Source organism: Cyprinus carpio, chromosome B7 (assembly GCF_018340385.1).
Source record: "Cyprinus carpio isolate SPL01 chromosome B7, ASM1834038v1, whole genome shotgun sequence".
In the NCBI taxonomy this organism is placed as follows: Eukaryota; Metazoa; Chordata; class Actinopteri; order Cypriniformes; family Cyprinidae; genus Cyprinus; species Cyprinus carpio.
In genome coordinates, this window is record NC_056603.1 from 17,620,274 (window position 1) to 17,847,278 (window position 227,005).

Genomic DNA, 227,005 nt, shown 5'->3' on the forward strand with positions numbered 1-227,005 from the left:
TTCATTAAAAAAAAAACTGAAAGAAGTACATTGCATATGTATTCAAACCCTTAACTCAGTATTTAGCTAAAGCACTTTTACAGTCTCAAATATTTATGGATATGATGTGACAAGCTTTGTACATTTGTCATTCTTCTCCTCATCTCTTCTCATCTCAAGCTCTGTCCGGTTGGATGGGGGCAGACACACATTTTAAGGTTTCTCCAGAAATATTTGATTGAGTTCACACTCAGGCTGTGGGTGGGTCACTCAAGGACGTTCACAGAGTTGTCTATAAGCCACTCTTGCTGTGTGTTTAGGGTCGTTGTCCTGTTGGAAGGTGAACCTTCTGCTCAGTCTGAGGTTCTAGTTCTCAATATTTTGGTGCATTGAGCTTCTCCTCTACTTTGATGAGTCCCTCAGTCTACCAGGGTACCAGCACACTTTACTTTTGGGATGGTCTGCAAGTGATGAGCAATGCCTGATTTCCTTCAAACATGATGCTTAGAATTGAGGTTCATCAGAGACCAGAAAATCTTGTTTCTCACAGTCTGAGGGTCCTTTAGGTGCTTTTTTGCAAATTCTAAGTGTGTCTTTGCTGAGGAGAGGATTGAGTTTGGCCACACCGGCATAAAGCACAGATCGGTGGAGTGTTGCAGTGATGTTTGTTCTTCTGTAAATTTCTCCTATCTGCACATATGATCATGGAGCTCAACTAGAGTGACCATCAGCTTCTTGGTCACCAGTCTAACCAAAGCCCTTCTCCATCAGTTGCTCAGTTTGGCCTGGAGGCCAGCTCTAGGGAGAGTCCTGGTTGTTTTAAACGTCTTCCATTAAGGATAATGGAGGCTACATGCTTCTGTGAACCTTCAATGCAGCAGAATTTTTTCTAAACTCTTTCCCAGATGTGTGGTTTGATACACATCTCTACAGGCAGTGTTTTTTTGTTTTTTTTTTAACCCAGGGCTTGGTTTTTGCTCTGATATGCATTATCAGCTGTTAGACATTTTATTAAGACGTGTATACCTTTCCAAATCATACCCATTCAACTGAATTTGCCACAGGTTAACCTCACTGGAAGTGTAGTAACGTTTACAAGCTAAATTAATGCTCCTGGGCTAAATTTAAACTGTCCCAGATAAGGGTATGAATACTTATGCAATGGAATCATTTAAGCTTTTTATTTATAATATTTAACATTAGGCTGCAACACAAAACATGGAAAAAATGAAGGGGTTTGAATACTTTCGCAAGGCACTGTATATACCAAGTAAAAAAACAAAAAAAAAACCAACCTTTTTTACAATTACTGAGAAGCCAGTCATTACTGTCAATCTTGTGTCATCTATTTAAAAAATATTTTAAGAGTTTATTTGCAAAAACAGATACCTTAGCTGTAATTTTTAGTTACTTTTTAACCTAATCAAAATAACCCAACTGCAGTTTGATTGAGATTAATTGGAATGCACAGTGAAGAAAAAAAATTTTTTTTTGCAAAGGAACTCTTCATTAATATGTCATATACAGGTCCTTCTCAAAAAATTAGCATATTGTGAAAAAGTTCATTATTTTCCATAATGTAATGATAAAAATTAAACTTTCATATATTTTAGATTCATTGCACACCAACTGAAATATTTCAGGTCTTTTATTGTTTTAATACTGATGATTTTGGCATACAGCTCATGAAAACCCAAAATTCCTATCTCAAAAAATTAGCATATCATGAAAAGGTTCTCTAAACGAGCTATTATTAGTCTAATCATCTGAATCAACTAATTAACTCTAAACACCTGAAAAAGATTTCTGAGGCTTTTAAAAACTCCCAGCCTGGTTCATTACTCAAAACCGCCAATCATGGGTAAGACTGCCGACCTGACTGCTGTCCAGAAGGCCATCAGTGACACCCTCAAGCGAGAGGGTAAGACACAGAAAGAAATTTCTGAACAAATAGGCTGTTCCCAGAGTGCTGTATCAAGGCACCTCAGTGGGAAGTCTGTGGGAAGGAAAAAGTGTGGCAAAAAACGCTGCACAACGAGAAGAGGTGACCGGACCCTGAGGAAGATTGTGGAGAAGGACCGATTCCAGACCTCGGGGGACCTGCGGAAGCAGTGGACTGAGTCTGGAGTAGAAACATCCAGAGCCACCGTGCACAGGCGTGTGCTTTTGAACCAGAAACAGCGGCAGAAGCGCCTGACCTGGGCTACAGAGAAGCAGCACTGGACTGTTGCTCAGTGGTCCAAAGTACTTTTTTTTTCGGATGAAAGCAAATTTTGCATGTCATTCGGAAATCAAGGTGCCAGAGTCTGGAGGAAGACTGGGGAGAAGGAAATGCCAAAATGCCTGAAGTCCAGTGTCAAGTACCCACAGTCAGTGATGGTCTGGGGTGCCATGTCAGCTGCTGGTGTTGGTCCACTGTGTTTTATCAAGGGCAGGGTCAATGCAGCTAGCTATCAGGAGATTTTGGAGCACTTCATGCTTCCATCTGCTGAAAAGCTTTATGGAGATGAAGATTTCGTTTTTTCAGCACGACCTGGCACCTGCTCACAGTGCCAAAACCACTGGTAAATGGTTTACTGACCATGGTATTACTGTGCTCAATTGGCCTGCCAACTCTCCTGACCTGAACCCCATAGAGAATCTGTGGGATATTGTGAAGAGAAAGTTGAGAGACGCAAGACCCAACACTCTGGATGAGCTTAAGGCCGCTATCGAAGCATCCTGGGCCTCCATAACACCTCAGCAGTGCCACAGGCTGATTGCCTCCATGCCACGCCGCATTGAAGCAGTCATTTCTGCAAAAGGATTCCCGACCAAGTATTGAGTGCATAACTGAATATAATTATTTGAAGGTTGACTTTTTTTGTATTAAAAAACACTTTTCTTTTATTGGTCGGATGAAATATGCTAATTTTTTGAGATAGGAATTTTGGGTTTTCATGAGCTGTATGCCAAAATCATCAGTATTAAAACAATAAAAGACCTGAAATATTTCAGTTGGTGTTCAATGAATCTAAAATATATGAAAGTTTAATTTTTATCATTACATTATGGAAAATAACTTTTTCACAATATGCTAATTTTTTGAGAAGGACCTGTATATTATATATACATATGTGTGCAAAAGTAAAAATATGAATTGCTGCACATTATAGCAAAATTGAACAATTGTTCTTTTATGTGAGGGAACTACCTATATTGATTTTAACTTCGATTTTTAATACGAAAGGTAAACTTTTCAAAAAGCTGGTTTATCAGATAAAATATGAATATAATAAATCATTTTTGACATTAGTGTCCATTTATCAATGCTTGGAGCTGTGTAGTACCTAACTGCCATAAATAAGAGAATAGCACAAGTTTGTGAAGTATTTTGGAACGAGGTTATGACAGAAGTGCCTAAAACCAATTTTACTGCTGTATTTTAAATAAATGAATAAATACATATAATTACTGCAGTAACAATAGTGACCATGGTAAATTCCTCTAAAGGTTGTCAAGTTCAAGGAGGCACAAGAATGGACACATAAAAGAGTTACCTAACTTTATTAATTTCATTATTTTAAAACTAATATCAATCCCATGGAACATCATCCTGGGGCCATTAAGTCTATGAATGCATGGACGCCTGCCATTAAGTACTGCATTCCAACACTCCATTCAAAATTATTACAGTTTTTCCTCAAAAGTCGGCAATCAGTGTGGAAATACACAGCCTCAGCACACTCTCATTCTCACAGCACTCCTGTCTTTTGTCTCTCATGTGCAAGTATATGCAAGTTAGCTAGTTGAGACTAATATTAGTGTTAGGATTTCAAAGCAGCAAAAGAAAAAAAAAAGAAAGAAAAACAAAAAGGGGAAAACTGTTTGCTGCACAGTTGCAGAACAAATGTTAATGACAATATCTGACAAGGAATAATAAGCTAACAAGAGTCACTTTCTAGGTTATTGAGAGAGATAAATGAAGAAGGCTAGGAGACCCTGATGAAACAATAAATATTCTGTTTCCCAGCTGTTTCTTCAGGCCCGTCTTCCTCACACGACCAAGTCGACATGTGGAGCTCGTCTGAGGAATTACACTTTCTCAATTGCTCGATCAAAAACTTCATTGTACTATAAAAACAACAATCAGAATACAGAGAGGTGACATTCATTTTCTCTTTGAAAATACATGAGGTGAAGTGCGTTACATGTGACGTTAGATTGAGGTGCTGAGAGGGGACTGATGGAACACAACCGTGTGAACGTTCCAGGAGCCGAAGTGTGCAGTTGGTTCTCATCAGGGCTGGAGCTGAATTCATTTCAATTCCATCAGTTCAGGATCGAATGCATATAACTGTAAAATGAAACGGACAAGAAGCATTTCCATATGCTTTTCTAAACGAACTTCCCGAACTGAGTGAGCACTGGTAATGAGCCGAAGTGAAATGGAACGGGCTCCAGCCCAGGTTCCCGTGTTGAGAGTGAACTGGTGTGAGGGTGAACACTGGTACAGCAGCTGATCTCTTAACCATGATCTTGTTTCCTAATTAAGGAATGTCTTGATGATTCACTTAAAAAAAATCTATTTCAGATCACATTGTCTAGAACATAAAACTAATCAATATACTGATCAATAAATTGAGTCCTGCAATGTTTTAAAATGGAGGCTGACAATCTATTCCAGTAAAGCAAGGCATCAGGTATGTAAAAATGCTTCTTTACTAGAGCAGCAATCCTCGCCTGCAAGTTCTCAGGCCTTATGAGGCCTATTTCATTATATGTGCAAAGAAATGCATTGCAAGGAACCATGCAAAAATAAAATACAATGACACTTATGAAAACAAAAGCTACATAAACCCTTTATAAATACAATACAATTCAAAACCCTTAATGAAGATGTTATTTCGAGCTGTACTGGTACTACATGATAGCTGGCACACTAGGCTCGATGCTTTTTTTGTGGATTGTTGTTTTTCTTATTTCCCATAGTTGCGCAGGTATTTCATGCCATCTTTGGTTGAATGCGTTACTGACGAAAATGAAAACAGATAAATGTCCAACAAAAGGGTTGCAAGAAAAATAGCATCAACTCTCTGGAGATAACTGAGCCTCGATGTCCACTCTGCAGATGGGGCATTTCTTGTTAGTGAGGAGCCACTGGTCTACACACAGTTGATGGAAGAGGTGCATACATGGAAGGCGCCTGCAAAAAAATCAAATAAAAATCAACTGATGTTCAAACACAATGAAATAAGGCATTTATACCATTAGCAGAACGGTTAAAAACACATTGACCTATGCAGAGTAATTTACATGTTCCAGCAGAAGAGGGCAGCACAGAACATAAAGAGAAAGTATTCATGACTGATGATGAGTGCCTAACAGATCAAATTATAACCCTGGAGAGTAGCACATTAAATAAAAAAAAAATTTGAGGCCGAGATACAACTAATTTGAATATCTGGAATCTGAAAGTTCCCCAAAAAATTCTAAATACTGAGAAAATTGCCTTTAAAGTTCCCCAAATGAAGTTCTTAGCAATGCATATTACTAATCAAAAATTAAGTTTTGAAATATTTATGGTAGGAAATTTACAAAATATCTTCATGGAACATGATCTTTACTTAATATCCTACTGATTTTTGGCATAAAAAAAATTTTAGTTTATTTTTGACCATTAAGTGGTTTTTTTTTTTTTTTTGTTTATTAATATATACCCCAGCGACTTAAGACTAGTTTTGTGGTTCAGAGTCACACACACACACACACACACACACACACACACACACACACACACACACACACACACACACACACACACACACATAAATATAATTAAATGATTTTATAAACTACATTATCAGACATACAACATAGACTACATACAATAAATAAATACAATAAATTCTCTAGTACTGATGGAAAAAAGCAAGTCAAGTGTTTACCTGACATCCTCCCCTTCTTCCAGTATAGACAGACAGATGGTGCACTTCTCCTCTGTGTCTTCCTCCGCACCTTCCTCTTCCTCTTGCTTACCATGCAGCTTTCTCTGTGCACGAGAAAGAAGCGTAACAGCCATTATAAGTAGAATCACTGCACCTAAATTCAAATAAACTGGCGAGCAACACATAATAGCTCTTCCTGTGTCTTCTTTCCCCCAAATACATAGTTGATATGAATGTTTTTAACATGGTATATTTTAGTAAGTAGTGCTGCGGTTGATGCTGGTGATACAAAAATAACCACACAAGAGCAGCATAGCATGTTACATAAACATACAGCAACAGTCTATTTTTATTATGAACTGCGTGCTGATCATTTAAACAACACGTCGAGCAGGAACAAGCAGCAACAAAACCTAAACTTCAGACATTGCACATTATATATTTTCAATAAAAAAAAAAAAGACACACACATTGTCAGTGTGCTCCTCAACTAGATTGACTAGGCCATTGTTGACTATTCCTGCCCCCGTTAACATCTACACAATATGTGAGCTAAAACATGTTATCCCAAACTATTTGTTCACATTTTTTCTCACCGAGATTGAGGTTGAGTGCATATTTTTCCCAACAGATGCCCATGCTTCAGGTGCTAACTGTTCCTCAGTGTCTCTCTCCAGCACCCTGTATTAGGGCGGCAGGGTTTTAGATTACTGTTATTCAGGAACCTTTTGCTACATATCAGTGACATTTCAAATGTCTACACTATGCAGCTTTTGGCAATAAAAGGACTGGGTGAGGATGTATCTGATGACACAAAAGATCTGATTATTGTGGCTCCTGGTTAAGTTTTTTTTGTGTGTGTGTCTAACAGGAAGCCCCTATATATAATATCCTCAAGAGTCTTTTTGCAGACTGCTGGTCCATTATCACCAAACGGGACTTTATTTTGACCACCTCAGTAAAACACTGATGTTTGTAAGTGAACGTGTTCTCACCTTTTTGTATTTGTGTGGATAGGTGCACCTCTCTATGGTAACCTGAGAGGCCCCTCGGTTCACAGTCCCCAGTCGCTCTTCTAAATGCAGCAGATCCTGTTAAAACACACAACTGGTTACAAGTGCTTATAAATAGGTTACATCATGACAAATTTTTGGTAAAAAGAACAGAACACCAGAAGGACTAACAATAACTAATCCCATTAATGGGAACGTCTGTGAGCAGCTGATGTTCTGTGGATCTTTCTGAAGAATCCCACGGTTAGATGTGATTTAAAGTTTTATTTTTGTTTTCAACAGACTGTGCGGAGTGTATTGTTCTGTGGATCCATCACAATGTAATGCAGGCTGTACAAAGAGGCTGTTATTGAAGGATGGGGGAGTTTAAAATGATACTGTAGACCAGTGCTTCTCAACCTTTTTTTTCCCAGCGGGCCGCACTATGGTCCAAGGGCAAGTCTCGCGGGCCGCACGCATATCATTTACATATTACGTCACCAATACAAACCAACCTGATTTATAATATTATAGCCTAAATATTATGATATCTAATCGATTGCAATCATTGAAATAAATAAATAATCTACTCCCCATAAATAAAACACCTGATGCTGTCAGGAGCTGACCAATTTTGTGAAATTCGGCTCGAAAGGAGTAACAGCACAATGAAGTTGCGATTTTAAGATACAGTCTGTATGAGCATGACTTGACGCGTGACATTGCAGAAAATTTGCATTCACAAATGAAGCCTATGTTGATCCAAATATGAAAAGCACTTTCGGATTTAATAATATGAGGTTCTCTCCAGAGATGTTTTGCCACATTTCTGAAATTAAGGATGTTTGCTGCATATGAGTGTTTCCATTTGCCTGAACTTCTTCAAGTGAGTTGCGGGGTAAACCGAAAATCCAGCTCTCTCCTTCACTGCTGATACTGTGACTATTCTTGTTTGTATGTGTTCATTCGCTGGCATTTTCCACATTTCTTTTTTCTCCCTTAAAAACAAATTTGTCCATTCTGATGCTCAATTTTACCGAACTAATGGCTGTTGATGACTATTTGAATTGAATTCTGACAAAGTGCGCGCTTGTATGTGTTCGTTAAATGCAGAACGTTATGTAGGTCTGCTCATGTCTGAAAATGATATATGAAAAACAAAATAATTTTACATAAAAACATTAGGCTATAGCTTATATTTCTTTAGTACATTTTAAAATAAATGTAAAAACTAAAAAACAAAGTTATTTTTTTTAATTGTGTTCAGCATGGTGGGCCGCATTTGAATTCGTGACGGGCCGCGGGTTGAGAACCACTGCTGTAGACAATAACAACTCAGCTTATGAGTGAGCAGAGCCAAAAATGGGCTCAGAGCTTTTCACATGCAAAGGGGGAATTTCTTCAAATTACATCTCTCTCTCTCTCTCTCACACACACACACACACAGAAACTTTATTATTAGCTTTACCCTTTTAACAGCTTCTGGTACGTCATTAGTAATATTAAATTAGTTAATGAACTCCAAAAATTATTTCCATGCATTCTTCAGGAATTGAAGAAGCAAGTTTGGATCACTAATAATTCTGGTCCACATTCCAGTTCTTACCTCATATGTGCGGCCAAATGTCATTCTGGAGGAGATGTAGCGAATATGTGGATATGTCACTTCAGGCATTGATCCAGTGTGCTATGGAAAACAGAGACATAAAATTAGTGACGGCACCAAGCAGGAGAGAAACAGAAAGAAAAGAGAATGCAACTATTTTATCAAACAACTCTCGTAATTTGGGATGCAATATTTATGAGGCATTAGAAATTATTCACACGCATGTGTCACTCCATATGATTCAAATATATTAAATTCAAATTTCACACTTCAAATGTCTAATGAGCTTGCATTATAACCTGCAATGCATAATTCATGCACCTGAAATAACAGATGCTGCGGATACACGGCTCGAGGCCGCCGCCATTAATCTGTGCCATACCTGAGAGCAAATCAGGGCTTTTTTATTCATGCTAATGAATGCATATATTTCAGCTGAAGGAGAGGAGTAGCAACTCACCATCAGCTGTATAGGGAAATGGTGCAGTCTGGGTGGAGGGTGATAGTGAGGCAGATGCGGATGTAGGTGTCCTGAAGGGTAAGGAGCTACAGTAACACCAGCCTCGATGCCCAGCTCCCTAAAACAGCAAGAAGACCCAAACCAGCATGTTAAACAACAGTTTAAACACCAACATCATGACTAACAGAACCTGACATTATAGAGATAGGCAGTCATGATGTCAATTTCAAGGCTAATTCACCACAAACTCCCTCAGGAATTACTAATTGGTTTTTAAATTAGAGGATTTTGATTATTATTATTAGGTATGTTTTGACATTTGATGATAATTACTCAGGCATATTTAAAACACGTTTTGAAGAACTAACATGTATGTTCCTATTCATGTACTTAAAGGAACAGTTCACACAAAAATGAACATTTTGTCATCATTTACTTACCCTCATGTCAAAGATATTTTGAAGAATTCTGGTAATCAAACAGTTGATGGTCCTTACTGACTAGTATTTGACTGTAGTATTTATTTCCCTATTGTGGAAATCAATGGGGACCAACAACTGTTCAGTTCTTCAAAATATCTTCTTTTATATTCAACATAAGAAAGAAACTTGTAGAGGTTTGGAATGACATGAGGATGAGTAAATGATGACAAAAATTTCATTTTTGGGTGAACTATTCCTTCAAGTCTTGTCAAGCAACGTTAACCACACACCTTATTTTAATGATAAATCCAAAATTGAAATTGTAAAAATCAACTGGAAATTCATGAGGGAACCCATGGCTGCCACGCTGGCAGTTGTCAAACCATCTACTATTTAATGTACTCTACCATGCGGTCCTCTGGTCAGCCTGCCGAGGATGCGATGACATAGTTTGAGGGACGTGAATGTGATGTCCGTGACCGTAGTTAGGGTGCATTCTATGGGGATGCGGCGGGGGTCTCTCATGTGCTCGCTAAGGAACGAGGAATAAACGTTATGACAGAAAAAAAGACTAAAACCTGACACTGTTTGCAGGGGCATTAACATAAAGCACCTTAATGAAAGAGTTCTTCTTAATACATAAAGCTTAGGCTTTGCCATTACAGGCATAAATTACATATTAAAACAGTAAAAAAAAAAAAATAATGTATATTACACAATATTACTGTTTTTATTTTATTTCTGATTTTATTTCTGAACAAATAAATGTAGTCTGGATGAGCATTAGAGACTTGTACACAAACATCATGAAACAGAGCTCCACAGCAACTCACGTCGGGTGCTGCATCATTCTGCGTCTCTGAACCTCCATTCTCTGCAGTATGTCATGCTGGTGGAGCCTCTGGACAGGGTTTGGGCCAAGTACGGGCAGGTGGTGTTGCAGCGCCTGGTGCTCAGGGGGAAGATGCTGCGGCAGAGGGGCACTGGAGCCTGGTAGATGGTGGGAAGGCAGGGAGGGTGGAGCAGCTGGGGGCACCGCGTGGCCCGGGGCGTGAGAAGGCAGTGGGGTGTGGAAGGGGAGAACGGGGTGTGGGATGACATAGTCACCCTGTGGAGGTGGCTGTTGAGGGGGAGGAGCATTGCTGTGGGAGTGAGGACAGGAAGAGGAGGACTGGTGGTGCAAGGGGCGCGGAAGTGGGCCGTCTGTAGGAGAAAAGCAGAAAAGTTAGTATAAATGACAGAAATTCATCCCCTTTCCTGTTCTTTTCTTACTGAATGATTCAAAATGTCCAGACAAGTCAAAAAGTGCATCGAAAACAACTAACTGTGTTTAATGGTAATTACTGGGAGGATTGAAAGAGGTTCATGGAAACTCAGGATGGTCTGGATACTGTCCACGTAAGTATGATTACCCTGGAGCAGATGAGTTTAACTGTTTGCTAAGGATTTGACACTCAGAAGGGAAAGAGGAAGAAAGTAAAGGGAAAACAAAGAAAAAGTATGGCCGCGAGATACAGGAGATAAATATAGCGAGAGAAAACGGGAGAATGTGCAAACAGGTGCTCCAGTGAGCTGTGAGTGGCAATTACTCCACTAAATTCAGGCCCACCAGGGAGCCCTGCCACGCTCATTTATATTCCACACAACGCTATTGTGAGCAGAATCGGCAATTAAGTGGGACTGCTGGGCACACTACCTGCAGCACTTAACACATTAAACATCAGGTGTTTCATCTAATTACCATAAAGCACAGGCGCCAGCATCTCAGCATCTTCACATTCTCACTCGCACACAATAAAATAAAAAGGAATAATCTCATATCCATTTTATTTTACTGCCTTATTTTTAGAATATCTAATAAATTTGGGGTTTAACAGTTCGAATTTCTCAGGTCCAGGCTGAATCATTGTTCTATGGTCTTTATTTGATTCTGTAAATACATTTATTTTATATTAGTCAATTTGTATATTGGTCAACTGGAGTCAATACAATAACCATTATTTTAACATGACTGGCCTTTATTTATCTGACTACTATCATTTTTATTTTTCAGGGGAAAATTATCTAACCTTTAAATCCATTAAACTCAATGATTTAGAACAATGCGGCACACTATTTTTTTTTAAATAAATGTGAACATTTATATAGGAAAAATAACTGAAATGATCTGTTGTGACTTTCCAATTATATGAACAAAATAAATAATTATAAATTACATTTTTGTTTTCAGAGGCACTGTTATACATGACAGCAGAAACTTTTTTATTTTATTTTATTTTTTTAAATGAAACATTTCACACCTTAATTATCATTAATTTTGGATTAACATGATTAAAATATTACTGTAAAAGTGCGTACAAGGGGGATGCATGTAGTGCCTGCAGGAAGAGAGCTGAGGAGGCTGGGGCTGAGGCTGGGCCACTATGGCTGAGCTGAATGAGTCAGCCACAGTCTGCTGGCTGGGTCCAGGTGCAGCCTGGGAAACGTAAGCAGGGGGCCGGGAGGCGGAGCCTGGACAGCAGGGATCGAAGGCCGATGTGCCGTGGAACCCTGTGCTGCTGGATCCACTGCTACGCAGTGCACTGCTACTGAGATCCACCGGCAGAGTCTGCTGAGACAGAGAGAGAAGCAGGAAAATAGAAACCAGCAGTTAATCCAGCAACAAACATGATGTTTTTGAACAAAGACATCTGGTGCATTAGCATATGGCTGATGAACTGACTTTAAAGAAATATAAATGGTTGTCAGAATGTTGCTTTGGGGTTGTTTGTAGTAGTCAGAGAAGTATTTCACATCTGAACATGTGGTCTACCTGCTATAGCCTTGCATATTTTGTTACAGAATAAAATAGTATTTTATTACTAAATATTATCATTATCCTAATCATCAATAATATTTTTTATTTTTCAATATATTAAAGGGATAATTCACCCAAAAATGAAAATTATCATTTATTACTCACCCTCATGTCGTTCCAAAACCATAAGACCTTTGTTTATCTTCAAAACACAAATTAAGATATTTTTGATGTACAAAGGAAACCAAAATAACGACTTCATTCAACGATTCTTCTCCTCCAAATCACATATTTTGGATAAATTGTTGAATAAATTTGTTATTTTTGTTTGTGCACAAAAAGTATTCTTGTGTCTTAGTTAAATTATGGTCACTGAAGATAGTCCTGATGGGTCTTTATCTTTTTGTTTTTTTTTTGTGTTTATATTATATTTTTGTTTTTTTTTGTTTGTGCACTTTAGTTTTTGTTGTCACTTCCATGTAAATCCTCAGGAATAAACTGTTCCAAGGACCTTGAACTTTGCTCTTTGTTTGGTGTGCAGATTTTTTTGCCTTGGCTTTTTGTATTTTTCTTCTATTAATTGAATCTACGCACCCAATTATAAACTTACTTTTTTGCTTAACCTAACTGGAGCAGAATTTTTTCATACTGAACAACTGATGTCTCATGGACTATTTTACCGATGTCCTTACCAGAGCTTGAAAATGGAAAAAAAATTCAATCGGTTCACTCCGAGCAGACACAATATTTTAACGCTTCTGTTCCTACACTCCTCTGTTACTACCGGTTAATAACATTATTTATATATATATATATAATAAGGAGAAGGTCTGGTATTAACACTTATTAAACACAGATATTAGTTTCTCTCCACAACAAATCCTCTAAAGTTAAGGCTATGCGTTTAGGCTATAAAAACGTCAATCCTAAAAAAAATTAATGAAACTGATGCCTACCTCTTTCATTCGGCATGAATCTAAAAGTTTACATATTCATGATCTGGATGCTAAAATATTATTTATTATAGGCTAGTCTTAGTACTTTCATCGACGTAAAACATCATCCTTCACATCGGCTATATCAGCACAGTGAGGCAGTGCTTGCTGAATGCAACAGATTGTACAACAAAGCAGTGTAACTTTTTATTTGTTTCTTTAACTGTATTTTATTTCGATAATGAACAGGCTGCAATGTCGCATAAATATGCTGTGTCTGTGTGCGTGAGGCGCCAGCACGATATCATACCAACATTTGATTTCGTTTCTGTTTCTGTCAAAATTTAGTACTTTTCCGGTTTTCGTTTTCACTCCTTGAACCGGTTCAGACCCCTGGTCCTTACTACATTTCTGGGCCTGGGAACATTTCAGTTGTACTGCTGTCTATGGAGGGTCAGAGAGCTCTCGGATTTCATCAAAAATATCTTAATTTGTGTTCCGAAGATGTCTTACGAGTTTGGAACAACACGAGGGTGAGAAATTAATGACAATTTTCATCAATCTATCCCTTTAAGTTATTTATATTTTTATTATTTACATTTAGTCTCCCCACATGAAAACATGATGTGCTGGTGACTGCTTGTACCAGACTAAAATAAATATTGATTGTTTTCAACAATTTGAGCTGTTCCAATAAAATTTTGATAAAATGCCACTGGAGTGCAATAGCTGCTTCTTCAGTGAAACTAAATCACTGTCTGAGATTAACTTATTAGATAAACTTTTTATAAGTGATTTTTAATGTGGTGGCACACCATAATATCTGGAAAATAATGTGTGTGAATATATGGAAGGCAAGAATGTAACTGTGGTAGTTGAAGAGGATCATTCAAGTTGAGCCCCATATTTAGCTTGATAAGCAGTTGTCAGTTTGTCATGCAAGAATGCTGTTTTGCTCCTGCTGCTTCTGACAACTTTGACAACCCTGAAATGATGTGCTACTGCTCTTCTGCTCCACCTCTGATTATAAGGAAGCTACTGTAATAGCTTTATGGGACAGGGCTCTGGAAAAAGTTTGGAAGCTACAGAATGACCAACATCTCTAACAACACTTAATATGTGCAAAGTTATGTCTGCAGCAGACAGGCACATATTCAGATCATGTGAGATTCCACATGTCTCTTATCTTGCAGTTGATTTGTTTGCAGTCTTGTTTTAGTCAACTGCCTGAACGGTTTAATACCTAGGTTTAGGGGTTTGTTCAATAATGAGCTGCATATCTCATAAAATAATAACTTCCACATACTTCAAAAAAAGGCACATATCAGGTGACAAAATGACACTAGTCAAAGAAATGATACGCATAACAACCAAAACAGTATTAAATTCCTTTCAAAATGAGGGCATTCACCCCAAACCTAATCCTTCACACACTTGTATGTATAAAACATACCTGACATCACCTCGCTTCACTCTACATCTCCTGTCTGCGCATATCTGATGAATAGCTAACGGCACTTACTGCTCATTGCCCCATAATCAAAGGCCACAGACTTTTGCCAAATGCATTTCGCATATAAACAACTTTGTTAGCCCAGCATACACTGAGACAAAGGTTCACGGCATACATGACCAAAAATACACAACTTTCTCTTTTCACCACACACAAGCTCATGCACAACATGACTTCACTTCTCTATGCTGGTAAATAATAGAATTCAGCAGCCAAGACAATTAGCTCAGTGTGAATTATTCAACAACACTGAGAGGATGGCCTCAAACAAAATTCCTGGTGGAAAAGCTCAGCTCCAGAAAAATGATTTTTTTCATAAAGGTGCTTTCCTTTTCATCATCAAAACATGAAGGGTGATTTAGTATTTCAAGAAGGCAGAATCGTAACTAATTCCAAACAAAAACATATGCTGTTAAATGCAAACCATGTGTGAAATGAAAAACAGACGGTGTTGTCAACAATACGGACATTATGATTCAAACAGTCAACATATTATTTTGATTTTCCCCCCTCAATTTATGTAGCAAAATAGTTCCCCCCCTCAATTTATGAAGCAAAAAGGGTTTAATTCATACACACAATGAACAAAGACAACAAGAAAATGGGTTTCAGTATCAACCCCTACAGAAGCTTATAATATCCTCGCCTTTTTTAACACTGACAATACAAGGTTCTCAAGAAGCTGTTATGCGGTTATTAAGGTACCTGGTCATGGTACTGGTTACTGCTGCTCACCCCTCCACAGGGCGCAGGGATGGCAGTGGGCCTCTCCAGAGGGCAGCTGGACTCTGGGAAGGCTAAGGAAGAAGGGACCGGGGTGGTGTGGTGGTGATGGTGGAAGTGGTGCGAGTGACCATGGGAGTGCTGGGAGCCAGACTGCTGTGTCGTCCCAGCCTGCATGCACCCTGAGTGGGTGTGCCCCATGGAGAGGTGCCCTGAAGATGGCCCACTGCAAGGAGAGTGCTGGGGGCAACAAGAGGGTAACCTGGGCATCGCCACTCCTCCATTCTCACCAGACAAGCTTCTTCTGCTGTCATCTGATTGGGGGATAAAGACATACAATTAAAAACCAATACAAACATATCACTAATCAAAATCAATGTCAATTATTGGACACCAGCATCTCGAGTTTACCTTCGGTGGCAGTGGTGTTGGTGGTGCTGGGTCCTGGCACTCCACCATGGCTCTGAGCAGCCAGTGTGCTATCAGGGGCGGCCGCTGCGCAGCTACTGGAGGGACCAGGACCCTCCTGTGGCGATTCTGAGGTACAGGCATTATGGGAAGAGGAAGAAGAACTGACTGACTGTGGGTGTGTGCTGTCAGAAGTGGTTGGCACAACTGAGAGATCTGAAGATGGATCAGCATATACAAAGACACACACAAACATAAATGGTAAAACTTCTAATTAGTGATGAATAATATATTGGTGTATATGTATATTTGTGTATTTTTTTTCTGTGTTGGTCAATACTAGATTGTTTAAATGTGCATTCTCATTTTCCCCTTAGATTAGCTTTGCCATCATTTAATTAAATCAATTTAATAATACTGTTAAATTAGCAAATGTTTCTGGAAACATCTCTTATGCTCACTGAAGCTGCATTTATTTCATCAAAAACATAGAAACACAGTAATATTGTGAAATATTATTATAATAAAAAAAAAAGTGTTTTCTATTTTATTATATTTTAAAATTTTATTTATTCCTGTGACTGCAAAGCTGAATTATCAGCAGCCATTACTCCTTCAATGTCACATGGTCCTTCTAATATGATGAAATCAAACTTACATTTTAACAAATTTATTTGCAAGTTTTATCTTTAATGCATTTATTTTATTTTTTTTACATAACTTTTTTCCTGTCATATTTGATCAATGTAATGTGTCCTTGCAAAACGTATTAATTATCAAAAAAAATTAAATAAATAATGATAGAAAATACTGGCCCCGCATTTTTAAGCAGTAATAATTTTCATACTGTACATCATAATGTTTTGATACCTAAATTCACTTGTAGCATTTACAATGACTGATTTAAGTTTTTTTCAGTGTGTTTTATTGTAAATAAAGAAAATGAATTGGTATCAGCCAGAATTTTACCATCAGTGCATCCGCACTTTTAACTACAGCTCAGCTGCAGCAGACCATAACTACACCTTCACTAATAACTATAAAGATATTAATAATAGGGGTCTTCTTAACTGTTGCAACTGGCAACAGATGGTTTCCTCCAGCTCTAGAACATCAGTGTGAGCATGCATGTGCATTTTCACACTCACACACTTTATTCACGAAGTGGCCCATGAGGATAGCTACTCATTAACATTCCATTGTGAGTAATCCATCTGCTTTTTCCTTGCAAATTAATTTCTCACTCCATCAAAAGAAATGCAAATGCAATCATATCTCAGCCTACTCTTTTACCTCCCCGCCAGCTACAGACCCCAAAAGCAAACAAAGAGACACTTTATGACAGTAAATCAAACAAAACAATGTAAATGAGTTTTCCTTTGACAAACCTCGAGATTCGGGAGCATATCACAGATTAATGAGATAACACTAAACAGATTTTATTTCCTTATCCAGAATGGCAGTTTAATTGGTTCCTATACTAGTTATCTCTGAATCTTTGGGGCCAAGTGGCTGATTGCATAACATACAGACTTCATTATGTTGCCTGCAAATTAAATCAGAATTAAACTCAATTACACACAATAAAAGGGATGCTTTTGGTGTCCATCAGTCTGTGGCTGTGAGAGAATGCTGTGCAGCTGCAAAGGCTATTTATGCTGCTGTGCATGCTGAAACGATATAGATTAATCATTATTAACGGGGCCTGAACACACAGTCAAGCTGCAATCCACAGCACTGAACAACACTAACCGAATCTACCAGATTCATTCCTCCTCCCCCTCACACAGAGATACAGCTCAAAGACCGCTCACAGTGAAAGATGAGTAGATTAGATGTGACATCTAATATTTCCCAAACCCACGCAGTGTTGAACTGGGTGATCTAACTCTCATTCCCTCCTTTATGTTCCAGACCTGAAGACCATCACTGCAGCACTGCAGAGTCAGGGAGACGCTCATCAAATCCTCATCAAACCTGTTACATTTCAAATAATGGCTGACAAGCACAAAATAATCTCTCCCTCGATTTTAGGGCTCAGCAAAAGTGGACAGCAGATTGTTTTTACTTGTTGTGGTTGCGCAACACATTTATGTTGTTTTAAAAGTTGCGGTTACAGCTCATGTATTTTGAGCATTTCAATTTTAGCATGAGAAGAGGTCATGACCAGACTATATTCAAAAAGCCTTTTCATGTTCTGAAACGAGGGCATATTAAATTCCTGTCAAGTTCCTGTTGCTTTCTCCCTTTGACTCCCTTTGGTTTTGCTGTTAAACTGGATGGATGGTGGTTTTCAATTCTGAAGCTAGTGATCATGAAAAACACATGAATTCATACAAGGAGGCGGGCGATATGGCAACAATATTATATCACAGTTTTTTTTTTTCAGGAATATCACAATAGATGATTTTATCTTTGTTAAAAAATATTATAAATATTAAAAAATAAGAACAAAGACCCACATTACAAATACACATAATATACAAATAAAACAAACAGGGCTTTATTTTTCAGGTACAGTATATGTGGACCCATATTAAAGCAACTGTTTTAAAGTTCTTGTGTTTTGTTGTTTTATTAACATTAAAGGGTTAGTTCGCCCAAAAATGAATTCATTTACTCACTCTTAAGCTGTTGTTTTTTAAACCTAAATGAGTTTCAGTCTTCTGTTGAACATAACATTTATTTTGAAGAACGTGGGCAACCAAAGAGTTGCTGGTCCCCACTGACTTCCATAGGTTTTTTTCCTACTATCAATGTCAATGTGGACCAGCTACTATTTGGTTACCTTCATTCTTTAAAATATCCTCTTTTGTGTTTAGCACAGGAAATAAATTAATACAGGTTTGGGACAACATGTGAGTAATTAATAACAGACATTTAATTTTAAGGTGAACTATCCCTTTAATGACAGTTGGCAGCATGTTTAGTCTCTTGTCCCTTTAAGAGCTGCACGCATCTAATATACAATCATGCATCTGTTTTTCTCTCAACTGTTTACTTTCACTTTAGACATAAGCAACTGAGTTTATTATTAAACCTTGTGTGTTTTGACAGTATTAACGTGAAAGATAACTAAGTCAAGTAATCAGGTGCTGTTTAACAGGCTTTTTAGTGCATGCGCTTCAGGTGTATGTGCTCAGAAAAAGCGCACGTCAGAACAGTACGCAAATGAAATGTTTAACCGGCAAGGCTTTAATGCACATGCAAATAATGTGCTTTTGTGACTGTGAATAAGTGCAGTGTCCCGTGAGTGTAACTCTACCGCTGAAATGTGATGTGAATGTATGTCGCATTGTACAGAATGATACGGTGGTGCCAGAATGTGCGCTGTAGCACGATGATACTATATTTTTTCCAAAAGCAAATAGTGGGGACATTTTTATGGCCACGATCAAATATCGTCATATCGCACACCACTAATTCAGACACTCCTGCTTCTCTACATCTAAAGCTTTTAAACCTTACATGATAATGACAGAAGCAGCACAAACTGAGGGAAAGAATGATACAGAGAAGGCACAAAGAATAATATAGGAGAATAAATAGGGATGTGCAACCAGGCGGCAACCTCCCGCTCTCTCTCGTGAAGCCAACAAGGAAGTGACTAAAACTGCAATTCATCGACTGGCCGCTAGAGGCTGGCTCCAAAAGGGAGTCAAAATGGCCAACTTTACAGCAATAAAAAACATGTTTACAGCCTGGTACAAAAAATTATTTTGGTCTATATAGCTTATTTTGCCCTTCATGACAACTGTGAGGGGTGATTTTTTTTATAACTCATCAGTTTAAATTATATTAACCCTTAAAGTTCTGCATAATTAAGGCCGTGGCCACTTGAGTGACAGGTGGATTGCTGCTGCTGACACTGCCGTCGAGCTAGGTGGGCATGGCTTCAGCAACCAGCTCCCGCCTTTGTGCCCATTTTTGAAGATCCGGGAGTGTCACGCGGTGACGACTGCCTCCACCTACTTTGAGCTTTAAAAACGCTCTTCAGAAAACTACGGGTGACGTCAAGGACACTACATCCATGTTTTTATACAGTCTATGTGTGCAACACATTGGTACTATATCGGTTATCTGCCGATATTGTTTTTTTAAAGGAATAGTTCATACAAAAATTACAATTTTGTCATCATTTACTCACCCTCAAGTCATTCCAAACCTGTATAAGTTTCTTTCTTATGTTGAACAACAAAAGAAGATATTTTGAAGAACCAGTTGTTGGTCCCCATTGACTTCCATAGTAGGAAAAGACATACTATGGAAGTCAATGGGGACCATCAACTGTCTGATTACAGCATTCTTCAAAATATCTTCTTTTATGTTCAACATTAGAATGAAACTCATACAGTTTGAAATGACATGACGGTGAGTAAATGATGACAAAATTTTTGAACTATCCCTTTAAGTTATCGATATCAGTCTTTATTGAATCATTAAAAGTTCATGCTCATGTCCACTACTGTTTGCATTTAGTTTAAGCAAGCATTAAATGGTGGCAAAGGTAAAGTTAATTTTTAAAAGATTAATAATTTAATATCACTGTTAAATGTAATCTTTAGCATATCTCAAAATTGATATCTATTTTTTCATAGTGAACATTATATGTAAATGCATGCGATACTTCAATTAACTAGTAGCATTTAAAACAACTGATTTTAGTTTTATTTTTTAGTTTTATTTTGACAAATTAGTATAGAATTTAGTATCTGTACATCCCTAAGTGTAAATGAAAAGGATAGGTTTCCTCACCGTCCTCGTCCACGGTGAGGTCCACGACCTCTCCAGCACTCTGTCTGAGTGGCTGGATGACGGTAGACAGGCGATGACGGCCACGTCCCTCCTGAGCTCGGCTCTGGGAACAGCTGGGTCCCCAGTGCATTCTGCCATGGCTTCCCACTGAGCGTGGCCTGCACAACACACAGATGACAGTCCACATTAACATAACTGTAAAACTATTTGAAAAAAATGCCAAAACTCAATTAGCCAATGACCGGTCATGGTATGAATGGCTGGCAAAAATGGTCCATTGAGGACAGAGAAAATGTGCTACAGAAGCAGACCAGTGTTTGTGGTCTGGAATTTGTTGTTTCCAGTGAGCTGTAGCAGGGCATTAGAGCAGCAACTTTAGCAGCTAATGGAATGATCGGCTGGAACATAAATAAGAGCCAGCTAACATGAGAGATAGAGCTCTTCACACAGACACACACATTATAAATCTATGAGAAGATATGGCACTCTAGTGCCATGAGAGCATGACATGCACATATTTCACACATATACACAGAACTATGACTAGTGTAATACACAACACAAAGAAGAAGAAAAAAATTCAAAGCATAACATGAAACAAACCGCACAATCAACAGATAAACAATAAGCTAAACCACCACCAAACACCACAACCTGTCAAGTGATCTAAGACCTTTGAGTAGAAGTAGTAGTGCATCTGTAAAAACTTAATTTCAGGATAACAAACTCAGGAAAAAAGAAATAAGTAGTGAACATGAGAGGTATTTTGTTTGAACAAGAATCCAGAAGAGGGCCACTCCTCAATGCATGAGCTCCCTGGTGTAAACAGTGTGAAGGGAGGGGGAGGGGTTTGTGCATGGTGAAAAGGGAGGGGCTTGTGTGCAGGAGATCTCAAATGCAACTCTGTCAAGTTCTGATGTCATTAGCTTTCATTAGAGTCACACTACAGGTATTACAACACTAATTAGTAAACCACTTCATGCATGATTCTGCTCCAAACATTACTTCAACTGGCTTTTTGTTTCAGTGTTAGAACAGCTGCATTTTTCTCCTCATGTAAATCATGCTCTCTTGTTCAGTCACTATTACTTGCTCACATTAAGTCGTATTGGCATCCACACAGTCAGTGTTTGGAATTGAAACTGTGTTTATTAACAGGTTTGACTCTCAAATAGTCTTAATTTTAGCTATCACTGTCTATACCTATGTCAACCATGTGAATATATATATATATATTTTTTTAAATAAAAGAACGTCCCATTTTGAGGCCACAAAATCACTCAGCTCAAAGAGCAAAACTTAATCTAAAATATGTGGATGACACAAAGCTTAATTTCAGTCTCTGTGTGTTACCAGAACCGCACATTAATTGTCACTATTAGTAATGCAGTATACAACACAATGTGAAAATTGTAATGTTTAGTAGTGGGTTTCTGAATGCTATAAACTCCTGGGGTCTTATTTATAAAACTCTCCGTAGATTCCATCCTAAAAGTGTACGTAGGCACAAAAGCTAGATTTTGAGTACGCACAAAAGTTTTCAGATTTAAAACCAGAACCTGCGCAAAAATCCCTTTATAAAACCCAGTCAGGGGAAGATTGTGTGTACGTGCATCTCCACCTCGTCTCCTCCCCGAAATCACCATATATGGAGCTTACAATGCCTTGTTTTACTATGCATAACCTCATCTGCATATCATTTCCATGCATATTCCCATGCACGTGACATTATGTTTAACACCGAGACATTAAGGAAATATGAGATGGGGACTATAATGCCATTTGTGCCATACAAATTATTTTTTTTTATTGCTAAAAATTATCCAGTATCCTTCTTATGTTTTATAATAAATATATAAAAATATCCATAAAAACAAAATGGTTTAAAGTTGTTCTCAGATATATTTTAGAATAGATTTGATCTCATTCTTGTACACTGGCCAAATAGTAGTATTTCAATTGTTTTAAACAATTCGAATCAATTAAATGTATGCAGTTTTGCTGATGAACATCTTTTAGCTATTTTTAGTGGAAACAGATAGGCCCATATTTATTGCAGTGTAAATACAATTGTCTGATTCGGCTCGTCACTGACAAAGTAGCCTATTTTAAAAAGGAAACGTGCAAATCTTACCGTTTTCTCCTAGTTATATCCTTCAAATATAGTGGTATTTTTCATTATGTCGTTGAGATGCCTTCACACGACATCAACACCTCCGTGCAGCTGCGGTTGAAAGCTATTATCATTGGTCCTATACCGGACAAAGGACCGTTCACCCACTGAATCCAGCAGTGTCCACCATAACATCAAAGTAAGTGGGCATCATTGATCATTGTTCTCGCTAAAATATTTCTCAGACATGTGATCTGTAGTTTAGTTTAAAGATGAATTATTGTGCACCTATAGCACTCCTTGCTGTCATTAAAACATAGCATAGGCTACCACAGGAAAATCATTTAGCCTATTGTTAATAATATTATGTAATTATGTTTTTTTGTAAAATTATGTAATTTCAGTGTTTATCTCCATTGATGCGAGTGGAGTATTTAATATAAATGTGTATATTGACATGAAAGCAGAGTTTAAAATCGTTGTTTACTTAATTACTTTTCTCTCTCTAGGAAAAAGAGTTTGTACGCATGGTCTAGAATGTTTGTACGATGCGTTCATATTTACGGCAAGTTTATTTTTTATAAATCACGATATGTGCGTGGAAAATTGTGTACGCATGTTTCTATGCCCATTTTGTACGTAGCAACGTTTATAAATGAGACCCCAGGTCTGTAGAGTTTATTTTCCTCTGGAGAGTTTAAGCAACATGGCGGTTTTCCAAAATCCCAAATAAATTATTCAGGAATTCTATAGTCACTCGTGGAATTCTAGCCCTCTGTGCGGATTTGATTCCATAGGAGGGGCACATTGGCCCTGGCTGCCGTAAAGCAGAGTGTGCCTGGGGATAGAGTTGTTCTCCAGGCTGGGATTTAGCAGCACCAAGCCCCTGTGCCTGGAGAGCAGGGAAGCCCCCTGACTCCCAAGCCAACACTGGTGAGCCCGTTAACCACAGATTGCATCATTAAAACATCAAAACAAAATGATTACCAACAGGCTTGGAGGGCTGAGGGATTCTCTGGAGACCAGGGGAGTGACTCCAGAACGTTCAGTTTCCTTGTGAACATGTCAGTGAGTGTGATTACATGTACATCTTACACCCGTTATACTTAATAAATTAACAATACGTAGGTCATGTAAACATCTTAAACTGAGTTCTTTATATCAAGTAAAGCAAAATCAATTCACACATAGATTTCTGCCCATTACCCAAATTTAGTTCCGTTTTCAAACACTTTTTCTGTTGTTCCATAGGCTTCAACATGTGTAAATCTAATGATGTTCTGACATACCTAGTCATCTCAACTTCACATTTACACATTCAAAAAACTGACTGGCTGTGTACAACAAAATACTAAACTAGATTTGTTATTCTGTTGCTGATTTGAAAACATTTAGGGGAGCAGATCAGATTGAACGGTGTGCTCTCAGCATCAGTATTCAGAGTAAAAAGAACTGACTATTACAAAAAATATCCTAAGGCGTCCTCCAGAACATTTGTACTCAAAGGACAAATAAAACAAACACACAAGAAACAACTCATAAATTCTACGTCACTATAAACACTCAACGCACAATTCCTGCTTTTTTAATTTCCCCTTAGGATCAACAAAAGCGCAAATTGTATGCATTAAAAAAATCCATTAAATAAAATAAAATAAATGGGGGAGGGGAATTTATAATCTCAAAACTGAAACATACAGAAACAAACAATGACCATTGTAACACTGGAAGGACTCCAAGGAGCAGAACTCTTGAAATGATGAATATCTTAAAACATTTACCAAAGAAAATCTCTTTAAATGGTGTAACTATAATTAACAGAGCTGTGTATAATACATAATGCTTTACTAATGGGGTTGTGTAAGATAAAATAAAATATAACAAATAAAAAAAACTACGTGCATAAAAACAAATCAATTCTACTATTGTTGTGCTGATATACAATAGCATTGTGTATCATTGATAGTCAGAGATATTTCCTGTGGCTCATGTTTTTGACTTTAGCAAGATTATTATTATTATCATTATTATTATTATTATCAGGCTAGTAATACGATCTAATTAATATTAGGGCTTATTTGTTCCATTATATTTCTTCTTCCACGTTTTCAGTGTTGTTGTGAGTTATAACCAATCACACATGCTTATGTTGAGCTTATGAATGCAAAGGCCAATCAGAGCCATTAAGATGAGTCATCGCTGAAACAGCGGAGTTTTGTTGTTCAGTGCATGCTGACTGAATTCTCTCATCATAAACAACAAAGTGCAGATGTACTTGCAATGTAAGTATAAAATATTTATTCATCATATAATGCCAACAGCTTCACTGCTTATAACGGGAGTGTTTAAAGTGCATAAACTTGCGATAGATTGAAGTCAGTTATGATGTTTTTTGGCAATGTAAATGTTCTTTGCTAGTTTTCTGTAGCTGCTTTTTGAATAACGGAGGAAATGTAAGCCTTATGATTAGTAACTTACTATGTTTCTATTAAATTGTTATGTTAAATACAAAATTCAGTCATATTAAAAACATTAGGCTGCTTTTAGCCTTACACTGGACTTGGTTCACTTTTCGACAATGAAACCAAGTAAATAAATAAATAAATAAATAAATTAGAACGATAATATTGTGTATTGGTGAACTCATAGGCTGACAATAGGACGATATGAAAATTGAGCATATCCCCCAACCCTAAAGACTATATACTAAATATTACATACAATAAACACTATGAAAGAAAACTCTACACTTAAAATCATGCCCAAAATACCCAAGACCCCAAGTTCTTGAGGAAGCTTTGAGAGTGTCAAATCAGACATGAGTGCTGGGGAATACCTGAGGCTGTGTGTGACACTGCTCTTTAATTGGCAGAATCACAGGCAAAGCCAGAGAAATCACCTGAGACCAGCCACTAATTACCCACAAGCAGGCCTGGGATTATTTTGTAAATTATACCAGCATGGCATTTTGAGTCTATGGTTGGGTTGGGTGGGAACTGATAGGGTGGTAACCGGGATGGAGAGGAGGTAGGATTATTTTGGAATTTGAGGAACTTTAAGTCTTTGTCCACAGTGCCTTGTTTGCAAACATATTATTGGAATTCTTTTTCCTGTACGTCTCAGACCAGTTGGCAGTGGGCAGGATCAACACAAGCCAGCGTAAAGGTCAAATGAGAGACCCTGTGCAGAATCTGAAAGGGAGTCTTGACATTTTTTCATTGGATTCCCTTAATAGCCAGCCATTTCTTTAAGCAATACAACAGAACAGGAGTCCATGCAAAATGTGTCAAATGCCTGTGTGTGTGGGAAGACGTCTGCCGAGTTTTGCAAGCTTCTGCATTTAAAGACAGTGTGCTGTTGTGAAATGGGGGAGGGGTGAAACAAAGTCGCTTCAGAGGCTCACCAGCCAAGCAAGTGACCATATACAACCAGACAGCATCTTCCATTCCAGTGCCTCAGAAACACTTTCAGATAAGACAACATCATCATTTGAACAAATGCAGAGAGGTTTTCTAATAAAATCTATAATGCAAACATACAGATTTGTCTGTAACGCTGCCGTAAGCGGATGTCTGCCACAGCTGCTGCCTGCATGTGCATATTGTGGGTTCCATTAAATCCGACTCCCCTCCTCTGAATTAATAGTCCATCTAGCTATATAATTTCTTCATGCTTTCCCTCATCGGTCTCCATATGCACTATAAACAAAGGATCTTTGAGTGGAAGAGCTTCATTGCTCATCCAGCTGACCTTAGACACCCAGAGCCCCTCCTCCAGCTGAGAAACACTCTCAGCATTCTGCTGCAAGCCCAGGCACCTCAGGGAGATAGGAAAGATTAAATGAGACCACTCTCGCTACATAACACACATCCAGTTCCTGGAAATGCTTTCCATAAGCATGAGTTTAGACTAGAGGAAGGGAGGAGTGAAGAGAGGAAAGCAGAACAAGAGGGAGGCATATGGGCGAAAAATAAAAAGAACAGGGTTAAAGAAAGAGAGACAAATACTTAAGTCAAATAACCCTGTTGCCCTTTGTTTTGACAGTGTGAAGAGCTCTGTAGAAAGTCACGTTTCATAGCTGAGCCTTCTTCAAAATATGTTTATAGAGATGGATCTGGACAGTCAACTAGTCATCTAACAATCGAATTAGAATGGTTTAATTAAATTTTAATAATCAAAAACATCTCTAATTAACTGATTTTATTTTATTTATTTATTTTGTCTAAATAAAAATAATAAAGTAGTTAATGGTGCTTTGTGTAGGATTGACACCGAGTGGTTGAACTAGTTATTGCAGTCCAAATTCAAAACATTGGAGAGGGTTTTTTTTTTCACCCAGCCCCTCCTCCTCAGACTTGACACACATGCAGGTTGCCAGATTGACGACACCAACAAAAACGAATGCACTTGACGATGAATAAAATGAAATACGCTGTGTTTTCCAACAACTGGCACCCCTGGGTGCCGAAATACAATTGTGTAAACTGGCAGTGGGCGGGTTTCTCAAACCAGAACAGAGACCGACATTCCAGCCCGGAAGCACATTTTCAAAGGAGAATAACTGACTGTAGCATTGATTTTCAGATAATTAAGTATGTTAACTTAGCATGTTTCTTAAATATCTGCTAAAATATTATGCCATTTTTAAACTTTAGTAGAGTCAAAAACTTACATACAGCACCTTTAAAAATAAAATCCCTCATTTTAAATAGTAAAAGTTAATTTAGTCTCATATTACACATAAATAGAATGTTAATGAATGTAATGTAACGTAATAAATAACCAACAGGTAGCAGAAGAGCAGAAAAAGTGCCATACCAGTCTAATGTGTTTTTACTGAATGTTATGGCCAGAAAAGCCACTTAGTTAAACATGCAGAATAGCTTCAATGTTTTTAACATAATAGAATGTAGATAACATTTTAAACAGATTATGTATTTGATACTTCGCATTGCACTACATCTTAAAAAACAAGTGCTTCGTCAACTCTGTTATTTGAGAGGTAGCACTCAAATCACTACACAAACAGAAGCAAAGCATTCGGTAGAGACCACTTTATCACTGTATCTGACTTGCTAAGAGTGAATGCAAACTACACCTATTCACACTGCTCAAACGTGCACTCATAAAAGACCCCCATTTTCCTCTGACCTTGGCCACGTGATGTTTTCCTGAGCTGTAAAGCCTCTCCCTCCCCCTTCACTGAAGTCCTATCCAAACCACAGCCGACACACGGCTTGCAGATCAGCATTCAGTCACAAACACACAAGCCCACATTCCTGCACACTATCTCTCAACCTTACTCTCCACACTAAAGCCATATAACGGCAGGACCACATGATTTCAGTTGCATTCCAGTGCTGTTGTTTGAAGAGGGATAATAGTCCTCATGACCTTTAGGAAAATAAATGAGGGAGCTGATCTTACTGGTGCAGAGAAAACAATGTGAAGGTGGAAGAGGGAAATCTAATTAAACACAAACAAAAACCTATAGAACTGCTCACTATATAGCTGGCCAACCTCAGCACAGACAGCAAAATCAGCAGTCAAGACAGTCTTCCTCAAGCTTCTCTGACAGGATGTGCTTTCTACATCCAAACACAAGCACATGGCCGGCAGGCGGGGCATGGAAATGACACAAAGCCCTCATCAGCTGTAAGGGCAGACGAAGCATTGGTGTACCATGTCGTGATTTTACCAGTAAAGAACATGAGTCTCAGTCTGTAACTGTATGTATATTCTCCCACTTTAGTTGCTTCTATTTTAAAAAACATAGAAGGAAAATAGAAATATAAGGGTAAAATTAATAGGAAAAATACTTCTAGAACCAAGGCTGCTGAAAAAATGGCCAGGCACTGTTGCTCTCTATAGTATTATGTTATTCTGAACATATCCAGCAAGTGATAAGACTGGGCTGCACATCAGTACCTGACAGACCCACCTGCTTTCCTGAGACCAGCACATTATGAACCTTTACTAAGAAGGCCACCATGCATTACAGCTTTACAGCTGGCAACCATAAAATCACTTACTAATCTTTGTGTGCATGTTAAATAAACAACCCTCCAGGCTTGACTGACTGTGAAAACTTGTGTTTCACCTCACTCATGCTGTCACAGAGGTATAAAACATGCAAACATGCACCAATGAATGAACAGCTTGAGGAGTTACTCATCCAACACTAACGTCTGAATGATTCAGGTCCTGAGAAAGACAACCATACCACGATCAACCCCCAATGCACGGCCAAAGATGGCGACAGTTCGGGATTCGACGGGCTCAATTGAATGACTTTGCTGGCAGGCGTGTGGTGGTGGCCAGCACTATTTCTGGCAGCGGTTAAAAAAGTAATAGAATAAAGCGATGATTCTCAGCTCGGGAACAGACGCCTCAATAACAATTAGGAGAAGCGGGACAGCAAAACCAAATCAAGCAACGGGAAGAGGGGGCGTAGTTCAGACAAAACCATATCAGATGTGATTGAGTTTAGAGCTTCGATCAGATTTCAAAGGGGAAGCCTGCTGAGAGCTCCGTCTGACATAGTTTGGGGAAACCCAGCCAAAATACCGGAGGCTATAGAGTTTATTAAATTGATATGCGTGCAGCAAACTAAAAATTGCATCTACGTGCAATGTCTCTGCTCTTCTGTGAACGCAATGGAAATCTTTACAACACACAAGTCGAGGCACTGAACTTTTTTTTCGCAAGAATGTGAGAACGTCCTGCAGGTCATCAGACCAAAAAAAAAAAAGAAAAAAAAAAAGAGACCCTTATTTGATATTGGTCCACAGAAAGACAAAAATTGGACATTCTCCATGATATGGAGCACACAATGAACCCTTTTCACATTTCTGGGTTTCTCAGAAGCTGAAGTCGTCATAGTTGGGTAAACTTCTTTTGCAATTGATCAAGTATTGTTTGTGATTCCATTTTCTCAAAGAGAAAACGAAAAACTCTATGAATTTACAATACTTATGATCATTGAAACGCATTGAAATTGGTCCATAACAGCTGGGAGCTCAGTGGAATGCCTTAAAAACAAAAGAGAATGCCATCTTCATGTCTAAACCCAGATGTGCCCTCTCATCTGGGCGAAGCAGTTCCTTACTGGGGACTACAGTGAGCCATAAACAGCCATGAACCTCGTACTACAGTTCAGACAAGTTTCATATAATGCCATGTGAAGATCTCCAGATCACCAGAAGTTTAACAGCTGTCCTCTGCAAATATTACAACACTTGCTGAAATCCAGTTACAAGGACATATTGATGTGAAATCTCACCTGAAGGCATCTCCAATGGTTACGATCTCCACTTCACTGTCCGTGGAGGTGACGTTGATCTCCTCGCTGGCAGGCACTGCAGGTGCAGGAGTCGCTTCAATCACAACCACATCCTCATCCAGGACACCTGATTGATTACATGGAAATTAAGCTCATTAATGCTAACATTCAACCAACAATGCACTGAAACCTACTTGTATACAGCAAATACTCATGTTTCAGATCACAATTATGGATACCGATACATGAAGATGAAGAGATGCAACTGAGCCAACAAGAACTCATTTTACTTCTATGGTATATTTCTACTATTCATTTAAAATGTGTTTGTAAATATAACCTGAATGAATCCATGATTTCAGGGTCTCTGTTATTTACATGATATTAAGTTGCTCTTTTACTTCACATGACCTTTAACAATTTCTTTTAATAAAAATAACACCGAATAAGATAGACTAGTTGGCACTTTGCCACCTAGAACAAGAAACTAATTAATGAGGTGACTGTGGTGGGAGAATTTATTGAGAGTATTGGGGAGATTATGAGGAGAGAAAAGAAGAACACCTGCAACAAGATCACTTGCTACAAACTGTATGAAACTCTAAGCTGCAAGTGAGATGGCCAGATGTTCTGCAGGCATCTCGACTTTTTTGTATTTTGGCACTCTGCGTCTTGAATGTTTCTTGACGAGAAGAAAAGGCAGATTCCATGACACTTCCAGTAGTAAGCCAGAGCAGGTTTATTTATATAGCACTATATAATTCAATACACAAAACTAATTCAAAATGCCTAATTTAAAATACAAATAAATAAAACTATTTAGTACAATCAGTTAGATTGTATACTATATGATCTATAAACGATTCATAGTTTTGGCATGGAGTTGCTAACATCAGGTTTTTATTGCAAAATCCAAAATAGTGTATGAATATAAATAATATTAATAATAATACTTTTTAAACATTTAAGTCATGATGGTTCTAAACCTTCAAGGCCCCTTATTTTGTAGGCCTAATAATGAAATTTTTTAACATATATTCCCATATAAAAAACATATTCCCATGGCCCCGCAACCCTAGATAGGACAAGCAGTTTGGAAAATAAATGGGTGGATGTAAATTCCCATGGCATTTTTGAAATGTAAATCATTTTAAGTCATCTTGAGGCCCCTAGTGGGCTCTGGTCCCAGGCTCAGAACCACTTTTTTAAACCACTTAAGGGCAGGTGGTTATTCCATTTTGCACAGGGCAGATAGCCTTTGTATGTTGTCCATTTACAGTTATTTTTTGGTCAAACCTCACCAAAGTATCAAGCTTTATACAGGTACACAAAAATCATCATATTCCCAACACAGCATAATAAAGTGAAGTCTGTATATTACTGCTTGTGAATTGTGGCTACTTAAAATCTTCAAATCATTTGCTACCACAAACACATCCAAAACTAAATCAGTAAAGGACTTCTCTAGTAAAATGTTTATTTTTAAAGTATATCCAACATACACCTAAATGTCCACCAGTATCCCTGCAGGTTTTATGACGGGACGCACACATATGCACTACCATCAGAGATCAGTGGTCATCTTCTCCCTCAATCTGTACTTTCATAGTGTTATCTGAGCTTCCCAACTCTTCGCCCCACTCATTGATCTAGAGCAGAAGCAATATCAGTAGCTACAGCTGCTTAATTGATGATGGTTTGGTGCAGCAGCGGAGCCAACCAATACTTCAGGCAGGCGTGCTTATGTGTGCGCCAGGGAAGCTAAATGTAGGTCAGTAAAAGATGTGCTTTGCAGTGTGCCGGCACAGGCTTTTGTAGTACAATCACTCATCTCTCTTCTGATTGGCTCTGCTGCTTGACTTCTCATTCCTTCTTTAACTCAAGCTCTGCCTGGATTTGGTGTCAAGAGGCCCAGGGTGTGTTCAAAATAAAGCTCACAAGCATAGCTGGTACACGTCTCAGTGCGACTGACAAACAACTTCTACTCAAGCTCCATTTTCTACAGAAAATGACATCCAGAAATACATGAGAGGCATCTGAAAACCTTTGATGTGAATTACAGTAATGTCATGACCCTCACACAGTTTTCAATAAAAGATAAAACAAAACTTAATTGAGCTCCAATTCGTGCTATCAGTCTTCCAGCCATAATTTCAAAAAGTCTATTAATTTTGGCTTTTTCGAACAGCAGTCAGGCTCAAAGTTTTGCTTCTCATCGTGGCACTAGGTAGCATATACACCAGTTTGACTATACACTGAATACAATGTTAAAACAACTCTACTTCAGCTCTGTAAGGTCCTTGTGTCGCACTGTGTCAGGCATGTTTGTGCACCGAGGCAGAAGCTTGTGGCTCGGGAGATTCAACATCATTCTCTGGGGTGTGTTGTTAAGGTTGGCTCTCCCACTGAGTGCTGCTGCTTAGCACCCCGCTCTTACCCCGTTCCCCACGCTGCCCACAAAAAATGATCACACTACCAAACATAGCTACAACTTACAGCAGTAAACACACAATCATTTATTCTAAGTGCACTACCATTCAAAGTTACAATTCTGCAATCCTCTGTGAATGTATCATAAACAGGTTCTTTGTAAAAATGCCTCATTAAGTCAGCTAATTAGACTATATGCAAAGTAAATGACAATGTCTTTTGGTTCGACATGCATGTGTAATGAACAAATGCAGAGTTGTTTAACCACTGCATATGCTTAACTTCTTTACAATAATATTCCCATACCATCATGTCCAGTATGTATTTAATATACAAATAGTGAGCCGCTGCAGGAAAAGTGCATGATCCAGGTTGTTATAAACTGAGACATGCTTTATGTTAAGTGCTTCACACCAACTCATAAGCAGTTTTTTTTTTTTTTAAAAAAGGGAAAAAAAGCCATTTTATGTTTTCTTTTCCCCCCTGCTGTACTAAAAATGTACAGAATCATGAATGCAAAACATAGTTACATACAGAACCATCATGTTTTTGTACCGCTACACCCTTAGAAGTGATGTAACATAGCAGGCCTCCTCTTGCAGTACTGAAGTAAGGAATGACCCATGAAAACCTCTGGGGGGCTGGAGAGCTGCTCTGATCTCATCCACTCGCTTTCCAACCAGATTACTCTTAATTAGATTTAGTGAGCTAACTCAAAAACTGATATGAAACGTAATGTTTGTGTTAAAGATAGAGAAATCTGGAGAGATTATTGGGTAAGGATTTTTTTTTAAATAAACGTATAGAGATTGTAATCACAAAATACTTTAGAGCAAATTATAAGAAAACACTTACACACAATTAAAAAACAACAACATAAAATGTGGTTCATTTCTATCACTTTTCCAGGTCTGGAAGAAACTCTAAAACTCCCAGATATTTCATCTCAACCAATTTATCTGCCTCTTTTGTCTGCTACCAGCATTTATTAAGTGTCTTTGAGTAGCAGACTACTCACATGTACACCTGTAAACATGCTGGTGTGGGCGAGTGGCAGGAAGAGAGAGAGAGAGAGAGATACACAACAGATGAAGCACTAGGCCACTGATTATTATGTATAGCAGGTCCTCGTCTGATGTATGCTCAGCTGCAGATATTTTAAACACATTTTAGTGGTTTTATAGGCATGTTGTGTGTATGTTCAATCAAGTGATTCAGATCTCATTGAGAGGGGAATGTGTGAGGTTCAGATTAGACATGTGCCGGTATTCGGTAATGCGATATATCACGGTAATGAATATGCACAATATTGTTATCTTGGGCACTTCTAAATACCGTGAATAATTATACATTACAAATTATTCAGAAATTGGGATGCATTTTAAGAATACTTTTCCCATCAACTGGTCAAAATGCACAACACCGCTGTATGCTGCTTGAAAGAAGCAGGCGCTCTGATGTAAACAAGCACGCATGAGAAGCACATGGGGGGAACGCGTGAGAGACACATTCACTCTCTGACAGCAGATGGCGCTAAACTGCAGAAAATGCAGCCGTTACCCTGGAAACCCCATAAATATAGCAGCTGTGCTACTTTCTAAAACATATTTAAATAGATTTAAATAGCCATTCAGATTTCTGGATTTGCTATGGTGTTTATCACAGCGCCAAACACTTAAATATTTATACTTAATAGGCTATTCATTTACAAACTTTTTTTACATTTTACTCTGGACTGCAACATGCCCAAGATATTGTTTGAAAGTGTTTTGATTATTTATTGTTCGTTCACACTTTACATTAGGGCTTCATTAGTTAATTCATTAGTTAACAAACTGCCAATGAAATATTGTTCTGAACATTCAGTAATCTTAGGTATTCCAATATTTAACAACATGTTGTTAAAACTGAAAGTTGCAACTGTGTTATTTAATGAGCTAACATGAACTAAGACTTGTATTTTTTTTAACAAAGATTAATAACTACTGTAGCAAATGTAGCTATTGCTCATTGTGAATGTAAATGCATTAACTAAGGTGATACCTATGGGTCTTTATAGATCTTTTGCACTTTAATCTGTGTAAAACGTTTAACTTTATATATTTTTCTGTATTGCTTTATTGTATTTAAATATTCAGTTATTTTTGTTATAAGAAAAAAGTTGTTTAATCTGTTATACTGTATTATGACCACTTTTTGGAAACAAAATTTCAATATTGTGATAATACCGTGTACCGTGATAAAAGCATTAGCAATTAATTGCAACATGAAAATTTTATACTAGCATAGTTCAGATCATCGTTCTTGGTACGGTAGTGAGAGCAGTGGCAGAGTGCTGGTTAAGGACTTGCTGTTGCTTAACAGGAAACTCAAACATTCTGCGGCATGTAACACACACAGGGTGGCTTGCTGATGCACTTTTCACATTTTATCCTCTGCAGCTTTCTTCAAAAACTAAAATTATGGCCATAACTTAATAATTAAAATATGCACATTAATGACCAATAAATATCCCCAAAGATTCACCAGAACTACAAAACACAACTAGCTCTAAGGACACAGCTCATTTGCATGCCTGAAATAAAATGGAAAAATAAGTATAGTATATTTTAAACTTTATTTACATGATGTTTAAAGCATGCAGCTCATTTTCCACACTGTTTAAATCTACTTTGCCACACTGTATAAAGAGGGAATAAAGGAAAGAGACTTGCATAGATCCACAACTCAACTCAAATTTTTATGAGGGCTGAAAAAAATACAATCAAGGATAACAGAAGTAGAATGCAAGAGTTTGGCAGGAAATGGATCTGCTGACATGCTGTTTATGCTTTCAGAGACTGCATGTAAAAAATAAATCCTCATAAAACATCAACTTTCAGCAAAGAGAGTATGAAAATATACACTATCGTTCGCCTGTTTTAATGTTTTGTAAGAAATCTCTTATGCGGACCGAACCTGCCTTTATTTGATCAAAAATACAGTTAAACACTTCTACTGCAAATTATTAATACAAAATTAAAAACAGTTTTCTACTTTAAAATGTACTCCTGTGATGCAAAGCTGAACTTTCGGCAGTCATTACCCCAGGTCTCAGTGTCACATGATCCTTCAGTAATCATTCTAATGTGCTGATTTGGTGCTCAAGAAACACTTCTTACTACTTTAACAGTTAAATACAGTGCTGTGATACAGTTCTTCAAGATTCTTTGGTGAAAAGAAAGCTTAAAAAAGCATTTATTGGAAACTGATTTTTTTAACAGTCTAAAAGTATTGTGACCAATTTAACGCATTCTCTCCCAATAAAACCATTACTTTCTTTAAAAAAAATCTTACACGCTGCGAGTGTCCCAAGTTGGGACCTTTCCCAATCCCACCCCCACTCTCTCTTTCCTGTCACTACACTGTCCTATCTAAATAAAGGCAAAATCAAACTTTTGATATATAATATACAATATATCATTATAAAATATAAACCAATGGTTTCAGTCTTGGATGCTGGCTGGTCAAGACAGTGTTCCAGTAGTGATTTACTTCACAATTACAGTAACAAATTAGATATGATCTACAGCTCTGTGTATTAAATGCCGCTCCATCTGAAAGCAGGTGATAGAGATTTACTACTAATCACAGAACCGGCTTTACTGACGAGATGCACATGACAATCGCATGCGATTAATTGCACAACCCTACTATATAACTACTAAACTGCCAATATGCTAGTAATGTGCAAGCTAATAAGCAACTAGTTAATAGTGAGAACTGGTCCCTATACTAAAGTGTTAACGCAAAAGCTGTTGTTCAAATCAAACCAGGCGTGAACAAACACTTTTTGTCCTTCCCTCAACTTCCTATAAACAGCACTATGTAGTGATGTTAGGTTAAAGTTAAATAATAAAAAGGGATTTACCTGAGGCCACAGCTGCAGTGCTGGCTTGGCTGCTACTGCTGCTAACATCTACGTACAGCTCATCCTCTGCCTCAGTGGAGGAAGGGGAGGAGGAGTCAGAGGTCAGCTCCTCACTAGAGCTGCTGGTACTGTGCAGGAGGTCATACTTCTTTTGTGCGATCACCTCTCGCTTTTTCCTCTGCAGAAGTAATCGCTCCTTCTGCTTTGGAGTCTGCTGAGCCCCGCCTCCTGTCCCGCCCTTCACAAAACGCTTCCTGTGCAATGGCCTGCGTGAACTGAGACATGGACGTTTCACATGATTGCTTTCAGGCTCAAGCCGTGCCCACTTGTGCGACCTGCTGGCACGAGTCCGGGCTACTAGCGGCCGCATGCCTACTGCCGTGCCAGGCCCTCCTCCTGCACTCCCAGTGGAAGCCGAACCGGGAGCCTTGAGCTGCTGCTGTCTAACTGTCATTGGCCTACCGTCCTCCTCTGAGCTAAGAGTGTCCGAGTCACCAAACCGAAGGCTGGAGGAGGGCGAAGAGGCACAGTCACTCAACGAGGACTCTGGGTTCCTCTCGTCTTCACTATGTGTCTCTAGCAGCATGGGCCTGTGGTGGGGCGGAGTGAGGGCTGCCTCACTCACTGGCGCTTCCTTCAGAGAACAATATGACGGCCCAGGCTGCTGGCTCTTGCGCTTTTTGCGTCCCGACAAGCCTCTTTCACAGTCTCTGTGAACTCCAGCATCCCGTGAAGGCCGGTGTCTGGTCTCGGGACATAGCGGAGAAGAGAAATCACTTCCTGCCTTGCCAATCACCTCCATCTCAGCAGGGAAGCTCTTAGCCGTCTCCATGGGTTCGGGGTTAGCCAGAGGCCCCTTCAGGGGCTCCTGCTTACGTCGTGCATCAGATGGAATCTCACTCTTCATTGCGACTAACCCACAACAAAGTGCCACTGAGGCTCAATAGATGGAATCCTAGGGTTCCATTGGAGATCCAGCAATCCTACAACTGGAAAAGAGAAAAATAGGCAGAGGATGAGAATATTGACCCGAAAAGACAGAAACTAATTATATGAACAACAGACCAAGACAAAGTTACATAAACAGACGAACAGAACAAAGTTAAACATATAGCTAAACAAAGAGGTGAAGAAGCATTTCTAATTTTTGTCAAAGTTCAAAACATTTGGTTGTCTGCCATAGCATGATAATAATCTGTGGCTTATCGATATTGGTCCGAGTTCTTTGTATATCTCTACAATGCGACAAGTCAAAGAGAATGTGCGCATAGGAAAACAACCTTTCCTCTGTTTCCAATGCAAAACCTAGGTCTGAATTAATTGTGAAGATTGTTTTAGCAGCCATTTCTGGCCGAGCATGAGTCAGACAGGGTTGTTATCCAGGCAGCGCTTGTTCACGCTGTAATAAAGGAAAGGAAATGGTGACTAAAGAAAGGTCATCTCTAGCACTGTGTAGACAGAAACGAGCAACTGCACACGTTTCAGGAGCGGCTTAATACCTCCTGCAAAAGACTACAACATAAATCTAGCATGCACAGGATAATGGTGCTAGGGGTCATTATTTCCCACCCTCACCTAGTTTTCCATTATTCTTACGATAAACAGCATAGGAAAAGAGCAACCCATATCTCTCACACAATGCGAGGCCTAATAGCAGACAGCTGTTTGTTGTTTTGCATAAAATGGTATTCAATACAGGTGTATATGAAGAGCCCCTCCATCTTGATCCTTATATAATGCCGTTATTTGTGCTGAAGCAACCTAATTAAACCCCTCTCAAATTAGGTTCCCGCTTGCTTGCATAATGGGTATTTATCCATCACTGCCCGTAATGTTCACGATGATTACCAACGTCCACAAAGCCTCTTTCTCCTCTTATTATGAAAATCTAACAATTCAGCCATTTTATTCATTACCTCTTTTATGCTCATCTCACAACCATTTTTCCCTCTTTAATCAAAATCTCGCCATGTTTCCGATCACTCTTCCATTCACCAGAATCCCATTACGCTCCCACATTTCTTCAGTCTTCCCTAATTAACATCTCGGCACCCAGAGTGGCACCATGCCCCAAAAGCCTTACGCTTCACAGCAGCCATGACAAGGCCCAGAGTTCCCTTACCTTTAAATTATGAAAGCAGCCATCTGTTTCACAGGGCATATTCTCTGCTTTTGAGTCATCTTCTCTATCTGGTGGCAAAGAGCCTAAAAGGTAGTTTCCTGTATACAGCAATCTAAAGACGAAGCATTCTAGTGGTTCATATTGCCACAGTTTGAGCGTGCTTTAGGATAGCACGTTGACATAATACACAAATTAGAAACAAAACTCATGAAGAAAGGACTGCCCTGCGAATTGTACCATCTTGTACAATGAAAGGAATAGTTTAGTGAAATCAGACTCTGTTTAACTCTGTATTACGTATACACCAAGTGCTGGTCCCTTACATTTCTAGAATGCGCTATAGGTCCAATCACTGTATAGAAAATAAATATACAAGTAATATAAAATATAAACTGTTGCTGCATCAGAGAGGTAAAAACCAAACAAAGACTTCATAAGAATAAAAACTGTACAAAATGTCTTCCTTCAAAGTAAACAAAGTCAGGTTCCCAGTAACTGCAGTCTAAATGTTTCACTGTAACTATGGTAATACTGTTATTCTATCAAGACCACTAACTTTTATTATGACCCACTATATTGAGCAATATCCAGTTTCACAAAAGCAAACCAAAAGAAACCCTCTCACAACCTTTTAGTATAATCTCAAGAAACTCTGCCTATAATGCTGTAAATTTACAAAAATGGGGAACATTTTGAGAAGCTTTTTTATACAGACAGAAGCCACATTTACATCTTTGCTGTAAATATCACCATTAATGCAACACATGAAAACTATGTGACTGGGTCTCCTTTGCATGACTAGAATTATTTATTCAGTCTTCTTTTAAGTGGCAAAGTATATGATTCTTCATGCCATTTCATAGCATCATTTTCACTGTTCACTCCATCAAGAAACAAGAGCTCAAACTGTGTTTATCAACATCCCTGAGCTAGACTGCTCTCCCAGGCTCCTCTGAGGCTGATCCTGTCAACCTGTGATGTACCACTGTGCCACGCAACAAAGTGCACCACAGCACTTCCATATGAGGCGGTCCCAGAGGGGCCCATTGCGGCAGTGCCTCTTGACGCCAAGGTGGATACAGATTTCAGAAGATAGGGGATTATGAGGGACTGTTTTAATTCCTTCCCCAAGGATTGCTGTGTATATCTATGTTGAGCAGCTCAGCCATCAGCAATAGCAGGACACACAGCCAGAACGTGGGAGAATAACTGTAAATATCACTTCAAATACACCACACAAATTACAGTTCGTGAAATATCAATGTGTTTTCAAAAAATGGCAACAATAATTCAATTTACATCTTAGAGGCCCAAAAGGGATTTTTTTTTTTTTTTTTTTTTTTTGCATTTATTAACAGACTCTCATTTCATGTCAAGGAGAAGGATCACAACTGTGCACTGAGATTTTTTTTCATATGTAAACAAATTAAAAAAATAATTTCAATTAAAAAAACATTAATAAATGTAATCAAACTTCAACGGAATCAATTATTTGAATACAATTCTGAACAGATTGTGTCAAATCTGATGAACAGTTGCTATCAGATACTCGAAAACAATGCACAAAACATCACAATATCACATAATAAGTGCTCCTCAAGAATACATCTTAAATCATCTGATATTACATTATACAGTTCTCAGTGTCTATGAAGTCTAATGTTACAGTAGACTGAGGCAAATTGTTTTTTGTAGCATTTTTTGTGGGGTGTATTCCAGTGAAGGCTATTCAGTTACAAAGATAAATCTGAATACAATAATCAGCAGTTACACTGCCATAAAAATAGATATTGTTATGGAACATAATCCTTAAAAACATCCTTGACAACACACATAAACAGACGATTTGTGGTTCATTTCTGAGTAAAATATGAAGCCAGTGTAATCTTACCGACCAAAACAATTGTAAATATTCAGCTCAAACCAGCTGTTTTATTACATGCTGAACCTCCCTACACAATCCATTTCAACTATTCTACAATTTTATAGAATTAACTAAAACATATAATCCAAATTACTGTGACAGACAGTCTTTCCCCCAATGTTACTGAAGACCATGAGTAAACACACAGAGATCAAGCACAGAAATCAATACATTACCAAGCCTTAAATCACAGTGATTCCTTCACCAGGCATGACGTCTTGTTATGTTGGAGAGCTGAAACACTTATTATTAATACATACAAATTAATCCTTTATAGAGGCAGATGACATTATCTTTTAATGAGCTGTTGAGACAAATGGCATAGTATTTTCATATCTGGATGAAATATGAAAACAACTGCCACTGGGAGCAAAAGAAGTAACACTGCCTCTTATTAGTAAGGGTTTATTTTTCCAAACAGATGATGGAAATTCACCGTGAAAGAGATGATGCTGCGAACAAAAATCTGTGCAGTAGTTTGAGCCATGGTGACATTAATAATCCAGTCTCTTTTATTTCAGACGTCGCTGATTTATGGGAGTCAGCACCACATATGTCATAGTCCCAGAGGGGGCACATTAAAAATGTTATTGGAAATGCAAAGGCTGGAATCTGATCCAGCTGGCTGTTCAAGAAAGCAAGGGCTGCTGACCAATTCCCTCTCAAAAATGGCCAAACGAAACCAGCTTTTCCATTTCCAATCAAATAACAACATCTGGTCCGATAACAACCCCATAAAATCACACCACAAAGACTACGAGGGCTTGATAAACAACAGGAAAGGAAAAGCAGCGATGGCATGTTGATGTTGTCGTTCTCACTTTCTTCGACACATCAGCCGACAGCGCTAGAGATTACAAAACATCCTGAAATAGACATCTAAGATGCATTTAAGCGATGCTGACAGTTGATGTTATGTATCAGTAGCTCTATAGGCCTGGATGTGCTGGGACAAACACACACACACTCTACTGAAACTGCTAGCGGCTGGCTCTTAGCCTCTCCGGATAGTCAAACAATAGCTTCAACCAACTGAAATTTAGCGTTAAAACAACAACAAAGAGCGTCTCTTACCTCTATACACGTCAGGAAACTGTCCCTCTTGGACTTAACCCCCTTTCCAGGGCACAATGTTCGTCGACAGAAGTAAAAAGAGAAACAAAGTATTGGGGAAGCGAGTAAACGTCAGCGGAGGCTTGTGTGAAACTGACAGTCACACAAACCCGAGAGGGAGGGAGAGAGAGAGAAGAGAGGCCCAGCGCTTTAGCCTCCCCGCTAACTGACGGAGATTTCGACGATTGCGCTTTAAATATATGAGGATACGCGCGCGAGTTACAATATCACACGTTAAACGTCACGGCGAGCTAAACGTACGGAGAGGACATTCTATTTAACGGTCATATGTGGCCAGATTTCCCCCGCGTTTGCCCTAGAGTGCGAGTCCCCATTCCTGCCGATCCGCGGCGTCCATTACAGCGCTGCTGTGTGTGTGTGTGTGTGTGTGCGTGCGTGTGAACAGCGCCGCTGCTGCGAGCGAGCGAGGGAGGGTGTGTTTCGACATTTTACGACATTCTCGCATCCTTGACGACTCTCGAGGAGCATAACATTAACTAAAGGCTTGTTGAGATTTAGATCGTGAATAATCCATAAATGATCATAATCGTTGAACAGTGACTCTTGTGAATCTATATACATTTTAGTGCGGTTTGTGAGTCTTGATTGGTGTGAGTTAGTGTTGTGGTAGTTGGTCGCCTTATGCTCTCTAGTGGCAGAATGTGGCAGCGCTCGTGTAACTTTTACATACTGCACACAACCACATAAACGGAAGGTGCTTGCTTGTATTTATGGGTTTGTCGTTATTTAAATATAAGAAAACATTACATTTTCTTAGAAACAACACTACACAGAATTACCCTTTCTGTTAAAAGCAATGTTAACGTTTTTAATAGTGTTTTTGGTCAGGTGATGGTGGTACCGGTTTTTATTTATTTTTAAGGTGATGACACCATTAAAGCCTTGGGAATATATAATTTGTATATAATTTTTCTCCAAAATTTACTATTAACCACTAGGTTAACCACTAATATTGGTATTATTTTTTTTTTACAACACATTATTAATTTATTAGTCTTGGTACATTTTCTGTACATAAATGCAAATTATTAGGTAAGAAAGGTCTACTGTAAGTTATTTAGGTAGACTGAAATTATGTCTATGATAGGCATTAAAACCAACTCTCATTGTTTAAACCCATATAAATGTTTTTCTCTTGCATTTGGCTTTATTTATTTATTTAAACAACAGCCTTGTTAAATGCTGTTGTTATATGCTTGTTGGAATAATTTAATTCACAGCAGACTCCAGAAATAATGTTTACGCATCATTTACATTTTCATTCATGCTGTCAACTGCTTAGTCTGGCTATTTAGGTTCAACCAAAGATTTTTACAGATCAGTGTTTGAAGACAGAAAAGCAGTCACTCACTTTAAAAGGCAGTAAGTAAACGAAAGGCAGAGTCAGAGCATGAAGAGAAATGAACAAGGTTGATTAATTCACTAAAAAGATTTGTTAATTAATGAATCACTATTTAGTTGTACTTTCTCACTCTATCCAGGCATGATTGCTATTGACTCAGTCTTACTTTTATTGCGTTTTATTACATTTGGTTCACAACTTTTGGACTCCAACACTATTTCGAAGATCCCATGACTTTTCCAATTGTTTGTGATTTAATTATATATATATATATATATATATAATTACTAACAGTTTTACCCAATAAAATATTTTCATTATAAAAATGCCCATGGAGTCTTAAGATTTTGTTATTGTACATTACTTTTCTAGGTCTAGAATTCACTCAAAATTAAGCTTATCTGGGTTTTTCCAGACTGAAAAAAGCAGCTTTTGAAATATGAAATAGCTCAGTTTTTAGTTTGAGCTTATTTTAATGCCAGTTTTATCTTAAAATATTTGAAGTCATCTTTTTGAGGCCCCTCAGTGGGCCCTGGACTCCAGCATGAGAACAACTGTTTTATTATATGCTTTATTCAGTAGCAAACAATGGTTTCATATTCACATTGTTTAGTTTTAAAAATGTGTTCAGCCCTTACAAAGCAAAAATCTTTTACCAACAGTGACCATTATCAACACAATACTACCTATATGATTGTTCAACTAATAATTATTAAGGAATCAGTCAAACAACCTTTAAGTTCATCGTCGTGTTCTACAGAGCTGCACGTGAAACCGGAGATGAAGGAAGATTGATAAGCTTGCCTTCCGTTTTCGACCAATCGAAGTCGAGTATTCCCTGAGGCAGTGGCCAATCAGAGAGAGCGGAGCGGTATTTGAATCACCAGCAGGCCTTTGTACTGTACGGTATGTTTTGAGTTGAGTTGGACAAGGAACACGAAGCGAAGCTAAACGGTCCCTTTTTTTAAAAAAATTACGTTTTTATTTAAGCACGAGGTCTGCGATAAGCGTATTCGCCATGGATATTCACGCTTTGGTGAGTATTTGATGCAGAAACATGCTTTTGATTTATCTGATGAGAGACTTGCTGTGTGTAGCGTCGAAACAACGCCACATTCGCTAGCTTACACTGCTAAAACTGTTTTGAAATGGCGTCTTTAAGGTAATTGATTTAGTTTAAAATGTCCTTTTCCCGCACAGCGCAATGCAAACAACCCTGTTTTTATCGGTGGCAAAGGCGGGCCTGTGAACGGTGCAGGGAGGAGGCCCGTGTTTGGCGAACTGTCCAACTTTACCCACAAACCAGTTCAGTCCAAGGTGCGTGTCTTTATGTAACGTTACCACCGTACAACGTGTTCATTTGAACAGCACGTTGCTTCACACTGCTCTTTCCTCTCTCGTTTTCAGAAGGTCCAACCTATGGTACCTGTAATACGAGCCGCCCAGCCAGCTGCTGTGCAAGCCAGACGCGCCCAGGTGCCGCACGAGATCCCGCAGCCTGCCCCAGCGCTGCCCCCGGCTCAGGCTGACGTGAGCATGAAGGAAGAGGAACTGTGCCAAGCCTTTTCCAACACACTCTTTCCAGTCGAGGACATCGATGAAGGGGATGCTGACATGCCACAGCTGTGTCCTGAATACGTGAAGGACATCTATGTGTACCTGCAAAGCCTTGAGGTACCTGACGCTTTTAAAAATGTGACCTCTTCATTTAACCTTCATGCTTCCTACAGCTGCTGTGCTCTTGTTCCAGAGTCAGCAGTCAGTTCGTCCCCGTTATATGCGTGGCTACGATATCAATGGAAGGATGCGTGCTCTCCTGGTTGACTGGCTGATTCAGGTGCACTCAAGATTTCAGCTCCTGCAGGAAACCTTGTACATGACCGTAGCCATCCTCGATCGCTTTCTCCAGGTACAAGTTATTACAAAAGCAGCAGCGCTTTAGATAACCTCAACTAACACTTGGAAAAAAATCTGTATTTTATCTTTAATATTTACTGATACACTATTAAAACCAAGTTGTATCTATTAGTGTTTTAATGGACCAATGTGATTTATTTACTTAAAATTGAAAGATTAAGAGCTTAATGAGTACTAATAACATGTTTTGCTTATTGCTGGTTAATGCATTAGCAAACTAAATGGACGTGTGTTTTTTTTTTAAGTTACTAGTTTTTGTTCATGCAGTTGACTGGGTTCCTAAGCTGTATGTAAAATGCTATATGGATGCAGTATTGGTATAATAATCCTTGTATGATTTCATCACTAGGTTTTTCAGTATAGAAAACCTTATATTGGATGGTATATCTTCCAATTATTTTGAAAGTAGCGTTCTCAAATGTTGTTGGTGTCTAGAATAAGTCTAAAAGCTATGCAGTCAATGAAAAGCTATCAAACAATACTTTTAGCATCTTGGTTTTAATAAAATGCTGCTTTTCAATTTGTTTGGTGTTAATTTGCATGAGGTACAGTACCAAGCTACAATGTAAAAGCAGTTATTTGGTAACTCAACCGTATACAGTTTCTTTAAATGGAAGATGTCTCTTCGTTCCCTTTCAGGTGCAGCCTGTCACCCGTAAGAAGCTCCAGCTAGTGGGTGTTACTGCGATGCTGATTGCTTGTAAATACGAGGAGATGTATGTGCCGATGGTTGGGGACTTTGCCTACATCGCTGACGATGCCTTCACAAAAGCTCAGATCCGAGAGATGGAGATGCTGATTCTCAGTGAGCTGAACTTTGCGCTCGGACGTCCTCTGCCCCTGCACTTTCTGCGGAGGGCTTCAAAGGCTGGGAATGTAGGTTCAGGTTTTATGATCCCTGATGTGGTTTGGCAGATTTGTTAGAGCTTCAGATGTTGAGTCATCCTTGCCTTTTTTTACATCTGCTTTTTTTAGGCTGATGCTGAGAAGCATACACTTGCGAAATATTTCCTTGAACTGACGCTACTTGACTACGACATGGTCCACTTTAACCCTTCAGAGACTGCAGCTGCTGCTCTGTGCCTTTCTCAACTTGTACTTGATGGACAAAAATGGGTAATTGTCTTTAATGTCAGTATTTTCTGTATCTGCTTATATCGGTTTAATTTATCTGTCTTTTTAATTCCTCCTCTTCCAGTCACCAACCCAGCAACACTACTCTTCCTATGATGAGGCCCACCTGAAGCCTATCATGCAGCATATTGCCAAAAATGTGGTTATGGTCAATGAAGGGCTCTCAAAGCATGTGGTAAGCAGTTTCTTGCGGTTGTGCATGGGGATTTGTTCTACTGAGTGCTCTGCTGATGTTGTCCATCTTTGCAGACTGTGAGAAAGAAATACTCCAGCAGTAGGCTCATGAAGATCAGCCTTCTTCCCCAGTTGAAGTCGTCACTTGTGAAGGATCTGGCTGCTCCTCTGCTGTCCAGCTCTTGAGGGCTCTTATGTGGGAATGGACACTAAACCTGCACTTTATTTTGTGTCAGCCATTTTGGGAGATGGACTGCTGCTTTTTAAACTGATGTACATATTCTTGGATTCTGTATAAATAAACATTGTTTCTACTTTTTTATGAAGATTTACATTTTTAATCTGAGGGTTTAAGTTGTTTGGGTATTTTTGTAACTGTTTTATGAACTTGCTGGAGCTGTATTTTATATATTTTGCTTTACCTTGATGGCCAAATTGAAGCTGGAATCAATTAAAATCCAAAGATTTAATACCATTTTCTGACTTGTTTTCATGTTGAACTTGACTGCTCTGATTTGACTTCCTGGATTGCATACGCACGCTCTTAAATATAAATAACTTTATACTTCTCCTAAAGTCCCAAAGTGTCTTGACCTGCTGTCAATGATGTTGCATAATTATAATCATCATAACCAGTTTAATTTTCAAAGTGAAGGGCAAGTTTTAAAGGCATTGGGTGTTAAGGATCCTCAAATGCAAACTGTTTTGTTTCGAGAGTGCAACCATGCATTTGTATTTTACTTTCTTTTATTTTTCATATTTCTCAGTTAATCACTTTATTCCATTTAATCATGTGTATAATTTATGTACTCATTTAATTGATCAGTCTTTATCTTTTTCATTTAGTCTAACAGTTTAAAAGGCTGTTCGTCTTTGTGAATAAAGAGATTAGTGGAAATGTTTATTGGAACTCAAGCTTTTTGGGATGTATAACACTATTTGTTGGATTAGTGTTCGTCAGACTGAGTCAGAGCATTGAAACACACAACTAAGATTATTCAATAAACTGCTCGTTTTATTCCCATCACTTTGTTTCTTGTTCTTCACTGGCATTGCTCAGTCAGCTCCTCAGCTGAAGGATGGTTAATATGATTTTGGGTATTAGACAATTTTGCTGACTAGTTGTTTTGTTGTTGTCTGGTTCTGGATCTTAATTATCTCATTTCTCATTTACTAATAATTCATTATATCTCATTCACAAAACATTAAAGGGATAGTTCACCCAAAAAAGACAATTCTGTCATTACTTACTCACCCTCATGTCGTTCCAAACCCATAAGATGTTCATTCATCTTTGTAACACAAATTAAGATATTTCTATTTAATCTGAGAGCTTTCCAACCCTCCATAAATCAAGGGTCCTACGACGGTCACGGCACAGCGTAATAAGGACATTGTTAATCCATGTGACGTAAGTGGTTCATCTGTAATTTTGTGAAGCTACGAGGATACTTTTTGTGTGCAAAGAAAACAAAAATAATTACTTTAACAATTTTTCTCTTCCGTGTTACTGTCTGCCTCCATTCACAAGAGTACCACAATGCAATAGTTGAATAAAGTCGATATTTTTGTTTTCTTTGCATACAAAAAGTATTCTCGTATAATTATAGTTCAACCACTGATGTCACATGGACTATTTTAATTATGTTCTTAATACTTTTCTGGGCCTTGAACATGGTAGTAATATTGCTGTTTATTGAGAGTCAGAAAGCTCTCAGATTTGATCAAAAAATGAAAGATGAATGAAGGTCTTACGGGTTTGGAATGACATGAGGGTGAGTAATTAATGACAGAAGTTTCATTTTTGGGTGAACTATTCCTTTAAGAATAAAACTGCCATTTCCAATAATTTTCCGTTACTAATATGTATTTTCAAAATACATTCTGAATTAAAATTCTTGAAAGGAATGTTCTTACAAGTCACCATAATTAACTTAATATTAATTAATATAAGGATAATTAAGTACCCAAAATTAAGATGTTGAACACATTTATTGGGTGTCCCCCAAATAAACTTCCAAATGCAAGTAATATTTCCAATGATTAGTCTAATTCACTTTAAATGTATCATATAGGAAAATAAAATGAGCTTAAGATTTACCACATAAAGTTTTGAATTTGTTGTATTAGACCTGGCAACCTTATTGGTAGAAAAGTATACAATCAGACACCAACTGTCACTTTATTCTTAAGAAAATATGGAAACTTTCCACTTTCCCTTTTTTTCCCAAGAATTGCACTTTTGAACATTTTTATGAATTCCTAAGAATTTATCTGGTGAGCCATCTTTTTATGATGCTCATGGATCCAGCCTCTGATTCTTCACTGACTAGCACCTTAGTGAATGTTGGTGTGGATGAGCAGACCAGTACATTTGTACACTGTCATAATGATATAATATTTCGTAACTATACAGTAACAATGTGCTGACTGTGTGGAAATACCACTGTAATTTTACCCAACTGTCTGCATCTTTTGCACAATGATACATTCAGCATTGTTCTGAGTTTATGAACTTCAAAAGCATACAAACCATGGTTTTCAAGAGCCATAGTGCATTTTATACATTTGGGTTTCTGTGAATTACAAGGTGAAAGGCAATAACATATAAAACGGTCCTTAGCAGCAAAACATTCCCCACTAAAACCATTGATCTGGACATGACTTGAAGAAATTGGAAAAAATAAAATAAAATAAAAATCATGAACAGCAAGTGACTCTAAAAGGCAAGCACCTTAATTTACATACAAAACTGATCCATTTCAAAAGCAAAATACAAAAGCCTATTCCCACATAAAATGGCTACTTCATCTCTTCAAGTGAATTAAGATCACCTTAAATATCAATGACAGATGAACAAACCACATCAGAAATAAACTGTAGAAAGCTATAATATAAATACAATAAATAGTTTGATCAGTGCTCACAGGGACAGTTCAGTATTCAGCGCCCTGGAGAAAAGTTTTGTGTCTGACCGGCGTATGCCCGCATGGCCTCAAGTGTCCGTGGGACCAAGCGCAGAGCTTTCGAGGAATTAACCACAGCCACGCCACACCTCGCTCCTTCCTTCATTATCTCAGTTTTCCCTCCGTTTTTGTCCTTCTTTGTCTAACAAGTCTGTGCCCCTCATTAAAGGCTCATTAAGAGGTTAGATCTTAGCCACGTAGTTGTTTGGGAAAAGGCCTTGTTTACCTCTCAGCCTCCCTGTCCACCATCCAGAGGCATCTAGACATAATGGACAGATATCAAAATGACATTAATGACAGATATCAAAAACATTGTATATTATGTAAAGCTAGGATTTTGTACCCTCTCACCTTCCTTAATGATGTCAATAATGTCATCTGCGTTGAAACTTAGCTCATCTGTGTCTTGGGCATCATAGGCATAAAGAGCTTTACACTGAGGCACCTGGGGCTTCGGCTTGGGGGCTGGTTTGGGACGGCCACCTCCTGGAGTGGGCCTGTTTGTAGACTGTCTGTGGGCTGAAAAAAAATCACAGAGGACATTAACTGATGGAGTTACATGTGACATTTCTAACAGTGCAGTGACCACATGAACATGCTTCTACAAGTGAAGGTAGTCAACTAGGCCCCGGAAGCACCATATAGCTGCTGTGAGAGGGTTAGCTGTCTGATTTTGTGGTGTTAGTTCATGTGTTCCCCACTAGGTGGCGACAGATTCACATTTATGATAGTGGCACTGTCGGTCTGAACTAGTCTTCATTTCCAAATAGACTTCATTCAGTTGATCCTCCACCTCAATTTTAAGCCCAGAATTGTTTTTTTTTTCCAGCTGTTGCGAGGAAGGGCCATTTGTTAGCCCTTCAACCTTCATGATGCGTCTGAGTCCACCCGCATCATGACTACAACAGAGAAAATGTTAGAAAATGCCCAACCCAAAGTCCTTAACCTTGTTGAAGTTCAAGGAAAAACCAGTCTCTCATATATATTCACAGTCTATTCAGTAACATACACTACCATTCAAAAGTTTGAGGTCAGTACATTTTTTTAAAAAATTATTTTTAAATACTTTTATTCAGTAAGGATACATTCATTTGATCACAAGTGACATTAAATACTCGCATTGTTACACAGAAATTTTATTTCAAACAAATGCTGCACTTTTATCATGGTTTCCACAAAAGAATATTAAGCTTCAAAATTATTTTCAATAATGATAATAATAATAATACATGAAGAACACCAAATATTTGTCATGTGACACTGAAGACTGGAGTAATGGCCATCACAGGAATATATTACATTTGAAAAAATTTTTTTATTGTTACTGTAAACTGTAATTATATTTCACAATATGCTGTTTTTATTTTATTTTCGATCAAATAAATGCATCATTGGAGAGTGTATTCAAAATATTACCACAGCTAAACTTTTGAACAGTAGTGTAAAACAAACTTTAACGTATAAAATGTGAACAAGACTGAGAGGATGCGATGGGGACTTTGAAGTTGGGCATCTCTGGGGTTGATCTATTGCTATTCAGATGAACCACAACCACTGCCACCTAACAGAAACTACACACATGCTCAGACTCACATTCCTCCATTGTCAGACGGTTGTCGATTTCTGCCATGGTAAAGAGATACATGCATGTTACATTCAAATGCAGATCACTGTTTTGTTTGCATGGATAAAGTCTGGTAGCTGAGCTCCAGTTATGCGTCTAGCAATCAGACAAATGTTTACCTTATCTTTAGTAAAATGTTTGTTTTTAGCTATATAATTTCAAGTGTGTGTGTGTGTATATGCTGTGTGCTCTCACCCTGCGGCCCCTTGGTCTGGTACTCTGAGGAAATCCAGGTTGGTTTGCTGGGGTGCCTGTCTGCCGCCTCTGTCCTTGAGCTGACTGACATTAGTAGGCAAGAACGGACGGGCCGTGTTTTCAGATGTCGGCCTCTGATTGCTGTGATGTTGCGAGTTTCTCTGATTGGCCATGTGATTTGCATTCTTCAGCCCTCCGTTCTGGTGAGCAACTGCTAAGGAACATACAACCCTCAGATCTTCTGAACAAATGCTTATTGACTGAGGTAATGAGAAGATTAGGAAAGGTAATGTACCTGGAGGCCCGGGTGCGACTCGTGTTGGGGTGTGGTGGTGCGTCCTGGACATGTTGGAACGGCTTTGAGTGACGCCCTCCTTAGTAGGACCTGAAGGATTGAATTTGGGTGTATGAGGTCTTGCATGGATGACGAATAACACTGAATTAAATAATATTAGATGACACACAACACGTGTCATCACTCACGTGAGTTTTTGGGCAGACCCGGTCCAATGCTGACCTGCAGCATTTTATTTGAGGGTCGCAACACAGCTACGTCCCCTTGACCTTGGATGAACTGCACCTGTCTGGACCCTCCGGCATTCCAGGGTCCCCATCCTTCTTTCTTCAGTTTCATTTCCAGCCTGCAGGTCCAGTCACAGTCATTCATTAGTGCAGAGTGGCCACAAGAAGTATTTGGACACTTCAGCTATTTGTGACCATGGACTACAAAACCAGTCATAAGGGTTTATATAAGGCTTATACATCATCTGAAAGCTGAATAAATGAGCTTTCCATTGATTTATGTTTTGTTACAATATGATAATATTTGGCTGAGATACAACTATTTGAAAATCTGGAAATCTGAAGGTGCAAAAAAAAAAAAAAAAACAGAAATTTGTCCAAATGAAGTTCTTAGCAACGCATATTAAATAATATTATATTGCATTAAATAATAAAATATAAATTTTGATTTACTGAAAAAATATAATAGTAAAGACACAACTGAAATGAAAACATTTACACTCACAATTCAGTAAGGCTAAATTAAACTGATCAAGAGTAACAGCAAAGGCATTTATAATGTAACAAAAAATGTTCCATAAATGCTGTTCTTTTGAATTTTCCATTCATCAAAGAAATGGGAAAATTCAGCTCTGCCATCTCAGGAATAAAAATAGAAAATTGTTCATTGAAATTGTACTACTTTTTCAAAATACTGCTGTTTTGTCTGCATTTTTGATCAAATACATACAGCCTTGGTAAACAAAAGAGACTTTTTTTTTTCGAAAAACAAAAAATGACTTCAAGAATAAAGTCATGGCTTTGCTATAACTGTAGCTACGTTAAATATATTTCAACCTACATGGTGCTAAATTTGAGAGGTAGTTTTTTCTGTGTTCTCTCTTCGTATCGGCGTGCCAGCAAGCTGATGAACTCTGTCTTGAATACACACTCCAGCAGGCTGTCATACTCCTCCTCGTGCAGGATCATGAAGTCATCCTGCATTGTGCTGTATGGGAGACACAGGTCTTTTCAAGATCTCAAATATGCACATTTGTTCAATCATTCAACATGAGACTGTCTTTTATTACAGGTTACACGTGTTGAGGTGCTTCTGGGGGTTTCCACAGACACACAGGTTGTCGGGTCACAAAAAAAAAAGAAAATGATACGGTGACTGTTGAAGTTTCCATGTCTGGGACACATGCAGAGATGCCCTGCTTCAACCAATAAACTTAAGTCCTTTCTAATGAGTTTTTTACAAGGTGTACTCTCCCTTCCCAGCAACACCTGGTTCACATTATTGACAACCCCCCACTCCAAAACGGGAATATGCAAGGTTGTTGGGGGCTGGTACCTCGTCCTTGGTCCTTCTATGTTAGATCTGTAATCTAGGTTATGTTTCTTTGAGAGAGTTCTGGATGTTTGATCCTTTCCAGCGAATACTTAAAAAAACTATAAATGTTTTAAGAGACCAAAGCTTTGTATATCGCAGACCTCGATTCAACATGTGTTAAGTAACACAGAGCAGATGACGGCTCTAACAACAAGACTGGACCTTTGATGTCTCTACGCCTGTAATTCTGCAGATGGTTATGCAAGGCATTTTGAGACTGCATACAGGCTCTGTTTTACATATGGGAGGGAAGTTGAAGCCCATTTGGCAGCCTCCTTGTGGCTCAATTTTTACAGTTCCTATTTAAATGATTGAAAATGTGCTAAGTTTTGTTGTAGCTTGCCATCGAGTTAAATGAACTGACTGAGCTTGTACGCTGACGTACCTTAGAGAAACAGCCATTATCTTCTCTACGTCAATTTTGCGCTTCAGGACCTCTTTTACCATGCCTTTCTCTGGCCCCTGCTTCACCTTTTCTCTTCCAATCAGGTAGACAGATTTAGGGGTGAGGATCAGGTCTCTCTTGATGGTCTGAACAGATAAAAACACAGTTTTAGACGCTCATGCATACCTATAAAGGTTGCATGTCATCTAGGTGAAATTTGACCTGCTTGCTAAGAAGTCAAAGACTGAATCTTGGTCTCTGAGCCATAGAAGTTGTACTGGGCACAGCTGTGTGCTCATTTTGATAACCTCACCTTAAACCGCCTGTCGAATTTGTTGACTTTGTCCGCAAAATCGATCTTCTCCCTTTTGCCCACAAACTGCCTGAGCTCGGGCCGGTCATCCATACCTATGTAATCACCCACAAAGTTCCTGTTCAAGCTGTGCCTTCTTCTCTCCTTCCTGTTCAGCAGCAGATCAGAGGCTGGAGGAGGATCAAATCAGTGTTCAGTGTTATTTTCAAAGCTTTAGTTCTTAAACCATGTACAAAAGATGAGACCTCAGAAGAGTATGCCTGAAAATAAATCCAGACGTGATGTGTGAGAAAACAAGAAAAATATAAGTGAGTGTCATTTGTAAATCAAATTTTTTGAGCATCCAATTTCCAATCAAGTTGCAATTTTGTAAGTGATATGTTATATAAAATAAAATGTGATGTTATATAAAATATAAAAGCTAGAAAATTAGCAGAATAAATCATTTTATTGCAAAATGATCAAAATATTTAATTTCCATCAAATTTCCAGATCTGAGATGTGGTGGAAATTACATTGTTACAGGAAAAATAAAAAGACAAAAATTCTGTTTGGTTTCATCTACACTTAATCAAAAATACAGTAAAAACTACAATTTAAAATAAATATTTTCTATTTAAATATATTTTAAAATTCAAAAAAATTGAATTTTCAGCAGCCAATTTTCCAGTCTTCAATGTCACATGATCCTTCACAATGTGATGCTCAAGAAACATATTTATTTATTTATTCATTGATTTATTATTTAATAATTATTTGAATGAAGGTCTACTTATACTTTTAATAATAACACTTTGGAAAAGTACTCAAACTTTTAAACAAAGTTCATGTCCACACTAAGGAATCTTTATTAAATAAACATGAAAAATTAAAAAATATAAAATACAAGTGTTTTATTAAAGTGTTTTTATTCTAAAACTGGGCCAAATGGGCACATAGCTGAATAAACACCCAAACATGATCACCCAGACAAGGTGGGAGTAGTTTTGTCTTTTGTGTGTCTATTATTACTTTTAAATATAATGACAATAATTCAGCTGAAAGCAGCAGTTGAGGTCAGACTCCAAAGACATACTGAGAAAACCACTGAATTCCCCTTTTAACTGTGACACATTCTACCATGTTCTACCATCTCATAATGTGTTTGTTTTAGTATGCTGGTGTTTGTATGTAGAATCTTAACCTCATTCAAACAAATCATCTGAGCAGTAAACTCACCCTCCTCTCTCATTTGAACATATTTCTTGCGTGCACAATATTTCCTCCAGGCCGTCTGAATGGTTCTGGCATAACCGTCGAATTTGCGCTCTCTTGTCTCCTCCAGCAGGAAGAGCTGAGAACAGAATATAATGCAGGCTGTTTAAAAGAATCAATAAAAGGGCTCACAAATTCATCAGGTATCAGTTTGAATCAGCCAAATGAATTCTGTGTTGAATTCAGACCGTTTTTGACGTAACGTCTAATAGTTCACATAACAATAGTGAATAGAGCTGTATAACCCTGTCCATTACACTAAAGGTCACTCTTCATTGGAGCTGTATTTATCAGTCCCATTATGACACATAGTGGGTTCGGTCTGTCCTCGTCATACAGCAGTTTCTTTTCTTTTGATTTCAGTTTTCATATTTCTCTTTCTCATTAGGCAGCTGTTCAAAGTGTCTTGTGGTCATCCTATAATGCTTTGAGCACTGTGCAGCTTCACTGTATGTCCTCAGAACACAATGTCACAGCTCTGCTGCACTGTAGACTAAACATCAGATCCTATCATTATCACAAAGGCCTGGCACTGACTCTCTCTCTCTCTCTCTCTCTCTCTCTCTCACACACACACACACACACACACACACACACAAATGGCTGGCACAGGATGAGGAATTATGAGCCAAGACAATGAAATCCTTCTTTGTCTCCCACCCCACACACAAACTAACACACATCCACAAACCTCCCATTGATAAACAGTCTAGTGTTTTGGCAAATAACTGTAATAATCCACTTCGCATCGTGCCTAACAATGCCCCTTAACTATTATAAATTCCACGGCTTCTTGGGGCTTATTGCTTTAATATAAACAACACATTAATACTAATTATACCATTTTGTATGCGATTTGTATGAAAGTAAACACTAAAATAAATAATTTTATATGCCCAAATATATTGTGCATCCCTACTTACAATAATCTGTCCAGCATGTACATCCCGTTCAAAGGTTTGAGGTCAGCATATATACATATTTTGAGAAAATTAAACCCTTTAATACTTAGATTTATTAATAATGCATTAAATTGATCAAAAGTGAATTTTGTGCATTTATAGTGTTACAAAAGATGTCTATTTCAAATAAACACTGTTTTTTTTTAAAACTGTTCATCAAAGAAATGTTTTCAAATGCTAAAAATAAGCTTTGTCATCACAGGAATAAATTATATTTTAAAAATATATTCAAATATAAAACAGCTATGTTTAACAGCAACTTAATATAACAATATTTCACAATACTACAGATTTATTTAAATCAAAATTTTGATCAAATAAAGCCTGGGTGAGGATAAGAAGCTTTTTTTTTATTTCAAAATCATTAAAAAATCTTACCGACCCCAAAACCTTTAAACAGTAATGTATGAAGTAATAATGTATATCAAAATAAGGACCACAATGCAAATAAGGAGTTTTTCTGTGCTAAAATCTGGCCTAGACATTTTTTGACAGTGTTGGTGAGATTTATCCTATCAGACCGTTAGATGTCTCATGCAAACACTCTAAGACTCCATCAGCTCTCAGAAGGATCAAAGAGTTCATTTTGGCAAAGCGACTACTACATGCATGCACTCTCTCTCTCTCTCTCTCTCTCTCTCTCTCTCTCTCTCTCTCTCTCTCTCTCTCTCTCTCTCTCTCTCACTAAAGTAATTCTTGTAGTCATTAACTAATTACTCTGTGTCAGCACCTTATCTCACAAGGAGTTTTGTTTTGAGAGGCTGGCCAGCTCAAATCTGGGCTCTCCCATATTTAATATTACACACACACACACACACACATAGAAGATATATGCTAAAGTCACACATCTCTAGATAATCTGCTGCATTCATGCCGAGCCACAGAGCCTTATTCTGTGGGTCTATGTATACGTGTGTACATCTAAATGTCAACAGTGAGATCACAGCACATCCACAAGCAGTGCTTTCATAAGCAATCAAAAAAAAAAAAAAAAAAAGTGCAGTGGAAAAAAAAAGCAAAGCTGTCTTGGACATAACAGAGGCAGCTTCACCACAGCACTGCAGTTGTGTATCAGATCCAGAGTAATGTTGACCTAACAGTGCTGACGTGGGACCAGCCCACTATTCATCACCACTATGAGCTGAGCTGATGTCTGCGAGATAAAGGCTGACTTTTACACTTCACCACTCTCCTGCCATTACAGTACAACTGAAATGTTAAATCTAGACCAAAGCAAGAAGCAATATTCTACATGCTGCCGTTTTCCCCAGCTGTTCCTGGTGTATCTTGTTGTACACCACTCTTTAATAATTTTTTTTTAAATGTTTATCTGAATGAATTTTATAGAGCAGTCTGAAAGTATATGAGCACTGATGCATTTTAAAATTTTATATATATATATATAACACAATATATAAAAAAAATTAAATTAAAAAAGGGCGCAGAAGGTTCATATTCTAACGTTTGGTGAATTTTGTCAAGTGAAGTCTTAATGTGAAAAGACGTTTGACTAACTGAGGAGCAAAATGTAAAATACTGACTCTTCAAAATGTAGCAGATGTTTTATTTTAAATGTACTACTATTTGTTAAGATAACTTTACATTTATTAAAACAGACTTGGTATCATATTTTGTTGCTGAAAAGATTTCAATTGAAGTTTCTTACCGACTCAGGAGCTTTGATGAAGATTTTGGTATGTCCGAGCTGATACTGGTCTTGGTCCATGTTTACAGAGCGCAGGAGATGCAGCACACCCTGCTTCTCATCCCCACGCCACGTGGGCCAAGACTCCTTCGTCAAAATGGCATACTGAGAGAGATCATCATTTGGAAAATGATATCATATATTTGAGTAAAGTGTGCATTTTTCATTCATGTAACAGTACAAAGTGCTTAGCTGAAAGTCTTCTGAAGTGGAGTCCTGTGTAAATAAACTGTATGAAGTGTGTGTGCGCAAGATAAACACTGGCAGGGTGGAGTAAAAAAAGTAACTTTTAATATTAACACACCAAAGGATGATTCAGGTTTTTACTTTTATGTAGAAACTTAATAACCCAAATGAAGCATGCAAAATAATTGGTGTCATAATGGAAGAATTACACACTTAAACTAACACAATGACGTTTGTTCAGCGCACATTGATATGAAGAATGCACAAAGGAAACTGAACAACTATTGGCCCACAACAAAAGATGAACCAAAATTCATCAACATGAAAGTGCCATAACGTACACTTGCAACTCTCTCTTCCTTCTCTTTCTGAAGCTGTTTCTTATGAAAGTGTGGTGCCTTCTCACTGGATGATGAAATTGTACTGCCAGATGTGACCATGTGCACTCATTTCATGATGTTCTATGAAGAGCTTCTTATCAGTTTTTTTAGGATGAATTTGAAACTGTCTTTACCTGTTCAAAAACTTGCGGAAGATTCTTCTGTAGGCATAGCCGGCACGCCTCACTCTAATATTCTCCTTCAGACCCAGATACTCCACCTGGTGCTTCACTCTAGAGAGAGAGAGACAGATTGAATGGAAGGAAGCAAGGAAGGAAGGAAGGAAGGTTAATATTTACAGCAACAACTCAGAAAGCCCCTTTACAGGAATTCTTCTCAGCCTTTTGCAATTTTATAAACAAATAAGGCATTTCTGGTAGTTTCTCCATCAGTCTTTCCAAAATAAATGACTAAATAAATGCAAATCTTTTGGACACACATCCTGAGAATGAAATTGAATGCTAATTATGCTGCCTAACATGAACCATGCTCACAAACCCTCATAACAGGAAGACCATTAGAGTCTCAACAATACATGCACCGGATAAGAACATTTCATTCCATGTTTCATTCCAAAAACACTGTGGTAAAAGAGGAAAAAGGCAGGAAAAGTAAGCAAACAAACAAAAAAAGGTGAAACAACTGTCGGGACAAAGGACACCCAAGCTGAGAAATAAAATTAGAATCCTTTTATTGCTACTTTCCTGCTTTCTAGTTTTCCATTTTGATTTACACTACACTTCAAAAATGTAGCATTTTAGCATTTTTTTAAAAAGAAATTAATACTTTAATTCATCAAGGATACATTAAATTGATCAAAAACAGCGAATACATTTACAATGTTGCAAAAGACTTCTTTTTTTTCAAATAACTGCTGTTCTTTTGAAATTTCTATTCATCAAAGAATTTAGAAAAAAAAAACGGTTTACACAAAAATGTTAAGCAGCAAATAACTATAAATGATTCTCAAGCATCACTTTAGCGAGCTTGAATGATTTTTGAAGAATCGTGTGACAATGGAGACTAGAGTAATGCTTAGATTTTTCTCTGCGATTTTTCCCGGAAATGTCCAAACTTATGAAAGACAAGCTCAGATGCCGCATTAAAGGCAGAAGCTACTATTTTGCTCTCAAAGCATTGATTTTTCTTTGCTTTAACATTAATAATGGCCACTTTCACAAAATGTATTACTTTAATAATAATAATAATGCTAATCAATAGTCCCATTAATAATGTTCAGGAAGGAAGAATTCATCTTTGCCATGACCGTGGACTCTCACCTGCTCTCCTCCCAGTCTTTAGGTTTCTTGGTCTCATTGGGTTTGATACAGCGGATGTAGTGAGGTGTACATTTCATCAGGGTGCTCACCAGATCGTTGGCTTGTTTCTGTCATTGCAAAGAGAAAGAGGGTGTGAAAGAGCTAAAACACCTTACAGAGTAACACACACACAGTCTACACAGATAGCCAGACAACCGGAATATGTGAAAAGTGGTTATCAGTATAGTTCAGAGGTTCAAAGACCTGCAAAGAACCTGCAACCTCAACTCACCTTGATTTTACTCCCTGCAGTAGTGGGTCTGCCTTTTTTCTCAGCATTGAGGTTTTCTGGGAACAGGGCACGGATGAAAGGTCTAATAAAATAATCAAACCAGAAAGGAATGATTTGGGGGTTGGCAGAAAGAGAGAAGAATACAGCAGAAGAAATACAGAGTTTAACAGACATGAATGTTTTAAATCGTGTCTCTCTGCTGCAGACCAGGGTCACTTGAATTCGTCTGTGCAGATAGACAAGAAGCCCTGCTTCGTCAGTAAATTCAAGATTTCTCTTTCTTCTGTTCTGTGTATAGGGCCTGCTGGCTGGTGCAAAGGAAGTTCCTCTGCGAACTCTGTGTGTGTGTGCATTACACCACGTGTCTGAGTGCAGTCTGAAAGCAGACCCCCAGAAGGCTTCACAAAGGGCTGTGGGAGGAGACGGCTTGCACAGATGGCTATTGGGCCCCAAAAGAGGCCCAGGAGCACATAAGAGCGACAGGCACATTCTACAAGTCCTACTCCCTTGAGAGACAGAGAGGAAACAATGATAATCTCCTGCACACTTCTATTGTAGGCCCTTCAGCTGGCCTGATTATATCCATGATTTACATATATTAAGATCTTCAAGCGCTCTGAGAGTCTGTTACAAGCAGCTGTTGGATAAGATCACAGACTGGCTGATTTTTAGGATGGAGGAGTGACACTTACATTTCACTGCTCTGCATTAGCTCGATCAGGTCAGTGAACAGCACATCCCTGTTCCTCTCACAGAAACCCTCTGCATCATAAGACACCTGGAGAGATGATTAACAGATCAGTTAAACAGTAGTGTGTTCTGGACAGGGTTAGAAACACAAGTCATTCTTTGAGCCACAGTTGAGCCAATAGATGCTCAGATCAATGTCAGCTCAACCAACCAATTACTTACATTTACATACTTGCAGTTTTGTAGATATATATAAGAGGGAAAGTAGAGGGTATTTAAACTTCATAAATAACTGACTAAATAAATATTCTAGGAGTGATATTTTATTTTGATCTGGACCTTGCTTTTATATTTATTATAATTATTTATTCTTTACAGTTATTTTATTTCAAAATATGTATCCAACAAATGCATTCATATTTTTTACAAATCATTTGGAGACAAAATCTTGTAATTTTATTGATTATTATTATTATTTCCTTTTAATTTTCTCTTCCATTTTGTATCATTTTTTGGTAAGGGTTTTATTTGGGTTCTTTTGGCTTTTTATTGTTTTTACCCATTTTTAAAATGTATTTATTTATTTATTTACTTGCATATTTGCAGTAAATGCTAGAAGACACAGATATATGTTTTTTTTTAAATCATGGGTTTTCCGTTGTCTGTAGCTAACATGCTTATTTTAAATCTAACGGTGCAGGATGTGGACGGGCTCCCCCTGCCTCCCCTCAGAGCATGCCTCATTGAACACGGGGTATGTGGATGGTGCCACACATACTGAACTACCTCAAGACAACAAAGTGTAAATGAGAGACTGAGAGAGAAAAAAAGTAGAAGATAATTTGGTGAGAAAAAAGTTAAAGTAAATGATTTAACAACACTGCAGAGGAGTGCGGGGAGGTGGGTTAAGAGATGCCTTCTCAGCGTAAATACCTTGCCAGCGTAATGGTGAATGATGAAGCCCTGGTTCCAGCTGTTAAAGTGCTCGTGATTGTTGATCTGCATTCGGAGCTTCTGCAGCATCGTTTGATCTGCTCCCTCACCCTTCGCATGCATAGTGGCACACACATCGTCCAGTATACTCATGATGCCTGGAGGATTCTGGGAAAGGAAACAAAATGAATGTGAGATTCATTCATATTGTAAAATGCATTCCTATTTTTCGAATTCATTTGTACGATTCTTGTTAAGGAAACAAAATGAATGTGAGATTCATTCATATTGTAAAATGCATTCATATATATATATATATATATATATATATATATATATAAAGAATTTTTTGGTTAGAGTTTAATTTTGGCTCTTGTTGATTGTTACTGTTTGTACCCGTCTTATTCCTTTATTTATTCACTTTATGAATTTCTTTATTTATTCTTCCATTCAAGCTTCTTGATCTGTATTTTAAGTATGAAAGTTGGCATAAAAATAAAATCTTTAGTAGTCGTAGTAATAATAGTAGTACACACATTATAGTTTTAAATAAGGTATATCATGTTGCATACCAGGACATCTACTTTTAAGTATTTTACACACATATTATAGTATATAAAACAACATAAATCACCGTCTAAAGTGTCTGAAACCGTTTTAGCCCACATTCACAGCCCTTTAAGCTTGAAATGAATCATCATACATTAATCTGAATGAAAACACAACCTCTGATCACACAGCTGTTTGTATTGTCCGAATATTCAGATGACTCGCTTTATTCACAACGAAAGGGAACGAAAGGGAAACAGCTTGTAAATCTGTAAAATGTTCTCACAGATAACCATTAGCTTTTAGCAGTGACACGGAGAAGCTGTCACTCCAACAAGGATGGTTAAGGTTCTCCCTTGTTGTGAATTTCATGGCTCAGTGTGTCTAGTCCCTCTGTGAGTGAAGCAAATTGAATTTGGAGGCATATCAAGCATTTTGAGGCCATCAGACAAACAGTCATGGGAAGAGAAAGGAGGCTTTTGTGGATATGGATCTGAACTTCTTAGCTCGCTAATGTTAGTTTTACTGATTTACCGCACTAGGCAATGACAGATCATATCCATCTTTTCAAACAGATGGATATTTGGTTTGCACAGTTAATGAAACTTACCAGTTTACTCTCAATGAGGTCACAGACGATCTTATTGTTGAAGTACTCTATGGGAGTCCATCGGATTCCTTCCTGTACATACTCCTCCTGAAGATAGGAAAAGAACAAATGATGAAAATGATCCGTTACTAGGGTGGAGCAGAAGTATATAGTACTTCCTGTACTGCAAGAACTAGGTTAAGGGAAAGGTGGGACAAATCCAAATCACAGCAAAAACAAAAAGCATAGGGGAGAAATGGAAGTGTTACCTGCTCAGCTTTCAGAGTCAGCTCAATGAAAATCTGCTGCAGTTTTTCATTCACAAAGTTGATACAGAACTGTTCAAATCCATTTTTCTAAAAGGCAAGTGAAAACAGAAAATAGACACTGTCACTATGAACCAAAAATAACACCAGTAGTGGTGACAAAGGAAACAAATAAGTTGCAAATCAGCTTCGGTCATAATGTGAACATGACAAACAATGATTCAATTGTTATTATTATCAATAGCATAATCTTAGTGGTAGTAACATCAAATTAAAAGGGCTGAAAGCTGTTTTCAGAGCTTTATCCTTCTTAGGAAGACAACACAGGCAGTTATCTTAAAGGTCTCAACACCAGATGCTAAACCAAGAGATTATCAGATTAGTCAATCTCATTAATATGTTATCTGTTTACAAAAGCAGAGGAGAATCAATCCAGGCAATTAAAAAGCAATCATCTTATTTCATTAGGTAGACTGGATAGCTACACATCCTGTTAACTGCTGTGAAAACAATCATTCCATTAGGGACGAGTAAATTAAATACTCACCTGAAATATCTCAAAGCCATAAATATCCAATACTCCAATGTTCAGCTCCTGATGGTCCTTAACCATGGCTTTATTGATTGACTAAAAAAAATAGGAACCCATTTAGCGCTTATTTCTTGTCTAACATCTGTTTTTATGAGGTATATAGGTGTATATGGCTTGTACCTCCACCAGGTAGTCAAAAACACGAGAGTGCAGGGCTTTGGAGAGAGCGTCACGAGTAAAACACGCCTGTTCCACATTCAGTGTTACATCTATGGACTCGGACTTGCCACCCCACTTGCCATCCATCTTACGACTGGTGAGTTTTTCTTTAAGACGATGCTGATCGATGCCCAACAGGAAGGCAGGAAATGCCAAAACTATGAGCAGGAGAGAGAACAGTTTGGTAGAGTCAGAATGATGTTTTACGCTCACCAAAGCTGCATTTATTTTATCTAAAATACAGTAAAATCAGTTATATTGTGAAATATTATTGCAATTCATGAAGTGAAATTAGTTCCTGTGATACAAAGCTAAATTTTCAGCATCATTACTGCTGTCTTCAGTGTCACGTGATCCTTCAGAAATCATTCAAATTCGCTAATTTAAGGCTCAAGAAAGTGGTGGTGCTTAACATTTCTGTCAAACTGATTTTTTTTTTTTTTTGATAGAAAAGTTTAAAAGATCATCATTTATTTGAAATATATATCTTTGGAACATAAAATGTCTTTTCTGACCCTTTAATCAATTTAATACATAAAAGTATTTATGTAATAAAATGTTTTACTTAAAATCCTCAAACTTTCGAACATATAACATAACATAACATAACATAACATAACATAACAACATAACATAACATAACATAATATAACATAACATGTAATGTAATGTAATGTAATGTTATACATAACTTGGAAAAATTGAAGAAAACAGAGATACATTGTACGTATGACTCATGTGCATTTTTTGGTGTAGTCACAACAATAGATCTCCTCTGAGGAGAGGCACGGGTGAGACACAAGTTACTGACAATCCTGCGCCTCACTCCATTTCTGATGAGCCCCGCCTCTTCACTGACTCACCACCTTAAAAAGGAAACTGCCCTCATTCAGTCCTGATAGTGATGCAGTACGTCATACTGCTTAAGTATGGCTCATTATTCAGATGTTCGGGTGTGGTAGAACTGAGCACACTAACTGCTCTCCCAAAACAACACAACTATAAAAAGATCTGGGAGTGTCCGTAACTCTCAAAAACAACCTTACATGGTGTCAATCAAAAACCTCTATAAAATATATGGATTGGCAGTGGAAGATGTTATCTATAGAATTTATTTCCCAGGATGCATGAGCTCTTTGCAGATGGTTTTGTTATATGCAGGCGGCTAAGCAGTTGTGCGGCGTTTGGTTTTTAGATTGGCAAGCCAACACTAAATGTGTGAAAGCCGCTGGCGGCAGACAGGAAGAGGGGTTAGGGGGCTGGGAAGGGGCAGAACAGGAAAGGCACAGATTAGCTTCGTCTGCTCCCAGCACAGCATGGCTTTATGCCACAGCAAACAGCCTCTGTCATTCAAGTGCACTGCTCCACCTGAGAGCTTTGAGACACTTGGAGGGAAGGAGAGAGAGAGGAAATAGAGGGGTGGGCTGGAAGTTCAGAGTTTCACTGTGCAATTTTAGGGTGTGATGTAATACGCAGATACCAGGCGCATAAACAGAGCTCTATTTTCTGAGGGTAATTTGGTGTGGCAAGACAGTTCAGCATGACTTAATGCAATTAAATAATCTACAGCACACAGTTCAGTCAAGGACACCAAAATGGGGAACTGAGTCTATGTACATACACTCGTCATTTTCTACAGCAGCATAGTTCCCTGCTTCCTTGAAGCTGATGTTCCCAAGGTGAAGAGTTCCTGCCACAATCTGCAGCACCATGGTGCGGTCCATCCCTGAGATACCAATCACGTCCATGGCATGCTGGGGTCAGACAGAGAGAGGAGAGGGAAGTTACAACAACAGTGTCTGCAAATATGGAAAATAGCTGTCATATTTGAACAGGCAACTTTTTCACAGCTACATAAGACTCCCAGGACACCAGAGTCTGACTCAAATACTAAGCTGTCTAAATCATACTTACCAAGGTTTCCTGGAAGTCGTGCTTGTCGTTAATATCGTCAACCTTGTAGGAACCTGACTGGTTGAGGTAAGTGTAGTAATCCAGGCTGGTGATACCCAGACTACCTTTCTGGTCTACACTGGCTCCCTCTATTAGCTGAGAAAAGATGTAAAAAAAATTTGTCAATTCACACACACTACCATTCAAAAGATTGGAGTCAGAAAGCTTTTTTTTTTTTTAAAGAAAGGATGCATTATTCAGCAAGAATGCATTATGTTTATTTTATTTATTTTTTTCAAATTAATGTTTTTCTTTTAAACTTTCTATTCATTAGAGAATAGTGAAAACAGTATGATGGTTTCATTGCTAAAAACAAGTTGTTAAAATAAGATGTCAGCATATCAGCATATTCAAATGATTTCTGATGACATATTTTATCAAATAAATGCATCCTTATTGAGCAAGAGACAGCTTTTAAAATTTTTTAAAAAAATCTTACAGACACCAAACTTCTGAATGATAGTGTAGAAAGTCTGAAAATAATCTTCACTGTTTATCTCTATTTAGCATATATGAAATGCTAGTTCTGAAATAAGACTTGGCAAGCAATGTTCCAAAAAGTTTTCAAATGTCATTTCCACCACTGTCATTTTCACCACAAAACACCATTAAATAATACAAAAATGTAAGATATGGAGGAAATGACACTGCGGTGAGAATTCATGACTTTCTGGAAAAAAAGTTAGAATTCTTCCTAGACAATGTTAAAAGACAAATGAAACAAACTAATGAGAGTGTGAAAAGTTTTTTAGGAGTGTTTATTTTCTAAGTCTGCAGGGCCAAAAGTGCCCACAGTTTAAAAACACCAAAAAACAAAAGAGTCCTAAATCACCGTAACCATAGGAAAACTCTCAAACTCTCCAAACTTGTGAAGGAGAAACAGTGGTGAGAAGGCCTCATTAAGAAGAAGGTCAGACAGACTCTCCCTATTCCAAAAAACTCAAGTGGTAAACTCAGAACAACGTGACCTGCTTTTCAGAGCCAAATGGCTCCATCTTCCCTTTCCTGAATTTTACTGTGGTTATTCATTCAATTTTTCCTCATAACGTGCTGCACTTATGCTACTGACGGTCAACAGTGACATCTTCTGAGTGAAGAAGCCAACCTCGTGTCCTCACTCTCACCTGGTAGAAGATGTGGAAGCTCCTCTCTCCAGGATTCCGCATCACCACACGTGATTTTTCCAAAAGGAAGTTGGAGATCTTCCCACCATCTGGCTCACCGCCGGAACTGAACTGAATCTCGAAGTATTTCCCCTGTCAGGGAAGATGAATGTTAAAAAGGCACAGACGTGATGTGCTGCAGGTGGATGTGTATGCCCACTACTGAAAATAAGAGGAGATAGGTGCTTTGACACTGTTTTTGTGTGCTGCAGCTGTCTGCAGTTATCAGACATGTCAAGACTTAAATCTGTAATGACATTACCAGCCCATGTAGGACCCCTGAATTCATCTAGATGCTTTTTCATCCACAAAACTCTATGTGACGAGTGGGGTGGGGCCGAGAGTGGTTTATTTTATTAAAGTGTTTGAATGTTCGCTGGTTCCCGCCTCCTTCTTCCTGGCCTGTTCCACTCTCCTATCCACTACACAATCCATCTGTATCACAGCTAAGCCATTCTTCTTACAATAAAATTACACCAATCCCAAGAAAACAACATGATGTCTGAGCATAATGAAGCAGAACTGCAAGTAAATGTTCCATACAACATATTTTGTAACAGCTGCTTTAAACTGGCCTGTGAGTATTTTTAAGGGCAGTACTTGACACGTTTAGGCCAAAGCCTTACGGTAACATATTTATCAAATGTTCTTATTGCAGTGGCAAAACATTGTTTTTTCTTTCTTTTTGTATTGTTTTGTTGGTTCTAGTGTAACTGTGTTCCTCTTAAATTCATCCTGAGGTCAAGATGCAGCGCAATACAAGACGTATGCTATCTGTTTTCTTCAATAAAATGAGTATATGGGAGGATGATCGAAGCTTACAAATCGACTGGAGTTGTTGTTCCTCACTGTCTTAGCATTCCCGAAGGCCTCCAGAAGAGGGTTGGACTGCAGAATGATGTCTTTGACATGCTGTGTGGATATAAACAAGAAAGAGAGAGAGATTGAGAGTTAAGTTGACATTTTGCATACTGTGGAGGATTATAAGTACAGAACCTATGCTGATCTGGAACTGATGAAATTAGATCAGTGGGTAATGTCCATCTTGTAGAGTGAATTCAGGTCAAATTGGTCATCCCAGTGTCTAAAAGTGGCCTAATTTACCTGAATTCATCCCCCACCCCCACATATGTTACCCTGGACCACAAAACCTTCTTAAGTCGCTGGGGTATATTTTTAGCAATAGCCAAAAAAACATTGTATGGGTCAAAATTATCAATTTTTCTTTCATACCAAAAATCATTAGGATATTAACTAAAAATCATGTTTCATGAAGATATTTTGTAAATTTCCTACTGATTTTCAAATAGTTGTATCTCGGCCAAATATTGTCCTATCCTAACAAAGCTTATTTATTCAGCTTTCAGATGATGTATAAATCTCAATTTCGAAAAATTGACACTTAAGACTGGTTTTGTGGTCCAGGGTCACATATATCAGTATGAGTGCACATTCCACACAGAATTTGCACAGCATCGTCTACTTTGAGCAGCCAAGAGACGCAGAAGTTCTGGGATATCCAATACCATCATTGTTTATGACATTACACATCCCATCTCCAAGTTCTTATCAAACATATAAAGTGTACAAATTGCATAAAGGTATTTTTAAGAAATCTGAAATTAAAAGTCACATTGCTGATGTAAACAAATTAGAGCCAAGGGCTAGTTTGCATTTGCAACACCAGGAAAATTTGCATATAGACAGAGAAAGGGTACCAACTGTGTGGACCACACAAGTAAAAAAAAAAAAAGATACATGAGATGAAAATAAAATAAAAGAGGCTGATGAGCAAGACACCAAAGAAATCAGGATGTACCATTCAGCAGTGATGGTCATATGATCTTGAGGCACTGTGACATTCGAGAGATCACTGCAGAGCAGCCCGAGCAGAGAGACTTTCTGCTGTAGCACAATACGCTACTTTGTTCAAGACGCCATCAAACATACTCATTAAAACACAAGTGACAGCCTGTTCACTATCAAATCATTAGATTGAATTTAATTCAGTGTGGTTAATTACGAACAAAAATAAGGCTTTAAAACATTAATGAAATTAAGTAATTAGCCATAGATTGTGGATCATGTTTAGATATTTGACCTGGTAGATTAGACAATAACTTAGTTCATGCAGCTCGAGTGATATTGTCATTTAAGCAAAAGGAGGAAAAACCAAAATAATTTCTCAAATTCGTATTAATTTTCACTTAAAATTTTATGCAAAATATAAGCATAAAAGAATGATAGAATTGTTTTATATATGCATTGCCAAACGGTTAATTCAATCAGATTAATACAAGCAACAAGTGTCAGTCCTCTGACTCTGAGCTCACTCACATGGCTCCTGAAGGGGCTGAGAGGGGGACACAGGACAGATCAGAAGGGGATTGTGGGTGACAGATGGCTGATGGTGGGGTTTAGGGGATGAAAGAAAGATTGTAAGAGATGGGGGAAGAGGAATAATGTCAGATGAAGCAAACATCAACATGGATCAGGATGCTGTTTAACACTAACTGTCAGAAACAATTTCGGTAAAGTTATCAGGAACAGGAAGCCACCGTATGCTGTTTTTCATTTTATCTTTGTTCTGTCCAACCCACCTGAACTCTGGGACCTCCACCTGAAACTTTGGAGATGTAGCCCATGATATACTTTGCTGCTACTGTCTTCCCTGCTCCGCTCTCACCGCTGAGAAGAACATAAAAAAGATAACAAACATTAAGCTCATTCCTATATAAATACAATTTTTAAAAATGCACGGATACTTTAGATAGAAAATCTTACTGATCCAAAACTTTTGTACTGCAATGCATATGTGTATATCCTAAAAGCATAATATAATGCTATTATAGATATGTTAGGCTTTTAGGGTATAGTAGTGACAACAGTGATTGTTACAAAATAATACCAACAGAGTTTAAAGTTTTACCAGTCAAAAATTTTATGATCATATTAAAACCCAGACTCTAATTTTCCTCTAAAAACAAGAACAGGAGGGTGTTAACAAGCAAAAAAAGCCCCTTGTTTGCCCCACAGCACAACACTAAAATCTGCTCAGTAAGCTTTTAAGAGGGTCTGAGAGGGTTTAGTAGATTCTTATCCTCAATTAATACAGATCAAGTATAATGGTGCTGGCGAGAGGGGAATTCCTTTAATTAACTAAATATGTTTCTATATTTGTCCATAGTGAGCTATAGTCTGTAATGTGTTGCTCGGTTATGGGAGCACATGCTTATAGTGATGTAGTGAATCAGAATGCACACAGTTTATGTTGACAGTAATCAGTAATTTTCTTATGGGATCATATGTATACATCCGTGCCGTCCGAACAGTGAATGTTTATTCTCATCAAGGCTGCATTTATTTGATCAAGAATACAGTAAAAACAGCAATATTGTGAAATATTATTACAATTTACAATATCAATCTTCTGTTTTAACATGTTAAATGAGATAATTTATTCCTGTGATGCCAAAGGAGAATTTTCAGCAGCCATTACAGTCTTCAGTGATCCAGTGATTTAGAGCTCAAGAAACATTTCTAATTATGAATGTTCAAAAGGTGTGCTGCTTAATATTTTTGTGGAGACTGTCATTCAGGATTACGTGATGAATAGGAAATCAAATTAACTTTTGAATGGCAGTGTACGGTATATGTACACATACATATAGCCAACAGGGCAAGAAAATTATGCTTATATTCAAATTAAACCAAATAAAATGTCATTCATTAATCCTGTGTCTTAAAGCTAGTTCTATTTCGTTTTCTTCAGTTGCTTTACCCTTTACTTGCATCTTTCCGCCTGGCCTTTGCCTTTGGCAGGGCCATAAGCATTGAGATGTATGTGGTTTGGCGGATGATGACAGAAGAAGCTGGTTTATTTTTCTGTATTTCTTCTATTACCAATGTCAGTATTGCCATTTTGAGAAGGCACAGCTGTGGCACATTAAAAGAAGCTTGGGTAAGCAGTAAGAAGTCCATTACATCACACAGCAGCGGTACTACACACCTTTAATTTCACTTCATCCTATCGTGAGAGCCTCACCATACATACAGAAAAACTTCTCATGCTGGCTCCAAGAGTTCTTAAAGGAGCTTAAGCCTGCCATGTGGTTCTCATTCCTTTGTCTTGCGAGTTTATAGGCTTTCCACCTTAAAGGAAATGTCCCTGCTTGTCTACAGGCGATGAAAGCTCTGAGAGCACACTCTTTTATTGTACATTGTACACTCAGTCCACTTAGATGAATTGTCTATGGCTATTTTTAAACATGTCTTTGGGGGATTTGTAATTTGTATGCTGTAATGCTCATTTTTAACTTCCTGCGTACGTTTGCAGACCAAAAATGGGCACAAAAAGAAAGAAAGAGAGACGCATCAGTCATTCAGTCTCATTCAGTAAGTGGCCAGTCATGAGACTCATTATTCAGCAGCAGAAACATCAGCTCCGCAAATACAGCACTGGGTCACACCGGTGGGTGTATCATACTGTACAGTCCATAGGGGCTGCCATAACAAGATGACAAAGTGATCAGTTAATTCTGTCCTTTAGCACATGCACAAGTCTAATTCATTCAGTAAAAGGCTTCCTCTTTTGGGGAAGAGAGACTATTTTAATACATCAGTTTCTGCTACATCCTTCCGTCTTGATTTCACCAAACATTTCTGTACCATTACGCCACTACAGACAAAAAAAATCACATAAAAAAAAAAAAAATTTGATCAAATAAATGCAGCCTTTGTGCACATAAGAGGCATTTAAAAAAGCAAACTTCTGAAAAGTAACTGGCCATGTGAAAAGGAACTGTCCTTCATGCATAATGGTTTTTAGAAAAACCTGTGCCTGTCCTAACCAAAATACAGCTTGACCACAGGGTGCCTGGGCAGCAATTTCATGGAAGGTTTTGTTTACTAATCTGGGTCTTCACAATTCCACTTCCAGTCTCTTTATGTGGTCTGACTGAACTGGAAGTGGCTTTCTCGCTATACAAACAAACGGCTGAGAAAAATGCTGAAACTGAAGTCACTTACTATGAAGTAAGCACTACAGTCACCCCCAGCCCACAGGTGACTATGAGATCTAAAAGAAAGATCTCAGGCTCAGCAGTGAAAATCTCCCTTTCTGCAACTTCCCCTCCTTCACCAACACTACAGGGTGGCAGGGTGAATTCAGACACTTGATTTAAATGAAATGTTTTCTTAAACTAAGGTAGGCAAAATTTCCCAACCTTTTTTTTAAACTGCACCACTAGCAGCACCAAAAGCAAGAACCATTTGGCAAAATTCATACAAAAGAAGTCAATTCCTTGCAAATTCCTAGACATATCCTAGCCCCAAAACAAACACCACTGGTGGAGCCATAAGATGTCATGCTGGACAGCTCAAACTAACAGCATAATATTAAAAGCACAACAGAACCAGTGTTCACTTGGCACTCAAATTAACTCATAATGTCCCCTGTGGCTCTCCAATCAAAAAACTTGTTTCTTGACTCATTGACTCATTGTTTTGGTTAAGGTGAGTCAGACTTTAGCTCTCTGATTGCCATTTCCAACAGGAAGAGACCCAGCAATATTATACCAATCACAAATGTCTATTCAGTGGAGTTTCCTCCCATTTACAGTAGCAGATGGTCCCTCTAAGGGCCTTGCAAGTGCGTTTCCTGTGCTCAAGCAGGAAGTGCAAGTTACAAAAGCTCTTGTGCTTTGTGTCTCGTACATCCTGGAGAAAATAATATACAAAATAAAGACCAAAGGATATAAAATTACTTTGTCTATTGTTATTTCATCAAAAGGGGTAAAAGTTATCCTCACAGATTATTAGTGAAATGCATATTCAAAGGGAACTGCTGAGGTTGTCGGGCTTGTTGAATCTGTATCATTCAACCGTATTTTAACCGTACACCCTCCTCATCTGTAAAGCAAAACAGTAATGACAACCTATTCACTCTGACATCCCAGTGACTCTCCCATTGCGACGTCTGAATTGATGTCATACCAAAACTAATTGTATATCACACCCTTTCTACATCACACATAAACAGACTGGAGAAAACACCTGAATGTCTGTATGTACAATTTAACATGTTAATTTAGTACAAATATTTAAATAAAAGAATAACACATTATAAAATAATGGGCTATATTTTAACGATCTAAGCGCATGTTCTAAAGTGCACGACGCAGATGCACTCAAGGCGTGTCCGAATACACTTTTGCTAGTTTAATGACGGGCAAACAGTTGGCACGCCCGGGCGCATGGTCTAAATGGGTTGTCCCTATTCTCCTAATCAGTAATTGGTGTTTTTTGGGTGTAACGTGCAATAAACCAATCAGAGTCTCATCTCCCATCCTTTAAAAGCCAGTTGTGCTCGGCCCATGGCAGGTTTGCTATTTACATAGCGGAATGTAATTTTTCATTTTTAAAAATGTTTGTTTGCTGCTGCACGTCCCTGTATGTGTAATCAGCAAAGTGTACGTGCGTTGTGCACCCGCCTATAGGCGCATATTACTAACACGCTCTTTAAATAACAAAGAAAAAACATTGCGCCAGACTTTAGACCAGATTTGAGTTGTTCTATGGTGGAGTCTATTTTCAGTTCCTCAAAATAGCAACACGCCAACAATGCTCTATTTCATTAACTGATCAGAATAATATGTGAATATGTCAGTTAACAATGAAATTGAGAATCCTAATAAACAGCTACACACAAATCAAGATTCCTGTGACTAAAAGCACCTACATTACACTAAATTAAGTTTGATATTCAGATCACATATGTTCAGAGTTCTCTCACCTGATAATGACACACTGGTTCTCCCGATCGATCATCATGTTTCTATACATGTTATCGGCTAGAGCGTAGATATGAGGAGGGTTCTCATACTGAGCCTGAGAGAGAGGGAGAAATGGAGAAAAGCAGATTCATTTCATAATTTACATTACAGTTCATGTTTAGGATGGCATGTGCTCGCATTTATAAATAAGCTACTGTGTATAGCATTTAAGTCAAAAGCATCCACTAGCAAATGATTATTGACAGAAGCTAGAAGCTTGATGAGGAGCCAAGACCTCTGGCCAAGCGTGGATCAGAACATAGACCTGTACATACTGTTCTGTGGCAGTATAGCCAGGTGGCTTTAATGGCTAAGGCAGGTCTGCACAGCTTTTTTACTGACTAAGAATGCAGCTGTTAAAAGCATTTGCACCACGCCTACACACTTTAAAAACTTCTTCTATTAAAACCATTACTAGAGCAATTACTGTTTACAGAAACCTCTAGGTATCGAACTACATAAAGAACTTTATGAGGACAGTTTCGATACAGATCACGGAGTTTAGAAAACAATTAGCTTAATTAGTGTGTGTAGTGAATCAAAGTTACATAACACACAGGGAAAACTAAACCTATGGAACAAAATGCGAGTTGTGTTGTTCAGAAAACCATTAGCATGCCTATTACTAACATATTGGCTGTTTATTAGCACATATTCTGCATGACCATATTCTACATCCCTAATCCTACCCAATACCTTAATATAACAACTGCATTACTAACTATTAATAAGCAGCAAATTAGGATTTTATTGAGGCAAAAGTCATATTTAATGGTTTGTTAACAGTGATAATTTGACCATAAAATAAAGTGACCAAAAACACTTACCGAGCCTTGGTACATCTCTATTTCTTTATCCCCAAAGTAGGGCATTTGTTTGAAAGGGTTTACTGAGATGAGTACAGGACCAATGTATGTCTGCAGGTAAAGGTCAAGGCTCAAAAGACTGCAAGAAGAAAAAGTGTCAGGAAAGAGACACAAGATGGCGCCGCTGAGTTCGGTCGCCGTCCAGGTCGCTCCGCTTAGATTGTGTTTTTATTTACTTTTTTACCTACTTTTGCTTTCTCTTTTTGCACACATAACCTCTGCACTGATCACTTACGACAAAGGAACACTTTTGGACATTGGATACCGCTTCACTAACCTGTTCCAGGACACTTTATCCTCCAACCCATCGTGGCCATCTGAGATTCTCCGGAACACCGAGATGAACAATGGCCACCTGAATAACCACCCGAGGCGACGGATCAAGAAACACCGCGGGAAACGTGCTGGGGTCCGCAACAGACTGAGAAAAAAGAGCTCACAGTCCTCCTCTACCGAGCATTCTGCTCGCCAATGTCCAGTCTCTGGAGAATAAGATGGACGATCTTAGAGCCAGGATAAGTTTCCAACGGGACATTAGGGACTGTAACATCCTTTGTTTGTCTGAAACATGGCTCACGCCCTCGGTCCCGGACGCTGCTGTAACGCCGTCTGAAAACTTCTCTGTTTTACGGATGGACAGGACAGCCGAGGCCGGTAAATCCAAGGGTGGAGGAGTGTGTTTCATGATTAACAAGAAATGGTGTGACCCCAGGAATATCTCCACTCTGTCGCGCTCCTGCTCGCCTCATCTGGAACATTTATCTATTATTTGCCGCCCATTCTATCTTCCCCGGGAGTTTTCATCGATCATCGTTACTGCTGTCTACATCCCACCACAAGCTGACACCGGTTTGGCTTTGTCCGAGCTTCACGATGCGCTCAGCGGCAACATCAACAAACATCCTGACGCTGCTGTTATCATCGCTGGGGACTTTAACAAAGCCAACCTCAGGCAGGTTATGCCTAATTATTATCAACATGTATCCTGTCCAACCAGAGGACCGAATACACTGGATCACTGCTACACTCAGTTTAAGCATGCCTACAAAGCTCGCTCACTACCGGCTTTCGGCAAATCGGACCATGCCGCCATTTTCCTCACACCGGAATATAAACAAAGGCTCGTTCAAGAACCCCCGGTGCAGAGGGTGGTGACGCGCTGGTCCGCCCACTCAGAAGCCATGCTACAGGCGGCTCTTGATGACGTAGACTGGGACATGTTTCGGGCAAGTTCATCTGACGTCAGCGAGTTCACGGATGTAGCATTAAGCTTTGTAAACACGCTAGCCCGAACAAGCTACGGATACAATATCTATAAGGACCTTCTCTAATCAGAAACCTTGGGTGGACAGTACAATCCGTGCAGCAGTAAACAAACGCACTGCTGCTTACAACGCCGGTCTTTTGTCGGGAAACATGAGTGAGTACAAAGCATCGTGCTATGCTCTCCGACGCGCAGTAAGAGCCGCCAAACTCCGATACAGGGAACGAATAGAGTCACATTTCCAGCTCAATGACTCCCGACGCATGTGGCAAGGACTAAGAACCATCTGTGCCTTTGGAAATAAATCCTCTGCAGAGGTGAGAGCAGATCCGTCGCTGGCTGACGAGCTAAATACTTTCTACGGCCGCTTTGAAAGCAATCTGAGCAGCGCGAGTCTGCCGATCAGCGCGTCAGGAAACAGCAGTCAGAGCAGCGATAATCATGTGATCACCGTGTCTGAGGACGAGGTTCGGAGGGCTCTAAAGCGAGTGAATGTCAGGAAAGCAGCCGGACCTGATGGGATTTCTGGCCGTATTCTGCGGTCCTGTGCTGATCAGCTCGCTGGTTTGTTTACATCCATTTTTAATGAGTCTCTTGCTACATCGGTCTGCGGTCCTGTTCTTTTAAGATATCTGTCATCATCCCTGTGCCTAAGAACAATAACCCCTCTTGCCTGAATGACTATCGTCCAGTTGCCCTCACATCAATAGTCATGAAGGTCTTTGAGGGACTGGTTAAAAACTTCATCAGCTCCTCCATCCCGGATACTTTGGACCCTCTTCAGTTTGCTTATCGCCCCAACAGATCCACTGATGATGCCATCTCTCACATCCTGCACTCTTCTCTCACACACATTGACAGCAATAACAGGAACTATGTAAGGCTGCTATTTATCGACTATAGCTCAGCTTTCAATACTATAGTCCCCATCACGCTAGCTTCTAAACTCATGGACCTCGGCCTGAATTCTTCACTATGCAACTGGATTCTTGATTTCCTCACCGGCAGACCTCAAGTGGTGAAAGTAGGCCAGTTCACCTCTAACTCCATCACCCTGAACATAGGAGCCCCACAGGGCTGTGTCCTGAGTCCCCTGCTCTACTCTCTCTACACACATGACTGCGTGTCTTCCCACAGCTCCACATCTATTATTAAATTTGCTGATGATACTGTGGTTCTGGGCCTCATTTCCAACAATAATGAGACCGCATACTTGGATGAGGTAGAGAAATTAACATCATGGTGCCAGGACAATTGTCTCTCTCTGAATGTGAGCAAAACTAAAGAGCTGATTGTTGACTTCAGGAAGAGACAGCAGCAGCCCTATACTCCTCTAATGATCAGCGGGACCCCTGTGGAGAGTGTGAGCAGATTCAAGTACCTCGGTGTAAACATCTCTGAGGACCTGACTTGGACTACACACATTCAAACACAGGTTAATAAAGCCAGGCAAAGACTGTACCATCTGAGACAGCTGAGAAAATTCAGGGTTTCACCTGCAATCCTGAAAACTTTCTATTCAGGGGCCATTGAAAGTGTATTGACTCAGTGTATATCAGTGTGGTATGGGAACAGCTCCAGTCATGACTGCAAAGCCCTGCAGAGAGTTGTGCGCTTAGCTGAGCGCATCTCAGGGTCTGCTCTCCCCTCTCTGCAGGACATCTACCTCAAACGCTGCAAAAGCAGAGCTGTTAAAATAATCAAGGACTCCATTCACCCCAGTAACCATCTTTTCACTTTGCTGCCATCTGGTAAGCGTTTCCGTAGCCTGATGTCAACATCATGGTGCCAGAATGGAGAGTTTCTTCCCCCAGGCCATCAGGCTCCTAAACTCAAAACCAGCCTCTTAACATCTTCATGTCTCCACTTAATATTCACTTTATCAGTAAGATATTCATCATTCACTACCTCACATTGACATACTGAAAGTGTCAACCTGTTTGCACATTTGCCTCTTGTACATTCCTGTGTATCTCATTATTTAAGACTACAGTTTACTTTCATGCACATTATTTTCCACTATATATTTAATTCTACAGTATACATCTTTTTATATATTTTATATTTTATTCTTATATTTTTTATTGTTTACTTTTATTTCATTGTTTCATAGCTATATTTATGTATATTTTCATCTGTGTTGTATTCTTTAATAATTGCAATGTCCATGGAGCGTACCTGACTCACATTTCACTGCTGGTTATATATGCTCTATATAATTGTGTATGTGACAAATAAAAATCTTGAATCTTGAATCTTGAATCTTGAAGAGACAGTTCACCCCAAAATTAAAATTCTGTAACTGTTTACTCTCCCTCATATCGCTCTTAACCTCTGTGTACTTACTCCTGTATTTCTGTCTATACAATGGAAGTCAATGGGGTCCAAAGCTGTTTGTATGGACAAAACAGTTGAAAATGTTCATCAAAATAACTTATTTTGTATTCTGCAGAAGAAAGAAAGCCATACAGTTTTGGAGCGACACGAGGATGACTAAATGATGACAGAATTTTCATTTGCTGGTGCCCTGTCCCTTTAACTATTTCTTTACAAAATGTATCTTTCTCTGTGGAAATTATTAGATTGAAAACTCTCTTTCTGAAAACTATTAGAGGTTTAGCATTCACAATAGAGGAAAACCTCATAGACTATTTTACTCATTGTGGTTGTTAATACTCAGAGGAGATTCAAAAAACTTTGGCTGGACTGGCAGATGAAAAATGGCCCGAGTGTGAATAATGGACTGGTGACATCAGTGAAGAGTTATATGTGGCAGCAGTGAAGATTTTGGTTATTGGGTCAGAGCCTTATTAAGATGCTGTTGCTCTCCTCTGAATGCAGTGGGAAGGCAACAGCCGGCAGTGAGTGATTGGAGCTATTTGGCTGCCCTGCCGTAAGTTGCTCACTGCAAATAAAGGAAGTATTGAGCCTGGCGCTCTGTGACCTCAGTTCCATACGCTGCTGACTGGAACACTTTGGTGTTGTTTCTATTTTCTGACCACAATCACAGGACTGATTCTGGACCAAAATGGCCAGAGTCTGCTAAGACTCCATAAACCTAATAAGGGCAGAAAATAGAAATACACTGCAAGTGAGGTTTTCATCAAGAAACAGTACAGGTCATTTTAGTGCCAGTAATGTGTGATGAATTAGACATGAACAATGCCAAGTACATTGGGTTCATATAGAGGAGAGGTAAACCAGCATTCTTTGGCTGCCTTCAACAATCTGTTGTTACAAAGCTCTCAGAATCTCACATACGGCTTTGTGGGAAACAGGACAACACTGATTTGGTTGTACCATAGAGTTCAAGAACAACTTTCGTCATTGCTAAATGTTAATGTTTACTAGTGAAGCTTTGGTCAAAATAAACCCTATCAAGATTTAATCTATACTCAAGAGGATGAAATCCAAGATTTTTCTAGTGAGCCACAGGAAAACATCCATCTGCAAAAACTCAGACAGAGGACATCCGTATTTAGGGACAGATTTATATCAGATTGAGATATTAGCACAGTTAGACTTAGGATTTATGATGCATTTTCAGTTGGACAAGGATACAAAAATAAAGTCATCCATGTATCTCTTCTTGAGGTTTTCCACAATGGCGTCTTCATTGATCTTGGAGAGAAGCACCATATCATCCACACCACTCTGCTTGACATTGTGGCTTTGCCAGTGGTACCGGTAGTGTCCCCGGCTCCCCTGTGAAAGCAAACACAAACAAGAAACTCTTGTTAGACTGTATACACACCCATAGCTTTTGTGTAGCAGGCTACCTGGCAGAAACTTTATTAGCATATCCAAAGACAGTACTAGACACTCCATAACTAGATTTCTTTTTAAAGATAGCATCATATTTTTAATGCTGAAACACTTTCTTTCAAATGCGATGTACAGAGAAAACTGTAAGTAAGCCATTCATAGGTTGACTTCCCAGAAGAGTGTGAACACTGCAGCTCTGTTGACCTTTCGAAACATTGCTCTGTTTGTATGAGCAGTTTTTTTTCTCAATGAATGGTATGAGTTTAGGGTTGAAGGGTAGCATGGTATACTTGTGGCAGCAAGTAATTACACTGAAAATGCTTCTAAAAAGTATGATCATTATCCTGCTACAAAAAAAAAAAAAAAAAAAAAAAAAAAAAAAAAACACTTAAACCAGCCTAAGATTGTTTGTTAGTCTCAGCTGGTTTAAGATCGTCTCCAAGCCTGGCTAAGCTGGTGTTTTTCTGGGCAGCGACTTAAAAATTGCTCAAAAATACCCTAAAATCAGACAGCAGACCACACAGACACAAAATAAAATATTAGATGAAAAAATTAAATTAGAAATAAAGTAACTTATTCAACTTCTATAAATAAGAAGATTAAGAACTAAAACTGAAAAAAAAAAAAAAAAATAAAGCTATATAAATATATTATTAAAACAACAACAAAAAAATATAAAAGCAAAAAAAGTTACTAAAATGAAAACGGAAAATCTAAAAATAAAATTAGTTCAAAATGTTAATAAATACCACAGTAGTATGTAAATAATACTAAATTAACACTGAAACTAAGACCAGTGAATCAGCTTTGGCTAGTTTAATATGTTGTTAATCAGCAGGAATGAATTTCTCTTGATATTGTAACACTTAATATATCATACTGTTATATTAAGCCATATTTAAGGTATTGTAATAGAAACTACAATGGCAGATGGGTGGTTAGGAAGTGATTGAGAAACCTGTTCAGAAATAATAATTTGCAATCACTTTTAATGCCATCAGTGACACAGCCATTACATCTTCAATCTGAATCGCATTCAGTCATGAACGCTGATAAACACAGTACATTGCTGACAACAGTTCATGTGAGCAAACAGTCCAGTCAGCAAAATGACCGCGTCCAATTCACCGCCTGCGGCACATTTAACACAGCTCGTTCTTTTTCACCGCAGCAGATGTTGATTTTGTTTTTCTAAACCGATGAAAAGTGCATGGTCAGGAGTCTCCCTAAAACTCCCTGAGCACTACAAACACTTCTTTTGATCTTCGCCTGATGTTCTTACCATTCCTTCTCTTCTCCCTCGTCCCCCTCTTTTACCTCCCTTCCCATTGTACTTCTGCTCTGGTGATGTTTTTGCAGAGGGTGTGTCTCTGGAGAGCTTGGGTCATTCATCATGGGACGTGAGTCAATGGCTTCTGGCTACCGTTCTGAGGTCACAGTGACCCATGAGGAAACAGACCCTTACTCAGAATGACACAAAGCCTCAAGTGCATTTGACAGGATAATCCAAAGAGAAGGATACAAAGAGTGTGACTCAAGAAATACAGAAAGAGAGCCAGACAGACATAGACAGTGAGAGCACATGATCCAAACGCACTGCTGTTTTAAACATTTTACTCTGTAATGTTCAATCATTAGTGCATTAGTCTGATTTGAAGGCCACATTTGTCTATTCTTTTCTTACAGCAATTTTCCCAAGCTAAGGAATGCCATGACAATGAAATGAGGTAAACTGTAAAGACATTTAACATTCTCAAAATTGTACATTCCACAGTCAGAAAAATCTAGGGGTGCAAGAAAGCAGAAGCAGATTTTTTCCCTCCCTTGAAGGACTAATTAACTTGCCATCGTAAACGAGCACAGTACAAGTCCGAGGTAAATTACAGGAAAATAAAGAAACACAATAAACGCTCAACACCATGACAACAATAAAGAACCTCACCTGAACACTATTAGAAGTGGAGCTGGCTCAAAAACATTTAAAGGAGGAACGCAGCGTTTTAAACAAAACAGTAAACACTTCTTTTAGACCTTTACTGACTGTTTTGTTTAGTTTATTTTTGCATGTATTACAGAGAGAGTTCATTGTCTTTCGAGTGTTTTTCTAATTCTATTGAATCACTTCTTTCACAATATTTGAGTCAGCATCACTATCACACCATGGGACACATAAACACCTGGAAAGAAGATGAATGTCTTTATTCCCAGCACATGTTCCCCATAAAACTGCTGTGAAAACAGGATGCTATTTGAACACACAATGACTTAAATGAGACTACGAAAAAAAAAATGACTGAAGTACATTTTACAAAGAAATACTATTTCAATCTTTCTACTTCAAAAGGTCATGTTCAATTCAATGTGTTACTTGCCAATTGTCAGTAATTCATTAAAGTTACTCAAAAACACAACTGCAATGGGCCAGACAGAGCACACACCGTAATTTTATTCATTTCTTTCTGAAGAAGTCTTTACAAAAAGCACAAGGACCACACCTACTGTCCAAGACTCCAAGTCATAGACCACACAAAGTCAAGCAAGGGAGAAAACAGCATCTCTGCTTTTATGAGCTATAGTTGGTCCCACTAGGCTTATTTAGGGATGAAAATGTTCCGTTTTGTAAAGGAACACCGGAAACAAGGAAAGCTAAAGTTCACTACGCTTGTGCTGTGGCTCACCCAGGAACAGCAGGAATTATTTACAGCATGACAAAAATGATACCCATCCGCACCACGCAAGGTCAAACTCCCAAACTCCCTGGAAAGACATCAATCAGGATTTAAAATAACCAGGCAATAAAATATCTCAACCCCAACAACTTTACATTAATGCTTACTATTAGAAACAGCAGGAAGAAGACAGCCTTAGAAAGGCATGAAACCCCCATATCTGTGTTAAGGGGTTTATTTTGCAGTAACCATCTGACTGACTGATTATACAACTTAGTGCACAACTGACAAAAAACAACCACATTACAGTTATATTCAAACCAGTGTTTTCTGATGTAAGAAATGATAACTGCTATGCGAGATGGCGCTAATTTGGTTTGTATGAAACAAGAAGGCATGAAAATAGTGCACAAGTCCTCCTGGGAAGTTTGCATTTACCACTTTGTACAAACTGTAATTACGACAATTTGGTAGAAGGTAGAAGTTGTATGTTTGCATCAGGTGTGTTTTCTGCTTCACATTTTTATTTAATATGTGAGGGTGCTGTAAAATAAATCATCATACATTCTATTGTAATTGTACAATACAATCAAATTTAGTACATGCAAGTTAGTAACAAATAAGAAAAAAATCATACATTTCAGCAACTCTTGGATACGATCTTACTGTTATGAAAATGCACCATGACATGCTGCTTTGCCATGGACGACAGGGAAGCATCTGATGCTGGATGGCACAACTCACCAAGCATAACTCTGTAATCCAAATGACTGCATGATAAATTAGGACATTCATTGTATTAATTGACTAAGGAGCAGCTGTGAGGTCAGAATAATGTGATTCTCCAGACGGGTGAATGGCACATCTGGAGAGTATACTAGTATGAGAGAGGCTATAATAACACCATCTATCTCATTGAGTCTGGCTGGCATCACATTTGAACACTCTCTGTTTTACCCACTTATTACATGTGTGGCACTTCGAGAAAATGTACAACTTCACACAAAAAAACTAACAAACAAACAAAAAAACTACAGAAAGAAGAAATGCTTCATTCATAAAAAAGAGGAGAGAAAAATCCATTGTTCTCCTTGCAAAATCCTCACCAGAAAATACTGTAACAGATAATTTCCCCATTGTAATCCTACAGCAGTTGAAAAATGTCAGTAGCACCAGTCTTAGATCCATACTGACATGGCAGGCCGTTCCCTCATGCAAATACCATTGCCTTATATGGAGAGTGTGGAGCGGAGCGCAGACTCATGCACAGGAAATGGCTGGGTTTGATTCAATAAGGCGGCAATTTTTCACCTCCTCAAACTATCCTTTCCTTACAACCATGTGGAATTCACACAGAGGACCTGCATTCACATACGGCAGAGTTGAAGTTGGTTCAAGTTAGCCCTAGCCCTGAAGGGAAAGTGCAAGCCAAGATTGCTCCGAATTATTCAGTATGCATCTCCGCTTAAAATATAATCAATGAATGAATACAAACAGAGGGCAGTTAAAGCTACAAGACACAGTCTGTTTCTCAGTTTAATGCATTTAACATATGGCTCAGAGTACTGTGGTTTGGCTGAGAATCCAGCTCGGACCTGGCAGTGCTCATAGCAGATAAAAGCAGGAATGTGTAATGAAGTTCATAGCTATTTCAGGAATCCTTTTCAACATATTACAGATCCACATTTCTGATTAAGTCACTTTGGCTTAGATAAAAAAAGAACTTTCTCGTGCACTTAAAAGTTGTAGCTAAAATTCCGGTAAACCAATAGATAAAGAACAGTGTACAAAGAAATTAAATATCAAATAATGTAAATCATGACTTCTGTTGCCAATTATTATATCTATGAGGTTACTTATAAACTCTCTATGTGAAGCACGACAAATTAAGTATTCTGCAGGCCAGTGTGGCTCAACAAATTAAGCACTGGTCTCAGCCACACAATGAATACTAATTTGAGAAGCAGCGCCAGTGTGTGAACCTATTTGGGTTCACTTTAGAATCCTCCATTATAAACCCCTATGCAAAGTCACACAAAAGGCTACTTGCTAAAGAGCATTCAGAAACACCAATTTAAGTCTCCTAAGTTATAATAGTTGCTAAGTACTTGATTAACACCCTATTTTATATAAGACTGAGGTAAAATATTCTAATACAAGGTGGACTGATTTCAGACTCCATAACAGGTATAGCCTAAGTTCACCTTTAACATTTACCTTAATGGTTTTAATACAGGCATCTTTGGGATTTCTGAAGAGAAACAAGGCTATATAAACAACATATTTTATCTCGCATGTTGTTTACAATCCCTGGGTCATTACAAGGTCAGTATGTCCCTTCCGATCACTTCTTCAGAAAATAAACCTTGGCACTCATAAAGCCGGCATGATAATAAAAGGAAGAAAAAACAAAACAAACAGAATATAAAGTGCAAGTACAAGCCTTCTGAATGTGACTCAAATGGTGATTTTCACCATTGTAAGAAGGGAATCAGTACTGATGAGAATTCCAGGCCAAAATGTAAAAGCACATAACTGTATTTTCACAGCAGGCAGTTGTGAAGCCCTTACAGTCCTAAGTGGTCCTGGAAAATGCCTGACAGAAATAATCCCAGCCTGGACAATGTACACGCTGATAGCCCTTCATTCTGAATGGTAGTAAACCCTGGACACAGACACAACAGGCTTGCAAATTCACCACTGTAGTGTGCTGAAGAAAAACAGGCCCATCCACAGCCAGACTGAAAACAATCAGAACACAAATAGCTGAAAAAATTCAATGCTGTAAAAACTAAGTACAAGCCCAGAGATTAGATTAATCATAGGTGTGCAATAAATTTAAACGCGTTACAAGTTAAAAATAAATAAGTCATCATACCCTCATCATACTTGTAAACATATGTCATGTTTGTTGATTTGGGAAAGGGATTTTCTAGAATTGCATAATTGAGCTGTAATTAAACCCCATGTTTACGTATGGCGTAAAACACCTCTAGGGGTGTTGGTCAGGTTATGAAGATTGGGAGAGAACACCCAGAGGAGCAGAGAGGGGTTTCTGGGTAAGAAATGGCATTGGAGGCAAGGCTGACTAAAGCGTCCCTCCAGAGACAGCAAACACAGAGGGTTTGTGTAAACTGAGATAGGAGTGGCTCTCAAACGTCTGGCTACTGCAGAGGAACTCTGTGCCAAAGTTTCCAAGTTCAGCCCAGCCATATTATTTCTGCTCGCTTTTGAAGGCAGTGGAAAAGAATGTAGCACATTCTGTCTGATGGGGAAGTCTGGAACAGCGTCATTTTCCCTGAAGTACACATAGAGATAGATTATGTTTAGACTAGGATTCTAAATATGGTGCTAAAATTCTAATAGTGCAGCTGATGAGACAAGGTGACAGTGCATCACCATACAGATGGCAGTTTTTAAACTCAGGATCAAGGGAGTCATCTCATCTCCTGACAGTTCAATATACACAGATCATTTCATCCATAAAGTAACACTATCTTGTCGTAGGTTTGTTGGTCATGGTCACATATTTGCCAGGATATGCTTAAAAACAGGTGGACAATAATTATTCCCTATAGAATAAATATTTTAAAAATAAAGTTAATTCTGGAGTATTTGCCAGTTCATGTTCAATTCAATTCAATAACATAAAATAATACAAAGCTAGACAAGTTTTCATCAACATGTAATTTGTTTGAATTTCTGAAAACACTGCACAATGAAAGACAAATTGCAGACGATCAGATAAAATTAGATTTATAAAGTATTTATATATAATTATCATTAAGAGGTAATTTTCTCCTTTGAATGTGAGAGCACATCTGGGTGGTCTTGGATTGCAAATTGCAGCTAGACAAAATACATATGCTTCTTTAATAAGGTTTGTTTTTCTAAAATAAATGATATATATCCAGTTTTCATGCTGGCCAAAAAAAAAAAAATTTCTCCAAGTAAACAGGATTATACGTCATCTAATTCCGTTTACTTTGAGCAAATGAAAGCCAACATTTGCAAACTGGCCACCTTTCCTGCCACAACCAACTGCACAACAAATCCACAACATCTCAGAGAAATGCATATGTACTTTTGTATTTCTCAACATCTCTTGTTACGAGACAATCAACTTAAACACACTCAAATATTTCAATTGACTATTAAAACTGGTAATATATCCCCATCCAACCTTTATATTCTACTTAGAAGCAGTCATGGCTTCACTAATTGTCTGCTTTTAAAAGATACATGAAACAAGGTCTTCCCAGAACACAGAGATGCACACCAATGAATAAATAAAAAGCCTAACGCTATGTTTGTGAGGCAGATTTATGGTTATATGGTGTGCTTTAATAGAGTCGCAGTTTCTCCAAACATGAACTCTCTCTCTCTCTCTCTCTCTCTCTCTCTCTCTCTCTCACACACACACACACACACACACACACACACAGCCTTCATCACAAGGCTTTTACAGTGTTTGATAACCCACACAAAGGTAAGCAGATAACGACCATTTCATTAAGCTTTTTGTGTACATAAACAAATGCCACCTCATAATTTGGTTCAGAGAGGAGACTGACTGGGTAATTAAAGTAATAAAAAAAGTAATTTCCATAGTAGTTTTGTCTCTCTTCAAAGCACCTTGCAACAAGATTCAATATTTGCTTTAAGATGACAAACTCTTTATTCTGTGAAACAGAATTCAAACCCTCAGTGGGAGGGTTGCCTGAACATTGACTTCTATAATATGTTCTTTAATGATCTGAAGCAGAAATAAAATGTCATGTAGTTTTGGGACAACACGAGGGTGAGTACAGTAAATGAACAAATATCTTAATTTTTGGCTGAACTATCCCTTTGAGAGCTGCCGTCATGGTGCCTACTGTACTACATGTGTTCTGGTGCATAAATAACTTCTGCCTCATAAAACTGTCCTGTCTAAACAAATTCTTCACAGATTCACAGAGATACAACACAAAATAAGGGGCCACATTACCAGCCCACATGAGAAGCCTGTAATGAGGACATTAATCAAAGTCAGCCATTTGTGTGGGAACTTGATTAAACGCAATGACAAAGCCCAAGTCCCCTCTAGCTATTTCGTTGCTGTCTATTTTGAGCTGATCTTTAAGGATTGAGATCCCTGACTGAACAACACCCTCGAGCACACCTACATAACAATGAAGAGAATGCATTTAAATGCTCTACTGTATAGACAGGGAATGGAAGGGCCAGTCGGACAGGTCTATGGCAGTGGCATTTGTCAACGTCATCCTTTCAAGCTGATCTAATATCAGTACAGTTCGAGCGTCTACTGTAATTGTAGAGACAGGGTGGAATGAGCTGGGAGACTAAGCGGGATGGTTCACTGTGGTCATGCCTGTGTGTGAGTTCCCTGTGATGGCAGAATAAGGGAAGAGTAAACAGAACCAGCACAGGAATGTTTCGGATCAGGGGATCTTACTCATAGCCAACGGGAAATGGGAGATGGCAAGTGACGAGAACAAATCCCCCAGTTCCCAACTGACTAATGGCTCTGATCAGAACCAGCAAACTGAGATCTCACATTAGTGCCGCTGCCAAGCACACAGCTTTATCATTCTGATAGTCAGACCATTTACATTGAATTACTGAGTTGAAAATGATGACTATTGTATTCATGTTAATAATTGTCCAATACTGTTTCTGGATGCTGCACAGGTCATGTTATGTTATAAAAACATGTTTTATTATATTATCTTACATGCTATATTAAAATGAAGCCTTTAAGTGTATTCATTTGTGAATGTGTTGTTCCACAGAACATCAACACCATACATCTTTTATAATTATTTTAAAAATTCTTTAGACTGAAGGTGACAATTTCCAGCTAAACCCATTACATAATATAATGATAACCCAAATATAATTATAAAAATCATAATTTTACTTTTAAATATATTTATTGTTATTTTCTATCCTTGGAGCTGGGAGTCCATGCTATTATATATATATATATATATATATATATATATATATATATATATATATATATATATATATATATATATATATATATATATATAAACCCACCTCAAAGATCTGTTCAGACTAATTTGTATATGCTGCACTGATATATCACTGTAAAAACTTAATAAACAGAGTGTTTAAAAAAAGGAAGAAGAAAAAAGTCACCTCTTCATAACATTGACATTATTTGTGTGTTCTGGTCAAGGAAAAAACATTTCACCACCAAAATATTCAAATAATTCATTGTTAAAACATACAATATAGAGTTGCGTCATATGACTCACTGTTCTTACAAAATCAATTTAACCCTAGCTAGACCCTGTTACTTTGAATTTATAATGTTTATATTTGCATGAGTGTTTTTTTTTCTTTTTTCTTAAACTTCATTTGAGTGAAAAAACATGTCACAGAGTTACGGTATGTGAGCATTCAGTGAACAGGAATGTGAAGTCTGCACTAGGTTGACTGCTAAAATAAGTTTGTACTACTAAATTTACTACTTATTTTGTCTGTAAAGGATATGTTTCACATAAAAATGCATGCCACATATGCTGACCTACTTAGTGATGTGATATATTGTACTTCTCGGTTCTGAAGTGAATGGTCACCCAAACACATGCCTCTAGCTTTATGAAGCACTTCCAGGGATTTATCAAAAGCACAAATATTTATATTCCTCCAGGCATGTGGGCCAGCCACCTCTACGTGTTCAACCGTCTGATCTTATTTTGAAAATGACAAAAGCTTTCAAAGGCTCAGCACTACTAAAAAGAGTGGGAAACATTTTTTCATTGTTTTAAGCATCAAAACGGTCAGAAATTATATCAATGCCTGACATCAGTGAAACATTGTTTATGCCCTCAAACATGGTTGAAAGTGACTTTTTGTCAAATCGCTAAAAACTGCAAAGCAAAAAAAGACCAAAACAAAATACTGAATACAACTACAATACAATATTAGCAGCAGATTTATCTGGCCATGGCTGATTGGGCTTCATCTATAAGAAGAGCTAAGTAAATCACACTTCCTCTGGGAAATGACACAGGATGAATGTTGTTGGCCTCGTGCACTGTGAATAACATTGAGATGACCAAGGCGATTATGCGTCAGATCACACCAATGACGGTGAAATCATACTGAAAAAGGTTTAATGGTTTCTAGCAAGTGTTTTTATTCAGCTGCAATATTCAGCTGTATTAAGCAGAATGTCACTGTTGGCACTCCCATTGGCTGATGCCACATCACATCACTTATTTGCATAAAGCTTTGAAAATTCCTATCAGCGCCATTTATAGTCATTCAAGTGCTTTGACTTGACCAAAATCTTTAATCAATCTATATTCAAATCTTTGTTATATTTTGTTAGCACAGAACCAATGTGCCATCAGTTACAACACTTCTAATATATATTTTGACAGCAGTTATGTTGTCAAAGTGAAATATTCATAGAGCTATTTCATCAATCTCAGGACATTCAGATGGCTTATGTGCCTGAATTTCAGAGCATAGTTCCCCATTACTAACAAAGCATATGCAAATACATGAATGAGATACAGACTGATAATGTCACTGAACAAACTTTTCACAGGCTGGGTTCAAAGGGTCACGGTCAGTTTTGCAGATAAACAGAAACACTTTTGAGCTAAAACCAGACTGAGGCAACACTGAAGTGATATTTGGCCCAGAAAAGAATGACATGAAGGTGAAACGTGTGAATTTTCCCTCAAAACTACGATCTTCCTCTTGACCTTTGTGCTTATTCACGAATGAGAGTGACAGCATGAAACAATAGCTTTAAAATGTTTTGATGCAAATCCTATTTTAAACCATGCACTGTTATGGTCTTCTCACTTGCTTTTGCCTCTGGCTTGTGGGAATATTTGACCACAAGTCATTCTGTAGCCCTGGGTTGAGTTTGATGAGTAAACACAGCCTAGTGAGCCACGGTCACCTCAACAGAAATTATACAGTAAAAACAGACACAGAAAAACCAGCTCAGGTTTGGCGAAACCTAGAAGAAAACCTAGCACTAATCTAATTCTACAATATCCAACTAAGAAACTAAATATCTGCTTCAATCATTATGGCTTTTATTGCAGTTTAAACAAATTAGGAGTTGTTCTGTCGGAAAGTAAACATCAGCCATGAATGTGCACATACTGGATATCATTAACAAGAGGCTTCTCTGTACACCTCCTGTCTGTTTAACAGTTTATATGCTCTCAAAACTGAACAATATTTGATAGCACATGCTCACCGGTCCCCTTGACCTGCTTTTAGAAGTTGGTAGCACAAGGGAAGCTGCAAAAGAGACTAATGCAGATGGGAGAAACAGGAGAGGCAAGGTGAGAGGAGCTGAACGTGAGCTGGCGGGAGCACAGTGACAATGATCTCATTTCACAGCTGAAAGCCCATCTCTGTGCTTCTCAAGACCGACTCTTTAAGGAAACTGGGCCTGCATAGAGTCTAATCTACTTTTTATTAGGGATAAAGTGATATTTCACATCAGTAATCAAAACAAAAATATTATTTAAACTGTATCCTAGTGGTTAGCGCACATACTGTGACTGATTGAGCCATGAAGCTCTTGTTCTTTTCTCCTATTAAGCTCTTTAGGACATTTATGTCCTCAATATAATATTTGTACAAATAAAAGTGGCAAAAATAACAACCTAGCAATACATTTATGTAAACAAGTACTGTAGGTCTGCTATGCATATACAGTACTGTTAAAAAGTTTAAGGGTTGGTAAGATTTTGTATGAAGTATCTTATTGTGCATTTATTTGATCAAAATAATAAGATAAATAAAATGATTTTCTAATTTAATACATTTAAAAATGTAATTTATTCCTGTGATGCCAAGCTGAATTTTTTTAGCAGTCATTACTCCAGTCTTCAGTGTCACATGATCCTTCGGAAATCACTATAATATGCTGATTTGATGCTCAAGAAACGTTTCTTATTATTATCAATATTGAAGATAGTTGTGCTGCTTTATATTTTATTTTTTGCAACAATGTATAAGTCTTTGAAGTCACTTTTGATCAATTTAATACATCCTTGCTGAAATAATTTATTTGTTTATGTGGGTGGCATGTAATTCACAATTCTAACAAAATTACGTACATGATCTCCAGGAAGTGACAAGCTTGACATTAAATGGGGTTGATATCATCAGCAACAGCAATTCAGAGTCACCACAAAAAAAAAAAAACTAAAAAAAAAAAAAACTAAAAATAGATTCAATGTGTAAGGGACAGATTAGGCAAATTTGCTAGTCGACATATGGTGCACATCCCAATGAAAAGGTCAATAGAGATTTTCCAATTAAGGGTTTATTTCATTCTAATTGATGTTTTCATTCATCTTTTTCAACTGGCTCTGTAAACAAACTATATAAATCTTAACTTGAACACATCAGTAGATATCTTTTATATTCAAGCAACTGGGGGTGAACTTCTAGATTGGACGTTTTTAACAAGCACAGTTTGGTGTAGTTCAGAACCAGCAATAAAACAGCATCAAAGAAGCCAGCATCAAAGACTCTAGCTGATATTGAGAGAAATTAATCGCCACACCCTGAAATTTATCAGTTAATGTAGAAACATAGTGACTAATAGAGACCACAGATTTCAGTCATCCTCCTTGACATTTCTCTTGTTTAGGTAAGGGTTGCTGACTCTTCCAGAAAGAGTCTGGATCCCTCAGCAATCCTGTGGTGGTGTGACACAGAGGTTTTAAATGGGGGGGGGGGGGGGTTACTCAGCATGTACCGCCCATCTGCAGCTCTTAATGCAAAACATATGCTGCCATACTGACCTACTATCCAGCATCTGGCAAAGAAAGAAAAAGGAAAAGAGTAGATAGTGCAGAGAAGGAAAAAAAGAAATTGAACAATGCTACAACCCTACCAGATACAGCTTAACCTGTAAAACCACTTCTGAAATATGGAGACCAATCACAATGGACCCAGATACACTAAACAGTGGAGAGGAAACAAGAAAGATATTTACTCAATATCTTTCTGTAATGTTTATTACATAATCTTGGAGAAGAGTAATCTTGATTTTTGTGGCCTGTTTTGAAACAAAGTGTTCAGTGTATTGAGCCCGGAGACATATCAAGGGCATTATGGACAAAAATGTCCTCATACTACATACACAAAGCTTAATGATATTAATTTTTTTTTTAATTTATGCATTTAGCAGATGCTTTTATCCAAAGCGACTTACAGTGCATTCAGGCTATACATTTTTTATACCAGTATGATATAGTTTATAAGTGATAATATATTACATAATCAACCTAAATCGCTCTTGCACAGCTGGTATACATAAAATCTGGCACCGTTGTGTAACAGACATTACAGCTAGTTCATATTTCAGAAATCATTCCATTTCCTTTGAGCTGTCATGAGCAAAATGCAGTCAAAAAAAAATACAGCTACAAACGCCATCTATTAATTCCACAGATATAGTTATATAGAATACATACTTGCAGGTCACACAGAGCTTGGCCTCATATGTGACATTCTATCTTTAGAAATGAATGGGGACTTTACAGGCAATGGTAACATTAAAGAATAGTGCTTGTACACTCTTCTAGAGTCAGTTTAGTCTAATTTACAGAAGCAATCGGCACAACTTAATTGATCACTAATGATTTCTGTGATATTGTGACCACATGAGCACAGCTAACCAGAAGTCGGCTTATTCTGTGCAGAAAAAATGCTTTACCAAGACCGACTGATAATATTGCAATACATACTAAATACCACAGACAGCATGAAGCATCTACAAAAAAGGTTTGTCACATATACGTAAAGCCCAAGATAAACTAGTTCTGCAAGGCTTGCAGAGAATGTTTCTGCGTGCACTGAAGAGATAGCTGAACTGGATTTACTTGTTTTTCACCTGATCTGTACCTGTTCTTCACCAGCTGACAGGCTGAAAAAGACACTGAATTTGAGACAAGCAAGGTCTGTGAAAGCATCCTTCCATGGGATCCAGGGATCATACAAAGCCGAAAAGTTTCAAGCGCAACTGAACCCTAATATTGCTTGAGGAGCTATGAAAAAATGGTGTCGCTTTCAACCATAACAAGAAGAAACTGTCTCATTGTACACACGCATAAGCACATGCTTATACAAAGTAGAACCCAGCCCATGCTTTTAGGCATATGTACGGAAGTGAGTTTCACATGTGACTTCACCTACCTGCATCTCTCTGGGTCCTGTGACCATGGACACTAATGTGTGTAACTTAGCTTTCCACTATTACATAAGACTAAGTCAGGTTGGCATGACAGAATATGTTAATAATTAGTTAAAATACAATAACTGCAATGTGTCTAACAGGAACACTGATCTGGGAAAGTGGAAACACAATGGTTTCTATCTGTCACAAGCCTGGACAAACACATAGTGCCAAAAATAGCAAGAAACCGGGTTGTAATCAGGACCAGTATAAGCACAACCTGTTCAAGGTAGGCTGAGAAAGGAGAGGCAGTTTCTGTCTACGTGAACAAGAGATGGAGGGCAAACAATAGCTGAATATGACACCCAGCTGAGGCAGACCAGCCACTACATTCATAATATGTTCATAATAACTAAAAACGTACAAAGGGTGCATATACATACACAAAACTCCAGTGAATATATGTAATTTATATATAATAAATGTAATAAATATATGTAATTAATATAGAATAAATGTAATAAATGTATGTAATTAATATAGAATGAAAAAAATGTTAAGTATTAGTTTGTACTTGTTTTGACCAAAATGAAAAAAAAAAGAGCTGAAATCTGAATTTTGAGCATTTATGATGGCAATTACATTTAATAGTATCCTGTGATTCGGTGAATGGTCACATCCATAGGGATGTGTAATCTAGTAACGTTAACTGTTAAAATTCGCTTACTTGATGTACATGACCACAGAAAGCTACTGTATGTCGATAAGGATGCTGGAAAACAGTTTCTAAAACAGGAGCAGTGTCCCTCGTGTTTATCTCTGTAACTTACGTGACTGTGGTAAGTAGCCTATATTTTCACTCACCATTTTCATTCGTTTATCACACCGCAGCCGACCCTCTGTTATAATCCGTTTCGTAACTGTTTATTAAAACAAAATAAGCCTATTAAAAGTGTCTGGGTGAAGTCACGGTCTTGTTTTGGCCTCTGGTGCTGCTGAACGTCTCCTCAGGACCAGTGTCGCTGCTCCATAATAGTGATAACCGCGCCGGTAAACCGCTCGAGCGCACTGACTGTGCTGCAACGAGCGTCTGCGCTACAAAGTTAAACCTTGTGTCTAGTGCTTGACGGAATCAAAGAGCCAAACAACCCATAAATGGAGAATTTCGTGCGTCGCCTTTGGCCAATAGGAGCGCCGCTCGCCGCGTCATTCCGAAGGGAATCCCACACCAGATGATTTTGGGTGTATTAAAGCGCGTCCTATCTGCGCAGCGAGGCTGCATCAACTAAATTACTACCGCAACTGAACAAGGTAAAATAGAATATAGCAATATTATTGAAGCAATTGATCTAAAGAGGACGTGTAGGTTATTGTTATCTCTATTTAGTCATGTACAGGTCTTAACCTTTTATTTTATTATTTTGATTGCGAAGTGTCTACATGTTACATTCAATAATGAAAAAAAAAACCTTACAACAGTAAGATGTTTTCCCCCATGAAATCCAGGTTTTTCATGCACATTTTTAAAAATATATATTTTTATAGACTATTTTTTTTTATATTATTATAAATAGTATATGTTTGTTATTATTATTGTTATTATTACTGTTATTACATTGCATGTCAACGATCATAGCATGTTTTAAATGTTCATCTTACTTCACAAAGATCTCTGCAGTCATGTAAGCCTATATTTACATTTTAGCAGCTCATATTTCAAGAGGAACCTTTTAGTTCACAATTTTTTGAGCAACCTTTGACAACTTTTTGAGAGAAACCGTGTGATAGATCTTATTCATAAACATATTCATATATTCATATAGTCAAACCTAAGCTAAAAAAAAAAACCAACCAGGACTGATAAATGATTCACTCAACTCAGCCATGTATGTACAGCTGTGAAGCAAGACATCTGGACTAGGTTTTGTGTTATAGCCACAAACTGCCTTTAAATGTATAAATAAAAGTGTACACTACTTTTCAGAAGTCTGGGCTTAATTTTTATTTTTTAGAAATGATTACTTTCATACAGCATGGGCACATTTAACTGATCAAAAGTGACAGTAAAGACTTTCATGATGTTACAAAAGATTTCTAGGCATATCTAAAAAAAAAAATTTAGATTTCCAAGAAAAGAAAACAAACTAAAAATGCTAATACATTAATAATCACACTGATAACAATAAGACATTTTTTGAGCATCAAATCAGCAAATTAGAATGATTTCTGGAGGTTCATGTTATACTGTAACTGACTGGAGTATTGAAATTAATTACATTTTAAAATATATTAAAATAGAAAAAAGTTCCAAATAATTCATATTGTAGATATATTTAACACTACTACTGTTTTTACTGTATTTTGATCATATAAATGAATCATGAGGGACCTTTTTCAAAAACATTAAAAATGACCTGGTCATTCCGTATACAGGAAGGACCTCTGTGAATATCATGTTCTGATCACTCAAAACACCTGAGACATCATTTCTGTTTCTCTCTATCTCTGTGTCACGCACACAAAATGTTCACCTCACAATAGCAGAAGCTGATTGGTGATGCAATGGTGAAAATAGAGAAAAGGGTGGTGATTGCGTTATATTTTATTATATTTTCAACCTGGCCATTCTTACAAGCTTATATCGCATTCAGTTTTAGGCATTACAACTAAAATGGAAATACAAGAGAGAGAAAAAAAAACATTTTATAGCTGTATCTGAGAAAGCGTTTTCTAAGTAAAAGGAGAATTAATATGGAGTCACTGATCTATAACAGATCAGTGTATGGGGTATTTTCATCGTGTCACTACAGGTGAGTCAGTCTTGACCTTATTGAAAATATGCATGCATGACTACAATTATTCCAGCAGGTGGCGCCATGAGTTCATCAATACACTTCAGCTAAACTATGCATAATATGAAAACAATTTATTTATATGCATATGTGCTTTTTTCCGACGTTGCAACGCAATTAAGATCATTTAAATATTGGGCATATAAAGAGTATTCTCTGCTAATATTTCAAATTTTAGAATGATAAATTCTAGCTCGAAGTTCACATTTTGAATTAAATATATATGTTAAAGCACTTAATAGCCTATATATTTTAATATCATAAACAATATGAATATTCGCATTAAAAAACAAAACGCTCCAACGGTCCACAGGGCTCGCCATAGCTCACTCCTCCTCCGGGTTTTTTTTTTTTTTTTTTTTTGTGGTCCAAAGCTCAAGCACGCTGCACCTCCCCATTACTCCTCTCATAAACATGGCTGAACTGAACATGGACGGTGAATTATAGCACTGAAGCCGTCTGCTGCAGCACCAGCACAGGACTCACACACACTCACTCACTCACACACACTGTTGATTCAGACGAGAAGACTGAACATGACGTGAATGCTTACAGCGGGAAACTAAAGCAGCAAAACTTTGAGTCTGACAGCCGCTAACGAAGAGACTTCAGCGGGACAGACCACATCCAGCTGAAATACTACTGCACGCAAAGCACACACTAAATACTGCTTTTGCATTTATGGAAACTATTATTTTAAACGCATCGACTACTGAAGAAACCCTGGATTTAATGCTTTGAAGTAGCCCGAAACAGCTTTAAGAGTTTTAGGCTGCTCTCATATGGATTTACAGTTCGCATATTTGTCACATCGACCCGTTTAAACGATGTTCTCCGGTAAACAAACGAAGCCGACTTTTAAGTCTTATCTTCCTCCACTTCAGGTGAGTGAGACACTAGCATGCTAACGACTAGCAGCTAAAGTCTAATCGTTTACTATTCTGCACGTATATGTATGTTAAGAAAACTGTCACCCCATATGTTATACATCTGGACGAATGGTAACCTCATAGTTAAGACTTCACTTGGTTTGATAGTGCTATCCTCCGCAACTCAGGTGTCAGCTGTTCACAGTGGTTAACTTACTTTGTTCATGACTGTTGGTCAAAAATGACCACAGCAGTACCAGAGGGTAAGATGGAGCTAGATGCCCTCCTTTAAGAACAGTGTGCATGTATTTTCAACTTGTAACATATTTAGATACAAATGTAACACGTGCATGATGTTGATGCATCAGCCAGTGTGTAACTAATGGAAATTAATGAATAACATGATGTCCGACATGTACATCTAACTCGTGGAAGTTTTTAATTAATAGGAATTAGTGTGTCAAATTCCCCATTGACAAATAGACACCAAAGCTTTTGACATTCAACAAGATGCAGCGTCTCAGATCACTAATTCTCAGAGACACAAAATTAGATCTTTTATTCTCTGATTACAAATGTTGATATTCAGATCAAATGACAAATTGAAGAAGAGCATAGCCACTTATTGAATGTGTTGAAATGAGATTTTGTGCCGTATGGTCAAGAGAAAAATGTTTAAAAGTGTAAAGATCTACTTTGTCTTGCATACTTGAAAGTGGTTCGGTGATATTAAGTGTTCTTAATCTTTTACACAGACTGATTTGAAGAAAAGTCCTCAACTGCCCATCAAGAAACTAGAAGCAAAACTTCTACCAGGTAAGAAAGAAAAAAGGTGCATCAGTTCTTTTGGCAAACAGCTCCTAACCGTCACAGGGTTGGGGTGGTGCGGCTTAGTTGAAGATTTGGTCTTGCAACTGAATGTTTGGTTCGAACCCCGTTGGCCTTTTTCACAAAGCCAGTTCAGTGGCTATCCAGATAAGTTTGAGCGAACTCTGGGTTTTCAGGTTCAAGAAGATGGATTGTTTTTTACTTGTGTTTGTCACCATTATAAGATCAGCTGTGAACCAAGTGACATATATCTAACGCAGTCACTCACTGCATTTCTTCTCCAAATTAAAGTAGTTCACAGCTAAAGCAATTAAAGAAAAAAAAATTAAATGTGTTGAAATGAGATTGTGTGCCATCTATGTTCAAGAGAAAAATGGAAGTGTAAAGATGGTTTTGTGATTTGAAGTGTTTATTGTTATTCTGTCCTTAATGTATTGCACATAAGTGCATATATTTTCACAATTAATATCTATCTTTTAATTTAAGTAAAGAAAAATACAAGCTTTACAATATATAATGCTTTTAATTGAACCTATATAAATGATTAATTAAGCGAGGCTGCATAAACGAAATTACTATCGCAACTGAACAATAAGGTAAAATAGAATATAGCAATATTATTGAAGCAATTGATCTAAAGATGACGTACAGGTTATTGTTATCTCTATTTAGTCATGTACAGGTCTTAACCTTTTATGTTATTATTTTGATTCTGAAGTGTATTATTGAAGCAATTGATCTAAAGATGACGTACAGGTTATTGTAATAAGAGATTCTGAAGTGTTTTCCCCCATGCAATCCAGGTTTTTCATGCACATTTTTAAAAATATATATTTTTATAGACTTTTTTTTTATATTATTATAAATAGTATATGTTATTATTGTTGTTATTATTACTGTTATTACATTGCATGTCAACGATCATAACATGTTTTAAATGTTCATCTTACTTCACAAAGATCTCTGCAGGCATGTAAGCCGATATTCACCTTTTAGCAGCTCATATTTCAAGAGGAACCTTTTAGTTCACAATTTTTTGAGCAACCTTTAAATTCAATTAAATTAAATTCTGCTCACTTTCTTTAATAAAATGAAAACATTTATTTTGAGCCTCTTGAATTTTTGAGGCAGCAGCAGTATTTCTTTTCTGTCTTATAAATGCATTTAAATTCATGATGTTTTCAACAACCTGTTATTCTTCAGCAGAGATGTGAATGTGTGAGTCAGACTGATGCTCTCCATGTTTCGTGCGATTTGCTGTTCACTGCAGATGGCAAACTTTAAAGTGCTCACCCTCCAAAGTTAATCATAAACTCTGGATCAAACCCTGAATTGACTGAGAATGTTTATAGCACGTGTTGTGATTGTGAAACTCCTGAATCTGATCCAAGCCGGTTTGGATTTGTTTGGTTTTATCAACTCTAAACCTACTCCGAGTTTGTTCAGCTAGCTTAGTGTAGCAGATACTGAATAGGCTCGTTCATGAACTGTGGTTGTTCTTTTGTAAATTGTACAGTAAATTACTTTGGATCAGAAAGTGTCTGCTGAAAGAAACCCAATGTGATTTTTTTTTTAAATAATTTGCTGGTTCTACTGCCTCTTCTGTCCCTTCCTGTTCAGTCTGCCACATTTTGGTACATTGTCGATTATTAGAAGGCCGTCTGTTAGTTTCCATAGCAATCAGTTGTCTTTTGCCCTTTTCTCTATTTTCACCATTGCATCACCAATCAGCTTCTGCTATTGTGAGGTGAACATTTTGTGTGTGTGACACAGAGATAGAGAGAAACAGAAATGATGTCTCTGGTGTTTTGAGTGATCAGAACATGATATTCACAGAGGTCCTTCCTGTATACGGAACAGTATCTTATCCAACCCGTTTCCTGCACTTGTGCAGCCTCTGAATTTTTAATGCGTGGCCTTGCATAAAGAGCCTGTGATCTGCCCTGGTTTGTTGTGTTTGGGTTTTGATGCCAGCTGAAGTGTTTACAGAGGGTCTACGACTCGACAGCTTCCTTTAGACAGCATTTTAACGCCAATCTTGTGTTCACTTGAGAATTGCTGTAACCAGCATTGTGAACTGTATCACTTCAATCATAACCGAAATGTTGCCGCTACGACTACATTAATCCAGATATATTTGAAAACAGTGCTTTCATTTCAAAACGCTCTCTGTCCACACTAGCGTTTTCAAGCATTTTCCAAAATGTACTCATCTAATACCTCAGTTTTCACATTCCGCACTACAATTCGAAGACAGCATTTGCAACTTCATGCACTTAGGAGAGCATCTTCAAAAAGCCTCCTCGGTGTGGACTGAAGGCCAAAACTCAGAGAAAAATATGTTTTCATATGCTTCCGGATTACTGTAGATTTAGCCTCAGACCAGTTTTGGGAATTGGATTAACTGGTTCACTAAAAGATCTAACTCAAAAGAGTGATTTAATTACTAAAAAATCCAAAGCTATAATTTGATTCAGAAGACAATAACGTAACAAAAAAATCATAATAGACCTCTCTTATCTTTTCTTTTGTTTTTGACTTTTTGAAGCTTTGAAATTTCTTTATTTTTTGTAATTGCATGGAAAAGAGTGACTAGTGCATGGTGCCTTCCATGAAAGAAAGTATTATTAGTTTTTAACAACATGAGAGTGAGTAAATAATGAAATAATTTTATAATTTGGGGTCACCTATTCCTTTAAATCAGCTCTTATGCAGAATGGGAAAAAAATGTTGTTTCTATGGCAACATTTACCTTTTCATTTACATTTAAATTCATTTATCAGATGCTTTTATCCAAAGCGACTTACAAATGAGGACAATTAAACCAACAAAAGGCCAACAATATGTAAGTGCTTTGGCAAGTCACAGTTTGTCTAATGTTAATTACATTTAGCAAAGTTAAATAATAGATCATAGAAAAAAATTCCATTTCTTGAAAATGGCTAAAGACTGTTCGGGTTGAGTTCAGCGGGTCATTCCACCAGCAGGGAACAGTGAAGGTAAAGGTCAGTGAAAGTGATTTTGTGCCTCTTTGGGATGGCACCACAATGTGCTGTTCACTTGCAGAACGCAAGCTTCGGAGAGCACAGAAGTCTGAAGTAGTTTAGGCATATGGGTGCAGAGCTAGTGGTTGATCTGTAGGCAAGCATCAGATGGATAAATTGATAAATCAGCTTGTTTGGCTCTTGTTTGCTCGGCTTACTTAAACACATTCAAAACTCGTTTGATGTCTGCTAAATCAAGAGGTCAATATCTTGATGACGTGTCTGTAGGACTTGGATTTTGTTTCATCATTGTTTTAAAAATGTGATCTACCTGTTCCTGTATGTCTTATGTAACTACCATTGCCAAGCACACTCGAATTGGGTGTGTACCCATCTACCTTTAATCTTAATGTCCTGGTGCTTCTGAATAAAGGCTTCATGTCCTGACAGGTAGTTTTAACAGACTTATAACTGTGAGGCTTCACCTTTTGTTCTGTCTTAACCTTTCTAACCCATGCAACGGCAGATCAGCTATTTCCAAGCCATTAACAACACGTATCAGCTCTGCCTCTGCGATGGCAGTGGTTTAATGCATCCGGACAGTTTCTCTGTTCCTAGAAGTGTTGGGAAACACACAGAAAGGCGACTATAGTGCCGTGGTGTCTGGAGAAGGACTCTGCGTTTAGGCGTTCACTCCTTATAATTAAGCCGCATAACATGAACCTTCCCTGTTTCCAAAATAGATGTGCTGTGCATTTTTAGGTTCCTCATCTGAAAGCAGAACAAAACCTCCCTTGTCACTGTATTTTGTGGACTGTGGTGATAGTAGGGTGGCACACGGTGTGGTGAAATTACTGCATTTACAGCAGTACTACATTTACTGCAGTTAGGCCTACCTCTTTTTTTTTTTTTTTAAGAAAGTATTTACTCTTATTTAGCAAGTACCTGTGAAATTGAGCAAAAGTGACAGTAAAGACATTTATAATGTTACAAAACATTTTTCAAATAAAATGCTGTAAAATACATATATCGATAAATAAAAAAAAACACATTTTGAATTTTCAAAACAATTCATAATTTTACTGTTTAAACTGTATTTTTGATCAAATAAATGCAGCCTTGGTGAGACTTCTTTCAGAAACATAAAAAAAGGTCTTATCTATCCCAAACTTTTTAAAAGTAGTATATCTTGTAGGTCTGTTTACGATAACTGCACATACAATATAATAATTAATTAATAAAAGTTTGCATTTATTTTTCACTCATTCTAATTTGTGTTCCTGTTCCTGAATTCTTGCAGGAATTAAAATTCTGTTCTATTAAAAAAATATATTATGTTATTTTAATATTTAATTTGAATATTTAATTTTTTAAGGGAAATTTCAGAGTAATTTATGATTCACGGTATAATTTACAGTATGAAAAATAGACACATTTTGTGTCTGTGTTTGCACACATGTAACAAAAATAGACTTATAATCTGTCTTTGTCATTCTCTAAAGATTGTTTTAGTCCTGCATGTGGTGACATTTTAGTAGAATGTATCTATTCAGATTGACCTCCTACTTGACTGCTCCATTTAAATCTCTCCACCGCTCTCTACACACACATAGAGGCCCAATGGTGCCTAGTCATCTCAACAAAACATGCCCATTGTCTCATGAACGGTGTTCTTTTACAAACCCACGCACACATTCTCTCTCTCCCTCTCCTTACTCACTCTCTCTCTGTCAGTCTCTCTGTTTGGCATCTTATCATGTTGCTCTGATCCATTTACATGTAACTTTTGCAGCACAATGCAACAAGAGAGAATCCCTGTTCCGAACTCGATCTGCCCTTAAGAACAGCCTGTGCTACACTTGCAGTATTCAACATCTTCTCCCCGTGCTTTAGCCATCAACACCATTTTAACTTTTAACAGCTATATTTGCTATCCACATTCAAAGCTAAAAAAAATGCAACCAAAAGTGTACTGATAAAACATGTCAGCCAACTAATCACCCCTTTTATAACAGGATGTATACACAGGAAGCCTGATCACATGACCATACCTAAATATTTGATGGTGTGATTTTAGGTCTTTAACTTGTCATGGGTCGTTTAATATACTGTGTAGATGCCATTATGTGTCTTCAGTGTCACATGAGCCTTCAGAAATGATGCCAGTATGCTGATTTGATGCTCAAAAAACATTTAGTATTATTATTATCATCAGTGTTGACAATAGTGGTGCTGATTCATATTTTTTGGAAATAATAAAATAGAAATGTTTTGCATTACAAATGTCTTTACTATCACTTTTGATAAATAATGAATACTTGCTGAAAAAAAAAAAAAATAGTTTCTTTCAAAAACTTGGTAGTGTGTGTGATAATGTCACAATATAAAGTGTTATTTAAATTGCGCAATGAGATGTGGTTTCATCAACTGATCTTCAGTGGCTGTTTATTGATTAGTCAGTTAACGAGTATTTCAGTGGGACGTTGTTTGGCTGCATTCAGAGTGCATCTGCCAAACTGCCATCTGCAAATCCTTCTCATCAGCAGTCTGGACTGATCTTCTGCTGTTTACTGGTGGATCAGAGAGGATGAGCTGCTGGTTTATCCCTGTAGAGCTCTGATCAGACACACGTTGATATGTAGTTGTGGCCATTTACAGGCCAGGCTGCATCTAGAGCGGAAGAGGAGGTTGTTTGAAATTTGCGTGTGGGTGTGTGTGTGCGAATATGTGAGAAGATGGCTAATGCAGATTGTGGCTCTTCATACTGAGTTCTTAAAATGAGCTATAAGACTTTATTTTAATCAGCACTTAATGTAGCGATAAAATAAAGATTTTCTTTCAGATGTTTTTAAATGTAAATATGGGTTAAACTGATGACACCAGTAACTTAAAGCATTATCAGATCAACCAAAATATCTAATAGATAAATAAGTAGTTGTGGATGTTTATACTGAACTTTCTCCAGAATTCTGTGGCTCAGATTCCAAGCAGGGTGTGTAGTCATAAATTAACTGTCTTTCTTTGAAAATCGGCTGGCTGACCTGCTGTTTTGACGTTTATTGAAGCATTCAACAGTATTGTGTCTGAGATGCAAATGCTCTCACGGGGCCCAACCTCCATCTTAGCTAGCCTGCACCCTGCCCTGCTGTAACCCCTGAAACAGGCCCAGCTGTGAGACAAACACTCAAAGTGCTCACAGCTGGAATTTGTGTTTTCTTCTCCCTCACTGTTCCTCTCAGCAACTTGATTCTTCTTCTCCAATATACACAAATCTCTGTTCATTTTAGGTCTTTATGTGTCTGGATGATCTTTAGAGTGAAGAGAGGAAGTGCTATGTTTAGAATGAAGCAGAATGTGGGTTTCTTTATTTCCATCTGGGTGCCTTAAGTTCAGCTAGAGACGGAAGTAGTGATGTTGGTCATAGCCAACAATTATAAAAACCATGTGTGAATTAGAAATGTGCATTTTGGTTATTTTATTTAAGCTGTTTTTTTCTTAAAATGTATAATTTAATAACAATGTTACATTTCCACATTTTCCACTCTGTATATTATAATGTTGTGATACCTAAAGTTTGTAGCAGTTAAGTAACTTTTTAGCTTTTTATTTTAAATTTATTTAGTCAAAATTGTATTTTTAGTATTGGCCATTTATTTGCCATAATACATAATTATCCAATATAATCACCTACAAAAAATTAAATGATCATGTCTACCAGAAGTTTAATATTTGTGTATAACTAATTATTGTCATCCCAATAAGGCCTGTTCACCCCAAGAATGATAACTTGTATAAATATAGATAACTATATTTGCATCCACACCAACGTTCTGTCAACATGGCATGGCATTCTGTTTATTATATAAGCCTGTTCTGCAGTTTTGTCATCTGTCGCTTCAAGTGCTAAAGCTCTTTGACGTTGGATGGATTCAGACTCAGCTGTCGATGTTTTTATTGTTCCTTTGCTGGAATTTTTTTTTTATTATAACATTTTTAGTTCTCATTATAGTTATCGTCCCAATGACATTAGATCTATTCTAAATATGGTGAAGCTCAGATAGACTCTAGATTCACTGGCACATGTGAGGATTATTAGTACAAACAAATTGTCTCTGTGACCAACTGGTACATCTGACTTTGAACTCATGCTCTTTTCCTGTTTGTGTAAAAAAAAAGAAGAAAGCAAAAGTTCAGGACTTTCAGCATGCATGTGCTCACTCTGTACATGGTAAAAGTTTATGTGTCTTCTAGTCAGCACAACAGGCCATTTCTTTTAATAGGGCATCATTTTTCTGCCAACATGAAAGCAGAGTCACAGAAGAGGGCTTTCCATGCAAAGCTGTTAGATAGGGGCTCAAGTTTGTGGAGCCCAAGTGGTCAGCAATCCAGCAGTTGCTACTGAACTAATAAGAAACTGCTGCTGTATTGCAAAATATATAATAATAATGGTTTCATTAATTTCTGTTTGACTCTTAAAAAGTTGTGTTGTTGTTGTTAGCAGAGAAGTATATGGACACATACTTAGAGTGGACTATAGAATAAAACCATATAGTACCAACAGTTCCTTTTAATGCATGTTAAATATTTAAGCAGAGTTCAAATTTCAGCTAATCATTCATTGCTCAGCTGATTGTGGGTTTCCTTCCACTGAAATACACTTCCTTATTCCCTCATTACAGGTGAAATAGTTGTGAATGAGGCGAACTTTGTAAGGAAGTGCATCGGAGCAGAAAGCTGTCAGGATGACCTCTGGGGGAAACTCGTGTGTACCAACTTCAAAGTTTCCTTCATTGCCCATAATTCCTTGCCACGACAGGTAAGCACAGACTTCTCTGAGAGCCAGTACTTTTACTGCAACAATAAGCAGTGATTAAATTACAAAACATGCTTTTAGTTTATAATATGACTTTTTATCATGTGGTCTCACAACTTTAAAAAAGAGAAAGAAAGAAATAAAAAGCTAAATTAAATTAAAATAAAAAAAAAACATTTTTTGTTAAGTTTTTAGAATTTGTCTTTTGAAGAATTGCTGACTTTAACATCAATAGAAATCAATAGATTTGTTGACCCGTTGCACTATAATTCAAATTTATTTATATAACTGGTCATGACAATGTTTTGATAGAGCCACAGTGTTTATTTAAACATTTTGAGGAAATAAACTACAGTTGACTTCCATACACTGTAGTTGACTCATTAAACTAGAAAGGACAAACTTTATCTTTAAGTATTGAGAAAAGCAGGTCTGCATTAGATATGTGAACATATAGGTGAAATACATCTCAGTATTATAAATCATATAAAATAATACAATTCCTTTTATATTGGTGTCATGAGTATTACTCCCTTTTAGACTTTATAAACGGGTCATATAAGGAGGGAAATAAATTTCAGACCCTGTCTTCAAGACCAAGTCATGCAAAAGAATCCAAAGTTCTTTTCCAGAGCAGTGAAGTCTGCTACAAATATTAACTTATATAATCACTCCATCCTGTTAAGCAGCTCTTAGGTTAAATAAGTTAAACATGTTAATAATCTCCCTCAGTCAACAGCTGATTTACTAAGGAAAGAAAGTAAATTATTACAGGCCTTCAAAGCTAAAACAGGTCACCCATTACACTGGTTCATACACAGGCCAGCTGTAGCTCATGAGCTTCTCTTTACTGGATAACGTCAACAAAAAGATTAAAATGCGAATGAATGAAAAATGACCCTTGTCTTTTTATCGTTTACAGAGATTCCAGTGCACCCACCGCCTCTTGGGCGAGCACGATATCCCGCTGGCTTGTGTGGAGCAGGTAGTAACAGGTAATTCAACAGTACATGGACACACTCCACCATGCTTCCCAACACCTGCAGACCATCTGTTTTTTGCTGCTGTTTTCTGCAATCAGTTGAAAACACTGTCAAAGAGCAGCTTAGCACGTAAGCTCTAGTCTGTGCATGTTATAATATGCAAATAATACAACTCGACTGTATAGCCCCAAAACTATTGGATCCTCCCACACACAGTGTTATGAACAACATTATCAAATCAGTTTGCAATCAACTTATGAAATATGCTCTCAAAGTATATTTTGTGTAATTTCATACCAATAGTAAGTACTTTTATCTTTTGTTGTAGATTTTTTGGGGGGGAGGGGTTATTTCAAATCATATTTTGTAATGTTGTGATTCATCTAGTAGCTGATTCTCATTTTCTTTTAGAAATTTTCCATAGATGCCCTGGCTGTGTGAGATAAATGCCTGAGGCTCCACAGACCCTAGTTTGAGTGACACTGCTCCATGAAACTCCAACCATGCTTTTAATAGCCTAAATGAAAATGTTTTGAGGCGTCTGACTGGTCAGACCCTATGCAGCTTTATATAGAATGTCTCCTTGTGTGATATCCCTGTCATTCCCCTACAGTGTTTTTATAGTCACTGTTTCTACTGTACCTCAGTGCTCAGTTTAATCTCCCTTTCTGTGTCTGTTCCCCTTTTCCTTTTCATAAACTGCTACTGCATTTGTGTTAACATAACAAAAAGGATCATGTGTCCTAGATGACTGACTGTAACCCCGCTGGCTTGGATTTTTCCAGGAGTGATGCGGTCAATTGTGACACTGTAGCATATCTGCAGAACCTGTTTGAGTGGCTGCTTTTAGCGTAGCTGTAGAATAGATGAGCTCATCCAGCCAGACTGCAGCCTGAGTCTGGCCACGATTAATCTTGTTTGTGTTAGACGCTTGCACTCCCCTCATTGCTGACTTAGCCCCCCAAGTGTTGAATTGCTGTGCTGAACAGATAGAGCATGAAGCCTGCTTCTTTTCCCTTTTTTTACCCCGCCTGTCTGTGTGGCTTTAACAAAAGACCTTTATAAGAGATTCAGGCTTAGAAAAAAAACACACTGCATGCTCTTTGAGACTTCAATCTGTCAGTAAGGCACGCAGAGTGACCCCTGGAGTCTGGGATAGTGCCCTTGGAGGCTGTCTGTGCTGTATTAATTACAGGACTGAAAGCTTCAACAGACCATATCTGCTCATATTTGTTTCTTTTTTTTAATATTTGATGTCACATGCAAGAGTAGGCTTCTCCTACAGAAATATTTACTTGCTTTTTATTTACTTCAATGAATTACATCTTAGCAACAAAAATCGTTCTTCAATAGGTTCAGTAATATTTTCACATTAGTTAATATGAAATTGCAATGAAAAATACTTTTAGCATTTATTATTATAAATGAACAATTTCATGCTAATTTATAACAATATATCAATATCAATGTGTTACCATAGTTTCTTTACGGTAGGCTTTATACGGTACATTTCATCACTCAGCTCATTAGTGGATATACTTACTTGAGCACTTACTATACTCATTCTGTGCTAAAGATAAAGTGTCATGTTCTCTAGAACTCCAAATGTTAAAAAACAGAACAGAACTTACTTATTTCAGTTGATTTTATTTAGTGTTTTAAACACAGTCATGATTTCTTGTGCCTTCAGATTATTTGACTGAATATTATGCAATACAGATTACACATAATACAGATTATACTCCGTCGCTCACTAGCACGTGTAGAATCCAATAGTGAGATTAGTAAATTTAGTAGTAAGCACCAATGACACATAATGCTGTGGTGTTCATGCAAGTCTGCCTCTTGCCGTATCACAATCCCAATTCTTTCTGTCACTACCTGTCCTCAATCTGCTTCCATTATCAGTAATGCTTACAAAATCAAAATAAGACTTTATGTGTGTGTGTGTTTTTTTCTTTTCTGTAGTGAATGATGTTAAGGGGAAGCAGAAGATTTTAGGTTCCAATCAGAAACTGAAATTTAACCCTACTGAGCTTATCCTCTACTGCAAAGACTTCCGCATCATCCGATTCCGCTTTGATGAAGCCGGACCCGAGAGTGCTAAAAAGGTACAAAACACATGTAAAATCATTAACCTCGCAGCCCTTTGCACCCAAACACACTCCCACGCATGCTCACACACCTCTGTGTTCCAGGCGCGTTTGGATTAGTCTGAGAGAGGATTAAAGACTAATGGGTTTGACTGCAGCCCCCTGCTGAAGTCCGGGTGTTTTTTTTTTCAATTGTAAACATGTACAAGAAATTCCTGCATATTATTGGATCCTCTCCTGGAATGAAGTGGAATTATGAATTCTATTAATTTCAGTCTGTCTTCTGTCTTTTTGTGTATGCAAAATGATTGCATTTTGTTTTGTCAGTGTCCTACTTAAGCTAGAATCCATTCCTAGAACTCTAAGCCTGTGGTGTTTCAGGAAGTCTCTTCTCTTGTTATCTCCCCTTTCCTACTGAGAGGTTGTAGGATGAGGTGATTATTGTTTGTCTTTTTACATAGACAGCAATGCTTTCATCCACCTTCTGTCTGGTGGATACTGATCCCACTGCAGACCTGTAATGATGAGTCACAGAGAAGCCAGGTTCATCTCTTCCTGCTATACCCCCTCATACACATGAGACACAAACCAATGGCATGTGGTAGATTCTTACTCAAAGATCATTTAGATTATTTGGTAATGTTCATATGAGCCATTTATTTTTTTTAATTTTTTCTATTCACTGATTTCTGAAACGGTTGGGGTAATAACACTCTTGGTTTGTTTAGTTGACAGTTTACTCAGCCATTCAAAGTGGGGGAACTGATTCCTCTCACATGACTTCTCATGTTTGTTGCACAGTTACTCTTTAACATGTATGGCACTTTAAAGGACCTCTGTGAGACCAAAACATGCTCAAGTGAAGCAAAATAAATTTTATTCGCTTGTGTTAAAATGAGATTAAAAAATGAGAGATTTATACATAATTTAACCTCATACACTACCATTTAATTTTTTTTATTATTCAGCAAGGAGACGTTAAATTGATCAAAAGTGATCGTAAAGACGTAAAGACCGTAAGATTTCAGATTCAAAGAAATGCTGTTCTGTTGTCTATGTTCTAAAATTTTCTTAATTTTAAAGGTAAGTTTAGATATTTTATTTTTCCTTTTCCCCAATGATAGACTTAAAAGGCCAAAAATGCAAGGCAGTGAAGCATGTTGGAGCGTTTTGAAAGTTCCCACCAAAACCATCAGAGGCTCTCTGCCTCATAAAATAAAGCATGTTGTTGAGGAATGTCTCTCCCTCCCGTTATACATTTGCACCATAAAGCAGATAAAAAGAGCACTTTATACAAGCTGATCTAATCATACCACAAACTCCGAGCTCTGTGACTCACACCGGCCTACAAGCCCATCCTGTTGCTTCACAACAGCTGTTGTTGCCTGGCAACGTGGAACTTAGTGTAAAACGAACATTCCACATTGTGCTCCTGTCAGAAGAGGAAACGGCCTCCTGTTCCTCATTCCTGCAGTGTCATGAGCATGACTCAGAGCCAGATGAATGGCTTCCACAGCATCTTTGGAATGATTGTTAATCATCATTTATTAGTCACTAGAATCTCAAAGGCTGCACATTATGCTGTTTATGTTTTTGAATGCGGAAAAGGGAGTTTTCCTTTCGGTAATAGGAAAAAGACTGTGAGGGAAGCCAAGCTTTTCACCTGCAGTTACCCACCAAATACAGGGCCCGAGCCCCAAGGGGAATAACTAAAGGTATAGAAGGAGTGAAGTAAAGGGGGAGGAAGAAAAAAGAGGTGCCAGAGTTCAGCTCTAAACAGTCTGCCAGCTCCCGAGAATGTGTGAAGAAAGGGGGAGAAAGGGGCAAGAAAAGCACCACAAAAAGCCCTTTGAGCGTAGCTCTCACTTTCTGAGCGCTTAGCAAACATGCACATTTATCCTGAAGTTCCGTTCCAGAGCTTCCCTGATGCTTTTGTTCCTCAGTGCCAGTGAAGGCTAAACTTAATGAGCTTACGTGAAGGACAAGTAGAGTGCGTTTCCTTGACAGCCGTTGCAATGCGCAATGCTTATTCTGGTGCTAGTATTATGTCGGAGCCTAAGGAAATCTGATGCAGGCAGCTTTCTAGGCATCTCAGCTCTGATTGGACTAGAATGGAAGTGGATCTGTTTTTGAAGGCAGGACTCATTCGTTGTGTTTCTCAATTTGAATGTGTAATTAATTGCTGAGTGGAATTAATGCAAAGGCACTTGGGAAAACATTGTTAATTTCATAATATCTAGTTGGAAATGACAGAGCTGCTTTTCAATTAATATGCCTAATGTGCCATCAGTCTGTACAGTCCTCATTGTTAATTTCCAGCACTTAGGTCCCTAGTGCAGGTTTTTCTTCTTTAGATTTTCCATTGGAAAACACTGCTGGCACAAGTATGTTTTTGTACTTTGACCACTACAAGACAAGCATTAAATTCTTTGTTTGAGAAGCACAAGATTTAAGGGCCATTCACACAGAGTATGTTTTTGAGTTAAAAATGCAGGGCAGTAGAATAATAAAAAAAAAACTTAAAAGTCGAAATCTTCTTTAAACTTGGATGCCATGTTTTTATAGTGCCGTGTCACACAAGATGCTACAAAAGACACAAGCTCAATGTTCAAACATGTCTAACACATCTAGCATATTTTTATACAGAAAAACAACAAACAGTTTGTGCAGTAATAACATAAAAAAAAAAAAAAAAAAAAAAAAAAAAAAATCAGTTTTCTGGGTTACAACTGTTGTTTTTTGTACAAGGGATAGTTCACCCAAAAATTAAAATTCCTCCAAACCCTTAGGACTTTTGTTCAAAATTTAGGGACAGGAATCTCTCTGGTTTTATTAAAAAAAAAATCTTTATTTGTTGTTTGAAGATGAATTATCATTCCCTTTCCATGCAAGTAGGACATCGGTCATGTAGAAAGTTAGTTAGTTATTTGAAGACTCATTTGAGAGATATGTAAGACACAGCAAAAGAAATGCTAATAGTGTCGTAAAGGTGAAAGTCCAGCCTAGCTTGAGCTCTGTGTACAGTGCTGTTGAATATTTCCATGCCTGGATCCAACAGCTGTGCCAAGAAAAGCTCTTCTGAATGAATAAACATGGGAACTGGCCAACAGGTGTTGCAGGAAACCAGATAAAAGAAAGAAAAATCCCCAAACATCACCATCTATATCAACCAGTCTGGGACCTTACTAGCACTTCAGGTGGTGTTTTCCAGTGCCCTGTGGCAGAAGTATTTATTATGTATGGATTATTTCAGCACAGGCTAATTTTCTCTTCCAAATCCCTTTTTAAAAGATTAGAGACTCATTTGTAATGGAGCATTTTGAATTTGCGAGGGTAAATTTGTCTGGGAACATTTTGTTAGTAAATGGCAACAGTTGCATTGTGAGACGAAAGAAGGAGGAATTTATTGTAAGGAAATTTCAGTTCTGTTTTCTGAGGAAATGACAGTGAATAAGTGAAGGTCATTTTGTGTTAGTCATAAGGTGAATGTATGATGTGCTTTTACAGGTTTGTCTGGCCATCGCTCATTACTCCCACCCTGCTGACCCACAGCTACTCTTTGGCTTTGAATACGTCGGAAAGCGATATCATGGATCAACAGGTAGGAAAACACTCATGCGGCCGTGACCGCAAATTAATTGCACTGTTTCCACAAAAGCTGCCAAATTGAGTTGAGCTATCCATACATTCAGTTTCCCTGCAAGTCAAGACATGAGAAGACTTTCCAGGGAATGCAAAGTGCTCATGTTATGAATAGCAGGGCCTATAATAAGATTTATATGGCTGCTATTATTGTAACATGTAGTTTTAAGACATGACAGAATGTAACCTGATCCTGATCAGAGGAGCATGTGATGCCACCACTAATGCAAACCTAATGCATTCTGCCTTTCGATGTAAACTGATGTTAAAATAAGTCACTTAACTAGATCTGAAGAGGGCTGTTTTATTACCATTCAATGGTTTGGGATCTGTACATTTTTAAACTGTCTGGCAGTCTAAAAGTCTCATTCTCAACAGTGCTACATTTATTTGATCAAAAATAAAATAAAAACAGTAATATTTTGAAATATTATTACAATTAAAAAAAACTGTTTTAATTAGGGATGCACCGAAATGAAAATTCTTGGCTGAAGCCAAAGCCGAGCAAAATGAAAAACTGGGGTGAGGGCCGAAGACCGAATACCAAACACGTTCCCCCCTCCCATGTATTTTGTCAATTTCTTTTCACCATTGCATAGTATAAGTTAGTAAAATAATAAAATAATAATCGGACAGTTTTAAATGCTTCCACACTGCCAACATGTTTGCTGCATTAGTGCGCGTCAAGTCATTGTTCAGTACAATTTATTTGGTCTTTCACTTAAGAGGTTTTTTTTTTTTTTTTTGATATTTTGGCCGAATAATTTTGGTTGCTGAACATTTGGTGCATCCCTAGTTTTATTATTATTATTTATTTATATAATTAATTCCTGTAATGGCAAAGCTGACTTCTCAGCATCTCATTCTAATATGCTTATTTGGTGCTTAAGAAACATTCCTTATTAACAAAAATGTAAACAGTGCAGCTTAATATTTTTGTGAAAACTGAGATTTTTCAAGATTCCCTAATAAATAGATTCAGTTCAAAAGAACAGCATTTATTTGAAACCTGTGTGAAATAGAAATCTTTCGTAACATTATAAATGTGTTTACTGTCTACTGTTAATGCATCCTTTCTGAATAAAAGTATTAATTTCTTTAGAAAAAAATCATACTGACCCCAGACTTTAGGTAGTATGTGTTCATTGTCACATGTACACATGTGGTTTGTACAGGTGAGAGGGTGAATGGTGTTGACCCTGGTGGGGGGCTGCAGACCCCCCTGTTCGACTGCTCGTCAGACTGGGACAGAGAGATCAAGCGTACTGGTGCCTCCGAATGGAGGGTGTGTACCATAAATCAAGGCTATTTCATCTCGCCCAGGTGAGTTTACATGTAAATTGTGGTCTGTTTTGCAAACAGCTTGTATGATAAGCATCTTACACTGAAGATCATTGCTGTGTGACTCATAACCTTCATGTAGCAAGTGAATGTGACAGAAACACAGATATGAGTATGTGCAGTACAAACGGAACTTGAATTAGTCATCCTAATAAATCTCTGTGACAATGAGGATAACTGATTAAATTATGACCGGTTCACATAAATCTGCTCAGACAGACAGGAATGTTGTCCTTTCTGCAGTAATCCTGTGGAATGAAAGCACTGATCTCACTGATCCACACACAGTTCAGTATCAGGTCATTGTGTTTGTAATATTGACACAAACAAGCATCACATATTTGATTTTGCTTTACAGTGTCAGGAGCCATTTGTGGGAAATTTAACTACTTTTTCTGTTGTTTGCAGTCTCCCAGAGTTCTTTGTGGTTCCGGTATCTCTAGCCGATCAGGATCTGAAGCAGTACGCCTGCTGCTTTTACTCCCAGCGCATCCCGGTGAGCGCCTTTTACTAGACTGGATTATTGGTTTTGGAGTGAGAGGAGAGGAAATCTACAAATCACTTTTATTACCCCAGTCTGTTTTGCTCTTAGTCAGAGAGAAAGTCATCAGTCAGTGTCTTGGTTAAAAACTTTGCAGAATGAGAAACCGGGTCTTATTTAAGCTCCTAATAGTCTTGGTAAATTGATTTGCACTTGATAGTTGTGAGTCATCCATGTGTGTCAACATATGTAGGCTAATATCAGACATTTGTAGAGTATTTTTATATATGTGTGTGCACTCTGCTTTGTAGTTGTGGTGCTGGAATCACTCCAGTGGGAGCGCTCTGGTCCGCATGTCTAACATCAGTGACCCGCAGCAGCAGAGGAAGGTGGAGCAGCGGTAAGAAAAAGAGAATTGCAGTCTAATTAAGGGATTTGTTAAGGTGAAATGAAGCAATGACAATCTGAATAATAGTTGTAGTATTTAAGTAGTACTAGCATGCATAATAATAATAATAATAATAATAATAATGATGATAATAATAATAATAATAATAATAATAATACTAAAGATGGTGGTGATAACAATAATAATTTTTTTTTTTTTTTTTTTTTTTTTTTTTCATCTACTTATTTATTTTTTTATCATTTTATCGTTTATCATCATTATCGTTTTTGTGTTTACCTTATGTTGGATGTTTTGCACTCTTAATAAAAAAATTTAAAAAAAGGTGAAATGAAGCAGTAATCGTACTGTTGTTAGATAGTAGATTCACTTTAGCTGTTAATATACTCTATAAACAGTTATTTTCCCAAATATTATATTATAGCTTTGGAAATTTTATCAAATGTCGAGATTGTGCCTGTTTGCTCATCTCAGATCACTTGGCCACATAAACTCAGTAGGGTTGCCAGATCTGCTCAGATACAGCAATACAAACAGTCATTTTCAGAAAATGTGGTTAAATCCTCTGTGTTTCTGCAGGATTTCCAGTGCCATCACTAAGAGCCACCCCCTCCGCAGTGATGTCTTCAAGTCGGATTTGGACAAAAACCTCCCAAACATCCAGGATATTCAGGCTGCTCTGCTGAAACTGAGGCAGATTTGTGTTATAGGTAATAAGACTTTAACTCCTTAAGGAAATCCCTACCAGGCTTAATCATGTTAATTATTTAGTTTAAGATGTTGTGCCAATACATATTATAATCACAATTGACATATGATATATTATTTCCATTCGACTCCTTGCCCTATTACTTATAAGCATAGTAAGGGCTTCATTCGTTCAGTTGTGTTTGTGTGCTGCACTTGGCGCTCCTGTACAGTTTACAGTGTGACAAAACAAGAGGACAGGGTCTAAATGAAATCTGAGCACAAGTGGTCACACAGGAGGCGCATTTATACCAGATGGAAATGACATTGGCTCTAATGCATCTTATGTTTGCCTCTGTATTTATATGCATATGTAGATTCCTTTGAGGAGTCTGAAGAGAAGTGGCTGTCATCTTTAGAGAGCTCAAGATGGATGGAGTATGTCAGGTATGATTGAGAAACACTCAGTAGTCACCAAAAAGCATATCTGATGTCTCAGCTTGTGCTAGAAATGTTGGCAACAGGCATATGTTTGGATTTGTGCATTCTCAGGTCTTTATTTAGGTCTCAACAAATCTGTCTGTAGATGTTGATGCTGTGGTATGCATTTTTTTTTCAGGACATTTCTGCGGCATGCAGTAGAGGTAGTCTATATGCTGGAGAGCAGACATGTGTCTGTCATACTTCTAGGTAAAAAAAAAAAGCCCTTTTACAAATATATTATTCCTTTAAAGGAATAGTTCATCCCCCACCCAAAATAAATAAATAATTTCAGAAAATGTACTATATCTTGGATGGCCTGAGAGTGAGTACATTTTGAGCAGATTTTTTTTTTTTGAATGAACTATTCCCTTAATTGTTCTGCTGTCTGTTCTAAAATGTAATGTCTTGTAAATCTTATGTGAAGTGATTAATGATCTTCTTCATTCTGTGTTTGTGTGTGTGTACAGAGAAAGAGGATCGGGACCTGAGTTGTGTGATTTCCTGTCTGGTGCAGCTGATGTGTGATCCTCACTGCAGGAGTCTGCACAGCTTCCAGGGTCTGATCCAGAAGGAATGGGTAATGGCTGGGCATCGGTTCCTTGACCGCTGCAACCATCTCAAGAGAAACGACAAAGAGGAGGTAGTGCAGCTTATAGCAGTTGGATTACAGTATCTTGTTTATTCATTTATGAGGCATACGTGTGGCCCACTTCTTTCAAATATGTGAAGATTTTTTTTCTGTTGTTAATATTGTTTCTTTCTGCAGTCTCCTGTGTTCCTGCTGTTCCTGGACTGTGTGTGGCAGCTGTGGAATCAGTACCCAGCAGCCTTTGAGTTCACTGAGGTGTACCTGACAGTGCTGGGGGACAGTATGTGGGTCCCCGTCTTCAGCACCTTCCTCTTTAACTGCCCCCGACAAAGAGCAGAGCACAGCAGGGTTAGATGCTTTTTATTTTTTCATTTAAGTTTGTTTAATTAGTTCCGATATTAATGATTATTAAAACTTGATAGTTATCGTCCTTGGTGTAAACGGTCCTAAAATCAAATAGCAGAGCACAGCAGGATTAGATGCGTGTTGGTTTATCTAGTTAAACTAATATACTATATATAAGTATAAATGTATTCATTTAAACGTATATTCAATTATAAATATAAATGTATACACTAGCATTCAAAAAATTGGGGTCAGTATGATTTTTAAATATTTTTGAAAAACATCTTTTATCCTCACAAAGGCTGCATTTATTTGATAAAAAAAAATTCATAAAAAACTGTGAAATATTATAGGAATTTGAAAAAAAGTTAATTTCTACATTTATCTGTTTTGATATGTAATTTATTCCTGTGACGCAAAGTGGAATTTCCAGCACCATTACTGTGTGTGTGACAACAGAAGTGTGCTTTTCCAGTATATTTTTTAAAATATCTTTATGTATTCATTTTTTTTAATATAATTGCTTATTATTAGCAAACATCAGTTCTTGCTTAAATAATTAATTAGACCTAATTGTAGGCTGTTTATAGCCAAAGCATATTGAAAGAGATATCTCCCAAATGTTGACATCATTTTGTCCAACCCTCGCAAAGCCATTGTCTTTACAGTAGGTTATTGTAATATCATATCAAGTCACAAATTTTTATCAGTGTATTTATTTTGTTTTTGTTTTTTGTTTTTTTTTACCTCTTTTAGTTGACGTCTCCCTTTCTCTGTCTGTTTGTCTCTTTCTCTCTATCTCTTCAGGATTTTGCAAGCAGTAAGAGTATTCACCTGGGGCAGGACCAGGCTCTGTGCTTTCCTCCAGTGTGGGACTGGTCTCAACAGTTCAGTCTTAAAGACCAGACTCTCTTTAATAATCCTCTGTATGTGGGCAAGATCGCCACCTGTGTGCAGAACGGCACAGTAAAGACATTCACACACAGGCGCAGCAAGGTGAGCTGCTAGTCTGTAAACAGTAGACTTTGTTGTCTCTAAGGTAATACCGGTCAACAGCAAAAGATAACAGGGCTGAAACCCCCCCCAAAAAAATTTAAGCGGTTCACCTTATGTTTAAAACAATATTAAAACATTTCTGTTCCTGCATTCCTCTGTATTATTACTGTTACCGAAACCGGTTTGATTAGAAAAAAATACCGGTTAATAACGTTTTCTTTGCTTATAATAATAATAATAATAATAATAATGAAGTTCAGCGTTTACCTTAATCAAAAAGAAAAACAAATGTCTTGATCTGGTATCTTGCGCTTAGACACAGCCAATACAGCATCCCCTTTTCTAGATTTTGGCCAAATGTATTATATGAAAGAAAAAACTGTCAATGCTTTAAAGACATTAAAGTATTTTTTTTAGATATTTAAAAATGCTTGCTGCATGGTTAAAAAAATGTTACTCATACAAAATTGGGTTTTTAGAGAAAAAAACTGTCTAAATCAGTAGGCTGCCGTTGCGACTTAGCTATGATGAATTTAAAACTAATCGCGGGCATTTTATTTTGTTGGATGCGTCAACGTCACATTTGCCGTTTAAAATTTTCGATTCTGTTCGGAACTGTTAAATGAAACGGTTGATTTCATTTCTTTTTCTGGTTACGTTCCTGTCAAAATTTTGTTAGCTTCTGGTTCAGAGCCCTGAAAGATAATGATATTTATTATTTATTTTTGGCTTCTTCCTCAGAAAAACTACAGCTCCACACTGCGGGGTCTGCCTTCTGCTTTGCGAAACGGTTCGCTCGGACCGAACGACACCCTGGCGCGCCGGAACTCCCTCATGCTGCGTCTCCGTTCTGATTTGTCTCAGGTGCGGGAGCAGCAGGAGACGCCATCGGAACGCTTCGTTCGGGACTTTTTCTCTCGTCCTGTCGACCTACAGGGCCTGCTGCTCCCCCAGCTCCTCCCATCTCACCTCTCTGTCTGGAAGCTCTACTTCCTGCGCTGGGTTCCTGAGGCACAGATTCCTCAGGGCGGCCCCATCACCGCCTTCCACAAGCTCTCAGTGCTCACAGACGAGATTGAAATGCTCCAGAACCAGTTGAGGCAGTACCAAGGAGCAGCGGGTACTCCTAACAACCTGCACGCGGAGCACAGCAAAATGTACTTTAAGGCGACTTCGACACCACACCAGTCCCCTGCTCCTCCAGAGTACCTCAGCTCCTCGTTCCCTTTCTCTCCTGTGGGTAACCTGTGTCGCCCCGGCATTCTGGGGACTCCTCTCAGCAAGCTCCTCAACGGAGCCAAGATCTGGCTCTCTACGGAGACGCTGGCTAATGAGACGATTTGAGGGCAGACCGCTGGGATAGCACTGTGAGGTCACACAAACAGGAAGATCTAAGGGCTGAAGATCTTTTCACTTGTATTTAGGTCTCATTTGGAAGGCGCAGGCTTGTGGTACTGACAGTTACCTGGACATTTTTATTCAGTCTGTCAGTGAGGGTTTGTTTTTGCACATGATTGAATATGAAGCTCCAGTCGCACATCTTTCAGACTTAGGATTGTTTGGATCGGTTGTACACTGCCTGTGTGGACTTTTCCCCATGTGTTGAAATATTTGGTGGATTTTTGTGTGGAGCTTGTGGCATTAGTTGGAATGGAAGTAGAACTGGTAACACTTTATATTAATGTTCAGTTTGTTAACATTAGGTAATGCATTAGGGATCATGATCTAACAATAACCAGTTTTTACAGCTAATATTAAATTTCGATGTGAATACACATGCTACCATTCAGAGGTTTAGGGTCAGTAAGTTTTCTATTTTAATGTTTACTCTTATGACAGCAGAGGTGACTTTTCAGCAGTCATTACTTTAGTCATCAGTGTCACATGATCCTTCAGAAATCATTCTGATATGCTGATTTGATTGTCAAAAAGCATTTCTTTTTTATCATCCGTTATTCATGATGCATTTACTAATATTCATTTATACAAACTTAAAAATTACAGTATGTGCAGAAATAACATTAACCTGGTTCTTGATACCTAATGCATTAATTGATGTGCCAAATTAAACTTTATTATATAGTGTTTTTGTAGAACTATAACTTAAATCTATGGTATAAAATGTGCAGATATTTTAACTTTTAATCCTAAAATAGTTTAAGATTTCTTGAAACCTTCTGGTAAGGTCTAACCGTAGTTAGCTGTATTAAAATCAATAACCAAAATTGTGAAACTTGATATAGAATTGACAGGGTTTATCAGTGTAAACCCATATAGCAGGCAGTAACTGTGCACATACGGGTGCCTCTCCAGCTGGCTGGATTCCGGTCTGTGAGACCCGTCGCTTTCTAAAGCACAGCATGGCTGTTTGAGGGTGACAGTCAGCTGGTTGATTTGACTTGCATTGCAGTCCGTGTCTCAAACAGCATCTGAGTGTCAGATTAGACATTATCATTTGAGAAGGTTGTGCTAATGCACCTGTGAACTTTTGCTTTTATTTGGAGTTACTTTACTAGTGAGACAGTGACGCCTTGGTTTGATATGTAGCCTTTTTAATTACTTAGGGACTGTTTTTTTTTTCTTTTTTTTCTTCCAATTTATATTCTTTTATTTGTTTTTTTTTAGTAGTGGTGGTTCTTCTTTTTTTTTTTTGATATTATTAAAGTCTTATGTAGTGATGAGTATTTTTTTTGTTTTTCACTAATGCTGTCTGGAGTATGAAAACTGTGTTTTTTTCTTCTTATAATGGCACAGTTTGATTTGTCAAACAGCACTGATATTTATTCAGTTATGCAAAGAAACTAAAACAGGGATATTGTACAAATCCTCTGTGCCTTGTTGTGGGCCCTGATTGCAGTGTTCCTGTTCATTTTTTTTTCACTCTGGATATTAAAAAGCTACAAAACACATCACAGGAGTTTTCCCTCTGGTGTGTGAATGTAACAACTCTGATTATTTCCAAAGCTTGGCGTGGAAGTTGTTTAGATATCATTGTTTGGTAAGTTGTGTCTGTGTAGAGAACCAATAAAGGTTCTTAGTTTTTGTTTGTGAGCTTAGGGGGAATCTTGTGAGGCATTATGTAAAGTTTGGCTCTTCAGATTTTCATGCAAATAAAAAGAATTGCCACCTTTGAATGGAAACCTGCCTTTTTTGTTCTTTAGGACATTAAATATGACTTTCTAATAGTTTTACGAGTTTAGAAAGCAGTAAAAGCTTTCTTTAATCTAATTTGTTAACTTCCTCAGAACACAAGTTCAGCTGAAACTAGCAGTAACTAAAGAAAGGAAACATTACAGAGCACTAAAGTCAACATTAATGCCCTCTTCTGTCCACTTTGTGCTATAACTAACTGAACATGAGATTATACATTTATTCATTTAAGCATAAAAGTAAATAACAAAATGTCAATGAATAAATATATAACTTGTATTTTTTCACTGGATGCATTTGTTGAAGGTTACAGCAGCCTCAAAAAGTATTTTATACACAAGAAATAATAAAATCATTAAAATACTTAATAATAATCATCTTTATGTATCATGTATCACAAATTGTGTATCCCAAATTCAAAATAAGTAACATTTATTTTAAAGAAGTATAGCACAGGCATACCTTTTAGATTTTAGACCTAACATTCCCCAAAATTAAGCTTGTTAGGTTTTAATTTATGAAGATATATTTAAAAAAAAAAAATGTTTTGGACACTTTCTGGTTGGCAAACATTGTGGAACATGTTCATTTGTTAATGTGACAGGAACTGACTTCATAGATCCATGAAAAAAGTCAAAAAAAAAAATCAAAGTGACTCTACCAGTGCCAGATGTTTTGATATTTTGCATCTAATGCAATAAAGTTGACATTTTAATGTCTGACGTCAGGGTTTAAGTACTTTTTATGGTTACTATATTTACAGTATTGTGGACTGGTGATTGTAATATAAGATTGATTTAATAATATATCAGTCCCGGTTCTCTGTGAGGTGATCTGTAAAAGAGATTTCTACCTGTTCAGAAGCAATATTTATAGTAAGAGTGAACAATATTTTTATTGTTTAAAGATTTAATAGTGAGACTAAGTTTAATATAGTCCAAAAAAATATACAGAGACTCAAATGTACGGGAAAAAGAAATCTGTATTTTAATAAACAATGACAGGATACAACAATTAGATTTCTCTCAAAACTAATAACTGTACAAATTGCTTTTGACACGAGTCAACATTACAATTTAAGCTTGCTTACAGAAATCTCTTTTTGTTTCTTCTTCTTTGCTGTCTGGTTCTTTGAGCCCTTGATTTGGCTCTTGACTTGGTCTTGTAACTGTGAGAAGAAGGCTTGAGAGGAACGCAGGGCCTTATCCATGCCATCATTCTGTCAATGTACAGGAGGAAGAAAAAAAAGTTATACACCTAAACAAAACCACAGTAACTATAAATGCTGCATTTGACTTAGTTACTGACCGTGAGTATTTTGGCTTTTCCTCCTTTAGTAAGTTTCTTGAGAGTCTGTTCAACCTCAGCTTTACTCTTCTTCTTCTCGTCTCCTCCTTTCATCGCCTCTTTGACTTTCTGTCTCTTCTCCCGCTCTTGAATCTTCAGACGCTTCAGTTTCTTCTTCTTGCGTCTCTCTCGTTTCTTATCTGTAGTGGTTTTCTCTGTGGCTCCGAGTACGTCTCCTGCCTTATTCTTCTCCTGAGATAAGGAAAAAAAATAAAAAATGCATTGACATGAAGCGGTCTGCCATGAAGATTCTGAGATCTAACTTGTGTAAACGTTTCACTCAAAAACTACAAAGCAAGGTCTTTCCTCAACACTTAAAAGTGAGGTTTTCTGATAAACTTGATGCGAGCAGGCCACACAAAGCTTTATTTTTTTTGTTGTTATTATTGTTGATTCACTGGCGTTGACTGGAGCCACTTCCTCCATAGTTATAGAAGGCAAGTTGGAAACCACTTTCACCTCAGGAACATGCTAAACAGAGAAAGAACAGGAATCCATTTGACATGTTTAGGCCAATATATCTCAATGTTTGCAGATTTACATCAGCTGTTTCAATGAACAGCTAAATCGAAAGATTTTTGAACATTTCTATATGTTTAGAGCTGGAATTTTTGTTTAATTTGTTTTTCACGTCATACATGCATAAATACACTACAGCTGGCTCAAGCCACAAGGACAGTTTACTCACTGGTTTTGGTGTGAAGTGGAAGTTTGATAGTGCATCCAGTTTAAGGAAGAGTGTGTCCATGAGTTTCTGGATTTCTACATGCGCTGGGTTCTCTTCTTCTACCTTCTTTTCCTGAAACCCACAAAAAATACAATATAATTATACATTATAAAAGTTAAGGGTCAGTGGGACCTATTTTTTTTTTAAGAAATTCATATTACTTCCACAAGGATGTATTCATTCGATCAAAAGTGCCAGGGAAGCCATTTATAATGTTAAACAAGGTTTCTAATTCAAATAAATGCTGTTCTTTTGAACTTTCTATTCATCAAAGAGTCTTATTTTTTTTTATATATATATATTTTCCACAACAATATTTTTCAACATTGATAATAAGAAATATTTCTTGATCACCAAATCAGCATAATTTCTGAAGGATAATATGATGCTGAACACTGGAGCAATGGATATCGAAAAGTCAGTTTTTTGCCATCATAGAAATAAATGACATTTTCAATCAAATTTAAAACAGTTCTTTTAAATTTGAATAGTATTTAATTTTTTTTTTGTTGTTTAAAGATTAAATAAATGCAGCCCTGGTAAATATAAAAGACTTCTTTCAAAAAAGCTCTTAGTCATTCCAAACTTTTAAATGGTTGTGTATGTAACCCAAATGTTTATATACATTAAACACAATTTTAGACTTATATATATAACCGAAAATGTTTTTATAAGTGTCCATAAGAACGAGGAGGAGGACAGAGCAGTGGACAGGACTCACCTGTGTCTGTTTGATATACTCCTGCTCATAAACCTCAGCCAGACTCAGTTTGCTCTTCTCATGGTCCAGAGTGAGTCTCTTCTTATATTCAAACACCTCCTCTTTAGGCTTCTCCTTCCTTACTACATCATCCCACACCTGAAGCACAACCATAATGCAACAAGAAAGTGAAGTACACTGGGTCATATTTATGAAACAAGCTGACAATCATTCATAAAAACATTCCTAAGTAAACTGCGGTGTTCAATTCAATGGACAATTTACACAAAATCTGATTGAAATCCACTTCACTTGCCTTTATCTCTTGATGGCATCAAATTAGAACATGAACATTAAACACAGAACATGAGGTTTAAACAAACCTGATCTTTGATTCTCTGTTTGATGATCTCCTCAAGCTGTAAGGTAGTTTCTTCTGTGATGGCTGGAGCTGTGGAGGACAGAAACAAAGTAATGAACAACCCTATAAAGAGATAGAAGGCATTAAGTGTTTTGCTGCGACGATCAGCATGAAGCTCTCACCCATCCTAGAGGCCTGGTCAAACGCTATATCCTCTTCCAGCATGCTGTTCTCCGGTCGAGTCTGAGCGCTCACTTCTCCTGTCAGCTGCCACGGCTTCTCGGACAATGCAGCGGTCTCCAGTTCTTCAATCTTTTTTGCCATCTGTTTAAATTCATATCAAAGCAGGCTTAGTATTATCAACTAAAACTTAGAAATTTTTTTTAGCTGAAATAAAGCGTACATAACACATGAAAATCTAAATGAAAATGATAAATGTTGAAGCACTAAAATAACTAACTGAAAACTGAAATAATTAAATATGCAGATTTTGATTAAATACTTTTTTCAGTTAAAGATACCAACTACAAAGACAAACCTTTTCCTGTCTCTTTTCAAAGGATGACTTGGACTCAGGTTTAGGCACGTTTTTGGCTTTTCCACCTAGAATATCTTCCACATCCTCCCCCTCACTGTCGTCGTCGTCGTCATCATCATCAGGGAGGTCAAAGGTCACCTTGCGTAAAGCATTTCTTGCTCCATCACCTGTGTCATCCCTAAATGAAGACGTGAAATGCATTAGATCTCTGAAAGAAAATGCTGTAGCATTATATTGTGTTAAAACACGGGTATCCTCGTGACATACTCCTCCATATCAAAATCCTCCTCATTCATATCATCTTCATCCTCCTCCAGCTCATTGTCATCATCTTCTTCTCCCTCATAATCATCATTAGATTCTGGATCCATCTCTACAGGCTTTGCATCCACTGGAGCAAAGAAATCTTTGTATTTCATATCTCTGGAGCTTTTCTTCTGTAAAACAAAATACAATGACTTTCATGAGATCTCAATTCGAATTCATGTTTATACAAAATAAGAAATATTGAAATAAAACAATACTCAGAATACATTTTTGATTTCGATAATTCTGTTACACAATCCGGTTACATGCATCTGTATATTAGACCCGTAGTTTTACATCCTGGGGTCCATATAAAGGTGATGCAACAAATTAGAATATCTGAAAAAAGAAATAAAGGCTCAGGAAAAGTCCATTACCTTTTTCTGTTTTGTGAGCGCTACAGGTTTATCAAAGGTTAGTTCCTCATCATCATCAGACGGCAAATTCTGAAAGTAGTCTATGTCCTCCTCTACGCTCTCGTTTCCTTCTCTTTTATCCATGTCATCCAAAAAAGCTTCCATTTCTGAGAGTTTAAAAAACCTGTCATCTACTTCTGATGGAGTCCTATGAGATCTTGACTTTGATAATTTGGCAGTGGACTGTTTCTGTTTGTTTTTTTCCTCAAATTTATCTACATCAAAGTCCAAATCCGAGTCTTCACCAGAGAAGTCATCGTCCTCGTTGCCTGCAGATGGTTTCAACCTCTGCTTGGTTTCCTCCTCTTTGTCCTTATCATCATCATCATCCTCATCTTCCTCTGCACTCTCTTCTTCTAAACTATTAGCAATTTCTCCATTATCAACATCCTCCTCCTCCTCCTCTTCTTCCTCTGTATCTTTAAAAAATGTTATAGTGTCATCTGTGACCGCTTGTTCGACTGCCTCCTCAAAATGTGTCAGTAATGCATCATTCTGAAGCTCCAGCTCCTGCCAGATCTGCTCCTCATCAAAGTTTTCGATGACCAGCTGCTCCAGTGGGCTTCCTTTGCAGTCTGCAGGCTCATGGGCTTTATGCAGATCATAAAGAGTCTTGGTAAGTGATCTGAAATCTGTTGCCAGAGCATCCTGGACACTGAATAAAGATTGAAAACATAAAAAAGAAACGTTAACATTTTTAAAGTTACCTGTAAAATTATATGACTATTTGCATATATTTATCATTAATTGTATTTACTAAGAGTCTATAAATAAAACATCAACATGAGAGAAATGTACATCAAATTAGTAACCACCACAACGTGAGGCTTCGGCACATGTGTGGCCCGATACGCGTTTCAGCTCGTTTAACGTTAGAAAAAGCTCTATCTTTAAATTAACAAGCAAAACAGTTTAATCATTTAACGTGTATCTAACCTGAGAAATAGCTCCGGGTGTGCTGTGTCGCTGTTTAGTAACTGTAAGCAGCTCTCCAGCGTGCTGCCATCCCCGCTCGCCATCTCTGCGCTCACGTGGCTCTCTCTACTGCGTAACGTCACGCTTTGTAAATACAACCCCCGGAAACAAAATGCACTGTGTTGCGTTCCACATAGAAGGTTCCATATTACCGCAGTGTTTCTTAATACAGCGATTTAGTGGTTTTTGGTCTACCATAATTCTGTTTTAAAAATTAGAATATTACGAAACATTTTATATGGGTAAATTAGGCGTATATTACCATTACTGATCACGTGGTTCGCGCTGTTTAAATAAAGTTTTGTGTGTTTGCGATGACCGCAAAGATGGCTTCCTCTTTACTGAAGGTTGCAGGTAAACTGTAGTAAATCGATATTGTTTTAGAGTCTCTCAAATGTTTGCAACATTTAGAGCTGCTTTATTCTAACTGCACACGGTATACTTGTTTGTATCTTTCTCTTTGACAGCTGTTGTTAATAAAATCCAGCGATAGATTAATTTCGTTCTATATTCAGTGCGTCCACACTGCAGTCTCGTCTCTCTTGTAGTTACAGGTCTCGCGAGGTGTGCGTGGCACAGTTTGCCCTCAGTGAGGGCAGTGTCTCTGACTGCACCCCTCGGTCAAGGTGTCCCTCAGTCATTATGGAAGTTAGGCAGACTGAATCATGTGGCTATCGCAGTGCCAGACCTGGAGAAAGCCACAGCACTGTACCGTGATGTGCTGGGGGCTCAAGTAAGCGCCACCGTGCCTCTCCCCGAGCACGGGGTGTACACTGTGTTTGTAGAACTGGGAAACACCAAATTAGAGCTTCTGCACCCTCTGGGAGAGAAAAGCCCTATTGCAGGATTCCTGCAGAAGAACAAATCTGGAGGGATGCATCATATCTGTATCGAGGTAAAGATAAAACTAGGTTAGATCAGTGCTACAGTATGTCATTCTCAACCTTTTTAACTAAAGCCCCCTTATTGTCCAACATAATATTCAAAGCCCTCCCATATTGGCGGAGATGTATAGCAGTATTTCTGCTTTAATTTTGACAGCGTTTTTATTATATTGAGAAATATAAAGAACAAGATTTAAAAAGATTCTGATACTGTAAAAAAAAAAAAAAAAAAAAAAAAAAAAAAGCTATTAAGGAGAAAAATAAACGTGACTTGAGAACCAGTGGGTAAGATAATATTCCTCTTTTAATACTCAAATTTGTCTTTGGCTTCTTTTACAAATGAACAGACAAACAAAACAGTTGCATGACACTCACATAAAACCGTATCAAATCACATGGTGTCATGTATCACAAAAGTCATAAATCAAAATATTTATTGTTAATTTTTTTTTATATTTTCATTTTTAAAAGTAAATGGATAAATAAGACACCTTCTGCATTTTTAGTTGTTGCCAAAAATGAAATACTAGATACAGTATTAAATATTATTTTATCTGTTAATTCTTGAAAAAAAAAAAAAAATCTTGCTTTTTCAATATTCCAATATACAAATAACGTTAAATAGGATAATAACAATAAAATGAATAGTAAAAAAATTCATAAACTAATTTCTTGTGAATCAATCTCTTCACACTAAATATTGAATTTGTTTCATAGTTTAGTGTCAGTATCCATAATTTATGTGTTGCTTGTTCAATTTCAGGTGGATGATATCAATGCTGCAATAGTTGATTTGAAGGAAAAGAAAATCCGACTGCTTTCCCCAGAGCCACGGATAGGAGCTCATGGCAAACCTGTGATGTTCCTCCACCCGAAAGACTGTGATGGGGTTCTTGTGGAGATAGAACAAGCCTAGCTATCACACATAAGATTGTTGTCTAGTAAACACAGACACTTTGATTAGGCTGGTCATTTTTGACACTTAAGCTATTGTGATCAGTGCAAGAAGAATTGTACGATTCCACTTGTTCCATTAATCTGTTATGGTGTGCTTTATATTCTTGGCCTTTGGCTTTTTTTCTTTCTTTTTTTTTCTGAAGTAAAGATTTTCTTTAGTGATTTAATAAATGATTAATTTATGTTAGTTTGATCCTTTGACCCTTAATAAAATCACACGTTCAAAGTTTGTAAATCTTGTTTAATTCTATTCTTTTCGTATTAATATTTTTGGGGTACACTAGGTATTTTTCTTGTTTTTTAATGATGATTACGACACCAGAAGCCAAAATAAGCTTAATTAAATGCATGTTTTAAATGCTATGATAAAATGTTAGATATGTTTTGCTATGTTTATGAATGTGAACTGAAATCCTCACAAGCCTCTCGTCTGGCTCTCAGTGGAACAGACAGATTGAATCTTTCTTTTTTTGGCTGACAACCACCAGTCAACCCTCCGCCAAACAGAAAGCTCTTTTCTGTTCTTTTTTTTTTAAGAGAGAGAGATAACTAGAGGAGTGAGATTAGGAACTGATGTTTGTGGGCTTTCTCAATGTGTGGTCTCCAAGGTCTTGTTTGAATTTTCCTGCTTCAGCACCATTAGAATAAAGCTGGCTTTTCTGCCGTTTTAAGCTGTTTTTGACATCTCAATTTATTTGGCAGTCTGAAAAGGAACAGACATCTTTCCAGAGAAATTCACACACTGCCTGTAAAAAAAAAAAAGCCTTTTGAATGACTTCCCATTTTGCCCATGCAACATTCTGGCTCATATTCACAATAGTGAAAAATAACTTAATAAAGCAATATTACATGTTGCTCTGAATCAAATGTGAAGAAAATAAGCAACAAAGAAATCTGATGCTAGTTGAAATGTTTTCAGGGGAAGGATATCCATACTTCCTAATGATATTTTTTTCTGTATGAGCTTGTATTTGCTTGTCCTTTTGTAGAAATCATAATGTGAAAACATCTGCCTGGATTAATCGTGAAGCAAGATAGCTGCATGGTAATTGTTTTCAGTATCCCAAAAGCATCTCATTCTAATTGCACATATCCAAACCACATGTCCAGTTTTATCTGGGGCACTGGAAGCTGTTTATTGCCTTAGCCTTGTGAAACGCCATCTCATGTTGTCTATCCCAGAACACCATCTGCAAGAAAAGGGAATTAAGTATCTCATATTTTCTGTGCTAATGTAGTATTGATTTTATGTTCATGTTATTTTTTTATTGTCCTATGACAACATTAAGACATCAGCCAATGTGTTCTCATGTGCATGTATGACCTAACATGTAACAACTAGCATGTACACCCAACAGCACCAGGAAGAAAAGATTATACGTTTCATGGAAACAGCGAAAATCTCTCTTATGTAAAACGTGGAGAATCTGATCGTACAGTGAATTAATGCTTAATTTGAGCGAAAATATCCTTCAAAACAAGGCCAGAAAGAAATGGCTTTGTGCAGTAAATGGTAGTGGATGGTGAATTGGTAAACATTTATATGGATACTAATTACTCATGATAATTAATGATTGATGACATATTAAACATCAATGACCGTTATTAACAAGAAAGCTAAAGAATAATGCGTAGATCCGCACGCGTTCAGTGTTAGTTTGCTGATCAAGACTTGATTTAAAATGAATTGAAATGATAGCATCATTTTACAATCCTTTCCTCACACAATGAAAGCTTCAGGCGCTGTTTCTTTCTCTGTCTGTCTCGGGTGGGGTTTGTGTTTGTGGTGATTGAGCTCAGCGCTGCAGTGGAGCGCCCCCTGCTGTTCTCTACGTCTGCTCTTCAGGATTCTGTGCTCCTCAGTCTCCGGGATGCGGGGTCGGTGCGGTTCCCACTCTCTATCCCTCTGAAAACACAGGACTTCTATACATGAACATCACAACGTCAAAGGCTATGCAGGTAGGCTGGTTTTCAGTGTTAAGGTTTCACCTATCTGAATGTTTAGTGTGGCGTGTTGATACGGAATGTAGTGATGCGCTCGTGAAGGATACGGCAGGATTTCATCCTCTCAGTGCAACATCAAACCCGCTGCTGCTGCGAGCACGTACATGATGATAGTCGTCCTCCTCAGCCGTATTTCAACTATTAAAATCGTTGTTACAGCTAAAGAGATTGCGCAAATCGAAGGGTCGTCGGTTTGTTTCTTTAATTTTTGTGTGCAACTCCTTTTCTTTTGAGAGCTTCTTTGGTGTGCCTGTGTTCACTTTCTCATTAAGAACCACGGCTGAAAATGTCATGACGAAAACGTGGAAAGTCCTCAAAAAAGTTGGTTAAAATATGTCACACTGTAAAATAGTACCAGTTAGGTTTTACTTTATCACGTTAAATCTCCAGAAATTATTTTTCAATATTTTATCTATCTATCTATCTATCTATCTATCTATCTATCTATCTATCTGGGTAGTTGACATGAAATATTTAAATGTTTTGAAACGTTTAAGCTATATTGTATATTTTTAAATGAATAAAACTTGTTACAATTATAGTATATTGTTAAATAATAAATATTAAGATACTAGTCAATATTCAATATTTAAAAAAGTGAGTTTGAGCAGTTAAAAGCTTAACAGAATAGGGTCATGCAAGATTTACAATTTTCTTCATACGCCCCTTATGCAAATTTTACCCTACAATCTTCATGTTCATAGAAATGTCAGCTTATATGGGTAGTTGAGAGAAATATCGTTGTTATTCAGATTGTGTTTTGTTTATAATTACAAGCGGAGCTGCTTGGTCAGTAGTCAGTGAAGTCTGATTAATAAATCTGTTTGTACAGGGAATTTTGCATTCTATCCTGGTATAAATATTTTAGCGACTGACACATAAAATCATGATTAGATGCTGAGATTCTAATTGTGGAATATAAACATAATTATGTCCTAGTCCTTCAGTTCTGGCTGATTTCTAGAGCTTATCATGGTCGTGCTAAATCAAGCATCAAATTCAAGCCTCAAGCTGGAAATCAAGCATCATGCTGCTGCTGAAAAAGATGAGCTCCTTTTTTGTCCAGAGAACAATAGCCGGTCCACTCCCCTGAACCCATCAATGAAACCACAAGGGCTAGAAAATATTGTGCATATTCTTAAAATACATTGAATGGCTAAACTTTTCATAACTAAGAACAAAATAAAACACATCTTCAAGCAATAAATGAACACTCATGCTATAAGTCTGCTCGTCTTTGTGCGTATGGCACAAAGTAGTTCATATGAAATCTGAAACATAATATAGAGAGGTAGAGAGACAGTTTAGGAGTGGCAGGGAAGAGAGAGAGACAGACTGAGTGTGAAGGAGGGACTGTGAGTGCTCATAAAGGTGCATAATTGCTGAGTGTGATCCCAGTTGGTGGTTCCGTCTCCACAACAGTCTCCTGCCGCGCTCTTGTCCAGGCAACCTGCTCCCACACACACACACTCACTGCCCCACCCCTCTTTTCAGAGATCCCTTATAGTTACGGTTCTGTGCTGAAGGACAAACACTGTTTGCAAGAGCATGCTGAGATGATATTTATGCACCAGTAGGACATTTATAATTTGATCTCTTGCGGGAATTGGATAGAAACATAGATGGAAAGAAAAGCCTGGGTGAGGTCACTCACTTTAGGGGTAATTTTAGCAAAGGAATATTTAGTCGATAAACACAAAAAATATCCTGAAATGTAGTTTTCGTACAAATTTTCAGGAGATTTTGAACTGTTTTGAATGATACATACAGTTGTGCAGTAGTTGTGAGATGTAGAGGGTGTGGGCAGGTTTTTTTTTTTTTTTTATGGTGTTACTAATGTGGATGTAAGCGGTTTTGGCCCAAAGCTGCTGTCTGGTTTAGCACTTGCTCTGATATATATTATCCTGTATGTGTGTGTGTGTGTGTTTGTGTGATAACCTCTGGCAATGTGCCCAGGGATGGTGTAGATGTAATCGGTTTTGGGTGACTATATATTTATAGAAATGCTGATGTGCAGTTAGCAGTCAACAGCCCAGAAAAGTGCAGAAATGATACAGGTCTTCCAGTCTGGGGTCAGTGAGATTTTTAAAAAATGTTAAAAAAAAAAAAAAAAAGATTCTGTAATTGCTCACCAAGGGTGCATTAATTTGAAATACAGAAAAACAGTGCTATTGTGAAACATTATTATAATTTAAAACGTGCATTTTTTAAACATTTTATTTATTCTGAATTTTTCAGCACTCTAGCCTTCAGTGTCACATGATCCTTCACAAATCAATCTAATATGCTAATTTGTTTAAACATTTTATTTATTATTATAAATGTTGAGAACAGTTGTGCTGCTTAATATTTTTGTTTGATTATTTTTCTATAGTTTTTTGTAACAATTAACTGTTACTTTTGATCAGTTTAATGCATTCTTGCTAAATTATTTAATTTCTTAAAATTTTCTTAAAGTGTAAATAATTAATATCATAGAAATTTGCCTGTCCACTGATGAAAATGTGGCCTTTTTTAACTTTAGAAAATGCTCTGTAAGACTTACAAAAATATTAAAATTCTTGCCAGTGCTGTAGTGCACAAATTTGGTGCACACAGATGTCCCAAGAGTATCATACATTAAGGATGGGTAATGGGGGTGTGCCAGCGGCTCTGACTTTAGAATGATGTAAGTACAATGTAGAAAAAAACATAATTTCAAGTAGAGTTTCGCCCACATTTACACTGGTGTTAATGATCTTAGTTATCTGTCTAGGATATGTGGTATCTCAAGCAGAATTTGTATTTCTTAGTAATATACTTAATGGATCAGAAGCTGTGTTTTCATGGTTTTGTCAGATATTGAGTTGTTTGAGCTCTGGATAAATATGAAAATGTATTGCGATACAAGACATTCAGAAATAAACATGATCTGCATTAGAATCTCCCTAAAAGTCACTGATTGTGAAGTGCCTTTCATCCCAGTATTAAAATGTTTTTGTTGTTCTTTTTTGTTTTCTTTTCATATACTTGAGTTAGAATATGTTCACACTAAAGAAAGGCTTGATCGTTTAGAGTTTATATCAGAAATGCCATCTTCTGTCGGCTCTTACACCACACAGTGCAGTGAAATGAAACAGAGGTGCCTTATTGGACACAGGCCATATAATTCATTGCTTATGTGTCTTTTGATTAGACTAGAGAGTGATTAATATTGATAACATAGCTCAGCGACTCTGATTAGATGTGAATGAGTCGTCTGCTCCCTTGATGTTTACTTTTGAAATAATCGAGTAGCCAAGCATGGTGACTCGTTAGATATTTTAAAAGCACATTCAAGCATCTGGTATTCGCAATAAGTGAAAGCGGCTTTTTTTTTTTTAGCATACTATCAGCCCAGTATGATATGAGAGGAGCTTTTGTGTTTGTGTCTTTTGCTTTCTTTATCAACTTTCCTTTTTGTACATAAATGGACATTTTCATTATTTTTGGGAAGTCGTCCACATTGAGACTGAATTCTTTTATCCATTCAGTACTTTCATCCTCTTGTTTATCATTTAAAAAGAGAATATTGTGAACTCAAGTGCGACGTGAGAAAGGTCTGCAGCCATTTTTTTTACTCGTTGGCTGAAGTTTATCTGACTCAATATTATGAAACAATGTTGTTCTTGATCTTTTCATTCATTACCGAGTCTGTGCGTTCTTTGAAAAGCTAATTATTTTATGCCTCTGGCTATGTGTATCCTGCCCTCATATCTGATGTAATATCTGTCATATTGCTCTAAATAAGTAAGTATGTCGTGCATGGACTTCTGTGCAAGCTTTCTTGACTATGTGAGAAGTTGCTTTTTTTGTACTGGTGACTCACTGGTTGGTGAATCGCTTGCTGTATAATACTGAATTGAATTTTGGCATTTTTCCCACACCTGCTAAGTTTTCCTTGCATCTCTATATTTGATCTGTAGCAAGGTCAATCCTGTTAAGATTTAGTCAAGTCAGTTTTATTTGTATAGTGCAGTGTTTTACAGTCCAAGGACTCCCGAGTGTGACTTTTGTGTGAGTTTTGTGCCTTAAAATTGTCATGATATGAAAGTTTTCCCAATGCATCTTAATGTTCTTACTGTGAACAATTCAGTAATTTTAAAATAAATAAATAAATAATTTTTTTTCAAAATCATAGTCATAACTTAATCTTCTGGTGAATCAACTTCTGTCTGGTGATGTATGCCAGACTTCTCTAATTTTTTAATCTGCATATACTCTGCCTCTTTTTTAAAGTCGACTGCAAGCTCAAATTCAGATTTGCCTTCTTCCGATCAACAACCAATGGACAGAACCAAGACCTGCTCTCTCTCTCTCTCTATATATATATATATATATTTTCACTTGGACGTTTGTCAGTATGGAAGAAAAGATTTCACTTCAGTTTAATCATGAATTTAAGCCTGGCCAAAAATAACATTCATGTCGTGTCATATTAATAAATGTACATAAAAAGTAGTATATTTAAAATACATGTTTTTCATACTAAATATAGTTAAGATCTATTAACATATTTACTTACATATCGCTTCAGACTTACTGATATAAAAATGATAATTAAAATGTATTTGGAGTACTACATGTGTACAATGCACATTTTTTTAATATAAAGCCTATAATGTGTTTTGCTGTCACTATTGATGAGGACTGTAGTATCTTTGAGTAATATTGATATACTTGCAATAGTTCCTCTTTAACACATTCAGATATACTTCAGTATATCTTGTGTTGGACTTTAGCTCTACTTCCACACAATTAAAGTGCATTAAGTACAAAATTAGTTGTTCCAATTTAGCAGATTTTAAGTATACCAGATTAGTGTACTAAAAGTACAATGCAGATTATTTTTATTAAGTGCCTGAATATGTATCTGTATATTATATTATATTTTATTATAATTATATTATTATAATATTTTAGTATATTTATTTATTGAACGGTGAAATGGCAAATTCACTACAATAATCATTTTTACAGTATCTGTATTGCATTGTTGATGAACAAAGTCGCATATATGCACATTACATATTTACATACAAGTTTGTTTTTTTAAAGCATTTAGCAGAAGATTAGGTTTGTAAATATATCTTTGTGTGATGTTAACCTAATATTGCATTTTTGCATATTTTTATTAACTAATTCATTTTATTTAGCTATTGTTTTTTAAAATAACTTTAGAATAAACCTTGAGAGCAACCATAGATCAGGAATAGCAGTACTCCTCTGGCAAATATGTTTATTCAAATGTCCATTTCTAATAATATTTCTAGATAATAATAAAAAAAACAAACTACTTTTTTGTAGTATTGTCTGACCCATCTTCCGTGTAATTTGGTACAATCACTTTTAGTCACCCATGTCTCTCCAGGGAAGAGAGACGAGGGTGAAACTGTCTTTTGGTGTGTATTAGTGTGTATCAGGCAGCTGTGTTGAAAATACAGAATGCCTCATGTACAGTACCACAACCAGAAGAGCTCAATCTGCCTTTCTACTGCTTTTTGTGTATCTGTGAATAAATGTCTACCCTTGATCAACAGGAATGGGAATAAATAAATCATTCTTTTTGAGACGGGATAAGATATAACAGAGAATGGCATGTGCAGTGTTGTGAGTGTATTGTGCTGTTGACCTGTTTTCTGTTGAGGGATGATGGTCTGTTGATATTTGTGATGGGTCATTTGGGCTTGTGCTTTAGCTGCCTGTGTTTACTGCAGTCTGAAGGTCATGGAGGCTGGTCCCTGCTGGGGCCAACGGCACCTTAAATCTCTGCAGTGTCTGTTTTCAGCTATTCATATACCGAGGGCTGACTCATCGACAGAATAAATGCGTGTAGCTGTAGTCAGATTGAAGATTTATAGTTATGTAAGCTTAACTTCCCTCCTACATTTAGAGTAGCTCTGACAGATTGTCCTTGGAGTCTTTTCCAGCTTGAGGAGTGGCAAAGTCTTGCCTGTAAAACACAACGGGTGAAAGTAATGCGTGCAGACCAGGTATAGTGCTGTGAAAGGGTGATACATCTTTTCTGCTTTAGCTTTTGCACAGTTAGCCTCGCGCCATTTCAGATCCATGTGCATTAGCATTTAAATGAGCTAACTTGATTTTACCCAATTCAGGCTCCATTGTCTCCATTTGAATGAGTCCACACTCAGCGGACTGAATGGAATGAGATCAGACGATCCATTCACTCTTGCTCTCAGCAGTCTTTAATAACGTGGAGGATTCACTAACTAATGGGACCACAGGTGAAGAGTGAACAAACCTCCCTGTTCCAATGTCTGTTTTCATCCAGAACTACCTGGAAAGACCACAGTCAGGTCCTATTATCATTCTCGAAATGTGGATTGATGTTTCTGGAAAGACCATGATTGGTTTTGGAATGAAGTTTGTTTTTAGCACATAAACACCACCAAAAAGATATTACCTGTGGCAAACTCTTGATTGTGTTTGCATTCAAGCCAGATTGTACAGTTAATGATTTCAGTGTTTATCTCTCTGTTATTTCAGGTTATCTTGTCAGTTAAGTTTCATTTTCTCTCCATCATTGCTAGTTTTAGTTCTAGTTTCAGTTTCTTTACTGTCTATTTAAATTTTATTTATTTATTTATTTATTCGTCTTTTTTGGTCAACAAGAAAAATTCCATTTGCATCATTTTGCACAGGAAAAAAATGAAACTTACAAGTACATACATATAATTGTACATATGCATGTACACCTACATAACCATACAAAATAAAATAATTACAAGATCATAAAAAAAAAGAAATATTTATACTCTTATTGACCAAAAGGTGTAGGCTGAAGCTAAAGCTTATTATTCCTACCCTTAACTCCACACAAGCAGCACTAATTGACATTAATTTAATATGACAATATAGAATATACTCAATTTATATTTAGAAGAACATGCATTATTATTATTATTATTGCTATTATCATCACTACTACTACTAACATTATCATCACTATTCAGTATATCTTTCCATTACCAATCCTTTATAAAGTATTTTAAACTGTGTTAATGAACTAGCCTTTTTTAACTCATCAGGAAAGCTATTCCAAAGCTGAACAGCTTTATTTGATGGGCAGTTTCTTCTTAAATTGGTTCTACAATATGGTATATTAAACATATATGTCCCTCTAAGGTCGAATTTACTGTCTCTCAAGCTGAACATAGCTTGCAAGGACTGAGGGAGGGTATGTTGCCTTGCCTTATACACAAGTTTAGTAGTATACAAATCTACCAAGTCGTAGAATTTTAATGTTTTCAACTGGGTAAACAAAGGATTTATTGGGGTATTATATGGAGAATGTGTAATTATTCTGATGACCTTTTTTTGTAGTAGAAAAACTGGAGTAGTTCTAGATTTATATGTATTTCCCCAAATTTCTATTCCATATGTTAAATTTTAGGACTGACAAAGTTAATATGCAAGCTGGTATCATTTTAAGTTTTCTAATAGTGTTCAATTTCACAGCACAGTCTCAGAAAATTGCCACTAGATATAAGATATAAGACCAGGTGCTGTAAGCACTTTGGTTAGAGAGTTTGACTCCTAACCCTAAGGTTGTGGGTTTGAGTCTCGGGCCGGTAATACCACGACTGAGATGCCCTTGAGCAAGGCACTGAACCCCCAACTGCTCCCCGGGCGCCGCAGCATAAATGGCTGCCCACTGCTCCGGGTGTGTGTTCACGGTGTGTGTGTGTGTTTACTGCTGTGTGTTTGCACTTTGGATGGGTTAAATGCAGAGCACGAATTCTGAGTATGGGTCACCATACTTGGCTGTATGTCATGTCATCGTCGTCACGTCAATGTTTAATCGCTGACAGGTTGGGTTATAAAGGCTTTAGGTTTTATATTATTACACAAATCTAAAACTGAAATTAATTAGGGAACATTTTTATTGTATTTTGGTTAGTTTTTATGTAATGAAAGTGTTTAATTATTAAGATGATTAATTTAGTTTACATTTTAGTTTTTTTTTTTTTTTAATTATAGCCCCAATTGAACGAGTTAGTTGATGCACAACTTTGGTTGAAGAACAGTGGTAAAATTTTAAAATGCTACATATTCATCTGGTTTATGAGGTATGAAGAAGTAAATTATAAAATAGATAAAGCATGAATTACAAATTAAATGCACATCATTTTTTATTTCTACATCCTGCGCTGGCACTAAAACAGCTTCCTTCTTTATCAGGTTGTGAAAATATATATGAGAATGTGAAAAAGATATTAAATTGCCAAAAGGTCGATTTTATTCTGACTTATTCCAAAGACATCTGAACTGTGTATTTTTGGACTTGTTAGCAGGAACTTTCTAGGAGGACCTGAAGGCAATGGATCCATCTGAAAATGAACACACTATTGATTACTGGGAGGGAAGCAGGTGGCAGGTTTACATTTACATTTACATTTAGTTATTTAGCAGATGCTTTTATACAAAGTGACTTACAAATGAGGACAATGGAAGCAATCAAAATCAACAAAAGAGCAATGATACGTAAGTGCTATAACAAGTCTCAGTTAACTTAATGCAGTACACGTAGCAAGGTTCTTTTTTTAATTATATAATGCATAAAAGGAAAACAGATAGAATAGAAAAATAATAGAGCAAGCTAGTGATAGAAGCCTTTTTGCATTTGTTAATTGTATAATAAATAAAAAGAAAACAAACAGATAGAATACTAAAAGATTAGAACAGCTAGTGTTTTTTTTTTTAAGAAAACAAGCAGTTTTCGTTTAGTGTGTGAGTATAGTAGGGGCACTTTTTTTAAAGAATAGAATTAGAATAGAGAGTGCTAGAGTTAGAGGTTCAAATAAAGATGGAAGAGATGTTTTTGTAGCCGATTCTTGAAGATGGCTAAGGGCTCAGATTGAGTTGGGCAGGTCATTCCACCAGGAGGGAACATTTCATTTAAAAGTCTGTGAAAGTGATTTTGAGCCTTTTTGGGATGCACAATAAAGTGACGTTCACATAAGTCTGAAGTAATGAATTTAGGTAAAGGTGTGCAGAGCCGGTGGTGGTTTTGTAGACAAACATTAATGCATTTTTATGCGAGCAGCTATTGGTAGCCAGTGCAAATTGAAAAACAGAGGTGTGATGTGCATTCCTTTGGGCTCATTAAAAATGAATCTTGCTGCGACGTTCTGGATTAATTGTAAAGGTTTGATAGAACTGGCTGGAAGAGAGCATTGCAATAGTCTAGCCTGGACAGAACAAGAGCTTGAACAAGGAGTTATGAAGCATGTTCTAAAAGAAAGGGCCTGATCTTCTTGATGATCATCAATCATAACTCCAAGGTTTCTGGCTGTTTTTGAAGGAATTATGGTTGACGTGCCTAACTGGATGGTGAAATTGTAATGAAACAATGGGTTTGATGGATCCACAAGCAGTTCTGTCTTGGCAAGGTTGAGTTGAAGGTGATGGTCCTTCATCCAGCAAGAAATGTCTGTTAGACATGCTGAGATGTGAGCAGCTACCGTTGGATCATTAGAATGGAATGAGAGGTAGAGTTGAATGTCATCAGCATAGCAGTGATATGAAAAGCCATGTTTCTGAATGACAGAACCTAATGATGCTATGCAGGTGATTGTTCACAAGCCATTGTTGGTGAATGTGGGCTGATACAGCTCATTCGATTGTACTATTTTCCAATTCATTTGCTTTGTGTTGAACGCCGGATTTTAAAATACAAACACCCAAATCCTCCAGGTAAAGAAAAAGCAACATTGACAGCTACTGTGAAGCAGTTATCTTGTCAGAAGTTTTATGCATGTGAAGGTCTCTAGATGGTCTGCAGGTGTTGTGTTTTTCTGTCTGCTGCTTTTCCTTCACTGTGCTTCAGTTATATCATTATTAGCACTTAAGCTTTCAGTGTATGCAGTAGGCCTGATCATTACCTAGCCTGTTTCTCTGAGAGATCGCATTCTATTTGCATTTAGATGAGGCGGTGATTTCAGACGGCCTCAACATACTACTGAGCATATGCAGCTGCTGCCAACACTTAGTGTATATAGTCATTTAGAGCTGCAAAAGTGAGTTTACATCTGTGGTATGAAGACTTAATATATATTTATTATAGTACTAGGTTTTTCAGTCATTAATATAAATAACTGTATGCAGCATTAAACACAAATCACATTTTCTATTCATGTTCTGCATTAATCATTGTGAAATTCTTTCAAAGAAGTCCTGCGTCTAAAAAAGCTTTAGACATTCATGATTGATGTTACTATTACAATCTCTAGTATTGCATGAAGTCTGCCTGTTTGCCACAGTTTTTCCAACTTAAATGAGTTTTTGTAGTTTATGTTAAAGGGATACAATAGTTCACCCAAAAATAAAATTTCTTTTATAATTTACTCACCCTCATGTCACTCAAAACCTGTATGGCTTTTTTCATTACTAGAACATTAAAGGTACACATTGTTCATATGGAATTCAATGGTGACCAAAAACATTCTTCAAAATACCTTCTTTTGTGTTCAACAGAAAGAGACAAAGTCATACAGGACATAGAAGTGAGTAATGTGGTGGACTATCCCTGGATTACTCAGTTCTGATTGGTCAATTGAGCAATTTAGTTATCTAATAGAGTGCTAATCTGTGTAACTGAAACTAGCTTTACTGGACGTAACTATTAGTATTAAAGAATAGTGTTTGTCTTGTTCCTAAGCTGATTGTTTTGTACATTGTATTTTTTTTTTCTTAGCAGAGTTTCAAAAACTGTCTGGTTTTTGACCAGTAAGAAACAGCATAACTAAGAGTGTGTGAATCATTAGAAGAACTCTAGAAGAAGTCTACTGGGATAATTACATAAGGTAGAAAGAGAAAGAAGGATAGAGAATGTGAGGATAACTGGTGGGGGGAATGAATGCTTGTTTTAAAATGTAGCCTTTGGGTATTACAGCTCACATGTAGCAGCTGGTGTGTGCGAGTAAAAGGGTGTGTGTTCATCAGAGTGTGTTGGTCAGCTTTTACCTGCATGCTGGGAACCAGCCGTAGTCCCCAAGAAGAAAATGATTTAATAAACATAATAAACTTTAAAAGTTGGAGTAACCTAAATAAGTCATATGATTTTTTTTTTCAGTAACTACAGGCCTTTCTCTATTCAGTATGATGAACTTGTAGTCTTTTGTTTAGTTCCTGTTACAGAGCATGATACATTTTCTGAATATTTCATTATGCCATTAATTTTACTATTCATTTTCTACTAACAAAGGAGAAAATCCTCTAAATAAGCCTGTAGCGATGTATGTGACATTTCAGAGAACGAGAGAGTATATTTGTTTTAAAATGATCTTGTGAAATTTAGAGGGCATCTCTTTGCCATGGTAATCCACTCAGTTATACCAAATGCATCAGTCTAGTGTTGAGGATATTTAGTTTTAATATGAGAGCAGACATTTACTGCTATTTCTTTTTAAAGTTTTCCAATACATTTGTATCTTTTGATTCTTTTGGAATCAGCACTCAGGGAAAACAATGAGCTGTTTGGGGCTCATATCATTAGACGGAGAGATGATGTGGACATGGTAACACCCAGATTCAAGAGATTTCTGAGAGTTAGTTATCTGTGGAAAGCTAAATCCTTTTTTATATTCTGACATTAGCTCAAGAATGAGGCGCACACTCTCTCAGCTTGACAGATCGTGGATGATTTTTACTGCGGGGCTGTCGTTTATTCCGGGAAAATATGCGGATCTGAGGGTTTGCTCTCATTTATGGACCTCAAAATGGATTTATTTTAGTTGCACGAAAGGTGGGGGATCCCAACACATCCTTACCGGAATAAATTGGGGACAGATTCTCCCCACACATACATTCATTGGAGGATAGCAGGTGTTTGAAATTCTTTTTTGTCAATTAGCCATACAAGCACATAGCATCTTTACAGCGAGGTCTGTCTTTGATCAGACAACATGCATCATTAATACCTGGCATATATTTGATACTCTGAAGCCTTTGGGAATAAATGAATAGCAATTGCAATGCTTGCTGACAGGTCTGTGTCTACTGTGTAGATGTAATTGTTTTAACAACACATGTGCTGCTCTGCAGAAATGTTTCAGGCCTCGATCCCTATTTTTCAGCTTTGGTATAAAAGCTTGAATAAAGCACGTGTTAAAAGATGAACCACAGAGGGTTTAGTCCTAGTTTCTTTCTGGCACTGGCAACTTTGCTGGTTGAAGTAGGACATTAAAAGGAGACATTTTAAGTTAACAGATAATGACTTTTAAATCATTACCACAGTTCTTGTGTCAGCACTTGCAAAAGACTGCATGGCCTATTAGTCACCCTTGGTTTAGTGCTAATCAAATTCAGACTTTATTAGATAGTTTCTAACCTTCATACCGGATGTGACCGACATTCCACCCCAAACAAATTAGGGTTTCATTTCAAGACAAATGTAATGTTATATAAGATGCAAAAACCTCTAAGTCCGTCCGAGATTTTTCTGAATTTTTTTTTTTTTAATGGGCAATTTTAACTCCTGTTTAGGTTCAGTAATTTCACTTTAATGGCAAACTTAATATGACAAAATATTACATAAATTTATATATGTAATAAAAATAGAATAAAACAAATTAGGGTTTAATTTCAAATATAATGATATATATGTAAAATCATTAATCATTAATCAAAAAAATATGTAATGATATAAAATGATTATGATATTCTAATTACACTTTTATCAATATAGAGATAGAATCTCAAGATTAATAAATGTAAAATTATACAAGATAAATATGTATATATATCTTATCTATATGTATTATATCTTAAATGATATGCTGTATGTGTTCACGTGTGTACACATTAAATATTATACGTTATGTAAAAATAAAAATTAAATGGTTTGTGTGTGTGTATATATATATATATATATATATATATATACAGTATATGCATGCATATAAAACTGTATTTTATTTTAAAAAATAAGATGATAACTGAGATAATAACTTTTTATATAATATTTATATTACATAATATTTTACATGTAAAATACAAGTAAAATAAAAGTTCATTCAAAAATGAAAATTCTGACAAATACAGTGGATGAAAAGACACAGTTTAATAAGCTGTTTCCTGATCCTCTCAGATCCTGGCAGTGGAAGCTTGTTACAGGTCAGCACAGATTATCTTCACCCATTGTCTGTGTTTATTATCCCCTTTTGCATTTACACTGCACAGTGTCTTAGTGCTGGACAAAGTCATGCATACCTGCAGCATAGAGAACAGCTTTGCTCTAGCGAACAAGGGCAGCCCGTAACCTTATATAGGGCTTGATGGGGTGTAAATGGCAGGAAAAAGGGGCTTATGCAAGCCTATAAAATGAAAAGTGTGTTGTAAGGGAAGCCTATGTAAGGAAGGAGATTGATAGATTTTCTTCCCTCCAGCAGAACCTCCTGTGCTGTGGCTGCTGGGATGTCAGCAGGTCTGGTGCATTACTGATGGCTGGTAAACTATAGCCAGCGCTCATACTTCAGAACAAAGAGAGGGAAATGTGCATGTGGATAACAGAGAAACAGAGGCAGAGAGAGCTAGGGTACTTTAGAGACAATTCTGAGAGAAAGAGAGAGAGAGAGAGAGAGAGAGAGAGAGAGAGAGAGTTTGTACAAAAGGGACAATGAGATACAAGTAGAGACAGATGAAAGAGGGACGGAAATGACCTGGATTAACATCGTTCATCCAGGTCATTCCCTTTAGCCTCTGGCAGCAGAGGTCTGATTACTCACCTCTACAGCAGACATCATATTCATTTTATGAAACTGAAGTTAATTACTACTGAAGTTGCTTGTTCCTCAAAGGTATAGTTCATCAAAAAATGAAAATTCATTTGATCACCCTCATGCCACTCTCAAACCTGTATGCTGTTATTGCTGTTATGCTGTTAAAAAAAAAATGTTCTTTATTTTTAAATGTGATTTTTTTTTTCGTTCCAACTTTGGGTCAAATATGGACTAACCCAACCATTGGGTTACATTTTTTAATTAAATTTTTAATCCAGAAGTTGGGTTAGTCCATATCCAGTATTTTTTAGAGTGATTTAAGAATCTTCACACACCTACAGTTTATTTTGACCAAAAAAAAAACATTTTTAAAAAGCAGTTTATATAACTTGTTTTCAATTTTTTAAACAGAAATAAATGATGACAGAATAAAACATTTTGAGCCACTAACTTCTTTGAATCTGCTGTTAGTGCCAGTTCTGCTAAGTTCTGTCATTTTTGCTTAGACACCAGCAAACCTGAAGGTTTAATAATAAGTCACAGGCTTTTTTTTGAACAACCAGGTGTTTTGTATGTATGGTAGCCTATTTATATCAAATATCATCCATAACACAGGTATGAGGTGTACAGTTTACCTCAACTGGTGAATATACACTCTAGAATATGTGTAGTGCGTAACATGACACTAGTCAGATGATGTTTTTGTGGGATCTCCATCAAATTCTGTTCCTGTGATCTGAAGGTGTTTCAGCACCACAGACAGCAGCAAATCCTTGTATTCATTCCTGAAAAATCATCATATTAATCCAAACCAGGTCTCTTAATTTCAGTGGAATTCACCTGGAGCTTTAGGGAGATTATTGATGATGTTGAAAACTATTTCTCTTTCCTGTTATGCACTTATTCATTTCCTTTCTTTAACATGCAATGCAAAGAGAGCTTTATAACTGGTTTTTGATAGACAGTCCACTGTGAATAAAACTTGATATTCACTAGCAAGACTGACTACTAACTGTTATCAAGGAAACTGTAACAGCAGGTTTTGAAACTAACAGGAAGAAGAACAAGAAGAGCAAAGATTGTAGAGTATGTCAGTATTGGAAAAAGTGTTTTCCACAAGGTAAAGTATGATGCTTGAGTTTGATGGACAGATGACAAACTAAGGGCTTGTAATATATGAATTATATAAATCAAATATACTGCAGCAGCCTCATTGTTAGCTTCTGAAGGCCGCGTGGTATAGAATAAACCTCGCAATGCCTGTGTTTTGATAAAAGGTATGTCTGTTGTCTGGTTTCCCTACTAGCCTTTGTCAGGGAGCACAGCTTGTTATCCTCCTCTCCTTGAAAAACTGTCTTCTCCCATGGGAGCCTGAGTCAGGCAGCAGTCACTCTTCACTCCAAGTGCAGCACTCTTTTGAAGACATAAATAGGCTGTGTGTTTACCTCCATCTGCAGTGCTGAGTTGGTGCACAGTGAACTATGGTGCTAGCTGTTAAAATTCAATTAGCTTTAGAGGCATGATGGGTTTTGATATGTTCGAAAGTTGCAGGATTTCACAGAACTTCACTGTCAAAAGTGTTAACATGGAATTGTTACTTTATGAAACTATTTCTTCCTCATTTGACTTGTAAAAAGGGCATTTGTTGGTGTAAGCTAATGTTGTATTCAGGTTAATTCATTTGTATTTGCTGTCGTAATTTTTTATTTATTTATTTATTTTTTAATTAAGAGAGACACATTTATCTAGTTCCAAACTTTTACGACTGTCCAACACATTTAAAGTTTGGAGCTTCATAAGAAATACTAAACAGGACTAAATTACATTTTAAAATGTTAAAAAAGAAAACCAAAAAATGAAGTTGTTTGAAATTGTAATGATATCAAATATGCATTTACCAAATAAATGCTGCCTTGGTGAGCACAAGACACTTCAATCAAAAACAAAAAATCTTGCAGACCACAAACCTTTGTGGCAGCAATAGTGTGGTAAAGAAAGGCATTTTATTGATGCCAGCTTTTGCTCTTTACATTACCAGTACAGCTGGGCTTTTAAGGCTTTTTGGAAAAAGTGAGACATGTTGTAGTGTCTTGACAAGGAACCATTTCCCCCCATATAATCAAAGGCCAGTGATGGATGCATGGCAAGAGAATCTCTCAGCTCACCTATCCTGCTCACTTCCTCATCCTTTTCATCCTCCACATGGTCTTTCTCAGGCAGCCTCCTCAAAGGAGCCATTATGCTGACACCAGTGGCAACATTCTGTCCTTCTGTGTTCGTAATAGAGGAGAGGGCAGCGAGTAGCGGGTCTGCAGGGGTGGAGAGGGGATTTTAGCCACACTGCTCTGTCGGCATGCAGTGCGGACACTGCCATTTGACAGGATTTGGCTGGGAAATTAGACCCTGCTTCCGCCCCAGATGGCAGCTTTTTTCAAAATGGCTTTGAGGGTAGAGCTTTCAGAGAGAGAGACTGAAAAAGATGACGGAAGTCTATAAAAAGTCTTCAAGTGTTAAAGGGACAGTTTACTCAGAAGTGAACATTTTTGAGTAAACTCACCCTCTTTGTCATCCTAAACCTACTTGTGCGATTAAAGCTCCATATGTAGCCTATTTTTAAATATCTATATTATATATAAATGTTTTTGATATTTAACAATATATTTTAAATATACATCACCTTTTAAAAGTTTGGGAACAGTACTTTAAGAACTTAATACTTTTATTCAAGTTTATCAAAAGTGACAGAACAAAGTGCTCTCTTGTGTGTGGGGAAGTCGTGGCCTAGTGGTTAGAGAGTTTGACTCCTAACCCTAAGGTTGTGGGTTTGAGTCTCGTGTGTGTGTTCACTGCTGTGTGTGTGGACTTTGGATGGGTTAAATGCAAAGCACGAATTCTGAGTATGGGTCACCATACTTGGCTGTATGTCATGTCACTTTAACTTAATAATGTTTCTGTGTGTGTATATATATAGTATATTTAGCATGATTTCTAAAGGATCATGTGACACTGAAGACAGACTGTGGAAAGTTACTGTGGACTTGCCACCACTGTCACGATCTGTGCTGGGAGGAGCGCCAAACGAGAAACAAGGAGACGTGGAGTACATAAACAGTCTTTAATCCTTGGAAAGACAGGGGAATTACACAACGTCTAACGAGTAGAACCAACAAAGGAAGACTGAACAAACAGAAACTGAAATACAAGGGATAATTACTAAACACAGGTGTCAGGAATCATAATCAAACTAAACGAGGACAGGAACATGACCAAATAAGGAAAAACAGGAACAGAAACAGGGGCAAAACAGGACACAGAACAGTCCAGAATCCTGACAAACACAGGAGAAAATTACATTTTATATAATATACTGTAAATTATATTACTATATATTTATATTAATGTAATAATAATAATAATAATAATAATAATAATAGTAGTGTTAATAATAGTTGATTTTTCTGTATTTTCATTTCAATAAATGCAGCCTGTGGGAGTCCAATAGCCTTATTTCAAAAACATAAAAAAAATCTTAAGAGCCCTAACATTTAAATGGTATATACAATATTTATCTCATATATATATATATATATATATGCTGTACCATCGCAAGGGTTGTGCCAAGTGTGTGACCACACAGGGCCTTGCGCATCTAGAGGGCCTCACTCCTGGCCTGCATTTTATGTCGTATATATCTAATTTTTTTTTACTGTTTTTCCACCCATTTTGTCCTTGAAAGACTAAAATGGTCATAGCTGATAGACAGTATAAGACTCTGTGTATTAGAATGAGTAAAGCTGTTTGTTGATAAAAAGTTTTAAAAGTTAAACTTTCAGGCTGGTCGGCCTCAGTGTCCCAACAGCGCTTGTTAATGTCAAAATGAGGTACTGTAGTAATTAATTAATATAATTAATTAACATAATGTATTACTGTATTAATAGAACTGTATTAGAAAACAGTGACAGACAGCAATAGACTATCTAGTGATGCAAACTACTCAACTTTTTATGACATTTCACTGTTTTGAATTGAAAATATGCGATCACGATTCATGTAAATCATAAATGACCATGACAAGAGACGTTTGCATTTTCGACTATTAGACATACAAATAAGAGTGAATGTGCACATTTTAAAATAAAATATTATCTTTAAATAGTGTAAATTGATTACTACTACAAACCTAGAACATATTTTAGAATTCTTACTTATTTAATTGCTTTATTGTTTTTATTATTATTATTATGCAGTAGATCTTACAACTCTTATGAGCGTGTGCGTGATTTGTGCGCAAGCATGTCAGTGAGCACGGCATCACAATCGATCAGATACGTGTTAAAGTTGCATTCGTTACTTTAGCAACCCCCCACACACAAAATTGCAGAGGTCCTCGCATGTCAACCTCGCACAGGGCCTCGCACCCACGTTAGACGGCCCTGTATATATATATTGGCACGTTTCTATTCTGTTTTGGCTCAGTAGCTCTGTGTTCTCGTTTACCTGTGTTCCCTTATTAGTTTCTATGGTTTTTGTTTGTTGATTAGTTCCACGCACCTGGTCTGTTTCTCTCCTGTTTCTCATCTTATTTAAAGGGTTACTCCACCCATTAATCATTAATCACTTACCCCCATGTCGTTCCAAACACATAAAAGCTTTGTTCGTCTTCGGAACACAATTTAAGATATTTTGGATGAAAACTGGGAGGCTTGTGACTGTCCTTTTGACTGCCAAGTAAATAACACTGTCAAGGTCCAGAAAAGTATGAAAGACATCATCAGAATAGTCCATCTGCCATCAGTGGTTCAATTTGAATTTTATGAAGTGATGAAAATACTTTTTGTAATACTTTTTTGTCAAAAATAATGACTTTATTCAATAATTTGTCTGCTCTGTGTCTTTCCACATCACCGTAGTGGCATTTTTGTTAATATGTTACTTTGTCAACAATCGTACGCTCTTCTGTGTCAGCCGCGCTGCTAGGATGCGTTGTTTTCATTCAAATCAAAGTGTTAATACAAGTAGAAAACATATCCTTGTGTCGCAGCTGACACAGAAGAGCATACGCTGCTTGTGTTCAGCGGATATTCTCCAAATTGGCGCTACGGTGATGTGAAGAGACACAGAGGAGACACAGAGGAGATTATTGTCATTATTTATTTTTGTTTTCTTTGCATACAAAAAGTATTCTCGTCGCTTCATAATGTTACAGTTGAACCACTGATGGCAGATGGACTACTCTGACGATGTCTTCCATACTTTTCTGGACTATGACAGTGTATTGTACTTGGCCCTTTAAGCCCTGTTTTGTTTCTGAATTGGCTGTCCGCTATTGACTTGGATTTGTGTTGCTGAATGTTGGATTTACTCCTGGGTTCACGATTAAATACCCTGTTGACTCTGTTCCTTCATTGTGCACTTCGTTCTTTGCCAGCTCACGTTACATATACAGTATATATGTATTTTGATATATATTGAACAGCGGGGATCTCCTTCATGGTATAGAAATAAGCAGCATCAACTATTTGCTAAATTTCTGTTTTTGTGTTCTTCAGAAGAAAGAACAGGTTTTGAAAAACATGATGGTGAGAAAATAATGACAGAACTTTCATTTCGGATGAAGTAATCCTTGAAAACACAGTGAAAAAGTGCACATATTTCCTCTCTTCCTCTCAGTCTTTCCATCTGTCCATAGAGCTGAATCCTCTTACTCGACTTATCACTGTGGATTTACCAGTTGCTGTTGAACTGCATTTGAAAGAGCAGCATCTGCCAGCAAGATGTCAGAAAGATGTGCAACTGTGCAAACAACGTCCTCGTCATTCATTTTCCTATTTCCCTGAACAGTTGATGCCATATTAATCATTAGTCATAAGCCTCAAAGCCTTTATTTCCTTGGGAGCTCTCTCCTGGTTAAATAAAGATGTTGTCGTCTTTCTCTGTCGATTATAGCTGATTATAGCCTCATTGTGTTCGGGGCAGGTGCAGAGAATAGGGTGTGACGTGTCACTTCACATCGGATTTGATTTTTGTTTGTCTCTGCCCGTCTGGAAGACACATGTCCCTTAGGAAATGGACAAATTTATAGGACAGTTCGACAATTAGGTGTACAAATTACTGCCAAAGTCACCCAAGTCTGTGGGGGACATGTGTGGTGTTGTTATCAGTCTCATCTAATGGCAAACATCTGCTCGTGTAGAAGCACCCCCACAGGAGAACAAGTGACAATGTCAGGAGGAGAGGAAAGACAGAGAGACTGCTCTGCATCACTTGTCTCGGCTGGGACGTCCCTGTTTCTCCTCCTCCCTCCTCAGACTCTGCCAGAGCAGTGGCACTGTTGATTGAATCAGCCTCTTTGTGAGCTGGTGCTCAGTAATCATGGCACGCAAATCAACTCTCGGCTCCAAACAGAGTCAAAGTGTGAGACATGCCGAAGAAAACTAGCTTCCTGTTTCCCTTTAAACGCTAGACGTCATAGACGTGTCAGTCAAACTCACAACTGGTCTTCTATCACTCATTGATGTGGCTTTACTAAAAATCCTAGATGACCCTGCTAGTAGATTGTGTATGTGTATGTGTTGTCATTTGTCTTTATAAGATCACTGAAGTTGAGGTTCTCCCATTAGACACAATATTAATCAAATATTTCATCAACAAAATGTTAAACGTTCTTTAGCAGGTGAGGACAGATTCTGTGTCTGTCGTGATGTTCTTATTCATCTCTTTGTTTTTCTCTTCTAGTTTTGTGCCTGAGAGATCTCCTTCACCCCACAACAATCGGTAAGTGTCTCTTAAAATGAGAATGCTCTCTGCACAAACAGCAGTCACACCAGATGGATGTCTCCCTTGTTTTGTGCGTCATATTCAGGCCTAGGCTTTTTTTTTTAGCTTTTCCTGCACTGATAGTAATGGTTTTCAGCATAATAAAATGTTATGAATGTCTGTGGAAATGTGCAGTGCTTAATACAAAATATTGTGCAGATTTGGTTTGAGTTGTCTTCATATATTCTCAAACTGTGTTGCCTATAGAATATCACATATTGCATTAAATTATATACGTATGCGCATACCATCAAAAGTTTGGGGTAGGTTTTTTTTTATTGTCTCGCGTGCTCACCACAGCTGCATTTATTTGATCAAAAAGCCAGTAAAAACATTGATATTGTGAAATTTTTTTCATTTTAAAATGTGATTTTTTTCATGTGATGATAAAGCTGAATTTTCAGCAGGCATTACTCAAGTCTTCAGCCTTTCTTTCAGAAATAATTCTAGTATGCTGATTTGGTGCTCAAGAAACAGTTCTTTTTATTATTAATGTTGAGAACAGTTGAGCTGCTTCTTTGGTGACTTGAAAGTTTAAAAGAACAGCATTTATTTTATTTACCATACTTTTGATACGGTCACTTTTGACACATTTAATGTTTCCTTGTTTCAATGTCATTCAAAATAAATAAATAAATCAATAGTTGAATAGCAGTATAAATCGAATGCAACTTTCTATATGTGACATTTAAAACCACTTTTTATCTGTCTGTCAAACTTCATACAAGACTTTGTCAAGCATTCATTCAGAGTTCATCTTAACAGTCCTCACTTTCCTGGTTATAAATTACACTTGTTGAAATTATATGAATTACTTTGGATTTCAGTGCAATTTAGTTCTACTTCCATAAATTTCAATTGCAATTCTGCATTCAGTTTGCAACCTCAATTCAAACTGAGCTGCTGAATTGGTACTTAAAAAAATATCCTCAGTTCATTTCTGAATAATGTACAACCATGGGTAACACTGTTGTCTGTTTTTAACAGCTTTCTGTATTCATGACAAAAGTGTCATTTAAAAGTGACATGCCTGGCCTTGTGCCATATGATAAGGTGTGTGGATGCAATAAGAGCTGTGGGGGAAGGGCGGCACATGCTAATCTATGCTCAGAGGCTCTGTGTTAGTGGTGGGGCTGGTGGAGGAGTGCAGTATCATGGGAAATGTCTTTGAAGATGTGATGAGTTAGAGGAAGGATCACAGAACGGCACGGCTGCCCAAACACCTCGCTCTTCAGTATGTATTCATCATCATTACTTACTCAAATATTTCATAAGGATATGTGCAGGGAAAATATGTTCTTTTAGCATTGTTGTATTTTTGAAAGGACTGTTTGAACAGTGCATGAAAAGGTCAGGGATGGAGACCTGTAGCGGTTTAATGGAGGCAGTGTAGGGCGGGGTCAGACCGAGGAGGCTCTTTGTGAAAGCAATCTTCTGTTGTCTATCAACACGGGTATCAACTGACTTTTCTTCCTAATCTTGAAGGCTCTATCTTGATTTCTGAGCATAGAAAAATCACAGTCTTGTTGGATGGGAGGGGGAGGGTCGCAGAGACGTGCATTTTTTATTTATTTTTTGTTGATTAAGTCACCAATTTATTTATATATTGTTGTAGTTAAGGGAAATTTTAGTACAGACTATGATATTATTCATTGATGCATTTAGTATAAACATATTCAGAATTGTTGTTGTCACATTACTGATTCTGATTGTATTTGTGCCATGTAAGTATTGATCTAGTTTTGTAAAATGATGTAAGCCCGTTTAGAGCAAAAACAGAAAAGCGTGTTGATTATGGTTCCAACATGTCATGCTACTGAAGTCTCACAAAAGTGAATTTCCTGGTTAATTTTAATATAGGATTTTAACTGAAAAATTAATCAGTAAGGGAGTTGATTGTGAATTGCAGCACTTTGATTCAAACCATTTGCGACTGCTTTGTGAATCTTTTAGACTGACTCATTAAAATGAGCCATCTCATAAGAGTCATTTTTGGAGTTGGATATCACAGAAACACTGGTGTGCACTCGGATGATTTGCTGATATTTTTAGATGTATTATTGCTGCACATTTTTTATGTGCCTGTCACTTCTCACATGGGGCACATCACAGGCCAAAATCAAAGTACGTTTCTTTATTTCTCTTAAACTGCATGTCCTCATGACTTTGAATGTACCTTGAAATGTTATTGGTTCTCGTTGATTGTAAATTAGCAGAACACTGATTCTGTTGCTCTCCGCTGTGTTTCTCTGGCCTTGTGCTTTATTCAGAGCACAACATCAGTAGGTGGGGAAATGTAGCATTTGATGAAATGTGTTGCTGCCCTTGGTCTTACAAATCAAGCAATAATGGAAGCATTTGCATACAGATGGAGACAAAAATGCAAAATGTGCTGGTGTTTCCTGCTGTGCTGCCTCGTGCCCTTTCTAGCATATTTTTTTTTGATGGATGGAAATTGGAAATGGAGGCATGCAGACTACCCTCCTCCAAAGACTTTCATTGAAAAACTGACAATACTGTAACACGGCTTCAGTGTTAGATTAGTGTTTTAGCCTTCAGTTTGGGAAGGGAAAATGTCTAATGAAGTGGTTTTGTGTATTGAAGTTCTGTTTCCATTTTCTTGACTAGGTTGTGGTTCTCAGGTGTGTCTTGTTTAGTGATGTGCTGCACTCTCCTGGGAAGTTATGTGTTTGGAAATCATAATAATGACATGATGATGTGCGTTCAACTGATTTTGGTTGGAATAAAATTGGCTTGCTGGACAATTTCATGTTTGTCTCTCGCTTTTTCACTTAGAGGCAAAGACAAGAAGCTTTTTTAGCACTAATGCAAAAGAATGAAGAGGAAATGATGTGCTCTGTGTATTTTATCATTCTCAAGCTCCCACAGAGAATGGAGGAGGAAATGTTGTTTAGGATTTTCTGGCAAGCTTTATTGCTATTCTTCACCACCTTGGTTACTGTTGTAGGACAGACAAGCTTCACAGTATATCCCATTGGAATGAACTGGAAATTTCTGTGAGCTGTGTGATTTTCTGAAAAATCTCATAAAGTGGTCAAATATGACTAGATATCATTCTTATGTGGGCTGGAATAAATGTAGATATTGCATAGCATTTTATGCACCATTTTTCGCCATTTTTTAAAGAAATGTTAAATTATACAGTAACTTGATGGAAAACTGTGGCGACTTTGACTTTTAATACATTTATTTAAAGACTTTGAAAAGAAAAATACTGTTGATATCTTTTTCTCTGGATACCTTGAGTCACCAGTGACTCAGCAACAATGTTTTAGTACATTTTTGATAATTTCCATAAAATTGCATTTTAAATTTGTCCAAACACACAGATCCTGCATTGCTTTTCCAATAGAAGTCTGAGAAAATGGTGGATGGTAACAGTAGCTAAGGTCAGTCTGAGTTTAAAGAAAGTATTGATTTTCCCACTGGAAATTGTGGCTTCAGGTGATGTGTGCTCATATCGTAAATACAGTCCTTCCAGTATGACTGAATGCACCAATTGGTTCTGTTGATCTATTGTCTTCAGTCATTGCTTCTTGTTATCGCATTAACACTTGTGTCTTTGTCCTTCATGTTTTCCTTGTCCTTTGTCAGGTCTTTTCCTATTTAGGCTGCGTGTTTGGTTAGACAATGCTTAAATGATCCTTTGTAAATAATAAAACTGCTTTTAGATCCTCTAACTCTTGCTGGTGTGAGTAAACATTACACCTGAATGTGCTGCTGTTGTTATTAGATTACATTATATTAACCTAATAAATGAAATGAAAACATCTTCCTATCCTTATGAAACATCTGTTCAACATGTCCTATTATAACCAGTGCAAACTGGTTGTGACTGAAACATCCTCAAGGGGGATTTTGCTTGGACAGACACATTTTTCCTCTCTCTTTTCAGTTTCTTTGCAGTGTGTTGTGTGATTGGGTTTGGGCAAGCTCATGATTGATCAAGTGCAAAAGAGGATTAGCGGATGCAGAGAGAAGGGATTCAATTCCAACTGCGCTCGCTTCGCTTATGGCAGTTAGCCGTCCTGCCGAATGCAGTGAAAGAGTGAGACAGTGTTGTGATTCACCCTCAGATCTAAACCCAGGCTCATAATCTTCTTCAGATAGTTTCAATCCATCAGCATTAAACTGACAGAGCACCCAGGAGGGCAGCAGCCATGTTGGACCCCAACCAACACCAACCTGCATGCTGTTTAAAACGATGGGTTTGACTTTTTTTGTGTGTGTGTGTGTATGCTTAGACCAGTGATGATATGAGTTCTCATAAAAAGTCTTTAAAAGGCTCAGAAAGGATGTAAAAAAAAGCAGATCTGGCTATTTAATGAACAGGAGCCATGAAAAGCCTCAGTGTAAACTGATGATATGCTCCCCGCAGTGATGATAGGCCCTTAATCCATTGCATTTGGTGCTGAGCAGTCAGAGAACAGCAAGTTTCTGTTGCTTTGCCATCACACATGCTTTCAGATGCATACAGAATCAATTCTCAGGCTGTAGGATGGCTTATCACTGCTGCCTTAAAGAGATACATACCCTCAGCTGCCTTCTTGATTTGTCTTTTTGTTATAGTTAAAGATAATGTACCTTAAAACAGCATCCTTAGATGCTGAACGTTTCGGTGTTGCTACGCTTGAACTAACCAGATGATCTCTCCGTGTGCTGGATTTAGATGCTGTTCGTGTTGTGATCAAGTGCAATTTTGTCATAACAGTCATTTCCGCTTTGGAGACAGATGCAGAATACCTTAAAATCTCTCTCTCCAAGTGCAATTTATATGCAGGTGTGTGTTTACAAGTATATACAGTATGTGTTCTGGCAGACTGTCATTTTTTTTTAATATAATTTTGTTAGTCATTAAGGCCGTTTGGTTTCATTCAGAACATAAATGTTGCTCCAAATGTATCCAGTCCATCGAGTGTACTTGAGCAAACAAAACAATAATTACATTTTTTGCTACACAATGTAATTTTTCCCCCTTTATCAAACTTGTTGATGCCAAATCCTCCCAAAATATGATTATTCCTTCCTAAAGTATAACATGTTGATTAAATTATTGCCTTTTATATTCTCACTGAACTATTGAAAATTATTAAAATATTAATTTGATATTAAGCTGATGGTATTTTTTTTCTGGTTATTATTGATAATGTTAGATAATTAATAATTTTCACTATCACTTTTATCTTTTTTAATAAAGATAGGTTCTTATTACAAATTGTGAAACATAATTAAACCTTGGGTTAACAAGTTAATTTGAGTACTCTACAGTGCAAGTTGTAGGTATTTTTTTTTCAAATTACATGAAAAGTATTTAATAAATTAATAAAACAAATCAGCTGACTGAGTTTTCAGATACAGCTCTGTAGACCCATTGTTCTGCAATCAAAATCTTCAGAGTCACTTATAAATTACACAAAGGTGTGTTGAATCAGGATGGAAGGGAACTAAACTTTGGAGGACAGTGAGTCTTCATGGAGCAGTTTTGAAGACTGCTCTCAGTATCCTATTACAGCTTTAGTTTCAAAACCCAGACAGAAAGCTGCTGAAGCACTTTGTGATGTCAGCCTGTCATGGTAATCCAAAACCTAAAGGATGATGGGTGAAACAGCCTGCTTAAGTAGATAAGAGAACACTGCTTCTTCTACGAGAACCCGTTTTACAACAGTCTCTGTCCATGCAGATCACACTCTATGTTAGAAAGCACCTTGTAGCATGTCTTATTGTTTTTTTTGTAAGCAGTAAGACACTGTTACACCATTTGATGACTGAAGATTCATGGTCGCCCTATTTATTTGGCTCTAACCTCCTTTTCCCCAAAGACTAGTCTGATCTGCTTTTCAACCCTAAGGCATTCTGCACTTTAAAATAATCAATTATACAGAAAGCAGACACAATCTGAAAATATGTGCTCTTTTCGTCTTGAACCTGCCAGAGCTCAGTCCGAAATAAGTGTTGAGAGGCAACCTGGAAGCATAGCGCTGACAATCTGACCCATCATCCATTGCAGATATGATATCTCCTCACACTGTTACATGTGAAAATGTGTACCTGATATGAACCTTAAAATTACTTTCAGTGCTATAACCTAATGTAGCCAGATTGATTCTGTCATATGAAATAACTTGAATAAAGTCATTTAATTTAAAAGACATGAAGCTCATTCTTAGGATATCTGACAAAACCATGCATATATCGGTCAAAAAAGAAAAAGACAGAAAAGATAACTAAAGGCAGTTTAGTTATAAAACCGCTTATTTTTGGAGGAAAAGTGCTTTTCTAAAACATGTCTGACATGTATTTTATTCAATTCTAAGGAATTTCAAACACATTGAAGATGGCTTATTTTTTGACCTTCATATGCAGTTTAAGAGTAAAAGTTCTGATTGTACAAGAGCTCAAATGTAGTTCAATTAATTTTTTAAGCCAAACTACACTGAATTCTCTTATCCTTACAGATAATGTGGGCAGAAGGTAGCATGCAACACAGAGTGTGCTGAAAACACCGTCTTAAAATAGCTCTGAATCATGCATTATTCGTACAGCGCGCACAAGGCCTGTCAAACTGTGTATTGCATGTTTATGTGTGCTCTCACACCCTCAGTTCTTCAACATACCCTCAGTTTCTGAACTCTTTTTTTTGGCTATAGTGTTTATTTTTGAATTGACTTATGTTGCTGTGGTGTCCCAGTGGTGAGAAATATGAAGAGGAACACTCTGTTCCTCTGTGCTTTGGGACTCGCTCTTCCGCTGGGTGATGGATAAGGAGAGTGTGCCGATGGTAGCGTTTTGATGCACCGGGTGATTTTGGCCCTCTTTTTTGTATCCTTTCTCTCTTTTTCTGTCCTGCAGGGTCCCCCCGGGGCTGGTTAGACCTCCACAACCTCTGAGAACAGAACAGGGATTTAACCTCACTTTCATACAGCCGCATGGCACATTACTGTATGGTAATAATAAATGAGTGCTGAAGAAACATCTGCATTGTAGTGCAGGATAAATATGATATACAGTAATTCAGTTGTTAAGTCATGATGCAAGTAAAACTGTATCTGGGTCCAAGCTCCTGCATGTTTTAAATGAGAATACTGTCTTGACAGCCGTTTATGAGCATTATTTACTGTGTATCACACATTTAAGTTAAGCATTTTAAAAACGAACTGTGGCCATAGGCTTACAGTGTCCTGGCAGTTTTATTTTAGTATCACAGGGATTCGAGTTTTTGTTAATATTAACAAATAAGCTCAACTAAAAACAGAATGACTTTGCTTATCTCTACTCAATCCTCATATGCGTAGCTCTCCTAGAAATAACTTGGAAGATGTGTGCAAAAATCTGCCTACACACTCTGTGCTCCCAGTGCACCCCGGTCGATGAGCGTAGTGTCTTTGTGTCATTTGCAGCCTCATGAATATTTAATGAGCTGGAGCTGTCAGTGGGTGGAGCTTTGCCATGTTTCTCTGCCTCAGCGCTGCATTATCTCGGGGCTTAACCTTCCCGGTATTGACCATTTCTTCCTCAGACTTTATTTATCAACCACCTCATCACCCTGAGCGTCGACCGATTCACCCAACCCTATCGACTTTTAATCAACTTCCTTTCGGCAAATGAAAAGTTCATTTGTTGTTACTGGAAAAAAAAGCAGAAAACTGTTACAAATCTAGCATGGATGTGTTTTATCTGAAGGCAGTTCCACAAAAGGTGATGTTGTTGTTGTTGGTATGCTCTCTATTTTTTAAAATCAATTTATAATGAAGAATTATTGGTCATTACCCGTGCTGTGGTGGCTGCTGGTCAGTAAGAATGCAATAGGCTGTTTGTGTTATAAAATGTACATTTTGGGCAATTTGTTACTGCTCGATAAGTATATTCATCAAAGAATCGAATACTGCTGATGTATTAGAGATGCTGCCATAATGAGGGTGCGCTGTAATGTTACCCTGATTTAGAAATCTGTATTCAGCAGCAAGCACAGGTGCCTTTATGACTCATACATTATATGTCTAGCAAAGGTCATGGCAATCATTTATATGAGGGCATGTGGAGTACACCATGGGAATATTATTGGGTGGGATTGATTGATTCTCCCAGGCAAAGCAGTCCAAATTAACCTGTAATAGCAAGTAAAGCTGGATGGTTTCCCTCAGCAAGTTCTGCTTCTCATTATTTCAGTGCATCTACTTATTCTCTCAGACAGCTAGTTTTATTGCAGTCTTATTGTGTTCTGTATCCCAGTGCTGTACTAATGCTAAAACTAATGTTAGGGGCTCATAAACGAAAGATTCATAAAGACTAAATATAGATTGTTGCATCCAAAATGGGGTTCATGTCATAAAGCTGCTGCTAATGGTGATATATGCTTAATTTTGTGCTTTCGCTTGTGTTTTGATTGCATAAACGCAGCAAATAAGGAATATTAGGGACAAGCAAATAAGATGGATCAGAGTGCCCGTGGCTGTTTGGAAGGTAAACTCGGTGGTCTTGATTTGCTGCTTCACACACTAGCTCTATGTTTGCGTTTCCGCTTCCCTCCCCCTCTCTGGCTCCTTCCACTTCTCCCTCTTCTTGTTGTCAACCTCGTCTCTTTCCTTTTCTCTCTGGAGGCACTGAAGGGTCTGCTCCCAGCTGCCACAGCCCAGATGGCTGACAGGAGGCAAGCCGTCTACTGCAATGGCGGCTTTGTCTTGTGTGCTGGTTTGAATGTGTTGCGAGTGAAGAAGAATATATTTGTGTATGTATGTTTATAATTATATATGTATAGTGTATATATATATATATATATATATATATATTAGTCATTATGTGCATATGTATATATTTATGTAATTTTATAAATTAAAAATGTTAAAAATTTCTTGCTCTCACTTGAAGCAAGAATAACACATATGTATATATTTTTAATAATGTATTTGTAATAATTATAATACATAATATGCATTATAACACTGTTATTTATTAGTTTAGATTTATTATATTTTTATTTATTTATACCTGTGTGTATGTAATAATGTTAAACGTTAAGTTTATGGACATTTTGTTTAACCCTGAGAAACAACACAATGCAGTGCATAATTAGAAATACAGATTATAAAAATATAGATTTGTGAATGTATAGTACAGTATATAATGTACATTTATTATGAAATTATAATACATATTACAATATATTTTGTCTGTATTTAATACAACAGTTAAATGAACAAGAAGTTAATATCAGTATTTTTTGTTTCAGACTATTGCTTTTTTTCTCTTCTAATAAAAATAACCCCAAAGACTTTCAAATAATATGCTCTTCGCTCCAAGCAAAACTCACATACTCTGTAATGCTGTGAATACAGGCAAGCAGAGTGACACAAACAGTGAAACGTCCCAGTTCACTCACTGACTCACTGACTGATCACTCACATACATACTCAAGAAGCACTATCATTCCCTGCCAAGATGTCCTTCCACTCTTTTCCTCTTTTCATTTGTTCTCAGATTCTCTATTCACGTCATATTGGAGGCCATCTGTGGCTTCCCCCTGTGTTGTGCTCAAAGGTAGTGTGGACAGCTCTGGACCGGCCGGTATTGTTGCCCGCTGGTCAGTTTTACTGGTGAGTGAATAAGCCAGACCCTCAGCAGGTGTTCAAAGAGAGAACTCAATATCCAATGTTTCCCATACTATCTGTGAGATGTGCTGCTTGTCTGTGTTTTAGGGGAAGAGAATGTGTGTCTTTGTGTTTGTGTGAGCTGAATCACTACTGTCAAAACTTCTTGCCTTGTGGATGTTGTAAGTTGTTGCTAGGCTGTTTTTAGAATGATTCTGTGTAGCTTTAAGGGGTTCTGGGTGGTTGGTGGATTATGATCCACTCATCACACCACGTGCTAAAAGTCTGGATTGTGTGGGCAAGTTTTCACTTGTATGCTAGAAATAGGGAGCTGTTAAAATGGAAACAGAAAGAATTCACTTGTATGTTGGAAATTACAACCGTGTAAACATGTTTACCCGGAGTCTCTCTACAGTATGTGGAATAATTGGATAGACAATTTGATATGGTTCTATATTGTATATGACACATCTTTATATTCAAATGCATACTTCAGTTTTGCATAATTTTTTCCCTCCTGTGTGAACCTGACACAGTGTTAAGTGTTTGCCATGTAAACAGCTGTTATGTGCTCTGCACCGCAGCTCCTGCTGACATAAAAGGTTCACCCAAAAACGAAAATGCTGTCATCATTTTCTGATCCTCATGTCGCTCCAAACCTGTATGACTTTGTTTCTTCGGCTGAACACAAAAGATGATATTTTCAAACTCAGAAGGGTCTAAACAACTTTGGACCCCACTGGCTTACATGCACACCAGTAAGCTGATAACTCACAAATATCAGCTTATTAAAAAACCAGTTTTCCCCGTTTACATGCACATCAGTAATCTGACAACTCAAGTAAGCTGCATTTACATGACTTCATTAATAAATCAGGTTATTTCCCTGTAGTGAAGTCAAAATATAATAATTTGTGTATCTGACTCTGAGTATTACATACATTTGTCAGTTGTGATGTTAAATTAAGCTTGCAACATGTTGGGAAACGTACAGCTCATATCAGCTATTATCCTCTCATGTAGTTATAAACGCAGCATTGTGACTGAACCACTTCTACTTCTGCTGCGTGAGATGAGAACACATTTTTATCATTTGCTGAGTCATGAAAAAGTCTGCTTTTGTGATATATTTCCTTCTTTCTTTACTGCAAGAAGTTTGCTCGGTCTAGATGTGCTTAAATCTGCACTAATGATGCGTTCCTGTCACGTATCACACATGGGCACTTCAATAAGCTGACAGAAAACGGGTTATTGCGTTTACATGCCGTGCAAAATCGGAGTAAAAGGCAAAAAACTACCTGTTGCGACCGGTTTATGCTTACACCGTTTATGAGCTTACTCCGATAAAAGAAAACGGGTTACCGTGTTTACATGACCTAGTGCGTTTTTGGCTTATTAAGCATAATCGGCTTTAAGAACGTGCATGTAAACGCACTCATTGTGTGGGGGGAAAAACATACATTTTGGAATGACATCCACAGAAGAAAAAAAGTCATACAGGTTTGGAACAACAGGAGGGTGAGTAAATGTTATTTAGGCGAGCTATCCCTTTAACTCTTAAATAAAACATTACCATGAAATGAAGTTTTTCTAGTTTCAAATGTAAAGCAGAAAGAATAGAGAGTACATACAGGTGTGTAAGGCAGCAGCAGATCACTTAATCACCATAGAAAGAGTTATGTGGTTTTCTGTGTTTTATTGGTGATGCAGTTATCTTAGCTATATCATTTGGAAGAAAATGTAAAAGATTGAAGGCTGAATGAGCTGCCTGGGTCTGTCATGTAATGAGCCTTCTGCCTGGATGTGTCTCCACGCTTACATTTAATCTGAGTAGTATCTGATTTTCTTTCTCAGGATCTCTCTTACTTTCGTCTCAGATCAGAGAATTGCTTTTAAGTACATTTCTTTTTAAATTCTTGAACATCATTATCATTATTAATTTGTTTATTTAGGTTAGTTTTTTAAATTAATTTCTTCAACAGTTTAAGTATGCTTTAATACAGTTGTCTGTATTTTCATCCAGTTGGTGTGACTTCTTGGTGTGAACATTTAAACAGTTATTGCTGCCAGCACCAGCAGGCATGGGTAAGGACAATTATTAGCAGGTGATTTGCTTGTGGGCTTTCAGGGAGGACAGATACAGATGGAGCGAGAGAGAGAGGGCATGGAAGTGAGTGTGGTTTAGCTGAACCCATTCACACAGCTGTTTCATTAACACATTACCCTTGGGGGGCTTAATTATAACTATAACACGCTAACCCATTTCCGCCTGAATTTTCCTTAAACATGTTCTCCCTGTTCATGCGTGCATTATTATGTTTTTATTTTTATTTAGAATAATAGAAGAAGACTGAAATCCCGTTATGTTCATAATTATGAACTATTTTTTTAATCATTCTTCTGTTGATGCATGTTCTCCTTTTGAAGATTTTTTGCCATTTATTCATAATAACAGAATATTGAAATCCTTGTTATTTTCTAACTCTGAGCTATTAAACTGTTAATTTAACTTAAAGGGATCGTTAACTCAAAAATTACAATTCTGTCATTAATTACTCACCCTCATGTCATTCCAAACCTGTAAGACCTTAATTCGTCTTTGAAACACAAACTAAGCTATTTTTGATGAAATCCTAGAGCTTTCTGACCCTTCATAGACAGCAACACAACTGACACGTTCAAGGCTTAGAAAGATAGTAAGCACATTGTTAAAATAGTGCATGTGACATCAGTGGTACAACCTTAATTTTATTAAGCTATGAGAATATAATGTCTTTATATTGACTTTATTCAACAATTTCTTCTCTTATGTGTCAGTATTAGATGCGCATTCACCAGAGTACCACAACGCATATGTTATTGTTTTCTCTGGAACACAAAAGAGGAACCATGTAAGTAGTCCATATGATTCATGATCTATTTTTCACTCTATATGACCTGTTAGACTCTAGAAAAATACATACAGTTTTGGAACAACATGAGGATGAAAAATATTGTTTAGCGATCTATTCCTTCTAGAATATCAAGCAATGTCTTTCTCACACTGCACACTGTTGAAATGCATTTGGACCTTGTTTTGACCCACCACCATGATGCCCACCAGTTAGCCATTATTCAGGGCTATGAATGCTGGCGGTGCTCTCCAACAAAAGAGTGTTGCCGTGGTGATTTGGAGAGGAGGCTGGTCTGGTGGTCTGGCCTTGGAGGAGGTTTGGGGTACTGTTAGTCCAGGAAATAAGCACTCCCCTCCCTGCAGTGAGAGCGAGAGACAGACGAGCACACACCTAGAATCTCAATGAGAGAACGGTGCTTTCTCCTCGCAAGGAGAGTCAGAATACTGAAGCACAAAGCAAAACCCCAGAGTGCTGCTCTGCAGGGAGGAGTTTCCAATATCTTCTCTAATGTTTGTCTTCAAAATTCATCACAGATTCAAGTTTCATTTATGAAAGATAAAGTACAAAGTCCAACAATATTTTACAGATAAAAAGGAAGTAAACTCAATGTTACCTATAAATCATAACAACCATGACGTGTTCCATTGGATATGACTGAACCCTCACGCCGCATAAAGTGCCAACAGATTAAAAGTACATGCTGGGTGAATTAAGTTTTAATAATGGCTTATGAACAGACAGGAGGAAGATACATTGTAAAGCTATCCTCTCAGTCAGGGTGTTATTTTAATCTCCATATTCATACAATATGCACCCCAGTTCTCTTTCACTCGGCCTCTGAGAGTTAGAGGTGAAACGGAAGTCTTGACTGACCAAACTTGCAGTTGAAAATGAGAAATGAAAGCGGTTGGGAGTGGAGGACAAGGTGAGCTGTAATAAAGGTGATTCAGACAGTTCCAATGCATAAGGTCCACACATGCTGCGCCTCGGTTTCCTACATGGAAGACTTTTATTCAGAAAACCGTTAGCAAGAGTGGCTGCACAGTGGGATTTCTGCCTATTCTCTTGAAAAGAGGAAGTTCCTCTATATCAGTATGTTCACAGTGGATCCAACATTTTTCTTTGTTCCAACCTTTATGTAACGCTATAATCTTTCACTTTTTCTTGCAAAAAGATGTGTTCTTATATAAAACGATTAGATAAGTTCACCCTTATTACACTATTATCTTTCTCTGAGAAGTACTTGGACAACATCACTGGGGCTGGATTCACAAAAAGAAAAGAAATTTCATAAGATAAATTCTAAGAAGTTTTGAATAATATTCTGAAGTTGAGAAATTCTTTAGAAATTTTGATGAAGTTCATGAGTTCATAAGAGCAGGCTGTTATCTGATTATATGGGTGTTTCTTGTCTAAGACTCGCTGATCGACAAAAATACTTCAAAGGCTGTTTTTTTTGCACTGTCATTATCATTAATGCAGGCAAAAATGTCAAAATTCTAAAATGAATTAACCTCAGTACTTGTGCACATCAACAGTAATACATGTATGTGTTATATAGTGTTATGTTGTAATGTTAAATTTCTGAAACAAACGGATACATTCTTTAAAAATGTTACCTTTGGGCATTTAAAACAAATTGGAGGTTAACTTTAGGAGCTTATTTACAATTATTACAATTTGTTATTTACCATAATCATGTAACTTTCCTGGGGATGTCAAACTAGGGATTAGCAACACTGCTAAGATAAAAGCAGACAAAACTGGAATTTTTGCTTTCTAAAGGCTGTTGAAATAATATTTTTATTGCTTATTTTGGCTCGTACAAAGTTTGAAAATCCCATACAGTGACATACATACGGAAATACATGCTATTCTAATAGTACAGTCTTTTTTGTTCATGTGATGGCACTTTATATGGCAAATAGTGTGGCTCTTCGACTCATTCCCTGAACAGACTCTTCAGAAGTGAAATGCAGCATGAATTTATTCGGCACAAGTCTAATTTTTCTGGCTGACTTTCTTTCATGTCTTTAATGACTAAGCCACGCTTGATAAAGCAAGTCATTAAAAGCAATAAGCATCCCATTGGCTAACCAGAGAACCAAAAGTAAAGAGGATTAGGCCTCACTGATGCTGGATTCACTGCTGTTTATGCTCAGCTTTCTTGAGGAGATGCTCACAAACACATTTCGTCACATTTCTTAATCTTTTCTCAATGATAAGCGGTTAATGTGTGTGCTTTGTATACAGCAGATAGCTAGTGAGATGTGTTAAACTGTGATGTTTAAATAATGACCGTGTTTTATAGATAAGGAGCAACCGTTGTTTTGTCTTAAAGAGAGCAGTGAAGGAAACAGGGAGGCAGGGAGTGTTGCATAGCCTCACATCTCTCCATCGGAAGGATGGCAAGGAGAAATCCAATTCTCTCATCTCCTCGCTCATCTCCATTAAATGAAAGAGTAGAGACATTTATCAAGGAAACAAGAAAAGTGTCCCACTGTGAGTTAAAGCTGTAGCTCATTTCAGGAATAAATAAGCCTGTTTACAGGAGGCAGCACACCACTATGGCTATGCCAAGCATCACTCCTCCGTTCTCACGCTGGAATACACCGCTGGAAGTGAAGCACCTGCAAAATGCCCAGACATGCAGGAGGAACTGGAGGATGAAGAATTGCACTGTGGGAATTGAACTCATCTCAGTTCTCATCATCTCTGAGTTTCAAATGGACTCTTTCATAGCAGGTGTAGCTCGTGTCCTAATTCCTTTTTTTTTTTTTTGGACGGTGTGAATAGACGGCTGCCAAGAAAGTAAAACGATAGCAGTGGATCTTTGACTTGTAGCATCCCTAATTCAGATTAATGTGTTGGTGTATGAACTGAATTTTGCTTAAAAGGATTTCTGTCAAATAAATGCTGCTATTTTGAACTTTCTAATTAAAAGAATCCTAAAATGTATTACAAGTTCCACAAAAATATTAGATACAAATAGCATTAGGAGATGGGAGTGATAGCTGCTGGAAATTCAGCTGTTACTTTACAGAAATTACATTTTAAATTATAATAAAAGTAAATAAATAAAAGTTATTTTGAATAATAGCATTTCACAATATTACTGTTATTTTGATCAACAAGAGATTTTCAAAAACATTTAAAAGTCTTACCATTTTGAATGGTAATATAAATATTTTCCTTTATATAAAATAATTCCAGATATAAAATAATATTCCATATATACAGTATGGAATAGAATATTCTTTTGTATCTGTGCATCTGTGCATGTCCAAAATAAAGCAGTTAAAACTCAAGAAAAAGAAAAGTCAAGAAAAAGAAAAAAAAATATTTTTGAAGCAACAATTAATATTTATCCATAAACATTAATGTTCCATAAACTTAAAAAAAAAATAGTTAGAATTCAAAAATAATAATTCTTCATTTTGCTATTTATTGCAATCTTGTGCGGTGGTCAGTGAGAGAACTAAAGAGTTGCTTACAACGATGAGAAGGATTATTATATATATATATATATATATATATATATATATATATATATATATATATATATATATATATATATATATATTAACAGGCTGCATACTATATACTGTATACTCCCTACTATGTGAAACAGTATAAACTATGCAACAATAAACATTTTGGACAGTAGTATGCGACATTGTTTTCTCTCAAAAATCATCCCAAAATTAAAGATGCTTATTTTGTATTTTTAAATTAAATTTTGATTAACCCTGTCTTAACCAAATTGGGGACAATTGGCTCCCATTCTGAGTGCACACCGGACACTCTCCTCAATACCACAGCATCACTGTAACTCTCTCCGCTTGCTTAAACTCCTTAGTCCATGAAATTCAATTCTGTAACTCACACCGCCAAGGACAAGAACAGATTAATGTTGGTCTGTGCTCACCCCTTTGGACTTCTACCCAGAGTCCCCTCTGCTTCTATGATTTCAGTAATGAGGACCCCTGTCGGCAGTAACCTTCTCATCTACACTGTCATTAGCAAAGAAATCCAGCAAATCATGTTTTAGAATTACCAGAGTACCTTTGTTTTTACCATTGTGTTGCATCATCAGGGTTATTACAAATGCTTCAAAAAACAAGCTAAATGCTCATTGTTAATGTGTCTCCAACAGGGTTTATTTCATGCAAAATGCCATAAAATGCAAATGGTTTATTTATTCAAACTCTTATGGCATATCTGTCTTGTTATACAATCTTATGTGTCCAGCTGTGAAATCCAATTTTCACATTGTCAGTGTGTCCAGCTGAATCCACGCAGTTATCCTCCAGAGTGTGTAGGTCAGTACAGCAGCACATAAACCAGACTAACAGTCACATTAGCTCAGTTAAAGCTGGGGATGTTTGGGAAGTCTCCAGGAAATAATTAGCACAGTGTGTAGGCTTGTTTAACCCCCTCCTGTTTTGTAACCAAATGTATCTGGTCTTTACTGCTGCTCATTGGAAATGGAACAGAATGTTGCTAGTCTGCAAATTTGTTTTTTGGCTGTTTTGCTTGGCACAAATCCCTTATTTGAATCTAAGTTGCATGCATTTTGAGGCACTGCTCAATGTTTCAAAGCTTATTTATGACATTGTATAAACATTATGAAACACCTCAGGACACTAATCGAAATTGGTGGGAAAACAATAGAATGATTTACTTAATATGGATTGTTAAAAAATTCATCCTGGGAGGAACTTTGCAGTGTAACTCAAACTTTTGACTGGTATTTTGAGCATGAAAGGATGCTTGTGCTGTAAGGCTTTTTCCCCTACAGAAAATGCATGGCTTCGGTGGCTGTTAAATTGAAATCATGCATCATACTGATGCAGCATAGTAGGTCACTAGCTTCCGGAAAAACCAATAAATGAATGTATCTTCCCAAAACATCTCAGACAAGCAATCTTCAAATATTGATTCTAGACTTTCTGTAGTTATTTCAAGGTTTAATCATTGTAATGCCTAATGAAACCTTGTTTGGGTCATCTGATGTAATTTAGTGCAAGGCACGCCAGGACTATTTGTCACAATCTCAGAAACTTTAAGATTCTGCAAAAGTCTGATTGCATAGATGCTTGTTTTCTCTAGCAGTGGATTTATATTTGTAACAGTGTTTTTGGTTTAAATGACAGTTCTTAAATTAGAATAATTTTTGTGAATTCTGTCCTCCGGAGTTCAAAGTAAAATTCCAGCATCTTCATATTTTTATATTAGCTTTTAGGTACAGAACTACAGTGGAACGCATTATAGCAGTGTTCAGCTATGTATAATACAGGTAGACTTTTACTGAAAGGATGAAGTGTGGGATGAGATCTATTCATTGAGTCTAACCAGCGATCTCTGTGAAGAGCATTGAAAATGCCATAGAGAGCAGAAGATACAGGGGGGAATGGATTCGAGTATACTGCATACTGCACAGTATGCTGTCCAAATGTAATATTTATACTATAGTCATGACCTCATAATGCTATTCTGTTTGGTAATTGGCTAATTTTTTAATGCATTTTCTGTAAAAAATGCTATTAGCCATCTGGAAAAAAATATTTTTACATTTTAGTCTTTAAGTTTACCCCATGTGTTTGCTCATCTCTTGTAATTTTTGCATGGGACTAAAAATGCATTTTACAGCCATTTGTTATGTCTGATCTAATCGGTGGTTGTAAAGTTCTCTGCAGGAGTCCACAGCAGTTTTATGCCAATTTTCAATTAAAAAGTTCTGTGGCCAATTAACAAAAACATTCTGGGTAATTTGCAGGGTTTTTGTTCCCATGCTAAATGAAGCCTGAGCCATGAACTGCCAAGTGTGTATCGCGCAGCTTCAGTGTGTGTCATGGGTGCTGCACAGCTCTGGCCAACAAAGCACACAAGTCTTTGTAATATACTGTATATAGTGATATTATTTAGTAAAATCATTTATTGTTAATATGTTTTTCATATAATGAATCTCAATGGGGCTGTTTTGGACCTCACTGACTTTCAAAAGAAAAAAAAAAAAGCATTAATTTGTGTTCAACAGAAGAAAGAAAGCCACACAAGCGTGAGTAAATGATGACAGAATTTTTGGATGAGCTATGTTTTTAAACAGCTGTCTCAGTTATTTTATTTAGTAACATTTTTAGTTCAGGGATTTAAAGTACCCCTATTATGGATTTTTGAAAATTACCTTTAATGCAGTGTGTAACACAGCTCTGTGTTACAGAGGTGAATGAAGTGAATGAAAACATCCTGCAAAGTTTTAAATCTGAAAGTGCACAGTGTACAAAGTTGTCTCTCAAAAGAAAGAGTCGACTCTGAATCATTGAAACGAGTCATTTTTAAAATGAATCCCAAGCCGTTTCATGTTGATGTCAACATGAAACATTAGCATATTGCCCGCCCACTTAGTGTTTTCGTTGGTCTGAATGAAAATGCAAATTCATTTGCCACTAGGTGCGCTTTTGGAGCGGTTTCCCCGGTAACGCTGTACACAAAGCAGCACTGCCACAAACCCTGCTTTATCAGGCATTACAGGCACGATGAAATGAAATCATTAGGGAGTCGTTGAGAAAGTAAGGTAAAAATAAATGCATATTATAAGACAATGAAAGTGTTTTTTACCTTGCATGCATGTCAACCTGTTGTTGGGGACTCCCAAAACCAAAATATGAACCTTTCATTACCCATAATATGGGCACTTTAAAATATTTTTAGGATTTATATTTAAAAATCAAATAAGCTTACAGTTTGGTTGAGTTTATTTTAATATATTGTCTGCTGTGCTGCTTTAATGTCCTTATGTTTCACATTAAAAACAATGTGTATAAATGAACACGATCCCAGTTGTTCTGGGTAGATGAGACTGATTTCTTGTTCATCTTTTTTTGACAGTCTGGTCACTGGCATGGTAATGTATTCAGCTTCAGTAAATGGAAATGATACTGTATACAGTATATGCTATGTGTGTGCTATAAATTCGGATAACAGGAGCGTTCCAGACATTATTCCTGGGTGTGGTTTATGACTGAACAATGAGGTAAAGGTCAGGGGTGCCTTTGGGAGACTGTTGCCTCCAGAGCGTTGGTTGGGATTGACTGACAGAAGTTGGGGGAGGGCTCATAAAACACTCATTGTACTATATGCTCATCAATAACAGGTGGAGAGAAAACAGTAATTTCTTCAAAAAGGTGTAAAATGATCAGTCGGATAGGGTTTAACTATGATGATGAGTTTAATAAGGGTAAAATGTGCTATAGTGTGTGAAGACACAAAAAGAGACAAAAAAATAATTTATTAATTAAAAGTTAGTATATGTGTGTTGAAAGTTAGTTTTTGTGTGTAGACAATAAAATATTCTATAAATCGAGAAATTCATGGTAAGACTGGAGGAGCAGAAGCACTATGATAATTAGTTGTTGTAATGACTGGTGATGGAAGGCGTAATTAAAGGCAGGGAGAAAGGATGAACAAAAGGGAAAGCAGCAATAAAAGTCTCTCCTTAAGCTGTTGTTGCAGGCATCTGACGGAGACAGCAACATGCCATTGTGTCCGTGTGTGTGTCTGTGAGAGGATTTGTGAACAAGATTTACACCAACACCGTTACACGTTTGATTTGAGTTTTACATTCTGCGTGTGATAATGCAGCCTCTGTACAGCCGCTATTGTCATGATTTATCTCTGAACACTGACATCTAATTGCTTTTTTATGTTAGTGAAATTGGTCTTGCCTACTCTTCTAAGCTTCTGACAGAAAACTTCAACCATTCTTTCTGTCATGTTCACATCTTTTCAAACTGCAATTTAGGCATGTGAGATTTATCCCAGCATTTCCATGGGTCCTAAGATGTCAAGATCTTAATGTTTAAGAGTCAGCAAAAAGAGATTTTTCTACAAAAGACATATTTATTGATACTGTGTTCAGTGCTTAATAATAAGGGTTTTCTCTTCGGCTGACCAGCTTGGGTCTTTTTTTTTTTCATCATTTTTACTGCCAACATTTCCCCTGCATGCTCCATCCATAAAATAATCTTTTTTTTTTACACTACCATTCAAAATTTTGAGTCAGTAAATTAATTTTTTATTTTAATATTAATATTTTTATTCTGCAAAGACACATTAAATTTATCAAAAGTGACATCAATTTCCATCAAATAATTGCTGTTCTTTTTTAACTTTATATTCACCAAGTAATGCTTAGATTCAAATATTTATCAGTACAACTCAACTGAGCGCCAAATCAGCATATTAAAATGATTTCTGAAGTATCATGTGACACTGACGACTACAGTAATGGCTGCTAAAAATTCACCTATCACAGGAATAAATTACATTTTAAAATATGTTCAAATAGAATTCAACCCTGACATGAGACGTCTTTCAAGAACATGTACAAATTGTATTGAACCCACACCTGTGTATAGGTTTCATTTTTTTCATATTTGTTGGAAATAATATTTATATTTATCATTAATTTATTTATCAATAAAAATACTAAATGTTCTTCACAAAATATAATAATAAGAATAAAATTATGAATAAAAGTAATCATAATAGACTCCTGTTTTAGTTTAGCCAAGAAAATATATTTGTATGTCAGTGTAATGGTCCAAATATTTGCTGATGACTTAATTAGGCTGCTTTGGAGACTTTGAAAGCCAAGTCTGAGAAAACAGGTGTTGTTCTTCACATCATGTCAGCTGGAGCGGTTCAATGATGTGCTGGAGTGAACATCAGTCAGACTGGATGACTGAAACTGATTAGATACTGAAAGCTGAGAAGAGATTGTGCCTCCACTCAGAGATCAATACACCCAGCAGTGCTTGAATATGTGGATGTGTTACAGCTCACCTGTTCAGTCTCACACATCAAGACCTGTGTGTGTGTTCTCCGTAGACTGTTGCACAACTCGGAGGACTTTATTGGAAACACGGTGTTCTGTTTTAATCTGATCTTAAATGACACAGACAGTATAAGACGGCTCTTATGGCTAAATGCTAGGTGCTAAACTGTAATTATACCTACATACATACTTCTATTTAAAAGAAGTCTCTTACGCTCACCAAGGCTGCATATATTTGATCCAGATTTGATTCCGTAAAAGCAGTAATATTGTGAAATCATACCTATTTAAATTAACTGTTTGCTGAACTTTCAGCAGCCATTACTCTAGTCTTTAGTGTCACATGATCCTTCAGAAATCATTCTAACATGCTGTTATGGGGCTCAAGAAGTATTTGTTATTATGATCTATTAAAAACAGTCGTGCTGCTTAATACATTTGTGAAAGCCATGATAGATTTTTTTCAGGATTCTTTGGTATGGGAAGAACAGCATGTATTTGAAACAGTAAAGACTTTTATAATGTAAATAATAAAAGTTTTATTTATAAATAAAATATATCTTTCACTTTCAATCAATTTAATACATCCTTACTAAATAAAAGTATTTTTTTCTTTTTATTTTATAACTAACTCCTAACTTTTGAAATGGTAGTGTATGCATTTGGCACAAGCATTGTTTGAAAGTGACACTTTTTTTTTCTACACAGTGTTTATGAGTGTGTTCCCTTGCAACTGAACCCACAGCCTTGGGATTGTTAGTGTCATGTACTATATGAGCTACAAGAACTCTTCCTTTATGTATATACTCATGTTGGTTGGTCACATGCATTGTAAAGAAGTTAATTGCTCAAAACAAGGGAATTTCCACCTGCGCATGCTTTTTATTATTTGTCAGGTTTTGAGTTAACCTTCATTTATTACATCGACTGTTTTTATATAAGTGTTCATGAATGTTGCCATACTTATCAATGTGTTTTTGTTTGGCAGGATTGAGGTTTCCAGTGATGATCGGCCTGTGAGCAGTTCTCAATGGCTCAGAGGAAGAGGCCAGGGACCAACAGCAGCATGGCCACAGAGCCTCACGCTTCAGCTCCACGCTCCTGCCCAGCCCCGTACCCCGAGCCTGAGCACCCTGAGGAGGAGTATGAAGAGCGCCAGGACCCTGAAGTGTCCCAACACTCCTACCACAACCAAGAAGAGGCAGACTTGACAGACAGCCGACCAGCCACGCCCACAACTCCAGACCACGCCCACAGAGACTACCACAGGCACCCGGACAGTCTGGATGGAGACTCTAGCTCCGACTATGTCAACAATACGTCTGATGAAGAAGAGGACGATTTCGATGAAGGGCTACCAGAGGAGGATGAAGGTGTGACGTATTATATCCGCTATTGTCCTGAGGATGACAGCTACATGGAGGGAATGGACTGTAATGAGCCTGAGTACGGACACCCGGACGGTCGCATAGAGCCACCTCCAGAAACAGATGAGTGCCAGGAAGCGGTTGAGGAATGGGTGGAGGGAGAGGATGATGCACATGGCGATGATGGAGAAGTGCGTTGCGAAGTTCTCGAGCAGGACTATGACCAGCAGCTGTACGATGGCAGGCCTGAACCTGTCCTCGATCACCACCCCCAACAACAACAACACTATCCGGATCCCCACCAGGAACAGATTCCACCTCCTGCTGAAGATCAAGAAGTGCAGGATGTCGAAGGAAGTGAGGGGTACTGCCCTGATCAGGAGGAAGAGCCACAGGTGGGGCAAGACAGAGTTGGTTATGCAGGTGACTACTACGCCACGGAGGACAATGGAAACTCTGTGCATGCGTCACCATACAGGGGGCATAAGGGCACAGACGGAGAGACAGGAGAGGAGGCAGAGGAGGATATTGATCAGATAGTAGCTGAGATTAAGATGAGCATGAGTATGGGCAGTCTTAGCAGCGGCACTGATCAGAGTCCAGAGGAACTGCCGGCTGATCCAGCACCGAGTGGGTACCAGCCAGAGACACGCTCCAAACCAGAACCCACCCCTGCTCCTACCCCATACCCTCAGCCTCACCGTCATGACGGCAGGCCCAAATCCCTCAACATCCCCCCTGCCAGACACAATCCTGAGCTCCAGAGGAACTTTAAGGTACGACCTCACACACCAGAGGAGAGACAGAGATGGACGCAGGACCAGGTGAGAGAGCAGGTAGGCGGATTTGCATAGCAAGCTGTAAATGGATCTGTATCTGTAGCAGCTTACTAAGGGGAAATACAGGGTTCAGTGAAAACAGACTAAATCAGCATAATAAAAAAATATAAAAATAAATAAAAGCAATAGGATCAACTAAATACATTAGACATTTGTGTTAGATTTATTTATCAATGTATTTTGTAATAATATTCATTTTTTTTAGTTTTTTTTTGTGTTTTTGAATACAGTCTCTTATTCTTACCAAGGCTGCATTTATTTGGTCAAAAATACAGTGAAAACAGTAATATTGTAAAGTATTTTTTATATTTTATAATAACACCTTTTAAATAATACTTTATTCTTCTCATGATAAGGCTGTTTTTAGCAGGCATTACCCAAGTCTTCAGTGTCACGTGATCTTGTAAAATATTTTGATTTGGTGCTCAAGAAACATTTCTTATTATTACCAGTGTTGAAAACAGTTCTGTTGCTTTTTGTGAAAACCGTTAAACTCTTTTATAGGATTCTGAATAGAAACAACCACATTTATTTGTAACAGAAATCTTTTGCAACATTATACATTTATTTTTGATCAGTTTAACGTACCCTTGCTGAATAAAGAATGAAATTCTTGTTCTTGTTCCTAGCCCCATAGGAAAACAGTGACAGTCAAACTTGGACAGACTTCTGTTTCCTTTTAAATAGTTAAACAGTCAGAAAAATTTATGTAATATTAAATGTTATTTATTTTAATCTAATAATAAAGATCATCCCCAAAGGGCTCTCGGAAATATGCATATTCATTATTATAATTAAATATTAATATGAATGTTGACAGCCTTTATTTAAATACAAGTGGCATCTGAGTAACCAAGACTAGTGCTTGTTTATGCCCTAAAAGAGAATCTCAAAATCCTGACAGCTGAGAAGTGAGTACTGATGGAGTATTTTATGCTCTTAAGTGCTGACGCATAAAATGTGATATTTAGAGATGACATAGAATGTTTTCTTTAATGTGATGTAAATGTATTTTACATCATTTTGGGGTAGTTTCAAAGACAATTATAGAGAATAGGCCGTTATTACCATTTACTCGCTCATTTCAAGGGAAAAGTGCTCAGTTTGAGCGGCAAGTTGAAAAGGATGAAAGAAAGTAATCTGGCAGAAATTGGAACCGTCTCATTGTAACCTAGACAGGAAGGGGACCCTGATCAAAAGCAATTTCTTGAAATCCCAGAATAGGAATTTCATTACTGATGATTTGTGCAGCCATTTGTTAATGCTCAGGAATAAACTAAATTCCACCCAGCTAGAATACATTACCTTGAGAAGCTTTTTAGATTCCGTCCCATTATTCTCCCTCATGTACAGTACATTGTGTGGGTGTTTATTTATCTATTTATTTATTTTTGGCTTGAACAACCCAAAAATGAAAACGGCTCATTTCTAGAAACCTCTGCCTAAAGTCATTAAGCAGGTAATAAAGACAAACACACTGATATCCATGCATTATGCCAATAGTCTTGTTTGCTGAAAACTGAGAGGAGGTGCTGACTTTCTAACTGAGTTTGAAAAATTAGGGTTTCTTAGATATTTCCTTCGAAATACCTTACTTTGCATTTTCAAAACAGAATAGGAAATTAAATTTTTCCAAGGGGGAATTAGGTGAAGGGGTGAGATTTAGTCTGATTGCCTCAGTGGTCCAGTGAATGTCTTGTGAAGTTCTATTACCCTCCTGCTTCTTTATTGCCTTTGGGCAATGAGGAGATTACATTTTATCCTGTCAGGCAACAAATGAATTTCATCAAGTAATAATGTCCTTATGTGCAGTAGACAGAGTGCTCATTTGAGACTCTAACTCCCCTGCAGATAGACAAAGAGTAAAAGTGTCTTTTTTAGCACTGTGCATTTCCAGTTAAAGACAACATCTGTTCATTTTTCAGTACACTGTGTTTGAAAACTTTGCGCTATGCTGCATAAAATATTCCCTTTGGCGTTTTGATTCTGATATGCATCAAATTGTTAATGCTGTTCATAAAGTGGCCTGCAGCCCATCATCTGTGTCTTTTTTTGTCCTCTGTACATGTCAGATCTCACTCTTCACTCATCTGTCACTCATGTCTCCCAATTTAAATTCTTTCTAGGTGTCTAATAGTGCAGAACAGCCAAGGAGGCAGCAGCGGTCTGATCTCAATGGACCACTGGAGAACAACAACGTCCCTGAGGTGAGCCTGTAATCATACAACACATTAGCCAATCAATATCTGACAGAATGCACCCCACATAATCAGTGCACGTTTCCATCAGAGCTGTTCTAGTTAGTGTCAGCCTGTCGTCTTATTTATGCCACATTTCTCTGGATTTCTTAGGCAATTTATCATTGTTTTTCTCAGCAAATCTAGCTTGCCACCATCCTCCCCCATGTGTTGATATAGTAAAATAATTGGCTTTGCCCTTTTCTGCCCTGGCTGTACTGTATTTACATAGACAGAAGGGAGTTCAGCCTTGGGCTGCCTGTTCTACTGCTTCTCTGCACATTCTTTATGCATGAATGTAACCTCCATAAGAGCTTCACAGCCTGAATGCAAAAGCCATAAAATGTGAGACCTCGTCTGGGCAGGTTCTCAACATCGCCAAATAGGTGTTCAAAACATGTTTTATAGCGCTACCAAGCATTCTGCCAAGGTCATTTTTAGATCATTCTCAACAAAAGCTTTTGGATGGGATTTTTTTTTTTTTTTTAATAAAAATTGCCTTATGAATGTTTCACATGTACTGTAGGAGGAAGTGAGACATGAAAATTTGTGAATTAGGGCCATGAGTATCAAGAATATTTATTGTTAAACCTTCTTAAAATGTCCACAGTCATAATTGTTAAAAAGGCATTTCAAGTTTGTTTTTTTCCCCTCATAAATATGTCATTCTGCAACTTAGGTAACACTTGCACAATAAGTCAAAACATGATGGTAATAACCCACAAAGTATTCACCCAGAGGAATTCTGTTTGTACACATCCTTTGCTGTACAGTCCCTCCTTATGTCATGTGAAGCAGTATTCAGTCTTGCCTTACTACCTCTGAACACATTTAATTATCTTGGCTGAGGGAGCTCAGGCCTTCATTGTATTTAATGAAGGCCTCTCGAAGCATAACCTCCATTTTGATGGCTCTGTTGTAAAATGATGGCTATTACTTCGTCTGACGGTGTGTCTATGTTCTAGAGCTCTCGGCTCAGTCCTACAAAGAGCCACTTCAGAATGACTGACAGGGTTTTGTATTCTGACACAATGAGCCACATCCAGAGTTATCTGGATGGTTTCCATTTGAGTGTTAGGTTATTTATTTTGTTAGATTTAAAAAGAAAAACGAAAAGCACATTTCTAGTGCTCATTTACTATTCTTAGTCCGTTTGGCAATGTTTTTGTGATAACATTACAATATTAGTTATGATTTTAGAATTAAGCAATATCACACTATCATGCTCCAAATATGTCCTAGTGCTAGGCCAACTAATATTTAGACCAAAAAGCATGATAAACTGTAAACTGGAAGTTAATATTCAGCAAACTTTACATATTATACAAAATATAAATGGATACTGTGTCTGTTTTGGCTCAGCCAGCTAAAATATGGGGAAACAAAGCCATATGCAAAATTGTTCTTGAACAATACTGGTGTCACTGTAATAAATCAGTCTTTTTTAACAAACCGTTTGAGGGACTGTTTCAATGACTCACTCATAAACACAGTTCCTGAATTTGGAATAGCATACTGCTCTTACTATATTGTACATTATACTACAAATTCAACTGTTGATTTCAAATCAGTGTTTTTGAACAAATTGTTTGAGGGAATGATTCAATTACTCGCTTATAAAGGTAATCAGTTGTTTAATTATGCATATAATAAATGTATATTTGTATGTTTTTATCATGTTGTTTATATTTATTTTATTTTATTGTGTTTTTATAGAATTTGTTTCTTTCATGTATATATTTTTTTTGTTGTTTTTTTCTTTTTAGTTTGTAAAAGGTAAATACTTTATAAGCATGCTGCATGATGTGAGCATCACTTTCATACAGTACATCAAACAATGTTTCTCTGTTTCTTAGCCAACAAAGAAGACGGCCTCATTTCCCAGTTTTGTGGATGGTAAGCGAGCATCTCCTATCTTTTATTTTTTCTGCATTTGATAATCTGCCCCCAAAAGTTTTATTCTATTCCAATTAAATCAAGTCAAAAACAAATCAAATTCACCAAACCAACTCAAAGTGAGGAGATTAGAGAGCCGCGCAGAAGAAAGCATTATGTCTCAGTGGATTTACATGCTGAAATGCGAACAGAATTTGTAAGCTGTTTTAATGGGTTGCAGTGGTGAGACAGTAATTAGAGGAGTCATGTTTGCTAATATAAGGGCACATTAGTGGATGCTCAGCTAGAGAAATGCTCACAAACTATAGCAGGAAGCGAAGGAGAGTTCTGGAAAAGCAGGACAATCGATTGACCACAAGCTTATTTTTGGTTTACGGCAGCCTGAGAATGTATTGCTGCTGTCATGCCTTGCTTTTGGGAACAAATTCTGCTTTCTATTAAAAGGAGTTCTGTCACATTTAAACCTTGTGCCTGAATGATGGCAGCATAATGTGTCCCTTGGTGGGTGTCATGACGTCCACATTTCCATATCACACAAGCAGAATACTCCCAGAACACGCTGCTTTTCCTCATGTGGCCACCTTCGTTCCCGCTTTTCAGTGTCTGCGGTTTTATCAGCCCTCACAGTAGGATGGAATTGAGAACATACACATATTCACACACACTCTCATACACACGACATCTGCATGCAACTTTTCTCCCTGATAAGCTCACACTCATAAACCTTATCAGTCACCGTGAGGTGGTCTACAGAGGAGGTGGCAACACAACAAATAGCTTTAATAATAAATTCTCAACGCTTCCCCTTTAACAGTGCCGGGTCCCTGTGAGCCTGAGGACCTCATTGATGGGATTATCTTTGCTGCCAACTACCTGGGCTCCACTCAGCTCCTGTCGGAGAGAAATCCATCCAAAAACATCAGGATGATGCAAGCCCAGGAGGCAGTGAGCCGGGTCAAGGTACAGAACCCGAGAACCTCTGTATTTCCATTTTATTTTGGTGTGGCTCTCATGCGAGATGTTTGGACGAAGCGGATGGAGATTTCTCTGTGGAAAATTAGATGAGATGAGATTTGTTTGTTTACACCCCGGGACTTGTTGACTAATCAGTAGTTATAGGATTATTTTCCTTGGTGTAGAAGTGTAATCCCTCTTCCCCTCAATTGGTTAACGCAGAAAGACCTCCTGTTGCCATGTTACATGGAAAATTCATGTGAATTTATTGTTTTAAGAGAGGATGTGGTAGTCTGAGCTGCATTTAATAGTCTGTGTAAACATGCAACTTTAGATGCAGCGTCTATGCCACCCCTGCAGACCAAATTGACTTTGAATGCTAACCGCCCTATAGTGTCTTACTCTAATTGAATTCATTGGTTAAATGTAAAAATTGAAGATAAAAATGACACATATTTAATAAGGTGAAAAATGCCCCTGGAATCAATTTAGGTGGCCAATTTCTGCCTCTTTTGTCAACTAACTAATCCACTGAGTATGAAGAATATTAAAAGCATCAGGAGTCAGCTGTTGAATCGTCTAATTATTGTTATGAACAAAATCCAAAAAAGTTTTCAAAATCACACACCCCTAATTAGCAGTTGCTCTAAATTGTGTTTTTTGTTGTTGTTGTTGTTGTTGTTGTTTGTTTGTCTTTTTTATATAGCAGAAGATGATTCATATTGCCAGGATGAATCTATGGGCTACACACATCTATTCATTGTGCTGTTAAAGGAATAGTTCACCCAAAGATTAAAATTGTGTCATCATTTACTCACCCTCATCTCGTTCCAAACCTGTGTGTTTCTTTCTTATATTGAACAAAGAAAGAAGATATTTTGAAGAACCAAACAGTTGCTGGTTCCCATTGACCTCTATAGTAGGGAAAGAAATACTATGGAAGTCAATAGGGACCATCAACTGTTTGATTACTAGCATTCTTCAAAATATATTTTTCTTATGTTCAACATAAGAAAAAAACTCAAAGAGGTTTGAAATGACACGAGGGTGAGTAAATTATGACAAAATGTTCATTTTGGGTTAACTTTTCCTGTAATTATTGGCTATAGTTGGCACTCCATTGGGGCAGGAAGTAATGGATGAGTTGTCAGTCCTGTATTAGATGTTTTATGCCTTTCTGCACTCAGCAATGGGAATCCACACAGGCCATGTGAGAAGCTGCTGTCCTAACTTAAATATGCTATGCACGATGTGCCTCAATCAGTTTCAGACTGCCTGGCTCCACTCATGCTTGATATACTTCAATTTAGTTTTTTCAGGACAGAAACAGTTCCAGAGTAGTGCATATGAATATAAGAAATGGAAACATACTGTAGAGCCGTGAAATTTGAATGCATCAAGAATATGCAACTTTTGGCTAAGTAAGATTGTTTATTCTTGACAGGAGCATCTGTGAACTTTATAATTACTGCTGTCTGGTCCTGTGGATACTTTGATGGTATCAGATGGTGAATGATTAGAATATTCATGTTCCATGGTACAATAAAAACCATTGTTTTGCCATGCACATGTCCAAAAAATGGTACCATAGTATTACTTTTTTAGTGTGGTGAGGCATCAAATTTTGAACAGAAAGAAAAGAGAGAAATTTTTAATGCTTTGAAATGAGGTATTGCAATCCTTATCCTTACAAAGCAGAAGCCATAGTTTTAGCCATAGTTTATATTGTTCCCTCTTGTATTGCATGTTATTTTAAGAAAAGACAGTTGTTGTAACTGCAGCGATGCTTCATTGCAGTCCTCCTGGTCAACAGCTGGCAGTTAATTTTACATGAGATGCTCCACAGTGGCCCACAAAGCTGCTCCACATTTAGAAACACATACCTGTGGCAAGGACAAGCACACATACAGTACCCACAGACACGCATGCACACAATTTGTCAGCTGGGTGGACATAGACCGATGGTGGGGATGAAGGATTGGGAATGTGCCTCAGGACGGCAGGATCACTCACCTGTATCAGTGTAATACAGAGGTACTATGTAATACAGAGGTACTGTAAATGCAGGCCTCTCTGTCATTCACTCTCACACAGCTACATACTGTACACCTGTCTGCTCAGTGTCTCTCTCAGATTTTAAAAGGAAATTTTTCAGGGTATGTCCCAATTGGAAAGCAGAATTCTGTGGAGTGGACTTTACAAGGTATTGGGCGATCTTAAAGGGGACCTATTATACCTCTTTTTACTAGATGTAATGTAAATCTCAAGTGTCCCCAAAATTTGTCTGTGAAGTTTCAGCTCAAAATACCTCACAGATTATTTATGATATCATTTTGAATATGCCTATTTTGAGTGGAAGCAGAAACACATGTCTCCTTCTTGTCATGCATGTTTTCATGCATGTCTCCTTAAATGCAAATGAGCTGCTGTTCCCCCACCCCCTTTTCCAGATTAGGGCTGTGCCTTTGCAGCATATACCCCAGGGCTGCATTCGAGTCCATTTTTTTAAATAAATAAAACGTGATCTGCAGTGACATCACAATCGTGTTGCATTGTGGTCTGTGGAGTGGCCTGAACTGTACATATAAAGTAGACTCGCTCCCTCTGTCAAAATCGAGGGAGCAATGGTCTGTCTATATAAACTTCCCTCGTCCACTTCACAAAGTGGAACGCACTTCAAAATGGTGCGTTGGAAAGTTCGCGAGAACGTGTCTAAAACTGGAGTTGAAGCTACTTACAAATGAGGACAATAGAAGCAATAAAAACCAACAAAAGAGCAATGATATGCAAGTGCTATATTAGTATATTATTATAGTTATATTTCAATTTCACAAAGAAATGTACAGCATTTTGTCAAAGCAATAATAAAAGGACACATTTAATTCATAATTTTTCTTAAATATCATTTAAAAAATAAAAAAAAATTGTGAATCGAATCGAACCGTGAAATCAAAATCGTGAATCAAATCGAATCGTGAGTTGAGTGAATCGTTACATCCCTAGCTTTTAAATGTTCTGCTGTACAATTCACACGGGCACGCCAAAACTGGACAATAGAAAACTGGAAAAAGGTTGCCTCGTCTCGATTTCTGCTGTGACATTCAGATGGGTCAGAATTTGCTGTAAATTACATGAAAGCATGGATCCATCCTGCTGTGTATCAGTGGTTCAGACTGCTGCTGCAGGTATAATGGTGTTGGGGATATTTTCTTGGCATACTTTGGGCCCCTTTTGAGCATTGTTTAAAAGCCAAATATATAAAAGAAATTTAATATTTATAGTCATTAATGTCATAATTTGCAAGTTTCAGATGATGTCTAAACATTCCACATGAACAATTTTTTTTTGGTGAACTGAACTTCGACAGATATTCCCTGCGGATTGTATTCTGTAGAGACCTTCTGAATCAGAACGCAGCTTCAGCTCCCACCCCAGCTTCTAGTGTTCTCGACCACCTTTTTTTGCTTTTGCTTAGGGATGTTCTGTTCTCTTTTTGTTGCTTGTGTTCTTTTTGAGGAATTCAAAATGAAACCATGGCAACACACTCTTTCCTTATCCTCTCTATCCCTGCTATTATTATGTTTCTAGATTTTTAAAAGTTGAGATGAGTTGCACAATCCTCCCTCCTTTCTCTCTTTTCCTCTCTTTCTCCTCCTTCCTTTCCGTTTCTCACTGACACACAACTCTGAGATTCATGCACCCACACATCTGCTCTTCCACTCTGCAGATGATAATGTGTCTGTCCACAGCTGAGTGAGCAGTATGTCAGCACAGAGCCTGAGGACAGTGTTTTCTCGCCGTTCTTCTAAAGCAGTGATTTCCAACCAGGTGTACGCACAACCAGAGGGGAGGAGACTGTTCACTCAAATAAAATTGAATGGGAGAAATTGTGATGCTCAATATGGTAGCTTTAGGTTCCACCTACAGTTAAAAGAGCCTATTGTTTTGTTTGTTTGTTTGTTTACTCTTGAATGTGCCACCATTAAAGGGATAGCTCACCCAAAAATGAAAATTTCCTGACAATGTACTTACCCTCAGGCTGTCCAAGATGTAGATGAATTTGTCTTTTTCACCAGAATGGATTTGGAGAAATGTAGCATTACATCACTTTCTCACCAAATTATCCTCTGCAGTGAATGGGTGCCATCAGAACGAGAGTCCAAACAGCTGATAAAAGCATCACAACATTTTAACTTATTGCTGTAATTTCTGCCCACAATACGAGTCCATCCCCAATTTTCCTCTCACATCAAAATGCAATTCTTAAAAACCCACAGTGTTCTGCCACTGTGAAAGTTTGAGTTCACTTATGTGATATTTCATGCTTGTTTGTATGAGTTAAAAAGAACACATTTCTGATTTTTGTGTCAATGAAGGGGTACTTGATCCATACTGATGGAGGTACATAAAACAAAAGGGTTGAGAAACACTGGCCATGAATAATAAGAGCAGTACCTAAGCCAACAAAATTGCATGCTGGCCAAGAAAGCAAGATGTAGCCATTTCTTTTGTTTTAGGCAAGAAACATAGGAAAAAAAGCCTAATGTTTTATTGAAGTGTATCCCTGTAGCCTCCAGATTGATGCAATATTTATGCAACATTCATCGCCCACACGTCCACAGTCTCATTTCCCCTTGACTTTCAAGCTCTTTCTCTCTTGTGCTGTTGATTTATCTCCTCTTCTCTCTCTCTCATCTGCCAGTGGAGGATGAGGGATGTTGGCAGCAGAAATGACAGTAAAGGAGTAGTTGTGCTCATGATGCTCAGCCAGAAAGAGATTAGAGCAGTTCAAAGGATCATGCCCCAGTCAGGTGGAAGAAAGTAGAGAGTGAGGGAGAGACAGAAAGAGCTGAATGGGATCAGAATACTCACACACTATCAGACTCATAATGAGTGGGCTCTTATGAGTGTCTATAGATAGAGGTATTTTTCCTCTTTCAAACCTTCTCTTTTATTTATCTCTGTTTATATTGCATGTCCATTATACAGTTTATGCAATCTTTTATACATATTTGATATAACCTAAATAGAATATTTAAAAATACACACACACAAACTTATGAAAATGATAAAAGTATATAGCCAATAACACTTAAAATAAAATTAAAATGTTAAAAAATAGATCAAGATAATTCAGAATATTTATAAATACTATATTATAAATTGTATATAAATAACACTAAAATTATGCCATTTAATTTTTCTACAAAAATATCATTTTTACTGCAAAATTAAATATTTAAAACAATCATATTCTTTATATATTTTCTTCCTCAAAAAAACATTGTTAGTGCATTGTTAATATCTTGACATTTTAATGATGTGTTGTTGTTGAGGAAATCAAAATACTGTAAATTTTCCTGTATGATTTTTTTGCCGACTTTAACAATGTTGTACAATAGAAAACATTGTATGTTATCCAGTCAGTCCACTATGTCTGCTGCTGTTCTCCCTGCAGTCATAATATGGCAGGTTGATAAACTGAGGTCTTAGGCTGCATTTGTTGTGAGATTCTGACAATGAATCTAGTGTCAGTGATGAATCACACAACTATAACAATATGGCATTTATTAAAAGTAATGACTGCTTATGTTGAAAAAGGACTAACATATCTTATCGGATACAAATAGGCATTTTTCTTATCCTGCTGAGAAATGTCAATGCATAAAATAAGTTATTTTCTCTTTATGGCTTTCAGTGTACAGTAATAGTTATTAAACCCATATCTGCATGTCCTTTGATTTGCTGTCCGTATGTATGTGTGCAGGGGGAGATATTGCTGCATTCTGGGTTTGTTCGTGTTTGTGTACAAAGAACACACATGCCATACATGGCATGCAGACTTTGTGTTTGGTTGGTTATATGTTTTTGCCTGTTTTAATGTTTTTTTTTGTTTGTTTTTTTTACCTTCATGCCTTTTTGCTGCTCCCGTGTGTGACGACCCCTGTACTGTCCTGAACGTCTTCCAGAGGGTACAGAAGGCAGCCAAAATCAAGAAAAAGGCGGTGTGTAAAAAAAAGAAAGAGATAGAGATAGAAGAAGAACATGCCTTTTTTGAACCATCTACTCCATGTCTGTGTTCATCATCTGTGCAACTTTCATAAGTTTTGGTTCATACCATGTGAAATGAAGCTCCGGCTGTCTGGGATTTGTGAAGGCCTCTTAAATTCTAACTAACTATTGGCAAACCAGCCACTTCTGAGTCACATAAACCTTTGAAGATATGGAGTCAAAATTTCAATTTCATTTTTGCACAGACTGCACTTTTAACCCTGTATAAAACATAGCTATAGTCATCCGTGTGTACTACCATTTCTTATTGCAGTAACACAAAACAAAAGCAAGAATCTGAGCAAAAATGCACTGACAGGTAAATGATTGGCACTCTGAGACAGCCTGACAGCTGGTTAAGTGTTGCCATTGTGTTATTTTACTTACCCGTCTGTCTTTGCATCACCCTGCACTCCACCTCACTGCAACGAATGGGTCTCGCTCTTTTTTCTCTTTCACTTGCTCTCTAGTGTCAATCATCTCATTACTTCAAACCTCTGCATGGCTTCTACTTATCACAGGGGACTGTTTACCCAATGATTATTTGTGTCTTGGCCTGATTACCTCACTGTGTTTCTCAGTTATAGGCTTTGAAGTTTTTTGAAAAAGTTTTTTGATTGTGTGATGCACTTAGTCACCGTTGCCCAGCAGTAATCAATTATTAATTGGACAGACTATCAATAACCAATGCAGTTTCACATTTCCAATCCATATGTTCTTTACACCTGAGCATACCATATTGTTTCCCATTTGGGCTATTAATGATGCACATAGGCTAAGCATAGCCCTCCCATGTGGACAAGCTTATGCTAGTGCATGATTTATGAATAAGCAATGAAAATGCTTTCATTAGGGGTTTGAGAGGTTGTGCCTTTTCTTCAGGTGATCTTCATTGTGAGTTATGGCATGGTGACCTCTTGGAGGTCGGGGGTAGTTTTTCATGTTTTTGTTCATGTTTTTTTCTTTTTTGTCAGCAGAGTCCAGAGGGAGACGTTCAGACTTTGACGGAGGTGGATCTTTTCATCTCAACTCAAAGGATCAAAGTGCTCAATGCAGACACCCAGGTGAGTTCATGCGGCTGCCTAGTGATACGGGTTTCAAAATAAAATAAATCTGAAAAGATCAACCAAAAAAAAAAGGAAAAAAAAAAGAAGAGTAAATAGAAGATTATTTGGCAGTTGAATTAATGGTTAATTATTGGTTGATATTTAGAAGTAAGCCCCAAATAAGCAAACAAATAAGGCCCAAAGTGGTTTAATATCCATGCTGCTTGTTTTCTTCATTTATATATATCTTCATTTTTATATAAAGTCAATAAAAATATTGTTAATATGTTTTGTTATACTATACATGCTCTCAGCTGTTCTTTTATATATATGCAAGTGAACAACGCATTATAGTGCCATCCCAAAGAGACACAAAATCACTTTCACAGAACTGCCCAACTCCATCTACACGTGACTTCTATTTCTATTTTATCTACTGTACCTGTCTTTTTATTATATATATATATATATATATATATATATATATATATATTTTTTATTGATATATATATATATATATACTGTATATATAAACCACTATCAAACTTGACCCTCTAACACTTGCCCTCTCTATTCCATTTTTATTCTAACTACTTATTTTCTTCTTATTTAAAAAATGACCCTCTAACACTAGCATTCCCTATTCAGTTTCATAGCACTAACATATTATTGCTCTTTCGTTGGTTTTGATTGCTTTTATTGTCCTCATTTGTAAAGTGTCTGCTAAATGACTAAATGTAAATATATACTGTTGTTGTTATTGAGGCAGAATGGCCAAAATCTGAGTTCTCATAGAGAATTGGAGTATACATTATAAATTATAAATCATACTCGGAGAAAAGGAGATAATTCATATTTGGTTTGATGAAATATTTATGCAAAGAGAATGCTCAGATATTATATATTACATAACCTTTTGTTACATAACTGACATAAAGCACGTAATGTGTGTGTGTGTGTGTGTGTGTGTGTGTAGAGAGAAAAGATGTGCATATGATCAGGTTTGTAGACAGTTGTTAGTGACGGAGAGCTTAATGATGGTTATAGGCTTTGTGCTTAATCTCCAGCTGCACATTTTACACATGCTGTATAGTCAACAGCTCCTCCTTTTCCACACTGGTGTTACTGTAAGCATAAGGTAGGAAGAGCTACATACTGTTTAAATGGTACATTTAGTACCCTGGTACTGAGTAACATCGCTGTGTGAGTGTTTCTGCGTGAACAGCAGTGAGTGGGCAGGCTGGCACGGACATTTCGTTATGTGCTGCAATGCAGTGTCAGTCCTCACCCTGCCTGTCACATCTCACGGTGAGTCTATATTGGCTGTTACAGATTCATTACAGTGCCTTCAAGGTTGTATTGATATTCCTCAGACATTCAAAGTACCCTGTAAGTCTGAAACTTTTAGATTTAATTCAGTCCAATCTGCTTAGCACACAGAATCCATTCAAACTTTTCTTATTAAAATGTACTGTTAAAGTTTCATAATAACTTACTATGATAGAATATTCAGGATTCAAAATAAAACTGATAGTGAGGCCATCATTGTAAGATTTACGTATGAATTGCAATAGTTTTTTATTGCATATTATAGTATGATATATCTTTTCTTTCTTGCTTCTGTTTAACCATACCATCTTTACATTGACTACTGGGCTGGTAATGGATTACTTGGCTGCATGTAAATATACTGTAGCTAATGACTATGTGTGGATTCTAGTGCACAGCCAACTGAAAACAAAACAGATTCTTTGTGTCATGACAATGACAAAGCATCTCAGATGCAGCATTTCAGTAAAACAAAGTTAAAGCCTAAAACATAACCTTACCTCAAACACTGTTCTTTTCACTGATATTTTCATAATGTAACCTGGGTGTATTATCGAATAGCAGAGGAAGCTTTTTCAGCACTGCGTATCTGCAAGCCATATATAAAAATTATGCATTAAGTTCCTAGAACTGATAGATTGAGCTTCATGGGTTCTTTGAAGTAAACATGTCACATATTATGCTCCTATAATTTAAAGAGCTGCAGCAAAATGAAAAATGAAATGAAAATCCCACACATTGAATCGAAATGCTGCATGAATTTCCTGTGCTCTGGATCATGAATTCTTTCAGCTCTCTGATTATTTATTACCTTTTTGTTTGTATATGAAATAGAGTGCATGCTGTACATGCTGTTTCTTGTGCTGCTCATTCAGGCTCATGGAATATCAATCATAACAGCATCTAAGTTATTTTAGTGAGAGCAATTTCAAGGTCATCTTCCTTTTACTAAGCAAGAATGGCTGTAACTTTACTGTTTAAAGATCTGGGTTAACCCAAGGCTGTAAGCTTGCAGCTTGAAACAGATCTTCCTGAAGGAGATTCATGAATAAGAACCTTCCAGAAACCCACTGTGCATTCTTAACCCCAGGTTGCATCTGGAGCCTGTCCCTAAGAAAATATAATGTAGGCCCATTTTGATAAGAAAGTCTGTGAAATGATAACTAAGCTGCTCAATGGGATTAAAACACAGCCTTTACTCTAGTCTGGTGTAATGTGTTGGGAGGTGTTGCCACAGAAGTCTAAGAAGTAATTGTGGTGACTCTCTTGTTTGTTTTATAGGAGACCATGATGGATAACGCTTTGCGTACCATCTCATACATCGCTGACATCGGGAACATTGTGGTTCTGATGGCAAGACGCCGCATGCCACGCACCGCCTCACAGGACTGCATCGAGACGACCCCTGGAGCCCCCGAGGCCAAGAAACAGTACAAAATGATATGCCACGTATTTGAGTCCGAGGATGTAAGTGTGAATCATTTTGTTTCCTTTTTATAACCTATACGCATACCCGTCCAAAGTTTGGACAAAAAATAAATTGTGCGGCAGTATGACTTTCTTTTATAGATACTAAATTTAAACTTTTTTCAGTTGTTATTAATTTGATAATTTATTTATTTATTTTTCATATGTAAGTTTGAACAGATGGTGAAGGAAAAACAGAGTACATGTGATCAGCATACATGGGAACAATTTGAATAACTTAAATGTTAATCTAATATGTAAAATTGTCCAAACATTTAATTTGTATATATATATATATATATATATATATATATATATATATATATATATATATATATATATATATATATATATACTACTGCTTAAAAGATTGGTTTCAGTAAAATATATTTTTTAAAGATATCTCTAATGCTCATCAAGGCTGCATTAATTTGATAAAAATACAGTAAAAACAGTACTATTGTGAAACATTATTACAATTTGTAATAACTGTTTTGTAATTTAATTATGTCATTTATTCCTGTGATGGTAAAGCTGAATTCTCAGCATACATTACTCTACTTTCAGTGTCACATGATCCTTCAGAAATCATTCTGATATGCTGATTTGGTGCTCAAGCAGGCTAACATTTCTTATTATTTTTAATGTTGAAAACAGTCATGCTGCTTAATGTTTTTGCGGATACTGAAATACATTTCTTTCAGGATTCTGTGATGAAAAGAAAGTTCACATGAACAGCATTTATTGAAACAGAAATCATTTGTAACATTACAAATGTCTCTGCTGTTTTGATTAATTTGCTGCATTCTTGCTGAATTAAAGTATTCATTTCTTTAAAAATGACCTCAAACTTTTGAACAATAGGTATACATAGAATGTGAGCCATTATTCAGCTGAAGCTCAGGTTCAGATTCACCTGAGGTTCATAGAATAGCCTCAAAAGTAACCCTGGCTGCAGCTTTACATAATCCTGTTCTAATGGACCTACTTTTCTCTCCTCTACAACACTCTCCTCTGCATTGCAGTTGTTCCTCACTCATGCTGTCTAATTACACTCTTTGATGTTTCCGTCAATGAGTGTGTGCGCGCCCACAAATGAGTCATTTATAGAGCCTTTATTTGTTATATCCTAAATCTGTTTTCCTATCGCATCTCAGTTATCTACTAAGCAGTGTCACACAATTTATCATGTCATATAAGTTTTTATCATCCTAAATTTGGATAACTTTGCTTTGTTCCTCCTTTGGGGCCCATATAAATCAGTCGGTTCTCCAGCAGTCTGATCACTGCTGGTGTGTTTTTTCTTTGTGACTGATTTAGCTGCTAAACTCCATGAATATTCCTGAACCACCCATGTTTCTTGTGAAAATCAAAGCCTGCACACATACTGGGATGTTTCATTATTAATGGTATGACCCCTACCTGTGTGCACGTTGCTTGAGGGGTACTGTCAAATCAGAAAACAGATACAATCATTAGCGCAGGGAGTGAACCTTTTTTCCACTGCGCTTCTTTAGCATTCTAGTGCCGACATTCTGATATAATAGCCTTAAGCCAGCAACTTTTCTGCTTCCATGGAAGATTATTCACTAAGATTTGAACAAGGTTGCAGTGCTTGAAATAGGCCAGTGTATTCACATTTCTCAGTGAGCACTACTGTAGCACCAGCGTCTCACAGTGTCTTCAAAGACGACAGCTGGCAGTTATGGAAACCGTTCCAAAACGTAAATCTGTTCTAGAGTGAGAAATCAATGGACAATAATACACTATGAGTGAGCAGATTCACAAAATATCAAATCAATGGAGTGAAAAAATGACACAGTGTTCACCTACTGCATTGATTTGTGGTATATAAATGTTTATCAGGTATTGCCAAAATCAAAAATGCTTTTATGCAGAGCAACTAATATACTTCTAGGCCAGAGGAGAGCTGGTTCTCTGATTGAGCCTGGTTTCTCCTGAGGTTTTTTTCAACTGATGGAGTTTTGGTTCCTTGCCATTGTTGCCTTGCTCAGCTGGGGTTTAAAATATTATTGATTTGACTGCAATGACACTATTGGTTGAGAACAAAACTTGGACCGAATTGAGCTGGATAATAACACTGTTGTCTTCTTTAGAGCTGCTTTATAGCAGAATTGAAATTGTTTCATAACTGATTAACTTTGCAACGTTAAACTTTAATTGAACTGACTTGAACTGAATAATGACACTATTGTCTTCTTTAAAGTTGCTTAATAGCTGTATTGAGTTTGTTGAATTTTGCAATATTGACACTGTTACTGAACGAAATTCAGTATCAGCACTGAACTAAACTGGGCTGAATAATGGCAATTTTGAATTCTTTAGAGGTGCTTTATCGAATTTGTTTCATAACAGATGAACTTTCAACTTAACACTGTTATTATAACAAACTGAATCAGCATTGAACTGACTTGAGCTAATGACACTATTGTCTTCTTTAGAGCTGCTTTATGGCTAAAATTGAACTGGTTTTATAACTGATTAATTTTGCAGCATTGACACTGCTATTTTCTGTATTGCTTTGAAGCTGTTTTAAAACAATCTATATTGCATAAAGATAAATGTGACTTGACTTGCTTTTGTCTTTCAAAGGCTCATAATTAAATGTGTAATGATTTAGTTCTGTTTACATATAGCATGTAACCAATTTATAATGAATGGCAAATGGATACATGAATGGATTTTTGCGGTTGTTTCACCTGGTTTTCTTCTCGAACACATGCAGGCCCAGCTCATAGCACAGTCCATTGGTCAGGCATTCAGCGTGGCCTACCAGGAATTCCTCAGAGCCAATGGAATCAACCCAGAGGACCTGAGCCAGAAAGAGTACAGCGACATCATCAACACACAGGAGATGTACAATGATGACCTCATCCACTTCTCAAACTCTGACAACTGCAAAGAGGTCAGCAGCCAGACTCTTTCTTCTCTATTAAGTGTTCTCTTTGTGTTAGAACACAGCTGACCCAGCACACTGATGCTTTTCTGCTCAATACAAGGGGGATTACTATAAAGCAGTGGACAGTGATGATGCACAGCAGTACTTCCGTTTGTTGAAAAAAAAATAAAAAAAACACACACACGTGTACTCAGATCATTTTAGGTGTCTATCTATGATGTTGAAATTAAACAGAATGCTCCAGTATGCAAAATGGTAAATTAAATGCTCCAAAAAAGATTTAAAATCTCTCTCTGAGCTCAAATGCTGTCAGTCACATAAATCACAGTTTCAGTTATTGACAGTTTGTTGCAAAGTCCCGCCCATTTAAGAGCTCACCCAATTGTCATATTAAAAAGAAATGTTACTTGAGCACCTAATCAACATATTAGAATGATTTCTGAAGTATCATGTGACACTGAAGACTGGAGTAATAACTGTTAAAAATTTGCCTTTACATGAATACATTACATTTTTAAAAATATGGAAAAATAAAACTGCTATAATAATGTTTTTACAAAAATGTTTACAAAATTTTTGATTATACAAACGAAGTGGTGAGCATAAGTGACTTAAATATTCAAGAAACTTACTATGCCCAAACTTTTACATGGAAATGTCTAGATTATTTGAACAATAACCAATGTCACTGCCATATTTTAATCTGTGGCCAAGGGACCAATGCACCAAATAACCAAATTTTCTCTTTAACACATACTGTACACTAAAGGTGAAGACTGTGCTATTTTGAACCCCCATGCTGTCAGTCTCATTTAAAATTGTTTCCTTAATTGCTTTGTTCTTTTATGGCCTTTTATTGGCAATCAACCCCAATCCCTTGCCTATGCCTCTGTCTGACTCCCTCTATCTCTCTCTATCTCTCTCCTCCCACAGTTGCAGCTGGAGAAGCAGAAGGGGGAGATTCTGGGCATAGTTATTGTGGAGTCTGGCTGGGGCTCCATTCTGCCCACCGTCATCCTGGCCAACATGATGAATGGAGGCCCTGCCGCCCGTTCTGGGAAGCTCAGCATCGGTGACCAGATCATGTCAATCAACAACACCAGCCTGGTGGGGCTTCCTCTCGCCACCTGTCAGGGAATCATCAAGGTGTGCGGAGGGGTTGGGCTGTCACAGTGCGCAGTGGGCCGAATCTTGGCTCGGCCATGAATCCATCTGTGTTATTCAGAGTAGCTGGTTATTAAGGGTCTGTGGTTTAGGGCTGCTGAACCACCACAGGGCAATCAATAAAGTGGTCACAAAGGCAGTGCAATCTTCATCTCCTATTGTTATGATCCCAGTGTAATAATACAGTGCAGGTGAGATCGCAATGAGTAATATAATCACATGTATGTTTCGTATATCTCCATCAGGGACTGAAAAATCAGGTGCAGGTGAAGCTAAATATCGTGAGCTGCCCTCCTGTAACCACAGTTCTCATTAAGAGGCCAGACCTCAAATACCAGCTGGGTTTTAGTGTGCAGAATGGCATTGTGAGTATGGAGAAACCGGAACTCTGAAATAAAGTATTGACATCTCATTGTTACTATTAAGTCCAACGTTTGTTTTTTGCTCCTCAGATCTGTAGTCTAATGCGAGGAGGGATCGCAGAGAGAGGAGGCGTGCGGGTTGGTCATCGTATTATTGAGATAAACGGCCAAAGTGTTGTGGCCACAGCGCATGAGAAAATCGTCCAGGCTCTCTCCAATTCTGTCGGCGAGGTAAGCCTTATAAAATACAGTATTTTCTACCATTTCGAAAGTTTGATGTTTTTTTTTTTTATGATCATGAAAGAAGTCTATTATGCTCATCAAGGCTCTATTATTTGAAAAAAATACAGTACAAATAGTAATATTATAAATTATTATAATTTATATGTTTTCTATTTTAATATATTTATTTGAATATACAGTATATATATTATTTTAAAAATCCCATTTATTCCTGAAATGGCAAAGCTGAATTTTTAGTAGCCGTTATTAGTTTTGAGCATAACATGATCCTTCAGAAATCATTTTAATGTGCTGATTTGGTGTTTAAAAAACATTTTTTATTATTATCAAGGTTGAAAACAGTTGTGCTACTTAATACGTTTGTTGAAACAATGATTTGGGATTCTTTGATGAGTAGAAAATTCAACATTAGACGAATTGGAGATCCCCCGTGATGTCTCCATTCCCTTCTTCAGGGAATGAGGGTTACATACATAACCAAGACGTTTAGTGGAATAATACATAGTATATTAATGCTATTAATGCTTTTTAGTAAAAAACGATCTTTCTTTGTTCTGTAACAGATCCACATGAAGACTATGCCAGCTGCCATGTTTAGACTCTTGACTGGTCAGGAGACTCCTATGTATATATGATCTGAGGTGGACTTCTGCTGAGATACACAACTCTGGGCACTGGGAAATGTCTGAATGCAGCAGTCACCTTTCTCCTTTTATCTTCACCAAAAATAACTCCCATCACTCTTGCTGTCTGCTAACATTACTTAAGAGATACGATGTGTCATTACTGCATAGTGTGGATTCTTTTTGATTTGCCACGTCTGCTCTTGGGTGTGTGCATAGTCAGATGAAAATGGAGTCGATGAATCTCAAGAACTTTCTACGTGATGAAAGGGGGGCTTTGTACATTTGATTTTGATGCTACTCTTTGTTTACATTTATTTACAATTACATACATGTGGACATTGTTGGAGAGATGCAAGTTTGTTTTGTAAATATGTAATCGTTATATCAATATCAGAAAGGAATTGAAAAGCCAGAGTGAGAAGTCCAGACAGGAGAAGCCCAAAACATCAAGCGACCATTCCAGAATGTTTGTTTCTGTTATCATGACTTTTGTTTTTGTTTTTTTATAAACGTAATATATTGGATATTATACTTGATCCAGTTGTCATTGAATTTTACATTTATTCAAATCAAATGCACACTGAATCAGTACACGTCCCGTACATATAAATAACTGAACTTACTGCACTAAATGTGGCAAATAATTATGTGGCATGAAACTTAAAAAAAATAAATATGCTCAATAAGAACATACATAATACATACTCATCGTACTTTTCAAGACTGACTAGTATCAGCAGGGACTTTATCAACAAAGGAGAATCGTTTCACATCGCCAGCCTTCATTAATGGATAAATGTCATCTAGTGGGCATTAAAGACTGATCAAATTTCGAGAGTAGTTTTTTACATACAAGCAAATGAATCTTTTGTAAAATGCCATATGTAAACAATTTCTGGACTTCTCCCATGCTGTAATAATCAAAACATTCTCTTGCCATGCTGTAAATGAAGTTTATTTCAAACACTAAAGTTTATTTTTTATGTGTGCTTTTTTGTGTATGCCCAGCTGCAACTCATTTGAGTCGGTGGTGATTGTAATAGTGTTGTTAATAGTGCGTCCACTTCCGTAAGCAGTATTAGAATGTCTGTACATAAACGTTTACCTTGTTTAGTACTGTGTCCATGTAGGAATCACTGTTAGTCCCATTGTATCTTTGTGGGCTTCGGCCTTGGGATAATAAGACACTGTGACCAAAAGCCTTACCGCCGCGTAAGAAAGCTTTTGAAAATTGTAATAAAAAAAAGAGACATGAAACAGCTAATAATACATGAACATGTATACCTGTCTGCATGCATCTTAAAATGACACTATGGCAAAAATAACAATAAAGTGTAATATAAGCCCTTCATATTGTTTTACCTTTGATTCCCTAGCGATTATTTGGGAACTAAAGAATTGCTTGAAGCCTGAGAGGGTCATACAACCTGGAAGCTTGAGTCAAAATCCATGCCAACCGCCTCTAACAGTGGCCAGCTTCCAAAACTTTAAAATAGCTCCCTCGCCGCATATTATGGACCTAATGAGCACAGATTTGAGTCTCACGGTTGGAAATCAGTTCAGCCAGCTCACATTTCTCAGACATTGACATGGAAAGAATAAGAAAAACACCCAATAATGAAACTCCTTTATCTGATCTTAGGAGAGATTAGAAGGACATTGCTAAGCTTTATAGCAAGATAGAGGCGATTCATCAGGAGTGTGTGAGAGCAACAATCATTCTCCCATCTCGAAGATCACTGCTCCCCCTAGAGGTTATTAAAATACACTACAGTCTTTTTCATAAACATTGAAGAATCAAATAAGGAAACAAAAACACATGATAAGAATAATTGAAACATAATCAAAGAGTTATATACTGTGCTTAAAGGTTACTTCAAGTATGAGATATCATTTGTTTTATAGCGGAAAGAGCTGCATTGAGAAGAGGTATGGTGGTCATCTCAGCACCAAACCCACCAAACTCAGCACCACCACTCCTCCAGAACACCATCATCAGCACAAAAACAAGATCAGAGTATCAGACATCAATACATCCCAGTACTCTGCACAAACAAATATAAAGGTAAAAACAGAATAATTTTATAATCTGTAATATTACACATAAAGGTATAATTACATTATTAAACTTACATAGATTGCTGTTTGAATGCTGCTCTGCACTCCAGTGCATTCTATGCTGATTTGAGGCATGCAACCCAGCATTCCCTCCACTTTTTTGGCCATCTCCTTAGGTTCATCCTCTTTCTTCACAGGAAGCAGGAAGTCTGCCCCCATCTCTTTAGCCTTGGCAAGCCGATCAGAGTATAGATTCTATGTTGATAAAAACAAACACTTGCTTTAACCAGCAGTTACACATCCCAAAAGTCATGTCACAGAGCTGACATTCTGAAAATAATGCATACTATCAGTGATTTTAAATTAAACATCTATTTCACCATCTTGACACACTAAGTTACCAATCAGTGTAATGATCTCTGACTTCATGGCCATTGCAGCCATGAAGTCAGAGATCATTACACTGATTGGCTAGTTAATGTGTAACAGTTGCACAAACATGTGTAATCATTATAAACGTCTGACCTGCACCACAGACAAACGCTGAGCTTCCAAGAGTGACTTCTGCCCTCCTGCAAGCATGAATGCCCACTGACAAGGGTTTAATCAGGCCTCCCTCATCACAGGTCAAGTTATCAGGAAGCCTGCACACACAAAGTCACATATACAGTATGATTAAAATGCACAGAATTAAAATCCCATGGACTCCCTCATTATATAATTTATCCAGTAATAGTGATCTGACTTGTAGCAGAAGTTTGCATTGTGTTTGTAGTATCTACAGAGGGTTCCATCGTCTGGAGGGCAGGAACTGAAGAAAACGCTGGGAGACAGATTGTAGTGTCCAGATTTAAAAATCTCATCTATTTCTTGTGGAACTCCAGGCTCAACAGCAACTCTCTGTCTCTGGTTGAATACAAAAATTAAAGCAGAAACAGTACATTTATTCAAAAGTAAGGTTATTCTAAGCATAATTGTTTATACAACAGAGAGAACTAACCTGCTTTGAGGTGCGTCACAGCAGAGCCCACTTTCACCACACGACCAGAGGCTTCATGTCCCAAAACCATGGGCTGCTTCACCACAAAGTCCCCAATGCGGCCGTTCTGCCACATATGCACATCTGATCCACAAATGCCCACAGAGTGCATCTTAAGTATCTTAACAACTCTTCAATAAAAATCCAGCAAATTAATAAATTAACATGAACGTTTACATGCTCATCACACTGTTTTGGAAAATGTATAGCAACTATATACCATTTGGTCCTGGTTCCGGAATGGGACGCTGTCCCTATTAAAATTAAAGCAAATCTGCAATTATAAACTGCAACTGCAATCAGAGTTCAGCTAAAATGAATTAAAAATCATACCAGTCTGAGCTCTCATTTAGAGTGCACGACCACAGAGAGGTTGTCTTTGTCCACTTTATTCACTCATAAATGTACATAACAACTGTTCTCGTTCAAGCACATACATTTCGGTGTCTCACTATGGGATACGCCCCATATTCCTCAGAAGCCCAATTCCATTACGCCAGCCCCAACTGGCTGGCAGACATGACATTGCATCAGGGAGTGGCTCCCTCCTCTCGCTATAAAACGAGCGGCGCAACGTCATTACGACATTCAAAAACCTCTTCTCGCTTCACATCAGAATCCTACCCATCTCTGATAGCCATCGACTAGTATCGATCGTCGTAGCTGGCTTATTATTTTGTAAATTTTATTTTTTTACTTCTGTTGGCCACCACGCCGCTTTCGCCTACCCCTCAATCGGCATTCCAGCTTATTGTTAAGGTCATTCAGTACCGCAACTATGGCTGCAGCAATGCAGACTACCATAGCTAGTGAGGGAGATCCGTGGCTTTGCTCATGCGGGAACAAGATCTCATGCAAAGACACACACCAGGTCTGCTCTGCATGTCTTGGGCTGAAACATGCTCAAATGGCGGTTGATAGTCCCGGATACTGTGAGCACTGTGCGCGTTTCACCATGAAGAGCCAGGTTAGCACGCCAAGCTAGCTTGTCTGGCCATGGCAACTCTATCATGGGGTGACCAAATGAATGTATGCGCCCCTCTGGCCGGTGTCCTCAGCATGGACGAGGAGGAGGAGAGCGCGTTTGAATTTAAGTAAGAGAGGCAATCGGATTTCCTTCTCTCTGCAGCGGAGGAAGATTTCGAGGGTTCCCCTTTTCTCCCCCCTGCGCAAACGGCACGACCCCTCGTTACGTAGGGATCCACGGAGGAGGCGGGTGGGGCACCATCCTCTCCGCTTCTTAGTGTGGATCTGCAAGACGTGTGCAAACGCGCTGCGGAGAAACTCAATATTCTGTAGCCAACCGTAGTAGCTGAGACTGCAAAGTCGTGCTATGAGGGGAAGAGGCTGCCGAGAGCTAAACGGGCAGCGAGACAACTCCTTCCAATCTTTCCAGAGCTTCTGGAAGAGGTTTCTGTCACCTGGAAGGACAACCCTTTTACTAGAAAAAAGCCTGTGCAAGGGGGGTCTGTGCTCGACGTGGAGGGTATGGAGAAGGAGGGCCTTCTTCGCATGCCCCCATGGAGCCTTTAGTCGCAGCGCATCTGCATCCAAAGTGTACGGCGGCTGCAAACCCAACATTGCCATCATGACGAGGCTTTGCAGCTCTGCATGCCAAGAAAGACGTAGACTACGCCCCTGCCACCTCCTCGGCAGACTTTTGCGCAGGCTACAGCTCACCCGCCCCCCAGCTTTAGCATTCCTAGGCAACAGAGACTGCGTGTGAATGCAACAACAGTTCAGAGCAGTGCACCAGAGCAGAAACCCGCCTGGCCCAGGAAAAATTACCTGACCGCGACAGCTCAGACGGACCAGCTGGCACCTCACCCTACCCAGGTGATGAGGATGAAGAAGAAGGCCATTTGAGGGGGTCTTCCCCGTTTGCTAGTCCCCGACCCTCAGTTGTTCAGTGTTCAGCAGAAAATGAGTTTAGATGTTTACAGATGTTCTGTGGGGAAACCAGAGCCAAGTTGGTCCAGGAGATGCAGAGCAGTGAAGAAAACGAGAGACGATGCAGCGGTGTACACCCACCCACTAGTCACAAGCACTTTACATGCTCAAAGTTCAATAAAGTTTTCACTGTTTCCCCCACAAATGTTGCAAAACATAATGCCCCCCAAAATATTGCAAAACACTTTATCAGAACACAACGTAACACCAACTCGTGGAGTCATCACACCGCTGAAGGTGGTGAGCCACGTAAACTGTGTCCAAGTGCTAAGTGTTCGCTTTTGCGCAGTACAGACCACAAACCTATTTTCGACTCGGCCATACAATGGTGCCAAAAAGCTGCAAATAAACTATTGGCGAGAATGCACACAGTCCTGTTGGGTGCTGAGAACAGTACAGTATGGTTACAGACTGCAGTTTGCCACTCCTCTCCCGCAGTTCAAAGGAATAATTTATTCTTAGGTGCGGGGAGCATTAGTACATGTTCTTCAGGACGAGATTACCTCCCCGTTGAACAAAAAGGCAATAAGAGTGGTTCCACCCAAGGAAAGTCACAGTGGGTTTTACTCGAGATACTTCCTAGTCCCGAAAAAAGGGACTCGAGCTCTCCACCCCATATTAGATCTTCGTGCACTGAACAAATACCTAAGGAAGTACAAGTTCAGAATGCTCACCCATTCTATACTTCTGAAACTGGTGTGCCCAGGTGATTGGTTTACATCAATCAACCTGAAGGATGCATATTTTCAAATAAGAATATATCCAAACTACAGGAAATTTCTGAGCTTTGCATTCCTTGACGTGGCATACGAATATCTAGTCCTTCCCTTTGGCCTATCTCTCAGCCCGAGGGTATTTGTGAAATGTACAAAAGCGGCCCTAGCTCCGCTCAGGGAGAAAGGCATTCGTCTCGCTAATTACATAGACGACTGGCTGGTGACAGCTCAATCAGAGCACAAAGCGAGAGGTCACACAGCCATGCTCCTAGAACATCTACAAAAACTGGGATTAAAATTAAACACCGAAAAGAGTGTTTTAGTTTCCAGACAGTCAATAACGTACCTGGGGTTGTTACTGGACTCAGTGACATTCAGAGAGCGACTGTCAGAGGAGAGAGTAATAAAATTTATGAAATGCCTGGCCGAATTTCGGAAAGGGAACAATGTTATTTGTCATTCCCTTAGGCAGACTATTTATGAGATAGAGTTTCAACGCCTCAGTAGCTTCTCTGAGACTAGACCTGTTACGGCACTCCCAGAGGAGAGTTAGAGTGATGTCCGCGGCAGTCTTGGCACTGCGTCACTGGCGGTGCCCGTGCTTTCTGGCACAAGGGGTACCGATGGGCGTTGTCCAGACCAGGAAGGTCATAACGACGGATGCGTCATTGTCCGGCTGGGGGGGCATTCATGAGGGCAGGGCAGCGAATGGGAGATGGGGTCCCCATCTGAGCCACAGTCACATAAACTACTTGGAAATGCTGGCCGTCTTTCTAACACTGAAGCATTTTCTTCCTTTCCTGGACATCATGTTCTCATGAGAACAGACAACACTACAGTTGTAGCATACATAAACAGAAAGGGAGGTCTCAGATCACTCCTTTTACACATGTTGGCACTGATTTTGTGGAGTAATGCCAGTCTTTTTATCCCTGAGAGGGACACACATACAAGGCATCATGAACTGGGGTGCAGATCTGCTGTCCAGGGGAAATCCCCTTTATGGAGAGTGGAACCTGAACACGGAAGTGGTTGGTCAAATTTGGAGCATATTCAGCAGAGCGACAGTGGATCTGTTTGTGTGGCAGGACAATGCTCAATGCCCTCTGTTCTTCTCTCTGGGAATAGACGCACTGGCGCACGAGTGGCCTCGCGTTCTCCTGTACACGTTCCCACCGATTGTGTTGATATCTCCAGCCCTTCACAGAATGAGGGAGGAGGGACTGAGAATGATACTGGTAGCTCCATGGTGGCCAGGGAAATTTTGGCTGGCGGAGATCATACATATGCTGTACAAAGAGCCATGGTCCCTGCCACTGCGCAGGGATCTGCTGTCACAGGCGGTTGGGGGGAGATATTTCATCCTCATCCAAAACGCCTGGCAATTTGGGCCTGGCCAATGAGTGGGAAGATATGAATGCGGCTGGTTCAGAGAGAGTGATCAGCTGTTTGTGTCTTGGGCGAAGCCGCGCATTGGGAAGCCGATTACTAAACAGCGTTTATCCCACTGGATAGTGGAGGCAATTTCTCTTGCATATTCCAGTAAGGGTCTTACGCCTCCGTCTGGTTTACGTGCTCATTCAACGAGAGGAATGTCAATTACATGGGCCCTCTTTAAAGGGGTCACGTTCCAAGATATCTGTGAATCGGTGAGTTGGTCTTCACCGCACACATTTGGGAGGTTCTATAAACTGGATGTTAAAGCTCAAACGTTTGCACATGCCGTTTTGAGTGTTGGATCTAAAGTGTTAACCAGCCTTATAATAGTTTCTTTGGTTGGCAAGAGACTTCGAGACAGGCTATCTGGCACTACGGGAGTTAGGATATCCCATAGTGAGACACCGAAATGTATGCTTGAAAGAGAACAATAGGTTACTTGCGTAACCCCGGTTCTCTGATAGCATTAAGTGAGGTGTCTCACCAGAACACCCTCCTTGCTGTGTGAAGTGAGGAAGAGGTGTGCTTGTTTTGAATGTCGTAATGACATTGCGTCGCTCGTTTTATACCGAGAGGAGGGAGCCACTCCCTTACGCAATGTCATGTCTGCCAGCCAATTGGGGCTGGCATAATGGAATTGGGCTTCTGAGGAATACGCGGAAGGGGCGTATCCCATAGTGAGACACCGAAACGTATGCTTGAAAGAGAACATTTGTTCTGTACGTGTATAAAGTATAAGGAGTGAATAAAGTGGACAAAGACAACCTCTCTGTGGTTGTGCACTATAAAGGAGAGCTCAGACTGGTATGATTTTTAATTAATTTTAGCTGAACTCTGGTTGTATCCCATAGTGAGACACCTCTCTTAATGCTATCAGAGAACCGGGGTTACCCAAGTAACCTATTGTTCTGTAGCATCCGTTCACATTTGTTTCCGTACAGATCATGAGCGCGTTCACTCGCGCACTGACGGTAAGTTGTGCTATGCATCGCATATCTTCCTGTTTTCTCAGCAAGTCACTCAAAACTGTGTGCTGGACAAAAATTTGAAAAAAGCTGTGCATTTCAGCAGTGCCCTTAATCTAATGATAATAAAAATAAAATAAAACAAAACAAACCTCGATGCGTAAATGAAAGTTATTCACTGATTTATATGTCCAGTTTTGCATGTAACATTTAAATTATTTTATGTAAAGGGATATAATGGACTACTTGCACAAGTGCTTCTGAGCTCAACTTATTTACATAGTTAGCAAATACAGGAAAAATATACATAATGAAATTATTAAAAATATGAGCAAAACTTACACTGTACTTAAAGTAACTACTCAGACAAACTCAAGTATCCTTGCATAATAAATCTTTGGTAAAGTTTCATTGTTTGTAAACAAGTTTAGGGTAAGTAAATTGTAAAAATGGACATCTATTATTATAGCATTATATAAAAAACTGCACTCTGACAATGTTGCATAAAATTCCACTTTAATACTCTTCATTATTATATAATAACAAAAGGTTGGTTTATAAACACTTTACTAATGTAAAATGCTACACATTCATTAAATTATAATGCAACTGGGAATTATAAATAATTAGATCCACTGTGAAGAAGTATCACTTAATTCGTATGACTGTTGTACCTTCACTTAATTCTTATGATTGTTGTACCTGAGGTTACTCGCAAAATTAACTGGATCAAACATTCAAGCCACCGTAACTAGGTAATAATCAGGTGTGGATCTAAGAGTTGATCTCATGGGTTTTGATCATTCTTGTCACATTTTAACATAACTTTAACCCCTAGTCCCTGGCGGGTGGTTTCAAAGGCCTCCACGGCCTGCTCCAGTGAGAAACGGTGGGTAACCAGGGGCTTGACATCCACCTTCTTAGATGCCAACATAGAAATGGCCACAGGCCAGCTGGAAAAAAATAATGTGGGAACATAAATAAAAGTGTGCAAAGGAGTAAAATCTAATTTTGAAATGTACATACTACAATAAATCATTTTTATCTACGTTGTACTCAAACTCCTGAAGCGGCCATATGTAAATCCCAAACCCAAATGATCCTACTTACGTGTTACAGTAGCGGAATACACCTCTGATGTCCACTTCTCTGACAGCTGCATTGAGAAGAGGTATGGTGGTCATCTCAGCACCAAGCCCAACCAGCACCACCACTCCTCCAGAACGAGTAGCCTAGACAAAAACACCATCATCAGCACAAAATAAGGCTAGCAGTATGACTTAATTTTTGTTTTAAACTTACATAGATGGCTGTTTGAATGCTGCTCTGCACTCCAGAGCATTCTATGCTGATTTGAGGCATGCAACCAAGCATTCCCTCCACTTTTTTGGCCATCTCCTTTGGTTCGTCTTCTTTCTTCACATGAAGCAGGAAGTCTGCCCCCATCTCTTTAGCCTTGGCAAGCCGATCAGAAGACAAATCTACAAATACAGATAAAAAAGATAGACTTTATAAGTGCTACTTATACATATATAATTCTCTTTTATACCTATATACATTACCACTTATTATTACTTGTGAAGCACCCATGGCTTTGGCCACCAGCAAAGACACCAGCCCAATTGGTCCTATGTTGATAAAAACAAACACATATTTAATCTATTTTTTGCTATAACCAGTCACACTTCCAAAAAACCATGTTATACAGATGTGATATAAGCTGAGTAAGCAACAACTGTTTTGCAGTCCTGCCACGCTATAGAAAAGAAGAACGTCAGAGGTCATTACACTGATTGGCTAGTTAATGTGTAACAGTAGCATAAATATCAATCATTAGAAAAGACTGACCTGCACCACAGACAAATGTATGCTTGAAAGAGAATATTTGTTCTGTACGTGTATAAAGTATAAGGAGTGAATAAAGTGGACAAAGACAACCTCTCTGTGGTCGTGCACTATAAAGGAGAGCTCAGACTGGTATGATTTTTAATTAATTTTAGCTGAACTCTGATTGTATCCCATAGTGAGACACCTCTCTTACAATGTTGCATAAAATTCCACTTTAATACTCTTCATGATTATATAATAACAAAAGGTTGGTTTATAAACACTTTACTAATGTAAAATGCTACACATTCATTAAATTATAATGCAACTGGGAATTATAAATAACAACAACTGTTTTGCAGTCCTGCCACGCTATAGAAAAGAAGAAGGTCAGAGGTCATTACACTGATTGGCTAGTTAATGTGTAACAGTAGCATAAATATCAATCATTAGAAAAGACTGACCTGCACCGCAGACAAACACTGAGCTTCCAAGAGTGACTCCTGCCCTCCTGCAAGCATGAATGCCCACTGACAAGGGTTCGATCAGGGCTCCCTCTTCATAGGTAACATTATCGGGAAGCCTGTACACACACACAGCCACATACATGATTATTATGCATAAAAAAGAAAAGAAAAGAAAGTGCTATGGACTTTCTCTCATTATATAAACCATCCAGTAATAGTGATCTGACTTGTAGCAGAAGTTTGCACTGTGTTTGTAGTATCTGCATAGGTTTCCATCGTCTGGAGGAGTGGCACAGAAGAATATGCTGGGAGACAGATTGTAGTGTCCAGATTTAAAGAACTCATCTACTTCACGGGGAACTCCAGGCTCAACGGCAACTCTGTCTCCTGTTGAATACAAAAAAAATTAACAAAAACTAACTTAACCTCAGTTTAACTGACATAATATTAAAAACTAAGCCAAATCCAGAGAGAACTAACCTGCTTTGAGGTGCGTCACAGCAGAGCCCACTTTCACCACACGACCAGAGGCTTCATGTCCCAAAACCAGGGGCTGCTTCACCACAAAGTCCCCAATGCGACCGTTCTGCCAGTAGTGCACGTCTGATCCACAAATACCCACAGAGTGCATCTGAAGTAACACCTCTTCAATAAAGAAGCCCGAAAAATAATGAATAATTATGAATATTAAACTGATAATCATCCTTGCAATGCATTTGGAAATATTACTAATAAACAACTCTATACCATTTGGTCCTGGTTCCGGAATGGGACGCTGCTCCTGTTAAAATGCAGAAAAAATCTGCAATTATAAATCGCAAGTGCAATCAGAGTTCAAGGGTTGCAAACCTTCACCCAAAATGCATAAAATGTCATACCAATCTGAGATCTCCTTTAGAGTGCAGGACCACGGTGAGGTTGTCTTTATCCATTTTATTCACTTATTCACGTACAGAACCAAACTCCAGAAAACCTATGTACTCCCCGCACGCTTTCGCTTACATAATATGCGCTGATGACCGTCACGTTCATCCCACTTCCTGTTCTCTGAGAAGTTATTCAAGAACATCAAAACTGCGCTCTGTGCATGCAGAGCGCAGCACAGTCTGTACAAAAAAAAACCTTTTCTGCATTTTAACATTGTCCCTAAAGAATAAAGAAAAATAACTATAAAAAGCATTCCCCTTTAAGCGCTGCACTGTCCAACGACTCGCGTTAATTTTAAGACTGATGAACGTCACCATTCTGTGTAAAAGAACCGTTCCAGAAATGCCGGAAGTTGTATGTAACCATGGTGATGACTACGCGTCTGGCTTGTCTAAGCAATACCACCTGAATTTCTGTTATATCGTGTTTTTATTAAATGAAATAAAATGAACGAGGATGATATGGTTCTGGAATGTCTTAACAAACAACAGGAAAGTCTTAACATGAGTCATCGGGGTCTAGTTGTTTTGCCACCTGGTGTTTCGAGACTTGTTGCGCTGAAAAAACTCTTTCTGAACAACAATCAGCTCATTTTACCACCAGACGAGGTAAGCCATATCCTCAAACCTACTGTTTTTCAAAGTAGGTACTCAAAAAACACTAATTGAATGAATTTGTTGCACATATCACACATATAATAATGTCTAACATATTGTTTACTGTAAGCAGAAATCCTGTCTAAAACAGTGTTTGCATTCCCCGTAATTCTGCATCTGGAAAAGCTTGAAGAACTGATACTGGATAGAAACCAGCTGACCATGCTTCCTAGCAGCATTGGTTCACTGAAACACCTGACTTACCTGGGTCTAAACCACAACCCCTTATCTGTTCTCCCAGAAGCAATGGGTGACCTGGGACAACTGAGAGAGCTCTGGGCTGTAGGATGCGGTCTTGTCTCTATACCATCATCTATTGGTAAACTTAAGAGGTTAGAGAAACTTGGGCTCCATAAGAACAAAATTACACACCTGCCATCACAATTTGGGGGTCTCAGCAGTTTGCAATGGTTAAACTTGGCTGATAATAAACTTCAAGACCTCCCAGAGGATGTTAATCACTTGGAGTCACTGGTCTTCCTGAACCTGGACAAGAACTGTTTTACACACATCCCTACTGCACTGACAGGTTAGACCTTTTCCATTTAACTAAATTACTATTTATGGCATGAATGTATGTGAAAACAGTTTCAAGAGGACGACTGGCGACAGCTTGCTGTAAGAAGCCGCTGTACCTTTGATCTGTAACTTTGCTCTCATTAAACATATCGTTAATGTTTATAGGACTAATAGTTCTTCTTTCACTGTCATTATTCTTCTAGTGGTTATTAGGTATCAATCCCTGTTTGTCCCCATTGGTGCTCATGTGGAATTTTTTTGTGTGTTCTGTCAATTTTGTTGTCATACCTATTTCCAGACATGGCAAATCTGCAGATCCTGTCTGTTAAATTTAACAGCATCAGATCACTGGAAGATTACTTAATCCCTGGTTTCAGCAGACTTATAAAACTTGACCTCAGGGAAAATCTTTTAATGGACAGACCACCTCACTGGAAGGTAATTAACCATCAACAGAAAACAAACAGGGACACAGTTTTGTTTTGAAGTATGTCACTTTAATGATATTACTACTGTTATTCTCTGTAACCTGTCATATCACCTTTGTTCACATACAGGGATTGGATTTTATATTGCTGGGAAATGTCTGACACGCTGCGGACGATTCATATGAGAGGAGTAGGAACTGAAAATAAGCATCCATTTGCATTAAATATGTTTGTCAAAGAAACATGTAAACAAAGACAATCCACTTCTTACGTGGAGCATATTATATTACATTTCTTTGCGACAATGACGAGGTGTCACGTCATTAGATCTTGAAACGTTATGGCCATGGAGGGAGGGAAGAAAATCATAAAGTTCCCCTGAATACTTCTTCATTTGGTCGATATGAACATATCCTGCAAAAGATAGAACAATCAACATTTTCTAAAACTGAGAACATGTGAATTATGGGTCAAAGTACTATGCTGTCAGTTTTGTTTCTTAATTAAATACCTGAGATCATGTTGTTTACAGGATATTTCCACATCTCACTACAAGTACACACTTTGTTCGGCGATGCAACAGTCTCGTAATCGTCCTGGCTAATAGATAACATGAGGTTAAACCATGCTTTTAATAAAGTACTGTGGTAATGAAAATAATATTTAGACCTAATTTGTATAGTAGACAGAACAATATTAAAGAATTATGTTTAAAAATTAAAATTCACTACAATAAATGTATGCATTCTGCCAATAACTATAAAGACATAATAATAATAATAAAAAGAGTTAATGCATACCTGTTCTTCTCTCTCACTGGTTGATGTTCAGTCTCATCACACAGACTGTCTTCAGACCCTTCAGTGTATATCTGATCTTCACACATCACCTTCAATAGATTGAGAAGCTAACAAATGACAGAGAGGAATAACTAGACACTGGATTAACAGACGGCATGTTGTCATACCTGTTCTTCGGTTTCCCAAATGAACCTTCCGATTAGCGCTCTCATTTCTAAAGAGAAGAATTGGAACAGTAATTAGGCGCTTGCTATTATTAAATGTAAAAACTACTCATTCTTTACATTGGAACATGTCACTAAAAATAATGACATGTTCATGGTTTACCATTCTGGACAGAGTCGGGGGGCAGAACATAGTGGCCAACAGGCACAGATGTTACACTTTGGCGGGATTTACATGCTGACAGGAAGTTGCTGTGGAAAACCGTTGCCCTGTTTTTGACATAATCCTCACTTTCATATATCCTAAAACATAAAAAGAAATTAGGTAAACCTTTGTGGCAAAAGTTTTCAGGCATTTCAATGGTTTTGAGTACAGAAGATTTAGATTAAGTACATTCTATAGGCTGGTTTCTTTAGTATTCAGGAGTGTGACCAAATCACCCTCAAAAAAGAACTGGACTGTAAACTAAACATACCTTTTAGTGTCTTGAGAAGAGGCATCAGCACTGAAGAGGTAATCTGCCGTTTTCCAGGAAGAAAGAGCTCCCCCTTCAGAAACTATAAATATCAATATCAGCTATATAATATATAAACAGATATAAGATGACATATTCCCAAATATTCATAAACACAGTGTCTTTATCACTTTACGTGAGTTGTATTAGTAGCATAACGTTATAACCAAATACTCAACATCTCACCCCAGAAGTTGGTTACCCTCTTTCCAACACTGTCGGAGAACCATGCCGTTTTGCCTTTAAACATGCCTGTGCTAAAGTGTTTGTCACTTCAGTTTGCACATAAACTATCTGAATGCCTTGATGCTACAATAATCCTTCTTCGGCTAATGTGAGGACACACTAAACGGTGACTGTTAGCTAACGTACTTATTTTTGAGCTATGTTCATATACCAGTATTCAAGACATAAATCATTAAATAATTCCGGAAACAAACACGTGAATAGTAACGGAGAAAAGTTAGGAAAATTAACACGGAAAAATTATAATGTTTAGACGCTATAACGGACAAGCGTATATATATTGCATAGCGCACACATTGCCTCAGGCCTGACCGAGCAATGTCCGATTCTTAAATGAATCGTTCTTTTGAGTCGAATCTTTTCAGTGAATCTGTTAAACCTACTCACAAACCGGTCTGAACGATTCGTTCCGAATCAGACTCTGATGAGTCAACAACTCGCGAACCGAGAAACTAACATAACTCCATCCGAGTGAGCAGACTGTTGGAGCATTTGAAGTGAAGCGAGGATTTATCTAATGGGTAAATGTCTTTATTAATGTAATCGTAAAAATGCAAACATTTTAGAGCAGAATCTGTCAGGGCCCACGTGATGACGTAGTGACGTTATGACGTGAAGGAATCACTGAATCATTTTTAATCGGTTATTTGAAAGGATTTGTGCAGAAGCGAGTCATCATTATTTACAAACGGTATGATTTGCTGTTAATTCACGAAATATTGAAGTACTACTGATATTACTGTTAACAGCATATTGCAACTGCTTGTTTTCTTTAAAAAAAAAAAAAAAAAAAAAACTAACACTAGCTTCTCTATTCTTTTTCTATTCTATCTATTCCTTCGCTTTTTATTTATTATACATTAACAAAAGCAAAAAAGGCCTCTAACACTAGCTTGCTCTATTCTTTTTCTATTCTATCTGTTTTCTTTTGATTTATTATCAATTTTCAATTAATTTTTTGTGTGTGTGTGTGTGTGTGTGTGTGTGTGTGTCAAATGTCCAATAACATATCGTTGTTTTGTCGTGATTGAAAGCTTTCAGGAGAACTCTAGTACACGGAGTAGAACCGAGTAGAATGAAGCCGTGTAATACATGCTCGTGCCCACTAGATGGTGCCAGAACGGCGTAATTTAAAAGAGAGGAGTCCGTAGTCACACTGCTGATGGAAGGAATAGCAAGAATATGTTTCTGCCCTCTAATCAACCGGAGCTGATTCAGCCTAATGGGTACAACTTGATAAAGTGGCGTTTCCTATTCATCGTGTTTGGCTGTTCAGTTTGGTACTTAATTACATGTCAGATATGATTTAGGTAAACGGAGGTTCTTTGTTTATTTCCCACGTGTCTGCTATTTCGTTTTAAACTGGCTGACAGGTTATGTTGGCACGCGTGATTTTACTAAAGTTAAACACATTTATTCTGTTCACTCAGGTGATTGTTTAATAATATGTCATATTTTGACGGCCAGTTTTTTCAGACTGTCACTTTATGACATGGCCAAAGTATACAGAGCCAAATTGCCTCTATATCTCCATTTGTATCCACGGCTCAGAGAGGAAGATGGTACCTGACCTTGTGAAGACTATTTGTAAAAACGTGTTGATGTTGCACTATAAATCAAAAGCAGTACAAAAATGAAAGACTGCATTAATCATCATCACATTCATTGAAAACATGCGCATGCTCTTCTTCAGAAAGTGGTTTTATGGTAATCTAAACATGTCTTGGGAAACACAACATTAGGATTAGTGGTGCTAACCTTGCTTGTGTTGAGATTGTGGAAGTGTCTGTCATTTAATGCTTATATCAACATGAAGTTTGTGCACAGATCAGTAATTTATGTGGAGTTGGCTACTGTTGGCACACACTAAAGCTTAATTGCTTCCTGTTTTAAGTAGACAGTACTGTCATGTAGTCCTGTGTTTTATGTTTCCAGAAGACCATTAGAAAAAAGACTGTACAGTAGCTGGATAATGTGATATCTAATTGTGGACTCCTGCTGAGATGAGATTCTTCTTTCACAAAGGTTACAATTGGTGCACCACAAATAAAATTGTTTTAAATGTGCATAAATGTGTTTCGGCACCCTCAAGACTGACACGGGAGAGAAGAAATTGTTGAATAAAGTCATTGAAATGTATAGGCTATATTTTGTAACAACTCAATGTTGAATTCTCTACTGTCTCTGTTGGTCAATTTAATGCATTCTTGCTGAATAGAACAATACATTTTTTTCCTATATTGCTGACCCTAAACTTATGTATGCAGTATTTTATCTAAGGATCAAATTATATATAATGTTAATTGTATTTAATCCTTATATAGATTACTATACAATGATACAATGATACTAAGATACGATTTAAATCTCTCAAACTATAAAAATCTGTTTTCATTCTTTTCTTTCATTTCATCTTAATAAGCATCTTAAACAAATGTAAAAGGTTTAAAATAAGTGAGCATCTGAAGATGGCATAAAATTTAAAACTGATTTGATAAAACTGATTAGCAATTACAAATATTCTGCATATTATGTAAATGTGTTAGATTAAATCTGGCAAAGGACAAACTATCCCATTTATATCTGCATTTTATGGTTCAGTGCTCATGTTTTTTTGTGACAAAACATTTCCACAATCTGCGTTATTTTAAGAGACAAGCCATCAGGATCATCGTTTTTGCTTTTTTTTTTCTGCCAGAGAGAGCAGACATTATAATTTTTCTTCATACTTAGCATGTACTTAGAGATATTTTCTATTATAATGACATAACATTATAGTTTAATGTAGCAGCTTTAAACTTAATAAGGCATAATCTAGAAAGCCATTACTTATTTGCAAGTCTAATCTTGGCTAAGAAGGGTAAACTGAAGTATACACCTATCAGAGAGGACAAAGACGCCAAAGCAGAACTACGTTCTTTTTTTTTCATTGACTGACAGAACCCTGACAGCAAAATCTAAAATTAGAGTGAGGATGATAAAAAAAGAACCACATCTACTAAAATATAACTTGATAAACCTGGTACACTTTAATTTTTAGCTTTGGTGAAGCTGTGGGGGTTTGGAACAGGAAACAAACTTTTGCAAGAAGTACAAAGAACATTTTGCTGAGACTATGCATAAAACATTACAAGCATATACAACGGGACAGACAGAGAGAGTTACAGATGCACTGAATTTAAACAGAATTCATCTTGCAGGATATGGCAGCTATGTTTCTCCTCATGCTGTTTACATGGATGAGATGAATAGTTGAAGATGCTGGAATAACAAATGTTGTTATGAATGTAGTGATCTCATTAATGTTTTCTTTTTTGTTGTAAGCAATGTAAGCAAGTCATCATTATAACGTGGTATGCTGCACATTATGTTACGTACAATAGGTTCAAAAAGTAAAAGAATTTATCTGAATTTTAGTTTTGGGTATCTAGCATTAATATGGCTTTCTTGGCATCTAACAGTAGCATTGAGAAGATAATGTAGAATAGACAGGTCAAGGTGAGGCCTAGAGTATTTGTCATAATGTAATTGTCATGCAAACAATGCAAACAGCCTATAAAAACTAGTAGTGAAATTCTGGCCAACACTAATAAGACAATAAGTAGCCTATTTTCTCGTTATAAGTTGTTTATTGAAAAAAAGCTTATATGATAAATCTGTATTGTTTTGTTAGGAATTTGTTAAAATATTTTTGCATGCATGCTTACAAGGAAGAGAGATAAAAAAAATAGTGGTCTTAAAAACATATGTAAATACATACAATTATCTGTATTTTAAAGGAATAGTTTTATGAAAATGTACAAACAGAAAGCAATACTATGGACTGAGGACTTGTATTAGCTGGAAACAACTGTTTAAATTTAAAAATGTATTAAAGATGAATTTATTACAAACACACAGCTTCACAATACATTAATCAATGGATTAGAGTTGTGTGGATTACTTATGATGTTTTTATCAGCTGTTTGGATTCTCATTCTGGCGGCACCCATTCACTGCAGATGATCCATTGGAGAGCAAGTGATAAAATGCTAAATTCTTCCACATCTGTGAACTCATCTGCATCTTAGATGTCCTCAGAGTAAATTTTCTTTTCTTTCTTTTCTTTTTTTTTTTGTTGAATTATTCCTTTAAAATAGGCAGAAACATTTTATTATCCAATATTACCTGATAAATATCTAATAATGGCTGATTATGATACATTGATATGCCATCCAACCAAAAAGCAACATTGCTATTTGTGTTTTATATAGAAAATAAAGGGAATATTTAAACAGTCTCCAGATTTTAGTTGTTTAATTTAATGTTTTCTGTTTTGGTGCTTCTCCTGCTGGAGATATGTTTAGATTATGTGTGTATTATGATGAATTAAATAAATTCTGAATATATAAAACATTTATATAATAAATTAAAACAAAATTGTCTAATAACCAATGTGGTGTTTGTATATTATAAATTGCTACGTTAACCATTTTAAGTAAATAAATGAATACATAAGTTAAAAAAAAATTAAAATGCAATATTTATTTATTACAAACTTATAGCCATACAGTAGTGCATTAAGTCAGTTTCCTTTAATGCCTTCCAAATTGTGTATGATCACATTACTGTTCATAATATAGCCCACACATGCTTATTGGATTGGCGGAGCTGTCCACATGGACAGATGAAAGCCGAGAGGATGATGGGGAGTGTGGGGGATTAGTATGCGGATGTCCTGTGAGCTCTAATTAGGCCAGTTTAGTTCTGGAGCACCAGACCCTGATGCACTGTGACTGTTCAGTGTTAAGCTTTTTTAAAGCACTGATTTTTTAAAGCAAAGATTTCACTGTGCCATGTCGCCTTCGTCACAAGGCCTGTCACATTGCTCTTTGTTTGTGGCCAGAGCTTGGTGTCAATTTGCAAATAACACAACCACCCCCTAGTGTGGATTGTATTGTTTGTTTGGTGTGATAAAGTTGACATTAACATTCTGTTTTGGTTAGCGTGTTCAGTGGCTCTTTATATGAGTACTGTAGACTGACAGCCAATCAGCCTCTTTGTTTCAAATGTAAATACAATGTCTTGTCTGGCTCGGATAATGACTCCAAAGGGGCCCCTTTTCATGGCAGGTGTCTCTGGATTAAGGCAATTGCAGGATTGTTCATAACCCCCCCCCCCCCCCCCCCCCCCCCCCAAACCCCTCCAGCTTCACGTTTGAAGTGTCATCCCCTGCCTTCCCTTTCAGTGTAATTTTGCTTGTATCCAACTCTCTCAGTAGAAGAGTACTAAAATAAATGTTCTTTTAAAAGCCTTAATTAGGCTACGTTCACACAACAATGATGTAGTCAAAAACTACATAAAAACTCTTTATGTTTACACATATTCATGAAAATGTCAAAAATGCTGTATTATGTATGCCAGGCCAGTAGTTGGCGCTGTCACCTTGTTAGTAAACAGTACCTGTAGGGAAGTGATTATTATATGTTGTATATGATGCGTCTCCACTTTTGGTTGTAATATATTAAATAAATCCACACTTTGCTGAAGAAGCGTTAGCAAACTCTGGAGCAGCAACAACATTACCATGTATTCCGCCATTGTTGTGTATGTTTGTTCGGGCTTGCCTTTAAAATCAACACGTACTGTTCATGTCTACATGCCTAACACCTACTACGCACGCGCATGACGTCACCATTTTCAACGATTCCCGTATTGGGTGTTTACACGGAAACGTTAACGGTGGCATTTTCAAAAACTTGCACTTTGAAACCCGTTTTCAAAAATATGCATTTTCAGTTCCCAAAACGCTGTTGCTGTGTAAACGAACAGGCAAAGCGTTTTTGGCTGAAAACGTTGTCATGTGAACGGCCCCTTAGAATGAAGATGAGTGCAATTCTAAAACATTCTCAGTTAGTTCGTAGCATTTTGTGAACACTGGGCTAGTGAAAAGCAAGCAGCTGATATGATAATTTTACTACTAGTTCACAGATGTTGTGCCAGTGTATTTAAAAAGAAGTTTTGTCATCTAAATAAAAAACCTGTGTTTAAAATTTGAGGAATTTAAATCAACAATAACTAAAGACCAATTTTCTGTATACAAGAATAGTGTAACAGATTATAATTTTTTTTTAAATTTAAGTCTCTAATGCTCAACAACACTACATTTTTTTATCAAAAAGAAAGAAAAATACAGTAAAATCACGAAATACTCTTATAAAAAATATACACTTTAGGTGAAAATACCTTTGAACAAGAGCACACAGTTTTTTTTTTTTTTGTTTGTTTTTTTTTTTTAGTTTTTTTTTTATGACTTTTACTTTTATTTGCACTGCATAAAATGTTGTTGTGAGAAACCAAAATGCAAATGTGCAGCTGCCGGGTAATATTTGCAGCAACTTGTCCTGTTACTTGCTACAGTAGTTATTCCACCTGAGGATCTGAGAGCCCTTGTCAGGTCTGGTGCAGATGGTGGGAGGACCTCTGGCCAGCTGGTTTGGTGAGTGAGTGGGACCGTTTGGCCATTACGTCTTCAGCCATCAAGCAAATGAGGTAACTGCAATTTTGCAATCACAAAGCATTATGCCCCTTTTCAAATCAGGTATGTTTGTGTGTTGAGCAAATCTGAAAGCTTCAGCCTGCAGTAACACAACATGGCTATTAGCACAAATGTATATTTTTAAAGATATTTACACAAAAAAAAAAAAGATAAACGCTATTGCTCTAGAACACCGTCTGAATAAATCTGAAAAGAAAAAAAGCTATGTGTAATGTAACATTTACAATCTTAGACTATTTTGCTATTGTCTAAATCCTGGTCTTTCTGGGGGCTAGTGCTCTGTCAGAATGTTTATCACTATCTGCTTTCTCTCAGTTCGTGCTCAAGTGTAGGGTCTGTTTCATTTTGGCCTTACTAAACAGCTGCAGTCTTGTCCAAACATACACCAAATGCTCTTCTGCTCAATTCATGTTGTTACTTTAATCTGGTTCTTACTGTATATGGTGCTCTGGGTTCCAGCGCTTTGATCTCACATCATCCCTTCAACAGTTTTAAGACTGCCAGCTCTAACTTGGTAGTCTAAGGAGTTCTCCATTTATTCAGTATCTCTGTTTACATAGACACATGTTTCTTCCCAATGTTTGGGTTTAGAGCATACTTAAAGACTTTTAAAAAGATCCAGCAGTACAAGAAGGTGCATAATTTAGTCTTTGTTTTACCATGAGCTAAATACTTGCATAATTAACTTGCCTGCCCTAAATTCGTTGTACAAAACATTGCATAGAAAAGAATCTCTCATTATGATAATCTGTCCAGGTTGACTCCTGCATTATTTTAGATATATTCCTGAAAAATTCACAGTAGCTGTCAATAGATACCAATGGCTGGCTTTTTATATTTTATTTATTTATTTATTTGTTAATTATCAGTATTGGCCAATAAGCTTTCCTGGCCGGTAAGTAACAGAAACTGGACTTTTACAACGCAAAGGAACTTCGACATATGAGCGCAGATGCACAGGAGTTCTCGTTCTCCAGCTTGTTTAACAATTCCAAATATTGAATTGTTAGATATAAAGAAAGTAAACAGTACATGAAAAACCATTATAGCATTTGCCTATTATTAGAAGGAAGACTACAGCTATGTTCTTAAGCAGTAACGTTCAGTAAATATGCATTTATATAATTTAAACAAGTCTTTGAATATCTCAAAAATATTTTATTAAATACAGTATTTACTTCTTTTTTTTTTGATGATTCTCTGATTCATCATTCTTTACAAGTCATCTTACCTGAATGGTATGTGAAACTATAAAAAGTGAGCCGAAGCTACACTCGACACATTTAAAAGTTGATCATAAAGTGAGGGATTGTCAATTTTATATGTCTATGACTCTTTGTAAGCCTAAAAAATGCATAGTGACACTTTGTTGCACTCATCATCTTTGAGTTTTTTGGACAATCTACATTGAATGCACTTAATTCTTTTGCTCAGTACATTTGATTGACACAATTTGGCAGTTTTCACATTTCATTCAGTTTGGCTTTGAGTTTGATTCCACCCCTCTTACTTCTGCCCTCTAGTTTGTTTTCACATTGGCTGCATTCCAATTCCCACACTTCTAAATAATGTACTTTGCTCATGATAGGACAGCACATACTTTTGATTATGGTGTTAATTCATCAGTATCAAGAAATACAGCATCATACAATGGCATCTTGATAGCACAGAACCTTGTGTACTGTTTGCGTTTGTAGGTAGGCACTAAAGCTGATCTCATTATCTTGAAATTCATAATTCTTTTAAATTCATAAGTTTATAAACTTTTAAGATAAATAAATTTTTAAATCTAGCTTCAGCTGCGATTTTAGTCCATACAGCAGAGGCACCCTTTTAAAAGTCACCAGAAATAATGTAGTATCTAGGCACCTTTTGAATATAATTTTCAATGCATTGTGATTTGAGAGACACTAATCCTAAATCTGCATAATGCAAATTAAGATGCAGCCATTGTGGTATTTGTGTCTGAACCACAGTAAGTCACTGGCGCAAAGAGAAAGCTTTTACAGTAACTGAACAAACTAAACCCTGTCATCAAAACTGACTACAAACCACTTCAAAAGCTCTAGTTTAAAGCACCTTAGACTAAGAAAGAAAGAAAAAGGAGGAAAAAGTGTGGATGGTGAGAAGAAGACTGTCAGCCTGCATTAGGTTACCCTTTCCACTCCTGGCCGTTAGGGGACAAACCAATGAGATTTTTCAGCGCGCCACTAAATAGTTCCTGACTGATGCTGGCTGAGAGGCCATGTTTGTGAAATGTGCAAGTGACTCAGAGGCCGCGGGGAAAACCGGCAGAGACTCCTGGGGACGTTTGCGATTGGATCAACAACTTGTCAGTCAGCCCCTTGCGTTTGTTAATGGGATGTCCTTGAATAGACTGCCAGGGAGTCTGTTGCTGTATATTTGCTGAGTGTGAGCTCACTTGGGCCAGTGCTGTGGCCAGATTTTATATTAAACTTAAAAGTGAGTAAGTACAAAAGAGAAAAGAGGGTGACAAATATATAGGTCTGTCCCCTCGACCCTCGCGGCTAGTGAGTTTTTCAAGGATCCAGCTTGTTTCATCCATCTTAAATCTTTAAAGTTCCACTTTACATGTGAAGTCAGCTGAACAGCTTATGTAATGACTTCTTGGGAGAAACTGATTTATTATTCCAAACTTTTTTTTTAGTTTGATGCTATGCCACTCTGATAACTGACCAATATTAAACTCTTGCTGTTTTAAAATAAAACACAAAAAACTAAAATTGTAGGCTAATTTTAAATGCATTAGTTCAGATGCCACAACTTTATACTGTAAGAAAGATATTTTTTTTTTAGTTATTAGTGTTTTTAAATATAAACTTTAGGTGTTCATTTCCTCAATTTTTACAATTAAATATCCAATATCATATGGTTTATCAATACCAATAAAAGTCTTAACATCAGTTGATAACTTATGTTATACAGGGCCATAGCTAGCATGTACGGGGTACCTGTGCAGGTTTTTGCCTGTTGGACCTGGGAGAAATTGTGTTTCTTCCCCTTTGGTGGAAATCATCAGCCCCCACCCAAAAGAAAATTCACCACCTTTCTCCCCACTAGCGACATCACTGCTTTTATGTATTGTGCATCCTCAGTGTTATCATATCTTTAGTTCAAGATACTTCAAATGCCTTTGTACTCTTCTTTTTTTTAGTCTTTTGTTTCAGCCTGGGATTTAGGTCTATCACTTAAAAAAAGTGTAATTTGATAACGTTCTGGCTAGGTCAAATCAAGAGTAGGCTGTGATGGATTGGGGCCCCATATCATTTCATTCCAGTTCCCTTAAGCTTGAAATTTCAGAGTGCTTTCCTTTCTGTAGGAGTTCTGCCTGACTGGTTGAAGTGAGATTATGGATAGGTCTTGTGTGTGCATTGATGTGGCTTGGGCTTTAATCAGCCTTATCGATCCAACCACACACGCAAACATAAGAGAGTGCATACTTTAATGGGCCATTTCAGAAAAGACCACAGAAATTATTGAATTATGTAAGAGACTGTGGATTGTTTAACTAAATGCATTGCCATAGGAGAGCTCAGAAAGTGAATTCAAAAATGGCTGACTATAAAGCAAGTCCTCCAGTGGTTCCACTGATTTGAATTTTATTTTATTTTATTTTATTTTATTTTATTTTATTTTATTTTATTTTATTTTATACACAAAGTACAAGCTGTTGCTGGAAACATAATGTTCTTCCTACTAGATTGTGTTTATAGCCCAGTGTCTTGGCTGTGTGAAGCATCTCATTAAAGTAGGCATGAAATGAAAATTCACCCTATCAGTTTTTTAAATACAAGTTATAGATCTTAGTACTGACCCAGTGTTTACAAAGCAAATATGCGAAGAAAGTCAAATGCCCATTACGTAAAAGTAAAAAATTATGTCGGACAATTTTTAAGTTGGAGGTGAAAATGAGATGGGGTTTTTCGTCCTACCCTACCATTTTGAAATGGAGAACACAGACAAAGAACTAACCACCCGTGACCTTTCCAACGTGAATACACAATGCGTGAAGTCGTGGACGCACATCACAGAGCTAGTGCAAGATAAGCATTTGTGGTTAAAAACTATAAATTTAAATTAAAAAAAAAAAATTTGCCAATCATTTCACTAGATAAGGTATAATAGGCTAATACTTTAAAGGGATAGTTGACCCAAAAATTAAAATTATGTCATTAATAATTACTCACCCTCATGTCATTCTAAACCCGTAAGACCTCGGAACACAAATTAAGATTTTTTTGATGCATTCTGAGAGCTCTCTGACCCTCCCATCGACAGCAATGTAATTAATCTGTGTGATGCAGCTGACACAGAACAGCATACACTGTTTACGTTCAGTGGATACTCTCCAAAATGGCGCTAGGGTGACACGGAGGAGACGAATTGTTGAATAAAGTCATTATTTTTGTTTTCTTTGCATACAAAAAGTATTCTCATAGCTTCGTAAAATTACGGTTCAACCCCTGATGTCACATGCAAGGCAAGTTTATTTATTTAGCACATTTCATGCACAATGGTAATTCAAAGTGCTTTACATAAAAGAAAGTAAAGTAATCATAAAAAAATCATCACAACAATATAACAAGGAATTTAAAACTTTGAAAATGATGTAAAAATTGATTTAAAATTAATTTAAAACAGTTAAAAATAGAAGATTACACATAAAATACAGTGCAATCAGTTCGGGCATCACACAGTGCTCATTCAATAAATGCACAGCTAAACATATGAGTTTTGAGTCTAGATTTAAAAGTGGCTAGTGTTTTAGCACATCTGATCTCTTCTGGAAGCTGATTCCAACTGTGGGCAGCATAATAGCTAAAAGAGGACTCTCTTTGTTTTGTGTGAACCCTTGGTATTTCTAACTGACTCGATCCTAAAGATCGACCTAGTGGTCTTTTAGGTTTATATTTAGTGAGCATATCTGCAATGTATTTCGGTCCTAGGCCAAGAGAGCTCAATGTGCTGCAACTTCAGAAAACACATGCAAATATAAAAATCACCAGCAAATCAAGAAAACGTCTTCATCAGTTTGACAGAAGGTGCTGCAAATGCTCACAATGCAAACAAACAAAGAAACACGCTGCAACTGCTCACAACAAAATTTATTCGGTCATTTTCTAAAAAAAAATAATCTAAATTTATATAATAAAATAAAATAAAATCAGTGGAACCACTGGAGAACTTGCTTTGTAATCAGCCATTTTTCCAGCGCTTTCTGAGCTCTCCTCTTCACAATCCCAGCCGAGGAATAAGGGCCTTATCTAGCAAAAAGATTGATCATTTTCTTAAAAGTGAGTAAGTACTCCAACTTTAAAAGCATCCAACATCATTGTTTTACCCTTTTTGAAAAGGGCATTTGACTTTTTTTGCATGTTAGCTTTGTAAACACTGGATCAGTACTTCCGCCTATGTCACGCGTGATCTTTTCAATATTATCTAATAAAGATGCGCATGTGGAACGCAGAGCTAATGCTAGCCAAGCATTAGTGGTTTAAAAGTGTAAAAATATATATATATATTTTTTTTTTAGAAAATGGCAGATCGTTTCACTAGATAAGGCACTTATTCCTCAGCTGGGATCGTGTAGAGCCCTTTGAAGCTGCATTGAACCTGCATTTAGGATCTTCAAATCATTGGCCACCATTGAAGTCCCCTATATGGAGAAAAATCCTGGAATATTTTCCTTAAAAAACTTAATTTCTTTGAGACTGAAGAGAGGAAGACATGAACATCTTGGATGACATGGGGGTGAGTAAATTATCAGGAAATCTTTATTCTGTAAGTGGACTTATCCTTTAAGCTTATTAAGATGGAGATGACATTTCAAAAGTAGTCTGTTTAAAACAATGCTGTAAAGAAGTTAAAAATAAGTCAGAAAGACCCTCCTTCAAAATGAGTCAAAAAGTTGGGAATTTAGTTTTGAAACAGGACACTGTCTCCTATCTCCTGTAGTTATGGACCAAGCCGGCTTGCCATGATTTGTGTGGGCTATGCTGTGATGCTGTGCTGGTTCAGGTTTCTTCCTCCACAGGCTCTGGCTCTCAGCTTATTGGCTGACCTTGATGAGCCAATGCAGAAGTGGCTGGTGCAGCAGAAATATACCCCCTCCTTCCCTCTCCTGGCATTGGCATTCATTCAGAACCAGGCCTGATGCTGTAAACAGCTAAAATAAACAGTGAACACAGTGAAACGCGCACAATTGAGAGGCATTGCTCAGCGTCAGGTTTCAAACAAAGGAAGCTCCTGAAGAACGTAAAATTAATTACATAAATTTAAATAGCTTGGCCTTGCATAATGGAAAAAGGAAGCTGTCTGATGTGTCTGAAAAGTGGACTAGATTTTAAACAAACGTGTTTGCCAAAATATAAGAATGGAAAACTGTACCTGTGCTCCTACTTCTCTCTCTATTTCTATCTCCCTCTTAAAACGTTTATAAAGTTGTCCCAGACAGTACTGGCACAACTCTACCCAATAAGTCTAAATTTATTTATTTATTTTTTGACATCATATCTAAGTTTTACGTAATGTTCTCATACAGTATATCTGCTACATATTAATATAATTTAGAAACCTGTCTCTTATCCTTTAGCTGTTTCAAATAATATCAAGTACAAAGTGTGCTCTTTTTAAAACTTAAAAGTGTATTTATTTATTTTTAAAAAGGTTTGCAATTTTGTGCATTAATTTATTGTAATAATTCAATTTACTTGAAATGAAAAGCTTGTGTGAGAATCTGATGACCTCAGTTCTGTCGTTTAACATGGTTTAACATGATTACAAATGAAATTATGTTTGAAATTTTTTACCTCAAGATTACTTACCTCAAAATGTTCCCCCCGCCAATTTTGGTCACCAAAACTGTTTGGTTACTGACATTCTTCAAAATACCTTTTCATGTGTTCCACAGAAGCAAGAAAGTCATACATTTTTGGGTGAACTATCCCTTTAAGTAAAAACTGGGCAAAAAAAATGTGTAGGAGAGAGATACTTTCTCTCATGTAAAACTGTTAAGATTTTGTATTATTTATATACTTTATTTTTTTGCCTTCAGCTACAGTGTCCTGATGCCATGGCAACAACAGGACCCTTAAAACTGCACCCAAGAGTCTTTTTTCAATAGCACATTAGTAGAACCATCTCTCCATTTAGTTCTCAGACCATCATTTATCCAATGATTGAAACTAAGTGTGCACATGCTTGAATTCTAATGGACTCGTATCTAAGCACATACACACCACACACACAGTAGACATTTGCAACTGACGTAATCACAGTGCATTGTCCTATATTTATGTAGATTTCTGTATCCAATCTACTCATTTTGAATAAGGAAAATGAGCCTTCCAAAGAGAATTTCTACTGGAAGAGCTGAAAATCCATTCGCCCCATCACCATGGAAACACTGTCAGATTCTGACCTCCTTGTTAAGGAGAAGGCGTTATTCCAGCCTGTATACGCTGAAGAATGTGTTAGTGCACACCTCTTTCTTTTGTTTATACGTGCACTGTAATATCTTAAAAACATTTTATGACTTTATTCTCTGAAAAGTCACGCTGATTGTTATTTAAAAAAAGATAAATAACTTAAATATTATAAAATAAAATAATTTATATAAAAGATATGATTTTATACAATAGTTTAATCACAAAATGTGTTTTTATTTATAGTAATATATTTTTAGAACAATTTCTGATTTTTATTGTTCACCTTCCCTGTGTCTATCCATCTGTCCAGTTACTAGTGGCTGTTTAATTTAGCGTTTAGGGTGTGGGTACAGAAAGCTCAGTTGCTCATATGTTTGTGTTTCTTCCAGAGCTGTACTACTCCAGGAGCCATCAGCACTTTCTCAGTGTGGGGCACTAATGACTAAAGAGAAGAGGTGACAAGAGAGATGATGAAAGAGTGAGTGAATGAGAGATGTAGGAGGCAGGTGACCGAGGCAGAGTGTGACTGCTGCGGCCTCATGCCTCACTGCCCTTCTGTCTCTGCTCGCTATGAAATGCCACAGCACTCTGCCTTTCCTGTCTGGCACTTCCCCCTCACCTGCTTCAGCTGTCCTCTGCCTTTTCCCCTGCCCTCTGGACAACTGTCATAAATCACTTCTCCAGTCCTGCCTCATGGCTCGACTTGTATTGAGCTCTTAGCCCAAGACCTCGACCCCTGTTTACTTCTTTTAGCCCTGGGTGACAGCGAGTCCCTCCTGCATACATGTGGCAAGTGTTTGAATTATACTAAAGTGTCCAGAAGGGCCCAGGAAGAAATAGGTCTTAGAAAGCATTTCCTGGAATTCTGAAAAACAGGACTGGAATGTCAATATTGGAAGTAAAAACAAATGTTATTTCAAGAGATTTTTAGAATCTGATCTTCACGTTCTACTGTAGTCAACTGCTGTTAGAGTTTTTATTCTTTGTATTTTAAAATCGCGAAAAAGTTTTCTTATATTTCTTATATCGTGAAATTTTCATATACTCTAGATTCATTACATGTAAAGTAAAACATTTCAAAAGTTTTTTTATTTTTTTTTATTTTGATGATTAGAGCTTGCAGCTCATGAAAGTTAAAAATCCAACATCTCAAAATATTAGAATATTTCCTAAGATCAATCAAAAAAGGATTTGCAAAACAGAAACGTTCAAGTTCTATAAAGTACTGTATGTTCATTTATGCACTCAATACTTGGTCGGGGCTTCTTTAGCACAAACTCCAGGATTAGTGAGGTGTGGCATGGAAGCGATCAGCCTGTGGCACTGCTGAGGTACTACTGAGCCTTCAGCTCATCTGTATTGTTGGATCGACTGTTTCTCATCTTTCTCTTGAAAATATCCCATAGATTCCATTTGGGGGTTCAGGTCAGGCATGTTGTCTGGCCAATCAAGCACAGTAATATCATGGTCAACCACTCTGAAGTGGTTTTGGCACTGTGGGCAGGTGCTAAAGTCCTGCTGGAAAAGAAAATCAGCATCTCCATAAAGCTTGTCAGCAGATGGAAGCATAAAGTGCTCCAAAATCTCCTGATAGACGGCTGCATTGACTTAAACACAATGGACAATGGACACCAGCAGACGTCATGGCACATCACTGACTTCGGAAACTTCACACTGGACTTCACGCAGCTTGGATTCTGTGCTTGATTTCCAAATGAAATGCAAAATTTACTTTAATTATCTGAAAAGAGGACTTTGGACCACTGAGCAACAGTCCAGTTCTTTTTCTCCTTAGCCCCGGTAAGATGCTTCTGACGTTGTTTCTGTTTCAGAAGTGGGTTGGTAGCTCTTTTCCTGAAGACGTCTGAGTTTGATGACTCTTGATGCACTGACTCCAGGTAATTGACAAGGTAATTATTGAACTCTTTTAAACTTCTCTTTACCACAGTTGCTGAAAAATAAATGTATCATGGCTTTTACAAAAATAAGCAGCACAACTATTTTTTAAACATTGATGTTAAAAGCATTAATGATTGAATGTTTTTAAACCATTGATGAAATGTTTCTTAAGGAACAAATCAACAAATTAGAATTATTTTGGAAGGATCATGTGACACTGAAGATGGATGTTGAAACGTTCAGCTTTGACAAAGGAATAAATTACATCTTAAATAAGGTATATTAAAACAGAAAACCATTTAAATTGTAATAACTTTTAACAGAAGTACAGTTTATACTGTATTTTCAAACAAATAAATGAAGCGTTGGTGAACAACAGACTTCATAAGAACATGAAAATCTTGTTTGTTTGAGAAGAGAAAAATACCGGATTTGTTTTTTCTTATTTATTTGAAGTTGGTTCTTCTTAACAACGGGAACAGGGATTTGTTTTCCCTTGTGCCAAACCACACCCTCAGTATGTGATGTGATGTATATGAACAGACAGCACTGCAAACATCAATTTCAATTGTAGTTAAAGTTTTCTAATATTTCTTTGCAGTAATCAGTCTCAAGGTGTGTCCACTTCCTGCTCTAACAGCAGTGACCAACAGTGATCCGTTGACCCCCTCTTGAACCTGCTTTTAGAGTTGACTAGAAGGGCTATGACAGGAACTAGAGGGTCTCGACCTCATCTAACCTCTCCATAATCCGAACACTTCCTGATGCCTCTGGAGGTATCGGCTCATGCGTGGGAAACTGTAGCATCAGAGATTAACTGAGGTGAAAGGAGGAAGAAGAACAGGAAGTGTATTATGTATTCCAATGGAAGCTCGTTTACATGCATTTTAGATTACTTTGTGCATATTTTATATTACAAGTGTGCCAGCTGTCAAAATGGCATGCTCACTTTCTGGCATGTGGTAAAGGTAAAGTCTTTGTGGAAAGATTCCCATGGTTAAGTACAGATTTTTTTTTCTGTGTATGCATATATTATGTTCATGCATGTTAGTATTAAATGTCTCAGTCCACTGTTTTCATGGCCCAAGGGAGCGGGTGATGGTGATGACCGGGCGTCATTTTGTCATGCCGATTATGAGTGGGTTGCTATGTGAGGGTTGAGTTACAGTGGTCCTTTACTGCAGTTACTGGTGTGACAACTAGCAGCTGGTGGATGGCACAGTCTGTCTCTATTGCCTGACTTCACCCGAATCTGCCTAATAAGGGCATCTGTTTGTTTATTTGTTTGTTTGATTTTCTCTCCCTATGTAGCAGCATTCATCTTCTCATTAGTCTCTGTGTGTGCTCATATTATTGGCCGTCTCTGTTAGATTTTCATTCATGATTGAATGGATGGGGGCTGTAGTCCAAGGCTTCAGAATTAATGTCGCGGCGGTGGGTCATGTGATTAATTGTGTCTGCTGGCCAGTTGAGGGTGTAACTTATGGCCGAGGATAATCAACACGTTCCCGGGGGGAAATCTCCATCTTAAACCCATCCTGTGCTCCTCAAAGCAGGGACAAACTACGACAAGTAGTTTTTAAATGCCAGCTTTAATCAATGTGTGTCCTCTGCTCAGCAGGCCAGTCGCCGTCTTCTCAGTTAAGCACCTCACTCTCACCTGTGACTGAAATGTGTGAGGTTTTAATAGGAAAACCTGCTGTGGCTGTCTGCTGTTGTGCAAGTGTGAGTGTACCAACCACCTCTCCTGACCTTGGGCTACTTCTGTTGCCCAGACTCCTGCTTGCTGGTGAGAAACACATTAAAACACATTTAATGTGATGAGTAGATGAGATAGGAAACACCAAAAATGTGGTATGCCGGATGAGACGATGTCACTTAGATTGTTTGACCTTTTCTTAAATGACATTGCAAAGTATAAGTAGTTCTTTAGAGAGTGCTGCACACTTTTAGCAAAGATGATAATTGGCTGGGACACAAGTGTCAGCTCTGTGCTTGAATTTATTAAACGTATATAAATTATGTATTGCAAAAAGGCCAGTGCAACATGAATTATGCAGTGTTTATCATTGTAATTAGAACTGATTAGACAGACTGAACTGATGATGATGAGCATAACATAAATTTTCAGGACTTTGTTTCTAAATTTAGTAAATGAGAACGAGAAACGAGAACTGACGGAATAAAAGAGACAGAAAAGTCTATTTTCTTTCTTTTATTAGAGACCTCAGGGCATGCAAGTTGCTGACACACCACTTTCTTTCTGACCTTCATGCTCTCTGACCAGGATGGACGCTCTCACAAGAGAAACTTGCCTTTTGGTCAT

At 37.5% G+C, this 227,005-nt stretch overlaps 10 protein-coding genes across 27 annotated transcripts; 5 read left to right on the plus strand and 5 right to left on the minus strand.

Moving 5' to 3' along the window:
* Window positions 1-3,508: 3,508 nt before the first annotated feature.
* Window positions 3,509-41,813, minus strand: rnf111 (ring finger protein 111). Of its 5 annotated transcripts, none has more exons than XM_042727623.1 (15): window positions 41,373-41,813; window positions 36,253-37,241; window positions 29,913-30,039; window positions 20,518-20,675; window positions 15,766-15,891; window positions 15,337-15,668; window positions 11,745-11,997; window positions 10,220-10,589; window positions 9,794-9,919; window positions 8,965-9,082; window positions 8,505-8,585; window positions 6,902-6,997; window positions 6,503-6,589; window positions 5,907-6,010; window positions 3,509-5,164 (listed from the first exon to the last, which is right to left on the minus strand). In XM_042727623.1, exons 2-15 carry the CDS (start codon window positions 37,157-37,159, stop codon window positions 5,047-5,049), a joined length of 3,003 nt encoding a protein of 1,000 aa, XP_042583557.1. In that variant the 5' UTR covers window positions 37,160-37,241; window positions 41,373-41,813; the 3' UTR covers window positions 3,509-5,046. The 5 variants fall into 5 exon arrangements, with proteins under 5 accessions (XP_042583557.1, XP_042583555.1, XP_042583554.1 ...); XM_042727621.1 differs by having other exon boundaries at window positions 11,745-11,994; window positions 15,766-15,978; window positions 41,373-41,812; XM_042727620.1 differs by having other exon boundaries at window positions 9,794-9,918; window positions 10,219-10,589; window positions 15,766-15,978; window positions 41,373-41,812.
* Window positions 41,814-43,649: 1,836 nt separating this feature from the next.
* ccnb2 (cyclin B2) lies at window positions 43,650-46,474 on the plus strand. The gene is made up of 8 exons (XM_042727625.1): window positions 43,650-43,810; window positions 43,975-44,091; window positions 44,182-44,448; window positions 44,525-44,683; window positions 45,331-45,567; window positions 45,667-45,807; window positions 45,890-46,000; window positions 46,075-46,474. The coding sequence occupies exons 1-8, from the start codon at window positions 43,793-43,795 to the stop codon at window positions 46,183-46,185; spliced, it is 1,161 nt and encodes a 386-aa protein (XP_042583559.1). The 5' UTR covers window positions 43,650-43,792; the 3' UTR covers window positions 46,186-46,474.
* A 1,498-nt stretch (window positions 46,475-47,972) lies between these two features.
* Window positions 47,973-94,066, minus strand: myo1ea (myosin IEa). 3 transcript variants are annotated; one of them, XM_042727627.1, is made up of 29 exons: window positions 93,773-94,065; window positions 78,836-78,979; window positions 73,972-74,061; window positions 73,105-73,199; window positions 68,912-68,999; window positions 67,134-67,223; window positions 66,273-66,404; window positions 65,110-65,244; window positions 64,817-64,949; window positions 63,157-63,353; window positions 62,992-63,072; window positions 62,448-62,534; window positions 62,200-62,286; window positions 61,041-61,208; window positions 60,110-60,195; window positions 59,418-59,499; window positions 59,147-59,253; window positions 58,001-58,099; window positions 57,262-57,406; window positions 54,598-54,712; window positions 53,380-53,549; window positions 53,067-53,212; window positions 52,148-52,294; window positions 51,268-51,425; window positions 51,080-51,169; window positions 50,785-50,995; window positions 50,558-50,588; window positions 49,317-49,485; window positions 47,973-49,224 (listed from the first exon to the last, which is right to left on the minus strand). In XM_042727627.1, the coding sequence occupies exons 1-29, from the start codon at window positions 93,779-93,781 to the stop codon at window positions 49,148-49,150; spliced, it is 3,369 nt and encodes a 1,122-aa protein (XP_042583561.1). In that variant the 5' UTR covers window positions 93,782-94,065; the 3' UTR covers window positions 47,973-49,147. The 3 variants fall into 3 exon arrangements, with proteins under 3 accessions (XP_042583561.1, XP_042583560.1, XP_042583562.1); XM_042727626.1 differs by having other exon boundaries at window positions 50,785-50,998; XM_042727628.1 differs by lacking the exon at window positions 50,558-50,588 and having other exon boundaries at window positions 50,784-50,998; window positions 93,773-94,066.
* Window positions 94,067-96,126: 2,060 nt separating this feature from the next.
* Window positions 96,127-119,926, plus strand: mtmr10 (myotubularin related protein 10). The gene is made up of 16 exons (XM_042727629.1): window positions 96,127-96,644; window positions 97,385-97,445; window positions 105,121-105,257; window positions 106,177-106,249; window positions 108,206-108,348; window positions 111,838-111,931; window positions 113,148-113,295; window positions 113,722-113,809; window positions 114,106-114,194; window positions 114,780-114,910; window positions 115,265-115,334; window positions 115,507-115,577; window positions 115,838-116,010; window positions 116,137-116,307; window positions 117,112-117,300; window positions 118,042-119,926. Exons 1-16 carry the CDS (start codon window positions 96,588-96,590, stop codon window positions 118,642-118,644), a joined length of 2,298 nt encoding a protein of 765 aa, XP_042583563.1. The 5' UTR covers window positions 96,127-96,587; the 3' UTR covers window positions 118,645-119,926.
* A 1,488-nt stretch (window positions 119,927-121,414) lies between these two features.
* Window positions 121,415-125,917, minus strand: LOC109093102 (U3 small nucleolar ribonucleoprotein protein MPP10-like). Its single transcript, XM_042727641.1, has 11 exons — window positions 125,782-125,917; window positions 124,807-125,500; window positions 124,391-124,560; window positions 124,124-124,301; window positions 123,768-123,909; window positions 123,608-123,675; window positions 123,246-123,383; window positions 122,486-122,596; window positions 122,155-122,268; window positions 121,759-121,989; window positions 121,415-121,669 (listed from the first exon to the last, which is right to left on the minus strand). The coding sequence occupies exons 1-11, from the start codon at window positions 125,862-125,864 to the stop codon at window positions 121,520-121,522; spliced, it is 2,079 nt and encodes a 692-aa protein (XP_042583575.1). The 5' UTR covers window positions 125,865-125,917; the 3' UTR covers window positions 121,415-121,519.
* A 115-nt stretch (window positions 125,918-126,032) lies between these two features.
* Window positions 126,033-127,896, plus strand: mcee (methylmalonyl CoA epimerase). Of its 2 annotated transcripts, none has more exons than XM_042727638.1 (3): window positions 126,033-126,174; window positions 126,369-126,715; window positions 127,468-127,896. In XM_042727638.1, the coding sequence occupies exons 1-3, from the start codon at window positions 126,135-126,137 to the stop codon at window positions 127,618-127,620; spliced, it is 540 nt and encodes a 179-aa protein (XP_042583572.1). In that variant the 5' UTR covers window positions 126,033-126,134; the 3' UTR covers window positions 127,621-127,896. The 2 variants fall into 2 exon arrangements, with proteins under 2 accessions (XP_042583572.1, XP_042583574.1); XM_042727640.1 differs by having other exon boundaries at window positions 126,034-126,174; window positions 126,375-126,715.
* A 1,571-nt stretch (window positions 127,897-129,467) lies between these two features.
* apba2b (amyloid beta (A4) precursor protein-binding, family A, member 2b) lies at window positions 129,468-195,431 on the plus strand. Of its 9 annotated transcripts, none has more exons than XM_042727630.1 (14): window positions 129,468-129,620; window positions 150,161-150,199; window positions 172,568-173,782; window positions 175,912-175,992; window positions 177,879-177,918; window positions 178,733-178,878; window positions 184,842-184,877; window positions 185,898-185,987; window positions 188,580-188,765; window positions 191,512-191,691; window positions 192,619-192,831; window positions 193,095-193,214; window positions 193,302-193,442; window positions 194,018-195,431. In XM_042727630.1, the coding sequence occupies exons 3-14, from the start codon at window positions 172,610-172,612 to the stop codon at window positions 194,087-194,089; spliced, it is 2,478 nt and encodes an 825-aa protein (XP_042583564.1). In that variant the 5' UTR covers window positions 129,468-129,620; window positions 150,161-150,199; window positions 172,568-172,609; the 3' UTR covers window positions 194,090-195,431. The 9 variants fall into 9 exon arrangements, with proteins under 9 accessions (XP_042583564.1, XP_018962381.1, XP_042583567.1 ...); XM_019106836.2 differs by having other exon boundaries at window positions 185,901-185,987; XM_042727633.1 differs by having other exon boundaries at window positions 172,568-173,770.
* Window positions 195,432-202,744: 7,313 nt separating this feature from the next.
* On the minus strand, window positions 202,745-205,577 carry sord (sorbitol dehydrogenase). Its single transcript, XM_042727636.1, has 9 exons — window positions 205,418-205,577; window positions 205,287-205,320; window positions 205,020-205,184; window positions 204,767-204,926; window positions 204,537-204,655; window positions 203,808-203,873; window positions 203,548-203,726; window positions 203,356-203,477; window positions 202,745-203,198 (listed from the first exon to the last, which is right to left on the minus strand). The coding sequence occupies exons 1-9, from the start codon at window positions 205,469-205,471 to the stop codon at window positions 203,033-203,035; spliced, it is 1,065 nt and encodes a 354-aa protein (XP_042583570.1). The 5' UTR covers window positions 205,472-205,577; the 3' UTR covers window positions 202,745-203,032.
* Window positions 205,578-205,811: 234 nt separating this feature from the next.
* Window positions 205,812-207,350, plus strand: si:dkey-1h4.4 (leucine-rich repeat protein soc-2). Its single transcript, XM_042727637.1, has 4 exons — window positions 205,812-206,074; window positions 206,231-206,651; window positions 206,940-207,079; window positions 207,199-207,350. The coding sequence occupies exons 1-4, from the start codon at window positions 205,913-205,915 to the stop codon at window positions 207,229-207,231; spliced, it is 756 nt and encodes a 251-aa protein (XP_042583571.1). The 5' UTR covers window positions 205,812-205,912; the 3' UTR covers window positions 207,232-207,350.
* LOC109093105 (telomere repeats-binding bouquet formation protein 2-like) lies at window positions 207,343-209,132 on the minus strand. 3 transcript variants are annotated; one of them, XM_019106842.2, is made up of 7 exons: window positions 208,735-209,132; window positions 208,510-208,582; window positions 208,197-208,336; window positions 208,037-208,083; window positions 207,870-207,976; window positions 207,581-207,669; window positions 207,343-207,483 (listed from the first exon to the last, which is right to left on the minus strand). In XM_019106842.2, the coding sequence occupies exons 1-7, from the start codon at window positions 208,796-208,798 to the stop codon at window positions 207,356-207,358; spliced, it is 648 nt and encodes a 215-aa protein (XP_018962387.1). In that variant the 5' UTR covers window positions 208,799-209,132; the 3' UTR covers window positions 207,343-207,355. The 3 variants fall into 3 exon arrangements, with proteins under 3 accessions (XP_018962387.1, XP_018962386.1, XP_018962388.1); XM_019106841.2 differs by having other exon boundaries at window positions 208,510-208,591; XM_019106843.2 differs by having other exon boundaries at window positions 207,870-207,958; window positions 208,510-208,591; window positions 208,735-209,130.
* Between the last annotated feature and the right edge of the window lie 17,873 nt (window positions 209,133-227,005).

Excerpts from the sequence above, each read along its gene's own strand:
- LOC109093105 (XM_019106841.2), bottom strand. The coding sequence starts at position 208,798 with ATGTTTAAAGGCAAAACGGCATGGTTCTCCGACAGTGTTGGAAAGAGG. Across the intron at positions 207,977-208,036 it reads TTTGGGAAACCGAAGAACAG|CTTCTCAATCTATTGAAGGT; the intron begins GTATGACAACAT and ends GTCATTTGTTAG. Across the intron at positions 207,484-207,580 it reads TGTAAACAACATGATCTCAG|GATATGTTCATATCGACCAA; the intron begins GTATTTAATTAA and ends TATCTTTTGCAG.
- rnf111 (XM_042727620.1), bottom strand. The coding sequence starts at position 37,159 with ATGAAGAGTGAGATTCCATCTGATGCACGACGTAAGCAGGAGCCCCTG. Across the intron at positions 8,586-8,964 it reads ATTTCCCTATACAGCTGATG|CACACTGGATCAATGCCTGA; the intron begins GTGAGTTGCTAC and ends TGTTTTCCATAG. Across the intron at positions 5,165-5,906 it reads GAAGAAGGGGAGGATGTCAG|GCGCCTTCCATGTATGCACC; the intron begins GTAAACACTTGA and ends ATTTTTTTGCAG.
- apba2b (XM_042727630.1), top strand. The coding sequence starts at position 172,610 with ATGGCTCAGAGGAAGAGGCCAGGGACCAACAGCAGCATGGCCACAGAG. Across the intron at positions 173,783-175,911 it reads AGGACCAGGTGAGAGAGCAG|GTGTCTAATAGTGCAGAACA; the intron begins GTAGGCGGATTT and ends AATTCTTTCTAG. Across the intron at positions 192,832-193,094 it reads CCTGTCAGGGAATCATCAAG|GGACTGAAAAATCAGGTGCA; the intron begins GTGTGCGGAGGG and ends TATCTCCATCAG.
- ccnb2 (XM_042727625.1), top strand. Across the intron at positions 45,568-45,666 it reads GGGCTTCAAAGGCTGGGAAT|GCTGATGCTGAGAAGCATAC; the intron begins GTAGGTTCAGGT and ends TGCTTTTTTTAG. Across the intron at positions 45,808-45,889 it reads TACTTGATGGACAAAAATGG|TCACCAACCCAGCAACACTA; the intron begins GTAATTGTCTTT and ends CTCCTCTTCCAG.
- mtmr10 (XM_042727629.1), top strand. The coding sequence starts at position 96,588 with ATGTTCTCCGGTAAACAAACGAAGCCGACTTTTAAGTCTTATCTTCCT. Across the intron at positions 113,810-114,105 it reads TTTACTCCCAGCGCATCCCG|TTGTGGTGCTGGAATCACTC; the intron begins GTGAGCGCCTTT and ends TCTGCTTTGTAG. Across the intron at positions 116,308-117,111 it reads AAAGAGCAGAGCACAGCAGG|GATTTTGCAAGCAGTAAGAG; the intron begins GTTAGATGCTTT and ends CTATCTCTTCAG.
- si:dkey-1h4.4 (XM_042727637.1), top strand. The coding sequence starts at position 205,913 with ATGAACGAGGATGATATGGTTCTGGAATGTCTTAACAAACAACAGGAA. Across the intron at positions 206,075-206,230 it reads TCATTTTACCACCAGACGAG|ATTCTGCATCTGGAAAAGCT; the intron begins GTAAGCCATATC and ends GCATTCCCCGTA. Across the intron at positions 207,080-207,198 it reads ACAGACCACCTCACTGGAAG|GGATTGGATTTTATATTGCT; the intron begins GTAATTAACCAT and ends GTTCACATACAG.
- mcee (XM_042727638.1), top strand. The coding sequence starts at position 126,135 with ATGACCGCAAAGATGGCTTCCTCTTTACTGAAGGTTGCAG. Across the intron at positions 126,175-126,368 it reads CTCTTTACTGAAGGTTGCAG|TTACAGGTCTCGCGAGGTGT; the intron begins GTAAACTGTAGT and ends TCTCTCTTGTAG. Across the intron at positions 126,716-127,467 it reads TGCATCATATCTGTATCGAG|GTGGATGATATCAATGCTGC; the intron begins GTAAAGATAAAA and ends GTTCAATTTCAG.
- sord (XM_042727636.1), bottom strand. The coding sequence starts at position 205,471 with ATGGATAAAGACAACCTCACCGTGGTCCTGCACTCTAAAGGAGATCTC. Across the intron at positions 205,321-205,417 it reads CTAAAGGAGATCTCAGATTG|GAGCAGCGTCCCATTCCGGA; the intron begins GTATGACATTTT and ends GCATTTTAACAG. Across the intron at positions 205,185-205,286 it reads TCCGGAACCAGGACCAAATG|AGGTGTTACTTCAGATGCAC; the intron begins GTATAGAGTTGT and ends TCTTTATTGAAG.
- myo1ea (XM_042727626.1), bottom strand. Across the intron at positions 62,287-62,447 it reads TGACTCTGAAAGCTGAGCAG|GAGGAGTATGTACAGGAAGG; the intron begins GTAACACTTCCA and ends TCCTATCTTCAG. Across the intron at positions 51,426-52,147 it reads CCTCTCAAATTTAGCACCAT|GCTGGAAATGAAACTGAAGA; the intron begins GTAGGTTGAAAT and ends CTGGACCTGCAG.
- LOC109093102 (XM_042727641.1), bottom strand. The coding sequence starts at position 125,864 with ATGGCGAGCGGGGATGGCAGCACGCTGGAGAGCTGCTTACAGTTACTA. Across the intron at positions 123,676-123,767 it reads TGACCAGGCCTCTAGGATGG|CTCCAGCCATCACAGAAGAA; the intron begins GTGAGAGCTTCA and ends TGTCCTCCACAG. Across the intron at positions 121,990-122,154 it reads CAAAAAAAATAAAGCTTTGT|GAGAAGAATAAGGCAGGAGA; the intron begins GTGGCCTGCTCG and ends TCCTTATCTCAG.